Source organism: Sebastes umbrosus, chromosome 10 (genome assembly GCF_015220745.1).
Source record: "Sebastes umbrosus isolate fSebUmb1 chromosome 10, fSebUmb1.pri, whole genome shotgun sequence".
NCBI lineage: Eukaryota > Metazoa > Chordata > Actinopteri > Perciformes > Sebastidae > Sebastes > Sebastes umbrosus.
In genome coordinates, this window is record NC_051278.1 from 16,900,739 (window position 1) to 17,185,916 (window position 285,178).

A 285,178-nucleotide genomic window follows, 5' to 3' on the forward strand; every position below is an offset into this window, starting at 1 on the left:
CTTATTTTCAGGTGATTATACATAATATTATTATATTATATTCCATTTCTGCCAATGGATCCTCCTAAAGCTACACACTGTTCCTTTAAGTTTAGCACAGGCTCAGTCAAATTCAGCTTCATATAGATTGTAAAGTTACATATCTTTACAGGCGAAGGTACCAACTGTATTAATATGAATCAGGCCAGCCACCAACATTTTGATTCATGAAAGTCCTTCCTTTGTTATCAGCTTCAGCCAAGGGGTCAACACACATGCAGTAATTTGTTTTAAGCTCTTGAGAGGAAATAGATTCCTCATATCCATTCGATTCTGAATAGAACCGCCCACAGTGAGAAATATTGTGTCTAAATGCTAATCGCCAGGCTCTAAAAAAAACCCAGATAAAAGTGCATGGCCTTTCAACAACCTTCCCAGCGCAAAGGAAACATTTTGATTAAATAACACCATGTTGAATCCCTACTGCCGCAATACAAGTAAAACTGTATTTTGCCTCTCAAATTATTCATTTTGTGAAACTTTGGGTCTTTCTTGTTCCAGAGTTTCACTAACAGGCTGGCTCATTATTAAATTGCTTCCGCCTGATTGCCCTTCCCGGCTCTTTCCGGAGGAAGATGTGCGACTGCATAATTGTTTGCGTACGTGATGAAGATGGACAACTGTGGGGAGGTAATTACCACATTTTAATACATTTATGCAAATGAGCCACTTCTCTCCCACATCTATTCATTAGAGTCAAGTTTATTTTAGACCCGGTTCACACCCAGAGACATTCTAGTTTTCACTGTGGTATTTTAATCAGGCTAATTCATTAAGGTGCCGTCAATTAATGACAAAGATAGGAAAGACAACCATGCAGGGATACGCGGAGTCCTGATGACCTGGACAAAGGCATCCACAATGTTTTTTATTTATTTTTTTATTTATATGGATCATCTTAATCCTCCAGCATATGGGTACATGAAAAGACAACTGCTGATGATATTTCTTTTCTCAAACACAATATATACACCATTTATTATTTGGCATCTTGCTTTAGATACAATTTCATTAAAACTTAGTGTCACATTCCATTTTTAATGTTTATGTTTTATTATGTTTTACAGATAGCACAGTGCAGACAGGAGAAACCCACATTCACAAAGCCGATCCTCCCCAGACAGTAGCTTATGTCACGGTAAAAGCTTTTTTTAAATGGCAGAAACACTTTTTAAATGATCTTTGGCAAACCTGAGGGCAAACACTCTTCGGAGACGGCTTTTAAATTGTTATTTTTTGTGGTATTTTGACAGGAGTCTTGTGTTCAGTTGCTCGTCATACAGGATCTCCCCCTCTCTCATACACTCTCAATGTTTGCACTATCTGTTTATATCATGTTTATTTTTGTTTATAGCTTATTTTGTAAATTGTACATTTGTATTCTTATTTTATTCTAACGTTTTATCTATTCTTTGTTATTATACTGTTTGTCTTGCACCAACAAAACCAAAGAAAATTCCTAGTGTATACCTCTTACACCTGGCAATAAACACCATTCTGATTCTGATTCTGATCTGACTTGGATCTGATCCAGGTCTTCGGAGGAGTAAAGTGCATAACAAGATATTCGTATTGAGAAAGCAGAAAGGAGCTTTTTCTTTTTGCTTAAAATGGAACACCTGCGCTGATACTAAATTGAGTTCAGCAAGTTGCCAAAAACAGACTCAATTATTTTCCTGTTTACTTTGTTTTATAAGGCCACTGAGCTACGCAAATGAATGAAAGTGACTGACCTTTCATAGGCTTATTTGTCTGAGCCAAATAAAAATTAGATTAGAATTGAATAATTCAGCTTTTAAAAAGGTCAGTATGTATTCATCAAGACATCAATCCGGACATTTATCACAAACAAAAATAAGCCAACCGAAATATCACAAAAAAATGAGATGACTCAGTTGATCATAATGGTCCTTTGAGTCCTTTGTCCGTCAAGTAATATACTCCAAAATGTAGAAATGAAGTCAAAAGAGCTGGTTTTGGAACACAAAACACAATGTATTTCTTGAGATTATTTGGATAAGACGCCTCTGACAGTTTAAAACAAGGAACAAAAATACAGCAGCATATAGGCAACAAATCTGAAGGCAGCAACAACAGGGGAAGCACTTTAAAAGGAGTCAAATACTGAAATATATTCCTTTACAGAAACACATCACAGTGTTCTGCCTCTTGCCTGGGCGACCTTGGAGTTTGTCTCGCGATGTAAAGCGTTGCAGATGAAGTCACCAGCCTCTACAACTTTGGCAAGGTTCACACCCTGCAAAGCAAAAATATTGCAGTATCAGTTAAAATGTTTACAAGGTGATTTTGTCTTAGGACGGACATAAAGGCAGGCTGCTCATGAATTTAAATGAACGGCTGCGGTCGAAAAGTAAAAAAATTACGTCCTAACGTCTTTTCCTGACCACTTTTCCTTGACCTCGATGGAAAAGGTCATGAGGTCAAGGAAAGATGAGAAAGAGAATTCAGAAGGACTTAGGAAAAGACAACCGCGGTGTTAAGAGAATCCGACTGCACATAACATACATATAATAAAAGTTTATCTGACCTAAAGTGGACAACCGGTGACAAAATATCACTTCATTGCCAAGGTTGGAATTGAAATAAAAAAAAAGAATACATGATAATATTGAGTTTATTGTTTGAGTTATAGAAAAGGGGTAGAATAATTAAATGTATATTTCTTCCTACTCCTTTCCGGACTTAATATTTATTTATGTTGATTGTTTGTTTGCTATATGTTTACTGTTCATTTTGTTTGTTATTATTTTTTTTTACTTTTTTACTTATTTGTTACTAGCTCAAAATAAATAAATAGAAATAAAGTGAAACAAAATGTCTGTCACTGCTCATTCATATTTATCAACATGAATCCCAATTAGTATATGACTGTATGGAAATAATTGTTAAATAAATGCAAGCTAAGCATATTGTTTGTTTTCAGGAACGGTAGAATGGTGCGTCGCTCTAAATGTTGCGGCTGCAAGGAATTGTGGGACGGCATTATCTCCTTTCCTTTCATAATGAATGGTCCAGTGTATCCTATGCTAAAGGAGATAAGAAAGGAAGCATTGAAGCACCTTTCCTTAGCAATTGGAGAAATCAAACAGCTCTTATCATGGCAGCCACTCAGATACTTCAAGGTCATTTCACTCCATTAGGAACCTTCCCAAGCAAAAAATACTTTTCGACCGCATCCAAAGAGTGCAACAGGTGATAGAAAGCTTAAGTGTAGTAAAAATATCCCACCAGCAGGGGTAAGGATTGTTAAATAAATTGTTCCTGGGATGGAGCATGCAACACTGTGGGCTTGTGCAAGTTGTGTAAAACCACTGATATTATAAAATAAACATTTACAGAGTGGTGTGTTTGCAGAGCGATCTGCTTATGTAAATGAGCTCTGAAAGATTGTTGAGTTTGGTCGATCTGTTGGGATTGTAGAGACATAAAATACAGAGTGCACTGTGAAGACATACTTACAGTTTCGATGCCCATGCCTTGGAGCATGTAGAGAACATCCTCTGTTGAAACATTGCCAGACGAACCCTGAGCGTACGGGCAACCTCCCAGGCCGGCTACTGCAGAATCCACCACACAGACCCCCATCTGCAAAAAGGACACACAACAGAGACATTCAGCACCTCCGCACAGGCTTCACCTCAAGGTGAAATATTAGGAACAAAGATCCTTGTTCTGTCGGATTGTTCTTCCCGCTGCAGCGTGCCTCGCCAGGGCTGCGGTCATGTTTTACAGCTGTTTGAGAGAACTGTAGGCTTATGTCCTGAGGATGAGTGGGCACAGAATGTCCCACAGTATGGCTTAGTCATCCTCTTTGTCAGCTCAAACCACCAGCACCACATAATTACGGCCCTGTTCGAACAGAATATTTCATATGTTTCTGATTCTCTGGGTTACTCGTGTTTTTACAGCACTACTCTGCCCTTAACCATGGGGATCCACTTTCTTGCCACATTGAGAAGACATTTTTTTCCCCGCCTGGACGGTGTCCTCTTACACCGTGCCAACAATGCAGCGTTGCCACACCAATGTGCAGTTGCTACAAATAATCATTAACGTCATAAATTATTTCACGGATGACCTTGGTTACAAATGTTCCTCTCCTCCGGCGGCGGTGCCTGTAAGAGATTACTTTTAGGGTTGTTTACATGTTTGGCTTATTCGCTGCTTACAATCAACGTAATTGTTATATTTTGTGGGGAACTTTTATGTGTTTTTTTTACTGCCAACAATACCAAGTGTCTTCCATATGGAAATGAACGATGCATTTTCGGTTGTTTTTCTGAATTGCAATACTTTTGTTGGCTTTTAGTTTACTGCTTTTGTTTTGGGAGACATACGTTTACGTCACCAAAACAACTGTGAACTAAAAACAAAAATCTTGTCCTCTCTCTTGGTTCCATGGTGGAGAGGAGGTCGTGTTGCTCAAACTATCTGTTTGGCGACACCGGGAAGTTGTTTGACATCCTGCTTGTTCCATCTCTTCATATATATGTTCACATTATATGTATTCATTTTTGTCATATGGATTGTCTTTGTTGTATTTTTCATGATGTTGTTACTTTGTACACACGACATCTATTGCACGTCTGTCCGTCCTGGAAGAGGGATCCCTCCTCAGTTGCTCTTCCTGAGGTCTCTTCCATTTTTTTCCCCTATTAAAAGGTTTTTTATGGGGAGATTTGCTTATCCGATGAGAGGCTTGTACTGTAAAGCACAGAGTATGTCGTATCCTGTACAGATTGTAAAGCCTCCTGAGGCAAATTTGTAATATTGGGCTATACAAATAAAATTGACTTGACTTTTGATGTTACGAGAAGAGTTAATACATTTCACAATTTCTCTGAATGCACATATTACGTAAAGAGACAAACCTGCAGTTCTTGCTTTTTAAAGTGTTCAACCTAACCGCGAGTGTATAACCTGTCTTTTGTTTTCACACCAAAAAGTTATGAAGCCAGGCCTTTGGTTTTTCATTTCGGTCATTACGAACAAAGGTCTCGGGATGTTTTCCACATGTCCCTGGGATCGTCATGAGAATATTAAAGATGTTTTCCAGCTTCCGTGGCAGAGCCAGATGTCAGAGGATCCCACAGCGAGGCGAAATTAACACGCTGATCCTCCCAGTGGCATTGGGTCATGACGGACGTTCACCCCATGGAGCAGAACTAAGTGAGCTAAATTAAAAGTATCTATATTGCCTTTTTTTTTTTTTAACAATGCTGCTAATTGGTTGCTTTTTCCTCCAGACAAGAGCCTACTTCTTTCAGGGGCCGTCTGAGCCAGCCGTAATTGCTGTTTGTGTTGGCAAGGGGAAGAGGAGGAGGAGGTGGGGTAGGAGGAGGAGATCTACTCCGGTGTGTGCAGTGCACGAGATTTCCAGACCTTGGATAAAGCCAGAGCAGGATATTGTACTAGGCAGATTTTTTTTGTAGTATAAACACAGAGTTGTAATCTACCATGCCAATCCTCTCGCTTTCAGCTGCTAACCGCGTAAGGCCAGGGGTCCTCGGCGTACTGTTTCCGAGAGGAACAAAACGGACCCTTCAGCAGCGTGCCCTGTTCCTCTGGACCCTAATCGCGCAGGAATTGGTGGTCAGCAGCTCGAGCTTGCCAATGCTCAGTTAGGTTCACAACTGCCCAGAAACCAGATGTGCACTCAGTGTTAAAAAGCCATATTCAGTGAGCTGCGGCCATATAAAAACAATACATTCCTGGGTAAAGACACAGTGCATTTTAAAACTCGCATGATTCGGGATAAGCTTGTTGACATTCTACACTCGGAGTGGACGAGGCTGAAGATGGACATGCTCCCATTTTTGGTTTTATGACTGCGTCAGCGAGAGAGAAAGAGAGAGCGTGCATTCACTGAAGGATATGGAGCAGTGATGCTTTACCCGCTGCTACATAAACTGGGAAGCTGAAAGAAACTGTCACAGATCCACTGCTGACACATATATCACCTCCTTCCAGGAACGCATAAATAAGCAGCTAGGAGATAGACAAAACAAACATGTAAAGAATAAATAAATGACATTTTTTACTTCGTGACTTATTTGAGCATGATCACATCGTTCACCTTCCAGTCTCTCCATGGATTACTGGGCTTCATGAATGCAGAACACGACAATAAGTCTTCTTAATATAGAAAAAATTCAGATCCTAATCTAAGATCCTGGTGTTTTAAAACCATTGAATTTTTATGTTCAGTTTGGAGCTGTGTGGTCAGTAATAGGTAAAGAAGACTATCAAATCAAACTATATTTAACTTTGAAAGAGACATAACTGGTTGCTCTGTGTACTCAACCGTAAAGCAAAAAAGTGTCGGGTGCTCTTGGAAAACAGGGAAAAATCAGGATAAACAGGAGGGTAATCCAGGCATAACATTAAATATTAAATATTAAAACAAACAAGGAAGAAAATATTAAAAAGCTGTAGGTCCTACAGTGGTCGAAACATGTTAGATTTAGCCACTATAATAAAGGCTTTTTAATATTTCCTTCATTGTTTGCCACTTGTTTTCATATTTTGGAGTGCCTGGATTACCTTCCTGTTTATCCATATTTTATATATCCCAAAAAAGGAAATTCATTTGGTCGGAGCTGCAGAAAAATAAATCTACAGAGACAACCCATCAAAAAAATAGCACCAAACTACTAATTTGCACAGACAATGCCACATGCACCTGTTGCACATCTTATTGACTAAGTCTTAGTCGTAGTAAAAACCTCATTTAAAAAATAATATTTAACAATAATCTTACAACTGTCAACCTATTCTGTTTTTTTACAATGAAGAAATACCAGAAGGATGTGTGTTTGCGTCTGTAGCATTTGGTTGAAAGATTATACTTTGGTTGTTCTTTATGATGCTTGGTCTCATCGGTTATTTTAAGGTTCTGAATGTCGTTCTTTATGTGTTGTTGTTGTTGTTGTTGTTGTTGTTGTTGTTGTTGTTGTATGTGTCTGTTCTGTAATTTTTCTGTAAATGTTTTTACTATATATACTTTATTTGTCAGTTTTTTAAAGATTCTCTATACGATATCCAGAGCATTAATATAGCAGTAAACAACTACTGTCTATGTAAAGATATAGAGGAGTTATGTCTACCTGAGCAGAGAATGAAGTCACTATCTGTGTGTGTTGTAATCAGCTTCTCCTTGTTTTGTTTACATAACAAAAACTTGCAAAAAATCTTGCGAGACTCACTGCCTAACAGCCTAGCCTAAACGTAACTATTTTAGATCAATGCCTAACCTTAACCATCTCGTCAGAGTTTCCCCAACACGCGGGTTCCCTTCTAGACACGACCCCGGCTCAGCCGTCACCATGTTGAGAGCCGTTCGGTGACAATACAAAATCTCCCAATGTCGCATTTTGCACCTTTAATGTCTTTAAAGTATTTTCTTTTCTCTGAAGTAAAGCGCAACCATTAATAAATTGCACAACCCAGATTATATGATTACATACTGTATAACAGTCTACATGTATGAATTTACTTATCTTTTTAAAACTGCTTTTAATGTTTGATTTATGTCCTGTACTCTTAATACTATAATATTCTGCACCTGTATTGTGTTTGTTGTTGTGTTTTTGTTTTACATACCTAGTTTGTCCTGTAAATTAAATGTATTATTTATTATCAATATTATTTTGTGATTTATTAGACTTTGATTGGTTATTTAAGCTAAGTGCGTATATTTTTTAATTTGATTATGAGGGTTTTTTCTTCTGAAAAACAGCACTTCACCACTGACGGGAGATCACAATGGTCATAATATGATACTGTTATACAGTAAATGTCAACTATAACATCATCATACAAAGATGTACTGAAGGCATCAACACACTTCCAGTAGACCTTTGGATGTTAGTAGAACAAAGTTATTGACCTTGCACGCCCATCATGGCTGAACAGGGCCTCATGGACACAGACAAAAGAGAATACTGAAGATGATGTTATTGTTAGCGGAGAGCTCAAGCGTGAGCACAAACAGGTTATACTGTATTCCCCAGCTGCAGCGCTACACAATACACCAAAATTGCGGGTGAGAATAAATAATTTTCCCTGCCAAGCCTGTGAAATCTAAGTACATACGTTGTCATTGTGTGACCTGCCAGGAGTAGGTCTGTAACAAAGCCCCCCCCCCCCCCCCCCCCCCCCCCCCCTCCCACCCCCCCAGACCTCCTGAGAAAAAAAGAGAAAAGGTACAAAGACTGAGGAATGTCTTTATCGAGAACAAAAGAGGTGACTCAGGGCTGACAGCGCTGGGGGAATTCATTTCTCTCCCAGTTGGTGGTGTGGACTTCTGGCACACAGTAATGAAAAGCTATGATAAAATCTTTCATTTCCATCTTGTTTATGGGCGAGCAAATGGTAGGCAAAATATCCCCGGCTGCTATTATTTTCTGTGGCCACGGGGCAGCTGTGATGAATCATTCTGAATATGATCCACAGAGGAATTTAACCGTCCCTCTGCGCTTTTTCACTCCGCCATCCAAAAACAAGGCTAATTTTTACAATATTTGCTACTTTTACAAACGGACATTGTTGAGCTTTCCTTCAGCACGACGTTGCAGAGTTACAGATGACTGACTGGAGATGATCAAGATAAAAGCATCAATATTAAGAGTAAATCAAACCATTATTTCTTCCAAGTACTGTAAATGCTTCACTGTATTTTGTGTCCTGCCAGAGTTGACCATGAATCATGTTTTAGGATTGGACTGAAAAAAGTTCTGGTGCGGTAAATATTTGTTTCACATCTGAAAACAAAAACTTTTTTTACATTACGCTAAATAAGACTCCAAAGTTACGCTAAATATTGGCCAGGAAAAACTGGCATGGCCATTTTCAAAGGGTCGCTTAACCTCTGACCTCAAGATATGTGAATGAAAACTCTGAGATGAACTGAGTGAAAACTGTATCGTATTAGATAAAACAAATGTTGACAAACTACATCATTTGCAGTTGAAAAAAGGTACTAAATTGCAATATATCTTATTGCAACGCTCAGTATATCGTAAAATGTTTAAAATCACAATAAGATAGTGACTCGAGTATCTTGATAATATTGTATCGTTAGGCCTCTGGTGATTCTCACCCTTAGTTTTTACCAGTATTAATATTAAGGTACTTTGTCTTTGGTGAGAGTGTAACTCTTAATCTAATGTTTCCAGGTCTTAAACTAGGTTTTTGCTATATTTGGATGACACTGTAAATTAATGATATTACCATAGTGGTTATGCAGTCATCTATTCAAACTACAAGTCACAAAAACGCATAATAATTATTGTCTGCATACCAGATTATTTACAAGTGCTATCAAAGTTTCTAGAGTTGGGATCTGCAGCTGCAGTGCCATTCATCACGTGCTCCGCGGCGAGCGAATGAGAGGATCATCTTCCACTGGCCTTTAAGCGCAGCATTGTCAGAGAGTTCAACAGCCAAGCGACAGATGAGTTAGGAGCCCCCCAGGGCCCTTCTATCCACCTAGCTCTCAGTGGCTTTGTCCAACAGACACTGAATAGGTGAGCCTTTGTGCTGACCCTCCTCACATCTGTTGACCCACCCAGCCCCCAATGAGCTCCCTCCTCTGCAATGACAATGTGCCCCGGAGAACTGATACCGCCATATCTGCGTTACCTCTGTTTTATGTCTGGATTTATGTCAGTTTTACACTCGCTACGGGCACATCGGTGAAAAAACACCCCGATGAGAGCTCTTCCGCAGGGATTTACAACCTAATTACATTTTTGTGAGCTGTGTAGAAACAGAGTTTATTACTGTAATAATCCTTTTTTTTCTCCTTCGCTACAACACATGTGCACTGTGATGGAAGGGCCCGTTGGAAATATCTTATGTTCATTAAGATTCTGGGATTTTTTCTCAGCGGGCAGTTTGTGAATCATCTTGCTTTGTGGGGAGGCTTAGATCATGTTTCTTAATGCCCCCTCTTCCTTGTTGACTGATGGGTCCTGCTTTTCTGTGTGTCCCGTTGTAACCTACACATTTGTTTTGCGCGTTCTCAATACTCCCCCCAAAAACAGAGGATACATTCATAATGTTGTAAACTGACACATTGTCATTAAAGCTCAGGGCAGATTAAGGTTCACGGTTGGTTTCATAAACATTTGGACAGCGATACATTGATTTACACTGCATACTCAAAATTACAATAGTTGTTTAAGAGGAGAATGTCAACAGGTTTTTTTGAGATTTATTTTAGATGAACACTTATTATGTGTAAACTCTAAAATATCTTTGAATATAATATTATTTAGGGCTGTTAAAGTTAACGTAATATTAATGCGTTAACACAAATTTGTTTTAACGCATTAACGCAATCGATCTTTCAGAGGTTATAGCAAACTCAGTTTTAAAGCTAGAGTGAAGATCCTGGTATCATTTGAAACTAGAAAACCTAAGGAATCCATCATGTCATACTGGCTTGTCGTCAAATAAGGTAAATAAGGTAAATAACGCTCTGAACTTACGCTACATTTTGGCGAGGAAAAACTGTCATGGCCATTTTCAAACGGGTCCCTTGACCTCTGACCTCAAGATATGCAAATAAAAATGGGTACTATGGTTACCCACGAGTCTCCCCTTTACAGACATGCCCACGTTATGATAATCACATAAAGTTTTGGGCAAGTCATAGTTGCGTGTTGGGCTTGAGTTTGCCATGTTATGATTAGACCATATTTTTTATGCTAAATGCAGTACCTGTGAGGGTTTCATGACAATATTTGTCATTGTTTTGTGTTGTTAATTAATTTACAATAATAAATATATACATACATTTGCATAAAGCAAGCATATTTGAGTATTAAATGCTTGACAAATTCTCCCAATAAGGTACATTTTGAACAGATACAAAAATGTGTGAATAATTTGCGATTAATCGGGATTAACTATGGTCAATCATGCGATTAATTCTGATTAAATATTTTAACCGATTGACAGCACTAATATTATATTATTATTATTTCAAACAAGCTTAAATGGGCAAAATAAACGGCCATCAGTCTACTTGAACATTCTGATGATAATTTAACTTCCTTTTTCCTGATACCAGTGGAAAATAAACACTACTTATCCTGTGCTCTTTGTAAAAAACAAAGAAAAGATGCTGTCTTTGAATGTCTGTAACTTCTGCCCCGAAAATTGTCGAAAGAGATGGATTGGGAGCAGCTTCGCATACACTTATCCCCAGCAGGAATAATGATTTAAAGCCGCAGAAAAGACTTGTGATCTCTACAATGTTGGCAGTTACTTAAGGTAGTTGAAAGACATCCTGGAACAAGAATCACCACCTCGACTTTGCTTCCACATCTGGTTGCTCCTCTTCATGTCATCATGAGTAAGAACATTGATTTATGTAAAGGCTGGGCATTTATCCATAATCGGCTTGCGGTTCTCCACAATAGTGTTCTTCAAATTCATCATGGGGAGAGAGATGTGCATGTGAAGGAGAAGATGCCCGGAGACATCCTTGCCAAGCCACTGCAGAAAGTAAAGCTGTCAAACAATTCAACATTAGAGGATGTGCGGATCTACAGGATGATGCATTACTGTCTTGTGCGCAGGAGAACTCTCGAGATAAATGGGTCTCCTCTTCAAACCATGCCAGTATTTGTAAGCCCTCTACGGACTGCAAGAGAGAGTACTGGCACTTTTTCACATCCCTCACACCAAGATCAGGATGTTTTTTCATACTTTTCTTCTCATAAAAGTGGTGTGATTCATGCTTGTCCTCCCAGAATTATCAGAGCTCCTGTCTTCCTCTTCTTTAGAGAGACCTGAGAGCTTTTCTCCTTTTTCAGAGGATGTCAGGGCTTTCCTTCACTCTTATTTTCAAAGACGTCTGTTTGAAGTCTGCCAGGTTTTTGAGAACTTTCAAGCTCCTTCCTCTGCGTTTCCCAGAATTCACAGGTCCCTCCACCCAACTTTTCGAAGCAGTCTTGGACCCGTTCCCCTTCATTTTAAGAACCTACAGAAATGCCAGGTGCTTTGAGCGATTAGTAAGGCAGCGCCGTCTTGCCAGAGAGAGCAGCACCTTGTAAACCGTTACCGCAATGTCTTTAAGAAAGATGGATAGATTGTTATAAATATGGGTTTGGGGTTGAGCTCTTGTTTATGTGCGTGGGTTTGTATCATTTTTTTTAATATCATATTTACCCTTGTTTTTCTCTCGTGCTTTCATTGTTAATGTTTATGTCTTTTGTGTCTAAAGGCCTTCTTGTAAATGAGACCGCTCAGGGCGTGTATCCTTGAAGTTTAAAATTATTTTAAAACAGACATTTTTTGGGTATGTTCATCTTAGTTTTTACAATCATTCTTTACATTATAAAACTCCTTAAATGCACAACTATGAAGTTACAGAAGGTCAAAGTTGATGCAGCTTTGCAAAATGTAGTAAAAGGTATTGATTGATAGTTTGGCTAATGTCTTATTTTTGTTGTCAAAATAATAAAAGTAATTCCTAACTGAAATATTAAGAGCCTTTTTTACCACTACTTCTGCTACTACAATACTGCCTAAACACAGTACTTCTTTTGCTATTGGTGATAATAATTATAGTAACAATAATGACCATAATATAATAAATCATTATGGTCAGTAGTGGTAGTAGTAGCATAGACTGTATAAAAGAAGTGGACAAAGTCACTGTGACGTCACCCATTTGTTTGTGGACTGCTGTTTTGAAGCCTCGAGTTTGGCATTTTGGCCGTTGCAATCTTAGTTATTTGCAACCAGAAGTGACACGAGAGGGTGGAGCTAAGTACAACCGAATGCTGACATTTTTAGGCGACCAAAAAGGTTATAATTAACTTTCATGAACTGAAAACACACTGTGAAAGATTTAAAGTTGTAAGACGAAACACAGACAAGACCGGACAACGCCGTGGAAGCAAACTGTCAATCACAAGGTAGCCACGCCCTAAAGCATACCCTGCTTTATGGTCTATTTTGCTGTAAATGGGACTATAATTTACTAAATGAACATCATGCTGTATTGAAGAAGACTTGAAACTAGCGATTGAGACCATAAACTCATGTTTACAATGTTTACTGAGGTAATAAACCAAGTGAGAAGTAGGGTCATTTTCTCATAGACTTCTATACAATCAGACTTCTGTTTGCAACCAGAGGAGTCGCCCCCTGCTGGCTATTAGAGAGAATTCAAGTTCAAGACACTTTCACATTGGCTTCACTTTTCAGACCCCGGAGTTGCCCACTGAGTAGTATCAGTAGTTTTGTGATTACTCTCCACATTAAACATTATGAGTTCTTACCTGAAGTGCAGTCAGGATGTTGGGCAGTGCTTGCCCATAAGTGTCATGGCAGTGAACTGCGAGCGCGCTGGTGGGCACCTCCTTCATCACACTCTGCAGCATCTTAAACATGGACCCTGGAGTACCAACACCGATGGTATCCCCCAAGGAAATCTCGTAGCAGCCCATATCATATAACCTCTTTGCCACCTAAATAGTAAAAATATGGTAAAACACTCTCATTAACAGGAAATCATTCAGTAAAAGAACTAACCTTAACCAATGTAATCTTCCACTATATAGAAAACTTGTATTTTCAATGTCAGGTGATAACATTTTATTAATATCATCTATACTGAATGTTTCAGTAAAAATGAAAGAATAAGAAGAATGTAAAAGGTTTATCTCACCTCAGAGACTTTGGAAGGTTCAATGGGTCCCTCATGGGGGCACCCAAGGGCACAAGAAACATATCTGAAAGAGGACAACGTTTGTGAGAATTGTAATATGTTTGTGTAATGTTTGATAGTATTTTGTTGAACTATAAAACACCGGCTGTAGATGCAGCAGCAATTCACTGCAACATTGAGAACTTCAAACTGCGGATTATTCTGGTATTGTGGTTTCTGTATTCCGGATAACAGGATTATATGAAATCAAAACATACTATTTTACTGTTGCCTGTTGTTGTTAGACGAATTAGCTCAGTTCAAATAAAGGATAAGAAGATTTCTCTTGATTCTGATGTTTTTTTGTTTGCTATTTTGGCTGTTCATCTGTTTGTCAGTGAGATATCTCAAAGGCATACGAAAAGATTTACATGAGATTTGGTTAACAGATGGGTGATTACATGTTGGTAGTAGTCCAGATCTTGATTTGACGCCATTTGTTACCTATCAAACAGTATTTTGCACATAGAAAGTGACTGTGTTTATACTAACCCACTGTTGTTCTGATATGTTCAGGTTTTTTTTTTGACAGAAAGGTTCATATAATCTAAGGAAACATGTGTTACAATTGAACTACAGTATATATTCAGTAACTTATCCTATTTGGTTTGCCTTAAAGTCCATCTGGAGTTGTGGTTAACAATTGTACAGATATAACCTGGTGAACATCTGGAAGTTTGCTTTAAAACTATAATTATTAAATTGTGTGTTTTCTCCTTCATATAGAAACGGCAGTATTTTCAATTGTATTTTCATTCGGAGTAAAAAACAACATCAGATATGTGTTGACACTCATTGTAAGTGACAATTAATACCCAGAATACTAACCCACGGACTGGAATTTGTCGCTCTTTGGCAGTGTTAATGACTTCCTCGAACCTCAGCATGCTTTCATCAATAGAGCAGTTAATATTCTTTTTACTGAAGGTTTCAGACGCTGACCCAAACACCGCCACTTCAGTAGCACCAGCTGTAACCTTAAAACAGAAGAGAAAAACGAACTTGTTAAACCGTTTTGAACACTGTCACACTTACGCAAGTGCAGGATTTATCTGGGGGAAAAAAAGAGTGTAGTGCCAACAGTTAACTCAAATTGACAAGCAAGGTAAGGGGGTAAATAGTTATAGCAGAGATCATCACGCTGAATTGAAAATGAATGCTTACAGCATCCTGGAAGCCTTGCATGTTAGGTGTCAAAACAGGGTAGCGAACATGAGGCGCCCTCTGGATTCCTCTGAGTACATCAGTGTGGTCTGCCATCTAAATGAAGGAGGGGAAAAAACATATGATGTAGAAAAATAAACCTTTAACATCACCTGAGAATACATCACTCATCGTGCACAAATGTTTTCACATGCTAGCAGACGTTTCATAAAGGTCAGAATAAACTTTTTCATCTCACATTTCTCAGTAAATAAAATGTGACATGTTCTTGTTTGGTCTTTTTTTTTAGGAAGTAAATAGTGGTACAATTTATGACAGGGAATGAGAGGGCGACTATGTGAAGGATATCTTAATATATTCTTTCCAAAAGCATCTGTGTGTCTAAGAAGGTTTGCTAAAAGAGCAGGTTTTCTTCAGTAGTTATGCAGACAAGAAAGAGAGCCTAATAAATCACTCAGCACTCTTTTGCTGTGCACAAAGAAGAGTTATTACCTGCGGTACCCACTTTGAAGAGACAAAGCTGGTGGCCTCGATCACAGGCAGGCCTGTTCCTGAGAGCATGTCTATCAGCTGGATTTTCACCCCTGTCGGAACAATTTCCTGGGGAACAATGAAACTGAAACTGCTCTTTCTGGATTTGATTCCACTCAAGATGGGAGGTACAACAAGCACATATCTGGCAGATCTTCTTTTTTTTCTTTGCTATGCTGCTTGCCAATCACATTGCTATCTATATTCACATGCTGAATCTTGCACTTGAATCTCTCAAAATATACAATATTTCTTATAACGACACATGGTGGGAAATAGAATTATCCCTGCATCCAGTGCAATCTGTAAAACTACAGGCGTGCAATAAGGAAATGATAAAGCAGTGACACGCTAAGCAGAGAATACGAAGCCAGAAGCCGTGTCATCTTTCCTATTCAATTTCAAAGAAAATGTGAAACACATGCTCCTGGCAATTATGGCACACAACCCATATGTTATGGATTGTTTTATGTATGAAAAATGGGGGGTTTCCCGGGGTGATCAAGAATAGTAATACAAAACAAGGGTGTGTATTTAAAAATATAAATAAGATTCATGACTGAAATGACAATGTATAAGTTACCTTTTCATTTTGAAGTCCATCCCTGGGCCCAACTTCAACTATTTTCACAAACTCTGGATACTCGTGTCCTGTGATGGTCTGGAAAAGTATCAAAGAGAAACAGAGAAAGGGAATAAGGAGACGTGTACACTGAAAACAAGCAGTCAGTCATCCTGTTGGCCTAGGATGCTCCAGGACATGTTATTTCTAACATGAACAACTGTCTACCTCAAAGCCAAGTGAAACCCTAGAACTAAAACATGAGCCTCTCATGACATTAGGATGCAGGATATGTCTCGTAGAGAGAAAAGACTGGGAAAGAAGGTGAGGGTAACTCCACACAAACCACAAGGGTTATTCTGAGGATCAGGGTGTTTTTCTGGTCTAAACCTCGTAGAGAAAAATACCTTGTTGAGTAAAAAGATATTAAATATTATAGAATTTATATAGCTTTGGCTAAAACACATTTTAAAAAACACCACTAGCTGACAAAAACTGCAACGTTATCTAATCGATTTGTGTCCAACTTCTGAGAGACATGGAGTATCTGTCCTTTTAGCTTGCTAGACATTCAACAGTCTTCTTCACCAACTCAACTAATTGCTGAGCCCCTAGCTAAACGAGCTTACAGTACACCAAGGAGGAATGCCAAGCTCCGGTCACATGACCGGAGCACAGCCAATAGGAACGCTCTCTCTCTCTGAAATGACCTGTGATTGGTCAAAGTCTCCCATCACAGGCTAGATTTTTTGAAGCCTGTAAACAGGGCCATGAGGAGGTGCAGGAGGCTAGTTATCTCTCAGAAGTCTTGAATTACAATATGCTGAAAGGTTATTGTGGAATTTTTGCCCAATGATGCCAGAAATATACTGCCTACTGCCACTACACCAAATATAACAATGACATGCTGCATACTGTTGCATCAGTAATACAGTACTTTTACACATTGCTTTTACTTGTAATGTAGTATTTTTTTGAGGGTAACGATTGAAAACAAAGCCTGTAGGTGTTGAACAGCTCAGACTCATCTATTCAAGAAATGTGCAGGCCATAAAACCCAAACAATGAGCATTAAGAGGCAAAAAATCTACTGTAGTGCACATGCATCAATGGAAATATCAAATCTATTAGTTAATATAAGCTTTGTATCTGATCAGTGAGTAGTATTTGAATGTAAAGAACCACTATGGGCAGCCTATTTGTCCACTTGCAGTAAATACCTATTTTTTATGTTAAATTATTATCAATTAATCCTGTTGAGGCAGCCTAATGGATTTACACAACACAAAAGACACAGCAGCATCTAGCCTGCATCTTTAGTCACAGTCACACAGCAGTTCGGGAAATAGCCACGAAATTGAATGTATTGATTCGTGTACATATACACAAATTTCCCATTTTTTTCGTGATGGTCAGCACAAAATTAATTCCTATGTAATCCACGTAATTGTGAACCTGGAAGTATAAAGAGCGGCGAACGCCATATAGGGAGGCAGTCGGGGTGGATGGGTTGGTCAAAAACCACAGGAGTTTTACCCAGGAGACCGGCGTTTGTGTTTCGTGTGAAACCACAAGTCAAAGTTGATTTATTTGCCACGGAACTTCCAAACTTAAGTTTCGGCACTTCCGGTGTTATTTTAACCCAAATCACGATCTTTTCCTAAACCTAACTAAGTAGTTTTGTTGCCTAAGCCTAACCAAGTTGATCTATTCCTAAACCTAACTTTGTTGTTTTACTTTGAAAAGACTGGAGCGAAAAGTGACACCTGCGTCACGTGTTGTTGAAAGTCCTGCTGAGCGTCACAAGAAAAAAGGGAAATTGTGTCTATGTACATGAATCAAATACTGTCGATGCTTATTTTGAGACTATTTCACGAACTGTCGTGACACTGTGTTGCACATACAGTCAATTCAGAAAGATAAATGCAATCTACCTTTCTTATTTAGAGACATGCATCCTTAAAATACAGTAATATATAAAAATACAGCAACATATCCATTGTAGAGGACCATTATATAAGCAGCGTGCACTGCAGCATCCGCGCTGTCATCAGCGGCTGGCTGCTGCACATCCTCTCTAGTCATGATAGAGTCATGTGGCAGAGCATGTGCAGCAGATTAGAAACAAGGAAAAACAACGCCCACCTTCTCCTCCAGCAGCCAGCGTTTCAGCCATGGGTAGTCCTGGATGAGTTGCTCATAGCTCAGGCAGTGCTTCACCGTAGTGGGTACGTTGCCCATCCGAAAGGTTGCTGCTGCTCAGCCCTGCTGCTGATGCACCTCCGTGTCCTCTGAGAACTGCACAGACTGAAGCAACTAATATAGCAAATGGAAGCGTCTGATCAATCTGCTAATGCTGAGGCCTGCCGACGACCGGGGGCCTGGCTGCATGAGGAGATGGGATTAGAGGACAGCCGGTCGAGGATGATTCAGCAGTTGCCATGGAAGCCACATCCCTACTGTACCAGGGAGGGGATCACAACAGAGGGGGCTGGGGGGATGGAGAGAAACATAGAGAGAGAGAGCGAGAGAGAGGAAATGATGTGAAGCAAATGTGGCAAATGAAGCGATATGAGAGATTAGTGCTACACTTTAGACTGGGAGTTCTTGTGGAAGCATTTGGAGGAACGATATAATATGTGCATCCAAAGAAGGGGAATGCAGGTGCAGAGCAAAAAGAAAAGATACCATTAGGAAAGAAGAGTTTGTACAACTTGGCTCCAAATGATGTATTAATGGTTTAGGGCTGTCAATCAATTCAAATATTTAATCGTGATTAATCGCATAATTGTCCATAGTTAAAGGGATTGTTTGTAAGAATCAGAAATTGGTTGTAACAGCGACACCTGTGGTCGTTAAGTCAACGAAAGTCAGTGTCCTGTTGCTCGCGCTCGCCCGAGTGCACACGCTACGTGAATGTGAGCGAGCATCCGTCAAAACAGTGAGGCGACACACATCAGCTAAATCCATAATATCACTCTATATTTCACCTGCTTGGCAGTAATGTTGGCAGACCAGACGAAAGTCTCTCCATGAATCACTGCTGATCCTAGTGTTGGCTTTTCCTGCTTCAGCCTCCCGACCACGGCCGGAGGGAACAGGGGAGTAAATATGCTCAATTCATAACATGGCAAACTCAAGCCAAACAGGCAACAACAGCTGTCAGTGTGTCAGTGTGTTGACTTGACTATGACTTGCCCCAAACTGCATGTGATTATCATAAAGGGGGCATGTCTGTAAAGGGGAGACTCGTGGGTACCCATAGAACCCATTTTCATTCACATATCTTGAGGTCAGAGGTAAAGGGACCCCTTTGAAAATGGCCATGCCAGTTTTTCCTCGCCAAAATTTTGCGTAAGATTGGAGCGTTATTTAACCTCCTTTGTGAAAAGCTAGTATGACATGGTTGGTACCGATGGATTCTTTAGGTTTTCTAGTTTCATATGATGTCAGTATCTTCTCTCTAGCTTTAAACCTGAGCCCGCTACAAGCTCCGAAAGATTGATTACATTAAAACTAGTGGCGTTAAAACGATTATTATCGCATTATTATCGCGTTAACTTTGACAGCCCTAATTAATGGGCTAAGAACCCGAGTGCTTTCGTGGAACTATTTTCATCAGTATTCGCTAAATAAGTCTCACAGTCGATGTTTTATATCTTGGTTCGACAATAAGATTGGACTCCCTGTCCTAGTGAGAATGAAAGGCTTCGGGGAAACAGGCTGCTTTGATTGATCTCCTGTGACCTGAACAGTTGAAGGGTTTCCATTGCCAGACGTGCCACTGCTGCCAATGTCAACTGCATGGTGTAATAAAATCCCTTGTTAATCCAGGGCAACATTTACCAGAGAAAGAGCCATTCTTCTGAACCCAGATGTTAACAATAGAGGGGCTTAATGAAGTCCTCGCATTCAACCATCTCACCACGCTAAACTGCTCTGTGATGAGAGACCTCTACCTCTCTCTCAGGGGAGGAGGGCGACTCATATGATCAGCCCTGAAAAAGCCTTTTTTCTCGCAGACTTCAAGGTTGATGTCTATCAGTTGCCACCCCCTAAAAGAAATTTGTATTGCCTCTAATCACTTATTCATGGTCCTCTTAAAGTAGCGCAGCAGACATAAATGGTTGAATTTTGAAGTTTAAATTACATTTTTAACAAATTTCATTTAGCTTTTTTACATTAAACCAAATTATTGCTGATCATTATTTCCACTAAGGGATTTTCTGTTGAAGTTATATTTGCCTGAAAATAATTATTCATTCATTTGAAGTAATTTCATGGTTTCAGCAGTTTGTTGGCCTTTAAATTCTTTTCAGATGTCTGTAAATCTGTGCGTTAAATGCGTCAGAGCCCGGAAATAATGAAAACCGCATTTTGCAGAAGTTGGTGCAAATTATTTCTTTACTAAGTCTAGTACAATAGCACACAGTGTTAAGTATGTATACTGTATGTAGAATCTTTTAAATGAATATGTTGGTGAACTAAATGTAATATAACAATTCCTCATAATATCTGTTGTTATTATCACCAGAACAAATGTGACTCATCATTTGTATTTGCTGTCTATTGTCAGAAAAATGAAGACATCTCAATAAATAGTTGCTGTCACGATGGCTCCTTTTCAGTCAATGATAATAGCATCAACCAATTAACCCTAACTGGCCTTTAACATTTCTACTTTCAGGGAAACTCGGCAGCCACGGTTTATCTTGACAAATACCAGCTGCAGAGGGTCACTTTAAAGAACTGGCCTTCGGGGGCTTTTCCTGCTTTTAGGAGTCAATGTAATGCAGGTGAGTGGAAACTTTAAAGTCTAGGATGGTATGGAAGTGGAGGAAGATTTCACATTTTACAAAAAATAGCACTATAGAACAGGTATAGAACATTTTTTTTGTAAGATATTAGAGAAATATGTAAAGTTGGGTGTAGTTTCAAGCTAACACTGATATGTGAAACATCAATAATAACCTTTTTTTTTGTCATACATACATTTGTATGGTAAAAGAATAGATTAACACAAATTATAAATAATAAATAAAAAAGTAATTTACAAGTTGTAGCACTTTTGATGTTGTAAACTTAAAATTTTTTTAGAGTGTACACAGGATGGAGGATTTTGGCTTTTGGCAGTCAAATGAAATGGAGGATTTTTGTATCAGCATTAACAAATAAGCCTAGATCAGACCTCTGTAATCACTGCCCACATGTTTGATTTGTTCAGAGTAAATAGAGTGGATTAATGAAGTGAAACTAAATGGCAATTCAGTCTAATTATGAGGCTACTAACAAATAAAACAACTGCACAAACTTGAAAGATGTTTCCTCCTAGTTCAAACTCTGTAAAGGGACACTACTCTTAACGTTTGTGTAGATTAGGCAAACAGATCCGCCTTGGCAGGAAAAAGGATGTCTCTGTGCTCGTTTGTAAGCGGTCTCCTGAGAACAATATATTTTACACATGAGGATTTCAGAGACCAAGCACATGATGAATGCCTCCGAATATTAAATAAAAATCAAACGACGCAAATGTCACAACGTGTTTCTGAATGGAAAAAGTTGCGTATAAAAGAAAGAGACTATTCAAAAATTTTTTTTTGCACGAAGAAAGAAACAGATGTGAAAAACAGCACTTTATAGAGTACAGGTTTCGGCAGGCCATGAAAGAGGTTTTAAGCTCTCAGATATACACTGAAAACAAAGTGGGAGAAAGAAAACAGGAACCAGATTAAATCAATTTTTATCCTCCATCCGTCTTCAATTTCTACATCATGGATTTAACTGGACTGTAACAACAAGAGATTTCTGGTGCTGAGCGAATAGCACATGATCGTCACCCTGAAAGCAATAATCATGATGACATAGTCTTTCATACCCAGGGAAGATGGAAGGGTTTATAGTTAGAATAATTACACCCAGTCCTACAGAAACAGACCACTTGATGGTGTATAATGGAACCTGAATCATGCTGCAGAGCAAAGAATGAACATATATAAATAATCTTGCTCTTGCGGAAGGAAAGGCACCACCACCCCTTCTCATTTCCATTAAATTCAGCTATGTACCAAGAGAACAAAATGACCACAAACACTCTTTTTTTTAAAAATAAAATGTAAAGCCTTGATAAAAATAGCAGCCTACCTTACAGTTTTCTTCAGGAAGGCTGGCTGCTGTGAGCCAACTTTCCACAGCTCCCCTTAGAGACAGCATGTGTGTTAAAGATTATCCTCACAGTAATCACACCGCAGAGCGCCCTGTGGCTTTCAGTCACAAAAGCCACTGACCTGTGTGTTGTGTCCACGTATGATCACGACTTGTTCAGCATTGATGTGTAAAATGCAATTTCTCTGGCTCTGTACATGCAGCCTAAAGTAATGCTGTTCAGAATGATGAATGTTAGTCTAGATTTAATAAGGAGTGTGAGCAAAAAAGCATAAATCCTCACCAGGTAATAATCAATTGGCTGCAATATAACCATATCATACATTTATTCTGCTACAATCTTCACTTTTTTCTTCACTGGTTAACACCACTTTGTCACTGATACACATTCAAGCGGATGTCTCTAAGCAGCCAGATATTTACTGTGCACATTTTTCTATTGTACCGCAGAGGACTTCATGGCTGGATTACGGCTCCAACTGGATCATAACGTATAGAGATTTGTATCGCTATCCTTGGTTGGAGAAATTGAATTTCACAGCAAAATTTACAACAGCCAGGATTCACACAAACTTGGGTTAAGTGGTGGCTGTTGACATCTCTATTATATTTCTAAAATTGGTACAGTAGCTTGTTTTGTTCATTATGTTTTTCATGGTGGTGCGAGAAAATGACAAGTCACAAGCATCTTGTTCTAGACCTGATGATTGTTAGAATCATTTTAATACTAGTGTCAATACGATACCTTAGTTTTTATACAAATACCAACCAGGTTTTTTGATACCTTACTTTTTTTTAGACATATTTCTCTGCATATTTCTCTTTATTTAACCAAAGAAACAAGTTCTCTAATGCTCTGTGTTGTACAAAAGCAGCCATACAATTTGCCTGGATACATTTCAGTCAAATTGATAAAATTGTGATTTAAATCAACTGTACAATCAAAGGACAAGTTAAGATTTTGAATCTGATCAGATATTTGATAGTATAACTTTTGATACTTGGTGCTTTAGGTTGGTACCAAAAACGTACCGAGGTTTGATATAGCCTTAGAAGATACTAGACTGATGATAAGGACATGACCCTGCGCTGCGAGAGTGAATTGCTGTACGGCTCACAACAACAAACACAGTGTGTGTCATCCTCCCCGTCCTTTCTCCTGACGCTTCATGCAGTGTAGTGTGCAGTTAAGACAGAAAATACCTGAAAAACAACCTTCAGATAGTGTCAAATATTGGGTTAAATATGAGTTCTTAATTCTGAGCAACTCATGATCCACTTTTGTGAGACATCTATCCAATTTAAGTCCCTACGAAACCAAAGAATGTTGCATTATTCAGACATTTGGACTTAACTTAAGATGCATTCAAGTCCAAGAGCTATTGAATCAAGAGGTTTATTGAAATAATTGTGGAAGATGTGCTATTGTCTTTAATCAGCTTACAGGTTACTAAGACACTGTGATGAGTTGCAGTTCTGCTGAGCAAAAGTATAACCTCCAATCTATGGTATAAACACAACTGGATACCTTAAATTGTCTTGGCTACTACAAAGATAATGATTCATTCAGAGTCAGCGCCTCAAATTTAAAGACTTTCTTTGGAGTGTTTTCATTGTTCACTGTTGGAAACAACAGAGCAGCAGGTTTTAATAGAAACGGTTTACCTTTTATACTGTAGAGTGAATTGTGCTTTTTTTCTGTCTTGGTTTTGTTCTTGATTATTCCTATAAAATCATAATTGTGCCCATATATGCCCTGGTTCTTCTGATGTACCCTGTGTTTGGCAACATTTAAAACATTAGTTTGATAGCTCGGTGATACAATAAATCAGCACGATTAGCACAGGATAAAGACATCCTTGGCCTCAGAAACAGGTTAATATCCTGTGCATGTGCTTTGGTTTGTATTTTTCCTTTAAACCTTTTTTTTATTTTATGTGTTCTTTGACATAAACTGTACGATAGATGGTTTACAGGAGGACATAACTAACCTGCACAAAAAGAAGAGAGCAGATGTTGTTAGCATATCATGTCAGAAGCTTTTATTTCTACTGAGACAAAACCCACAAAAGAATCTTAAAAGACTTGCATGTTTTTCTTGATTCTCATGGAAAATATGTTTCACGAATGCTGCACGCAATAGAAAAAAAGAAAGCCCAACTGAGACTTACTTTAATAACAACTGCGTGTAAAAAAAAATGTTACACAAAGAGGGTTTCAATTTATGATTCCAATTTATTTATTAAATCATCTCAGAAAAACTCTACTAAACTGCATTTAATGACGACATTCAGCCATATATTTTAATGCACGTGTTAAATCCAGACTAAATATACAAGATTTAAAAATATAGAAGCACAGGTGCAACCTCTAGTGCTAATGCAAAGTGACAGTCGACTTCACAAATAGTCTGTTGTAACTCCCGAGAACCCAAAACCCTCTCCTCTCTGGCTGGGGAAGCTAATGTGCATATGTGAATAACAAGCAAACACAACGGCGTTTTCTGCTTTGCCTTCTGTCGGGAAACATTCCTCACCGGTCCTGCTGCAGCCTTGTCATACCAAACAACATGTAAAAATGTGACCCATATGGTCTCCCCTTTTCAAGAGGGACTGATTGAGCTGTATGGAAGCCCTAGCCCACCCACAGAACACAAATAAGGAGAACCATATGTGGGGAGATGAATTAGGTAAACTGCACAACATTTTTATTAGATACAATTTCACTTGCCTTGTGGATGGACTGCAAGGTGACACTTTAAAAAAATAAACTTTGAGCCTCAGAAAGAAAAACACCTCTGGTTAACAGAGGGTGAATGAATGAAACATGGTATTACTAAACCAAATGAACAATAATTATTATTTTTTTGTACTTGTATTAGATTGACCAAAATGTGATTAAAAATAAGCATCATGTCAATCATATGACCTTTCTGCATTAGAGCCAACTGCACCACTAAATGAGCACATTAATGGCATTAAACTAGAAGTGTCCTTTTACAGTAACTGGCATATTAAACTCCATTAAGACTGTGAACAAATGTTTAGTTTCACAGTTTATGAGCATGTTTGTGTAAAAATCCAACTTTTCTTTCATGGACTACTGAATACATATGATTTTCATTTCAAAAACAAATGTTCTCATTCAGGAACACTTGTTTACAAAATGGACATTATTATGGGAAGTGTTCTACAAGGCTGGGAAGCCTTACAGAGGTTTATGAGCCACTGCCATAGAAAAACACACTTCACAATAAGAAGTGGAGTTTTTATTAGGGATTAACTGATCTGACTTTTTCTTTTTTTTCTAATACCGATGGTGATATCTCGGCTTTTGGATATACCGAGTACTAGGGCTGTCAAAGTTAACGCAATAATAATGCGTCAACGCAAATTCATTTTAACGCCACTAATTTCTTTAATGCATTAACTCAAGTTAACGTGATTTTTATGTTGTAGTGGGCTCAGTTTTAAAACTAGAGTGAAGATAGAAAACCTAAGGAATCCATTGGTACCAACCATGTCATAGCTTGTTGCGAAGGAGGCTAAATAACGCTCTAAACTTGCGCTAAATTGTGGTGAGGAAAAACTGGTATGGCCATTTTCAAAGGGGTCCCTTGACCTCTGACCTCAAGATATGTGAATGAAAATGGGTTCGATGGGTACCCACGAGTCTCACCTTTACAAACATGCCCACTTTATGATAATCACATGCAGTTTGTCAGCACACTGACACACTGACAGCTGTTGTTGCCTGTTGGGCTTGAGTTTGTCATGTTATGATTTGAGCATAATTTGTATGTTAAATGCAGTACCTGTGAGGGTTTCTGGACAATATTTGCCATTGTTTTGTGTTGTTAATTGATTTCCAATAATATAGGTGTCGTGATCTGTTTACAATGTTGACCCAAACGCAGAGTAACCAGCAGGAACGGAAGTTTTTAAATAAAAGCGAGCTTTATTTAAAGCTGACAAAATCCAAAAACCACAAAACAAGGAGGGGAACAAAGTACAAAGAAAACATACCAAAACCAAACTGAGAACAAAACAAAACTACAAACCAGAGGATACGAGAACACGGGCAGGAGGAACACTAAGACCAGAGCTGGAGGAAAACAATGAACATGGAGGACAAGGTAGACGGGACTGGGGAGACAAGACGAACCGACAAGGACAGAGGGGAAACACACAGGCTTAAGTAACAGACAAGATTACACACAGGTGAAACAAATCAGGGCGGGGCAGACAATTAACAAAAGGCGGGAAAACAAACAAAGGAGGGAAGTAAAACCAGACAAGACACAGGAGGAGTGAACTACCAAAATAAAACAGGAAACACCAGAAATATAAACAAAAACACCAAATCCAAAATCACAAAAGTAAATAATAAGAGGCTGGCACCGCCAGAACATGACAATAGGCTACAAACATTTGCATAAAACAAGCATATTTGCCCACTCTCATGTTGATAACAGTATTAAATACTTGACAAATCTCCCTTTTAAGGAACATTTTGAATAGAAATTAGAAATAGAAATTGAATAAAATGTGCGATTAATTTGTGATTAATCATGATGAGTCATGGACAATTTTGCAATGAATCACCATTTAAATATTTTAATCAATTGACAGCCCTACCGAGTACCGATCCAATACCAGTATGTAATTAATAAGCTGTATGACTCACTGTGGGGAAGTGACTGGGATCATTCTTTTATGCGTAAGGCAACATCAGGATTGACTTAAACATTGCATTCCTAACTTTATAAAACAAAAATGTAACAATTAAATACATAAATCGTGAAAATATCTTCAAAATTAACAGGAATTGCAGTTCAAGTGTAAACATTTTTTAATGCAGCAAAAAATTGGTCAAAACTTAAATAGGAATTAAAATTCCAGTATGTAATATATATAGTATATAAACATAAAATAGAAGATGCATGCTTTGCTTTCACATACTTAGAAACCGTTGCTATTTATCTTGAGTTACTTTGAATCTTAAAAGTTAAAAGACTATTTAATATGCATGACTGAGGCATCACTCCAATAAGAGCGCTTTAATCATTATTGGAAAAATATAACAGATCACAAAGCACTGCATCCTCTGTGATTTTAATCCGTGAGGACATCGCTGAGATGCCGGTGGTCTGACAAAATCAGCAGCGTGTTCATCGGCTTTTTGTTTTGCAGTATTTGTCAACATATTTCCAGCTTGTGATGGTTTAGATTAGATTACAAAAAGTGACCTGAATCATCGAGCATTTGCGACTTTTGACAGCCAGCCAGCTCCGGCCTGCTAAGAGCTTCAAGATGATCTCTTCTCACTAAATATATCACATTTTGCTGAACAAAAGAACATGTTCTTAACAGCCGCTTCACGTGGTCATGTCTGTTTTCTCGATCAGGTTGAGAGAGAATAAACATGTTTGTGGTAGAAAAATAATCTTAATATCAGCACTGGAAACACAACTGAGAATATGTGAAGCCAACACTATGTTGTAAACTTTATACTATTAGCCTGAGAGCATGATTCGTGAATAATTCTCAAGAAACCCTTCATGAAAAGTAGACTACGATGGGTTGTGACCTTTTTCCAGCATGTTTCAGAAGTGGAAGTGCTGATCTGATGAATGTCAAGGCACCTCTGACTCACTGCCCCCTGTTTGTGACCACGGGGGTCTCAGAGGAGAAGGGGCCACTATATTAATCTGCTCCTGAGTATGGCAATTGTTACCCTTTCCTTTCATGTGGTCAGGAGGTTGCCGTCGAGAGGGCTGTGTGTAGTTTCGGAGAACTCAAATAGGAGCTCATTCATAGCAGCTCCTGCGTAACAGAAAAGGAAGAAATGTGGCTGAATTGGAAAGAATCCACGATATTAAACAGTAGATGGGATTGTGAAGTGCTAGGAGTAATCATGCCAGGCAACAGGCCGCAGGAATGCAAATCACCCCTCAAGCCAAGAGTTAAGTTAGCAGGTGGCCTCCTCTATTCACTGAATGTCAACACTCCTTTTAGACGGAGCCCACATAACATCTGGGCAGGCCGGCCACTGCTTTTAATTAAGTGAAATACAGTCACTCAATGTTCTGCCATGTCAGAGAAAAAAAATGTTATAGAAGTGGGAGGGTAGGGGGGGAGAAAAAGTGCAACAGTACATATCCTGTGTTCAGCGAAGGTCAACACAGTTGTGTAAATAAATATTAATCCTTAACCTAATCCCTAGATTTCCAAGACCACTGAAAATCCCTGCGTAACCAGAGTACTTCTCTGGAAATAGCACGTTTGCTCACACTTTTTCTGGAATTTCTTCTTATCCTGACTGAGGAGAAAATGCTTGCTCACTTTAGTTTATGGTCTCCACTTTGTTTCCAGGGGTGAATCTTAGTTTCTGAGCAGATGGCAACAAATTAGTGTACAGAGGTGTGCCATACATGTCACGTAAATCATGTGATGGATGGTATCTTTCCCCATAATCAGGAAGAGATTGCTTACAAAAATTATATACCTTTCTTTGCTGGCAGTCTCATGATAATCACCCGTCTAGGTCACAGCACCGCTCGCACTCTACCACCAGCATTACCACTACTCAAGAGCATGTCAACAGGCTCCGTGGGTGGACCCCTAGTTTATATCATACTTGTCAAACATTTATAAATCTGAGACGGTAGTCCGGCAACAGTGTGTAAAACATCCGCAGAAATATAAAAGGACAACTTGAATTTGAAAAGGCTGGAGGACTTGCAGCTGGAGGAGGAGGACAAAGGCTCCAAGATGAAATGCATTTCTGCATATAGTTTAGGGTGATTAATGGAGCAAGAAAAGCTGCGAGGTCAAGTAAAGGCAACACAAAAGATGAGTTTTCAAGTGGTACATTTATTAAAATACACAACACTCTACATTGAGATATACTTTCCCCAAACATAAGATAGAATTAGTGTGGAGCAAAGATGTTTGCAGAGGAATGAGGAAAACCGTGTTTATGGAAGAGATTTACATAAACATGGTTTTAAAAAAATGACATAATTTGTAAAGCATTCGTAAGCGAACACTCAACATTATAGGAGTTTCATTCCAGACTGACATAATCCCCTTCTGTGAACACACTCTCCTATGAAAAACAAAAAAAAAGCTGGCGTGGAAAAGGTGAAACCATATCAGTGCTGAAAGACAGTGGCAGCTTGAAAATAGCTTTGGGCAGTTTGGTTTACATTAGAGAGAACGCTCACTATTTTTTGCTCCCCAGTGATCCAATTTGATTTACATTATTTCCAACAGCCTGTTGAAGTTGTGATATTACCGCTAATGGCATCACCTTGCGGTCTCCTTTGCTTGTCAGATTAACTTGTGATGCTACGTTATTCTGTATGTATCAGCCATTCATAATTGTGGGTCCATAATGAAGACAAATCATAGAATGTATGTATAGATGGACGACGTATCTCCACTTCCTCCCACTGTACAAAAGTGAAGCCAAAATATCCCAGATATGGGAGCTGTCATCTTGAGATTTGACGTCATTTGGAGCCAGAGTCTGTGCAGTAGTGATAGCATCAAATAACTAATTAAAACCAAATTTATCAGAAAAATCAACACTTCACATAAATTAGCGTGATAAGAACTACCTAAAATGACAGAACCCATCTTTAGGAAAAATATATTTTAAGTGTACTCTGACTTTTTAGTTTGGCCTATGTCCCATCAGCTAACATGGAGGGGGCGGGATTTATGACCTATTCTGCAGCCAGCCACCAGGGGGCAATCAAGATGTTTTGGCTTCACTTTTGGGGAGCTGTCATGTTGTCCATCTTTATATACAGTCTATTAGACAAACTAAGAAACTCAAATTAGCGTTGAAGAAAAACACATCATAAATTGACATCCATGTATAATTCCAGCTCAGTGAGCATTTGTAGCACAAGCGTATTTTTAAAGGGGAAAAACAAGCAGAAGGGGAAGCGATCTTATGCATCATGATGACTCCAGTGAATAGTTAACTCATAAAAGTTATCATACAGACGTAACTAAGAGGGAGTATATGCCAACGGACACAAAAGTTAACTGATAACTGACGTAAAGTAAAATCATTTTGTCCTAATCATTTAAATATCACAATATTCAGTGCTATTTTATATAAAAAAGAAGAAAATAAATTAGGTAATAAAACTTTATATACATAATACTGTACATCACATCACACCTGCAGCAGATGTGTTTTCCAGCGGTTCCCATACCAGATAGCATAAATTAAAGTTAGCCCGGCCACTAATGGCAACCACATGACCTAACTACCATATTTCTATATTTCTTGAGGATAACGTTAGAGCTGTCATCAAAGTAAAGCACTGATATTGCGTTGAGCTTGGTCGGGGCGCAGCATGGCTTTGGCACATTGTCAGGAAACATTAAGTGGACCTATAAATGAGAGCATGAAGTAGGTTTAAAAGAGGTGCAACAGCAGTGAGTTTCAAATGAATTATACCTGCTGAGAACATTATTGTAGCTCATAACACGACTTTTATTGCAATTCACATGTGCAGTGCACTCTAAAGAATACTTACCAGGGTTTGCACAATTGCGTGATTTGTTGCATTCATGTGTGCGTTGAGTGGAAAAGAGCATTCGCCATCACAGTAAAAAGCAGCATAGCCCTCAGGTGCAATGATCCAATCCTTGACACAAAAAAAAAGAGCTTCCTTTATGACATAATTTCAAAAAAGTATTGTTCATTGTGCTGCCACCATTTGTTAGTGTTATAAATGTTTTTTTATTATGAAATAATTTTGTCTTACCTGCCAGCCCAAATCTCGAAAACTGACGTAAAGTTCGTGCTTCTTGCAGGCTTGCTTCTGTTCGCTTGTGTTGTAATCTGAAAAAATAAAAAAAGGTTTTTAATCATAACAGAAAGTACTGAATAATTATATATTTTGGTTTGCTTACTGTAGGAAGGTTAGCACAACAGTGGCTCAATGCACTAGAAATACATATATGCAGTCCATAAATACAGACTTTTGGAAGTACACGAGATCATCCTACAGTAGGGCTCTGTTAATTACTTCATTATTGTGATAAATGTTATACTATTAAAAAACAATTGATGTTTCATTAAATTTGGAGTTACAGGTGTTTTCTTTACCGCACATTTTAGAGATATCTCGCTGCTGGAAATTAAGTTATTTAGTCTGGCGGACTGATGGACAGGTCGTTAGCAGGGTAAAAGGATGTCATTAAAATGTATATAAGTAAGAGATTGGATGTGAATAAGATTAAAGAAACCGTAGCATCTAAACTACACTATAAAAGTGTACATACCTCCTGTTTTTGGTGCTTTAGATGATTCTTGTTGGTTAGTAGATTTATTACGATTGTGGTTCTTTTTCTTCCCACCAGCAGCTCTGACAGAGCGAAGCAACACCCCACTGGCCTTGAAGAAAGCAACCAGGAAAGGCTGTTTGGACTGGGGCCCGTTCCTCCCAATGATTCCAGCAGATTTCATGTTGATACTGCGGCCTTTGACAAACCAGAAGGTAAATACAACATTCAAAAACAAACCTTAAAAAAAATGTGATTATGTATAATTTTAGGACCGCTTTCAAGGTCCAGTATCTTTACAAATACTAGGTCAAGCCATTGATCTGTTTTGTGGATTTATGCCCATTTATAGGTGGTAAATAATCAAATAATCCACAGATTGTCAAATATACAAATCACATTTATCCTGAAGTCAATTAAAATGTATCAAATGCACACATGTGGATTTGTCTTAAACTTCCTTAATTTCTTGGCCTTTTCTAGAGTCCAGGAGTTACAAGTAAAAGAACAAATTCTTAGAAAGAAAAATGAACTTCACTTGCCGTCTACAGTCTCCACACAGAGCTGCAGGCCAAAGTTCTGCTGTGGGTTCATCACCCAGTGGTTACTGGTGGTCGTGATGTCAAACACTAGCCAGCCTCCGTCGGACGCCTGGACCTTTTTGGAGCCGAGCAAGAACGTTTCTGCATCGCTGAAGGTAAGAGAAAAACAACGAAAAGACCATCAGTCAAAAGGATGCACAGTCAAACAGACAGTACATACATGCAAGCAGCAACTGCTATTACACAACAAAAACAAGACACAGTAAGTGTTCTCATTATTTCAAATATATCATAATCCATTGAAAACGTATTTAATTTTTAGTCTCGGTGGGTATGTTGGTTTTCAGGATTATTACTCCTGTGTTTCGGAGAGGTGCCAGTGAAATGAATGTGGTCAATTAACTGCTTCATTATAATCAATGTACGAAACCTCAGTGCCCGCAACAGCACGTTAAGCTCTAGAGCAAATACAAACTGTCTGTGCACCCTTAATGTTGCATAGCTTTAATGGGACACAAAAAGGGAACCATATGTTTCTTTGAGGGCATTTGAACCGGGTCCAAGAGGTCGTAACCAGTTAGACTGGAACAGACAAACAAGGTATCACTGACTGATCACAAATGGATGCTTTAGCCCAAACTCTGTAGCAGGAGCCAAACATCTGAGTGGCTTTTATTACAGTTTTATTGTAGTTTCTTCATGTCTTCATCCTTTCTTCTCTAAAAAGGCCTTCATTATTGAAAACCGGTGATTTGGTGTGTAAGAGTAATTGCGCCATTTTTTGTGTGCCAGCATTGTACTGGAGATAAAAAGAAAGCATTTGTTGAAGAAGTTGTGTCTTGTAATAAACTGCAGAGTTGTGTGGTACAACGCGTGCCAAGATTTCATCTATTTGATGGGCAAAACATTTCAGGAGTTATGAATCATGTATATCAGCCCTTGTGTATTTTTAACATAAGGCATCAATCAACCCGAAGTTGAAAAAAGCCCCTGCTTTGCAATTTGCATTGGATTGCTTTCAAGTGGCAGATCGGATAAGGCAGCGCCTGTTCAGTTTTTGTGGTTACATGGTGCCGGTTGGAGAGAACCAAGATTTCCCCCAATAGTTCAGGAATTATTCATGTGTTTATTACAGGTGTAATAAAACTCAAACCTCATGTGGAATTCCAGTCGTTATGAGTGACATACTGGTGAACTTCCTCTTTGAAATGTACGGTATTAAGCTCATATCCTGTGATAATTTAGTTTGTGTAGGTAAGAATTCACCACTCCCATAGCCATATCCAACAGGAAAATGCTTATCCTGCCCCGTCATCTGTGATTACTGGATGTACTGTTCCACAGAGAGTGAGTTAAAGCCAGTGGATACCAGGGACGGAGGTAACTTCTCTTTTTTTAGACAAGTCTGTCTCCTGCAAATTATGCTCATGTGCCACTATTCTCCATTAGCAATTTATGTTCAGTAGCCAAAGTTCAGTGGCAGTGCAGGACGTGGTGTGACGTTGATATAGTGGAGTGGGAGGAGGTCAGGGTGGTGCGTAGTTGTCTGACTTTAAAGGTACCCTGTGGAGTTTTTGACCACTAGTACTGTAGATATATGAAGCAATATGTTTTTAAGAGGTCCTTGTTTTGTTCCGTTTGTGTGCTCAAGGACGGTGGTTTCCCCGATCGACAGTTAGTGGCAATAAAAAACCAAAATATTTTGCAGTGTGTCTACAACGGCAGTGAAGAAGAAAGCAAGCGAACATGCATGTACACACTGCAGGTTTTACATTCTAACAAAAATCGGCTCTGCAAATGTTTTAAAAGAAAGGAAATGCAATCAACCTATTCATTAGACCTCAGCGATACACACAGTGTGTTTAGGTGACAAAGAGTGAATGTAAATATAACAAAAATAGCTTTAATATAGAGTTAATATAGAGTGCAACAGGAATGAGTCTTAAAACCCAGAAATGAATAACATTTTAGCACTTCCTGTTCCCTCGTCTGGAAGTCAGTGGGTTTTTTAAATGGGTTTTTGGTTAGATGCCTGACATAAGGTCTATGGTTGACACAAGCTGAAGAGATTTTAACGTTTTGTTCTATGATATAAAATATGTCAGTAAATACCCTACTCGTGAATTTTGAAGCTTTTATGTGTCTTAAAAAAGGCGGTTGCTCACAAGTGGCTAAATGACACTACTAAACGTCATCACGCCGACTCGCCCGCCTCTACTGCCTCGTTTATAACCTAACGTTAGCTTTTAACTTCTGGCGATTGCATTCACACTTCAAAAATCATAAAAGTGGTGTTTATTTGTGAAGATTATCTTGCTGAATAAAACGTGTGAGTGTCATAAATGTGTGTTTGCCACAGAGCTTAATTTCTGCAATAATCTAAAACCCAATGGAAAAATCCCATTGGCTTTTTGTCGAGGGAACCCAGGGCAACGATAACTTCCTGGTTGGCCTACAAAAATACATCATCCCTGTAACACTCTACACTAGTAGTGAGTAATAGTTTACTGTATTCAACATTTACTCCAACCTTTACGTAAGCCTAACAAAGTTATTTTTAAAGTACTGTTGACAGAAAGTGAGGAGAGAGGGTTCCTGGCTGTACTTGAACTGGGGACATTGCTATTGCTGTACATGGTCACTATCTTAAACCCTTAAGATGCCTCAACAGAGGGGTTTTAATTTGCTACTTCAACCCACTAATTAACTGCTAAGTTAACTACTACTTAAAGGGGACCTATTATGCTCTTGTGCTTTTTCCCTTTCCTTTAGTGTGTTATATAGTTTTTAGTGCATGTAAAAATGTTCTGCAAAGTTACAAAGCCCAAAATCCACATCAAAGGGAGTTACTCTCCCCCACAGAAACACTGCTCCTGAACTGCCTGAAACACCTTGTTGAAGTCCCGCCTTTTCTTCTGTAACGTAGTGATGTCACCGAGTGACACATTTGCATAAACCCTGCCTAGCAGTTAGTTTGGCACGCCCTCAAACAAAGCCAGTTAAGAGCGGAGCTGGAACAGAGTCTGAAGAGTTTGGTTCGGTTGACCAATCACAACAGTGGGCCAGCTGACCAATCAGAGTAGACTGGGCTTTTCGGGCTCAAACAGAGTGTTTCAGACAGAGGGTGAAAAGAGGTGCTGTAGCACAGCCGGTATGAGAAAAGTACAGTGTTTGTTGAACAATAAATCATGCAAACATGTTCTAGTAGAAAAAAAGAATACAAAAATGCACCTGAAAATGAGCATAATATGTCCTCTTTAAGTTGGTGTACAAGTGGATTTTGTAGAAATAACAATCTGAAAACCATTGGCAGTTATCAATTTCTGTAGAAAAACATGAAATAATGAGTGTGGCTTACAAAGTAATGATACTCGTATAATATAATTTCATTGTGGCTTTCTAACTTGAGGAAAAACTTGAGCAAACCCCATACTACCAATATTGTTTCTAGGATTTCTTGCACTGGGAAATAATTGTTCTCCTTTGTGAGCACTAACTAAAACACACTACTCCCCATGAAAATGTGTGTGAAAACTTAGACTGAGCAGCCTTCCCCTTTAAGATGGCAGAGTCCATTGACTTGGCCCTTTTCAAAGCCCAGGAGGGCCATATCTCCCCTTCAATCACCCACACACATTTTTGGCAAGCGAATGTGGGCCCACTTTTAAGTACACCCTTGTGTATTCAGCTATGTCATGGTTTAAACTTCCGGCATATTGTTAAGACAGGCAGGTGGTGGGCATAACAGTGACCACGGGAGCACGGGAGCACCCGAGGGAGCCCCTTCCCCCCCTATTGTGGGCCCTCATGGTTTCATCTGGGACGCGGCCAGCTTGGCAGGCAACACAAGACGAGTGATAACTGATGGACCTTCCAAGCTTCATAAGTGGCCAACTTGCTAATGGACTCCTCTTTATCCGAGAACTATATTTGTAAGGCAGACATGGTGCGAATGAAGGAGAGCAGAGTTGGAGATAGAAGGGCGTTCTGTGCGAGTGGAAAGTTTTAACTGTGCAAGACAATAGCTGTTGGACTGTTTGCCTTTTTTAACTGTGAAATAAGATTAACTGCATGGGGTAAAAGTACTCATCGGGCCCCTGTTAGAGTGTAACTAGACTCAAATTCTGATTAGAAAGCAGGATTTTAATGTTTTGGTAGAGCTAATTTTTAACTATTTTACATGTTGTTGGTAGTTTAATCTATAAAAATCATAATTTTTTTGGAAGCTGGTCATATGTTTTGTATGTTAAATACTACTTCTATCTTTTGTAAAAAAAAAAATACAATATTTGTATCAGAAATTGTTTGGTGTACAAGTATAAAGTAGCAGAAAAATTGAAATACTCATGTAAATTGTACTTAGGTACAATACTTGAGTAAGTCTACGTAGTTACAATCCACCACTGTCTTTAATGTTTGGTTTTGGTGGATTAGGTACTTACTTGTTTTGATATTCCTTGATGACTTGATATATGGAAACCTTCAGAGTGACATTGTCGTAGCGGGCGTGACTGCGGTCCTTATAGATTCGAAACTCTGCCGCAGTCACCGCCTCTCCGTCCGGGATCTGAGTCAGATCAAAACGGAACTCCTTGTAGTGTCTTCGTTGGTGTGAAAAATCTTTATCTTTCTCCACTGGGAAAGAAAATATTTCATGATGAATTTCATTTATACTGGCAGCAAAGCTCACACTGATCAAGAAATATGACTTCAACTCCTGAACCGCTGCGTGCGTTGCTCTTAAGAGAGAAAATACGCCAGCATTAACGCACAGAAAAAGAGTAATTTATCACATCTTCTTTTACATTCCAGGTCCAATCCAAACATTTTGACTACCAACAAAAGCACTTTCCAGTTCATTAAATCAGTCAACTGAGTACAGGTAGCAGTTCCCAGACAGGCCCTCTACTGTGTGCCTAACTGCATTCTCTGGCCATGATGAATGGGCTGTCAGTTAAGAAAAACAGGCTGATTTCAATTAAAGACACTTTCGTCTGCTCCTCATGTGAGAGAAAAGACCAGACAGGATTCTTCAACGTCATGTGAGCATCTACTCTGACCTCATTTCTGACCTCATGCTGACCTCCTGTAGGTTTCATACAATGTGCTAAGAGTGTTTAATGACCCTTGACCTGTAAAACTAAATAGTTCTAATATAATGAGTAACATAGGATATCTTTTTCGGACATTTTTGAAACTTTAAAAACTTATAGCATGATTATTTTATGTTTTGCTGCTTGGAGATACATATCAGATAAGTGCAGCTTGAATTTTTGAAGTTTTTCTAGATAAAATAAAGCTGCTCAATGACTTTAATAATCAACATGCTGACAAAAGATGCTTTGATGCTACTAAAGTAACCGCTAACTGTCTCACACCCCTGCCTAGTAGCAGAAAAGTGGCATGTGGCTGAGGTCAGTGTATTTTCTGACACCCGTAGTGATATCATGCAGTGCATTTCCCTGATGTTTTATCGAGAGAGAACGCCTGCGGTTACTTAGCACAAACAGGTCAGAGGTCAGGGCTGACTTTTACCCACTGAGCGTGTTCCATTATATTAGCCACAGGCAGTAATCTGAAGCAGAGGTGCCACTGAGGGCATTTAACTCTAAAATGAAGATCAAATAATAATGACTTCACTCTCTGGTAAGGTGGAGCCGCATGCATTCTCGATGTGTCGCACATTAATTGGTTTCAGCTTGGATCTCCCAGCAGTATTCATATTTTTTAATAACACGTTTCATCTTCACTCCTCTCGCTGACTTCTTATTTATACACTGAAAAGTTCAAATGGGCATATTAAACTGCGTGAAATGCCACATAGACGTTTCTAAAACAGTTGAGGTCAGTAGCTATATTTGAGTGTACTGTAATAAAGACAGAGCCCCATTGAACACTTCACTGACAGTCCCCAGAACGAGAGCAGAGCTTTCAAGGCTGACAGTGTACATGCCCTGCTATAGTGGTAAGTGGAAACAGATGGGCACAGGCCAAGGTGAGGGATTATACTTCCAAGCAACTCTTTACAAATTCACTTTTTACATGTTTTTGCTCTATATATATTAAGAAAAGAAAATCGGTAACATCACAATACCAACATTATCTAAAGATTATTTATTTTTTATCTTTAGTTTATTCTGCAAGTTTCGTCATATTTCATTTTTGAGAAACTCTCCATGTGGCATGCTTAATATTTGAACTCATTAAAGAACAATAAATGCTATACAAATATGAAGAATAGAGCTACTGCCCGGCTTTCTCTTAAGGACAAAACCTCAAGAATTAAAAGGCATCAGTCAATATCACTCCCCTTTTAACAACAGGAAATAATTTAGACCAATTTTCTCAAGGTCAGACAGTCATCTGATAAGGCTCTCTGAACTGCTGGGTTAAGGGTCGCTGCTACTGAACAAACACAATCATTATACAGATCGGCTGCTTTTTTAATGGAAAGCAGCACAAATTGGTAAAAGGTCAAAATGTTGGGCCTAATTCCGTTAAATACTGAATATTTCACACAAGACTAAAGCAACTGAGCTGACTGATATCTGAAACATATTCACATTTAGATTTAGATTTAAAAGTAAAAAAAAAACAGCCTATAGGGAGTGAGAGGAAGTCAATAACTTTACTTAGATGACGAGCACATTTGTTTTTTAAATTATTTTTAGTATTATTATTTAATATTTAAAAAATAAAATTTAAAAGTGGTTTAATAGGACAAAACAGCTGAGATTATGTAACAAAAAGTGTTTAGTTATTTTGGCAAAATTAATTAACTGCATGTTCTGATAGCAACACAGCAGACACACTGAGAAATATCTTAATTAATTAATTAATTAAACCTCACCACATCAGATCTGCTTCCTCTATGGATTCTAAAGGCCCACCTAAAGTGTGATTACTAATTGGCCTTTTATATTAATTTTATAATGCTCATTTCAACAGTCTTTTACTTATGGATGTTATCTTGGTCTCTGTCTGTGGATATGTATGATTTTGTTGTCTGCTCTGTTGACCTGTTTTTATTCTGCCTGTGTGTCTGTAAAGCACTTTGGTCAGCTCATGTTGTCTTAATTGATCAAATGCTGCACTTTACTGTCTTTTGATTGTTTTTATTATCCTTTTAATTTTTTTCTTTTAACTTATACTTTTATATTCTTTTATTCGTTTTTATCTTATGCACTTTGTGCTCTTTTATCTTGCTTTTATATATGTAAAGCACTTTGAATTGCCTTTGTGTATGAAATGTGCTATATAAATAAACTTGCCTTGCCTTAAATGTGCTGAAGTAATAAATTAAACCTAACTTTTGGAATACATGGATGAAGGCTTTTAATGCTGCAGTATTTCAGTTCCTTGTCTACACTGGATTGGACAAAAATTGCACAAAATATTAGGCTTTTCATCACTAAAGGTAAAATCCTTATTATAGCTTATGTATTTTCTTTTGCAGTGGAGGGAATTAAGATAAATGGGAGTTGGAGATGGGAGTTTATGCTGCAGTATTTTAGTTTCTTGTCTACACTGGAATTTAACAAAAATGTGCACTTATTGTACAAAATATTAGGCTTTTCATCACTAAAGGTAAAATCCTTATTATAGCTAATGTATTTTCTTTACAGTGGAGGGAGTTAAGATAAATGTGAGTTGGAGATGGGAAGTTTTTAAAACTGTCACATCTCTTCAAACAACATAGAAACCATGGCCTGCTTTCTAAATTTCGATTAATATTGATTTAAGGTGAGAAATTAACCCCACTTTTTAATGCCACTTACCTAAATTGACAAAACTCATCACCATGTCTGCATCATTGAGGAAGTTGGTGTCGTGCACCGTGGTGAGCGCAGGACTGTGGCCCAGCAGAGGAGCTGCTCGGTACGGCTGAGCCACTCGGGAGTACCCGGTGGCATGCTGGTGCTGCTGCTGGGTTGGGCTGTAGTACCCTTTCCTGGAGTGCCCTTGAGCCTTGGCACTGAAGCTCTTCTGCTGCTGCTGCTGCACCATCACCTCCACCTCCACCTCCTCCTCCTCCACGGCCATGGCGTTGTACAGGTCGAGCATGAAGAGCGGTGCAGAGGACGCCTGCTTGCCGGGAGAGAAGGGCCTGGGTCGGTGCGGCAGGCCCAGGATGGAGAGGATCTCTCTCTGGATCTCCCTGCGCTCGTGGTTGCGCAGCCTCCTGTAGATGAAGCTGGAGTGCACGTGGTTGTCACTTAAGCCGCAGCGAGCGCACGAGAGAACGCTCAAGCAGCTCCACGCGAGTCCGAGTAGTAGCGCATGGTACTTCATCTTGGACAAGTTTGGTGAAGTTGAACTTTTACATCGCACTCTTGTGTGAGAGAGAAATAAGTTATATATCTCTGGGAATCATAGACTTCCCATATTAGCCACCGCAACTTTCACGGTGGTTAAACTACAGATGAAGGTATCAGCTTGCAAGAAAAAAGTAGTGCGCTCCTCTCCTCTCTCCTGCAAGTTTTGCGCGCTTCCTTCCTTCCAGCAGTATTTGCTCCTCCAGGGTCCATCCAAAGCTCTCTGCCACACCAAGTATTTATGGAGCTGTGTGATCCCTCACCTTTTACTCCTCTTGTGATGCAGGAACACGGAGAGGTACGCCCATTACGCAGAGAGGGATAACCCGGAGAGTTTCCAGTGTGGATGAAAATGTGTGAACACAGAGAGAGAGAGGAGGTCGACTCATGCTCCCACTCCTTTTTTCTTCTTTTTTTTCCTCTCCTCCCTTGAGTGTCCAAAGCACTTAAAGGTCCCATATTATAAAAAAGTGAGATTTTCATGTTTTTTTTTATAATAAAGCAGGCTTAAATCCTAATTTAAATACTGTGAAAGTATCGAAACACTCAATCCACAGGGAAATACACACAGCCTGTATTCAGAAACTCTGCATTTGAAACAAGCTGTCAGGATTTCTGCCCATTCGTGATGTCACAAATATACAATATTTAGACCCTTGACACAATTTTAAACGTAAACATTCTACATGTGTCCCAGTTTATTCCTGGTTGCAGTCAATGCCTATAGAAAGGAGGCTGGGTCACGCGTCATATCTCCGGGGGTATAACACATGCGTAGTAAAATCTCATCTGCACTCGCCGAAATTGAGCCAATTGCAACGCACGACCGCAGCTTCAGTTACACTGCGCATGTGTCATACCCCATACCCCAAGACCCATGTCCGCCCGTGACCCAGCCTCCTTTCCATAGGCCTTGGTTGCAGTGTATGTGAATGTCATTCACTGACAGGAAGTACACATGGACCCAAGCTGTTGCATAGCAACACAATTCTGTTGCAATTCTGTCAAAATGCGCTAAAACGGAGCGTTTCAGACAGAGGATAAATACAGGTATATTCAGGCCGACAGTATGAGGAAAATAAAGGGTTTTTTTTAACATTACAGCATGTAAACATGTTCTTGTAGAAACACAAAATACAAGTATGAACCTGAAAATGAGCATGATATGGGACCTTTAAATTGTTATTTCTGAAGTCTGTCACACATAAACACACACACACACACACACACACACACACCACCTACAGAAGCTTTGTAGTTGCACTCCCCAAGTATCCAAGTTTCCTATAGTGCTGTGTGCTTAGAGGAGGACCCAGGTGATTATCCTTTTTGTTTGTTTGTTCCACACTTCATCCTATATGATGCTGCAGTAAAAATGGCAACGCTCACACCAAACACAGAAAAAGTTAAAAAAAAAAAAAAAAAATACAGAAAGATGAGATCAATAATTTGTTGAATAAACCTGAAACATAAAGCCCAAAGCACAGACCAAACTAAGTTCACAAATCATTAAGATGTTTTAATTCTAGTAAAAAAAAAAAAGAAAGTCATACAAAAGTCACCTTAACACACCTCTCCCTTGAGAGAGAGAGTTTTTTGAGGCTATAGTTGCCCTCTTGAGTCCATCCCACCACACTCAACTTTTTGTTTTTGCATCCACCTCTAGTGGCAGCAATAAAACTACTCCAGCCCTGCAGTCCTCATGATGAATGTGGCGGCTCGGTGAGTGTAAAATGAGACACTTGAAATCCGAGAGGCCGTCTTTAACGAGTGAGAGAATAATGACAGAGGCTTTTAATCACCTCGACTTATTGAAGTCCACGTGTTTATGGGAGAGAGGACTCTCATGCTGCATTCACCACCACCAACAACAACAACAAGGATCCTGTTTTCATACAATACAGGCTTAAATATGATCCACTGGTGTGCTATGAAATATTATTTTATTAAAGCTGAAGTAGATTCAAGATTCAAGCCCTTTATTGTCATTGTGTAGTACAACGAAATTAGATTGTGACAACCCCATAGGTGCTAAAAAAGATAATACAATAAAAAAGAAATAGTGCAATATAAATATATAAAACAAATATATAAAAGATAATACAATATAAAATATAAAAATACAATATGTATATTGATGAGATGACAGTTTTGTCAGATTATTGCACAAAGTGTCCATCAGATAATTATATAATTATTGCACAGCATCATAAGTAGGCGAGATTGGAGCAAATATGATTAAAAAAAGTTATTTTTTTATAAAACGGTCGCTATACTGTGACAGTAGTACATGAAACAGGTAACCTGAAAAAAAAATCATGTGCCTCGGTGTCTTCCGGTGTTTCTAACAGCATCTGCAAGATTTCACAGACCGGAGGAAAACAAGCAGTAAGAGCTGATCTGAGGTCTGCTGTCGATGCGAGCTGGCTGTCAATCACTCGCGAACTCCGACTCAAACGGTCAACCTAGGCAGCGCTGATCAAATATGAATCAATATTATGTTACGTGAATGCCTATTTCTCTCCTCAAATGTCTTCAGAATCATCTCGTAGTGCACGGTTTAGCTGTAAAATGAGAAAGTTTGTGACGCGGCCGCCATTGTAAAAATCTGGTGAAGGAACGCCAAGTACCGGCCACATGACCGGAGCACAGCCAATAGGAACACTCTCTCTCTGAAATGACCTGTGATTGGTCAAAGTCTCCCGTCACGGGCTCGATTTTTTAAAGGTCTCATATCATGCTTATTTTCGGGATCATATTTGTATTTTGTGTTTCTAATAGAACACATTTACATGCTGTAACGTAAAAAAACAACTTTATTTTCCTCATTCTGTCTGCCTGAATATACCTGTATTTACCGTTTGTCTGAAACGCTCCGTTTTAGTGCATTGCAACGGAATTGCATTGCCAGGCAACAGTTTGGGTCCATGTTTACTTCCTGTCAGCTGATGTTATTTGCATAGACTGCAACTGGAAATAAACTGGGACACATTTAGAATGTTTATGTTTAAAACCGTGTAATGATCTATATATATATTGTGTATTTGTGACATCACAAATGGACATAAATCATAACGGCTTGTTTCAAACGCACAATTTCTGAATAGGGGCTGTGTGTATTTCTCCGTATATTGAGTGTTTTGATAGTTTAACAGGATTTATATGGCACTTAAACCTGCTTTGTAATATAAAAGACATGAAAATCTCACTTTTTACAATATGGGACCTTTAAAGCCGGACAACAGAGCCATGAGGAGGTGCAGAAGTCTAGTTATCTCTCAGAACACTTGAATTACAATATGCTCAAAGGTTATTATGGAGTTTTTGTCCAATGATGCCAAAAATATAGTGCCTTCTGCCACTTTAATTGCACCAGCAAACAAGTGGGCCTGCTTGTAATGTGCTGCACGGATTATTCCCATATCATCTTAAAGGAACACATCAGGGAAGAGATAAATATAATACAAAGATTGATAAGAAAATTCGATATTATTGCAGATATCTACAGTCTACAATGATTTCCATTTTCATAATTATAAAAAAAAAATACCCCAAAGAGCTGTATATAGTATAGAAAGGTTACGTTAAATCGAAATGCCTAGCTCCATTCTCAGAGGAGCATTAAGTAAACAGCATGTTGAAGTAAGTATGCTGGGATAATTAAAAACATAAATACTCTGAGGTTTCCATGTGATGGGTGGCTGCTGTCCAAAATGAAAAAAAGGAAGAGTCTCTTAGGTGAATAACTCCTGGACATGCTGGATGTTACCACATAGCGCCATCTAGTGTCCAAAGCACTTAAATTGTTATTTCTGAAGTCTGTCACACATTAAAAACACACACACACACACACACACACAAACACACACACCGCCTACAGAAGCTTTGTAGTTGCACTTCCAAGTATCCAAGTTTCCTAGTGCTGTGTGCTTAGAGGATGACCCAGGTGATTATCCTTGTTTTTTGTTCCACACTTCATCCTTTTTGAGGCTGCAGTAAAAATGCACCAAACACCGAAAAAGTAAAAAAACAAAATCCAGGAAGATGAGATCAATAATTTGATGAATAAACCTGAAACGTAAAGCCCAAAGCACAGACCAAACTAAATTCACGAATCATTAAGATTTTTTAATTCTAGTAAAAAAAAAGAAAGTCATACAAAAGTCACCTTAACACAAAATAATAAAATTACAAAAGCTGTTTAAGACTTGTCACGCGCTGAAATACACAGTTATGACTCTTTTATAAATAACAATAAAATACTTGCTACAGTAATGAAAGGTAAGCCTAAATGACAACACATTTCAAAGTAAAATCTCAGCATGTTCTTAGATGATGAAACATTTGGCTTCCTAATTGGAATATTGAACGGGTATTGTGATAGGAGGGAAAGTATTCATTTATCTTGGCTGATACACAATATTAGCTGTTTTCATTAAGAGTTAAGTGCTTAACAGTCAAGCTGAATGTTTTTGGAACACGGGCTTACAGCAGCTCAAAAACAGCTACAGGAAATCACAGTCTTGTGCTGAAACATGCCAATTCACACATAATTTATGATGAAATAATTCACTGAACATGGAATTTATAGATCATAGAAGTTGAGTGTTTTTTTAACAGAAGATATAGCACACACATAATACATACAAGAGCTGTCAACGTTAACGCGATAATAACACGGAACGTTTCTAGTTTCATGATACCAGTTCCAACAATTTTCAAGATACTGGTATCATATGAAACTAGAAAACCTAAGGAATCCATTGGTTAAATAACGCTATGAATTTACGCTAAATTTTGGTGAGGAAAAACTGGCATGGCCATTTTCAAAGGGGTCCCTTGACCTCTGACATTAAATATGTGAATGAAAATGGGTTCTATGGGTACCCACGAGTCTCCGCTTTACAGACATGCCCACTTTATGATAATCACATGCAGTTTGGGGCAAGTCATATTCAAGTCAGCACACTGACACACTGACAGCTGTTGTTGCCTGTTGGGCTGCAGTTTGCCATGTTGTGATTTGAGCATTTTTTTTATACTAAATGCAGTACCTGTGAGGGTTTCTGGACAAATTTTGTTATTGTTTTGTGTTGTTAATTGATTTCCCAATAATAAATATGAACATGCATTTGCATAAAGCAAGTATATTTGCCCACTCCCATGTTGATAATAATATTAAATACTTGACAAATCTCCCTTCAAGATACATTACGAACAGATTAAAAAATGTGTGATTAATTTGCGATTTATCGCAATTCAATATTGTAATCGATTGACAGCCCTAATATACACTGATCAGCCATAACATTAAGACCACTGACAAAAAATGGGCAAGCGTAAGGATGTAAGCGACTTTGACAAGGGCCAAATTGTGATGGCGAGACGACTGGGTCAGAGCATCTCCAAAACTGCAGCTCTTGTGGGATGTTCCCGGTCTGCAGTGATCAGGACCTACCAAAAGTGCTCCAAGGAAGGAAAACCGGTGAACCGGCAACAGGGTCTGACCCAAGGGTCATTGATGCACGTGGGGAGCGAAGGCTGACCCGTGTTGTCCGATCCAATAGAAGAGCTACTGTAGCTCAAATTGGTGAAAAAGTTAATGCTGGTTCCGATAGAAAGGTGTCAGAACACACAGTGCATTGCAGTTTGTTGCGTATGGGGCTGCGTAGCCACAGACCGGTCAGGGTGCCTATGCTGTCATAATGTTATGGCTGATCGGTGTATATTTAGATGCCGCATTGGCTTTTGGATCAATGTCGCCGCTTTATTGGGGAAGCCAGGACTTGCCTGTACACAAATACAAATGTGCTGCTGTTTTTCTGGATAAAGAGCTCTATAATAAGTCTACATTTCTCAACTGATTTCAATGAGTTTTTTATATTCAAGCTTTTTTGATCTACGTGGAGTACTGTATATATTCAGAAAAACAGCAGCTCCCTCATTCACTTGTATTTGTTTACAGGCCAGTCCTGACTTCCCCAATATGACGTCGATGTTGACATATTGCAGCAACGGGCTGAAGTGGCCAATGTGGTATCTATGTATAAATATCTATGATTTGGCACCCATCCGATGTGTAGTGAAAATTTAGTGAGCGACATGCAATGAAGCAACACCAGGGGGCAATATGAGAAAATGCACCAGTCACACTGCCCAGAGAGACATGAAGTACATGAGTTCAAGGTGCTCAGATGAGAGGTGTTAAATGGAGCCAATTATTTATTATCTTAACACCATTAAAACCTCAAAGCATGTTCGAAGTTGTGTGGATGATAATACAAAATACCAAGAGATAAAATGTGATAGGATCTAGTTCTGTTGACTGTCTGAGATCACAGAAAAGGTGTTAGAGGAGGTTTTGTTTCCACGACAGAGAGAAACTGTAAAGAAGAGATCTTCCTGAGAATGGCTGTTTGTTCCACATCAGCTCTAGACTGGTGCCTGCAGCGACGCCGCGTTACGTCAATAGTTTGGCCCTTTGCTGTAAGGATCCCGCCTCATCATGCTACCGTAGCACATGGATGGATCACACACCCCAGGCCGACCAGGGATGCCAGGATTTCCACTTTTACCGTCTGCTCCGTTTAGACCAGGGGATCCAGGCTCACCTGGAGGACCTGGTTTACTGTACCCCTGGGGACCCATTGGACCTGTGGAGATAAAAAAAATACTAAGCTATGATCAGTTCAGAGGAACGGTACACACAGTACTTAAAGGATGAAATCTAGCTTAAAGTATCCCAGCGAATTAGCTCCCACATGGCTCTTTAAATGATTAGGACCTGACACACCAGGCCCAGAGAAATCTCTCTGATTGGCCGTTCAGCTTAAGCGAATCAGTGTACGAGAAGAGAAACGGAAGTGAGTTAAGCAATCAAAGACTAAAGTCAAGAGGGCACACACAGAAAGCTCTTCTCATTTTTCATCTTCATCTCATCTGATCATTCCGATACACGGATATTTTGACAGCGACATGGCCATCTGGAATGAAGCTAAGTGGTGAGTGAGAGTGGTGTGAAAATCCTTGGCAAATGTCATTTTGTTTCATGTACATATCATAACAATGGCTTGTATATCTGCAGTCCTCTTTCTTCTGGTTCCCCTCTTTGAATGACGAATACAGACTAACGCTACCTGCTGGTATGGAAAGTTATTTCCTCTCATGCAGGTGCAGAACGTACGTGGTAGTTGCTCGTTGTCTTTGCGGTGTGTCCGAGTGCAACTTTTTGGCCGAGACAAAGACGATGTGAGGCATTGCTACAGTCGGCCTCCGTTGCCGCTAGTTCTTTGATGTCGGTTTGGTGTGTCTGAATAATTAGTCACATTTTTTACCTGGTGGCCCTTGGTCTCCGATGGTGGTTCGACCAGGGCTCCCCTTCTCACCCGTGAAACCTGTTTCTCCTGCAAACACAAGCAAACCTGTTTGATCATCCTGTAAAACAGCTTTAATAACAAGGTATAAACTTTGAGGCTGGCTTTACCTTTCAGCCCATCAATACCAGGGTGCCCGGGCCGACCAGGGCGGCCTGGCTGTCCCCCGGAGCCACTAAGTCCAGAAGGACCCCTGAGTCCTTGGAGCCCAGGTTGACCTGGAGGACCAGGAGATCCAGGCCGGCTTTGACATCTGGTACAGCTACTCTGCTGGTTGCTCAGCAACAATAAAGGCAGCTCAGCTAGGAGGATTGACAGTGAAAATATTTCAGGTGTGTGGTGAAAACACACAGAAACATCATCATCATCAGTCTATAATGATACTCACACTGAAGAATCTCTCTGCAGATTTGACGAATGTGATTGTCGGACATTTGACTTGCCTGGAATAAAAAGTGATGTGATGATATGGATCTGTCCACTGCATTATGTTAGTCAATATCAGATATAACATCATAACGAAAGACATTATCGACAGTAAAGTTAGAACAATGTGTAGCGCACATACAGATCTTCCTTCAGGTCCAGGTTGGCCAGGTGAACCACTGTCCCCCGGCAGCCCCCGGGGACCAGGTGGGCCTGACTGACCCGACTGTCCGGGCCGTCCCACTTGACCTTCTTGACCTCTCTGCCCCGAATCCCCTGCTGTCCCTTTCTGGCAAAAATACCACCCCAGGGTTATCAATACATACAACAATTCAGGTTGGATGGAGGTAGAGTTATTAAAACATTCAGCTTAACATACCTCTCCTTTTAGTCCCAGTGGACCAGCGGAGCCCTGTCAATCAAAGTCAGGATACGTCATTAAATATTACAAAGCACTCAGAGAGCACATACCTCCAACAAGGCTGCACAATCCTTAAAGTGTGCTGTATTGTAATAACAGAAAATCAGCTTCTAGATCAGCATTAAAATGCTCAGTGACAGATAATCTTGTAGATTTTGTTTTTTCAACTAAATCTTGGAAATATTAGGGAGAAGCAGACAGAAGTTACCACACTGAACCAAAGCAATGTACTGCTGCGGACGGGGGCAGCAAAACATATTTTAGCTACCTAAAAGAAAGGCTCACCATAAAAAATCAATATCAGTTTAAGTGTATGCTATATTTAGAATACTAGTCAGCTATACAGTCTATGTTTCCGACGGGGAACTGAAGCCGCTATTTATGCTCTCAATTAGTTAGTTTGTTTGTGCTATTGTGTGACTTTGATGAATCCAAACTAACCAAAGTCACACAACAACACAAACAAACTAACCAATTGAGGCAGACGTAGTGACTTCCGTGTTCTGCACGTTTTTTCAATGGAGTCTGGTGGCTTTGGCGAGATCATACTGTAGATGGATACAATGGCTTCAGTTCCCCGTCGGAAAGGACTGTCTGATGGCAAGGTAAAGCAGTGAAAATATTCTAAATATAGCATACACTTAAACTGATATTGATTTTTTTTTTAGGTTGGCCTTTCTTTTAGGTGGCTAAAATACATTTAGCTGCCGGCCCCGTCAACAGCAGTACATTGCTTTGCTTTCGTGAGGTATCTCCTGTCCATCATATATTGTTGGTAATACATTGACTATGGATAAGTACCTCATACAACCCCACTTCAAAACACCCAAACTATCCTAAATTTGGTTACAGTTGCCACCTGCATGCATTCATTAAATTTATGTCAAATAGACCATGCCTTCAAGAATTTGACAAGCCATATTGAGAAGATCATCCGTACAGGGTCATACGAATATTTTATATACAAACATGGTTTGGATGAGGAGTGGTTGAATAAAATAAATAAAATCACTGTACAAAAAAGTGGGTATTGCCTATATAGATTAGATATGTACTGCTCCAACTCGTTTTTACTGCTTATTCCAAGAAGAAATAATGTTGCTAAGCCTCACAGCTCAGGAGTTATGAGTGAAGATTTAAAGTGCTTAACAAATGGCCACATGGTGGCGCTATCCACTTTTAAAACTAATTTACAGTTTTTGAGCTTTCCTGATAATTATCAGACAGAGACCATTCTTGAGGGAAGTAATTAATATATTGTTAAGTTTTATCTTAATTTGCACAGAATTAAAAGAAAAGGATTTCAAAACTATAAAACAAAATATCTTGGTGATTTTATTCTGCATTTTCTGTGTCCATTTGGTTGAAAGTCTTCACCACACAATAAATCTGATCAAAGAAACTCACGTGTTCCCCTGGCCGACCATGCTCTCCTTTTTCACCTCTCATTCCCTGGTGAGAAAACCATTAGATTAACATCACGAAAGCATCGGAAATCATTGTTTCAAGCACTGGGCTTTACTGTATGAGCAGCACATGGTACTGTAGATAGTGCTGCAGGTTAAAACATCCACTCAAAACATGATGATTGATGCATTTTTTTAGAGGTATTTATGGGTGATAATGTGTTTTAAATGCCACACTATGATTACACTTCCTTGTTGAGTTCCAGAGTTGATTTTGTTGTCAGGACATAAAATGTATCCAGTTTAGCATGATGGAGAAAACCATACTGGAAGTCAGTACAACCGCAAAGATCCAGTTATACTTCCAAAAGACACATGATGTTTTCCTAACCCATAATCAATATACTATAATAAGTCAGGCTTTATTTCTGCTGGATTATTGAAATATTCTGATTTTTATGTGAAATCAATTAAACACAATATATTCCTCCACTAATAGAAGTGCACTACTTACAGTATAGTCTGCCTACAGTGTTGAATACAATCTTACAACAATTATTAGATAAGGTCAACACTGTGATTTTAATAAAACAGATCAATGGTAGCGATTTCTTTTGGACCAACGTCTAAATCTGACACCCAATGGTGATAAATTACACTTACATTTATTCAAAGCTGTCAATTTGAGTTATTATTTTAGATTAGCGTTACAGAGGTCAACACGATCACAGTATGATCTGCTTGTGTGACTAAATAAGCGTTGATGGCAGTGTAAGTTTGTCTCCAATCTTACCGTCTCTCCTCTTTCACCTAGATTTCCTCTTTGTCCCTGATAAAGAAATAAAGACATGGATCATAATTTAGTACGTTGTATAGTACATTTTGTGGCATTGAAAGAAACACAAGTTCCAAATGATTTACTGAAAAAATGTACAGTATATCCAGAATACATCTTTAAACTAAAGTTGATATCACAGTAGTAGTATCTGCAATGATTAATTGATTAATTGTCAACTATTAAATTAATCGGCAACTATTTTGATAATCAATTAATCGGTTTGAGTAATATTTAAGAGAAAAAAGTAAAACAATTTTGATTCCAGCTTTTTAAATGTGACTATTTTCTGGTTTCTTTACTCCTCTATGACAGTAAACTGAATATCTTTGAGTTGTGGACAAAACAAGACATTCAAGGACGTCATCTTGGGCTTTGGGAAACACTGATGTACATTATTTTTTACCATTTTCTGACATTTTATAGACCAAACAACTAATCCATTAATCAGAAATAATAGACAGATTAATCGACAATGAAAATAATGGTTAGCTGCAGCCCTCTATCACAGTGACGACTTCTCTTATCTGGCTTACAAATGTCCAAACACAACATGTGGTAATGTCAATGCGGAAAAAAACAGTACTGATTTTTGTTACTGATATGGCAGTTAAGTCATTATTACAACTGGAATTTCAGGTGAACTAGTGGACATACATTTTACATTTGACCAGACTGGGTTAACCCTGACCAGTAAACAACTATTCATAAATCATATATCTCAAAAGATTTCAACTGGATAAAAGGGGCAGAGACGGCAGTGTCACAACACTGGCAGAAAAACATTCGTATAAATACCTTGCTTCCCTTCAGGCCTGGCATACCCGTATGCCCCGGCTGACCTGCTCCTCCTGGTTCTCCTGTACTCCCCTTTAGTAGTATCCAATAATACTTTGTTACATTGTGGATAAACACATGTTCAGACATACAGTAAAGTCACCTGGTTCATATTAGATTATTTAAATGGAAACATACCGCAGGGCCTGGTGTTCCTTGTACACCTGGACTTCCACTTCCACCCTTATTCCCCTTGATTAAGAAATAAAACATGGCTTACTACTTAAAACATAACATCCAAACCACATCATGTCACGGACGGGACTGCAGTTGGTATTTTCACTTCCTTATCATAATTCATTTTCATTGATCCGTGATATTCAGCATACCTTCACAAGGTTTCAGTGTATTACAGCTTGACGTTCAATTATGTCTAATCGTCTGCGTTCATTTCCAGACGAACAAGCCTCGGTAATTGCAGTCTGAAGGTCGGCCATGAACTCAAAGTATATCCTGCCTGTCCGTAAACTAGCTTTTTGCTTGTGTGCCATTTACCAATACACATTGGCTTGTTAAAGGCATATCAGCTAATGAAAAGTGATTCGGAGACAGAGCGTCCAGACCAGACAAGCCAGACTGCTTACATTTCCACTAAGATTTCCACTGACGAAAGCAGTAGGGCCGGATCATCGCTTAATTTAGCGCTGCCGGTGTGGCCAACAGATCGTTACTTGAGCTAAAGTGTATTTTAGAAAAACAGCGACCAAACAAAACATGCAACGTCGCTGACCCGAGCAGCTTTCGATGCATTTCAATCAACTCGTTGGTTAGAAAGCTTCAAAGATTTACCCTCATCAAAACTAGGGACACTGTGCACTGCTATGCATGTTGTATAGGTTGGATGATGTAGGGCTTGGGAATGTACAGTCACATAACGCAACACTGATCCCCTGTACTTGTTGGCAGCTGTTTAACTGCACTACATTGTGCTTGGACTCAACTTAAATCACGACATGACTCGGCCTGCAGCTTGTCAGTCGTTGATGCCAGCGTGTGTGGATTGATCTGCAGTATTGACTTTTCTGGGTCACAGTTTGAGCCAGTGCACTCACAGCCCCAGGGATGCAGAGGGCGGATAAACTCACATTATATTTAGTGCACAGTTTATCCATTTTAAATACTTTATTCAATCTTTTTGATGACTATCGGTAAGAAGAAAGTCAGTGATTATTTCTGCTAGCTTCATTGTAGCTTTGCATCACTGACATTACAGCTGTTTGAAGAGGCTCAAAGGGGATTTCCTAACAGGCATACATGATTACCTTGGGTCCAATTGATCCTTTTAAACCAGACGCACCAGGTAAACCCATTTCACCCTGCAGCAGAGGGAAGAAATTGTTTTGGTAACTCTTAAAATTCAATATTAACACTTTGGTGTGCACTGCACCGACACACACATATAGTCCAACAGTTGTCAACTCACAGGTGGTCCAGTCGATCCTGGAAAGCCCCGGGATCCAGGCGAACCAGCTTCCCCCTTAAAAATGAAAATCACATCAGTCAAACATGATCACAAAGAATTATGCAAAACCGTTAATACGTTTATTAAGCCGCATGCTTTCAAGTTGTCCGCCCATCCGCACTGTGAATGCGATATCTCAGGAACACCTGGAGGGAACTCCTTCAAATTTGGCACAAATGTCCATTTGGATTAAATGATGAACTGATTAGATTTTTGTGGTCAAAGGTCAAAGGTCACTGTGACTTCAAAGACACATTTTTGGCCATAACTCAAGAATTCATATGCTAATTATGACAATTTCCCCGCACATGTCTAACAGGATAAAATGATGAAGGGATGACATATCGGACAGATATGGATATGAACTGCAACTTGACTGGTCGGCAAATGCATACAACCGCGAGGCAAGTTTTGCACATACATTAGGAACAGGAGCTCACCTTTTGTCCATTCAGGCCGACAATTCCTGGCAATCCAGGCATACCCTGGGAGCAAGGAAACAAATTATACTGTATTGCAGATCAATATATTCAATCATGACAAAAAAGAAAAAATGTTTGTAATGATTCTGTTTGTCTATCGTTTTTTAATAAAACTGCATGTTTTCGTTTGCAGTGTTTCTGAACAGATATGAAAAGCAGCATGAAGGACTACAGGTTCCAGTTTACATTATTTCAGAGTGAAATAATGATTTCATTGTGTCAGTAACAATTGTAGCCAATTGCTCAATAAAAAGGAACTGATTGAACTGACATGGTGTACCAAGAAATGTTACACTCCCCAGTTACAGTTGGCTAGTTGTACACAGGAAAAAAGAGAGATTGAAACATAGTTTTGGGCTTTTTGAAAGAATATTTCATTTCATTTCCTTCTTCAAAGTGCCTTGCTGTGCAGTAGTGCAGCACTGTCTAAGGTTTTATCACTACGCCAGGTGTACAATCTCTAGATGAATCCTGTGTGCTGCAATTGAACTGTGCACATGTTTAATTTACTGATAAATGCAATAATAGAAAAAGTAGCTGCTATTTAAATTGCATGTAGGAAAATGAAGAAAAGCCGATCCAAATTTACAAATGAATGGTTTAATACATTGAAAGTTTATGTGGTTCAACACATGCAGCAAAACTACCCTGGAGAGCCTCTTTACTTTTTTGTTTTGACGTTATTTTCTTCCGAGATAAATGCTTGCAGATGCTTGGTGGTTGCCTCAGACTGAAGTTTGAGTAACATGTGTTCTTAGTGAATAGATTTGAAAGGCAGGCAGAGAGACAGATTATAAAGATAGAGCCACCCAAGCACTCACACTCTACTTATAGGTGGAGAAATCCTCATCTCGGGGCCCGACACTGAAGCTCCAACTTCATCGTGTTTTAACTTGAGGAAGTACGGCACTAATCCCGTCTCCTTGGATGCTCCCTCTAACTATTGTTCTGGTGGGGAAAAATGGCTAACAGCCTTGTGGAGCAACTGACTCATCTTTTGTAGACCCATCACAAACTTTTTGGACAACACTTCTAATCATGATCAGCGGGGTAGCTGCCCAGTTTGAAACACTTTCTTCCTAAAACAGAGCGCCACAGCATTCCCTCGCTGAGTAACTTTTACTGCCTTATGTAGCCTGCTTGTTACATAACAGGGTTATCCTGGGATGAACTACTGGGGAAATACCCCTAATTTACTAGCTGTCAGGGGTACTCTCTGTACTGCTGACAGTTTGTTAACACACTGCAGTTGTACTACAGTAAAACACGTTATGCATGCAAATCTGCGTGATCCATAAAACCAGGTCTTGCACAGTATTCGCCTATTTTAATCTTACAGCGTAATGTCATGTCAGCTACAATTTGTAAACCGTAATGTTAAGTACCACATACATATCACACCCCTTTTTTTCCTTCCATTCTTAACACAGTATGACAGTATATTTCATATTTCATTCATCCACAATTTGCATCAAATCCTCAATTTCTAGAGGTCCGAGTAAAGATGTAAACAACCTACAAAATACCAAACATGCTAAATGAGTAAAGTCTTTGTTTACTACTCACAGGATGGCCTGCTCTTCCATCAACACCAGGAATACCACCCTCCCCTGCTTCTCCCTTAATACATTGGAAAAACAAAAACATCATTAATATGTTTCTAATTTGACACATGCCTCATATTTTTCATGTCACGTTGGACTTATTAAATAGGGATTTATCTTAACTTTGATTTGTACAAAAGTTGTCAAATGGGGTTTGGGAAAATACGAGGGAGACACCAGCACTGGATGACTTCATTTCCATGGTTGCCAAACATCAACAACACAACTCTTGGGAACAGCAAACATGTGCGCTTAGCCAAACTCATGCCTCTATTATTCTCCTAATCCCCTGAATGAGTTTGGTAACATACTGTTCTGTACAGTCAAAATAAAACAGACCTTTTGACCAGGTCTCCCTGGAATTCCAGCCTCTCCATCTCTCCCAGGCAGGCCCTGAAACCAGAGAAAATTATTTTACAAACAATTATAATGGCACATGAGCTCTGGATTAGATTGAGGATTGTTTTGTACATACAGGGTCTCCTGAATAACCTGGTGGCCCAGGAGGTCCCAGAGTTCCCTTTTCTCCCTGGAAACATCATGCAATCCAGTTAAGATTGTCATATTTCTTGAGTCATTTTCAGTAGCCGTTAGGATTGTCTGCACCCTTACCACTTGACCAGCTTTTCCCGGTAACCCTGCAGTTCCTGTGGGTCCTATTGAGCCCTGAGAAAAGATAAAAGATGTTAAAGGTACAGTGTGTAGGATTTGGCGGCATCTAGTGGTGTGGTTGCAGATTGCAAACAACTGAGTACCCCTCCACTCACTCCTCCCTTTCCAAGACTGCGGTAACGAGAGCCGGTGAGGAAATCATCACACTCAGATGGTGATGAATCTCATTTGAATAGATCATCCATGTTTGTAATAGAGGGAGCTAGAAGAGCAACTCTTCACCTTTCCCTGTGTGGGATGAGAGCACTTCATAGACTCATTGCAAAGTCTACTTGGTCAGTGTTTGACATTAGTCAGCAGCGGTCTTGATTTTCTGGGATAGACGATGAATTTAGCAACTATTTGGACTGAAACTTAAGGGAAACTGCGTCATTCTGGCATTTCAAAAATTGCACTGGATGACCTAATGCTAGACGTTAGTCAAGTGTCTGGTGCCAAAACTTGGAACGATGCTTCACCGCATTTTCACATTTTCAGAATAAAAAAACCAACAACATGTGGAAACAAGACGGGACATTACAACGTTTGTTTTCTCAGATTTTGCATTTCATCGTTCAATAATTTGCTAATCAACTCACACGGGAACAAATTACTCTACAGCGTAAAACCGAATGACGTATTTATCGCTGCCAGTTTCTTTCTTTCTTTCAGTTTGAGCTGAATTCAATTTCCAGTTAATAAACCGATCCCAGGATCATGTGTTCATATTCCATTGGTATCCAAAACATATATCAAAAATCTCTCCAGCTGTGGCCATCACTACAAGCAAAGAGATTTATGCCACTGACTGGAAGTGCTGCAGTCAGGTCAGTAAAGGCACAATCATGGAAGCCAACTGGTAGTGTTTGTGCTTGATTTGTCTTTATGCTGCCGTAAATGTTACTGTTTTGTTGGATTGTGTTGGCAGTACCATGCTGTGTGATGACGTGGAGCATAAAACATGGACAGCTGCTAACATAGGTAGTGTAAGCAATGACTGGTTTGCATGTCAGGTGTGCAGGAGAGATGCAATAAGGAGCTTTGGTTCACTCCCCAAGTTGAGCTGTGGGTTTCCTGATTTCTGTCAAAATGACTGTAGTTGCAGTGTTAATGAATACAGAGATCATTAGCACAGACTGGATGGCCATATAATCAGCGATAAAAATGTTCCATCAAAGGTGATTAATGACTGTGGTCTTGAACACGTATCGCAGACTGTGAATACACAAACACAGCCAATTTCTGGCGAGGTGGCTAACACTCCTTTTTCCTCTTGTGTCCTTGAATAATGTACTTCTGACTTAATTTAGCAGACATCTCATGTTTCCGTTCTCCAGATCCTACGCCAGGAAAATGAGACTACACCCTTGGGTGTTCTTACAATATGGGAACAATTTGGAAAGGTAGATGTAAATGCGTTTACATCCAAAGAAAATCTTACACTCAAAATGAGGATTCCCTTGAACTTGAACAAATGGAGCGTCCTTAGCTTTCCTGAATTGCTAACACCTTTAGATCCAGACATTAAGGGTATTAAGTTGCCTAGACCAAAACTTTTTGAGCATTTTCACTTGACCCCTTACAAAAAATAATTTAAAGTTGAATGCCAAATGTCTAGTCTTGTGGAGGAGCCAAGATGTTTGAGCTGTCCTGCTTTGCCATGTAAGAAGATATGGAAAATCAATAGCAGCACCCTCTCTAGATACTCATCAATCATGAAGCCTCAGAACATAACACATAATTAGATGACTAATTATGGGATTTTAAAAGAGCATGTTGACAGACCAGTAAAAGTCATGATGCTTTCATCTTGTAGGCATTACTGGAAGTAGGATGAAATAAATAGATAGATACAGTAAATCTACCTGATCTTTAGCAGTGCACTCCCCCATTATGTTCCCTTTCTGTTTTGTTTTTTTTGCCAAATTCCAAAGTACTTCACCTAATCAAAGGAAGTCAAGAAGACAGTCCAAACAAAACCTAATTTGATACATCCTGGACCTGTGAGTGAATCTCTTAATAATGGGACGGATGTTACTGGAGGATTCGCTCCAGGTGCAGACGTCTGCAGACAGCTGAGACAATCTTCTAAACGACATTAACTGCTTGAGTTGTTCTCCACTTCAGCCAACTGGCAGGAACCCCCTGTGGTCACACTGATTACAAGGTAGGATGATATGACAGGTGATGCAGTCTAGAAAGGATGCATTACCTCACTTTACCTCAAAATAATGTTCACAGCGATCAGAGCATAAAAATGTTCTGGATAAAGCTGCAGGCTTTTTTTGCTCGAGTCAACTGTGACTGTAGTTGAGGCCTTTATAGTATCATTCAGGAAATGCTTGCTTTTATTTGACGCTACGTCTTCCCTTTGTATGGATTGTTGTATCGATTTGCTCCACTTTAGTTTGGACTGCTTGTGGCAGCGAACACATTTCATCTCACAGTTGCTTTCTCCTTGTTGCTCATATAAGTTTGCCTTCTTACACAGTATATATCGAGAGTAGGGCTGTCAATCGATAAAATATTTAATTGCAATTAATCGTATGATTGTCCATAGTTAATCACAATTAATCTCACATTTTGTATCTGTTCAAAATGTGCTTTAAAGGGAGATTTGTCAAGTATTTAATACTCTTATCAACATGGGAGTGGACAAATATGCTGCTTTATGCAAATGTGTGTATATATTTATTATTGGAAATCAATTACCAACACAAAACAATTACAAATATTGTCCAGAAACCCTCACAGGTACTGCCTTTAGCATTAAAAATATGCTCAAATCATAACATGGCAAACTCAAGCCCAACAGGCAACAACAGCTGTCAGTGTATCAGTGTGCTGACTTGACTATGACTTGCCCCAAACTGCATGTGATTATCATAAAGTGGGCATGTCTGTAAAGGGGAGACTCGTGGGTACCCATAAAACCCATTTTCATTCACATATCTGGAGGTCAGAGGTCAAGGGACCCCTTTGAAAATGGCCATGCTAGTTTTTCCTCACCAAACCTTAGTGTAAGTTTGGAGCAATATTTAGCCTCCTTCGCGACAAGCTAGTATGACATAGTTGGTACCAATGGATTCCTTGACTTTTCAGTTTCAAATGATACCAGTATCTTTACTCTAACTTTAAAACAACAACCTAAAATCGCAAGTTGCGTTAATGCATTGAAGAAATTAGTGGCGTTAAATCGAATTTGCGTTCACGTGTTATTATCGCGTTAACTTTGACAGCCATAATCGAGACAGCTGCTGGTAACATGCAGCATCAACTGTATGTGTGTTTTCCAGTCTGTGTGACTGAACAGTGGAAGAGGCAGTAATCCAGCTGAGAGGCAAGTCTGCCTTTTGATTTCTTAACATCTTGATATTTTGAATGGGCTTTCAGGCTCAGAGATTCTCACCTTAGCCTTGAATGTGAAAGAGCTTTAGCTGTCAGGTTTTATCTGATAAAAGAAGATTCATTTATGTTTTATTTTTTATCCATTTGTACGCCTTCTCCTTTACAGGGTAAGGATATATTGTAGAGGGTGGTGGGAAGTGAAGCCAGGTCGGTCACACTGAATTACACGGTTTTACTTCTAACTGATAGCCATGTGAGACATATAGTCCTCTCTGTGGGCGTATGATCTGTTTTGTTGGACTCTTAGGTTTTCTGTCTTCCTTGCATCTCTACTTCAGAGGCTAAGGAGCGAGGAGGAGATGCAATTGAGGGGAAAAAACATGGCAACAAGGGAAACGAGATACTGGCTCTCTAAAAATAGCGTTGTGTTTGTTGTTTGAGCTTTCTAAGGAAAGGCCGGAACAAAAGCCAGGAACGTAAAAAAGTTAAAAAAAAGTCTCTGATGGCCCTCGTGCTCTCTCTGCAAAGCGCAGTATAGAAGTTGTATTTTTTCTACTCTCTCAGGGGATCTGGCTTTATATTCATAACATATGGTTTCTAGAGTGATTGATGCGACGATGTTCAAACGGTTCAAGTTAATGTCTCTAGCAGGGATTTCCTGTTAATCCTACATTTGATCTCATAAAAGGAAGATTTACCTTGACAATTCAATGAGTGTTTTGTACCATCGCTCATTTTCCTCTTAGCTTGGTCAGTCAGTGCATTCAGCTATTTTACTCACTTTTCATGCCTGAATTCAATTTTAGATAAATAATATTGAACAACATCTGGATAGCGTCTTAGCGAGTATTTGAATGATTAACATCAGCACCTTCTCTCCTGGTTGTCCAGGCGATCCTGGTAATCCAGGCCCACCAATCTCACCCTGAAAGAACAGACTTGTGTTACAAAATATTTGTTTTAAGTGGTCACAAATTAGTGCAACAGCATGATAATGAAACCGATTGTGCCACAAATGTGCCTTTTTGACCTTCCTACCGAAACACCAGTCCTCCCTTGCTCGCCCTTGTACCCAACTGACCCACGTTGACCCTGACGGAAACAAAGGAAACCAGCTTTAAATGCTCTATTCTTGATGCTGAATTTAATGTCAAGGTAAATTAAGTGATATTTTCTTTACCTCTGCTCCTGTTGGACCTGGCAGCCCTGGACTTCCTCTAATGCCAGGGATACCCTTCAAATTAAAAAAAGAAAGACGGGAGATACACACATTTGGTTAAACATCTGAACCCCCTCAACTGTGTGCATGTTCTCTAAGTGGTTCTAGGCTGCGGGGTGAGTTTTTGATCATGCCGTAGTAGAACATGTGGTTCACTTTTGGATGGTTTTCATCACACAAAAACACCACTGTGCAGCCACCAGTGGTATAATCAAAGATGTTTTTTATTTATCCATTGGAAAAACAAGTAAATAAGTATGTTTACCACTGTAGCGGTCCTGACCACATAAAATTAACGGGCAGAAACTGTCATGATCTAATGGGTACATTATGTCAATTGGTTTTGGTATTTTCTGTTGTGGATGCTGATGCTGTGACAGTGCAGTTGGCGGTTAAGATCTGTATGTTTGTATATTGAACTATGTAGTACTCACAGGCTTACCATCAGCACCAGCAGGTCCAGGCTGACCAGATTTGCCAGAGTCTCCTTGTTCTCCCTAAAGACAGTGGAATGAGGTGATTTATTTAGTAATTATCTATCACGCAACCTCAAAGCGGCATAAATTAATCAATTTTAAATCATCTTTGGTAACAATATGCTTTCCCCAACATAGAGTGTTGATTTAATATTTTTAAACAACGTATCCTCATACAACGGTTCGTATGATATCCTATAAAAAGGTTATTCCTCATTTTCCGTGCCTTTTCCTACGAATGTCCAGCAACACGTGACACATATGTCAATTTCCGCTTGTTACATGCTAACAGTCTTTTCAAAAAAACGTCCGTCTTTACGGAAACAACTTGGTTAGGTTTAGGCAACAAGACTACTTAGTTAGGTTTGCCTAACCTTAACTATTCAAGGTCAATGCCTAACCTCAACCATTCAAGGTCAATGCCTAACCTCAACCATTCAAGGGCAACAAGACTACTTAGTTAGGTTTAGGAAAAGATCGGCTTGGTTAGGTTTAGGCAACAAAACTACTTAGTTTAGGAAAAGATTGTGGTTTGGGCTAAAATAACTCCGGAAGGGGCGTATCTTAAGTACGGAAGTTTCGTTACAAATAAATCTACGTTGGCTTATGGTTTCACACAAGGTAGGAACACCGGTCTCCTGGGCGAAAGTCTAGTGTTTCTTGACCCACCCATCCACCCCGACGTCCTACCTACGCTCCTTTTGTTGCTCTTTATACATCCTGGTCCACGATTACGTGGATTACATACAAATTACAGTGCATTACTTTGCATAGGTATAGCTACAAATGGTGTATTAGAACAGCCTGTTTTAAACCATGCTGAGGTAGTTTATCTAATGAAAGATGCTGTTGAACCTTCTTTGGGGTTGTGAGGAACATCTGCAGCCCGCAATAGTTGCAGCATTTTGGATCTATTAGTAACGTGTGACGTTATAAACACCAACATGCCTGAACCCATGTTAGTTTCATTAATAAAGAGTCATGTTGCTTAGGTAATATCTCTCTGAGTAAAGGGTAAAGGCTTTTATGACCGGGGTTTCTCTTATTTGGTTGGTATCCCATGATTAGAGGAACATGCAGGTTTTAATCCCTATTTAGGTAATTTTCCATTCTAACCGGTGTTTATCTTAAGCAGTGGTCTGGTTTGCTTCAAGCAAACAGCACATTACAACAGGATCTTACAAGGCTAACCATACAGTTACCTTCTCACAATGGCAAGCCGCAATTTGCCTAACTGGAGAAAAGAGGCTATTTAGTGAGTCCACAATTAGTAGTTTTTAGCGAGTAACTGTGTATTTAAGAGACAAAAGTGATAAAACCTCCCACACAGCACTGTTTCTGGCACAAAGGAAATCTGTGTTTACAGGCTATAATGGTTGTAGCTGGATTTGGCTTATTGGTAAAGTGCAACCTCATGTGCTCATCACTTATCCGACACAGAGAGCAGCATTTAGACATCAACTCAGCACACATTCACTCAAGGCTAAGCTGTGAGGAAGAGACAGTTTGTGCTCTGTTTCTTTGTCACTCCCGAGGTTACACATAAACTAACATTGTTAAAGATTAATTATTTTTCCCTCATTTAATCTCAACAGAGTACCACTGTTTAAAGTAAATATTTAACCAACTGTCTGAACACTGAGGAGCTGGACAAGGTTGAGCTCTGTGCTGAACCAGGAACCGACTATTCTCTGATATCTCACAGCATAGCACTGTATGTGCGTTTTTGCATTTATTTCTGCAGGCTAATTTTGCTCTAGGCTGGTTGTCAGTGTGTGCTGTACATAAAACAACTAAATTACACTAGACAAATAATAAAAGATAATATAAAGAGGAAACATTTTTTGAATAACTGACCTTTATTCCTGGAAGTCCAGGGGCTCCAGGGGGACAAACACACGGTTCTGGAGTTGGTTCGTAATCAGGACTGTTTGCACACTATAATGAACAAAGACCAGACCTTGAGTACACATACAGAATTATACATATTAGAGCTGCAATGATTAGTTGGTTAATAAATTAGTTGATAGACAGAAAAATATTGGCAGCAATTTTAAAAATCCATTAATCATTTTGAGTCACTTTTTAAAGAGAAAATGCCACAATTCTCTGGTTCCCGCTTCTCGAATGTGAATATTTGCTTGTTTCCTTAGACTTCTAGGATTGTAACCTGAATATCTTTGAGTTGTTGCCTATTGGTTAAAGGAAGGCGTATAAATAGCACGACATTACAACAACAGTCCGCGTGTCATGGGAACACATTTTAGGCTTTTTGCATGTCATTTGTACACCACGCAATAACACTACGGTAATGTCCGCAGTTAGGTTGAGGCAGTAAAACCACTTAGCTAGGATTAGGAAAAATGTCATAGTTGGGTTTCAAGTAAGTTTGTAAACTAAGTAAAATACGTACAGAAACAACGTAACATGAGTACGGAAAACACGTCACAAACATCACTAAAAACAGGTAACTTACAAAGCAAAACATACCGGTCTCTAACACCGGTCTCCTGGTTAAATGTTGGCTTTATTGGACCCATCCACCTACATTACCCACCCGCCATAAGCGGCTTTTCTCATTTTTTATTCTACGTCACTAGCTATGATCGTAGCATATTTACACAGAGTGTTTACATTGCAGTCAGTAAAGACAACATGGCATACAAATGACACGCCTAAAGCAAGAAAGGCGTTCATATGGCATGCTAAATGCTTTGCGCATTATCATGTCATTCATATGCCTTTCCGTGCGAACGGGCTGATTTGTTGGAATTTTTTCAAATGAACGATCAATCAATTAATGGTCTAATGTTTGTAAATGTCACAAAATCCAACACTGAAACCTAAAAATTAGTTAATACATTCAGTTTTTAAAAAAATATGAACTATTTTAATCACAAAAACTTACATTACCTGCTGTGTTCAAAATTAATCTGTATTTTACTTTAAATAAGCAGTTCTTTCTGCTAAAATGAAAAACTGTAAACCAGATATCATTATTTTTTATATCAAATGGTGAGAAGTTTTGCCAGAAAGTCATCTGATCCTCCATCAAAAGTAAACTGATGACTGAACTTTGAGATTCCATTGCAAATAAGCCATTAAAGAGCACACAGGGTGAAGTGGTGCTATACTTGGCAATCATTTGTAATTTTAGGCTACTCATCTTGTCTCTTTTGATATTTTTATCCTCACATTAAAAACAGTAATTTGGCACTGGCTTTGTGGTTATAGCCATTTGGAAGCCAACATAACAATGGGCCACTGCTTCACAAACACAGTTAGAGCCGGCCGATAATAAGGAAAATTAACTGAGTGCAAAATGTTTGAAGCTGAGCCATGGGTCCTCCTCCAGCAAATTATTTTATGCATAAACAGATGTGAGTTGAAATGAATATGCTGAGTTTACAACTTTCATTACACAATACTACAAAACACTGTGCCGATGAAATAAAAAGCAAGAAAATCATTTAATGCCATGCAGTATGAGGTGTGGAGTTGACTGATGGTGAAATTGAGCATAAAGCAGAAACAGATGTAGTTGGACAAGGTGAGAAGTAGGTGAGAAGCAGTTATCTTTGTTGCTTTTGGACTGAAAAACAAGTTCAGAGCCAAGCAGACTCTTGTACTTACGACTCCAGGTATTTCACACGCAGTCTCTCGGTTATTCTGCTCGGGGTCACAGTAAATGCGAAGTTTCTGGATTTCAAACTAAACAAGATTCAAAAGGAGAAGAAACTCTTGTTAAAAACACAACCTTCGCTGTTGGAGACTGCAACAAAACAAACGTTGGGGTAATTTTGCAACGTTTAGTTCGACTTTATCAGTGCTTTGCTACTAATGAATTGAAAATTTGATTGTACTACTCGTTAAATTGCCCTCATTGGGCATTGAGCAGCAACATGTTGCCAGACCTCCCTCAGTGTTGGAAGCACTCTGCAGCGACATTACACTATTCTTCCATTATTTGGTATTTTGTTGATGTTGGTGGTAAAATGGCTCCAGAATGTCCCATAGACTGTTTCACTACAGTTACCACGGGAGCAGAAAGATAATCCCAACATATGATTTATATCACTTCCAGCTTCATGAAAACATTAGAACGAGCTGGAGGCATAACTCAAAGTAAAACAATATAGTTTACATTTCGTTAATGATAACGACGGCGTGTAGCCTATTTAGATTTAAACACGATAAGAATGTCTGGCGCGGTCTGGTGGTCCATGCTAATTAATGTTGTTTAAAATCGCATTGTGGTACTTTCAGAGGTCCAATTGCAAAAATCTGTTTCCAATTACAAATGTGTTTATCTAGACATGATACTCCTCACATAAGTGCATTCACTCTGTTAAATGGAGTAAAACTACATTATCCCTATAACAATGGATCAGTACATGCAATAACATTCACTGCCAAGCTGCGGCTCATGTTAATATCCACAGCTATAATGATGTGTCAACATTAAAGTCATGAATGAATCATGGTCTTTTCCTACACCAATGACAAACTTGGCTAATTGCTTACATATGTGCCTGAAGTATTTAAAATGGTGCCATTGTTTCATAATACAAAGTGTTACATCATATTAGGATAAAAGGATGTATTGTATGTTATCTTCTTTTCCCATATCGGTATCATTAAATTATAATGTTGTGTTATGTTTGCAGGGCTGTGTTTGTATTGAAACTGCACGCTATATAGCCTTCTGCAGAGCAAATTACAACACAGCGTAATTATGATTTATTACAAATGCAGCATTTATGGCGCAAAATGTGCCAAATGAGACAAATAAAACAAATACCTTGTGGCGGAAAAGGCTCATTTTTGCCAATGATTTATTAGCCACAGATTTAAGCATGTCTCCCAGGAGGCACCAATAAACTATGTGATGCTGGTTAAAACATACATCAGTGCTGAGTTTGCTCAACTACTCATTAAACAAACTGTTCCCTCTTTCTATAGTCAAGTTGGCGTACTGCCGGATTACTTTCCTGGGAACCAAAGATGTGTTTTATGAAAATAAGGTTGTTGATGTTAATAAACTTACTGGCACTGTCGTTTCCTTTCTGACATATTTTCCAACTTGGGTTTTTCCATTGATGAAAATACCGACAGGGGGCTCCAAGGGTTGGGTTTCAATTTCCAGGTCATCAACATAAAGAGTAACATCCTCCTCGGTGACCAGCAGTCGTAGCTGGTGCCATTTCTCATCAAACAGCTTATTTTGACATAAAACAAGAACAGGGAAAAGTCATTAATACAATGGTACGTGCTTACAGTGTGCTGATAAAGACATTAAAAAAACACTCTCCCCTGTAGGGAGTGTGGACATTGCTGTAATTGTTCAGAGCAGGAAGCAAAAGGAACAAATCGTCATCTATCTATCTATCTATCTATCTATCTATCTATCTATCTATCTATCTATCTATTTATCTATCTATCTATCTATCTAGCTAGCTAGCCTTGGTGTGGCGCAATTATTTCATCTTTGACCTTGGTTGCCGCTGACCTTTCAAAGCGCAGCCACTGAGATAACAACTGCAACTGTTGTTGCTGCCTAGAGACAGTGAATGAAGTTCCTTGCGCACTTTTCGATAGCATATTATACCTGCGCTGCACTTTGCCTCTGCAAGGCTCCTCACCCTACCTCTCACCCTACCTTTTTCATCATGTTATGGCAGCTTAAAGTTTGAATAGGCTTCTGAAGCTCTACAGGCTTATACAAGCCGTCTGGATGTGTGAATAGGAGGATTAAGATGGATTGATTGCAAAACAGTTTCTGCTTGAGTTGTATTATATGAACTAATGAACAGAAGAATACCCTTTGAATACAATTGAGTACCTATATGTCATACAGAGAGTTTATAACATAAATGCATCAATAGGGCTTTACTCCAGGAATTTAGCATTGCACTTTCATAAAGTTGGGGGACTCACAAGAGACAGGTAGTCAAAATCAAGGCAGAGGCCAAGATATCCTGACTTTTAGTCTCTTGTAAATATGCTGGATCCTACATTTCCCATAGTGCAACTCAGTGTGTCTCTTTGTTTGACCCTCTCTGCCTGGTAAACACCCACATTGTTATTCTCTCAGACTTAACAAAGCTCCTACACAGCCACAGGAGACATTATACAACTGTGCAGTACTGTTTTTTAAAAGTAAACTGATCTTAATGTGTAGAATCAGTGGGACCCTTTTAAGACTATATTTCAAAGTATAAAACACATTACCGTACCCTTGCTGTATGTTGTGAGAATGTAACCGTTTGCGTTCCACTTGCTGCACTTGTGGTGAACATGATGTTGCGCTCCACTCCATTTAGAGTCACCGCCATCTGAGGTCTCCCATCATGCGTCTGTATTCTCCACACATCCCACTCCTCTGTTGCCACTGAGCCTTTATACCTCAGCGTGGCCACAAAAACATATGATGGAGGCAGGCCATCAGGAAAAAGGGTCCTGGATGACCAAATGTAAAAGTCAGTGAACTTGTGAATGCAGCGGTGATGATGAAGAAAGAATAAAAGCAAGGCGATTACCGTGTAGCTTCACTCAAGTCCACACGAGATGTCACTTCATAGGCCTTGGTGCCGTAATATGTCCCTTGTGTCTTCTTTGCTTTTTTAGCCAAATTTAAATGTAACAGAATATCGAAACCCTTCTCATCGCGGGAGTCTATGGGAATTCTTGCTTGACAAACCGTCTCTGCAACAGACAAACACAGTGAAATAGGAAAATAGACAAACACTGAAACTGATATCGCTGATACTGTCATGAAAGTAATATCTGAACTAGGGCTTGGTATCTTTTAAAAAATGACGATGCCAGCACCAATAGAAGTACCGCTCCACTCAAATCAATCAGCACTTGCTCCAAAAAAGAAACAAGCTGTATTTTAATTAGGGCTCTAGGCTACCGAATGTCTTTTTTCTTTTACATTCAAAGCTTCTGTTGAGGTTTTCGGATGAAGCTTTGAATGCAAAAAGATCCTCGAACAAAATTCTCAATTTGAATAAAGCGATTGATCGGATGATGATATTATTAAATCAACTTTCTTTAAGGAATATAACTCGTCAGTTTTTTTTTATTGCTGCTAGACCGCTACATCAATAAACTACAGGTGCGTCCTTTGCGGCGATTGGGAGAAAATGTTTTGACCGCAGTGAAAATGTTGTTTTTGAAAGGCTTAACGCCAACAAATATGGATTGAAGCATATTTAGTAGAATACTTCATTAGATAAAAATATGTTGTGAGTTTTGGAAAAGATTACATACAGTATATATTTTTTCAGTAACTGTTGACTTTTTGACTTTACAACACTCTGGAGTTATTGGAAATGTTTGGATCACACAAGTCTGAAACAATCCTACACAACCACCGTGTGCAATACAGAGATACATTCTGGGCTTGCTCGGTCGTGCTTCAAACTCATGGTGTGAGTGGTACCCGGAATCAAATTGGAGTGGGAGATAAGGCAACACTTATCTGATCTGCGCTCTATCCAAAATCCTTCTGCTCAGACTCGCAACTCGCTCACGCTCCGCTCCACTCACATGCTCTGACAAATAGTCCTTGGATAGATTGCAGGAATCGTTTGAATGGAGAAGTTTCGATACTACTTGGTACGGGGTTATTTCTTAGATACATTAAAAGATATCAAGTACCGATACCCACCCCTAATCTGATCTCATAATATTTGAGCAGAACAACACTTTTAGCTCCAGACACTGATCAGCAGTTGCTTACCTTCGCACAGTTTCTGTCGTATGACCTGTATGATCCTGGAAATACCTTTGTAGTCCTCAACAGAAAAGACATAAGTTGAAAATGGCTTGTTTGCAATGTCTTTCAACTCGGCCACTTCTGTCTCTGGTCCAACACCGATGGCAAACAGAATTACTCCTTTTTTTCTTGCTGCCTCTGCCGCTTTCAAAACCTCATCTTGAGACTTCCCATCTGTGAGGACGACAGCAATTCTGGAAATCCCCGCCGGGCCGCGCTCAGACAGGCCAAACAGTTTGTCTGTAGCAAACTTAATGGCTGTCCCTGTATTTGTGTTTCCCCCCATGTACTCAATGGACTCCATCGCTTTGATGAGGTTTTTGGTAGCGAAGTGCTTCCCCAGAGGTATTTCTAAAATGGGGTTATCGCTGTACTGGACGACTCCAACCTGGGTAAACTTCTGTCCAATGTTGAAGCTTGTTGTTATGTTGACGAGCCAACGCTTTACTATTTCAAAATTGACATCTTCAACACTCCACGAGCCGTCTAGAATAAAGACCAAATCACATGGCGCGGTCCTACAACCTGAAGCAGACAGGAAATAAACCATCAGCAGTGTAAAATAATGGTTTCAACAAATCCTATCTAGTTTTTATTTTAGTTTTTAATGTATGGACAACAAGCATAACAAAGTGTGAGAAAATGAAGACAGAAGCACTCTTACTTCTTATGTCTTCATCTTGAGCTGCACTAAACAAATGGAGAAGCATGAAGCACAGGCATCTTAAGACACAATGCATGGATGTCGCTTTGTAACCCATTATGCAGCAGTACCAAGTTCCAATTGTGCACCTACAGGGAAAGGGAAACACATGCTTTGTATTGCAGGGAAAAAAGAAAAAGGACAATGCAAGCATTTGTGACATGTGTTTCCTGTATTATTCTTGCCTTGACAGAAGTTAAACCCTCAGACTAATTTATTTTTCCGTTATTGAGATGTTTGGCCGCCATTTATTCTGGCTCGTCCCCGCTCTACAGACTTCAAACACGAAACTATCCCACTACCTGCAGTTTCACACATGCGGTAATTAATTATAAATGATGTGTAATACCTTGAGGTACATGAAAATTAGGAATTAATTTAAACAATAAATGATTGTGTACACGTGTGAATTAGCAGCATTTGTGCATTGAGGTAATGGTGTCTCTCTGGATGATGCACCAAAGTTCAACCTAAGTGTTGGATGAAGGTGATCTGATTAAGCTTTGTGTGAATGTGTATGACTCAAGCATGACAGCAGGAAGTCAATGCATACATTCACACTGTAATCATTTGTTTCATTTTCAAACATTTTCCACATTCATTTTAATGTCATTAGTTATTTTTTGTTTTGAATTGGACATTTTTCATCATCTGAGCTATGCATTTTGCAGAAGCCTGGCTTTTAGTACAGAGGAGTGTGCCCATACAGTACAAGCTGAGTTGGTGCAAATAATACTGTATGCATTGCACTTAGGTCAAAGCCCAAGTCAAGCACAGAACAGACAGGACAGTCCATTTATTGTTTGTGGTAAGTAAATCTTTATACGAAAGGTAGAAATAAAATTGGCTGCCAAATCTCAAAATAATGGAGAAAGATGCTAATCTGAGACAGAACAAAATAATCTGACTATTTATGGTTTAATCAACAGTTCCATCAGAAAATGTGTATTTCTTTCCTTAAACTGAATTCTTTGATTTTTTTTGGCCACTTGGGTGCTGTGCAACAACGTTAACATATTCTCACCTTATATAGTTAACATGTTAGCAAACAGTTGCTTAACTACACATCCAGCAGATAACATTAGTATTTATTTGGTGTCACGTGCACCTGGGGTTTGTTAGTTAAATATTGACGCTCCTTTTAGCTCTGTTTTTGGTCTCTACCAACACCTCAGAAAAATATCTGGTTCTTTAGCTGCTAAATGCTCCACTATGTTCACCAGCTAGTCGTTAACTTTTTTTGGTGCTTGGCAGGTAGTGTACAGTGGCTTTGTCAGAGCTATTGCTGAAAACCGCCGCAGGCAGTTGTCACTGGGGCTATCAAGTGCAAATCCCATCAGCCCATGTTTGCTTTTTCCTAAGTGATATTCACTTCCTACCTCCCACTGCCGCCATAGACACCGCTGTACTACCCACAAATCCCTAATTCACTTACTTGTGCCACAAAGTTATACTCCGAGCTCTGCATCCAACCTCCATGCGGCGCAATCTAGCTTTCCAATCCTACTACTCAGCCTCAGTACACCTAAAAGCATTTTCCTTTCAAGCCTCATCCACCACATCCTCACATGGCACTGTCAGCTTTACTAAATAAACAATTCACTGAACTTCTGACCACAACTACCCCTAAACCAGTGCTCACTGTTTCCTGTGGGATTATCAGCTGTTTCCTCAAATCTGCTGCCATTTGCCAGTCTCTACCCACCCTTGGTCCAAATACAACACGTCTGCCCAGAAAAGCTTCACTCCTACACTTTCCTTCCTCGTGGATGAAACCAATTGTAATACCTTCCTTCCCATCAGCAGATTAAGTATTTTTAACCAGTTACTGTCACGTGCTGCTAAAACAGTTACAGTAGTTATGTCAACAGGTGTGTCATTCTTGGAGTAAAACTATTTTACACCCTGGCAAAATGTTTCAAAACATTGGCAAGTCTGAACATATGGGAAACTGACCTTTTTTGGAAGATGTTAGTGAAAAAATTTGTACAATATGATTAATCTCTTTTGGTTTGCTTCAATACCTTTCAACTCCCTCCAGCTCTTCTTCTGTATTTTTATTAATTTATCCACTCCCTTGTGCTGACGTTTTGCCCTACAACCATTCTTCACCTATATGATTGACTCAAGCCCTAAAGGCTCCTCACTCTACACCTGCACAGCAACATCCTTGCTGTGTGGCTCCAGAGTGCTGACTGTTGAAATGCTTCTCCTATACACTCCAGGGATTCAAAACAAAGATGTAGCTGATGTCCCAGAATAACCTCTGTGTTATATGATTGTCAGATTAAATGGTGGTATTCTGAAAGTTTTCATTTGTCAATACACTACAAAATAACTCGTGAGGATTTTCCTGATCTGGCGCCACCATCAGTAAAACAAACTAGCAGTGTTTTTTTTTTTTTGTATTTAGTAGCTAATACAACTTGATTACTGTCAGGGAAAATTGTGGTTGTGGATTTTTAGAGGAAATCGTGAAATTTGGTATCAATATCTCAATGTAGTACCAATTCATGTGACCCAATGATTTTGGTGATCCCCTGACTTTTCATCTAGCGCCATCATCAGGTCAAAATTTTATTTTTTTCAATACTCTGGTTCATGACTAAATACCTGCAAAACAAACATCAAACTCTGCTGTACTTTGTGTTTAATGCTAATGATTGCATGATTTAATGCAAATGTTAGCATGCTAATACACCAAACTAAGATGGTGAACATGGTAAACATTATACCTGCTAAACATCAGTATGTTGACATTTTCATTGTGAGCATGTTAAAGGGATAGTTTGGGTGTTTTGAAGTGGCATTGTATGAGGTTCTTATCCATAGTCAGTGCATTACCTACAGTAGATGACGGTCGGCACGCTCCCAGTTTGGAGAAGCAGACAGGATTTACCGCACGGAAGCAAAGCAATGTACTGCTGTTTGTCAGGGCCGGCAGCAAAATGTAATTTAGCCACCTAAAAGAAAGGCTCACCTAAAAAAATCAATATCAGTTTAAGTGTACGCTATATTTTGAATATTTCACCGCTTGCCTTGAGATGCTCTCACCAAAGCCACCAGACTCCGCTGAAAAAAAACCGTATAATTTTACCTCGCAGAACACGGGAGTTGCTGGTCTACCGCTACCTCGATTGGTTAGTTTGTTTGTGCTATTGTTTGACTTTGGTGAATCCGAACTAACCAAAGTCAAATAATAACACAAACATAACTGATCAAGGCAGCGGCAGACCAGCAACTCCCGTGTTCTGCGAGGTAAAATTACTGTTGTTGTTTTTTTTCCAATGGAGTCTGGTTGCTTTGGCGAGAGCATAGATAGCGGCTTCAGTTTCCCGCTGGAAACATAGACTGTATAGCTGTCTCGTGGCAAGGTAAACTGGAGAAAATATTCTAAATGTAGCGTGCACTTAAACTGATATTTTTTCTTTTAGTTGACTAAAGTATGTTTTGCTCCTGTGTCGGTATTCCTGGATGTTTCTCCAAGCTAGGGCCACGCCAACCGTCATAGGTAATACACTGACTATGGATAAGTACCTCATACAACCCCACTTCAAAACACCCAAACTATCCCTTTAACATGCTGACATTAGCATTTAACTCTAAGCTAGCAGGGCTGTAAACTCTTGTTCGCATAACCCCAAAAAGGCCATTTTAAGCCATTTGAACAAATGACCAAATCTGTTGTGTTTCTTGGCACCAACTCAGAAATAGCAAACAAATCCTACTCTGATTTTTATGAAGCCATGTCAAGGCAAGTGCAACACATGGCAAAATGCAGTTTGTCTTTCAACATTAATCAATGTCAAATACAAAACAATGACATGTTACAAACGTGCTATTAACTGTATTTCGCAAGTTCATTTCAGTAACAGGTGAACACTAATATCACTGCGTGTGCTGCAAACAACATGTAGCATTATAGTGGAGTATAATGATGTTCATGCTCAATGAATTAGAGATGAAAATGGCGAAACAATGAAGAGAGACGTGTTTACATTGTGCATGTGAGCAGAGGGTAGACATTTTATGTATGGCTGCTCTATCAAATGATCTTTTACAGTAGTTTCCAACACGTAGAAGAAAGAAACTGCTGACATCCTAAAAGGATGCAGTTGCAAATGAAGACCAGATATGCTGCATAGTAGAAGAAGCAGGACTTGTGGAAGGAATTTGATAGGAAGGAACCGTAGCTATTTCTGATTGTGACACGTAAAGGTCAACGAAACAGTGGCTAGGACATAACCCTTGGCCTCCCAAATGCTTTCTTTTCCTGCGCAGCCAGAGAGGGGTCACACTCTTTAACATGACTGCATTTTTCCACCATGTAAACTCAGCGTTGAAGCAACACAGTGGAAGGGGGCGTCAAGCTGCCACAGTTGTGCAAGCCGTTTTCTTCATAATTTTTCCCCACTAGAGAGCTGGAGGAGGTTGTTGGAAAACCCCCTCATTGGCAGCGTCCAGCCAGGATGACTTTCCCCTCGACTGACTTTCCCCAAACGGACTGTTTCTACACCTCTGCTCGAGCCACATGGAATTCATTTACACCGTCAGACAGTGAAATTCCGGCTGTGGACTGTGACCAAACACATGTAGTTGTGATGATGAAGGAAAAGCAACCTTCATCCAGGAATAAAAACGCGACATTACGCGTGCTATGCTACGATGCGTAGAGTTGGAATGCATGCATAATGTAGCAGAATTAACAGGTGCACTTGTGTTGCAGGTTAGTGCCAGACTCCATTGATCTCTGATGTTATTGGGGCAGCACAGACACTTTGTAGCTCCAAGTTTTGGTGATTGAATGACAGAATTGTAACTGTGACTTTCTAGCTGTGAATATAACTACCACATGGCTGAGTCAGTTGCAGTACTTTGCAAACTTGATTTATGTGAGACTTAGTTTATTTACAGTTAAGTTCCAGCTGGATATGTCGTTCAGGAAGCTGCTGAACAAACGATTTCTCCAATTTCACCGGATAACATTTCACTTGTTCAGTGTGGGCGACATTGAATCGTCACACTGGTTTTAAAGACAGCATCAGACCACATATTGTGTGCTTAACAAGTGCAAAAAAGACTATTTGTTTTGTACCCATACTTTATGTAATGCTACTGCATGCTTTAACTCCACTTGACCTGCTGAAGTTAAACTTATCTGCTGTAAATTTGGCAAAAGGAAGTTGTTCCATCCCAGAAACAACAACTGCTGTTCGTGCTGAACAGTTGCCAACATCAGGGGAATTTATTGCTGCCAAACTCTTCAAGGAACAAGGGGAAGCCAAGCCCTATCAGTTGTTCTCCGTAAAAATCTGTTCAACTAATCCAAGCTGTTAAATAATGTCTTGTAAAACGTCAGATCATACGGGTTCCGATATTTTCTACTCTAGTCACAAATGATTCTTCATGCAATGCTCACATCTGTATAAACTGTATGCGTACAGTACATGCAATGCCACGGTGCACTGTGCAGTATGCTTGCACAGATCCAAGGAATATGAAAGAAAAATCCTTTTTTTTACGAGAAGTGAAATGGCCAGGAAAAAAATCCTGAGTTGATTCCATTCATTCTTTGCATGGCAGTAGCACAAACAAGGGACTGATAACTGGGCTTAATGTCTTCAATATGCAACTGCGGCAGCACAGACTCTCGGACACTTAAGTAAAAGTTGACACAGTGCAAAAACTGTTACTAATCTGAACATCATAACCAATGACAAATAAATTAAATACACTAAAATCCCAACAGCTTCACTTTAATGATCAAAAACTGCCTTCATAGATTCCAATATTCTAAATGTAACTGTCTACTGATAAAATAAATATGACATAAAATATCAATGTGCATTAAAACACACCCACAACTTGTTTTTTTTAATTTCTAAAATTCAGAAATGCAATAAGTTACATCACAAAAATGACACAAAGTGAGCAAAACGTTACCGGTAAGCGTCCAAGCCCTTGTGTGAGTTCCTGTTAATCCTCTCATTGAGAGCCAGTGATCAATACTGTTCACGGCGCCGGGTTTACAGAAACTGAATTTAGGGAGAAGTGCACATGTTTCTCTGCTGAATGAAAGCCTGCCCTTTCCAGCAGCTCTCTCTCCGTCTCCTCTGTTTCTGTCCTTCTTCCTCTCCACCGCCGCCCCCCCCCTCACTCCGGACTTTTACTGGCCTACAGCCACCCTCAATTATCATGGGTGGAAAGAGAAGCAGATAAGGAGAGCATGAAAATAGTGCAGCAGACAGCCCATCTCTGACAGTCCAAAAGGAAAATAATAGTAATGAGCACAGCCTCCTTCCAAGTTTTGGGGGTTTGGATCGTGTGTGGGTTGCTAGGGGCATAACCAGAGAACATGGAGTTTTCTGGATGCAGGACGAGCACCGGATCAGCCAACAAGTTTTAGTATACTGAGGCACGTATACTGTACTGCTCGTGGTACCTTCAGCAGGACTTCAAGTGCTCAGCGATGCACTACACTACTCCTTTGTGAATTCCACTTCATCACCCGAATGGACAGCAGATTATGTTCTTACAAGTCAGCAATGAACAAGGTGTGAAACGCTACTGCAGTGCTGTTTCTGCATGAGCAGCTGGAAGTGGTTAGAAATGCAGAGCTGAATCTGCTGTGGAGCAGGCAGATCTCAGTTTGATTCACTCTAACAAGTTTTATCATGTTTGTACTCAGTGGCAGCCTGCTCTGCATCAACTGAAAGCAGCCTCAGTGTTTGCATGCTCTCCTAAAGGCTCCAAAAATGCTGATGGTGTCGTGACCTCTGTACTGTAGTTTTAAGTGATTCTCTGCTCAGGTAGACATTACTCTTCTATGTCTTTACATAGCAAATAGTTGTTTGCTGCAATGGTAATGTTCTGGATATCATATAGAGCACCTCTAAATGTAGGACTTTTGCTTAAAATGTTTTTTTTTAAATTGGGTATCGCTACTGTTACTGAGGGCTAGAATAAAGGACTGCTTGTACTGTCTGGCTGGATCTGGCAGACTCTACTTTAAAGGGTTTAATTAGGTTGAGCAGCAGTACAGAACATGGGCTTGTTGGTATATATGCGTGGTTCTGCCAAAGAAAATACAACAACACGGTTCAGATAACAATGCAAAAGGAATTATACAGTACATACATACTTTATATATACTGTACATCACTCTAAAGGCATAGATTGCAGGATTCTCCCTCCAAAATGTATAGACTCATACAAACTATCTCTGTTAAAGGGACTATTTGTAACTTCTTACACGTATAAATCATTGTGGGTCGGTGTCATGCGCGCTCACGTGTAGCTACGCTGTTCAGACAAGACTCCAACACAAACTACACGGACCACAAAGTTATATCTAGTGAAGCCCGTCTTGCAAAACAGTGTTGGCCGCGGTCGGAGGACGCGGGGGAGCCTGTAGCTTGGGTCTCCAGGGCCGGAGTCTATGCTGTACTTGGCTCCTCTGCCTGCCTGCCTTCACTCACACCGCGCTCGTTCTCACTTGCTCTTTTGTTTTGAGTGATGTTCGTTCATGTCTATGTAGACCAAGCACAAGCGCGAGCAACAGGACGCTGACTTTCGTTGACTTAACGGCCACAGGAGTCGCTGTTAACAAGCAATTTCTGATTCTTACATAGAGTCCCTTTAATCATCACATATGACTCACTAGTGTGTGTCTGCAGGGGCACTGCCCACCGCCTGCATTTCTTATTTTCGGTGTTTGGGACCCCATAACCATACCAAACACCGGTAATTGACAACTGCGATTAAGATTCATCAATCAACTACCCTCCTATGCATCCACAATATCAACTGACAAATCTTGCATACCCCACCTTTAAACCAGCTGCATAATCTCAACTAACTGTGGCAGGAGGAAACAACGCACTCACTACTACAGACACGAACAGCATGTAAGAATACTACTCATTAATATGTGGAACAAAGGCGCTACGACAGTAATACACAGTGTTATCTAGCAGGTGCAGAGTCTTAACAAGGTGAGCTAACTAATTGACGGTAAACACACAGCCTAATCATTCTACATGTGCAAGAAGTGACAACCACATAATTAAATGGACTTATAACCTAAATGTTGTGACTTACAGTTCTCAAGGACGCACGCAATGACGGTGATTGAGTAATCATTAAATCATGAAACAGTCCTGCTCACGTGACAGGCACAGTAGTGCTAAAGATGTCATCAGATGTGGTTTCCTGATGATGGCCTTGTTGACCCTGAGCCTCAGCACACTCTGGTGGATCACACAGGCAAATACTGAGTTGGTGTTTGGAGCCTGGGAGTGGCCAACCTGATGGTGAGAGTAGACTTTCCAATGCTGACTAATCTTCTGTCTCTATGTACTGGTCCCTGGTTTGTAGCCAACATGAAGGAAAACCCCGGGCAGAAAATCTCTGTGCTTATTTTCCTACAAGAAGTTGCTTCAGTTGTCTTCTGTGGCCCATACATTGATCAGTATGACTGTGAACTGTGACCATATCTGGAAATTTGACATTGATTACATTTAGCAGTGAGCTAATCATTACGTTTGGCTAGACGTCAGGAGAACAGGATACACTGTAATAATTGCCATACTTTGAATTGCAGTAAATCTGCTGCAATTAAAATAAATTGCCCCTTTATGATCGAGTACATTAAACTGTTTTGTAAGCATATAAAGACGGTTTGATACTTGCTAATTAGACTCAATTAAACAGCTCATTATATCAAATTTGTGGGAACAGGTGAAATGATTTGTTTACATAAATTAAGTGATTGCAGTAGTAGGGGCACCACTTAAGTAAAATAAAACAGCTATAATCATCTTGTGCAATCAAATCCTAACAAGGCCACGATCTCAATTCATTTCTAGTTTAATATGCACACATCATCTCAAGCGCAATCGTGGCCTCAAACATATTTTCTTTCTATTTGTTCAGTCGCTCCTGGAGTTTGTGATTCAGTGGCAGCATACAGCAGTGCTCCCGACATGGCTTTTTTCTGTTAATGGTGTATTAAAAAAAAAGCGCTCTTCTGGCATACAAAGCATTTAAATGGATGTAAATTGTGCAAATTTATGAGATTGGTGCACACAGTAAAATCAGTACAAACATAATGACCCCTGTTCAGAGATATGGTGTTAAAGAATGTTAAATGATGCCAGAAATCCACGCAACTTATGACTACAAACTTTCTAACTTATTTAGATTACAAATTGACCTTCAGGTAATCGTGTGGGGAAAAGACACGTCAAAGAAGCTAAAAAAAACAGTTAAAAGCCTCTTATCTATTTGGCTATTCATAACTGGAAGTTAATAACTCCTCCCATGATATGGCCCCACGTGCTTCCTCCACTGGAAGCGTACTTCCTCACGTTTCCTTCACTAGAATGGCACCCTAGAGGGCGCTGCAACATGGTTTCTTCCCTTGAAAAACACTTAACCGCAGAACATTTATAACAGAGAAATCAGTTTGAAGTCTGCTAATAAGCTAAATTAATCAAATGCTTGAGACAAATATGCAATTGGTTTGTGCAAATGAGAAAATTGTATATCCAAATAATGAGGAATCAAATTAACCAGAAAACGTTTCATCCACCCAACAGGGCAGCATCTCATTCTGCCAACATGTTAAAACATGTGAATGTGGTAAAAAAGTTGTGTCAGGATATTTAATGAAATCTACAGTTGGGCTCACTGTCACTTCTATAAAAAAACACAATAACACGCTTATTGCCTACATCAACTAACATTTACAGTCTGGCAGATGCTCTGAAACATTTTAAAGAAACTGCCTGAGGACAACATAAAACCTCTCTCTCTAATAACCTCAGATTCTGTGCCATCGCTTTGAAGCTCAACCGTCCTGGTTCGTTTTAATCAGCTCACATGCATTAGGCCGTATTTATCTTGATCACTTGTATGGTTTGCCGCAGAGATAAATAGTGAGCATGTCTGAAGCAAGTGGTTGAGCCCAGAAAGAAAAATCAGAGGATAATCGTGGATTAGTAATAGTTTCCATGACAGAGGTGACCGTAGCATCCAGGGCAGCATGGCACACATGATGCTGCAGTCGCAGAGGGGGTGTACGATGACGATCTGCAGTCGATGGGCTTCTCAGAGGAAACAAATGAGAGCCAGGAAAGACACTGAGGACAGCCACATGCAGAGCTCCCTGGGAGTTTCCCCCTTCAGAAGTGTTTCTCCGTTAGATAGGAGGCTGTGGAAAACAATCATTATATTTCTCAACTCATTAAGTCCTTTCTGTCTCAGCATACATTGATCGGGGAAATGTCCCGGACAGACAGGGCGTTGGTCCATTGCACGGCTAACACAGATAGACAGATGCGGCACCTCAAGCAATTTAGAGTCTCCATTCCACTTGACCAGCAGGTTTTTCAGCTGGAAAGTCGACACAGGCCAGGAATCAATAAACCAGCTCTGTGTTGCTGTGAAGCAACAGCGCTACAACAGTATCTGCCGAGCCACCATGTGGGAAACATTGCTGTTTGTGTCATTGTTTGTTCTCATCACTACAACAACGTCTCAAAAAAGAGTAAGCACAGGTTGTAGGTCATTGAGTTTTCTGTTGACAGCTAAACTCATGTATAATCCCTGCAGTCCAATGAAACATCCAACTATGAAGTGAGGAATCTCTGTCTGCCTGTATGTCCTTCGCATATCTTGAGAACAGCTCATCCGATCGACTTCACACTTGGTGGGTGTATTGCTGGGGACACAAGGGAGTGCTTTTTGGTGCAATTTGGACACACGACACATTCGATATTAATAAACTTTTAACAAACAAGCCAACAGCACTTTGTTCAGCAGCAGAGGTGGGGCTTCAGGGCTCTGCAGACTGACGAGCATGCCGTCGCAGTGAGCAGGCCGCAGCCCATTGGCTGCAGTTCACTTTGACTGCTGGATATACCAACGTTACATCCAAACTCTCGACAACAGTGCAAGCAGCACTTCCTTGGGGCCAAGCAATCAGCCTGCTCCCAACGGTATGCATGCTCTGAACGGCCACAAGCCCCTGACAACACTGCAAGCAACTATACCCAGCCCGTTCTCAATCCCAGGGCGTCAAATACTGTTGGGATTCGGTACCGCCACACAAGGCACCCTTTAGCGCCGTCTGCGGCAACAGTACTGCTCAAAGAAAGTGTGGTGACGTAGTTTAAAGAGCGAAAATACACACACCAGGCGGGCAGGAGGGGAGGTAGACGGGTCCAACAAACACGTTACAATCAGCTGTCTATTTGTGTCCCGTGTTCACAACGTTCATTGTCATTTTCACTTAGTAGTTTTAAGCCCAACCATGTAGTTCTTTCCTAAACCTAACTAAGTTGTTTTGTTGCCTAATCCTAAAGGAACGCAAAGGGTAACTATAGTGGTTTTGATGCCAAAAATAAAGTGAAGCCAAGGGGAGTGACAAAGCGGCGGTATGTGACAAGTTGGGATGAGAACGTGTTGCAAAACCGGGAGGCTACCGGGAGCCAACAAATGGGCGCGTTCTGAACGGGCATGCACTCCCAACGGCCACGCCACAAACTGGCACTGCACTAGTAATTAAGATTTGCAGAAATCACTACAGGTATGATTTACAAACCTTCTACTTGTGGAAATGCAGAGATTTGCTTCGTTAAATTTAAAGGTACCTTCCCTGATTCTATTATATAGCACACCATTGCAACCCCAATCTCAAAATTGGGGGATCTCAATGGGGCCAATAGCGAGTATGACGAAAACTGAATATTGTGTTCCAAGATGGCGCCCAATTCAATGAAATTTGCTAACAGGCTGCATACGCATTTTTTTTAGAGCACGCACATTAGAGGCTTATTTCTGACCAAGCCAGCTGACTAACTAGCTTTCCACATGAATGGTATGAAAAAATGTACTGACAAGACTTTTCAAATTGTATTGTACCGAAAGGATTAAATTCTGATAATACGAAGAGTCATTTCAGGGTCTTTGTGGCACTCAGAAAAATGTATTCAGCATATGTAATGATTGTGAATGTTTGGGCATCAGGTGGTACTGCAATACAGAATAATGTGTGACTAAAACCTCCTCACAGCCGAGAAACAGGATGCACTGCTGTCTGCCGCAGTGCTAAATTATACCTTTTCAAATCCTACATTAGGGGCTTTAAGAATATATTCAGTTTATAAACTGCACACACCAACATGTGCACTGTGTCGAAGTTATTTCGTTAATTTTGTTATTAAAATCTGTTATTTTTCACAGAAAAGCTATAGACTTTAATATAAAAACAGTTGCCTCCTCTTGAGAGTTTTAAATAATTTGCTAATTTTTCCTTCACGCTTGACTATGGGCTACACAAACTCTCTTCATACATTATATTAATTATATTCATGTTCCTCAAACATTACCATGTTGTACTTTGTGTTTGTTTTTGCTGCTTTTGCTCCAGTAATGACACAAGCTCTCATATTCCATGACAGATATAACTGTGATCATGAACCTAAATAAGGCCTTTCACACAGAAACAACAACATTTTATTATAAAGAACAGATGTTTAAAGACAACTCAGACCTGTGATATCAGTTTAAATAAAACTATCAAATGAAGACGGTCTTTTTATACAAATATATATTTGTTACCACTGTCCTTCAAATCACATAGGTGTTGTCTTTGGTAAAGATCAAACTGTTCCAACAAGTTCAGTTCACGTTTTCAGTTGCATATTTACATGATAATTTTCAATTTATTTGAACAAACAAATATTAACAATAACAATTTACCATGTTTTCCTCCCTTTAAGCTCAATATTCAAATTCACCGTCCACATATAGACTCTTTTTTCCCCTCTACGGGCGATTCCTCAACCTCCGCGGCGCTGGCTGAGGTGTCCCGCTGGTGGAGTTCAGCTGAGCAGAGCACCCAGAGGTGAGACAAATACCCGGAGATCCTCTGAGACCTGCGTGGCCCCTGAGTCCAGGCCGGCCCACGTGTCCCCTCTCACCCTGCTGCCCTGGCTGGCCGTTAAAGGCTCTGCCAAGACGTCCACGCTGACCTGCGATCGAGGCAAAAATGTTGTTTAGTCTTCAGGCCTCTCTGTCTGCTCTCCGTTAGCTGACTAAGACTATTTCACAGATTCCAAGAACGGAGAATTTACAGAGAAAAATTGTTTGGCAAATATCACACTCCTCTTACAGTAACACATCCCTTCTACCATTTCCATTGATTTGAAGCACAGGCTCAGCTGGATATAGTTTGTAAAATGACGTACAGGCCCAGATGCGGGCGTCTATTAATGTCTCATTTTAAACCAAGTCATCAAACAATATAAAGTATTGGAAGATTAATTTACCCTTTGGTCCCTGGTCTCCAAAGTAGCCGGGGAGGCTGTAACCCTTGGATCCTTTATCACCTTGCTCTCCTCTGTCACCTGCAAGCCAGAAACGCACACACACACACATACGCATTGGTCTCGACAGTAGACAGGCAGACATTCCCCCGGGAGTGAGTTACACTCAAGAACACGGCGTACATGTTGATTAAAGACCATATGTGTTGCTGAGATCATTGTTAAATAAACGTGTAAAACACCTTGTAAATATTCTTCGATTTCATTGGCTTGGCACAGGAATTTGGCATGAGTGTGACATCACGCTCAGGCCTCCAACCATAAATTAGAGCGGAGAATGGACACATTAGCCTTGCAAGTTTTACAGTATTTGATTCGGCAGTTTCTTACAGTGCGGTTCATGATGAAAGGCAGCCGGGTGTGTTCTTTCCAGTGGTGGAAAAGAAGAAGAAGTACATTTAGTCGACTGTATGTGCAATTTTAAAAGGGCCTTGACTTGAGTCTGGCTTTGACTAGCCCTACACTCCACTTCATTTCACAGGGAAATTTGTACTTTTTACTATATTCATTTTTGCATGCCAGACTTTTACTCGTAATAGATTATTGATTGTGTTGCTACTTAAGCTGCTTAAATTCAAATACATGTTTTGTTACATTTGTTGAAATTCTCATTACATCCCGATAGCAATCAATAAATCAAATGCTCTGACAATAAAAGTGAGCTGTGGCTGTTGTAGGACTGTAATAAGCCTGTTCAATCATTTAATACGGCCCAAATGAAACGATTGAATGGGCTACCTGTCTACCTGCCTCCGTGCACTCATTGCACGTCACCGGAGTCTTCCATAAAATGCCAGCTTGACAGTACTAAAGTGGACTCAAGTGTGGGTACTAATATAGCCATGTTTGTTGTTTACGTTCATAATAATAATTTTGGGGATGTGGCTTTGGAGGGAGGCCTGAAGCGACGGATAACAGCATTGCCAACTTGGCAACTTTCTTGCTAGATTAAGGGACTTGTGGAGCTAGTGCTGCTCACTACTTTCATTGGAAAAGAGTTGGCAACACTGGGCTCTGTTTTTGTTGTTTTTGTTGTTTCTCTCTTGTTAGTTTCTCAACATTACCAACTCGACCTTTGACTACATCAAATGACTATTTAGTGACGCACCCACAGAGAATTATCACCCGATTCTGCAGTTCCTCTCAGCATTACCATGCGTTTTAGCACCTTTTAACTCACTGTTTTGGTTCACTCACACCGCTCTCACCATGCAACTATTTTGTTTTGTGAAAAGGCCCTGATAAACCCACTGTACTCAAACAACTTCACATGAATAGTAATGTTGCTCCATGTCTGCCGGATGTGTAAATAAGCAACTTAATAAGGTGATAATATGTTAGTGATGTGTTTACAGCTTGTTGTCTTGCCTCAAAGGGGCCAAAAAAAGCGGTTAATGCATGTTTAAGTAGAGGATCTGAAAACTTTTTCCGACACTGGTTCTTCCTAAAAACAAACATTGGTGAATTATAGTTTTGTTGTTCATCATATTCATGAATACAATCTGCCAGGCTTGTTTTTCACACCTGTTCCTCCTTTTCGGCCCAGATCCCCGGCTTCTCCGTAGAATCCCGGCAGGCCCACTTCTCCTTCAACACCATCATTACCGGGGTCACCCTGACAACATCATCAGCAGGAAAATACATCGTTAATCTTTTGTGTGTTTTCAGTGTAAACCTTGTAGTGATTATTTTCTTCTCAGGTGCTCTCTCTTCAAGTCATGCATTAAGGTTCCATTCACCTCTGACCAGCTCAAAAGCTGAAAAGATTTATTTGGTTGATTATATAATACTTTGTTGGGAAAAACTTGTACAGTACTGATACATCACTGTTCTCCGTTTGGCATTAAACGCCACAACATAAGGCTTACTGGCCATAATCTAATATAGTGGAATATTTTTTTATACAGTCACGGCTTCAAGAGCATTTATCAGCCTGAGAGTGATTGTGATTAAAGAAGTTGTGGAACATGAACACCGTATAATAATGTGGAAAAGGCTTTCCAATCCAACGACAGCCTTGATACTCTCCAAAAACCATTCAACACAGACCAAGTGTCTAGTCTGTGACTCCTTATTTGTCCTCATGGAGACGTGGAAAATCGTAATGTTTTCATTCCAAGCTTTTCTGCCAGATACTTCAGCCCTCTTAGTCCAGTCCAGACCATTGCAGTGTGTTTGCATTTTACTCAGACAAAAGCGAACAATGCATGGAAAACGTACTGCGCTCCGGCATTGTGTGTCTCAGCTCAAAGTCCTATGAAGAGGAGTTGATACCTAAAAGCAATGATTTTGTTTCTAAGCAGGCTGATTCATCTTGAACAATGAACATCCAAAACTGTAAAACTCACAGCAGGTCCTGGGGGTCCTTTCTGTCCTGGTGGACCGGGGGCACCCATAGGCACGTCCCCATACAGAGGACAAACTGCAGCACACGTCCTCTTCACTGAGTTGGCAAAGGTGGACATCTGCTCCAGGACCACTCTCTTACAAACCTCGATCACGTGTTCAGCCGGGAGGGTCGGGCCCTGTGTAACAAATCATTACCACATCCATCACTGGAAGGGACCCAACTGTGGGACATGTAATAAGGAATATTACAGGACGGGGCATGCTGAAGCAATGGCTGCCTCCCAGAGGAAATGCAATGAAGAAATGAAGCCAAAAATATTTCCTTAGGCTCATTATGGATTTATAGCCACACTAAATGAAACCCTTGCTGTGAGTCTCTTATAACTACTGGCTAATGTGAAACTCTTTAACTGTGTTTTAGACACCAAAGCTGTTACCAAACACTGTGTGTGCCAGTCAGTGTAACTGCTGGTGCAAAAATGAGAGACTCTGCTGTTTCTGCGCCATCATTCACAGATAGATGAAGTGTCAATTATAGTAGAGACTGAATAGCAGTACTAATATACCGTAGCTCTGTAATGTTTGTGGTATCAGCCAATAAAACAAAGATTCAGAGGCTTGTATTTTACTTACTGGAAGACCCGGGGGCCCCTGAAAGCCATCTGGTCCTCCTTCACCTCGAACCCCCTTGACTCCGACAGGACCTGAAAGTCCAGGTGGGCCCGCCGGCCCGCGCTTCCCCCGTCCTCCCAGAGGACCCTGTCCACCCCTGTCTCCAACCTAGCATCCATCAGAATACAATGACAAATCAGTTCAGCATGGGCACAAACTTAATTGAAAGCAGTAACAACTTAAAATGTTTATTAAGTCCAGTGGGCAAGCTCGGGGTCTGAAAAGTGAAGCCAATACGGAAGCGCCTTAAACTTGCATTCTTTCTAACAGCCAGCAGAGGGCGACTCCTCTGGTTGCAAAAAGAAGTCTGATTGTATGGAAGTCTATGAGAAAATGAGCCTACTTCTCACTTGATTTATTACCTCAGTAAACATTGTAAACATGAGTTTATGGTCTCAATCGCTAGTTTCAAGTCTTCTTCAATACAGCATGATGTTCATTTACTAAATTATGGTCCCATTTATAGACAAATAGACCTTAAAGCAGGGTATGCTTTAGGGCGTGGCTACCTTGTGATTGACGGTTTGCTACCATGTTGTTGTCCGGTCTGAGAGTTGTCAGTGTTTTCTTTTGAGAACTTTAACCCTTTCACAGTGCGTATCAGTTCATAAAACTTAATTGTAACATTTTGTTTGCCTGAAATGTCTTATTTAGCATTCAGTTGTACTTAGCTCCACCCTCTCGTGTCACGCCTGGTTGCAAAAAAAACGAGATGGTGACGACCAAAAGCCAAAATGGCAAAAATGCCAAACTCAAGGCTTCAAAACGGCAGTCAACAAACCAATGGGTGACATCGGTGACTACGTCCACTTCTTATATACAGTCTATGGTTATGTCATGTAAATAGTAATAATAAAACATAATAACTAACAGAGTCACATTGACAGTTAAGCAAACTTGCAAGAAATACAATCTCAGTGGTAAAAGTAAATATTAGTAGAAGTGCAAAACTGAAGTATTTTTTAAAAATGTGAACAGAATAAAATGAAAAATTCAAAAAAAAACTGCAATGGAAGACAAATACACAAATGCATAAACAAACAATATATTTTCATGTAAAACAAATCAAACATGTTAGAAACACGCTTGAGAAATGTGTAATATTCATTTTGGTGCAGTTGTGGGTGTTACTGCCTTCATCGCATCTACAGATGCTCTAAATATGTCTGGAATGTTATTTGATAGGTTGGGTTTATTGGGTTGATACAAGGTTTTTCAGACTAGTATCAGTTTGCAAACAGAGAATGTGATGAATGTAGCATAACATGTTGATGGTCGGGCAGGAATATTGTAGTATTATGAAACACACACCTGCTCTATTTAGTGACCTAACTCATCACAGCCAAATTACAGTTGAGCTTTTAATGAATTAATTGGACTGATTGAATTCACTTAGCCCATTCATATTCCTCCAGGGAAGTAAATGTGTTTAGAAACATTATTATAATTTTGTCCGTGAAGGTCCAACAACAGAATCACATCTCACCTTTCCTTTCGGGCCCTTAACTCCTTTTTCCGCCTTTAAAAAAAAAGATAAAAGAGTTAATGTTAGGGGTCGTCACAAAACACACAAAGTGGATGTAATGACGAGCAGAGAGGATGAACTATTCAAGGCAGTACCTGTCCACCTTTAACTCCTTGGATTCCCTGGAGTCCCGTGTCACCCTGTACAAGGCAAATGAAAAATGAAGCAAATTTCACAGGTGTTCAGCTCCATGAATAGAGCATCTATCAAATGAATACAGTGATGGTTAAAGTCATTTTAGGGCCTCAGTCAGGACACATAGCTTTTAACTGTCTGTGATTTTTACAAAACATCTACAGATCCTGAATCGTACGATTGCTTTCAGCTCATGAACCAGTAAATATTTCTTGACTAGCTAACTTTGGCATCAAACGGTGATTTTACTGTCATTTTTGTTTTATTTCTAATGGGTAATGGATGAGAATGTATTACCTTGGACCCTTGTTTTCCAGGCACACCCACGTGTCCCTGTGAAGAGATGACATGGTTTAATGGCCTGAGGAAAATGAACTAGCGTTTGGAAGAGTTCAGAAAATTCAGCTGGAGCACTTACAGTTGGTCCCGGTGGGCCGATAAATCCAGGCCTTCCTGGCTTCCCAGCCGAACCCTTGTAACCTCTTGGGCCCTCGAGAATAAAACATTTATTAAACCGACCTAAGGGACTGCTTTATTCTTTGTCGTTTTCCTTTTAAGATGGCAAACTACTTTACGTACAAAATGTGTAACGTGCTTGTCTTCTGAAAAAGTGACTTACAGTTCGGCCTTGGGGACCCATTTCTCCCGCTGGCCCGAGGGGGCCTTTCTCTCCCTGTAAAAGTCACAAACCACAACAAATTAATCTGCCAAAAACAACTCAATTGTATACATATTCACAAAAAACAAACAAGAGCAGCGAGTTACCTTTGCTCCACTTCGTCCGAGTTTTCCACTGAGACCTTGTGGTCCTTGATAAGCCTGCGAGGAACAAATAACACTTATAATAACGCGACTGCGCTGCTTCTGAACTTCATCGTTAAGATATCATCATCAGCAGATTATAATACCTCTATTCCTGGATCACCATCCCTGCCTGAGAAACCCGGATCTCCAATAATGCCCTAGGGAACGATATCATTATTATAAAACAGACACATTTTGGGAGTGTAAGTGAGCACTCAGGTGTGTCGACAGTGAAGCACCTTCGGTCCAATGGTGCCAGCTCTGCCCGCAGGTCCATGGATCCCCTAGTTTTCACAAGTTCAGACAAAGAAACATTAAATATTGGTGCTGTAAATCAAATCGAACAAAAGGGACACATCATTTTCGTGTCATTGTGATTTGTTTGTGATACATACAGGCTTCCCCTTCTCTCCAGACGCTCCCCTCTCTCCAGGATCTCCCACAATACCCTGTCAAATCATCATATGAAGCGACATAATTGTACATTATATGCAAAACATTTCCTCCAGTAAAGCAACATAGTGAACCACGGCGCCTTCCTTCGTATACGATAGAGTAGGTTATCGTTGCGGTCTTTCAGTGACTCATTATGTTGATACAGTTCAGGCCCTCCGATCTCATCCAAAATCCAGCCACATGAACTAATGTTGTTTATGGAGACGGCACATAGGCCAAAAACATAACTCTATTCCAGTGTTTTACCACATTAAAAAATGACTCCCTCGCTCTCCACGCTGGGGGATTTTGAAGGTAGCGGACAAAGAATCAAGATCATTATGGATTATAGAAATCCCACACAGAAACCCACCTGCTTTCCTCTGGGCCCAGCTCGCCCTGCTACACCAGTGGTCCCACTTTCTCCCTGAAAAATACAAGCATGTTGGAATTCAATCACAATATCTAGATTAAAAAGAAGACAGAGAAAGCAAAGGAAATATGAATACCTTAACTCCTTGATATCCGGGAATCCCTTCGTGTCCTTCTTTGCCTTTAGTACCCTTCAAGGAGGCCATAATGTTAGTAATACAATGATTACATTGCAAAAAAGGGCTCACCGCTGTGTCTGAAAGGTTAACTCACAACTCCTCCTGCTGACCCGGTCTCTCCGATGTCTCCAGATGGTCCACGAACTCCCTTTAAATAGTCATAATGTTGACATTAGTGGTTATCTATAAAGTTGCGCAACTTAAACTGCAGACGGCACAGAAATCCAATGAAAAGTCTGCAACTTCATTAGCTGGTTGCCTATTTAAACAGGTCCAATTAAAGCCTGAACCCAGCATAGGGGATTACCTTGAAGCCCGATGCTCCTCTTAATCCTGTCAGCCCCTTAGGACCTCTGTCTCCCTGTTAACACAACATGTCATTAATACAGATTTGTAACATTTCAGGCCAGGGTAAAAGAAAATGATTAATCTGAGTGTGATGAGTTACCACTTGGCCCCAGAGTCCTCTCATTCCTTTCTCGCCTTTGATTCCTTCTTCACCCTGAGGACACGTGTGAGGTTTCATTAATGCTGTTTGAGAACGAGCCAAACTGAAGTGTGATCCTGATAGGAGCATATAAAGGCAGATCTTACCTTGTGGCCTGTCTCGCCGATGTTGCCATAGTCTCCGGTGTTTCCCCGGATCCCCTACAAGACAAGTTTGACTCAGTCACACGCAAGACTGCAGCTATTTGTTTGTGAATCGACTATCTTGGAGAAATAGCTCGTAAAAATGTAAAATGTTAACGACCGTTTCCAGAGAGAAAGTCACTGATAATGACTTCTGGAAGATAAAACTTTGGATACATCAGACAGAGAAACTGTTTAGACACAACAGCATTTACTCCTTAAACACTCAGAAATTAGCTGTTGATTTTTCTCTGCAGTCATTGTGGCAAGACAAACAGTCAACAAAGAGATGAGAGAAACATGCTCTCATGCTTGAACAGTAAATATGAAGCTCGGGCCAGGAGTGATAAGCTTAGTTTAGCATGAAGACCAGAAGCAGGGGGAAACATCTACGCTGGTTCTGTCCAAAGGTAACAAATTACACCTGCCAGTACCTATAAAGCTCAGTAGTTAACATGTTACATCTTGTTTGTTTAAGCCGTACAAAAACTAAAATGCAACATTAAAAAAAATAAAAATTGTGACAATGATGAAAGACTGCAGTAAGTCACTCTGCCTGGGCAAGAAAAACAGTTCAGCACACAACCCCTGTAAAACTTTAAATTGCTGTTTCTACACTTTGTTTTTTGTACAAAATAAACAAATGAGATATAACATGTTAATTTGTTAGCTTTATAGCTACTGGTATGTTTTTTTTTAACTTCACTTTGCTTTAAAGGTGCTCTATACGATATCCAGAGCATTAATACAGCATCAAACAACTATTTGCTATGTAAAGATACAGTAGGGTAATGTCTCCCGGACTACAGTTTCTTCATGCTTTGTTGACATAGCCGGGCCAGCCACACAAGCTTTTAGTGCATGTGAGCTTGCCCCAATGGCTAGCTCACATCCGCCGCTCTGCACTGCTATCATACGGGCGGTTACAGCTGATCATGACCTATGGCGCCGTTGCAGAAGCGTATAGCACCCACCCTCCGGTTTTCCCCAGGTTAACACTGTTAGCTCCGTCAGCACTGTTACCGTTGTTTTCACTGTTAGCACTGTTAGCTAGAAGCCGCTGGCTCAATCAACGCCATGTTGAGAGCCGTGTTGAGGCAATAGAAATGCTCCCAATCTGGCATTTAGCATGTTTAATGGCCACGTGGCCAGAGTTAGTGAAAGAACTGCACTTCTGTGCCAGCACAGATATGAAAGTGGTATCAATTGAATCGTCCAACTGTCGGCAAGAAAATTTGTGTATTCCCAAAAACTGTTCCTTTAACATAAAATCAAATGACAAAATGAGTATAAAAAAAGTTTAAAACGTGAATATGCTTTAAGTTTCAGGCATACTCACATTGGTGGAAAATATATACAAGCATATGTCCAGCAGGATTTAGGAAACATTAGTCATAAATGCAACAAAATGGATCGGACTACTGTTTGCACAGATGCTGACTTCTTCAGTAGTAGAAGGGAAAGTGTTTTTCACTTGGCTGTATTTCACTGAGTCAACAAACAGATTCAACAAGTTCCAGGATGCCTTTGTGTTGTCAGTTTATTTGACCACCTCACCTAACTTTAAGCAGAGTCAGTTGGGCGAAAGGTTAACCTCAGAGATGGCCGACAGTGCGGCGAGAGGCACGACCGTGACCTTTACGACCTTACTATGGCGGTATAGCTCTGAGCAAAAGGACCACCCACCACCTGAGATGGACAGTTCATATATCTGTGCCAGGAAATGCCCTCCTCGGATGCCAGCAGGGGAGGAGATAAACATGTTGGGGCTTCTGTGATTCACAAGCTGGCAGGAGGTCAAAACTCTAACGAGTTACACAAGACAGATGTTTACTCCCAGATGAGCTACAGCTGCTACTCAGGGCATGAATATGTAGCATGCACAGCTCTGGAAATGTGCTCTGAATGTACGCAGGTCTGGAGGCGTACATGTGTTTGCTCAGGCAGCATGGGGGATTTCCTTAAGTGCAAGGAGCATGTTAAACTCCAAATGATCACATACGTATAAAAAAATAATCCTCCTTCTTTAAACACACGTTCTCTGGACTGTTTTTAAAAGACTCTCTGATCTGCCGCAACAGAACACCGACTGCTAAACATGAAAGAGATTAACAAGTCATAAATTTAAAGTGGAAATAATCACGTCTGCGACTCCCTGAAGGATACGAATGTGAGTGTATTTGTTCATTCACTGATCCATGTGTAACTGGCTCCTGCAGCAGATTACTTTGTTCATTATCATTTTCTCAAACCTCTCCTCTCTTTCACAAGTTTGTCTTTGGGGAATTAATTAGCCTTATCCACAAAAATAAAAACATTTAAGAGAGTAATTTCACACAATAGTTAAGCACACTAATGCCACTCATTACCAGATGCTGAAGGGTATGGTTATTGCTCAACTGCCTGTGTGTGGTATTCATTACATTTGGCTCAGTGTCTTCCAAATGGGAAAGCAAAACCATTAGAAATCCTGTGATCTCTTGCCAGAGTTGAGTTAAATCCTATATTCTAAACAGGCAGGGCCTGCGCTTTAAGATGCAAATGGCTATTTCAGAACGACAAAAACAAATTTATTGTCGCATCCGTATTGGTGTGTGTTTACCTTGGCTTCCCCCTAAATCTTTTGCAAAGCGGACACAAGTTTTCAAACCATGAAAGGAGCCTCTGTGTTTACTATCGCCAAGCGCTTCTGCTTCCAGATCTGTTTCCATCCTGTCGACTCTCAGTTGTACTTCTATTGCCATTTTCCACAGCTTCGCTGCTGTCTCACGAATAAAAGTTTTACAATGTCACTCACCCACAATTCAGGTTAACTCTTTATTGTACAGCGAGAGGAAGGTGATGCTGCTAACACTAAGAATGCAACGAGTAAACACCGTTCATGCAGTGTAACGCATGGGTCGATATTTGCATGACGGAGAGAAATATTATAAATGTGTTTACCCAGTTTCCTTGTCTTCCTTGGTCTCCGGCTTTTCCTGGAAGACCTCCGTGACCCTGCAGAAGAATAAAAAAATACGTCAACACGGATTCAACTTCAGTATGTTCAGTCAATTTTCACCGTACAGGTATATTAACCTTTGGCCCTGGAGGTCCCTGAATGCCGGGTTGTCCGTGCATGCATTTGCAAGGCGCTCTTCCAGCTGTTAGGCCGATCTCTGCGTACCCTCCACACTGCCACGGAGAGAAAGGCGAGACAACGGTATTAAAACCACATCAACACATCTCCAACATAGGTAGTTGAATGTTGAATCAGTGTTGAATGGGAGCCGCCAACTCACCACACTGGAGAGCTCGCAGCAGCCCTCTGAATAAGCCTGCTCTGGGTCACATGACACCTCCATCTGCTGGAGGTCCACCTGCGAAGAGACGGGAGAGAAGAAATTAAAGTTGTATCCCGAATCAAAAGACATCGAAATATTACTTAAATCCAAGCTGTGAACGTACAGCCACAGAGCGATCTCCTGCAGCCCGCTTGACGATGGAGGTGTACCCTCGGTGGATGACTGGCCGTGGCTCATCGATGGACTCCACGCTGACTTCTTCACAGTCTATCAGCAGTTTCACCTGGCTGCCCTTCACACTCAGCGCCAACTTGTGCCACTCTCCGTCAAACAACTTTTCCACACCGTGGAAGGTCCTCAGCATCTGGCTCCCACGGGGGCTGGTGTAGAAGAAGTCTAAAGAGCGCGTGCCGCCCTGGAAACGCAGGCCGACTTGCTCTCGTCCCTCGGGGTCGCTGACCTGCCACAGGTCCCAGGATTTCTTGGCGGTGGCCTTGGTCACCTTAAATGTTGCGATGACAGAGTAGTCGGAAGGAAATCCATCTGGATACACATCGCTGTGGCAAGAGAGCGAGGTTTAGAGAGCTGGGTAACATCAGAGAGGCCACTTTAATCACAAAACAACAATTAATAGCTTTTGCAGGAACACAAGGGTTTTATTTGATAAGATCATGAATAAGAAACAGATATCCTCTTGGATATTAAATTCCACTTTAGCATGCAACACATTTCTTTGTAACTTTACGTGAACATTTTTTTGATGATGCACTACTTATTAGACAGCCATTAATTAATTGTTTTTTTCAATTTGAACAAAGCACATGTTCAGTTAACTCAAGGGCAACAATTTGGGATCTGTGGGCAACCCTGCATTCATTGACAGGATATGGGAGTTCAAAGACAAAGAGTTTACAGCCGTGCTAGCAGCTCTGCGAGGCACGGTGGTGCTTTGAGCTAAATATTAACTCTCAGCATGTAAACCTGCTCACAAATACAATGCTAACATGTTGATATTTAGCTTTTAAAGTACAGTGTGTAGGATTTGGCAACATCTAGTGGTGTGGTTGAAGATTGCAACCAACTGAGTACCCCTCCGCTTACTCCTCCCTTTCCAAGACTGCGGTAACGTGAGCCGCCGTCCGCCCCGCTCAGAGGCCATCCTTACCATAATAACACTACTTTAGGGGCAATGGAAGTCAGACGGCGGCTGGCGGTACCGCGGTTTTGCACTCTGCAGCTCACGTTATCACAGTTTCACAAGCGAAACAAACAAACAAACTCGAAATGGTCTCTCTAGAGGTTTGTCCATTCTGGGCTACTGTAGAAACACGGCGGACTCCGTGAAGACGACCCGCTCCCTATGTAGATATGAAGGGCTCATGCTAAGCTAACGAAGACACAATGATTCTTAGTTTCAAGTGATTATACACTAATGAAACATAGTTATGAATATTATTTTCAATTTCTGCTAATAGATCGTCCAAAATGTTGCACACTGTTCCTTTAAAGAGTAACTTAACACCAGGCTGAAGAGCTTTAGTTTTGCTGCAACTCTGCTTGAAAGTTTCAAGTCTTTTTCACCTCTGACCGCAGCAACACTGATGGGTGTGCTTTGTTGCACCTGTATCCACACCCAGCAGCAGTGTCACAGTGTACCGACAAACCCTGGAGTACACTTCTATATCACAAGTTAAACTACTGGAGATCAGCAAAAACTAAATTTAGGCGGTGTTAAGTTACTCTTTAACTTTATTTTCTTTTGTATTTGTGAACAAAGACTATTTATTATTAAAAAAAAATGCCACAACATTTGTTCAGATCGGTCAAATTGGGAAATTGTTATGGACTTACTTTGGGCAAGTATCTAATAGTACAACTTTGAATTACAAAAACAGTAGTCCCATATGCCCAAAGATTATTGTATGATAAGAAAAACTCACTTTTCAGCCAAACAGTTTAGGCAAACCAAGAAAACACTTCCACCAAAATAAATTAAAAACTCCAGATGCGGGCAGAAATGGGTTAATCATTTTTCCAGCTTCAATGGAATTAACTGGGTTTACGTATCTAGTACTGTACCTCATGGTCCTCCGTAGATGAATAGAGGGGTTGACGCGGTAGGCCGCCGCCTCAGGTTGAGAGCCGCTAACTCTCCTCACTCCTCTCGACTCAGGCACGCGAAACTCCTCCAGCAGATCAAAACCTCACAGCAACAAACACTTAGTTAGTTTGACTGCGTTTGATGATTCGGCATCAAAGGGTGCTTGACTACTTCTAAATGTTACGCCGGCGCTGATGTCACAGATTTCTTTCAAATAGTTGCATCACTCATTGTCATTAATAATGCCATCTCTTCACAGGTACAATGAGATAATTTATGAAACCCATAGAGGATGTTTATTTTCTTTCATGTGGGATTTGGCTGCTGAATTGAGTTCAAATGAGATCCGCATGGCTGTGGGGTTTCCTGTGAGGTTAACGTGTGGGTGAAAGATTCTGATGACAAATTTTATGACTCAAGTAGAAAATAACTAAAAAAACTCCTCTAAAAACAAAGAAAGTGCTGTTTCACCTGCTGTCTGTGTCTAAAATCTGTCTTATTGCACGTTTTACTGCCATGTATAACAGTCAATAGGCCAGCAAAACATGTTAAAGTCAACTTAAAAGTAACAACAGTTTACGTTTAAAAAAACATGACTACTGGGATTATTATTGCTCAGTACTGCTCATACTATTTCTGACTGTTTTATCTGCTGGTAGGACACCATGGATGGAAAAAAAAAAAACATTGCGTTAACTAATTTATTTATGGTAACAGGGAGAGTCAGTGGAGACTCTGGGCTTCAAAGGTTCATGTACACAGTTTAACCCAGGATGACCTCTTGACCTCTCAGTGTCCACATAGGCACTGAGAGAAGGAAATACGACACTGGGTCGACTGCTGTGAAGGCAAACAATGGACTGTGAACTGACAAACACTGACATCTGCTGCTCATGGTGCCGTATTACAGTGCTCAACCTGGAAAACTATAGTCACAGCAGATAATTATTGTCAATAATGTTTTATATGATGTGTGCTGTGACAAATATGGCAGCAACATATTAAACTAAACTATACAGAACCAGTGTATTTTGTGGGTGGTGATGTTAGTGTTATATTTATGAAGTGGGAAATATGCTGTAGTCATCAGATAAGTATGAAAAAAAAACTTAAAACTTACTTGGCAACTTTTGACACTGGGTCAGTCCCAGGAAGGCAACGAGTGCTGCAAACGCCAGCATTTCTTTGTAGGCTGTCATTTTCAAATGATTGAAGTCAGGGGCTATAAGTGCCTGCAGTACAGCAATTAAATGGATCAATAATCCTATAAATCAGATTTACTGATATGAGTGTACAGTAGGCTGTTAAACAGAAGTTAGGCACTCAATAAAATATACATTTCTATGCATAAATGTTAATTATTTAGAAAGAGTGAAGAAAAAAACAACGTAATGTTGAATTTCTTGCCCTAACCTAATGGTATATCAAATGAAAACTGGTGAAATACTCTTTTTAAATCTTTTTACATATAAAACATTTGAATACCTTTGACTACCAAGGTTTATGATCATATTTTATGAAACAAGTATCTGCCTACAAAAGAAATATTCCATACAAAATGTGCCAACTGAATTGATTTGTCCATGCAAATATTCTAAAGTTCCCAAAATTAGAGAAAAACAATTACACTTTTCACTAGATAACATACACAGCTGATAAAACTACATCGTTCTCCTTTCGATTAGCAGCCCGAAATCATGTACAACCCCAATCTATATCAAAATGTATTTAAAAAATACTGAAAAATTAAAGAGAAAGTTGTCATTACTCACATATTCCTGAAAAAAAGAAAGTACCAGGGCTCCTGCAGAGGGGTCTTTTCCAGTTCCTGGTGTGACGATAAATCCCACTCTACAGTGCCATCCCCGGCCCAGTGTTTGAGCTGAACAGGAGGACCTTTCAAACTAGAAGCTCTCGGTCTCACAGGAGCCTGACCCCTAATCTCCACTCCACCTTTGGTCCCTAGAGGATCTGTCTCTTCTCATAGGCCAGTTACACCTACAGTCAAGTCCGGTTAACTGAGTCAGCACATTAAGGAAATGTAGGTGAACACATCAGGGCATTTATGTAGCTATTGAAGGATAAAATAATAATAATATTTCTCAGCAAAGTTTTGTTGTAAAAAAAAAAGTAGTGTGTATTTACTATGCAGAGCTTCTGTACGTCTCTTTACAAATTCCACTGGTACAGTTAGACAAAAAAAAACTTTTTGTGGGGACTTGTAGAAACTTACGTCTATAATCGCTTTAAAAAACAGTCAGTGTATATGTTCATTCAAGACAGTGTTTTACCATCCAGAAGGTCTCACTGAGAGAAAGGTGCAGTATGTCACAGCTACACATAAGATGCTCTGCAAACATTCCACCCAGTGGACCAAGAAAAACCTCCACACTGTCTGCATCTGTCAACTAGGGAGACTGTGAGAAAAGACCGGTGGTGGAAGAAGTACTCAGATCCTTTACTGAAGCTTGTGTTAACAACAGACCTTATTTTAGAAGTCTAACTATAAACCCATTCAAAAAACCTATTGACTTCCAGAGGAGGGCACCCTGGAAGTGGTAAAATGCTAACTCATTTTCGGGTCTACTAGTTTTTTTGGAATATCTCTGGAGCGGTCTAGAAACTCACTTTGAATTGCTCCGTCACCGGTGTATCTTTCCAACGAGGGCTTTGTAATCCAGCATGGAACAACAGTGTTTTTTAGAGACGTGATGCATCACATGATGCACAGGTCTTTCTCACAGTAGTGTCATAGCAGGAAAAACACAGGTGTTACTAATAACACTAATGATGTCTTTGTTGTATTCAAGTGTCCCAGTGAGAGTGACTGTGAGCCAGCATGCACCATACCAAGAACTGGAAATGGAAGCAGCTAAATGGAATTCAGCCATCATTAATTTAATTATGTACACCTGTGCTTTTCCTACTGAGACAAGTCAAAATGTGCTCTGTGAAAAAGGTTTATTGGGTTTATCCAGTCTGTCTGGGCATGTGTGCCTAACAGTCTAACAGTGCTGATCTCAGAGGCCAAGCACAATGGAATAACATGACATTTACCCCATCTTAGTATCATGTAGATCTGTGCTGTTTGGGCAGCAACCGAAATAATGAGTAGAATATCATGAGTGTAGTACATCATTTGTATATATCCTTTGCACACTTGCATAGCTGTTGGTTGCGCCCAGGGTGTACCAATATGAAGTGTCTATGGAGTCAGTCATGCCTGAAATTTCCACCTATGACAACTTTGTATTTAAAAGACTCTAGGCTCTAGTTTTCTAATACATACATATTTTGATATTCATATTGCTTTGAGGTGTAGGACAGATATCAGGGCACTACTTGTGCAAATTTGAACTAAATCCAAGCAATAGGTGAAAACATGAGATTAAGTACTTCCACCCCAACACCATCTCCAGAGTTGTATGTTGATCAATTTCATCACTTTTTGCTGTATTTTGCCGAATAAAATATTTTTGTTACGACCATCATTATCAAAATTATGAAAAACCATTGTCGTGTTTTGTTCTAGGTAGGGGTATCTGAAAAACTGAAGCTCTTTTGAGGATTTTGGACTGTACTAATACCTGTCACCCCCACCTTTGAAATCAAAATTCCCACCCCTGCATGAATGTCTGTACGGAATTTCACAGCAATCCATCCAACAGTTGTTGAAAGTCTGGAGCGAGGTGGCGGATCGACTGACCGGCCGACACACTGCTACTAGCCTGTCTAATAAAATGAGTTGAAAGCAGCGAAGCAGAGAGGATTCTGTGGTCCACACCAGCCTCTGGTGACTTTCTGCAAGCAGGTTTATTACAAAGTAATGTTACAGTGACAATTTCAGCTCTACCGAAATTAACCAGACATCGACATGGATGCACAAGAGAATGTCTACATGGAGTGGCACCTCTTCGAGGTCAATGCTGTGAAGTGGTCAAACGAAACAGGGACTGCAGCTGCTCACAAACAAACAGGACTTAAAAGCTTCATGATTACGAGGTTTCTGCTACTTGCCTTAAATAGTGTTTTTCAAAGGTTTCTGCAGTGCTTACTGGGGTTTATTGTAGTATATTGCATTGCCCTTTAAATGCATGTTGGCAGTATATCATAGCACTTAAATAGATAAATGCAGTGCGTCAAATGGTACCATAATGCACCATCTACTCCAAACATCAGCAAACATAAATTACAGTACATTCAGTAACTCTCACAGCGCTATCCCACGCATTGCCCTTCATTAGTGTGTTTAGAAATGTTAGCTAACGGTACAACGTAGTCATTCCCGGGTTTTTTCTAGTGTTCGTCAAACCTCTACAGGTTCAATAAAATAAGGTACGATAAAAACAATTTGACATTTTTCACAAAAAATAAAATACATTAAAAACAAATGCACAAGGCCATTAACATTCCATTCACACATAATATTAAACCATATTGCCTCTCAACTGAATATTTTACATCTTCGCAACAATTTAAATAACACTCAACACATTTGCAGTCTTTTTAAGTTAGATATCTCCAGTGTCCGTTTAGGGTGCAACTAGCTCCTTGGTTGTTTGTTTTCAAGGCCACTGACTATCGCTTGGATCCCTTGGCCAGTTTGCTTGTGGGAGTGGATCTCCTCTGAGGAGTGGGGATCTTGGAGGCTTTCCCTCCGTGCTGACGGGACGCGGAGCGCGGCGTCGCTCGGGTCGAGTCCCCGACCGCATCGGACACGTCCGAGCACACAGACGCGATGTCTGAGATGTCAAAGTCAGAGGCGTCACTTCCTCTGCGACTGCTCCCTCTGCTTCCTGCTTTACTTCCAGGTCGGCTGGAAATTTTTCTCGACTCTAGAAAAGACAAAATGACGATAATTAAAGAAGAGTGAGCCTTAACAGTAGAGGTGTCACATTGGTAAGACATTGATTTGCAGTCATTATCATTGAATTTGTAGTCTTTTATCCAATATTATTACACGGCTTTGTTGAATACTCGATTTTGATTGGTCAATCACAGCGTTCGACGGTCTGTTATTTGTTTATTGCAGACCGTTGCTATGTATAAGAGGCCGTTGCTATGGAAGCAATTCTTATGTCGGACTCTGGCGGACTATTTTTGTGTAAAATGATTGATTTCTTAGGTAAGTAGCCGTATAATAAGCGGGATAATGCACAGACAGCGTCGGGGTCACCCATTCGCGACCTGTCAGTGTTTATTTCACAACAATGACCGGCTCGCTGTACATTATCCCTCACCTGTTTAGCAATTTCTACAACACCTTCAGTGACATCTGGGTGACATCTCAGATGCTTCACCCATCATTTTCTACAAACTATAATTCGCTCCTTAAACACTTGAAAAGGTTATTGCAACCGCAACACGTTTTACTTAAACATATAAAAAGGGTTTGTTCATCAGTGGTTTTTTTTCTTTAATTCACACACTTCACTGAGGTTTCTCTCTACTCACCACCTATCGTCGTTCGGGCTTTCAGTACAGCAGTGCTGATCAAGGTTCCCTCCTCACCAGACTGAAATCCTTTGCCTGACAAGTATCCAGGAAGACGTAATTTGCTGCCTTGAACTGGTGTACTCTGCAAAACATAAAACTTTGATTACTTTCATTTGTAATCAATGAGAGTTAACTGCACAGTATAGTTACAGTGTTTTAGAAAATAGTCTTTATTAACTGAAGTACAAAACAATTTGTACCAGAAAGTAGTATGAATGTTGTTAGTTTTAAATTTGATTTTAAAAAAAACTTATTTTTGTAACATCTCTTTCAGAAAAAGTTAGTATTTCAATTATATGTTAAACCTGTAGTTAGAAAGTCATTAAACCATCACACATGCATAGATTAAATATAAAGTTGTTTGTATTATAGTGGAATTAAAATGAGACAGACATTTCGTCAGGCAAGAATTAAATATTCAGCCCGTTAGTAATCAAAGAGTTTATCGACCCAACTGAAGTCTCATTGCAGAATAAAATTGGAAATCAGCTAAATCAGAAATGAAAACCTCTACCAAATACACTTTTTACAAACTAGGAGCTCCATCTAGGCTTACTAGTGATACATACTGTATATATATGTATGTATTTTGTCTCTGTTTTGATAATTATGCAGTAGATTTCAGTTGAGTCATAAATCTGAAGCATCCCACATCGTGTGCTCTATACTATATGACTATACCTCTGAGGATGAACCTTGGCTCCCAAAGGAGTCTGATGATTTAAGAGGAGTGGAGGGTTTGCTGTTTGTAAGCCAGGGTTTATCATAATTGCGGGTTATGTGTTGTGTCTGGGGAACAATGGCAAATCAAAGAAACACAGACATGGATTCACAAATCAAAAACTACCAGACACTAGATGGAAGAAAAACAAAAGAGAGTGATCAATAAAGTGAAAACAAATGAGAGGAGAATCATGGTGGGGGGGTGATCAATCAACGGTCTGACAGACAACTAGAGAAACTGGCTCTCACAGCAGAGTGGAGCCTCTTACCTTGGGCGTACTGGTCGCTGGTGGGTTTGATGGGACCACACAGCTCTGACTGGAGGTGGATCTGTTAGGAGAAGCTCCTCTGGACGACGGCCGTGATCTCCGGCCTCGGTAGCGGAAGCTCGCCATCACCTGAGTGGTTCCCTCCGGGAGGATGAACTTCTCTCGTAGCTCCATGTTGGTCCTGCCTTTAGCTGAGAAACGACATTCCATATGAGCCATCTTGCATAAATACAACTGGGATTATTTTTAGTAGTAGTTTTGTGTTGATGATGATGTGAGTTAACACTTTATTTTCCATTTTAAGTCCCTAATTTCCCAGGATTAACTATGTAGTACTAATTATAGGTACATTTCCTTGAAAGAATTGATCAATTTACAGAGAAGCAAATATTGATTAATTATTAATTTAGTATTAAATTTTTTTTTGCATTGCCCTGAAGGGGTTTATTTCATAGCGATGACCCACTAGCTGTACATTATCCATCTTATTACATGGCTACTTCCTTAAGAAATCAATAATTTGACACAAAACGGTCCGCCAGAGTCCGACATCAGAGCAGCGCCCATAGCAACGGTCTGTTATTCATAGCAACGGTCTGCTATTAAGAAATAACAGACCGTAGAACTCCGTGATTAACCAATCAGAATCGAGTATTCAACAAAGCCGTGTAATAATAATTGTTATTAATTAATTGTAAATTGTAAACTGTTTTCGCAATTAACGGCCACATTACATATTTATTTCCAGGAAACATCTAAATAACTTATTGGGGAATTATTAGGGAAATATATAAAATAAAGTGTTACCATGAAATGATTTTAAATAAAGCAGAATATTTCAAATGAATTCAAATAAAAGGTGGGATTCAAATACTGAATAAACGATGACAACACGAGACTCATGCTAGTTTCACATCTCATCCATACTGCTTGCAACAGTAGTGGAATCAACTTTTTGTTTCTCAACCAGCAACACTTCTCTGTTTGCTTGGAGTGCTAAACAAATGGTGAAAAGATGAAAACAAATCAAAGTGTGCTCAAACACTCCCACACCAAAACAACATAAACTACACAGAATAATAAACCAAACACCTTGCACCAGTTGTGTTAAAAACAAATAAATAAATACTGTTTCAGATTTGTTGTGTGTTATATAGAGACATAATTTTCCCCAATGACGATGTTAGTTGAGTTGTATATTTACAGGTAATATATTCAGCTAAGCATCTCTTGAACCTCTCATGGGGTTTTGTTTGATTGTCAAGCAAACCTGAAAACTGCAAAAGAAGCTCGGCTGAGAGCCGCTCGTTGCATGCTGAGAGAGACAAAAGAGCTCATTTGCCGCTTCAAGTCCCAAAACAGTGCCTCGGAGAAAGAGACGGCGGGTGATGTGACTCACACAAAACAACTGCATGCGTGAAAAACCAGCCGCAGCTGAATGACAGTTGATTGTGAGTGTTATGAGGATGCCATTCACGATGAGCGCTCAACACACAGTTACGGCACACCAACATAAGAAGCACACAGTCGGATGTGCAGACACACATACCACAGGTGGGTTCATGGAGCAAGGTGAGTAAGTTTGAGACTTGCCAACCTATAGGAGACTGAGTAATTGAAGAGTTTGATTCCGAGCGCAACATTTTGCTCCCGTGGTGATGAACTAGAAGAAATGATATCGTGTTCAGCAGGAGGGAAGGTTTAGCAGGAAATACAGAAATGTATAATTAATACAGAAGATAGCAGAAACAAGCAAGAGTACATAAAGCTTTTGCAACCAGACGTGGGCACAGAGAGGGTGCTTTCATACTGATATACATATGTAGGCGGGCATCAGTAATTGTACTTTGCACTCTAATTTACAGCTATAAATAACTGTTCTTACTCTCAATATTCATGCCTCACCAATTCTATAAATCTGCTAACAAATGAAATACATTTTCTAAAAGGTAATTTGAGTCCTGCTGGGTTATTTCACTACGTTTTTCCTGTTATTTAACTTTAGAGCTCAGTGGTGTGTTAAGATAGCGAGGGCAGACTCAAAGAAGAAAGTAAATAACCACTAACATGATTCTAAAACAGAGTATAAATCAGTAAAAGATAGTCACAGTGGTTACTTCCACTTATATTCAAACTGAGGATTAGACTCTTAAACTCTCCAAAACCTTTGATGAATCTGGAACCGAGAAAATACTAATCCCTTCAGTTATTCTGAATTATTTTATTAAGTAATGAAACAATAATAAGAATATCATTGTTTCTAACTGAGTTAATGGATTATCTGACTTTACTCTTAAATAATGTACGGTATAAATATGTACTCCTCACTCTAAACAAGTTGCAATGATTTCAATTAGACATAATTTACCACACAGTGTGGCTATAATGGTTCATAGACAGTATATCACTCAATAATCTTTATAATAATAATAATATTTATCATTAGTAACTATCCATACAGCAGTAGAGCGCAGCAATAGAAATGTTTTTTTGTAAATCAGAAATCGGACAAATCAAATGTTCACCTTCCTAAATAGATTTTTAAAAAATAAAATGAATGAACCAAACTGTAATGTTCTAGTCATTCTAGACTAAATTGGACATGTACACTTTTCAGCGCTGCATTGTGACTTCTTGAACTTTTGAACTAACCTCGACAGGGGTCGTTCTTCACCAGGAACTCATCCAGAGCCATCCAGCCTCCTCCCACCCGCACCATCACAGTGCTGCGTAAGATACGCACTAGACGAAGCTGCTGAGAGTCTCCAAACTACAGCGAGGGGGGAAGGAAAACAGAGAGGAGATGAGGTGAAAACACTGTATGAACACTCTCTCACTGCAGACGAGAAGCTGTGCAACACTGGAAAACAGACTTGTTTGGAGAATCACATTTATGCCAATTATTTTATTATTATTATTATTATTATTATTTGTGTGGAATTCGTTAACTTCGATCAAAATTGTCCGTGCAAAAATCAAACAGCCATCAAAGATGCGTTTTGTCCACTTCAGCGCTGATTTCCTTTTCAATGTTGCACAGATTTACACAAACAGGATTATGAGACAATAACATACGTTTTCAGATTTCATTCTCAAAGACACAAATTACATGAAGGTCAATCCAACTGGTTTTCCTCTAGTAGTGTGTGCTGGTGTGTGTGATTCAAATGTATTTGTTCCTAAATTACTATAAGAGTCCATTACTTCTAAATGAGTTCATGCTAAATTGACTGTTTTATTTTCACATAACAAACATGTCCTCGTATGTACAGTATAATCATTTGATGTTGAGTCTGACTCATTGATACTAGGGCTGTGCATTGGCAACAATCTGGCGATACGATACATATCGTGATACAGGGGTTATGATTTGATATATCATGATATATTGCGATACTGTAAGCAAGGTGATATATTGCAATTTTTAAATCTAATTTTAGGAAACCTGAACATATCACTATATGCATTAAATCGGAGTAAACAAAGTTTTTTTTTTATGCAATCAGAACAGTGGGATCTGCATTAGCATTTATCACAGTCCCTGTTACATCCAACATCATAGCACTACTTTGAGAGGGCACATCTCTTTGCAAATGAAATAAAGTACTGACTGAGTTAATCTTTGCATGTTAACTATTAATTAAAAATCAATAATGTGTTTTTGAGAGTCTATACTGTATCATAAAACGTAATATTGCAATACTCAACATTTCCGATATTTTCTTACACACCTTTTTTTTTATTGTTGAGTCAAAATGATTATCTAATATTGGTTTACTGCAGATATTGTTTATTGGAATCTGTGTTTATCATTTTGGCCAATAAGAAACAAAATCACACCAATGAATGTCAGAAAATACTAATTCTGATATCTTAGAAATGGTGCCTTCATCACATAGTTATTATGACGTTTAGTGGACAATTGGCTGATATTTCATTATCACATAATAAATGTATTATTTTATTTATTACTCCGAAATAGCAGAATCAGCCCTATAACTCTAGCATCAGTCAGGATTTACGTGGATATCTGTTACAGTTATAGCAAACTGAATTCTAGCTCCTGTATTGTATGGAGACTGTTAAAACAACTTTACACAGTAAACTGATACAGAAGTGGACCTTTTATAATTTGAATAATTTCAGCTAATGTGTGTTTTCTGGTGGTAATGTCTGACTTTATTCTGACAGTGTCTGGCTTCAGGTCGCTGCTGTTACTGCAGGTTGAGCCTGTGAAAAAAAGACATTAACTGAAGGCACATTATTTTACCACCAGGAGGCACTAGTGTATAATAAAATGCCTTCATCAAACCAACCACACATAAAAACACAGAGCATGTTATGGATGTGAATGGTTCGAGGTTTATGAGGTGATGGACAGCCAGTTGGATGTGACCATGAGCATTAGCACAAACACATAAATCACACAGGACGATCACAGCCGCATGCTTTCTGTCAAAAAAAAAACATCATGATCAAGCGGACAAACAGCAATCTCCTGCAATCCAGCACTTTGTTGCACTTTCTACAACTAGGACTCAAATGTTCGGGATGCATTGATGCAGATCCGATGCAGCTAGCAGCTCCAATGACACACCGAGAACGACATGAGGAATGGTTTCAAATCATTTCTGTCTAATAATCCACCACAGTGTGACACGCAGACACGACCAAACAATGATGAGCCTCCGCTAGGTGCCCTACTATCTTATGATGTCTCTTCAAACTGGTAAAGAAATCTTGTATGATTATTATAATGATTTAATGCCACTGGTGATTTAAGTGATCAAATACATTAAATGTGATGATGATCTGGCGGAAAAAAGAGGCACAAGAAACATCTTAAGAATAACCATTTACCAGAATACAGCTTTCCAAAACGGCAACGTGTAGGTGGGGGGTAAGATTTTGATTTTCCCTGTTTGCTATTGTCTCATCGCCGAGTAAGGAGTCATGTAAGCAGTGAACCAGACCAAACTGTCAAAAGAGTTATATCAATGAATTGTTGTGTGACACATCAAAACAAACTAGTTCACAAACCAACACTAAAGCCCCTATCCCCTCTTACTATTATTAATCTTAATCCAAACAAGCTTCAGGAAAGCATGTGGCATATGAACACATATCAGTCATGAATGTTTAACTGCAACATGCAATTTTTTCAAGACATATTAACTCAGTAAATGCAAAGTATTCATTGAAGTCATCAAGGTTGCCCAACTATGAAAGTAAATTAATAAACAGTGTCAGTTACACAGAAGTATGTCAGCCAATGTCGAGGTAAATCATTCCCATGATACTGAAGCGCCAAGGCAAGCACACAGAAAGCATTATTTTTCCAAACTGCCCAGCAGATGAATTTATGCCCGTGGACTAATAAAAAATATGGGCTGGAATGGTATTGGCTTGTAATACTGCATTTTCTGAAACTCAAAAGCAGATGTATAAATATTTACTACGCTCATTTTCACCTGGATTACTTTTCTTACTTTACGTCATAAAAGCAATCTGAAAAATGCAAAAATCACATAAAACTTAAACACACGGGGCCTTTAAAGGAGAACACCACCTAAATTAAGAATTCCAACATGTTATTACCACGGCCGAGAAAAGCTCAATCTATATTTGTGAACATGAGCTGCTCTCTCTCAAAGCCAGAAACCAGAGAAGTAAGTCTCAAACGTGTGATGTCATAGGGTATAATGTCTGGAGCTGCTTCTTTGACAGTGAACAGGAGGCTGATTTTGTTTTCTTTTTTATACCTAAATTAACTTTATTTTATTGTCGTGTTCTCAGTTGTCAAACAGAAAATGTTCCCATATACTCAGAACATCCCCTTCCTCTCAGTGTCATTTATAACATCTCTACACATCTGTGGTGGAATATAACCAAGTACATTTACTCAAGTACTGTACTTAAGTACAATTTTGAGGAACTTTACTTGATTTTTCCCATTTTCTGCTACTTTATACTTCTACACCACAACATCTCAGAGGGAAATATTGCACTTTTTACTCCACTACATATATTTTACACTTTAGCTATTAATTATTTTTTACATAAAAAAAACCCATATGATATGCTTTAGTGATATGATGCAATAATGTAGTACTAATCTACCCAGTAGTATCTTAATTGACTCCAAATTGAAGAACTACAACATTAAAATGAATGTGTTAGTGATGAAGACAGAATAATATAATATTCTATGAGAATATGACCCTTTAAAAGCAGCCGTTCTGCATAATGAGTACTTTTGCTTTTGATACTTTAAATACATTTTGCTGATAATACTTCTGTAACATTCTGAATTCAGGACTTTTACATGTGATGGAGTGTTTTTAGACTGTGGTATTTGAACTTTTACTTAAGTACAACATCTGGGTACTTCTTCCACCACTGCTACCAATTCATTGTCTGTGGAGCAGTTCCAAACTTTATACTTGATGAGGACATCACAAGTTTGAGTTTTAGCACTCTAGTTTTTCGATTTGGGAGAGAGTTGTTCATGTTTAATAATCTTTTTTGGACTGTCTTAGGTCATAGGAATAACATGTATGAATATTGTTCCCCTTTAATGCTTCTTTCATTGGTCATTATAGATAAAATTGTATGTTAGACTGAAAACACATCTTAGGCCAGTGTTCCTTATGGATTAAATCAGGCGGCCATAGATCTTTATCTCTACTTCTGAGTTTCAGTCTGTAAACATCAGCCAGGTCTCCGGGCAGAGAGTGTTAATTGGAAAGCAAACATGGTAAATGGAAAAAGGCTTGATAAGGCACAGACCAGAGGAGTAAAAACGGAAGAGGACTTTCACATGTACCTGGTTTCCAAGGTAGAACTGGTGATGTGAGGAATAATAAAAATATAGAAAGGTTAGAGTTTTTACCATGTATTGACCTTTATTGACGCTTTTTGCAGCACTTACCTTTCTGAGAAATAAAGCTGCTAGTATTTAAAACATTTCACAATCATGGCACTGCTTGTATTTGTTGAAACATTTGCTCTTAATAAAATGTAAAATCTGCTTACCCGGTATTTGTTGGCACCAATTTGCTCCACTTGGAATCGTTTTGTACATTTGCATTTTGCTACTTGTCGAGTAACCTACAAACAGAGAACATGTTATTGAACCATAATTCCCTAAACTAGATTTAAATTTAAATATTCTGGGAATGTGAGTTCCTATCACCTCATCTTCAATTTTGTCAGCATCTGTTAGTGGTTTGTAAGCGTCCTTGTTAGGATGAAGAGCTGCCACAAACTCATAGTAGTCAATGTAGCCGTCACCGTCTCTGTCAAATATGTCTGCCACAGCGCTCATCTCCAGACGACTGGTGGGGAATTCTATTGAAGACACATTAAAGTGGTACAAAATGAGCATTTTGCTGGCTGGAGTACATGCTGTTCAGTTGTGAATTTGTATGTTGGACACTTACTGGAGGAGAGGATGCCCTCTATGAACTCCTGTCGGGTCACTTTGCCATCTTGATCTTTGTCAATGCGGCGGAAGAAATCCATGACACGAGACTTTTTATGGTTCATCCAGCGCATGTAGCGCTTCCGCCACACATCAAAATCGAAGTTGGCAAATTCCTTCAGCTGCACAGAAACATTAAACGGTCATATGAGCACAACTTTGCAGAAAAAATCATCATACAGAGAGCTTATTACTGTACCTCCTCCAGTCTGTCCAAGGCATCATTGAGTTTCCTCCTTCTGTCCAAAGCCAGCAGCCACACGTGCTGCCACTTGGTGACCAGCAGGTTAACCCGCGGGTTCTTGGTTTCAATGGGAGGTTGTGTTGCTGACGCATACATCGTTTGTGTGGGGGAACGCTTTCCTGTAAGTGAAAGACAAAAACCTTCATAATGACTGTGCTCTCACCGTGTAATCAGGATGACTAGATGAGCAATGACGTCATTCCAGGTGCTAAAATGGACACGATGAGGATGTCGCGTCACCCTGCGGTGACTAAACACTGGAACAGATGGCTCAGGTCATGCTCTGTGAGGGGTATTTGTGGGATACATACTTCCAGGTCTTCCTTTGTCAAGCACAGGGATGTGTGACTGGACTGGGGGCTCCACAGCAGCCTTCCTTTTGTGTGTCTTGGTGATTGTATCAACATCTGGTTGCTTCCTGGTCATTTCCTCCATGAATGCCTGCAGAGAAAATTATGCTTCCAGTATGGTTCATGTACCCTAACAATTAACCGTTTAAAAAAGTATGCTAGAATTATGTCTACCTGGTGTTCTGCTATGAGGCTTTTGACTTCCTCGAGCTCCTGCGGCAGCTGCTCCTTGTCCTTATCGTTGAGGTTGGTCTCGGCCCACTGCAGCCACGTCAGCAGATTCTCCAGCAGCTCCTGAGTGGCCAATAGCTCAGTGAGAGCCGTGGCCAGTCGCTGCTGGTGCTGCCTGGCCCAAGCCTGCACCTGTAACAGCAACATTACACACATGTTAAATAGAGACAGAGCAATTCCTCTTGTGTGATGAGGCGCACACATGCCACCTCAAAATGTGTGAATTTTGCGAAAAAAGGCACTAAGAAAACTATTGCATAGCTTGAAGCATCCAAATTGTGTGTTTGTGCTCCGTCATACGTGTGGGTATGAAAGGAATGTACGCAGCTGTGAACTGACCTCTTCGAGCCGGGCTTTAATGATGGTGTTCCAGTGTTTGATGGTTGTGATGGAGTCTGGATGGCAGATGACCAGAATAGCCTCCCCCAAACTTGTTGCTTTATTTAGAGCCACACGCTTCTCCTCCAGTTTCTTCATGAACTCCTTAAAAATAGCAAACGGGAACAAGATTAGATTTACAACTGGACTCTCTTCAGCTCTCTTCAATCATAGCTAAGAAAAATATCTACAACACTGCATTTTTGGCATGAAAAATGACACGGCATCTACTTGTAGACACATTTACAGAATCAGGGTTGTAACTGTTTACTCAAGCAAAAGACTAAAAGATGCCAGCATGTTACATTTATTTATTTAAGCAACAAAAACTGTCAAAATGTAAAATTTAAATATAAACTTAAAGGTTTACTTTAGATAAAACTATATAAATATTTGCCTTGTGTTGTTCAATAAGCGCCTGCAGAGCCTCCTCATCATCAGGCAGGCTGCCATGGAAACGCAAACTCTGCTCCGCCTCAGCCAGCCACTCCAGTAGGATGTGAACCGTCGAGTGAAACTCCTCAGCCTGCAGCCAGAGGACACAGATCAGTCAGACTTACGGAGTCAGTTTACCTGCTATGTAACGGCTGTAGGTTACTCCACAGTACCTGACACAGGGCCTGCTCCAGCCGGGCCTGTTTGGACACCGAGAGGTTGCACACCGTCTCCCAGCGAGTGCTCAGCTCCTGCATCTGGACTTTGACCCAGGACGAGTCGTCGTGACTGCTTTCGATCAGCTCCTTGGCTGAACGTTTAAGGGCTTGAACGCTTACTGTCCTCTTTCCCAACTCCTTCTGGAAAACCTGCAGCGACCAATCAGAGAAGGACAAGATGAACCCACATACAACATAATTAGTAGTTTAAGATTTGTGTAATTCAAGCCAGGGCTGGATGATTAATCAAATTTTATTTTAAATTACAATTTTGGCTTCCAACGATTATGAAAACAAGATAAAACAATTATTGTGCAACAACATTTCAGTTAGTTATTGACTGGAATATGTTGAATACAGTTTACCAAAATGTTGAATATATGTTCAGGAGTTATCAGCAGGTTGTGGCAGTGAACAATTATTTAATTCATATTTATTTTTATTTTATATATTGAATATTTATGTTTAGTAGTTTTCAGTAGGTTGTGAAAGTGCACTAACATTACAACATAGTTGATCTTATTTATTTAGATTTATTACAATTTTTAAATTTTATTATTTGTATATTTTATTTATATTATTTTTAACATTGTAATTATTTTTATATTATTTTATTTTTATATTATTTATTTAAATGTATATACAGTATATAGAATTGTATATTATTCATTTTATCGATCTCATTTTTTATACATTTATTTATTTGTTTTTCAATTGAATTATATTTAAAGTTCAAGAAATCCACTGTTAAAAAGACATTGAAAAAAAAAGAAAAGTTTAATAAATGCATGATGTTTCCAAAGTCATTGAGTCATCATATTATATAATTGAGATCTCAATATTGACCAAAATAATCGTGATTTAGATTTTTGCCATAATCAAACTGCCCTAATTCAAGCATATTTCTGCTATTTACAATTTCAATGAGAAAGTACAGAGGGAAAATGTATTTGACTTCAACGTCACAGCTGTTGGTTCAACAAAAAACAGAATTACTTCTGTTGCTGATGTAGTGCACTTATTATTAATAATAACATTGGGGATGAGCAAACATAACATCGCTATTAAAGACATCTTTGCTGCACAGAAAACTTGAAAGAACAGGGACTCTCAATGGAAAGATACCACAACGGCCTTTTGTTGTTTGAATTTTTAGTCCAACCCTGATGTGGTTTAAGTGTCCTTTGTTATCTATTGTGATGAGCAACAATCAGTGAAGAAAGGAAAGGGTGGTGTTAATGCAGCAGTGAAAACTTCTATGCTTTTGAAGTTGGGTTTCGGTGCTGCCACTAAAGACATTTATTTGACTAGCGTTCAACTAGCAGCTCTGGGTCATGCTGTGATGTGGTCTGGTGTTGTTTCCTACCTTGTGGTTGTCTATCAGGTTGAGAACCAGGTCTATGTCTCCGTGTACGGGCTGGTCCTCAGCCAGCTGAGGCTCCACTCTGTAAAGCCAGTCAATGAGAGCCTGGAGAGCGTCTGTAAACTGGCCGGAGAACAACAGGGCCTCCTCCAGCTTGTTTTGTCTGCGGGAGAACACAAAGCATGAACAGTGAACAAATTTGCAAATAGTCTGACTTGTAGTTGATACAGCAACACATGTGGGAAGATGCGTCCTTACCTTTCTACTGACTTGCCACAAACGGTGTCCCATTTGTCCCTCAGTTCACTCAGGTTGTCGTCCAGCTTCTGATTATCATCCTGGAGGGAGGTCTTGTCTTTCAGGGCCCGCCCTGTTCGAATGGTGGTGTCGTACACTGAGTGTTTGCTGCCCACGGCTTTTTGGAACTCCTGCGGATGAGAAACATCGTCATCAAAAAGCTCCAACCTCCAAACTATAAAGACATTTCACTGCATTCAGGAAACAAACAACCAGACAATAGTCAAGTATAGGGGATTGTTGTAAGTCTATATCTTTAAATGCACAGGGTCTCAGATTTTCTTCTTGCTACTGTTGTCATGCCAGATAATATCCTAATCTGTGTGTGTGTGCTTTGTGATTAAGGAGACAGTATTCTGTGAGGGAAACCAAAAAGGGGGTCAAAATTCAAGAGCCACTGCTCCACAGAGATTAAAAGTATCCAAAAGCAGGGTTACTGCTAATACATTTGGTCCATCGAGGGATTATGATAGGATTAGCACGATATCCCCACATAACGCTGCAGAAACATCAAGAGTGGATGAGGTAGTCTGTAACGCAAGCAAATCCACGACTAATGCATTCTGTAGATACTGTAATTCCTATAAATAGCTTTCGCTGTTGGAATCGTCTGCTTCCAACACTCATACAGTATATCACGCATTAAACAGCTGTCTCATTATTCCGACTTGTAAAAAATGTTTTGGATGCAGATGTTGTTTCTGTTAGATGAAAGAAACTCTGCTGTCAAAGGTCCCTGGTTGTTTTTACTCTCATTCTTTTCCCAGTAAAGCGCAATAAGACGATGCTGGGTCACCTTGTGCTGCACCAGCTGCGTCTTGATTTTGTCCGGATCGTTGGCGATTTCCACTTCTGAGTCCAGAGTCTTCTCCGACTCGTCCAGCCACTCCATCAGCTTATTCCAAGATTCATGGAACTAATGAAGGATAAAGAAACAAACAAAGGTTTGATTTCACTTGATTTATGGCCGAGTCCTGTTAAATGTTCATATGATTAGCTTCTCAGGCCCTAAGAGCAGAAAAGGGCCCACACTAATGAAACTGCTGTAATAAGCTGCAGACAGAATATGAAACAGGCTTCATATCCTTTTTCCAGAACTTTCCAATGAAAATAAAAAAAGTCCTAACAGCAGTGAAACCATAGGCGGTGCCAGGGAGGGGCTTTAGGGTGCTTCCCCTAGGACAGCCATAATACCCCCAAGAAATTTCTGTGGTGAATTTATAATTTTGAATGCCTTGGAACAGATTTGATTAATGTGTTTGTGTGTCAAAGTCTGCGTGCACATGAGCTTCTGACGGGGGATTTCTGGCGGGTCAGGAGGATAGAGGAAGTCGCGCATCAAAAATCCACAGTTCCAGGAGCACATTGGACAACGGCTAAGAGCTAGAAAAACTAAACAAAACTGGCAATGCTCATTCATGTGTGTACATGTGTCGAGGGTGTTAAAGTAGAAATGAAACTGTGGCGACCGGCACTTTAATGGGAAACCCTAAAATTCAGAGCCCCCTCACTGACACCCACAGTGCCAGCAAAAGAAAGTCTCTGGCGCCGCCCCTGAGTGAAACAAAGCCTGTTTCAAACCTGTTTCGCCCTCTTCCTGGCGTCGTCCAGCAGGCGACCTCGCTCAACGGACCGCTGCACCAGCTTCTCCCAGCGGCCCTGCACGCTCAGCAGCAGGTTCTTGATCAGGACCACATCCTGTTTCTGGCTGAAGTACTTCAGATGTGTTCCTGTCTTGTCCAGGTCAATGATGTGTTCCCTGTGGGAGTTCACCTCCGTCACAAACACCTGCATGGCAAAGAGAGGAGAGAAAGGTTTAGGTCAGGTGTTAGTACTGGCTTTTTAATACAAACACTTTTGCTTAGCATCAGGAAAAACAGTAAAAGCACACACATAACAGATGTTTTATATCATCATTAACTTCAGAGGCTGTGTATGTAACCCTCCTCTTTGTACAAACATTACCTTATGTTCATCAATCTGAAACATGATGGTGTCCAGTATGAGGGAGGCGGGAGAAACCATGTTCAGCGTCTGCTCTGCTTGGGTGAGCCAGTTGATGAAGTCCTGCAGAGAGTTGTGGAAATCCGTGGCCAGCGTCAAGGCTTCCTCTAGTTTCACCTGTAGACACAACACACATTGTCAGGCTCCACGCATAGAGATGGAGATAATCCTGAGCGCTATTATGACCTGTATCCTCCTGCTGAAAACAAACCACTTGGTTGCCACAACACTAGATAACGAGGAGGAGGGAAAAATAATTACACTTCAATTGTGCCGAACATGACCTCTATTTAGAGGAAGTTAACATCTCTGGAGAGGCTGATGGTGGAGCAGAGAGGGAATGATGAGCTTTTAATTGAATGAGAGAAACATCCACAGTGACTCCATCGCTGGAAAACATCCACTGGTACAGCCTCATCACATAAATGCTGTGTTAATGACATTACAAACTGATGAGAGTTATGGGTAATAATGTGTTTCTCTCATATACATTGTGAGTCATGTTGAGAGAGTCTAAATATGGCATTGTAGTTTAATAGACAGTACTTATTTTATGATTTGAATAAACTCTTTTCTGTTTGGAAAATGTGTTCGGCTCACTCGACTAGGGAAAATGTCACACTGCTGAAGAGAGTTTGGTCAGCAGCTGCAACTCTGTCCGGCTCTAAGATTTATAAATCCCTTGGAACAGGACCAAAGTAAATAGGAAGCAAAAGCAAATTGTTACAGCAAACTCTCAAAGCAGCCAGAAAGAGGAGCTCCATATCTGGAGTGGTAAGGGAGAGGAGATTGATCTTTTTATTCTGTTTATTTATTGTAGCAGAAAAAGTGAGAAAACGTTTTCACAATGGAATAACACATAAATACGATTTCCCAAAAGATGAACGTAGTGACTGATGAGTCTTTATTTTGGCTCAAATATTAGCTCTATTATTTATTTCCCGCACTTGTCAAGTGTAACAACATATGAGACAAGACCACAGTTGTTCCACGCTGACTCAGACGATAACTCGCCTGCTGTGATCTACAGTGCGACCACATCCTGTGTGTGCCTGCCAACACGCCGTCTTTACACCATTCATTATCGACACCGGGATTAGAGGCTTACAAATACAGAGTCATGGCCCAAGTGTATGTCAGCGATCTCTCACTGGCACCTAAAGCCGAAGTTGTGAATCATTGAGATGAGAGAAGTGCAAGCTCTACCATCCTCACCACAACTCCCATACTGTACCTTTCTCTCAGCGACCTTCCCCTGCACCGCTTCCCATTTGTCCTTCAGGTTGGCGAGGTCCTGCTCCGTGTTGCTGTCAGGACCCTCGGGTGTAATGGCGAGCAGCTGGTGACCCTTGTTCATCAGCTCCTGATACAGCTCCTCCTTTACCTCGAAGGCAGAACACAACTCCTGCAAGAAGACACAATGACATGAGGGGAGCGGCTGAATTACAGCTTTAGTTTTGGAGAACAATACGAGAGTCCGAAGTGTACGTGATGAATCTGTCAGTACACTTTATTTTTACATGAGTCCAAATCTAATCCAAAAATGGTGAAAGAATTAGACTCTCAGCGGCATGTTCCCACAGATAATCCCTCAGTTTTTGGCTCCGTATAATGTCACTACTGATGATCCTTCAGGGAGAGTTTGTTGTGAAAGTGTCTAGGGTTTCTCCATTAGAGAAACAAAGACGGGAAACATTCCTAAATTCATTATAGTCAGTCACGGTTTAATCAATCTGCAACGCTTTTTGTCATCCTCTGCAAGGCGATGCAAGTGGTGTATTTCGCAGTGTCATTTAATTTTCACACTTCGGGTAAAACACAGAAAAGACATGGTCGTCTCCTTTACAAGCTTGCCATCTGTATGCGGCCTTTCATATTGTTAAACACATACCAGATGGGCGTTAAGCTGCTCCCGGGCCGTGTCTGGTAAGCCTCCCACAGCCTTTGATGCCAACAGCTGACGTTCTGTGTCTTTCAGCCATTGCTGCATATCTTCTATCTCGCCATGGAAACCTTGGGCCTACAACACAATACAACCTGAGTCAGGACAAAAGGTGTCACACAAACATTCATTGTGAGCATCCTGTGGCTCAGAGAGGAGGACGTCTGAGTTATTAATTCCTTGGATTCATTTAGCCACCAAAATCTGCGGTATGAAGCAATTAAGAAGCCTGAAATGTAATGAAATAAAGCCTTTGATAGAAATTACAAAAATTAGAAAGTGTTGCTTTTAATTTTAATTAATGGTTAAAACTGTTGTAAGTTAACTGGGTACCAAATGACACCTGCTTTGATTGGATTTTTTGGCACTTTTTTCTGATAAATACTATGAAAACTCTCTCAATCTGTGACAGATTATGTGTTTTTGAATAACATTTCTTGAACAAAATCTAAATCCAGGATATATTTCTGTTTCTCATACCCCCCTTACATCAAAGCACCCCGCTAAAGGTCAAAGCTATGAATAGAAAAAGGAATGAGGAGGGAGGGCAGAGATACAGTAGGGATCATTCTTCCAAAAACAAATTATGACTTTGACATGACTTAATTAATCCCCTGGGAGAAAAGAATCAATCACAGTTTACAGAGTGCTACAGGAATGAGTCCTAAACTCGGAAATGAGTTGCAGTTTCCTTGTCTCGAGGTCAATGGGTTTTTAGTTAGATGCCTGAAATAAGGTCTGTGGTCAACACAAGTTTAAGAGATTTTAATGATTTGTTCTACGACATAAAATACGACGACAGTAAATATCCCGCTGTGTGTATACTTGCACTGATGTGACAGTGGTGTAGTTTGTTTATAGCCTAACGTTAGCTTTTTACTTCTGGCGATTGCATTCACGCTTCAAAAATTACAGAAGTAGTGTTCATTTGTGAAGATTATCATGCTGAACAAAACATGTAAATATCATAAACGTGTGTTTGACACAGAGCTTATTTTCTGCAAAAATACAAAACTCAATGGAAAAATCCCCTTGGCTTTTTGTCGAGGGAACCCAGGGCGATGCTAACTTCCTGGTTGGCCTACAAAAATACGTCATCCCTGGAGCACTCTATTGAACAATGAATAATGAATAATGGGCCCTAATAAGTTGTGGTGAAAATGATTTTCCTACCTGAAGCAGAGCGCCTTCTAGTTGTTGCTTCCTCTGCCCTGATTTCTCCAGGATGGCTTTCCACCGCTGGTTCAGGTTCTCCAATTTGCTTTGCAGACTGGAAGCTTCCTCTCCAGCGCTGGACTCCACCAGATCTTTACCGGCCTTGTTGACCGTCTCGACTGTCGCCTTATGAGCCAACACGTCATTCTGGAGAACCTGTGGGGATGAAGATAAGGAGATGATGGATCTGAAGCATGAAGGACAAAGCTAAACCTAAACCGGAATAAACAGGACGATAAATCTACTGCCTCCTTGTTCTTTTACTCATACATTTGCTAAACCCATGGTCGTATAAAAGTACACTTGACTACTGAAACATGTTTGAATTTGAAAGAAAAAAATACTCTTGTCGTACATGATGCTTAGCGAGTTCTATCTCGACGGCTTTGGGGTCTCCTCCAGCCTTCCTCTGGTCATTGAGCAGCTCCTCGGTGTGGCTCATCCAGGCCAGCAGCTCGTCCAGTGCGTGCTGGAACTGGCCCAGAGCCAGGAGACCTCCCTCCAGTTTGTGCTGGATTAATGACAGATTAAATCATTAGATAATATAGCGCATGAAAGCACTTGATATGCATACAATACAACATATTCTACAGCCTGTTTGATCCATAGTTATAGTTTTATAGTCCATAAGGAGCTGTAGAGGTAGAGAGTTATTACATACTGTATTTATACAGCATATTGCCACATTGAACAGTGTGAATGAAGCTTTTCTGACCTGTCGGCCGATGATCTTCTCATCCAGGTTGTCCCAGAGCATCTTGAGCTCGGACATCGGCTCCTGGATGGCACAGCGATCGGCCTCCTCCGTCACCTTCTTCAGCAGGAGGCCCGCCTGGTGGTTCAGGCGCTCCATCTCGATCTGCAGCTGGTACGCCTCACCTTTGAACTCCTGAGTGGTACAACCCAATCAGTCAACACAAACACAAAGCTTTGTGGACAATACATCTACTGGCTATGCCTTCTCAGCACAAGATGTGTCTTATTGTACATCAAAGACAATGTGACTACTTTTATAAAGCTATTTTTACAGAGCTTTTATACTAACTGCGGCAGGTTATGAATCAAGCACAGAACATAAACACAGCTGTTATATGACAGAGCCTCCGTAGCTCTGAATACTGCAGTAAAGTTAAAGAAGTGAATTAATAAGACAGAACAACAGTGAATTATAAGAATACCCTGCTGTTGTATATTCAAACACTAATACGAGAAGACTGTACCTTGAGTTCTACAATCTGCTGCTTGACAGTTTCCAGGTCTGTGCCGACGGGCGACATTGAATCCAGTTTGCCCTCCAGAATATCCACCCAGTCAAACATACCCTGCGTACAAGGTGGGAAACCATTGTTACTGGGAGAAAACAAAGCTGCACAGGGAGTCATGTTTCACGTCTAGTGTCACGCTATCTTAAAGTTGGTCTGCAGTAAATCTATCTGGTTGACACATTAGGTAAACAAACACATTAAAAGTGAAAAACAAGCCCTGAACTTAAATACTATCATTTTAAAGGAGTGTGATCCTTAAATTTGGTGAAATTAAAGCATAAGTATTATATAAATATCTTTATAGAAGAACTTTATACACCCAAGTCATAGTTTGAGCCAAATATAGTGAAGCACTGTGGTTGGTGTTTATTGTTTCGAAATAAATACTGTAGGTCTCTCATAAAATGTTGTATCGCTTCAAATCAAGTGCAATAAAAAACAAAAAGCACTGTAATCTGTGGTTTCATCTTAAAATCTGTCTGACTCCCAGTGTGTGTTTAACTTTCAAATGCATGTACATGTCTCCACGAACAATTATATTCTATAATTAGTTATACAATAATGAAAAAGTCTGTTGTATGAGTAGGAGGCCTAAAGATCTTACTGTGTCACAGTAGGGCTGTGCGATATGGAGAAAATCAAATATCACCATATTTTTAGACCAAAAACCTTGATATTGCGATAAATAATCATCACTAATGTGGATATAATTATTAAGTGGGTAACAGCAAATAATAGAACAGCTAGAACAGTCTGCTAGGTTCAGAAAATCACATCACTTTACTGTAATGCAGCCTTTAAAACCAGGAAAAGACAACACTCATCTTCTAAATCTAAGACGGTATCTAGTCTCATAACACAATATCAATATAATATTCATATATTAGCCAGTCCAAGTACTCAGATTATTCTTTCCAAACACAATGCAGCAGTTCATCAACGTACCTGCAGGCCGTCTTGAAACTGCACAGCAGCCTGCATGGCTTCTTCCAGCCGTTCTACTCTCTCCTTCCAGGTCTTATTGAGATTTTCCCACGCTGAGTTCACCTGGAAATATGACACCAATAAATCACCACAAGCCATATGCAGGCAGACAAAAACAGCCCTGGCGCCCAGCAAGTGAAGAAGAAAGAATATGTCTTTGTAAAGATGTAATCTATTACCTCATCAAGGCTTTTCTTTATCACAGGTTTATCAGGTTCCCCGCAGGCCGTCATCAGCTCTGCACCCTGGTTTTGAACCACTTCGAGCTCTTCTTGCAGCCCATCGATCTCCTCCTTAAATCCCTGTAGAGACAAAAAGCAGACAAAGAAATGCTCCATCATTCTTAATTATCCATCCGTTGATTCAATCATTTGTTTTTGGGAGATTTGTTTACTACCTCGACAAACTCTTGCTGCTGTTTGACGACTGAAGGATCGACTCCGGGCTCCTCCAGCTCTCTCAGCAGGTCCTGGCTGTCTTTGATGGTGGCAATGAGAGCACAGTGGTCACACCAGAACTTGTCTGCCAGGTCCATGACATCCAGCAGCTTCACCTCCCGCTCCTCATGTAAGGCCTGGATGTCGTTCCACAGGAACACCATCTGGTCCAGTTTGTCTTGTACAACTAGTGGGGGGGGGGGAATACAATAAATCAATTAACAAAATAAAATGTCAAATATCAGCGTGTATTCCTCAGCTGTGTGTGAGATGGGGAACACATCTTGCACATTTACAGGTTTAATGAGAAACTGTTTGGTCTCGTGCTTGGATTTTTACTTGTATCTAAAAAAAGAATGCCATCCCATTAAAGCAACACCTGGAGGAAAGCTTTCACAATCCAGTGAACAAATAGGTCTGATCCAAAACTCAAACTAAGATCTAAAGCCAAAGATTTAAAGAATGATCGCACATGTTTTGATAGGGCGAGAATTAAAGGTTTGGCCAGTGATTATTATGCCTCTAAACTGCTATTTGTCTTATTGCCTCTTATAATCATCCCAAAGCCTTATTATGGCTTATTATAACCCTTCTAACTGGATTAAATTAAATAAAAATAAAGGGAATAAAATACAAATTAAACACATAAGATGATATAATATACCTTTGGCAGATATGTCCTTATCTGGTCCTTCAGATCGTGCGATCATCTCCTCCCCTCGCTGCTTCAGTGTCTCATAAGAGGGCTGCAGCTTCTCCAAATCCACAGAGACGGCTTTATTTTCACTAATCTGCTCCCTGATCTTTTCCACCTCCACCGAGATGGACGGAGGCTGCCGCAGGCGTTCAGCGATCCGTTCGAGGGATTCCAACATCGGGTCAATTTTGTCATGGAACTGGTGGAGAATGAGGAAAGGAAACACCTTAAGTTTGTATTTATACTTTATGTAATAATAACACTAAAGACAGCTGGGGAAATGTTTGGCGCTCATGTTACAGAAAGACACTATTTATAACAACAATCCTGTAAAAACTGAAATATTTGTGACGTGTGGAGTGTTGGATTGAACTTGGGTTCTGGACATTTTTTCACTATTTTCTGACATTTCATAGAATAAACAATCAATTGATAAATCAAGAAAATAATTAGTAGTGAATGAATGAGATTAATCAAAAATAAAAATAATATTTAGTTGTAGCCCTAATATAAAATGAGTATGATTCATAAAGATTTAGATGGTATAACATGGTCATAAATTTTATCATCATCATTTTTAAATACACAAAATTATACACATATGAAAATAGGCAGCGCAGCTTTTTTTAACTATGCTCCAAAATTATGGAATACACTACAGATACCATAAGAGATGCGGGCTCTGTGAATATTTTAAATGACAGCTGAAAACCCATTCATTTAATTTGGCTTAAAATTAATGCAATTCTTCTTTCTTTTTTTTTTTTTTTTACTAATTCTCTACTATTCATTTATATTATTTGTTATTATTTATTTATATTCATGATTTTTTAATTTCACATATATATGTTTATATATAAACATATACATGTTTATATATATGTTATTTTATATATGTCTTTTTATTGTCTACTATTATTGACTATTTGCACTTGTTTAAATGTGTTGCATTTTAATTTTTTAAAGCACGTTGAGCTACATCTCTTGTATGAAAAGTGCTCTATAAATAAAGTTATCATTATTATTATTATTATCATCATGTTAAAGCTACTGTGTTGCAGCTACTATGTATAGCTACTTATGATCTCTATAACCCGATATTATAATAATCTATTTCCAAACTCAACATTTAAAAATGTAATAAATATATAAATAAATACATAAGTATGATATATTTGATTTATTTATTTATTCATTTATGATATATTATATTATTCATTATTTATAAAAAAATGGGCAAGAAAAATCTAACATTTATTTAGAAACACCCAGTGAACAACTGCTCCTGACCTGGGTGGATTTGGAGATGGCCTCATCCAGAGTCGCAGCTCTCTCCTTGACATCAGCCTTGAGTTTGGTGTAAAGTTGGTCTGTAACGGTGTACTTCTCTCTGATGGGCTCTCCCTCCACCGGGCTGAGCTCAAGCAGCTGAGGACCCGTCTTATTCATCTTGTCGATGTGGGGCTTGTGTTCGGAAATCAGCTCTCGCATTTGCTGCAGAGGATATGACACATTAAGGTTTTGAATTGCTTAAATAAAAAGTGTTTTACTGAACATCTGCTTCTGTTGGCCTCTTACCCTGAGCTCCTCTTGCTGCTGTCGGAGTTTTTCATACTCGATGGAGGGTAGCGGCAGCTGGCTGAAGGCGCTCAAGGTTTCCTGAAGCCACGGCCACATCTCCTCATGGGTCTCCCAGAACTGACTGGCCAGAGACTGGGCTCGCTCCAGCTGCAGACAGCGCTCCGAGTTCAGCTGACTGACAGTGCCGTACTTCTCCAAGAGAGTCTGGGTCCGGGCCTGATTGAAAACCACCAACATGCTTTAACTCATGTGCACATATCTTAACGAATAATTTCCCATTTCAAATTGGAAATATATTCTTTTCACCTTCAAGATTTCTTTCTCCTCAGGGTTTTTGCTGTTCATAATGGCCTCTCCTGTTTTGATGATATCATCCACGGCATCTTTGTGCCTCATGATGTCCATGGAGAAGATCTGGAAAACCGGTAGAGTGAGTTTGGCTGGATGTTACAAAACAAACCGCTCTGTTTACTGTACTTTGTTTAAATGGAGGCCTGTGTCTATCCAAATACACACGCATACACAATATGATAGGCTAACCTTCTGTGCTTGGAGCTGGGCTGTGGTTTGGTCCTGCTCCAGCCTGATGTTGCCCATCGACAGCAACTTCCTCTCAGCGTCTGTCAGCCAGGAGAGTTCAGCGTCTGCAGCCTGTTCAAACTGGAAACAGAGAAAAATCACTGACATTTTCCATCGATAAAAACGTTTCATCTCCTAATTAAATACGGAAATTAAAGTAGAAGAGGAACAATTGAAAAGAAATTGAAAAGAAAAAAGCAGAGAGAAAAGCCAGATGAGATGAAAGCTGTTTATCAGTTCCTGTGGTTTACCTGCTGTGACTTTAGTATGTCAGCGTTGATCCGGTCGACCTGCTGGGTGACGGTGTCGCAGACGGCTCTGTACCGCTCATTATCCTCAGTCACCAGCTTGTCCAGACCCTCACGAGTGTGCCAGGGGATCAGATCCAAGAGAGAGCTGCTCAACTCATTCAGCTTGTCCATCACAGGTTTTTGCTCTTTGCTCTCCTTCAACAAGGCCTGGACAAGATTACATGACGCACAGAAAAGGTATTTTATGGTAAAGACTACATTTGGTATTCATTTCTGTCTCGAACTTTTATTGTAAGAACTCATACCTTCTGCCTGCTTTGTGCATGAATGAGCTGCTCGCCCACTGGCTCCTGATCAGCAAAAGCGCTGACCTCAGCCTCTACGTTCTCCAGCCAGGAGCTCAGGTCCTCATGGGTATGCTGCAGCTTAGCGGAGAGACTCAAGACCCGCTCCAATGTCTTCAAAACGCCATCACTCATAGAGTTGATCTCAGCGTACTTTGTTTTTATTCCGTCCAGTTTGCCTTGGATAACAACCACCTCATCACCTATAAATAGAGAGTGAATTATTATATATTAATTCAAGGAGTTTTGTATTTCTGCTCTAGTGTAGGGAAGTACAGTATGCTGCTAGCTTGGCTCAACACAGAGGAGCAAGAGTAGTGTAAACAGCATCCTGCACAAATTCTGTCAGTAATGTTTTAAAGACAACATGGTGTTTGAGGCCACACATTTCAATGCCATAAGTACTTGGAACATGACGAAATAAGAATAAATGCAAACCAAATTACATACACAATTATGATAATTAAAGGAATAGTTTGACATTTTAGGAAACATGCCTATTCACTTTCTTGCAGAGAGTTGTATGAGAAGATTGATACCACTCGCATATCGGAATGGTAAATATATGCTGGAAACAGGGGGAAACAGCTAAACAACAAAAAATATGTCTACCAGCATCTCGTTATATCTTATTTGTTTCATCTATACAAAAAACAACATGAAAAAACGACACACCGTTGTGTTACATGGGTTATGTGTCAGACTATTTCTTGGCCAGGCAAGGTTACTTCCTGGAGTCTTCACAGGGACAACTGTGACTGACTGGTGGTGGTATCTTCTCCTCTAATTATCAGCAAGGAAGCGAATAATTGCATAAAAAAAATATATATATTGTCTTTAAATAAGTTGGCGGAAGTGAAACTGTCAGTGCTTTCCCAATCATTTCCGATTCTAAAAAAAGACTGTTTAACAGCTTCCTAAATAGAGCGAGAAGCCTTATGATGTGCATTACAGAGACACAATTGTTTGCTGACATTCAACATTATGAACCGTGACAGGAAAGTCATACACAAGTCAGACATGCCTGTTGTTTGCTTCAGCAGCTCCATCCCATTAGAGACGGCTTGGTCAACATTCTTCTTCCTCAACTCAATATCACTTTGTAGCGCCTGAAAGGAAAACACAACCTCAGAAAATCAAGTCAAGTCACAAGAAACGTTCCATTAAAATGATGTAAATGATGAATGACACACAAATAGTTAAATCAAGTGAAACATGATAACTTAAATGAAAGGAGAACATAATGCGTGGCCTGAGGAGGAGGGTATACCCGTTGGTCCGCCAGCTGCTTTTCAAGAACATCTATTTTGTAGTCCTCAGCGGACACTTCGCTCAGCCTCGGGTGCACCTCGTTGAGCCAGTTCATGAGGGCCACTTCGTCCTCTCCAAACAGCTGGGCGTTTGCCTGAGCCTGCTGCAGCATCTCCGCTTTCCTCCTGCATCGCTCCTGGAGCTCTATGTAACTGGCCTGGGTGGCGTCCAGTTTGGACTGTACAAACTCCTTTTCGTCCACTGAGCTCACACTTTTGAGCATCTGACCCAGGCTGACGGCCTGTAACAGGTCTTTACTGTGATTCATTATCTCCTCCTCTAAGGCCTGACCACAGGGGATGGGAAACACACCAACGGAAAAATGACAAACATAAAATAAAATAATTGATAAAACAAAAAATATGAAACTGAAATTTAATGAAGAACGGAATGGGAAATAATGAAAAGCACAAACTTACAGTAACGAGCAAAATGAATGAAACTGAATTCAGCTGGACAAAGCTGATTGTGTCATAAAAACATCCAAAAGCATATGGAAATGATGTAAGATGATGGATAGTACCTTATGCTGAGAGATCTGGTCTTCCAGCTTAGACGTCTCGGTGCCGATGGGCTCGGAGTTGGCGAGGTGTTTCTCCGTAGCGGCGAGCCACTCGCTCAGGGGCTCCAGCGTCTCGTGGAACTGCTGAGTGACCACTAAGATGCTCTCTAGTTGCTTGTGCCTGACACATTTACGCAGACAGTAACAGCAGTGGATTAGGAGCAAAACACAGTAATGGACAGAATGACAGGCAAGTTTATTTCAACAAAACCTATTATAATATGCGTTATTGGGAAATGCCAGCAACGTATAAATACTTTTTTACAGCCCTGTTTTGAAGTTGAGCTGAGAGAAAGGTAAGGTAGGTCTATGTTTGCGTAGCCTCTCTATATGAATTACTATGAATTATCAGTTGGAGAAAAGTATAGGTGAATTTGGGAGTTTTAGAATTCTAATTTGAAGTTGTAAATATTCCCAGATCCAAACCCAGGTTGGTTTCATTACCAACATTTAAAGGATAGTAAGACATTTCTAGAAATATGCTTTATTGGCTTTCTTGCTGAGAGTTAGACGAGAGGACTGATATCACTCTTATGTCTGTACCAGTGGGCAACCTCCGGGCTAACAGCCAACAGGGAGCAACTCCTCTGGTTGCAGAAGGAAGTCTGATTGTATAGAAGACTATGACAAAATGACTACTTCTCGTGAACATTGTAAACATGAGTTTATGGTCTCAATCACCAGTTTCAAGTCTTCTTCAATACAGCATGATTCATTTAGTAAACTATGGTCCCATTTAGAGTCAAATAGACCATGAAGCAGGGTATGCTTTAGGGCGTGGCTACCTTGTGAACTATTCCTCTAAGCTTCAGTAGGAGGAAAGTAAAGGTGAATTTAGGAGTTTGACATTCTTTGGAATATTCCCAGATCCAAACAACATTTAACTCTGAAGCAAACTGAAGCCTTTCATTCATGAGGACGTTTAACATTACAGGTGTTTTTTTATACCGACCTGTTTTCAGCCTTTTTGAGCAGAGCGTCCCACCTCTGCCCCAGGCATTCGATCTCTTTTGCAACCTTGTCTTTATCCACAGACTCTGCCAGTTCTGCAACCTTCTCTCCCTCTTTTTTTATCAGCTCCACTGTCGGCTTTCTGTCATCCAGCAGTCTCTGTAAGAGCTGTCACAGGCAAACAAAGGAGAAGAGTTATTGGGCGCCTTTAACACACTCTGACCGCGAGCATTGCCTGGTGGTGAAAAACAGTAAATCTAACAGGCACAAATTAAGTGTCCATTAAACAAAACGCTTTGTGTACCACACTCGTGTTTAACAAAGGCTGTCAATTAAATAAGATGGATGGCAGAGTCATAATGTTGTGTTGATTTTCTAGTGTTGAAGTGGAAACTGTTAGAGTGTATTTATGTGTTTGCTCTAGGTGGTACCGGCTTACTTTCTGCTCTTGTATCTGCGCTTTGACCACTTTGAACTCTGCAGACGGAGGTTTTTGATTGGCCACCAGCTCCTCGGTGTCAGTCAACCAGCTGAGCAATGACTCCAGAGCATCCTGGAACCGCCCACAATGCAACAGGGCTTCGTGCAGCTGGGCTGAACGCTCAGCAATCTGCAGACCACATGGTAAATAAAGATGTCACCTGTTTTACTGCGCCCAGTAACTCATCAAAGAATGGCACTATTTTTAAGAATGGATGACTCATTACACAGACAATACATCTTTAGAGTTTCTAAGAAGGACGACTATTGAAAAGTAAAGCTCAACCGGTCAGACTGGTAGTAGCCTATAAAACAAATAACCTTTTTATTGAGGGTATTCCACTTGGTGTTGACCTCCTCCAGATCATCCTCGAGCTTCCTGGTGCTGGTGCCTTTGGCAGCGTTTTGGATCAGGCTCTGGCCGAGGGAGCCGATGTCTTGAAGCTGCGCCTGCAACGGATCAATGTCCTCTTTCTGGAAAGCCTACAGACAAATGGAACAAATACGAAAAAATATTTTACGAGTGCTCAAATTACAATGTCATCATTGTTATTTGGAGGTTCATTGAATGGAACAGGATCACTATTCCAATTGTAAACACCGGACTTTTCATGACGCATTATTTTAATTAGATTTTTCGGAATTACACCGAATTAAGTATTTCATTCATTTTGAACAATTCCTCTTTTACAGTGAGTTTTATTAAAATATTGCTTCCTGTCACGACTGTCTTCTAAAAATACATAAAATTGGATGATTTAGATCTAAATTTGATAGAACAAAAGTGCAAAATTATGCCAGGAAGTCGAATCCAGAGGCCCGATTGCCACGCCATCACCTCAGGTTTGGTGTTAAAAATCCAGCTGACATAAACAACTCCCTAACCAGTCAGCGGCTTCTAGAAACGCAGAGGTAATCATTAAAGCACAGCTGTGCACAAACGCACAAACAGACTTCAAGGCTGAGCTAGTGAGCAAACCTATTTCACTCATCATGTAATCAGATATAAGAAAAACACAGAGCCAGCAACCGGGAAACACTCATCTAGTGAGACACGTGCTGGACCAGCTAATGAACAAAACTCGGACATAAAGGAAGAGGCTTTTTATGGGCACCTGTGGGGAGAAATAACCCATAGGGTTCATCTCAGGACACGCAGCGATGGCATTCAGTAAGGCCTCTATCTCGTGCTCCCCTGCGTGCTGGAACGTCTGTAAACTTTTAGGCAGACAGGCCTCCACTGATTGTAGAAACTCCTCCAGATCCTCCATGCTGTACTTGGACGCCCCTTGTTGCACAGTACATGGTTTTGTTTGCTGGCAGCTCTCTGTGGGTACAGAGTTTCCGTAAGTCTCAGGCTGCGTCACCACCACACTGAGCAACTCGCAGTCGTCCTGAGGTGACACATCCTCTAACAGCTCAGCAGTGGACAGCTCATCGTAGTCTGTTAACGTCCTGGAACGCCATCCGAAGCTGTCGTTTTGAGTCCTGGAGGCCGACCCCGAGGATGACCTCCCTGTGGAGTGTTTGTATTCTCCGTTGCTGAGGGTATCCTTTTCATTTAGATCCACCACACCTGATTCTGTCTGTCGCAGCTCCTGGACCATGCTGCTGCTGTGGTAAAGCGACCGATTGTCCCTCGCAGGTGAGAAAGGGAACTCCTCCTGTCCCGAGCTGAGCGATCGCCCAGTTCTCAGGTCCCCGGACATGTGCATCGCCTCTGAAGACGAGAGGCTCCTCGTACCGGGGCCCGCTCTTTTGTGGGATCTATGAGCATGTCGCTCCCTGTCCACAGTAGGGCTGTACAGACCCGAGTCCTCTTCAGATGTCAGCGAGCTGGTCATACTCTGCCCTCTCCTGCCATTGATCAACCCCGGCCTCTCAACGCTCCCGGAGCACAAGGTCCCACTGCGGCTCGCATACTCGCCCAAATTAGTCGGGGCAAAAGCCCTCCACGAACGTCGATGATGTGGGTGATCCTTCTTCTCTCCCCCCTGGAGACGTGACTTAGGCAGCACCGTATCAGTCGCCCTGATCATGTGCCCATTGAGTTTAAGTCCATCAAAGGCCACACGTTCGTCCAGCAGGGCGGGTTTGCGGGTTCGAAGCTCGAAAGAGCTGGAAGCAGAGAGAGCTCCATTCCCACACAGACCAGTGAAGTCTAGCGTGCGGTGCGTGTAAGGTAGGGTGCCTGTGAAGTGCCGGGAGGAGAGGCTGCCTTTAGAGCCCGAGTCTATCTGCTCGTTGAGCCTGACGGTGTCATAAATGGACCTCTGGGGCACGTAGCAGTCATCAATGTTCAGGTCCTCCTCCTCCCCCTTCCCCACACAGGAAGGGTTTTGTCTGAGGCAATCTGGTCTGCTCAGCGGTTTGCCCATGCTAAAACAATTGTCACTGCTCACTACAAAGAAAAGATTAAGGATGTAGTGAAATCCTTTTGAGGTATATATGTTGCTTTAGTGCACGACCAGTAATTTAAAAAGAAGCACAATGTGACCAATTTACATAAAGAAACAACTGAGTGCAAAGTAATCATTTAGTTAACAAATAAATACTAAATGGTTCTACTTATTTTTCAAAATAAATCTACAATTCCTTGTGGACATTTTTTTTTTTAAATTATGGACACAATTAAGTTGTTCTAGATTTTAAAAAAAATAAAGATTTTAGAAACACAAATATGTCAAACAACATAAAAAAAATCCCAAACAAATGGAGTGTATAGCAGCAGTATTAGGAATGAGGATCCAGTCTTTCAACAGTCACCTATCCCTAAAAATATTCCTCTAGGCTCTTCTCCGTGCATTGCCAAAACTTGATCACTACTCCTCTGGTCCAAAGTGCTTCTTTTCCCTGAAATCCTCGCAGCATCCATGCGCGATAAAGGAAAATCCTCAGTGCAAAGTGAAAATATCCACAGGCAAATCCAGCAGGCTCTACCGAAAAACTGTGGGCAGCTCTGAGGGGAGCTGGTACTCCTGGATAAACAAAAAAGCCTGCCCTTTCTCTCTCATCGCTCCCTCGCAATGACAGACACCCTCCTGGCAGAGGGTTTCATGCCCCGCCCCCGCTCATTATTCAGACAACATCTGCCACAACTCCATTTGTGCTGAGAGCCGCTCCGGCACATGTTGATTGGTGGACACATGACCCTTTTTTTCTCCTCCTTTCTAATTCCCCCTTATGTCAGCATGGCCCATATGACTTCACTTCTAAGCCATCTTCTGCATCCTGACACAATCACTCACTATTTTCAGTGACTGAGGGAATGGGGAGGGGAAGCGATACGCACTAGTTTTTTTTTTTACTTCACAAAAAAAAAAAACTAGACCAGCAGGCAGCAGCAGCTCCCACTGTGATGACATCACACTATGCTGAAATAGATACACATTTTTCCTTTTTTCTCTCTCTTTGCCCTCTGTTTTCTTCTGGTGGATGGTTGCTGTGGACCCTGCAGATATTCTTAATTACTGTGGAATGCTGAGGGAGGCACAGGTCCCAGGTAATTTAACACCGACGGCTCTGCCAAGTGCATGAAGGCGCTTTTTATGTCCAGTGACCGGGGTGGGAGAAGAAAGGAGAATAGGGGAGATAATGAAAGGAATTTATTTTTGTTTCCTGGATTGTCTACACCACAGTGGCTCGGTACGGAGCTGAACAATCCAACCTTTTTTGTCCAGATCTGCACGCATGAGAGGAGACGGAGAGAGGACGCTGGCAGAGATAAATAAGGAGTTAAGATCTGCTGGGGTCTTAAATAGGGATGTTCAGCCACTGAAACTGGCATACTTTTTAAATATGCAGGCTTCTGAATGAATACAAATAGAATACAATACAATACAATGAATACAAATTACAATTTAACAAATCATTTTCCTGGCTGCTGCCGGTCCCTTTGTCCCCACTGTCCCATATATCTGTTATAGTTTGTGAATTTCACAGAAATTGTGAATGCTGGATTTCCTTTATGCCCCGCACACAACAGCGCAACAGCCAAACTTGAGTCACAAGGGGAGAAACATGTGCTCTCTATGTGGAAGATACCTGAGCATTATTATATTATAAATAATATTATCTTTACATCAGATATTTGCTGCTGTTCTTTATATTTGTATTGAGCTGCAAGCTTGCTGGATTATTAACTGTCTGGTTTACATGAATGTTTAACTACAATAATATTCATAATTGATTAAATGTGCTGATTATTTTTGTTATTAATCAGTTTATCGTTCGATCCAAAAAGTGCCAGAAAATAGTGACAAATATCAGGTTGACATATTTAAAGGGGACCTTTTATGCTTTTCCTTTTCCTTTAGTGTGTTATATATATTTGTGCATGTAAAATGTCTGCAAAGTTACAAAGTCCACACCAAAGGGATTTACCCTCCCCACACAGAAACACTGCTCCTGAACTGCCTGAAACACCTTGCTTGAAGTCCCGCCTTCTCTTCCGTAACGTGGTGATGTCACCAAGTAACACACTTAACGGCTAGCTTGGCACGCCCTCTAATAAAGCTAGTTAGAGCGGAGCTGAAGCGGAGTCCGAAGAGTTTGGTTCGGGGGGGTCAGGATCTCAAACAGAGCGTTTCAGACTGAGGGTGAAAAGAGGCGCTGCAGCAAAGCCGGTATGAGAAAAGTAAAGCGTTTTTTGAACATTAAAGCATGTAAACATGTTCTAGGAGAAACACAAAATATAAATATGCACCTGAAAATTAGCACAATAGTTCCTCTTTAAATACCTTGTTTTGTCTGACCAAAGTTATTCAGTTTAACATCACAGAAGACTATGAAAACCAGTAAATATGCACTTTTGTGAAGCTAGAAGCAACAATTATGGGGATTTTTGCTTAAAAAATACTTTGATTATTAAATTATCAAATATGTATTTTCTGCCAATTGACTGGATGACACTAGTTAACACTGATTCAGTTGTAATCCAGCAAACCAAGCAGGCTGACTCTGTTGTAAAAGTGGTAAAGTCAGCTGATCAGCTGAGGAGCCAGAGGTCTGAAACAACATTCAACAGCTAATTAATAGGTTTTCATATCACTGTCACAAATGTGTTGTGGGAGTGTACAGAGTATTGTCTTCAAACTCCTCTGCTGGCATTTAGGTTCAGTTGAGGACTACTTAAAACTTGAGATGCAGCTCTGCATTGTAAACAAAGACTAGAAACCTTCGATGAATAGAAAACTCAACATAATCGCCTTACAGCTGAACAATGTGTTCTCTACCTGTATAGAAACTGTCCCACAAAAGTTTCATGTTACAAGAGTTCACTGCTATGTGGCAGTCAGTGTGTGAGTCAGCGGCACTACATGCTCACAATGACACTTTTTGCCCTCATTAACTTCACTGAACCGGTGAGCTGCAGTGTGATTCAGATGGAAGAAACTCCGTCCAGAATGTGTAAGAGACGCTGATGTAATGTCTGAGAGAAAAGACACCCCCGCTAACCCCCCGGTGGTGTTGAGTCACTAGCCTTGCCCTTTAAGGTACACGTAAAGATATACATTCACCAGGGCTCCTTCGGCCCAGCTCCTGCAAATCTCATGGGAAAAACGAGAATAAACACATGAAGTCAGGCATGTCTCTTTCAAAACTTGACCTAAAATGGTAACAGCGCACGAAAGAGACGAATCCAAGCGCTGTCTTTCTCTGTTTATTTCTTTCTCTCAGCAGCTGCCAATAAAGCCCACTTACCTACAGAAACAAGAGCCTGATCCACTGAACATAAAACAGAATATGACACAATCATCTAATGTTTTCATGCTGCAACTAAGCAAAGAAACGACTCAAGTTCCGACGCTGCTCGGCTTTGTTTTTTGGCACTTCTCCTCCTGATGCTAAGTATTGGAGTACAAAGGGGGTTTTCCACCGGCAGCTGAGGCCGTATATGCCCTCTCGACCCAGACTGACGACAGGACAAAGAGGGGGGTGAAAACATGCACCATGACAACGCTGCTCAGCAACAATTTGAATCAATCACTTCTTTAATAGTTTCCCTGCGAGGCCTTTAAACCAAACTCCACACAACATACTGACACCCCCACTACCTCCCCGTGATATTTTAATCCATGTATCTCAACTGGAGGTTTGGATGTAGCTCTCCTGCCTGCGTGAGTGCAACACCCCCGTAATTACAAAAAAAAAATCCCTTGACCTATATCTTAAAGGACACATCTGTGTCATCTGCCTTTATTCAGCTGTTTACATTGTTTTATTTTTAATACTATCTAATACTATAAATGAAGAAGTGTTTCATAATGTCACCTCTAAATATAGGTTAATCCTCTTTTGGAAAACTCCACAGGAATTTACAGGCTTTTAAAATATTTTGCATCTGTCTGTAAATCTTGCTAATGGCTACCCCTTCTTTTATCCCTCACTGATACTAACAAAGGCTTCCACCCTTTTATAGACAATATGAAGAGTTAGAGGAATTCAAAACAGACCATTAGGACAATTAGGAAGCTGTGTGGTATGTTTGTAGTACTGCATGTACGATTACCTATAATAAATTTACATTTTTGGTCTAAACATCTGTAATACAATACACAAATAAATTTGGATTATCATTTGGGCTGCTTTGCACCAGCCTTAATAGACGCTCAGCCCAGCAGTAAATCCAATAAGGGGTTTCAGGACGTTTTAATGGTCACTAACCATCACTATACTAACTGGTGTCTATGTCAGGATGGTGAAACGACCACTAGGATACTCTTAGAGCCAGAGATAATGTCAGGCAGTGAAGGTTCAGATGCAAAAGAACAACAATATCAATGTGAAGAGATCAGGATGCAGGCCCAGCTTCATTATCGGGACCATTGAATCAAATGACGCCCTGCTGGCGACCACCTGGCTGTGACGGTCCGTCCCTCCTACACCATCATTGCATATGAGCCACAGTTCCTTTGTTAACACCAGATGCCCTTAATGAACCAGCAGTCCCCAGAGGACTGCCGTGTATATATGTAGCAAGTGTGCTCAGTGAAGAGCCTGCTGGTATAATCTGCCAGAGTGCAAGGCTTTGTGGACAGACAGCATCTAAAATATTAAAATGTTCAAATATATGTGAAACCCAGGAGAGAATACAGTATTATGCTAATAAAAATAGCATTAGTCAGTAACAAAAAAAAAAAGATAATGATAGACTTGTGTTTAAAAACTGAATGTTATCAATAAAATTAAATGTATGTTTCTATTATCTAATCTTATAAGAAAGGCTTTTCTCAAAATTAGTTTCCGTTTTACTATTTGTGGAAAAATTGTACGAGCATACAAGCATGTTTGTGCAATATGTTCAGCCTAATTATACATTACAGTAGTGGAAAGTAACTAAGTACGTTGACTCAAGGACTGTACTTTGTACTTTACTTTAGTATTTCCATTTTATGCTACTTAAACTTCTACTCCAGCTACATTCTGAAAGCCAACATTGTACTTTTTACTCCACTACATTTATTTGACAACATTAATTACTTTGCAGATTCTGATTATTTATCCAAAATATAAATCAACTAATAAATTGTGTCATAATATTATATATTAAGTTACCCAGTAATCCAACAATATAATAAGTATGATTGTAAAATGGTTCATTTTGCATAATGAGTGCTTTTACCTTGGATACTTTAAGTATATTTTGATGCCAATACTTTTGTACTTTTACTTAAGTAAGATTTTGAATGCAGGACTATTACTTGTAACAGAATATTTTAACTACTTTTACTTAAGGAACAGATCTGAGTACTTCTTCCACTACTGAGGCATTACTATGAAACACATCCAGGATATTTACAACAATCAGTGTGTCAGTAAAGTCCGCAGGATGATCAGAGACCCCCGCCACCCCGACCACGGACTGTTTCGGCTGCTGCTGTCTGGCAAACGATACCGCGGCCTGAAGGCCCGGACCAGCAGGCTCCGGGACGGCTTCTCCTATCAGGCAACCAGGCTTATAAACAAAGAACACTAAGAACCTGTTGCCGGTCTGTCTGTGACTCACACACACACAGATGTAACCGTGCAGACACAAACATGCAAACAATGCTATCCACATTGCACATTTACACACATACAGCACCTTACACACTTATTTATATTATTATATTATCATTATATTGTATTTTATTGTATTGTTACCATTTTTAATGCCTTTTCATTGTTCGTTTTTATTGTTATTATATTGCAATGTCGAGGATCCGAAACAAAATAATTTTACTCTCTTATACCTGTTTAATTGAGATGTAATAATAAAGAAATCTTCGATCATTCTACTTTCAGCTGTGAATTCGTCCCACCATTATCCTATCCACTATCTTCAAAAGTCTGCAAATTATTTTAAATCAATGTCACATAGCTGTAATTCATTTGATATCAATATTAGCTGAAATGATTAGTCAATTAATGTATCAACAGAAAAATATTCAGCAACTATCTTGCGATTGATTAATCGTTAAAGTATTTTTTAAAGTAAAGAAATCTAAACTCCCTTGTTTAAGTTTCTTAAATGTGACATTTTGCTGCTTTTCCTTGTCTTAACATTATAGTAAATTTAATATTTTTGGGGTTTTGGCCAGTTGGTCAAACAAAACAATATTTGATAACATCATCTTGGGCTCTGGGACATAGTGATGTTAATATAATATTAACATATATATATATATATATATTCATATATTTAATGTTATATAGGCAAAGCGATTAATCAAGAAAATAATCATCAAACTAATCAATTGTGAAAATAATCGCTAGTTGCAGCCCTAATCTATATAGGAAATATAGTTTATGCAAAAAAGACAAAAACAAGGAAAAGTGCTGCTGTGATTTCACATATATTCCATCATCCAACTCAAACACATATCATTATTAAACCAATTGAATTCAATGAAATTCCATGTTTAGACTTAACCAATAAAATAAATGTATAATTGTCAATACCATACCTTAAAGGCCTCTAGCTGTTGGTTGATGACATCTGTCTCCATGCCAACTGCCTCCTGCGACGCCTCCTTGCCCACCGCTCTGCCGAGATGATCATCTGCTTGGTGGAGTTTACCGTACAGCTCCTCCAGTTTGGTAAGCGTGCTCTGCACCTGCACCTCTCTGCCTTTAGCTCGATCCAACAGTTTACCGCACTGCTTGCTCAGAGCATCCAGATCTCTCTTCACGCCCAACAGGTCAGGTGAGGTCTCAGTCTCTAGCATCTTCTTACAGCTGTCTCTGGCATTGGCCGTGTTGGCCGTCAGCTCTTGCAGCTTAGACACGAAGCTCTGAATGCCGTCCTGCTGCTCTTTAAGAGTGGCTAAGTCAAGATCCACGGGCGCCATGCTGTCCAGTTCGTCGTCCAGGTCTGTGAAACAGGTATACATCTCACGGATGCGGTTTTGGAACTGCCCGATACCCTGCAGTTTACCCTCCAACACTTGGCACGTCTCCTCTAGCTTCTTGTTAAGGGTGCTGTAGTCTTTTTCCATGCTGTCAGCCTGCAGTAAGAGGTCTGTCACTCCATCGGCATCTGGGACATCAACCACGAGGTCCTTGGCCAACGTCTTCAGGTGCTCTACTTGGTTCTGCACTCCCTCTAAACTCTTATGTTGGGCTTTCATGTTGGTCAGGTTCTTGTTGCTGTGTGCCTGCACTCCCTGTGACTCATAGGTATCCACCTGCTTCTTAGCCCCCTCAAGTTGACTGTTTGCTTCTTTATAGGCGTCATTAAACTCCTTAACTGTGTGTGAGATCTTCTCCAGGGAATCCCTTTTGCTCTGCAGTCCTTCCACTACATTGTCCACTCTTTTGCCAATGCTATCCTTCTCCTCTTTGATAGCGTCAGTGTCTGCGTTGGCCACCTCGAGGAGGCTATCTGCCGCCGTGTTGAGCTGCTCCACCATCCCCCTGTGCTTGTCGACGTCCTTCTGGAGAACTTTCACCTGAGAAATTGAGCTCTCCACAGCAACCGGATCAGCGGTGAGTTTGACTCGGCCCTCGCTGGCTTCACATTCTTGAATCCAGGAGCTGAGCTTCTCCGCATGCTCCTGATACTTGAGAGATTTCTGCAGAGCCGACTGGAGTTTGTCAGCTTGCTCCACGGCGCTCTTCTTCACCTCCTCCCAGTTGGAAGAGAGCGTCGTGAGCTGCCCTTGTAGCGCCAACTTTTCTGCCCCATCAGTGTTCTGCAGGAGCATCTCCCCTTCCCCAGAGATGGAGTTATAAGCTTCCTCTTGCTCACTGAGAGCCTTCTGGAGTTTACTGTGCTCCTCCAGGGATTGTTGTAGGACGTCCACTTTGGCGGAGATAGGCTGGGGCTTGGACTGGTCCTGGAGCTTCTCACCCAGCCACGACTGGAAGTCTTTGGAGGTCTGATGGAACTGCTGAGAGCTGGCAAAGGTTGAGTTGAGCTGCTCGACCCGTTTTGCTGCAACAGAGAAATGTGGCAATTAGGGGGTTAAATGTTGCAAAAGGTGGCTGGGAATATGGTTGCATGTGACTTTTTATTCTCTCTAGAATAAATATATTTTAGTGTGACTCAACACAAATAGAATGGTTCTTTGTTCCACACATTACAGCACTACATCATTAGGTTAAGTTAAAAGACCAACCTGCTTTCTCTTCCAGCTGTCTGAAAGGCTTGCTGACGCTCTCCAGCTGCCTGGCCAAGTCTGCTTTGAGATAGTCCTCAGTCACCATCGCTGTGAGCTCCGTGTTGATGGCCTCAGCCTCCTTCAGCTTCTTCCTCTCGTCCCTCAGCTGCGCCGAGATGTTCTGGACGTCCTCCAGCTGCTTCTTCACAGCATCGGGCTGGGTGCTGTGGCCCTGGTGGTTGGTGAGCTGATTCTCCAGCTGAGTGGCGGTCTGACTGACACTCCTGAGTAGCTCCTGAAACTGACCCGTCTTCACTGCGGCCTGGTCGATGAGGCCGTCTCGCTGGTCCAGCTGTCCCGTGAGGCCTTGCCACTTCTGGGTGACGGCAGCGAGCTGCTCCCTCACCAGCTTCCCACTCGAGGGGTCCTGGTTGCCTGAGGAGCTCAGGATGGCAGAGGCAGCTTCCTCCAGTTGCTCATACTGAGGTTTGCGGCTCTTAAATTCGTTCTGGAGGATCTGGAGGGTAAAAATAAGTCAAGATGAACATTCCTTCAGAAAAAGACAGCACACTCTGGGATAGCTTGGGTGTTTTGAAGTGGGGTTGTATGAGGTACTTCCATAGTCAGTAAACGGTTGACACACCCCGAGCTTGGAGAAACAGACAGGAGTATCGACATCGGAGCAATGCAATATAGTGCAGTGGACGGGGATGACAGAAAAACTTATTTTAGCAACCTTAAAGAAAGGCTCACCTAAAAAAACCTATATCAGTTTAGGTGTACGCTGTATTTAGACTATTTTAACAGCTTTATCTTGCCGTCAGACGGCCCTTTCCGCTGGGGAACTGAGCTGAAAGTGAAACTTATCTATGCTCTCTTCAAAGTCAGCAGGCTCAGATGACAAAAACAGTATAGATAGATTTCATTTTCAGTTCAATTCGCCATCATTAAATATCCTAAATATAGCGTATATAGCAGTGTATTGCTTTACTCCGGTGTTCCTGTCTGTCTCTAGATGCTTGGGGCGTGCCGACCGTCATCTTCTGTAGCTAATACACCTACTATGGATAAGTACCCAAACTATCCCTTTAAGAGATGCACAAGCCTCAAGTTATCCCTAACAACATGTGCCATGCTCACCTGAACTTGCTGCTTCTGCATTTTAAGCATGTTGGGGTCTATGGAGAGGGGTCCGAGGACACTCATCATCAGCTCTTTCTCTGAAAGCCACTGACCGAGCTGCACCTCGGTTGTCTGGAAGATGTCCAGGTTCTTGTTGGACTGCTCCAGGTGCTGCTTCCTCTCCTCCACAGAGCCGCTGATATCTGCCCAAGCAGCATCTGAGCAGGAGGGCAGAACAATCACACCAGTCTGCATTAGTCATCATAACGACACCTTTCTATCCACCGTCCCACTGTTCTCCTAGCAAACCTCCCACCGTGCAGGACTTGGCACTACGAATGTGTTAATTTAACTGGCGTGGCAGAGAGCAGGTACAGAGACTCATTCTGTATGCGTGTGGTAGGTCAAGATGAACTCTAGTAATGGTCTAACATCTCACATGTGTCATTTTGTAAAAGCCTGTACTCAAAGGCCAGTGCAGTAATGAGATACATTTGTCTACAGCGGGGTTCAACATACCTCTAACGGTTTCAGTGACATAAATTACCCCGAGCCATCTGGAGACAGCACCTTGGTGCATACCTATTTCTGCCAGCATCTGTTTCCATTTTGCAGCCTCGGGGGAGTTCGGATGAGTCTTAATCAAGTTGAGGAGCGTCTCTCTGAGCTTCTGGAGCTGCTCCTGTTTTTGCTTCATGTCATCCTCAAATACCTGAGAGAATAAAAACATTCGCTGAATCCTGTGATTTTCAACTTGAGTATCATACAGTATGAGTATCTCATTCACAGCACAACAAACAAAGTCAGCGAGGACTACGTTCATAATGTACATAATTAATCAGCTGAGCATCAACAAGTACCTTCTGCTGTTCAAGCTGTGTTTTCACTGAATCTTTCTCTGTGGCTGCATTGTTCCAGGACGCTGCAGTCTTTTTCTTGTCCTCCAGCCATGTCATCATGTTGTCCGTCTCCTTTTGGGCCTCCTTCACCTCCTGCACCGAACTACTCAGCTCTTCCGCTCGGCTCTTCAGCGTCGCCCCGAGGGTCGAGTAACCCTCGTTGACGAATGACACGTTCTGCTGAATCACCATCAGCTCTGAGGACATCAACAATAATTCTGTCAAGTATCCTCACCAGGGGTTAAAGTGTCATCATGAGGTTATGACAACAGCGAGGCACCGTTAATATAGAAGCCTTATTTTACAGTATGTTCAGAATATGAGTGAGGAAAGTAATCCAAAAAGAAGTTTATTCAAGTGTGCTATTAGTATACTTCTATCACATTTAAAATAAGAGAGTATACTTTCAGTGTACTTTTTATGTACTAATCAGAGATGTATGTTACTAAAGTATACTTAAGTATACTTGGCTTATACTTCTCTTCTTTTGATCGAGATATATTTAAGAAAAGTATAATTAAGTATTCTTGCCTTATAGGCCTACAGAAAGGTATACTTGTATGCTTGAATGATCATTTTAACATCATTATTCTCATTTTCAATGAAAAACATATACAAATAATTATGGTGTGATTTCTGCAAAATCTTAGGAACATGTATCTCCTCATAAACAGGTGGTATCCATCGGCTTGAAATGCACAGTTTGTGTAGTTACAAGTCGTTCTGTGAATCCGACTTGGAACAAGCCTCACGGAAAAAGTGAGAGAGATAGATAAGAATATAAATATAAATGTTCTTGCATGAGGCCCAATGAATATAGCTGCTATCTAATCTAATCATACGTCCTCCCAGTGTGTGTAAATGGATGTTTGGGCCTTTAGTTATTGATTAATTTGTGAAAAAGCTTCATGGAAAATGATGAAATAACTCACTCCCTATGGAGTTTAGCTGAGGCTTAATTGCTCAATTGCTCAAACACACTTGTATTAGTGTCTTTTTAACTTTATTACTCATAATCTGAACATACAGCGATCTTCAAAAGTTTCTATTTGTTTCGCACAGAGCCACCACAGCCATAGCAGTGTTTTGAAAACCAGCCGTAACACCTACACACCACAACCAATGTATTTACACAGCGGCATCCACATCCACACACTTGATTACCTTTATTGGTTAGGTAGGAATGGCTCGCTGGACCACCACCATTAGTAAGAGCTGATGCAAAAGACATAAGACAAAGCTTGTGTAAAAGGACAGGCAGACTGTCTAGGATTGTTGGCACAAGATCTTTCCATGATCTCTAATGGTTAGTGACTATACAGTACAGTAGAAGTGCACCCAAACACCATGCTTCCCATCCCACTGAATGACTCAAACAGAGGCGGTTAAGTATTTACCTGACTTGTTAGGGGTCTTTGTCTTGGCGGGGGATGTGAGGAAAGTCATGAGGCTGCATAGCGCTGATCCTTTACTGTTCAGGTCTTGGACAGCAGGGTCTTTGGACGTCCACTCGTCTAATAATCCCTGATTAATCAGACAGATAAATAGGAGCATGGTATTCATAACATATAAAAGCAACATGTGATGTTTGAAAAGTCACGTGAGAAACGGGATAAACAAGAAAAAATTGATGATTTTGCTTCTCTGTAAGATTTTTAGTTTTTCAAGATCTACTTCTGTGATCTGTTTTGTACAATCGTGAGAAGCAAATAGTCTCTCTGCTGGACAACATAGTGTTCCACTCCCAGATCTGCCCTGTGTAAACACATACCATCCATCCGTCATTAGCTGGCAGAGAAAGCAGGCTGGGATGGCGGAGAGTTTAGGGAGGATAGGACTATAATCTATTTAAACACACTTACATCTATCTACTGCAAAACACAGACTTTCTCTCAAAGTGTAACGTCAGTGGCTTCTGTTCCAGCCCTTTAAGTGCAGTTAGACAAAATGCATGACTCACAGTGACTATCTGCAGGTCCTTCTCCAGACTCTTCACACTGCTGCTCGGCTGAACCGCAGGCACTTTCTCGTTGGTCTGCTCCAGCCACTTCGTGAGAGTGCCTGCTGCAGATCTGAACTCTCCCAGCTGGTCCTGACAGGATGATACCTCCTCTTCCCTGTAGTAGACAACAATCAGTCATATTATGCATCCATCTACAAACAACTACTGTTAAGGAAAAGGATGTTACATTTATTAGAAGTGCATATACAAGAACCTAATGTTGTCCCTCCTCTATCCCTGCTTACTTTTCTTTGACAGTGTCTTTGAACGTGCTGAAAATATTGGAGAGATTGTCCATCTTGCTCTGGATCTGTGCTTTGTTTCCATCGGGGCTTATTTCAGACAGCTCCTTGGACAGAGTCTGCAGCTTCTCCAAATCACCGGCGTGTTCAGCCATCTCCGCTTTAGTGTTCTACAGAGAAATCATAATGGTCAGTCATTCTTTGCAGTATAAAATTACATTTTTGATAAAAAAAAAACGTCAGCGGTAGAGTTACCTGCATTAGCTGAGACAGTTCATTGAAAGTTTTCCCCGGCCCGTCTGTCTCATGTAGATCTTGTGAGCGCTTCACAACAAACTGCTGAACTTTATCTGCGACCTTCTCAAACTGCTCCACCTTTTCCTTCAGTTGCTCCAGCTGGGAGACTTTTTGCTTGTGCTTGTCACAGGTATCAGAGAAGCGCTGTGAGAGGGCATCCATCTGAGACTGCAGAAGCGCAGCGGCAGAGGGATCTGCCGTCTCCACGAACTTCTTCACCTTGGCTTTCATGGTGGAGATGCTGCTCTGGCGACTTGCTATGTCCTGCTCTAACGCCTTAAAAAAAAATACAGGATGGAAAACAGTTTTAATGGTTAAAAGATACAGTATCTAGTTACTGTAGTGCTGAAATGATGACAAGAATACCTACCACTTCTTTGCTGAGGACATCTCCAATGGACGCAGAGTCCAGGGGGATTTGTCCTTTCTCTTTCACACTGGCCTCCACTCCCTCCATCCATCCCATCATCTCATCCAAACCATCCTGGACACTCATGGAGCGAGTCAGGGTGATCTGCAGCTTCTCATTTCGATCACTCACAGACTTGGACAGGTTGTCGTAGCGCTCGACTATGTCATCTACGGCGCAGGTAAACAAATCAGGTTATGTTTAAAACTGAGCAGTTTCTCATTGTTTTGAAGGCATTGTGAGATAAATATTTCAAACCAAAGCAGAAATTTATTTGACATTTATGAATTTCTAAAAGGCTATAATTCTTGAAAAGGATTACAATGACTAAGGTTTTGGTAGAGTAAAAGCATTTTTAAGTGTACGCCCAAACCAATGATTGGAGAGAAGGAATGAGACACTCTAAAAGCCATATTTCAAACTGACACCTTGTGTACATTTTAGATAAAGTGTGGTGGACACTTTGGGGTATGATGACATTGTTGCTTGCTACCAATGGAGAGTCTGCTTGCTTAACAACCTCCCTGCTCACAAGTAACAAGTTTCAAGCCTCACATTTTGCAGGGCTATGAGATTTCTGAACTTTAAGCTATACTTTGAAATACTTCATTTTGAAACAGCAACGGGAAACATCTTTAAGAGATTGTTTATTCCATCCTTTGTCATCATACCTAACAAATGATTTTATTAGATATTAGTGACTGCTGCTGATTTTTATGTCTTTTTAAGATATTGTTTATCGTTGTTATTTTTAGCACTTTAACCCCAACCGTTTGGCCAACTTAGGCTATTACTTACTTAGTTTTTTCACGCGAGTGAACGAGAAAGATGTCTACTCTGTCTATTCTTAAAACTTTTCAACGTCTGGCATCTTTCAATTTCCATATTTAAAGGCCGAAATCCCATTATTTGAGTGTCAATGATGACACATAAAATCATTTAAATTCTCAGATATTCTGCAGATTGTGCAAAATCTTGCTCTCTACTTGGATTTGTCCCTCACCGACTGTCTCCTGGATGTCGTCTGAGTTGGTCAGCAGGTCTCCTTCAGATGTTACCAAAGACTCAGCTGCTTTGCGAAGTGTGTCAATAGCAGTCTGATGTCCCGTCATCTGACCTTGTAGGGCCTGTGGATCAATAAGTAAGAAGAGATCAGAGAAAATAAAACTGTATCCACATAAATAAATGTCCTCTGTCTACATTTATACTGTACTGTATGCTTTTCAACCATGTGGTAGATAATATTGAAGATAAAAAGTGATAATATGCAAGAAGGTCTGGATAATATCTATGGAAATATATAGTGATTCCACAGATATGTTTAGACGTACCTGTCTGCCTCTTGCAGAAAGGTTTAGGATTTTCTGCAGTGATTTGTAACCAAAGCTAAAGTACAGTGTTCCTCGGTTGGCCCACAGGCGCCTCTTATCTGGGCATATCTATGCTGTAAGTCACTACCTCCCTACAGAGAAATGTTCAAGCTCATTGCTGCCAAAAGCTTTGAATGAGACGGCATCGTTTCTTATCCTCCTGTAGGAGTACGCAGGCTTCAAATAACCACAGTTTAACTATTCACATGTGGGTCTGAACATGAACACAGAGCTAAAAATAACCATGTTGTACTTGGAAACACTGTATATGGTAAGGCAGGTCTATTGTGCCATGACCTTATAACCCAATCAACGCTCCCAACTTCTGCATGTGTTACCTCTTAATAAAGCTAGTCTTTATTTCTTTACTTTCATTATTCGTAAGCTAACATCCATTAAAGTTCACACAGAGTTGATTCACTTTTATAAAGCAGCTGCTGCACAGCAATTTCCCTCGGGATAAATAAAGTTGTATATTATCTAATCTTAATTTAAGGACGTCTGGCTCAGGCAAGGACAAACCAAACATCTGCCTTTTTGATCTTTAACTGTAAAGATCCAATTTTGATCGAAGTGTAATGAATTATATCGGAGGAAAGATCAGAAGGGCTTCAGAGAGGCCTCACAGAGATATGAACAAGATAAAGAAGACCACGATCTGAGACAAATCTGGGATTTGGACTCGATACCGAGACAAGGAGGCCTACTGTGAGCGCTAGTTTTTCTTGCCTTGGTCTCCTCCAGTTGTTTCTGTAGTGTCTGTGGGTCAGCTGCTATGGCCTCCGATTGCTGCTTCCTCGCCTCCTCCTCTGAGCTGTTGAGCCACGTCAAGAGACCAGCGCTCGAGTCGTCGTATTTCTTGTATTTGTCGACCACATCTTTGAGGTTGTTGCCGAGCTGATTGCACTGAAACAAAGGAAAAGCAATTATTACAGTATAGATACGTTTGACTTTCAGTTCAGTTCGCTGTTGGAAAATATTCTAAATATAGTGTTAACTTAAACTGATGTCGATTTTCTTTAGATCGGCCTTTCTTTTAGGTGACTAAAATAGTCCAGTTGCTGCTGATTTAACCCTTCCTCGGATACCATGACCTGGATGACTGAGAACCTTCACAAACATACGTGACTAATATATGTTTTTCTGCCGTCTCCGACCACAGCAGTACATTGCTTTGCTCCGGTCTTGGTACTTCTGACCTTCATCTACTGTAAGTAATACACCGACTATGGATAAGTACCTCACACAACCCCACTTCAAAACACCCAAACTATCCCTTTAAGTTTAATGACCATTAGATGGAAAACTGTCACTTTCTCTGACATTGACATTTTCACAGAGCTTACAGAAGATAGTTTAGTTTTCAATGAAGACAAATGCTTCCATCCAGTGGCAAGAATAAGTCATTGCAACCTCTCAAGCTCCATCTGAACAACTGGAGACTAAATACCTGTGAATGTAGTGTTTTGTATCGGCTGGCTGCTGAATCCAACTTGTCCTTGACAGCAGCACAGGTCCCTGAAGTATCCACGTCCAGCAGAGCGTTCTTAGCCGCAGAGTCGGCCAATCCACAGGCGTTAGCCACGTCCAGCACTTTCTGTCCTGACATGGTGATGAAGCGAAGGTCCCCCTTGTGGGAAATCACATCTTCTGAGTAGCTTTTCTGTCGCTGGAGTTTATCACTGAGGATATTGAGGGAGCTTGCAGGAGCGCCCAGCTCCTCCATCTCTCCCTCCGCCTGGTCCAACCAGCCAACAAACTCCTCACAGTCTCCTTGGAACTTCTTCAGCTCCTCCTGGACGCTCTGCACCTGCTTCATCTGCTGCTCGGCCTGCGTCAGCGAGGCGTCGTAGCGCCCCTTCAGCTCCTGGATGTTCTTCTGCAGTTTCTCCTTCTCCTCTGGAGACAGCACGTTGGCCTGCTTGTCGAGCAGAGCTTGAGCTGACTGGGTGGCCATGATCAGGTCCTGCTGCTGAGACAGGATCTCCTGATGACGGGCCTGTGGGAACAATGAAGACTTGAGGACACAATACCAAAACACTTACATTTCTTAAATATTGTAACATCATTTATACTCATTTATTCTTTACTATTTCCTACTTTTTGTCTTTACTGGATTTAAATGCTGGTCTGCAATATCGGCTTTTCCTGTGTCTTTAAAATTGGTTCTCAAATTTCAATTTCATCTTTTCTTTTTTTGTATCTACATATTGTCATATGTCATATTTTAATTACAACTTTTTTTTCCCAGATTAGACATAGTTAACTCTTTAATTTTCTAATGCAATTACATTTTGGAGCTTTAATAAGTGTTGGTTATTACTGTTTAACAGATTTAGAAATTGATTTTATCGTTACTTTGAAAAACAATTCTGCATTTCTTTGTGTCTTTCAACTTTAGATTTAAGCATGAATATCAAGTAATGCCCTGAGAAAGAAAGTCAGTGCCTGCAAAAAAGCTCCCACATGTAAGTATGAACTGCTGTGGAACAATTTTTTTCTTAATTGTTGTAGCAACTCTACCTTGACCCTGTCATACTGCTTATCGAGCTCCAGGGAGGCGTCTTTCTTCTCGCTGGTTTCTCTGCCAAAATCCTTTTCGGTGGTCTGTAAAGCGTTTCCATTGGCATCGTCGTCCTCTCCTATCAGTCCTGTGGCTGAAGTTTCTTCTGGCAGGTTTCCATTCTCTTTACTTATATGGTCAGTTTGATCCACACCGCTCTCGTTTTCATTCCCTATGTTTGATATCCAATCCAGGAGACCTTCGATTTTGTTCTTACTTTCTTCAAGCCGCTCAACAGCTGCTGCCTGAAAGGATAGATTACAAAAAAGATCAACAAAACGTTGACATTAAGTTCAGCAATATAACACTGGAACTAATAATCTAAATAATGATGACAGACAACACATATGGAGGTAATCTGAACTCTGACCTTTTCACTCTCCTGTTTTATGGCGGTGGTAACAACCTTCTCCAGATCTTTCCTGGACTCCTCCGCCCGCTGGTTGATGACCTTGGCTTTGCTTTTAGCCTCTTCCAACTTGCCCTCAATGCTGGCGATTTGATCTGGCGTCAGCTTGCTCCGGTTTTCCTCCAGAAACTTTTTAGTGCTGGTGATGACCTCGTTCAAGGCACTGGCGTTTGTCAATACGTCTTTTTGCAGAGCCTTGAGGTCAGGAGGAGGAATAGTAGGGTCAGATGAACAGATGAAAACACACATATTGTGCTTCTTAAGAGCAAAAAGGAAATGTATTTCAAACCTGGTGCTCCTGCTGGTACTGCTGCAGGTCTGTGACACACTCAGCGTTTCCAGACTGCTGCTGATGACCCATCAGATGGTTTTCTGTCAGGGTGAGATTATCACACACTTCCTCCAACTTCTCTGTAAACTCTTTCTGTTTCTCCAACAAAGACTGCCGAACGAGAATAAAAAAAATACAAAGTAAATATCACACTTTGACACCAAAAGGCTGTCATTAAACACATGAGACAAACCCCAAAACCCTACAACAGTTGCATAAAGGGTTGTTCCAGTGGTCTGAATCAATATTTGAGAACACAAACGTTAAAACAAGGGAGGAGAAACTACTCAAGCACTAAGCACTTAGAGGTAACATGCAAAATCTGCTTTAATATACATTTTCCTTCATCATAATAGTGTAAAGAAATCTAGTATGCTGTAAACATGCTTTTTCGCCATTCGCCACTTTGGTCTTGTGATGGTAATAAGAAGCACGTTATGTCCGGTGAGTTAATGGTGAAAGTGTTCCAACAGAGAGGGTGCATTTTGTCCTCTGTTAAGTGTTCACTGGTGTCTTGAAGGCCTGTAGGATACAAGCAGCACAAAGAGTTAGTCTGCAGGAGCGATCAAGCATGCCAGCATGCAATCTGGTTATTTTTCCTAAACATGTAAGGGCATTCACATTAGAAGCTCCCAAATCTGAATCCTGGAAACAAAAGCCAATAAGTAACTTCAGAATGCATTTAACAAACATACACTGAAATATTATGGTAAAATGTATAAATGCTGGGATACTGCTAAATATTCATTACTTGGAAAAAGTCTAATTTTCAATCTAAATCCACTTAGAAGTTCAACATTTGTACGAAATAAATTGAGTGTTTTTTTAAGAGCTGATTAATAGGGATGCACAATGATATTGGCAGGTCATCGGTATCAGCAGATAAAGGCCTTAAAATGAAATATCGGCCAGAAATGAACATTTCTTCCGATATGACAGGAAGATAAAATGATGCGTATGCGCACGTGACGCATACCGTTGCATAAAGTTACTATTTGCAATGATTGCTCAGTGTCGGTCATGCGAGGAGGAGCCAAATCACATTCCTTCAACAATGCAAATTGAATTACCCATCTGAAGAGCCGTCGACTTCACCATTATAATGAATTTGTGAAAAACAAACAGGCAGCAGCAAAATAAACAACTGTAACCTAATGTAACCTAAGTTGAAGTATTTTTCTTATTTTGCCTAGTGAATGTGTACACTTTCAAAAGCATTGTAATTCATGTCTGCATCTGCCAGTGGGCCATCATGATAACAGTCGGCATAATAAGGTGTTAATTCCACTACAGGAAAGACTCGATGTTCTCTGCAATTAGGTGGAAAAGCATATGTGCGTATATCGTATTCGGCGAAAAGTAGTTTGAAAATATTAGCCAAAATCCAATATTGTGCATCCATACTGATTAATTATTGTTTTTCTGTTAAACCAATAATGTGAAACAACATTTGTGAAATGTATTGTCATAAATTATTTGTCTAAATAACACATTTTGTTGTTAGCTGTCACAATTCTTATGTACTCTTTGCACTCTACATGTACTGTAAGTATTAGTATATATAGTTGTTTTGTTTTTAAGGAAACATCTGTGATATGTGATAGTACATCCACAGGCAGGCAGACCTTCTCCTGGCTCTCCCTCTCCCTGGAGTCCAGTAGGACATCCAAGGCGCTCCTCTGGATAACAAGCCTCTCTGTCTGGTCCCTGAACGCTCGCTGTGTGCTGCTGAGGAGCTTGAGGAGGTAGCTGCTCTGAGCCGGACTCAGAAACTGAGCGTGCTCAGAGATAAAGCACTGGATATCGAATGTGACATCCTCTAACTTGAGCCTGGCTTCTTTTAGCAGACTGCTCTCCGTGTCCTGGAAGAAAGAGGATGGAGATATGCAGAATCAGTTTCCGTAGTGACCGTACATATTGGATGTGTTTAATTCAATTTATTTAAAGATACCTTGTTCTGCTGAATCAAATGTTTCAGTGCGTCCACATCACATGGGTTCAAATCCACGTCGCACATGTCTGCGTTGTTCTGGATGAGGCCCACTATTTCATCAAGATCACTTAGATGTTTCTGGTACGTTGATTCCAAATGTACCTAAAATCACATTTAAACTAGTCAATAGCTGATGCAACTGTTACTGTGTCATTTTAATTCCTTGCAATGAGCACCAACCTTTCCTGTTTCCATTGCTTGAATCAGGGAGTGACTCCTTTCTGCACACATTTGGGTAACAGCGGTGAAATTTGGCTCTAAATCCAGATACGTTGAGGCCAGATCTTGGTGGATTTGTTTGGGGATGTTCTCATGTGCAGAATTTAAGAGCTGTTTGGCTTTCTCCATATCTGCTGTCATAACACCAGCCAGTCGAGAAACTTGGGACTCCAGACCCTGGATAAATAAAAAAGGAACTAATGCATATATCTATAAGTGAAAAATATAACATATTATGGTGTTATTGCTAATTTCAAACCTGGAAATCCTCTATTTGGATCTGCAGTTCTTCCATGTTGTTGCCCATGGGTGCCTGGATTAAAAGGTCTTTTCTGACATCTTCTAAAACATCAGCATGATCCTGCAGCCTCCCGACGCTCTCCAAATAATCCTGGATGGAGAACAGCTGAGGGGGGGAAAAAAACACAAAACAAAAGTGTTACTTATGTCAAAAACCAAGGGAGCGGGTTAGCTTAGCTTAACACTGACACAACATAAAATGTACCTTATTTTTGACCTCCTTGACTTTGCAGGCATCTGAGCTGCCAGACAACAGAGGAGACGGTTGGTGACAGTCTGCAGCGGAGCGACAGAGACCCGAGGCATCTTCTGCCAACCCGTCATCTTCTCCCTCTGAGCTCTCCTCCTTGATGCTCTCCAGTGTGTGCCACCGCTCCTCCAGACAGTCACCCCTCAGACAGTCACCCTGCATAGAGTCACCCCTCAGAGAGTCTCCCCTCAGAGAGTCTCCCCCCAGAGAGTCTCCCCCTAGAGCGCTGTTCAGAGTGTCCATCACCTCCTGAAGCATTGAAAGGTCTTGGCTCGAGGAAACAGTCTTAAGAACTTGCAGAAGTTGCATCTGGATATTTGGAGACTGCTCCGTCTTTTCGCCGTCTTTCTCTTCCTGCATTATCAGTTCTGAGTTTCCCATTTCTTTGCTGTTCAAACTGAGGGCGTTTTGTTTCATCAAATCCATGAGAAGGTCCGGGTGACTGCTCTCTATGAGTCCACGAGGGGAAACTCTCTCGTTAAAACCACCTTCGTCTAAAGGTTGTGGAGTATCCTGAACTACAGCAATGGTGCTTTCATTGTCTCCAGTTTGTGCCTTTTGTAAATCACTGACATCAGGCCCCTTTATGAACACTTCCCCTCCGTCATCTACATATGTCCTTACAGAATTAGAAAACACTGAAGAGGGAGCATCAGATGCAATGCAGCTGTCTGACAGGGAATCAGTATCTACCTGGAGATGCTTAGAAGCACACATATCTAATGTTTTTTCCTCTGGTAGAATATCCGATCCGAACCCTGCTCCCATTATAGTTTCAGACTGTCCTGACACAAAGCTATTTCCGCCAATATCTGCGTTTTCTTTATCACTCGCTGTCTGTGCATTTCTTGACACAGAGACAGTGAAAATGTCCTCATGTTGCCTCTCTGGGGAAATACTGTCCATGCTTAACACAACATCCTCTGCAGCGCTGTGCTGTGAGCCTGACAAATCTTCACCTGTTTCAAGAGAAACTATGCTGGTGGTAGTTAGAGCGTAGTGTTGTGAATCTTCTACATCGAAACACTTCAGATTGATAGCAGTTGTTGCGGTGACTTCATCGGAAACAACGGCTGACTGTGGAGATCTCTCACTGCCAACAAGCTGACCATTGTGAGAGCAGCTGGGCTCAGATCCAACACTAAAATCACTGTCTGAATGAAGTGCTGCTCGCTGAGGTGATGTCATTATGCTGCCATCTTCTGTGATGTTGTTGTCATGGTTACCATAACCCCTGGACTCTGAGATGACTGCACTTTCACCCAAATCTCTGGGCGATGAGTAATCTATACTTGGAGTTGGCTCGCTGTCCAAAGGTGACTGAACTGCACTCGTGTCGCTCTCCATTCTACTTTCCTCAGATAAAATACTGCAGAGCGATGAGGACACGTCTACTTTCTCACTTCCCACTTGGGGAATGAAAAGATCATCATCAATGGGTGGGCTGTCGGATTTGGCGTGATTAATAGAAGTGGCGTATTGAGTCTGGCTACCTGGATCAGTGCCGGAGGTTCTGTCACTCAAGCTAGTTGGACGTAACTGGGTGGTTGGAGCAGCGTTTCCTATCACAACAGCCATATCTGTCTGCTGGTTATTGATTACACCCTGTGAGTCACTGTCTTCAGCCGGTAAATTGTCAATGTGATGCACACACTCTGCAGTAACCTGACTCCATGAGATCATCGGAGACTCGTGACCACTAACTGAAGGAGGGGAATGATGATGGAGATCATTACTCATCTCTCCTACATTTCCTGTTGTCTCACAGTCTACTTCTGCATCTCTATTCTCCATCTCTGTATTAGCCGCCTCATTAGTCAGATCAAGCACCATGACAGCAACCTTCCTCTCAGTCTGCGTGTTGTCAGACTCCTTATTAATAATTAAACACAGATTATGATCATCAGAGATGGAGTGAGTGCAGTTTTCTTCGGGGTAGCTGCTGGCTCCGGGGCCTAAATCAACAGAGTGCGATGACTCACTGATACTAATGGTGCAACCAGACATCAACAGGCTCTGCTGTTCCATGATACGTAGAGCAATATTTGAAGGTTCACCTGTCACCGTCTGTTTTAAAACAGACACTATATCATCCTCATCTCCTACAACACTTCCTTTTTCATCTGACTCTCGGTCAAGCAGCTCCATCACTGTCGTCTCGTCAACTAGGCCCTTACTGAGAGCTGCTTCCAGGTCGTAACGACTCCCAGAGGGGACATCTAAGATGTCTTCTTCCTCCATTTGTGCTTTCAGAAGATAAGCAGCATAATCTTGCTCATTTTCACCCTCCAACACAGAGCGTAAAAACTCATCTTGTGTAATATCTGTCCCTTCTGATTCACTACAAAGTGACAAAGTGACTTCTGATTCACTACAAAGTGATTCAGAATATGATACTGTTTGACAGCTGGATTTTAATGAACACTCAGTGTCAAACATCCTGGACGGTGAGCCAACATTTGTTCTGTTCTCAGAGCAAAACGTTTGAAGGACTGACGTCACTGGAATAGTTGGAATATCAAGGCCGTCACTATCAACACCTTCAACATCAATTTGGAAACGACTTCCACAAATTCTCTCTTCACATTCATCTGACTCTTTGTTGCTTTGACACATGTTTTCCTCTGCTACATTAGGCTCTGCGGTATCCATGTCAATGTCATCATCTCCTAAAAATTCCAGTACTACATCCTCATCATTTGCATATGTTTCTTCATCAAAGCTAATTCTTCCATCGGCCGAGGAAACAAAATCATGAGGATCAAATGTGTGTTGCGTGTATTTCATCGACTCCTCCGTTTCCTCATTTATGTGCAGCGGCGTCTCTAAATCCATCTGTTCTGAAAGATCGCCAACATTTAAAGTTAGAGAAGTCACATTTTTCTCTGTGTTTCCAGAAAATATTGAATCTCCAAGAAACATTTTAACCATTTTACTCAGCTGCTTATCGAGTATCAGGACCCTCTGTCCTGACTCAGGATCTATGTAGCTGTTCAGCATTAAGTAGGAGATGAATAACTGCTTTGCCTCTGTATGAGTCGGGATGTTATCAACCTCTAAGCAAGCTGCGGCATGATGGCATCCATCTACTATGAGTTTTTTGTACATGAGCCAAGATGAAAACTTGTCATTAAGGTGATCAGCATCAGGAAACACATCAGGGATCTCTATAGATTTCAAAACCTCTGCTGTATAAGTGTCAATGAAACCATCGTGAACAGCGAAGGCGATGTCTACCACCTCGGAAAATTCTGGAATGTAAAAAGCTGCTATCTTTTCGTGGTTAGTGAACAGCGTGCTGGTAAACTCCTCAGTGGTGATTTGTTGGTGGTCATACTGGAATGAGGTGGACACAGTTTCCCCACAAGGAGAGAACACGAGTCCTATAAACTGCTGCTGGTTTTCAAGCACAATGAGTGTGCTGCTGGAGCTCATCAGATCACACTGAACAGCTGCATCCACCTTCAGCCTGTTACTCATAACATCCTCTGACATCGACTCCTGATCACTTAAACCCTCACACCTCAAAGTGTTGATACCCCTCCCCGATGTCAGTGATTTATTTCTGCTGAGGCACTCTAATATCAGTCTATTGACCTGCACAGGCTCTGTCTCAGCAGCGTTGGGATTCATCATATCCTGGCAGGTGTTTTGTCTCTGAAGAACCTCCACATAGACAGAAGGAGATATTGAACCACACTGAAGAGCTCTCTCCAGGGTCAGCGTGTCCCCGGTGTAGCACACAGTTAATCCATCACTGACTTCTTTGACCTCTATCATCTTGATGATCGGCTCTTCACACGTCGCGGCCCCTTCCCTAGCTGCTGCTATGTCAGAGAGCGACGCAGAAGAGACGCGTGAACTCTGTGTGCACTCGCTTGTTTTGTTTGGCAAGTGGTTCAGGGTGGATTTATAAAGGAGATCTTGCTCTAGAGCATCGTCCCCGTCCAGACAGACATACGGCTCAGACTGAAAGACGTTGGAGGTCAAAGGTTGGGCCTCTGGGAGAGCAATCATGGGTCCAATCCCACGCCCTGCATCACTGGATTTTAAATCCTAAAGAAAATGAAAATTTGACAAATTACTGAACTGATTTCAGCTTTAAAATCTGTATTATCTACTGTGCAATTAAAGTATTCAAAAGCAAGACAAAATGTGTACTCACCACCAGACAAATGTGGGCATGTTAAAACATCATGTGCACAAGTGCAAGACTGCATCAGGGAGAGCGACGGATAACACATTTAAAGCTATCATGCATCTGGGAACGCAGTATCCAGCATCTTGCAAAAAGAGTTAGTCACTGTAGGTAAAGGGTTATTATGTGTCATATCTGTTATCCTGTTGAAGTCAAGTAACATTAATAACGGTGAAATGTCAGACCAAAGCCGGGCGCAACTAAGCATGTTCACAGCATACTCAGATTTTCTGTGCGTTTTCTGTCCCTCGTGTGAGAGAATAAAAAGAGAGATGCAAAAGACAACTGGTCACACTGTACTAAGGAGAAGAGGAAAAAGGTTAGTCATGCAGTTGAACATCAGGTGGTGCTGTTTTCTAACACATCATAACACACAAATGCAAACCAATCAGTAGAAGAATCAGTTTTGTGTCCAACCTCTTCTGCAGAGGTCGTCTGATCTGAACAGCTCTGGGAGAGTTCACTGTAGGCCTGATTGAGCGCCTTCAGCTGCTCCTGGGCCTTTTCTCTTTCCTCCTCCGTCATTCTGTAAGACACAACGCACAGAGTGAGGCTGAGACTGTGAACAGTGGAAAAAGTCTTCTGCGTGTCGGTCACAGTAGCTCCACCTACTTGTCACTGTGTTTGTTCAGCATCATCTGCGTGGATCTCAGTGCTTCTGCAATTTGTTCCTTCTTAGTGACCATTTCCTCGACTGACACCTAGAACATCAAGCAGTGCCGTATTAATACTTTATAAGCAGTACAATGACTCTACCTACTTTTGCATGACTACTCTTTGAGTAGTTTTTGTACAATATTGTAGTCACCAGTATTATTATGGCAAACAGGGAATCAGAGCTAACAAATACTAACAAAATAGAATTGTTTTAATTTTAATTTAATTGACTTATTTATATAAAAAATGTCAATTCATTAATAAAGCATACTGTACACTCCAGTGTCTAGATTAAATATAAACCCCTACACAAAATAATGCAATACAGTAGAAAACCAATTCAATAAATTTGAACTTTGTCAAACCTAAAATGTAAATTTTTGAATGTCTGAATGTGTCAAAAAGGAGTTGATTCATTTTCAAGGCTGACATTTGTGGTATTGTTGTATTTAACTGCTTTGTGTATTATCTTCTTATCTTTTCATCTTACATGAAGGGTCAGGATATTAGAAACACGCTCAGAGAGATAGTTTCATAATTTGACAAAAACAACAAAACAAATGTTTAAAAAAAGTAAGTCCAAAGCTGACATTATTGCATTTTAGTTGCTGGAACTGGAATTTAATTTATATTTTTGTGTGCATATGTAAATAATAAAATATTCTTTTATTCAATAAAAATTACTGACATATTTTATTTGTACTAAAAGCATAACAATTACTAATTAATAATAAGAATCAAACATTTTGTTTCTATTATTACATTTTACTTTATCTGTGATATTTACAGCAAAAATTAAATTAAATGTCTGTGCCCAGTGCTCATGGTCCAGAAGACAGCACTTTATTGATTACATGAATGTATTGAATGGACAGTGTGAACACTAACAATAACTGTCTGGATGGTGTGTTTAATATGCACAGTTTATCTTAACTGTAACGACTGATCTGAACTGGCCAGAGATACAAAACAACTTCTACATAAATAGAAACTTGTAAAACAAGTCAATGCTCTATTTTTTGGCAAATTACTAGAGTACTGTACATGTGTAATGATAGTCTAAACTCCTTTAATGCATCTGTCTATTATCTTTTCTATTACGTTACATTGGATAGACTGAATTCTGTCAACCCAATGCTTTAAGATCATTTTCTGAGCACTATTCTATCACAATTACAACGCTATTGTGATATACGTACAGGACACATTCAAATGGGAAATTTCAAATGTTTTTCAAATTTCACTTATAATAATGAATAATGAATCATGAATAATGTCAGCTTTGGACCGTATGAACTTTATAATGCATGTTTCCTTCGACACACAGGGACAAAAATATGAAAAGTATTTTGATATTTAAATAACCAGTTGGGCTGATTTCATTTATTACTGAAGTATCACTGAAGTTGTTCTGAAATGTGAGTGATTGTGCAACTTTTGGTGTTATTGAATCAGTTTGGGGTGACTGAAATAATCAAATATATCATGAAATCCACAATATTAACCATCCTTTTGTGTACAAGGGATATGATAGAGTAATTACACCCACTATCTATAGTGTAAAATATATGGATTACATGAATCAGAAAGTAAACAGTGTTTTTATTAGAAATCATACACTGTGACAGCAAAAAAGGCTGCGATATCATTTTGATTATAAAAATACTCTTTGACGTAAAACCAAAGCATTCTATCGTGCACAACACATATGCGGCAAAATATTAAAACAGGACACACCAGAAAACACAGAAAACAATACACACTATTTACCTGGGGCTTATTAGAAGCGTCTGTGTTGGCATTGCTATCTTTCTGAGCATTCCCATCATTGTTCGGGGTCTGCTTCACATTGGACATCCAGTGCAATAGTTTGCTAACTTTATCACCGTGCTCTCTCTTCTCCTCATCAACAGATCTCTACAATTAAAACAGACGGGTTTTTGACAAGATTGTTAACATTGTTACAAAGACATAAAAGGGAGGGGCATTGGTAAAATACATTTATAGTCAGACTAAATACACCTTAGCTCAAGAACCATTGGCAGTTGCATCAACCACCGTATTAAACAGGCTGTTCTCATACACCATTCGTAGCCATGCCAACAAAAAATAATGCACTGTAATTGTATATATATATCGCACAAAATCAATTTGTATGTAATCCACATAATCGTGAACCAGGAAGTATAAAGAGGGACAAACATCGCATAGGGAGGAGGTCGGGTTGGATGGGTAGGTCAAAAAACACCAGACTTTCGCCCGTGAGAATGCTGTTCGTACCCCGTGTCAAACCAGAAGTCAACGTTGATTAATTTGTCACGTTTCTTCCATACTTCTGTAATGCCACTTCCTTAAACCCCGATCTTTTCCTAAACTTATGCAAGTAGTTTTGTTTCCTAGTCAAGTTGATCTTTTCCTAAATCTTACCAAGTATGTTTGTTGCCTAAACCTAACCAAGTTGTTTCCTGTGAAGACGGAAGTTTAATTTGAAAAGACTGTATGCATGTAGCGAGCGGAAATTGACACGTGTTGCTAGACATTCGTAGGAAAACGCACAAGGACTAACTTTTCGCAAGATATTCTATGATGATACGTTGGTATTACAATATGTGTGTAAACCAAAAAAAAAGAATATTCAACAGTGAAGTCAAGGTAACTTCACAGCCACACGCAAAACCAAAGGAAATACTATGCAGGTTTTGCTTTTATGCTGTGGACAAACATATATCGACAAATGTTAATTACTTATACGCCAAGAAATAATGAAATGTTGATTTGGCTCCAAAACCATGAATTTTTGTCGCCTCCAGTAACCTTAACCCTGTGTGGCAGTCGTACACGCTTCTTTCAAGAGCCTCCCTGAACGTGATTCTTCTCTTGGTCTTCGGACAGGTGAGGCTTTTGGTGTGGAACTTTTCATCTTTCAGTACAGAGGCAATAGCTTTGTCAACAAGGCCGCTCTGGATGACTTCCTCCAGTGAGACTCTGTCATGAGTGTCAGGGTTTATCAGTCCTCCGGTCAGGAGCTGGAATTCGATACAGCGGAAACCGGCATCCTTTGGGAGGAGGTTTTCCTGAAGGGCCTGGGTGATGGACAAAGTCTTTGAAGTCTTGGGGTGAACGATGCCATTAAACGCCTGCTCAAACTGTTGGAGCTGTTGATTCAATGCCTCATCTAAAAGACCACTTTTGAGAGCCTCTGAGAGAGTAACTTTCTCCCCTGAAGAGGGGTCGCAGATACCTCCAGTGCAGGCCTGGGCCTCCAACAGCCTTAAGGCAGTGGCTCTATCAGTAAAGCCCTGTTGGAAACCCTGAAGAACTGACAGCCTCTTCCTCCGAGTGACATCCCACAGACCAGCAATGGGGCTGTTGACATCTTCCACAACCACCATTCTTGAAAATATGATATCCGCAATCTCATTGATGCTAAGAAGCCCACTGCCATAGCTTTCAAGCTCAGATATTTCCAGAAACCTCTGACTCAGAGCGGACTCTAGACAAAGTTGTCGACCACTTTTGACATCAGTGATGATGTGAAGTTGGTTCCCACCGGCGTCAACTACTGACTTTTCCTGCCAGTCACATTCCTGCTGTGACAGAAACAGATACGTCCTCCTGTCAATGTGTCTCCCCTTGAATGCTTCATACGCTGACATTTCGACGCCTGAGCTGCTGCTGACAACAGACACCCTATGAGAACTCATGGGAGAGGTGTTTGTTAGATGTTTCTCACCGAATGGGAAGAGAAACACGCCACCATCGATGTCGTAAAGGCACGTCTTCAGTATCTCAGAGTAGTATGCTTTCTGTCCGGTGTCAGGGTTGTGGAAACCTTTGGGGTTGCTGACTGGATCGTACAGACTCTGTAAAGTCTCCTTGTTCAAAAGACCTTGATCAACAGCAACGATAGCTGGCACCCTGACGCCAACTTCTGGGTCGACCAGTCCACCAGTGGCGACCTGGACCTCAAGGATCTTCTTGCCTTTGTATCTTTCGAGAATCCTTTCCTCCATTGCCTGAAACACGGACAGCTTTTTGCCAGCATGGATGTAGCCACTAACAGCTTTCTGAGCCTCTATCAGTTTATCTTTCAGTCCCGTCTCGATGATACCTCTCTCCACAGCCTCAACGACTGAGTGTGTCTGCCCTGTGGACAGATCTGTAAGGCTTCCTGTTGCAGCCTGAGCCTCCAGGAACTCAAGAGCGTACGTCTTTGCTAAGAAGCCCTTCTCAGCAGCTTCTAGGAAGGAGATCTTTTTCTTACTCGACTCCACATAAATGCCAGCAATAGTTGTTGGTTTTTCGGCGTACTGAGCGAGCGATGCTTGCACCTCTTCCACTGTGATGAGACCCATCTCGAACTTACGCAAAACCTCTTCATCCAAGAACTTAAACTTGATTAACTTTTGAATACTTGTGCTGCCTTTGAGTTCTGGGAGCTTTTGGGAAGTTGAATAAATCTCACCGTCTGGTGTGTTTTCAGATGTTTCTTTGATCTGATACAATCTCGTCTTAGTGGTGCTGTGTGTTTCATTTGGCCGTTGCTCCGTTAGTCCACACAGAGCCATGTATCCATGTGTCGCCACAGTCATGGGCTCATTGGGTTTGATTTGGCTCTTTTTGGTCACATTTTGCACGTCTTTTTGTTGGAGAGTCAGAGTTTGATAAGTGGAGCTATTCAAGGTTTTCTTTGGTGGTGAATCATGAAGGCTTTGGCTGTGAGCGACTTCCATTTTATCGTGTTTGACTTGTTTCAGTCTTTCAGGAATATTTTCTTTCTCCATTGTTGCCATCTGTAGATGTGACATTGGAAGAACTTTTAAGTTACAAAGGACTACAGTTCACTGTTACAGATCACTACAATTGCTAAATAGATATTGTGATAAATAGTAAAATAAATAATTAATAAAACTGTATTACATTTAAATATACTGTATTTCTTATAAATATGATATTGTGCTGCAGTAATGCTGAACTAACTTCATCCATACCTCTGAGGACACTTTCATTTTGAGAATCTCATCCCCCAGGTGGTAGTTCGGACTTCCATACGAGGGTGCGATCATCTGCCTCGCTGTATGTTCCGTCCTCAACGAAGCCGCCTCATTGTCTTTCACATAGTGACGACTGGTTTCAATGGCTTCCTGTTTGTTTATCTTCTGGTTTTCACTCTTCATCCTGACCCCGAGCGTCAAAAGCTTCTCCTGAAGACTTTTCACCTCTTTGACGTATGACTCTATTTGCTCCCGAAGAGATCTCGCTTCATTTTCCTTTGCTGTCAGTTTCCCCTCACTGTCTGTCAGCTTAGTGGACTCGTTTGACTGTTCGTTGCAAAGGCTTTGTAAAACGCTTACTTTTGAGTTGAGTTTAAGTCGGTCGTCCTCAAGGTGGGCAATTTCTGATTTTGCCTTTGAGAGGTCATGACCGAGCTTCGTTCGTTCTTGCTGCAGTTTGTCAATTTTGATCTGCAGTTGCAGCTGTTGGTCCGGTTGTTGCTTTGTCTCCACAGTGGTTTCATGCACCGTTTTTATCTGCCTGACGTCTTGTTTGAAATACTTGTTTAGCATCTTTTCTAATTCTGCGCTATGTGACTGCTGCTTTGACTTGCCACTCTCACTTGAGATTTCAGATTGAAGTAAAATGAGTTTTTTCTCTATTTCAGTCTGCACTAGCAACAGCTGCCTCTCGTAGCCCTCTTTCTGAAGTTCTAGTTTACTTTTCAACTCCTCTAACATTTTCTTGCACCTCTCAAGTTGTTCTTCCATCTGCTGGGACCTCAGCTGAAGGGCGGAGTTTTCTTTTTTCTTTTGTTCAGCATCTTTTTGGGCACCCTGCAGATTTTCTTTCAGCATTTTGACTTCAGATCCCGACGAGATGCTTTTCTCTAGCGCTTCAGCTCTCTCCCTCTTAAGGATCGTATTTTCATGTTGTAGATTTGATCGGGATTTGTCAGAACTCGACATTGCTTCTCTCATTGCTACTTTAGCTTTCTGAAGCTCGATCTCCATCTGCAATATTTTTGATTCTTTGACTTTTCTTTCTCTGGTCTCTTTCAACAATTCATCTTTAGTTCTTTGTAGGGAAGAGCTGAGCTCTGAGAGTTTAACATTTAAGTTCTCTACGTTCCTGTCTGTCACTCTCTTGTCGCTCTGAAGAGCAAACATCTCCTGCTTTAGGTTATCTGTCACTTTCTCTGAGCTGCCAGCTAACCCTTTAATACTGTTCTTATGTTTGAAAAGCTCGTCTTCCAACGCCTTGACTTTATTGAGATGTTTTTGACTCTCGGACGATTCTTTCTGTAGTTCTGCATTTCTTTTCTCTAGCATCATGTTCAAATCATTAATTTCAGCGTTTTGCATGTTGATCTTTTGATTTGAAGATTTTTTCTCATCAAACACTGACTCCAGCTCTGATTTCAGAGTTGCCATTTCTTTCTCATAATTGGCAATTTTTGAATTTAGTGTTTGGATTTTCTGCTGCAGTTCAGTCATTTTCCTCACCTCCTCGCTGTAATCCTGCAGTTTCATTTGAAGCTCATGGGAGGTCTGAGATTTCTTATTTAGCTCCTCCTCAATAATTCTAACTTGTGATTTGGTGCCCTCCGCCTGAGACTGGAAGATTTTAATCTGCTGATCCTTGCTGTCAATTTCCACTGTCACCTGATCGAGTTTAGCTCTCACGTTCTTCAGATTCTTTTCCATCTCCGCATTAATCTGTTTTAACTCATCTACCCTTTTCTGCAATTGAGAAGCAACTAATTCACTTTTTTGAAGTTCTGCTTCGAGGTTTTTACATTGGAGCTGCGACGCCTGCTCTGATCTCTTCATTACGTTGTTTTCTTCCTTACCTGTTTGAAGCTGCTGTTTCCAGCTCTTGATCTCACTCTTTAAAGACTTGATCTTTTGTTCAGAAAATGATCTATCTTTTTCCAATGACTCTATTTGGATCTGAAAACTTCTAATATCACTGTCAGATGAGACATTTATCCTTGTCAGCTCATTGCATTTAAACGTCAGCTGATCTACTATTGCCTGCTTGGAAGCTACCTCTTCCTCTAAGGTGTTAATTTTGTGAATATTTTCCTGCTCCATGGAGCCTTTCTTATGCAGTTCTCCTTGGGTGATCTTCAGCTGCTCTTTAAGGCCTTTGACTTCAGTGCTTTGGAAAAGAGTGTTTTGTTCCAACGAGGACTTTGCTCTTTGGAGAGATCTGATTTCCTCTTGAAGTTCATTGATGGATTTCTTCATGTTCAGCACTTCCTGTTGGAGATCCTCTGATTTCTGTCTCATGTTGATCCTCTCAGTTTCCATGTCCATCTGAAGTTTCTTCAGTCTGTTATTGCTGTCGTCCAGCAGCTTTTTATAACTTTGTGCTTTCTCCTCAGCCATTTCTGCTCTTTTCTGGATCAGGACTAGTTCCTCTACTTTCTGCTGCAGGACATCAGCCATCATGCTGTCATTGCCTCTGACTGCAGATGACTCGGGTTCACTGTTGACAGTTGAATGACTGTCAGATGCTGAAGGCTGCTGAGCCAGATAATTTTCTTTAGCCTGGACCTGACTTTGCACCTTCTCCTCAGTACTTTCCTCCATGTTTATTTTTCTCTCAAGTTTGGGGCTCTGTTTCTCAAGATCTTGGCCATCATTAGTTTTCTTTAAGACGTCCTCTAGTTTCTTCTGAGCCAAAGACCACTTTGCCTCTGACTGCTCAGTCAACTGTTTTGCGTGACTTAATTCCTGCTCACTGGCGGCTTTGTCTTTTACCGCTATTTCTAACTTGGTGTAATACTGACTAACGTCGTGCTCCAGCTGTGATTTCCTAAAGGTTAGATCATCGATTGTCTTCTGTTGTGTCTCTACTTCTCCTTCCAACTCTTCCAGCTGTGCTTGTCTTTCAACCAGCAGAGCCTCCTGTTCCTGGACCCGTTGCTTAAGTTGACTAATCTCTACTTCCCCTGCAGCTTTTTGGAGCTCCACGCTCTCTCTCCTTTTTGTATTCTCTGCTCTCTCAAAAGACTTTATGTTCTATAATGCAAAAAAATCAGTCATCCACTGTTTCACGTTTAATAATTATAGAAAAAAAATTGCATGAATATTTTTCTTCTTACCAGAGTGCTGCAGCCATATTAAACAATCTCTCCAGGAATTTGCAGTTTCAAGATTGCGTGACTTTTTAGTTTACCAGGAAATATTGTAGAGGGCTAAAAAATCACATTTAAAGGGAAACAATGGCCACTTATATTATTCTGGTATACCTTTCTGACTTCTTGTAACTTTAACTAGCTTGTGGTTTCCACAGTTAGGAACAGCACACCACTAATGCATCTCGGACTATTCCCATCCGTGCGCTACTTGGTCAACAAAAGTCTAGTACTGTATTTATGGAATTATCTATAGCTAATGTTATTTTACTATCTAACTAGATAGCTACCAATATGCCATGCCTGTCTCTAGCATGGTCGATAGCCGCGGGATGACCGTTACAACATGCGCTGAAATCCTGTCATAGATTACTCCGCTCCAGTGGATTTCTCTGCTCCAGTGGACAGCACTTGCATAAACTATAACCACTGGAAGATGAAAGAAGTCCGAAAGGTATGACAGTTTCCCTGTCTTATAAGTGTTCAGAAAGTGACAGCATGTTTATTTATATTGCAAATGCTGCCACCTTGTGGTTTCCTGCAATACACGCATACATGAGCAAGTTGCATTATTTTTTAATATATATATATATATATTATATTATTATTATGTTATATAGCCTCCAGAATAATATCAATGTTTTAAAAATGGCCGTTGTTTCTCTTTAACAACAAGATGTTAGATTTATTTAAGATTAACTTTATAGCACTCGTCAGATTTGATCACTGCACCTTTGTTAATATAAATCCTTACAAAATAGTACACAAATTCCTGGAGAGGCTTTATTTTCCCACAGAAAGGGCATATGAGAGAGACTTCCTGTCAAAGAATAAAAAAGCTATCTCCTCCCAGCAGGTCACCGTCACCAGCGATAAGGAATTACTCTACATGCAGACAAGCACCGCATTCGCACATTTCCTTTGCTTCTGTTGCATAATGAAGCAAATGTCTTCACTCGTGATGAGCCGACCATATATGATAATAGAAACGGCCCTCGGAGGAAGTCAAGAACTCAAGGGAGATAAAGAGTTTGTTACATTATTTCACAATTCACTACTATTTTAGTGAGGCAGTGAAATATGTTGAACAGAAACAGAAGATGCAAAGATAAGAAGGTAAAGCTAAACAGACATTATACGTTTAAGCATTCACATTTTAGCACCAAAAGTCTAAAATGAGCTGCATAAGCTACTGTATATATAGAAAGCGAGGAAGTATTGAAAATATGGATCTCTCACCTCCTCGTCTTCAGTTCTCTTCAACGTTTCACTGGCAAACTTCACATACTGTGTCATGAGAGTCACCAGAGCAGTGTAGCGGGTTCGGAGATCCATAAACTGTGCGAAATAAACAACAAGTGTGTCATTGAGATGTACTCTACACAGAGCATGAATTTCCTGTCCTACCAAAGTTGAATCATAGGTTTACCTCCTGCTGTATGGCGTCAGAGCAGCTCTGCATCCTCCGTTTCTTCAGAGGGGATTTGAGTTGGGAGTCGACCATCGCTCTGAAGGTCATCAGCTGGAGTTCATAATCCTAAAAAGAAATTCAAGTTGTTGTTTCTTTCTCTAATACAGCAATTTTTACTTTTGATCACATCTTGGTCGCTGCCCAACAAAGTTGGAATGGGAATGACACCAATTACTCATTTCAAATATCAGAGAAACCATGAGAACATGTAAGATAAATTAGCTTACCTTAATGGCAGATGAGTATTGCTCTGAGTGCTTCTGACACTCATCAATTCTGCTCTGTTTTTGTTCAATTTCAGCAACAAGGACCTGAAAAACACAGACATTTTAAATATATACTTATACATCCATAAACTGTCTTTATCTTATTGTGAAGAGGTTCATTCTTGTCCCACCTTCTGCTTGTTTAACAGCTCAGCCAGGGCCTTGCTATCTTCAGGTTTGTTTTCTTGGGCCTTCAGCTGTGCTACTTCCATTTCTCTAACCCATTCATCAAGACTACTGTAGGAGTCTCTGTAGTGTTTCAGAGATTTGCTGATACCATCCAGGTCCCGAAGCCTGAAATTGAACGATTCACATCATTGAGCAATACTTACACCCAAATGTCATGAATTACTTTTAGTGCCAAAACAAATCCTAACACTAACCTGCTATCAATCTGGGAGTGGATGTTCTGCCATCTCTCGCTCAGCTGGTCAGCTTTCTCCTTGTGCCAGTCGAGGTCAAAGTCACGCTCGTTGTGCGTCTTAAACATGCGGTCGCTGATGACTCGTGCTTTCTGCAGCTCGTCCTCCATGTCGTGGAACACCTCCTGCTTCTCGTCGATCTCTGTCCGCCATTGCTAAGATCAGAAGGAGGGATGGTTACCCAAAATGAACTACAAGCATTGCCAGGGTTGGTGAAATGTTAAATCCAACAGTGTATTTACCTTAAGTGTTGAAATGACAGTCTCAATGGACTTGACGTCAGAGTTCATAGCATCTTCCTCGTAGAGTTTGGATTCGTAAGCCTTAACTAGCGTCTCTGCACTCTGGCTGTGCCTCACCACTAAGCTCACTGTTTTCAGTCTGCAACACAAAGCGAACATGTCTTCAATTCAGGTAATTTGAATGCAAGTAACTATCTAGTAAAAAATATCAACCACGTTGACTTCTAGACAATGAAGGGAGTGTCTTACTTGTCCATATAAATGGAAGACATGGAGTACACTTGGCTCATGCTCTGAACGATGACGGTGAGTTCAGAGGAAAGCGTCGGCACAGAAGGAGAACCTGCAGCCTGTCTGAGGAACAGCTCACACTTCTCCTTCATAACGTCGAGGTCATCCTTCAGTTTGTTCATCTCTGCTGTCTTCTTCTGCAAAGCGGCACATAGAAAATCAGGATTAAACACCAGTAAGTGCTTGAATATGTGAAATGATTATTGCCACCCAGACGTGTACCTCGTGGTCTGTGATGCGCTGCAGACTCTGCTCCAGGTCGTCTCTCTCCAGCGGCGTGCGGAGCTGCCTGATCAGGTGTTCTTCATGGGCCTCCAGATGCATCCGGAAGTTGCGTATTTCTGAGATGTAATGGTTGTACACCGACTCTTCGTGTTCCTCTGTTTACCAGACACATAAGAGCATAAAATATGTTTGAGTTTCAAACTGTGAGAGGATGGAAAAAAAGCCATTGTAAACGCGCTGGTTTGAAAATCACAACTATTTTAAAGGCAACACCACATGACAAAACAAAGGGAATGTTAACCTTACATATAGTCTCACACACATTAACTGATAGCATATCAAAGCACCACTAGGTGGCATCATTATCACAGTTTAAGGACCTGTTGCAATGCAGCTAAATCAATGACATTTTGTATACTGCTAAAGTGAAGTCATACACACATTAAGAAAATGATTTTGAGAACTTATTCAATAAAAAGTAAACATACATGTAAATGACTTTGTATACACTCATATTTGTCTTCTATAACATCACAACATAACATAAGTATTCTGTATTTTTTCTCCAGATATTCCACCCTATTTAAAAACTGCATCCCAGTGTTTGCTTTTCCCAGCAAAGCCAACCATCTCTTAAGAAACTCTTCTTAATTCAGTAAAAAAACAACATAATTCCAAAAGGCATTAACTTCGGGCTTAAAAGGCTTAAAGAGCCATGTGTTTCCTTCACGTGTTGTGTTCAATGTTCTCCAGTAGCTCCTCGTTGGGAGGGACAAAAGGGGAATCTGAGCCTTGCCTCTTTCTGCTGATCTGAGCAGTTCCTGGTAGTACTCCTTACAGGCCGCAACGTCTCTCTCTTGCTGGGCACAGTCCGCCACCGTGAACACCTCGGACTCCTCGCTGTCTTCGAGGAACTCGTCGAAGTGGGACTGAAGGTTGCTCAAGACCTGCTGATGCTCACCTGGTAGCATGGTCTTTATCTAAGGAGAAATAAAAGTGGGAATTAGGCAAAAATGCGCTTTGCATTTGTTCTAAATCAAAACTGACTTTAAAAGTGTGATGGATAAGCGTCTAAAAAGAAAACATAATAATTCAAACATACTGAGGCCACATTCCAGTTGCGGATGGCTCGTATATCATCCATTAGATAATGCCAAGACACCACACTCTTCATGTTGACGTGGGAGTGGTGCCAGAGGGCCAGGACGTTCTGATATAACTGCTCAGTTCTGCAGGAAAAGCAACAGACATAAATAATTCATCCCACCAAAGGCAGGTCAACAGAGTTTATGCATTCAGCAACAGTCATTTGAACCCAAGAATGAACTTTATTTTGAAAAACAGGACTTACCTCGTAGCCTCGTCAACAGCCTCTTTGTTGGGCGGAGGCACAGTGAAACAGACAGATGGCACCATGGCCTCGTTTCCCGCTGGGTTGATGACTTTCCACTTGGCCCGGTGAGAGTTACTGGCCAGTACGCACTCATCCTCTTTATAAATGGTAATCTGAAAGACACAGCACAGATTTACTATAAAACGTCGAAACAAACTGAGATGAAATGTGATGTGATATGGCGTAGAGAGCCTCTGTATACCTCTATCTGGCGATAATCACAGATGGCTTTGACGGGGATGGAGGATCTCACGGGGCTTTCAGGGTTCCTGGGCTTGAGCTGCACGATATTCTTGGCCCTGCCCACTAACCCAGCGATAGTGCTGCGGTACTGGAGAAGCTGTTCTTTCTCATCCTAGGGACACACCATACCAAAAAAGATATATATTTTTTTGCAACTATCTCAACACAAAACACCCACATTTCACATATCTTTCTATCAGTTTACCATTGACTCCTGGATGAGATCCTCCAGTCTGTGTAGGCTGCTCGTTCGATCACAGCTGTATTTTCTTTGAATGGCGTCTTGCAGGCTCTTTAGGTAGTCCTTAGACTCTTTGGCATCAGTGAAAAACTGTAAGGGGAGAAAAGAGCGCAAAGAAATAATCAGATGTGGCAAAAAAATGCACTTTGCTTTATTGACAAGTGGGCAACCTCCAGGTCTGAAAAGTGAAGTGTCTTAAACTTGCATTCTTTCTAACAGCCAGCAGGGGGCGACTCCTCTGGTTGCAAAAACAAGTCTGATTGTATAGAAGTCTATAAGAAAATGACCCTACTTCTCACTATATATTTATTACCTCAGTAAACATTGTAAACATGAGTTTATGGTCTCAATCGGTAGTTTAAAGTCTTCTTCAATACAACATGATGTTCATTTAGTAAATTATGGTCCCATTTAGAGTCAAATAGACCATAAAGCAGGGTACGCATTAGGGCGTGGCTACCTTGTGATTGACTGCTCGCTAACACGTTGTCCGGTCTGGGAGTTGTACGTTTATAAAAGATAATTGTAACATTTTGGTTGCCTAAAAATGTCTTATTCAGCGTTTGGTTGTGTCACTTCTGGTTACAAAAAACCAAGACGGCGACGGCCAAAATGCCGAACTCGAGGCTTCTAAAAATGTCAGTTCACAAACCAATGGGTGACGTCTCGGTGACTACGTCCACTTCTTATATACAGTCTATGATATTGACTGAAAAACAGGCAGCAGCTCACCTCAAAATAAACAGCATTCTCTTTGAGATGCTGTTCGACACATGAGCAGAGCTGTAAAATCCAGCTCCACTGCGTCTGCATGGCAGCCCTGTACGCCTGGAAGGGAAACACACAATAATCAGGTGTAATAGCTGGAAAATTACAAGATTAACACAATCTTTTAATCGCTGTGGGAGCAGCATGCAGGGTGGAGACGCTACTGTCATACTGACCGCAGAGCTGAACATACAAAGAGATAAAAAACCCACTTACTTCAATAGAGGGCCTGGCTGGGTGGTTCTTGAGCATAAGGCGCTCTGCCTTGTCCTGCACAGACTTGATCACTTCCTCCTTTTCATCCAGCTCCCTCATCAGGTCCTGTGTAAAGACATTAAGCTGAGTATCTCTGGCATCCAGCCCTCAGTTTCTCCGTCCTCTCACACAATCCCATATCCTGTCTCATAGTGTGAAGTAAATCATTCAGGCCTCAATAAACAAATCCCTTCACAGAGATTATTGTTGTATTAAATGAATGCAGCTGTAACGTAGCCAAACCTATACACCCAAAAGAGCTGCCTGAACAAGCCCGTGTTATTCTGTCTGCATGGAAGATTTCACAGATTGAGTTACAGTTCATTGAAAAACGTACAGCGTGGTAGTCTCTTTTCTTGGAGATGTTGGCGTTGCGATCGCTCCAGTCAAAGGCGACCTCCTCCTCCTCCTTCTCGTTCAGCCAGATGAGCTCCTGAGTTGCCTGCGACACAAAGTCATGCAGGCTTTCCAGGTGGCTCTGTCGCTCTCTTGAACAGCTCTGAAAGGACATTCATAAAGTCAGACTACAAGAAGCACATAAATACGTTTTATATTTTATTCACAGCAGCACACATTTAAGATTGGATCACCTACCAACAGCTTTTCATACTGCTTTTCTAGCTTGTTCAGTTTGTCTGAATAGGTTAGTTTCAGGGGCATGTTCATCTGAATCTGAGAAGAGAAAAACATGTTTTAGTTCATTTATTTTCACTGCAGAAACTAAGGGTGCTTTCACACCTGTAGCTGAGTTCATTTGGTCCGGACCAAGGGAAAAAATTATACATTGTTGACAAACAAACCAGAGGAGAAAACATGAAGTTATACAGACTGACAGGTAAATCGTTGATTGGACAGTTTAGTCATCATCAGGGCCCACGTGGGGAAATCAAATTCTAGTGACTGACACAAGTTTATGCAGCATTTTAATGCTTCTGATGTGTATATTTATGTTATTTGATTAATAATTGATTATTATAAGCATTATTACTAGTTTTATTAGACTGCAAATTGACTGCATGTTATGATGAATAATGGTAGAGACAGGACTGTACAAAAGCCCCTTTGCTCGCTCCCAGATGACTGGTGCAAACGCATAGTGCGAACGTCAGGGAGCGCACAAACACGTGCCTGAGGCGTATTACTGTGGGATCGCTGTCACACATGTTTTAACGGAGCTAATGAACTGGCTAAGTACAAGGAGTCGGATACAAGCACAGCAGTTAAACCTACTAAACCTACTAATCATGGAAAATACCCACACTGACGTGCTTAACATATATGCATTAAATAGAGATTGGATACAGATGGTTAGGTGTGAAAGCACCCTAAGAGTTAGGGCAGGTAACTGCAGCAACATTTCAGACTAACATTTATATCATAGATTATGTACAATTGTTAATGTTTCCACTTAGATTATAAGCAAGACAGAGATAAACTCCAAAACGCTTACCTCACTCAGTTTGGCATCTTTAAGACTCATTTGAAATTCTTCAATGGCTCTATGTACACTTTTGTGGTTCTCTAAATGCGTTTCCACGCTTGGCAAATCAGATCCCCACTCTGAACGGTCCAGCTGCATCTTTAATACAGAAAAAAAACAGTGTCTTATTTTAAGTGTGTACAATTAAAGCTACAGTACAGTATAAACAAACTACTCACCTGCATCTCTTCCACCCAGCTCAGGAGGTCCTGAACAAACTTCATGTTGACCTCCTCCTCTGTCATATTGGGGTCTGCCAGTGAGGACTTCTGTAAGGGCTTTCGGATCTGCATGTGTTTCAATTGCCTGAGGCTGCCTGGGTCCATGCCGCCGCCACTCCCCATGTAGCTCTGGACCGAAGCGGGCTGCAGACCGGGCGTCAAGGCAGGGGTATAGGACGGGGTGAGGCACGGTGAAAGGCTAGAGGTGAACGTGGACCCGGGGGTACCTAACCCCCCCGGGGTGAGTGCAGGAGTAAGGGCTGGTGACAGGCTTGTGTTGATGTTCTGAGAGAAGCCGGAGTTCAGGCTTTGCGTGATGCCCGAGATCATCATTTTGGTTTGTTCTGTCGTCAGGGTGCGACCTTTGCTGTACACGGAAGAACACTCTGCTCTCAGGGATAGGAGGTCGTCCCGGAGTTTTGACACCCTGTATTCAAAAAGGAACAACAATATGAGATGTCTTAATTAGAGCCGTCAAAGTTAACGCGATAATAACACATTAACGCAAATTGGTTTAAACGCCACTAATTTCTTTAACACATTAACGCAATCGATATTTCGGAGGTTGTAGCGGGCGCAAAGCTTGAGTGAAGATACTGGTATCATATGAAACTAGAAAACCTAAGGAAATCCTAACTCCTAACTAAGGCTAAATAACACTATAAAAGTGAGCTAAATTTTGGCAAGGAAAAACTGGCATGGCCATTTTCAAAGGGGTCCCTTGACCTCTGACCTCAAAATATGTGAATGAAAATGGGTTTTATTGGTACCCACGAGTCTCCCCTTTACAGGCATGCCCACTTTATGATAATCACATGCAGTTTGGGCAAGTCATAGTCAAGTCAGCACACTGACACACTGACAGCTGTTGTTGCCTGTTGGGCTGCAGTTTGCCATGTTATGATCTGAGCATATTTTTTATGCTAAATGCAGTACCTGTGAGGGTTTCTGGACAATATTTGTCGTTGTTTTGGGTTGTTAATTGATATCTATATACATACATGTGCATAAAGCAAGCATATTTACCCACTCCCATGTTGATATTAGTATTAAATACTTTCTCCTTTTATCTCCCTTTAAGGTACATTTTGAACAGATAAAAAATGTGCGATTAATTTGCGATAAATCATGCACAATCATATGATTAATTGCAATTAAATATTTTAATCGATTGACAGCCCTTGTTTTAATGTATGAGAACATTCAGCGTGTTATTTTTGCAAGAGGATATACTTTGTACCTTTGGACAAGTTGATCTGCAAAGGGGAATTTCCCATCCAGAAGAACTTGGATGTCCATCACTTGTTGTCTGAGGATATTCTCACACTCCAAAAGGTAGCCGGCGATCTCAGCTTCATGTAGGAACTGAATACCAGACTCGAGACGTTTTGCATCCTTAGCACAGGGAGAAAAAAAAGAGACTCAAAACTCAAGACAAAGAATGTACACAGTGCTATTTCATCACATTAAGTCAAACAGAGATTGCACAAAACTTACAGACTGGAGGGCGATTCTTGCCAACGCCAGCTTGTCTTCTCCGTTGACACAGTCCCGCTGGACCCTGTTGGCAATCTGCTGCAGCATTTCAAGCCTACAAAGACAAACAGATTAAATATAGTAAGTTTACAGTTGTTATCACTTAAATAAAAACAAAAAAAACAGCTGTAACCTCACCTGGATCCAAAGGCGATGTTGTTATTGAGAAAAACTGAGCTGTTAATTTGTAACGGCTCAGTGAGGGCGGTGTCATTGGAGCCAAAACTGGTGAAGCTACTGTTGCTAACAGACGAGAACCCACTCAAATAGGCCATCTTGCTTCACACAGTAAACCTGCTATTCCCAGCTACTCAAACAATCACTGTGACCTTTCTCATCCTGATCATCCCTCTGAAAGGATCCCAGCCTGGACTGCGAGCATTCGCAGACCTGACTGATGTAGCAGCTTTCAACTTGCTCATATTTATAGCACCACAGCCAGGTGCAGAGCGTGTAAAGTGACTCCCACCCTGAAATAATGTGCAGCCCTCAGGGGATAAAAATTAAACAGCAGGTTGAGACAGTACACCTTTATATGAACTGAGACTGCAAATAAAGCGCTGCCAGTCTGCTGTGATTGCTATCTCTGCCAGTTTTCACCACACCCAACATTAATGCTGTAAATACGTTGTGTTTATAGACCATGAAGGCAGGGATGGAGATGTAAACTTGTCTAAACTATTGTTAATGGAGAATTTCAAAGTGTTTGGATTTGGCATTGAGTTTCCATAGAAATAAGATCTTCTCTGCAAACAAACATTGATGGAGACAGAGCACCAGATAGAGCTCTAAAACTTGACCGAGCTTGCCATGGGAAAGAATAAGACTCTTTGTGTTCTTAGTATCTGCACATTTCTGTAAAGTAACTAGATAGTGATGATTTTGTTCCTGAACTGAAAGCACCTATTTCTTTTCATTATTTCATTACACAGGATTAATTTGTTTGCTGCTTATTTTTGCAAAACACGTGATCATCTGAGCGGAACAAAACTCAACCTTATCAAACACAAAAGGCGCACTTTGTCTGCAATAAATCTGATCAAGACATCTTGTGCACAACAGCTCATAAATATGTTAATAGAAATCATATCCTAGTGTGCAGCGGTTCAGTGAGGGGATTTTTCTACTTTAATAAGGACATTCAATCTCTGACATAAACACTGACCCTCAGTGCAGCAGAGACATTAGTGAGCTTGCAATATGATGCTGCAGCACCCAAAACCAACCTCAGAGAATATTATGCTGACTCATGTAGCATATTTACTCCTTTATCTAAATACTTTTTACTGAGAAAAGCAACACATGGCCACAATATTTCTTGCTTTAAATCCTTGTATGTTGCCTCAATCCGTCACATTTTGTTATATCAAAACACCAGCTACGTGTCTATGTGTGTTAGTTAAAGGTCACATATGCTAATTTTCAGGTTCATACTTGTATTTTGGGTTTCTACTAGAACACGATTACATGCTTTAATGTTCAAAAAACACATTATTTTTCTCATACCGTCTGTCTGAATATACCTTTTATTCACCCTCTGTCTGAAACACCCCGTTTTAGCGCCTGTCTCTTTAAGAATCCCTCCCGAAAAAGCCCAGTCTGTTCTGATTGGTCAGCGTTTTCCGATCTCTGTGCTGTCGCCGTCTTCACAGCGTCACTGCAGCCGGAGACTCACTGGGTGGGTGTCAGCTACACAGAGTTTAGCGGCACTTTTACTGGTGACTGGTGTACAGTTGTGACATCACAACTTTACGGAAGTCCTGACGGCTCATTTAAAGATACAGTTTCTGAATACAGGCTGTGTGTATTTCTCTGTGGACTGAGCGTTTTGATGTTATCACAGTATTTATATAGCACCTAGACCTGCTTTATAATAAAAAAAAGACATGGAAATCTCACTTTCTACAATATGACCTTGAAATAGTGACTTTTGGCTGACACGTAACCCATTATATTAGGTTATGAAGACCATAAAGATTAGACCTCACAGAGTATTAGTACGCTCAGCGCCTCCACATACCTTTCCACCTCAGGCCTCAGGCTCTTCTCTCTTTCCAGCATGGCAACAATTAATTTACCCCACTCCTTCTCCACATCATTAGGGTGGTGACCCTGGGGTAACTGAATGCGTCCAAACTCGATCCACATCTGTCAGATACGCCGCAAACACAGACTTGTTATTACCATAGCGCGTAACACCACAAGCACTGCAATATGTGATCAAAGCAACATGCTCTTCTATTTGGGATTTGTATACCTCGAGCATTTTGTAAAGATCCTGTATTTTTGTCTTCTCGTTCTCTTTCAGCGGGATGTCGTGTTCTTTAAACTGCAGATACTGTGTATAAAGTGCCTGTAAAAGAAAGAAAAGATTATGTTAAATATAATTATACACTTGCATCATGAAGCATCACAACAGATAGTATCCGTATCTGTATGTCCATACTCTCCCCTTGTCTTTAAAACAACTGCATAAAAGTGCCTTTACTGTTAGAAGCTATCGACTTCTTGCAGCAAATGGACGCTGCAGCTCTCTCATATCCGTCAATATCATTTTAGGTCTCAGTTACAGCAGATAGATGCTACACGTGGGCTATTTGATGCAGACAATTATCCTTCACCTCGCTGACTATACATGCAGATTCTCAGCACTCTGTAAAATGAGACCTGAAGCTCAACTTGTGTAAAATAAAGCTAATAATGATTCAATACCTTGAGTTCCACAGGGTTGTTGGGGAATGATCTATCGGACATTATGGCCACATTGTGTTTGATCCACTGGCTGAGGTATTTGATCATGTTCTGGTACTCCACCCATTTGATATCAACATCCTGTTCGGAGAAAAGGGATCATCATCAATGAAGCACTTTTCAGCACTTTTACTGGGATCGGGGTGGAGTTACTGATGGAGCGGTGCCATCTACTTACATTAGGGCTGATTCCATCAACGCCATCAGGTACTTTGGGGAAAGCGTCGTACAGCGTTGAGACGTATGTGATGACGGATTTTTCATCGGGTGAGTGAACGTCTACGTCTGACGAGGTAAGTAAAAAACCAAAAAGGTCACAAATGCAACACGTGACAATGAATGAGCTGTGCTGAGAGGAATTCCTCCTCAAGCCAAAATCTCCGAGCTTCACTCCACATGATTTACAGCACAAAAAAGGTTTCGAGTGTTTTGTGAGTCAAAGCAAACATGACAGTGTGTATGCATCTCACCCTCGGGGTCCAGCAGTCTTGCCACCCCCAGATGTTCAGCTGCACCAAACGCGTGCTCTAAATTTGACCTGTTGGCCTGTGTCGACACACGGCTCATGTCGACCAGGTCTGGCCTGCAATAGAGACAAAGAGAAACCAGTAAGGAGAGTAAAACCAGGCACACCAACCAAAAGAAAAAAAATAATCAGAATGCAGTTCCTTCGATGTTACTGTACCTGTATTTATGAATGATGGCGTTAAATAGCCTCCCATCCCTCCAAGAGGTTGTGAAGTTGTCACATCGTACGCCTACGTAGCCGTCTGTCATCTGCCTGGACCAGAACAGTAGCCGCTCCTTGGCGGTCATGTCCTCGGACCCCCCAATCTCCGAGATCTGTCACAAAGAGAAATACAGGATATAAAATACAAGATGCACTGACGTTAAATGTGCAGTTGCGTGCAGAGACACAGAAAATCAAACCCACAAACCTGTGAATAATAACCCTGTGAGATTAAGACTGCACCATTACTGACTGAGTGGTAACAATGACAGGAACACCTTGAGATACAATGCAATCAAATGTGACAACAACACAAGCTACAGCCGAAAAATATTACTGCATTAAATCACAAAGATAGTACTTATTGTACAGAGACAAAATAATGAGACAAAAAGGTGTATTTCATTTCATATTTGACAAGACTCAAGTGTGAATCAAGTGAAAATGGGGTAATAGTTCCCTCATCTTGTTCATTAACAGTTCTGTTGGCACTTGAAACATGGAAAATGTGAGATAAGGTTGTGTAATAAATGACTTAATAGTTTTACAATGTGTTATACTGAAGATGACCTCGAACAAACAGGTTGAGTTCCACAGCGTTGTTGACACTATAAAGCACATTTATGACATCTGAACAAGAGTTTCTATTTCTAGTCTACACACTACATTCAGTAATGTTGATTCAAGCCTTTGTAGATTTTGTTTTCCTGTAACACAACAAAAAGTGGAAACACCAGAAATACTGTAATTCTGTTTGCCATGGAAGCCACATGGGATACATCATGAAAGGTTTGTTTCTATTTTCCATATCAGAGAACATTTTGTCACAACATAGTTTAAACAAAAACCAAGAAGCAGAGAAACACAGAGTAGATTATACAAGATGAACTTCGATCGATCAATCAACCAGCCAACCAACCAACCAATCAAAACATCAATCAACTAATCAATCAATAACTCTTCCCAAGGGGGGAATTTGCAGCCAGGTGACATCAGTCATAAAAACAACACTGAAAATCAGAGACAGGAACGACACACTGCAGCTCAGACAAGATTAAAGGGGAACACCACCTAAATTAAGAATTCTTATATGTTATTTCCAATGAGTTTTATTCTATTGTAGTGTTTTCAGCTGTTCATCTAGAACAACATCTCTCCCAATTTATTGTCTATGGAGCAGTTCCACACTTTATACCCTATGATATCACTAATTTGAGTTTTAGCACTCTAGTTTTTAGATTTGGGAGAGAGTTGTTCATGTTTACTAATATTTCTTGGACTGTCTTAGACCATAGGAATGACATGAATGAATTTTGAAAATGGGCGTAGTTCCCCTTTAACACAGACACAAATAACACAGACCTGAAGAAAAAAATTCCCTCACAGACCAGCCTATATTATCCTAAATAAAAAATAAATAAATAAACTTTATTAGATTTGTCATATACATATAGGTACATACAATAAATTTGACCTCTGCATTTAACCCATCCTTAGGAGCAGTGAGCGGCTGTAGACCGCCCGGGGAGCAACGTGGGGTTCAGTGTCTCACTCAAGGACACTTCAACATACAGACAGTAGGAACCGGAGATCAAACCGGCAACCTTGCGAACTCTACCCACTGAGCTAGAGCCGCCCCAAACTGGTGTTTAAAAGGCCTACGACCACCAAAACAAAGATTGATTTAGTCATTTTAGTCTGTCCAGCTGGGACCCTAAAACAACGACTGTGGCGGAAACTCAAACTGCCAGAACAAAGTATGATATGAACAAGCCAGGATAGCCTCAGTCTTCCTAAGAACATGCTGGACATGCTGAGATTTCCATACCTCACCACAATGCAAAAGGATAAAACAGATTTAATAAAACTGCGTGAGTCTTAAAGCATCAAAATAATTAATTTTTCTAAGAAAATAAAGATGCTGCAGTGTTTTCGTTCTTACAAACAAAATTAACATTACAGCCAGAACACATTTTGCTGTCAATTACTGTCCCAAGACATTTGTAATCATCTGCCAGGGTGATTACAGAGCGCTGTATAACAGTTTGATGTTGAACGAGGGAGAGATCAACAATAATGTTCTTTGTTTTGTTAATATAAGTATGAAGGGATGATACAAAGTCATTAACTATAGCACCACCACCCTGTTCCTGCTCCCGTAGACAATCACTGAATCACCAGCAGATTCTATAATGTGCAGAATTGTATACAAACTCTGGCAGCCGTTAGTGTACAAAATATAAAGAAGAGGAGATAAACAGCAACCGTGCAGGGTTGGAGGATTTCCAATAAATACACACACTTAAATCACTAATTAAGATATTTAGACAATACAACACAATTTTTCCTGAATGTACTCAACAAAACCAAGGCCCCACCAATAAAACAAAAAAAACACAGCTCTTAAATCTAAGTTACTTTTTTTCCCCTAATGCTTTATAACGCCTGTCAACTATTGATTGGGCTTTAACAAAAAAAATCTATGTCAATGCACTGTTCCTGTCTCTACATACAGATGAGCAGCATAAATATCTTCACACAGGTTTCAGATCAGTTATGCAAAATTATGCAGCATATGCACATAATGTTCTGCACAGATGCTGCCTGTGATGTAAATACATTCTATAACGTATGATTTTTGAGTTACTGTGTGTCCAAGAATGACTGTGAACACAGACAGTAGGACACCACAGTGATGACATGATGCTCTAAAAACAATGGACCATGCTGATGAGGCATAAAATCATGTAATGAGAAAATTAGTTTAACAACATAAACTGGCATTTCTCTATTTGAGCATATCATTTCACCGTAGCTCTTAACCTCCATGATTGAAACACCAGCCTTGCAATGTTCACGTTACATTATACCCCAATCGAATCCCTTATTAATCTATCATGAATCACACCAATAACGGCTTTAAATAACACGCTCTAAGTTTACCTCGTGTTGGTTGGAAATACATTTGGCAGGAGCTGGAAGATGTCCTACGTAACCAGAGCAGGTGGAGGCCCTCCGTCTCCTCCTCCTGTGTGATTGAGAGCCCCATATAATCTTGGCAAACGTCTCTTCACTCCCAGGTCTGTCATTACCCCTCAGGGTCCGCAGCATGTGCTCCACCGCTCCGAAACTAACAGCCCTCCTTAACTGGCGCTGGAGCAGCTTCTTCACAAGCAATCCATCCTTGGCTGAGACACTTCTGGAAGTCGTGTTGAGACAGCGAAGCTTTCCTTCTACCCTGCGTCTGTCCTCGTCCGTCTGCTCTGTGGGAAACCTGTGAGATAACTTCTTGTTTGATTGATTACAGGGATCTCTGAGGATTAACACCGGTACCTCTCCAACATAGACGCCTCTGCTGATGCTGTCCTGCCTGGATAGATGTGTCTTCACCTCTGATGGTTTATCCAGCTCTGCTTGGGGCTCCTCTGCGCTCCCATGTTGAGGCTCTGCACTGCTGCAGATGGCCTCGGTTGCAACAGCTTCACTTCCAGGACCCCTGAGAGATCCAGCAGGCTGAAACTCCCCAGATTTCCTCTTCTTCCTCTGGAAATAGCGGCGCCCTTTGTGCTCTTTAGATTCAAGGCTCAGTGGAGCTTTCTTAGGGTCGACGTAGCATTCCTCTTTAGGGCCTCGAACACAGCCACAGATGTTTCCCATCGCTGACACTCATTCAGTCTCTTACCCATTGACAGTGTTGCACTCCCAACAGTAAGCTGTTTTCAGGCAAAGTATCCGGTGAGATCTGCTTGATCTGAAGAGCCACTCCTCCATTGACAGAAATCCATTTTCGCGCTGTGCAACCAGCGCAAAATAAACAGTGACAGAAAAGCCGGCACCCAGACAGACAGAAAGCTCGCTCCACTCAGAGCAGAGTTGACTTTTTCCTTTCGTTGACTCACAGCTGGGAACTGGTCAGCCTCCCTCTCTCTCTCTCTCTCTCTCTCTCTCTCTCTCCTACTGCATTTCTCTCTGGCCGGCGTGCTCTCTGTTGAGTCTCTCCTCTGACACTGGAATCCTTTTTGACCTTTGAAACATTTCTCAGGCTTTGCTAATCCAGCACAAACACCATAAATGCACACACAGACACGGCCCGTGTGCTTATGTTTCTCAGCTGAGCAAGAACGGAAAAGACTTGTGGACAGACCTGTTTTGTGCTTGGCTGGTCTGCTTTGCCTGTACAGTAAACACGTCACAGCTGCCTCTTAGGTTTCCTAATATTTGTGTCTGTAATTAGAGGTGTAGAGAGGACAAGGGCTAAACTGCAAGTAGTGAATGCCAGCTACTGATGGCCACCTATTATGCTGTGAGAAATTTTGGCTCAGCAAGTTTGGGTGCAGCGTGAACCAGACAGAGTCCCAGCCCGGTCAGAGAGGCTTTGAAAAAACAGAGCAGCGTGTAGGTCAACGAGAGCAGAGCAGGAGCAGAGGCAAATCCGAGCTGGACAACAAAGTGCTTTCACTTTGTCTATTAATCAAGCTACGTACAATGGCGGAGCCAGAGGTGGGGCGCAAGTCCAATGGTTTAAACAAACACTATTATCTGAACAGATCACCACCACCGCAGTTCACAGGAGGGCAAAGGCTCCAACCAGGAAGTGATTCACCACATAAAACCAGTGCAACAACATAACACTGCCTGACAATGTGTGGCCCACGGTAGAGGAATCTATTGATACTTTTATTACACGGCAAACAAGAGAAATAAGAAGTGTATGAAATATAAAGTAGATATAATGCCACCACACAGCTCGACTATAAATAACACTGTGCCACTGTCACAATATTTGAACGCCAATGAAGTTTCCCTGAAGGTCAAAGTCACCTGACAGCCCACACAGTTCAAACTACAGTGTACTGATTACTCACACTGCTACGTATGGCCAACTTATGCTCAAACAATAAATAACTAGTCCATATAAAATAACCACATGGTAAAGCCTATTTTTGTATACAACTGTGTGAATTAAATACTTGACATATGTTTGCTCATTTTCAGAACTTGAGTGCAAAATGAACATCACATCACAGTGAAATTATAGATAAAAAATAAATAAATATAGGCCTAGCCTTTATCGGGATAGAAACCATAAAGAAAAATACATACGATAGACATTTTTATATCGTTTTGGCCATATATATGTCGTCATATTTCCCAGCCCTAAGTGAATGAATGAAATAAACAGATCATGACTATGTGTTTTGAGCACAGAGCAACAGACGTCTCGGAGACAGCGACGGTCAATCAGGGCAAAACAAACAAACAGGACAAACAAGCATAGAAATACCAGACAACGGTGCATCGTCATGGTATTGCATCGTCACCGGCTATAGCAAAATAAACACTCAACAGCATGTTCCAGGTGAAAACGCACACATTGTAGAAGAATAGCGGCAGCGCTGTGTGATGAAATCAACGTCTTATCTGTACAGACATGATCAAACAATGAGTCTGAAACACCTCAACAAAACATCAACTGTGACACAGTAAACCAACTATGAGGTAGAGAATTTAAACATAAGAGGACGCACAGCCTGTCTGTTACATATTTATATAAGTTAATATAAAAAAAATAGCCTGCAGCAATAAGAAAAGCCCGTAAAGTATGTCTCAAAACAACTCCCTGTCCTCTAGACATGACTGATCCTGGATACTTTAGGCAAAGCCAGTCACATAAAAGCATGTTATATAAAAACAGGTCATATATGTCAATCTGCTGTCAGCTGGGCTTACATAATAAAGCCAAAGGTGTACACTGTGATTGATTTACTCCTGCCCTGCTATCCCTCTAAATCAAGAAGAAACAGGCCCATCGCTGCTCAAGGGCTTGCGTGAGACTGACAGCAGCAGGTGTTGGCATCATCAACGACGCTACCTGTCAGCGAGTCGGGGCAAAATTATACTATTAACTACTTTATCCTCCATTATTCCATTGAGGGCGTTAGTCACACTGATGCATTCTTGATCGAACATAATATGCTAACTCAGCAACTCAATTAACGCTGCAAGTGTGAAAGACTATTAAAATATTCCTGTCCCTGACCAACCGCTGAGTCATGTGCCAAAGTCAAAGATATTAATAATCCAACACAAGACAGTCAGAGAGGGAGAGGAGGGAAGAGAGAGCGTGAGAGAGAATGTATGCAGTTTCAGCATGCTATTAGATTTTGGATAGTCACTTCTATGGACACTTGGATACTCCTGGCACACACACACAGATTACTCACTCACTTGACAGGATATGAGTCACTCTAGCAATAAAATGTCAAGTATTTCCGGAGAGAACATTTTTTTGAGAACATTCAGGGAGAAATATAAACTCAGACTGGAGCACAGAAAATCGTTCAAACCGTCATACTCTCAAAACTGCAAAGCTTGGTTGTACTGATTTGTGCACAAATGTTCACAAGATAATGCTACAGATATTTTGTCCACTAAAAAAGAAGATTCTGGGAAATATCGGATAACACGGAGTACAATACTTTTGTTTAAATTTTGTGCACTACATTAACAAAAGCTGCTCACAGGCTGCAACATGGTGCTACTGGGGCAAGCTGGCACCGTCATTTATGTCCACTAAAAGTGCTTGTTTTTTTGCCATGACAGGCTCTGATTGTTATTATAAGTGTCTGACATCATGGAAAGAGTCTCGCTCAAGGAGAAGTCTCGTTCTGAAATCTGGCGAGGTGACGTGTTGCCGGAAGACAACGGTGGAATAGAGGAATACATCCATGGTGGTGATGCGAGGGCCAGCCGGGCAGCGATATTACGAATCCTACTATAACGAAGGCATGACCCATGCTACCCTGCCTCTGTTGGCTTATCATGATATTCTTATCCAATCTCACTCCTCATGCATGAATTAAACCAATCCAACCAACGAAGGTAGCGAGTACTAACCAATCAGAGGCAGAAGAGGGCAGGTCATGCCTTCGCCATAGCAGGATTCGTAATTTAGCAGCCGGGGCAGAGTTTGTTGTGTTGTAGTACAGAAAGCATACCTTAGTGTTATCTCAAAGATTTTCATTGGCATGGCTGAATATTTAGATGATTTCGACAATGTGGATGAGTTGTTTGAATTCGATGGTCGCCCGTATTTATGTGCGGCAGAGTATACGGATGTTCAGTTTTCACAATGAGACTTCTTTTTTAGTACGATTTAGACGCAATAACAAACAGACCGGATGAAGTGAAAGGTAAGAAAAACGTTTCATTTCTCTGTAGGATCCTTTCCATAATGTTGTCAGCCACTTATAATAACAATCTGAGCCCGTCAGTGGCAAAAACAAACACATTTAGTGGACGTAACGTTACATTAAGGCTGTTCACTTGCCCTCACAGCTTGTTTTGTGGCTGCCGGTGGTTACCTCTCAATACTGGACCAATTTAAAAAAATTGTTGTCCCCATTAGTCACAAAATCATGGCAGAATAGGGTCCAGGTGGAAAAGTGCTTAAGTTACCCTTTAAAACAGTGTGCAAGGACATTTCCATGTCTCAATACATCGTGAGCTGAGCTGAGCTGAATCAAACATGAATTAAAGTAAGCCTAACTAACACTAACATCATATATTTCACTACAATCTGCAGTCAGTAAAACAGCAATCACAGCATTCATTATAATCTATGCTGCACAGTTTTGACACCTTGTGGTCAAAAGTGGAAACATCCATTTTATAAGCATTAATCTGGAGGGACTTTCACACGCTCTTATGTAACTCAATCCATAAACATGCCAGCTTTTCTGTTGCACTAAAATATCTTTAAACTCTACAAAGACAAAAGGGAGCTGTTGAAAATCCTCTGCATTCAAATATCCAACAGATCGACATGGAGTAGTAAAGAGACAGAGACAGTGTGAACTCATCACTTACATGTAATACAAGGAAATGAAAGTAAGCAATAACCCAGTACAATCACACAAACCAAAAATTGACAACGCTCACCTGAAAGTGCAGAATTATGGTCCAGATCAATCCCAGGGTCAGTTTTGGGTTGCCGTCTGTGATGTCGTCATTCCTGATATTTACAAGTTTGACCTGATGACAGGAAACACATGATTAGCATATTTACGATATCTCCAAGTGTTCAAATCCTGCTCTTGAGTTTCTAAATTATGACATTCACCTTTACATTTATACTGAGTTTTGTCTATTTTGACTCCTATGCCTGTCATTTAACAAGCACCACAAGGTGGCACAATAGTCATTATATTATGTCAGGGAACACTGTTACCATAATAACATGGGTCTGAGGTGACAGAGAGAATGACTGCTTGCTACTAATTAAATGCTATAAACCTGCTAGGACTGTTTTATCATCTACATATCAGAGTGAAAAATGATGTGTATTTAATGAATTCACAAAAAAAAAAAAAAACATGAATCAGCCAGCAGAGTCTAAACACATTTGTGTTTTAATGGAGCGGTTCATTTATTCCTCCAGTGCCATCCTGATCATCTGTAATAAGTACGATCAATAAGCTGCAGGGGGAGATTTAAGGGAGTTTAAACAGTTGGACCGTTTTAACGACTACAGATGATGCATGGAAGTGTCTGGTGTGTACTGCAGCTAAAACAATAGAACAACTCATTTGTGAACATCTATGATTCCTTTGTCTCAAGCCTTACGTCACATCTGGCTTCAGCTCAGCCCGGCTGTGTTCTTCATCACATCCTGGGCGGTGGGGGAGGGGAGGGCAATCAAAGCTCTCCGAAACCCCACCGATGGGATGCATGTAGGCAGCGCTCCTTAAATGCTGCCATTACCATTTGTGGGAAGTGACTTGTAATTTTCATCAAGAAAAGATGGAAAATGCCACGAGTCCAACGGTGTGTGATGTTGGAGAGCAGGCAGTGTCTAGGTAATGACCACTGAATGGGGCTGTCCCACACACACACACACACACACACACACAATGTGGCACTGTGTGTCTGAGCTGGTCTGAGCCCACATATTCAGACACAGTGTGCCAGTTGCATTCCCAGTTCAATTACACATGTGCCTTTGCTTGCCTGAGTGGTTACGAGTGAACAAATCTCGCACAATATGATGCAACTCTCAAGATACACTGTAGCTGCACACATGAACTGATTTACATGTGTTATTCAGGTGTAACCTTTTATATAATTTGCTTACTGTACCAAAGTGTGTGTGAAAATTCCTAATTAATTATGTGGAAAGGAAAAGGCAGCAACATGTATTTGTTTTTGCTATAACATCACTGTATGATGGATGGGGCTCTGACTCTGCAGGCTGATTTCCTGAATCTTAAAGGAATACTTCACCTCCAAAATGACTATTTGTATATTAATTACCCACAGCGTGTTACCTTGAATTATTGAAGAAAACTTTGTTTTTCTCGCACGCCTCCATGGCGAGCGGAGAAAAGTCGTGATGCATTGAAGTAAATGGGGGCCGCGTTTAACAACAGCAAAACTATATCAAAACATCAGTTTCACAAACTCTCTCGAAACTCGTGCAGTATAATCCAAGTCTCATTTATCACGTTACCAGACATTTAGTAGTCGATACCAATACCAGTGAAATTCCACGATTCTCGATACAATTCGATACCACGGTAAAAAAAACAAAAAGTAAAAAAATAAATCCCATGTACTTCAACATCCACTCCTTTATTACTGTTTGCATACTGGTTTTTGTTAGGAAGTTTAAGAGTTCATAATTCCCTTTTTATTCTCTCCAAAAACTACATTTTACAAGATTACATTTGAACACACCATGACGTTATAATTTACCTTTGCCCGATACTCTTTTACTGAATAGAGCCTGAACATATCATAATGTAAATCAATGGCACCTCCCGTGCTGAAATCGGAGGGAGGAGAGCTAGTTAACGTTAGCTGTTAGCAGCTGGTAAGCAGCATAGTCCTGCACGGAGCTAACAGCTAACATTAACTAACGCTCGTCCTGCCGATTTCAACACAGATTGTTGTTCGCAATGTTGCATTATCAGGAAAAGTAATAGGGTGCGTCCCCTGGATGAGAGTTTACTGCATCCCAAATACATTTTCTTTCCTCTACCGGGATGACGTTAAGTCTTGAGCCCTGACGCTACCTGCAGTACTGTAGAAAAATGAGTACCATCACGTTTTCTGAATTTTAGCATCGACTTGGTCCCAAAGAATCGGTTCTCGTGACATCCCTTCTAAGTACTTCCCAAGAGACTTGATTTATACTGCATTGATGTTTTGATCAAGTTCTGCTGTTGTTAAACGCGACCCCCATTTACTTCAATTCATCTAGACTTTTCTCCGTTTTTTTAATTCTTCTTTACCGTGGAGGCATGCGAGAAAAACACAAGTTTCTTCAAGAATTCTAAGTAACACGGGGTGAGTAATTGATATACAAATGGTCATTTTGGGAGTGAAGTATTCCTTTAATCTGGCAGTCTAAACTTTGAAAGGTTTATGACAATGTTGGCTGAAATCTATTCCAATCAAAAGTGTGACAGAAGAAGAGTTTGAGAGTGTGATTGGTTGGATTGACCCCTACCTGCCGCCTCTTTAAATAATCCAGTGCTATTTGTACATTCTGGAGTCTGTGGAAGCGCATCCTCCCTCTCTCCCGAGGCTGTGGACATAAAGAGGGAAGAGGAGCCATGTACGGTAATCAGCTTCGTCTCCATATCAGAGGACACATTTTAAAAAAGTGATTAGTTACATGGTGGACACAGGACATGCTTCCAGGTTCTTACCCGTTGATCTGGTGAGGTAAAAATCACACAAAAAATCTCTACCCACAACAAGAGTAGCCATTTCTGCAGGCCAACTCAAAATCAGTGCATGTACAGAACATTTTCCACCATTTGCAACTAAATGTGACCCTGCAACACTCTCACAGCTAAAGTGCACATAAAAACACAGTAATACATTCGGTTCGGCGTGCTGTAGACGCTAAATGTACATTTTAAAAATGATAGCAGAATGCTGCATTGTTTGAGCAAGTATCCAATCTCTTGTGGCGAATGCACGTGGACGTGGACGGCGTGAAGTAATGAAATGGAATTGAAATTGCGTCGAAGCCAGGATGCAGCAGCAGCAGCAGAAGACTTGTGCTGCATTCAGCCGTATTTCTAAATTGATAAAAGCCGAGAGAAGAATCCCGCTCATCCCTCAATAGCAAAGCAACAATATCTAATCTCCCACAGCTTTCATTCAATGGATCTCATACACTTAAGAAGAGCTTCGAAATACCCGAAAGCAGCAGATGAAAAATGTCCTGATGCTCGCGAAGGTTTGGAGCGCTTTGATTGTATGGCTCAATGATGGGCAAAGCTAGTGAGCTGGATATAAAGACCCAAGCTTTATAAGCAATTTCCTTTTATACTTCATTGCATCTAATGCCTTTGCAAGGTCAGCGTGCCAAATTTATTGTTGATGCATGTTCAAAAAGACAATTTGGAGCATGAAGATGCCTGGGTCTTTAGATCATGTGCACATTTCTCTGCATCATCTGGTCATGTAAACAAGGAGTCTGACATTATATCCTGATCAAAACAAGTGGCATTATGAAACAACACTACATAGAAATCACATATTTAGCTAAATTGGGAAAAGGGAAACTACTCTATAAGCATGTTGTAGAACTACAACATCTGCTGAAGCAATCATGTGAGACTACAAATCATACAGTGGGATTGTTTCTACACTCCTGTTAACGGGCCACAGCACAACTGTGAATTAGTTTGTTAAAAAGGGGGTGGAGGGGGCGAGCCACACGTACCCCCTTATCATCATCACCATCACCATCCACCGTGTCTCCATGCTGCTCAACTTCACATGCCTCTGTCCCACTCACCAACCGCAATGTCTTCAGAAAATCACGCTCCCTTGGCTTATCACCGAAAAGGCAACACATGGGGGAAGAAAGGAAGACATGGACACACACGGCGGCCAAATGAAAAAAGGAGGTTAGACATAAACCAATGACAGAGAGGAGAACAGAAGAGGAGGAAAGTAGAAAGGGAAACAGGATGTAAACAGAAAATAGGTAGAGCTCATAGAGGATGAAAGTTAGTCACACTGAAGGAGGGAGTAACTGCTGGGGCTATTTGCACAGAAAACATGCAGTTTAAATACAGTAAGGGACATCACAGCATGATAACATTATGGAGCGCAGGACTGCACATAGACTGTATTAACATACTTCAGTATAAGATGAAAGAATGACATGTTAACAGGGAAATGATATAGTACTGCAAATAGCCTGCTGGATAACATGCAGCACCTCAGTAGTTACTGTCTTCTTAGGCCAGAGTACTACAGCTACATACACTGTGCTGCTTTATATGTTGGGGATTAGACACGTATACATACTGAACTATACATAATTAGATTTCTCATGAACAAAGTACAAAAGGCCCCATACTGCTATAACAAGGCCATAAACCAAAGACTGAACATCATGACTGTTCCCTATTTTTGGTTAAAATAATTTGACACTTACTAACAATATTACAGAGTAACTCAATTTAAACCTGGCAGTTTTTCATTACAGTTGCAAAAATGTGGTCCCTCAAGAAGCTATTATTACTGTATTTCATTATTATATAAAACAATTTTGTTTCTTTCTACATTTCTACAAATAAAACAAGACTATTCTGTAAGATGTAGCACAATTTCCACAATCCTAAATTTAAATTTTTGGTTGAATAACAGCTGGAAATTAACATATTGGGCACAGTACAAGTACACTTTAATATTTGTGAAAGGTTTTGGTTATCTGAAAAATGTCCACACCTAGATCAACTTCTTGTTAATTTTCCAATTTTGACAGAGCGGTCACTCCAGCTGTGTTTTGTGTTTTAATCACCATAACAGCACAGCTTCCTGCACTCAAAAGAAACACTGCTCATGATTGTAATATTACTCCATCACAATGTAATTTTAGAGAAACAGTGTCACATTTTCATGCCGGCTATGTGCCAGGTGCAGTAATGTTTGACCTTTTAGCGATAAAAAAAGCAAAAGGATGAATTGTATGCACAGAAGTGCAGTAATGTTTGTCTACTGAGGTTCAAGGGTTCAAAGAGTTCAAGACACAGTCATGACGACAAGCAGAGAAGCTACAGGAATTTTACTAGGGATGCACCGATCCGACTTTTTCGGTCCCGATAGCGATACCTGAATTTTGGGTATCTGCCGACAGCGTGTACCGATCCGATACCAGTGTTAAATTCTTAAGCTGTATGCCTCACTGTGTGGAAGTGACTGGGATCATTCTTTTATGTGTAAGACAACATCAGGTCTGACTTAAACATCGCTTTCCTAACTTTGTCAAACTAAGTGTGACAAATAAATACATAAATATAAATTCATTGAATTGTTATTTATTATTAAAATAATAATTTGTACACAGGAATTCAAATTCCAGTATATAAAGTATATAGTATATAAGCATAAAATTGAATTGAATAGATCGGCCCCATTGTCACCGATATCCGATCCAGCTATTTGAGTCAGTATCGGCCCGATATCAGTGTCAGTGCATCCCTACATTTTACATACAGAAGTTTTAATAACTGCTCATGTAATTTTGGCATTTATATAAATTTCTCCTGTGAAAAAAACACAGGGAAATATGTAGCAATTTGATTAATCTTTCTTGTACAAACTGATTGGTGCTGTATGGGGTATTTCATGCTAGCAGTTAATGTTACTTTACTTATTCTAATATGGATGACAGGAAACTATTTAGAGCTGTGCTTTTGTATTTGAATACAGCTTTTAATGCCATTAAATGTTATGGTTAGCTCCTGCTTGGGGAATGGGGATCGAAAATAAAGAATAAAGGTAGCCTTTGGCAGTTAGTGCGTTAAAAAGGCCAGTTAGCAAGTTAAACTTTGTTAATGACTGATTATCGGTGGCCAAGAACGCGTCGGACACTCAACTGGGCAACAAGAGAGCTAGTTTCCCTTCTTGCTAGCCTTTCCTTGCTTACATTTTGTAGACAGAAAGACAACAATGTTTCGTGGCTAATCACCATATTTATTATCCCACTCAAGTACGTTGCTACTTGAGCTCTACTACTGAGGCACAAAATGCCCCATCCCTCTGTGTATCCAAGAAAACAACTGTACCGCCCTATGTCATATTACTTACAACTAGTAGCACAACACAACTAATCACAATGATGAACACATCAGTCCGTTTCATAGATATCACAGAATGGATAAGGAAAGAAAACGAAACGGAAAGGTCTTTTGATATGTTCGAAACCTGCTTACAAATCGCACATAAAGTGACTTCATTGAGTGGGTTTTGGTGGATGTAAAGTCACAGCAGATCTGATTACAGACCATCACATCCCAGCGTTCCCTCCTACCATCGGTTATGTAAGTGAGAGACAGGAAGGGCATCAGTGCTAGGTGTGATAAGTTGCTCTACGGGAAGACACATTTCTCACTTTCCTCAGTGGTGTCTAATGACAATCTGAATGTTTTGGGATTTTATAAGACTTATCTCAATGGAAATAGGATCACGAAACAAATCCACATGTACAAAACATCATCTGTAACTTTTTTGTTCTTTTTCTCTTTCTTCTGAAAATTAAAACAACAGAAAAATGTTAACTCACCAATGTGTCTCCGGACAAAACCTCCAGCAGTGAGATCAGGTTATGTCCATCTCGTAAGTCTTCATACAGGTCATTTATATGTTTCCGTACCTGCATGGACATGCAAATACTGTTATTAACACAACCGTTCATTGATGACTGTTCATTATAACAAATACGGCTATACGACTACTGTACATGTAATCAAAATTGGTGTTGTTTTTAAATTATAATAATCTCAATTTCTAAAGAGGAGATCTTTGAGGATTATACCAGGAACCATGAATGTCTCACTCATTCTTACACCTACTTGTATTAGATGAATAAAGCATTTAACACACAGGACATCATTGTGACACCTTATCTAAGCACTTGAGCAAGGCACTTGACAACTCCGGCCCGAGGCTTCCTCCCTCCAGCCGGCCCATCTTTCCTTCCTGTCCTAAATACCGCGCCTCTGAAATCACCCCGCTGCCCGCTGACCTGCTTTCACACAGGGCTTTCAGCACTGTAATCCCAGATAGCAGCCACAGCTGTGAAGCCAAAATAGACTTGCACCCATATGTTATTGGGTCAACAGAGCAGACCCCTCAACTATTACTCAGCACCTCTGATTTCTCATGGATGAAACACACTTAAAAAGATAAGCTGAAGAGGTCTCAAATCTGGATGACAAACATGAAATCAAATGCAAATATTAAACCAGGTTCAAACAACTGAAGCACAGAGCATATTGTTTTTATATACCTGTTGCTGCCTCTCTCTGCACCTTCATTGCATGAGTCATGTTTTATTGCAGTACAAGAGGCATAAAATATGATTTCCTTCTTTCTTCTGATTGTGACAAAGTTTACATAATGTGTCTTTCATAAAACAGTGTGAGCTATAGCAGGTGTTTTCCTTAAGGCAGGACTGGAACCAGAACCCTTTTAATGATTTTAATAATGGAAGTAATAAATACATTCCTGTTTGAAAACATCACACACCAATGATCATAAAACTAGTCATCAGCACATGTTTATGTAAATAAATACAACATGATTGGGGGGAAAAGAGTGGCCCACCATGTCATGTAATAGTAAAAGCATGAGGTAAGGGTGTAGAAGCCATAAAGAGATGTTACCAGCAATGTTACCATCTAAAGGACCAGACCAGAGGTTTTGTTTAAACCTGCTAATGCAGATGTTTAGCAGGTATAATGTTTACCATGTTCACCATCTTAGTTTAGTGTGTTAACAAGCTAACATTTGCTAATTAACACACTAAACATAAGTACAGCTGAGGCTGATGGGAAGTCCCTATAGTTTTGCAGGTATTTTGTCATAAACCAAAGTATTGGACAAATTAAAACTTTGAAGTGATGATAGTGCTCGATGAAAAGTCAAGGGATCACCAAAGTTATTACGACTCATCTTGAGGGGGACATAAATGTGTGCACCAAATGTCAAGGCAGTCCATCCAATAGTTGTTGAGACAACTGTCACTAAAAACCACAACTATCAACCTCATGGTGACGTTAGAGGAAAAGTCAGGGGATCATCAAAGTCTCCTGACGTAGAAGATTCAGCATCTGTAACCATGATGGTCTGCACAATGTGTTGGGCCAATCCATCCAGTTGATGTTGAGATATTTCACTGGATAAGTGAAGACTCCTGACCTGCTGCTGAGGCTAAAGGCATCACCAGAGTCAGCAGTTAGTTGTTGAGATATACTACCATCCATAGACACAGTGTGGCTAAAAAATTGCATATGCTTCACACCACTGCTGTCCGTTTTCAAAAGCATACAATTAGTTTTTGATTTCCTACCTATTTATATCAATATGGTATGAAATCAACTTGCAAAGACCAGAGGATACAATTCTTGCTTGAGTGACAACATTAAATATTAGTTTATTTGTTTGTTTTCCAGTAAATTTACTGTCACATGGTGCTTCATTTGCAAGAATGGACATTCTGAGTAAGCTTATGGGAAAATATGGACTTTGTTGCTCATTTGGTCACTGATTTTATTTATTTTTGAGAATTATTAGGTCTTAAATGTTTCTGTTAGTTCGGCCATATTTGATGCTGCTCAATCTTATCTTGCTCCCTGAAAGATACCCAATTTACAGGATTCATGGCATCAACCAATGCCTCTATATCAGTACCAATGTACAAGCACTTTAATGATAGTGAAGTAAATGAATGACTGAATTCCCCTTAATTTAAATATCACACGATTACATGTTAATGTCTTACTTAACAGAAATGAGTGTGACCTTTAGTGATAGCAGTGATTAGCACTGATGCATGAACCCTGCATGAAAGTGTAACAACATCACACATGACTGCCATGTAGTGATTCATTTTTACAAAGACATATTAGATGAGACTTGCCGGTGCTTGTCTGTCTGCTAAAGTGTTTAGCGTTTAGATTTAAATTCCTGACAAGCTGTTACTGCAGCAGAGCAACAGCACATGTCATGTTAAATTACTTTTGGCCGGCTTTAATAACATCTGGGGAGGAATGTCAGCATGTTGGGACCTAACATGCAGAGTGGTAATTGTTATTACTGCCAACACTTCTCTAATGGAGTGTTTATTTTGGAGGAAAGTGGTTTGCTGATTGTTGGAATTTCACCTTTGTATTAATGAATATAGTTTCCATGGGGACAATGAATGAAATTAGTTTTCACATACAGAAATACTAAATTTGACCTAGTATCACACATTAGTTCTTACCTTCATCAGATGCTGGTTTATCCATTTTGTAAAGGTCTTCTTCTGCACTCTGTCTCTTTCATCTGAGGAAAAGAGAAAAAAAGAAAATGCATCATGTGAATGTTTCCACATTATAAATCAATAACCGTTTAGGTGTTTGGGCAACACAAATCTCTTTTGAAGAAGGTCATCATTAGACAAGCCTAATTCTGCTTTGTATACGCCTGTTATGTAATCTATTATGTTTAGTGTAGGGCTGTCAAGCGATTCAACTATTTAATTGCATGATTGTCCATAGTTAATCACAATTAATCACAATTTAATTGCACATTTTTATCTGTTCAAAATGTACCTTAAAGGGAGATTTGTTAAGTATTTAATACTCTTATCAACATAGGAGTGGGCAAATATGCTTGCTTTATGCAAATGTATGTTCATATTTATTATTGGAAATCAGTTAACAACACAAAACAATGACAAATATTGTCCAGAAACCCTCACAGGTACTGCATTTACCATAAAAATATGCTCAAATCATAACATGGCAAACTCAAGTCCAACAGGCAACAGCAGCTGTCAGTGTGTCAGTGTGCTGACTTGACTATGACTTGCCCCAAACTGCATGTGATTATCATAAAGTGGGCTTGTCAGTAAAGGGGAGACTCGTGGGTACCCAGAGAACCCATTTTCATTCATATATCTTGAGGTCAGAGGTCAAGGGACCCCTTTGAAAATGGCCATGCCAGGTTTTCCTTGCCAAAATTTAGCAAAAGGCTGGAGCGTTATTTATTCTCCTTAGCAACAAGCTAGTATGACAGTGTTCTTTAGGTTTTCTAGTTTCATATGATACCAGTATCTTCACTCTAGCTTTAAAACTGAGCCCGCTACAACCTAAAAATCACAAGTTGCGTAAATGCATTAAAGAAATTACTGGCGTTAAAACAAATGTGCCTTATCATGGCGTTAACTTTGACAGCCTTATTTTAGTGGTAGCTGAGACCAATGAGGAAACAGCAGTCCTTTTCTGCATTTAGCACTTTATTTCTGTAGCTTAATCTTTTGCTTCCTGCTAGGGACATATGAAGACCAAAAGTCCCAGTGGCTAAAAAGAAGGATTTCATTTCCCAGAGGCTGAAATGACATCACTCTCTCCTGCATGCTTGTGACCACATTATGTTTTTTTTGCTTCCCATAGCAACCAGACTTCCTGCAGCACAGTGACATACTGTATGTGAAACCAGGACGCAAATGGTTGCAATTAAAAAGGAAAAGGAAACTATGTAAATTTTTTTCAAAATCAATACATTTCTAGTAGTAAAGAAAAAAAAAATGTCTTTTTTCTTGTCAGCATTATGAACAACTTGTGCTTTCTGTTGCTGTATTCTTCCTTAAGACTGGCTTCTATCCAGCGTCAGGATTCAGGCCAGTGACCACAGTTGTGACTCATTCCACTGCTTCCACGTCTCCCAGTCTGCCTGACACAACTCCTCTAAATCCTCCTCGCTGAACACCAAAACGCTCACATGCACAATCAATAACATTAACAACTATCTGACAGCTAGGTCACATTTACTCAACTGCTAGTGACAACAACACTGTGGAAGATCTTCCTTGAACTTTGACCACAGGACAAACAACACAGACAACACCCTCCCTTTAATAATCCTCAGTTACAAAAGAAGTTTTGCTCAAGGAAACCTCACCTATTATTAGTTATGAGCAAGCACAGACACGACTAACCTTTCAAGTAAATGACAAGAGGAAGCATTAAGATAAATACTGACCCATGCAGCTCATTAGAGTTACCAGGTGAGCTCTGTGCTCCCTCTCGGCCTGAAGCAGGTACTTCATCCTGTAGCCTAGATCCTGAGGGCTGTCGAGAAGATCGTGGTTCGGGCAGACGGATGCCATGTGGATAAGCGACTGAGGAAGCAGTAACAGTCTCCCTCTTCTTGTCTGCCTGCCTGCCTACCAGCCTCTAGGGCAGCCGCGACTCCCTTTCCCATCAAGCATCCAGAACGAGTCCCGTCAGGTTTTCCATAGCTGCTCACTATTTTCAGTTTAGTGTTTATATAGCACCAGCACTCAAAACCACAGAAAAATCAGTGCTTCTTATATAAAAAAAAACCTCAACATGTTTCCGGATGGTTCCAATTTACTATGCCAGAAAACAGACGGTTTATTTAAGCTGCAATTTAAGAGCAACGTACCATCATTTCTGATGACAGCATGCACCACTTGATTAATGCAAAATAATATATCTTGAGCAACATGTCCAACTATAGACCTTAATTTTCAAAGGTGCAAAAGCTTTCAGATAATCATCTCTCTATTGTGCAGCTGCCAAGACTCACCACAATGTTTACATCAGCAGAAACAACTGAGACACAACCAGGCAAATAACAATCAACGTCATTCATGATACGACACGAAAAATACCAAAAAAGGACGAGCAACATCAGCTCAGAGTTTTTAGTGGATTTGTTTTCTTATTATTCTGCGCATACTAGTTACATAAGGCAGTAACAGAAAATGAAAGTACTCCTGTACTAAGATATGTGACTTCAGTAAAGCCAAACCCTAATTCTATGTAAGTTTTACAACAGTAATATCCTCTTGCATGTGCAACTCTGTCACAATAAAGGACATAATAAACATACTGTAAAGCCTGAAACATGCATTTCCAGGATAACAGGGGTACCTTAAGAGCCCTGTGTGACTGCACTCTCTGTGGATTTCTACATTTAGTTCATCTAAAAATAGTGTGAGTGTAAAAGCTGCAGAGAATTGGAAAGTGGGTTGATCTGACAATGATTTTGTGTGATGGTCTTACACGTCTACATCAAGGCCTGACATGAAGCAAAACATCACATAAAGGAAGCAACACATCAGCCCGACCACATCCGAGTCTGACAAAAAACGACCAAAAGAATCCAAAGAAATACTGAAAGTAGTCTGACAGCGCTGCTGTGTCACTGCCGATGAATCACAGAGGGATAAAGCAGTGCAGGACACTAATATGGTTTGTAATGTCCATATCTAAGCTCTTTTTTGCTGCATAATATATAAACCTCTCCTGAGAAACTCATTAATATAGATTGGCCGAGTATTCCTGGAAACTCTCTGGCTCAGAGCAACGGCCGGTTAGCTGAAAGAGGGCATCATCAACCAGCTATCAGACACGGTCAGTGGGAGGATACTGTACTACACATACTGCACAGATTATTACAGATAACAGGCCCACTTAATAGACTCAACCTGGGAGCAGGTACAGTATGAGACAAGTTATTTCTGTACCTGTGCTGCCTAAAAGATGAGGGTGTGTTTAATAGTATGGTGCCCTCTTGAGGATCTTAAGAGAATAAAAAGTGGGCATGAGCTCATATCAGTCCAAAAGACATTGAACTTTAAAACAGTAGTCGCACATTAGTTCCTCATAACATGAGAGCAGTAGTAAAGATCAGATATCAGACGGAAAACAAGCCAATAACAATGACATGGTGTCAGATCAAATATGATCATACACTCATTCATACATTTCACACATATTTGATTTTCTTAGCAATGTAAAACTGCTACAGTATAATACTACAGCTCATCATGCAGACATGTTATTTATTATGTTTTGTTCCATATGCCTAATAAAATGTATTTCTCACACAGACACACCATATTAGCAATTCAGTTTCACCAGCGAGCCAAAATAACCTCCCTGTGAAGGTAATTATGGCAGTTAACTGCAAGTTTAACACAAAACACACATAACTATAACCAAAAATTAACCCCAAAAACACTACAAAGGACCTGAATTAAAAAAGCAGCCATTATCATTACTTAACAATCAAGTGTGGAATTTGAAGTCTAGTTTAAATTCTTTTAGGTTTGAGGGAAAAAGTTATTTTTTACAGTATTAAATCTGTCTCAGGAAGTCTCTGCAAAAGTGTGGAGCAAAGATATGGTCACTAAACAGCAACTGCTGCAATGATTAGTCATTAGTCAAAATAATCGCCAACTATTTTTATAATCTATTCATCGCAAAAGAAATTTTTCATGCAAAAATGGCAGAAAATGTCGTTTTCAGCCTCAAATATGGAGATTTCCTGCTCTTCTCTGTTTTATATCATATTAAACTTAATATCTTTGGGTTTTGAATTGATAAAACAAGACATTTAAAGACATCATCTTGGACTTTGAGATACTGGGATGGAATTTTCACTATTTTCTGACATTTTACAGACCAAACGATTAATCTAAAAATTAATCGGCAGATTAATCAATGAAAATTATCATTAGTTGCAGCCCTACTGAAATGCAAATTAAACAGTGACCAACTTGTTCGGCTCCGGTACGATACTCTGATAATAACATTAACACATCATGTCACACTTGATGACAGTAAATATATGATATGCTTATACTGTGAAAAGCCGACAAGTAGGGCTACATACAGTTTATGATTTTATTGAGAGCACTTCACGAGAAAGTAATTTAAGAATAACACACACATAGTCTTGTGATGTGTTAATATTCTCACTTTAAATTCAGATTCATGTCCACCAGAGGTTTGGGAACAGTTTAGAAATGTGTTAACCAACAGCTTGTGACCTTTGACTTTAATGGGTTGATGTTTGAAGGACCACGAGAGCCTGACTAACCACCTCTCTCTCTCATATTACATTTGAGACTTGTTGACATTTAAAACCTTGGGGCTGTCTAGAACATTTTGTCATTAAAGCCTCCTTAAGATGTGAAAATGTACTCCTTGATAGGAAGTTAAACTGGTAGTAATTAAGTAGTAATTGTTATTTACTATACAGTCCTCTGTAATTATCTGCAGAGTACATGGGAACACTCAATTGCCTATTGTTTCTTTTAACAATGACAGCAAACACTGGAAATCCTGACGCACACTAGACAGTTTTGTATGAAAGTAAACGTTGTGTGTCTACAGTCTGAGTCCAGTGAGTCCACCACAGCATTGAAACAGACAGCACAGAGCTCCTGAGACACTTATTTGTGGACCTCAGCAAAGCACATGTGCATGGCTATAAATAGCTACAACCCTAAACCACGCTGCTGCTGCAACTGCAGGCCACATGAACGGTGCCACCTAGGTGACTCCCTTCATTTCCTCACATACAACAAATATGATTGATTTGACATAACCAAAAACTAGAGATTTAGGACAATGCTTCTAAATGTTAGTTACCAAACTGCTTTCCACAACACACAACTAGATCTTTTAGAAACGCAACCAGCAGCAGAACAACAGTGTACAGCACTTCACACTTCATTACTAGATTACAAGCTACTTTGAACAGGAAATCGGATCAATTGTTGTTTTCCCAACAATGCCTGGCACAGGGGGTCCATAACACCTTTTGGCCTCTTGTTACGTCAGAATGCCTAAAATATCCTCATATTCTGAGCAGAGCAGAGTCAAAAAGTCCTTGCAATCAAAATCCAGCCTGAGTAATCCTCTTGACCTCATAAGGGAGGGAAATCCAAACAGACATAAAGACTAAACTGAAAAGCCCTCGACCTTCCCGCCTATGAATGACAAGGACTCGCTAAACATTCTTGCTAAACAGCTTTCATTTCACATCTCTTGTGTCACAGCGAGCAGCTCACAAAGCAAAGGCATGCATGCACCTTAGCTTTGTTTTGAGTACAACGTCGTCTGTTGCATGGCATTGGTAGAGATTTTGAAATGCAGGGGTACAACTTTGGGTGTACTTGATCTAAGTCAACATATTGTCACTTTGACAGGACATGAGTCACTAAAACCAAGTGAGTCTCCTGCACAGCAGTGTAATGTCTGATCCTGCTCACAAATATGCAATATAAAAAGCATCCAAAATGAAATTTCGCACCCAAAGCTTACTCAAGAAGACCCACGTAACACTTCATCAGGATGAACAACATACAAAACAGAATCTCGATCCTCCAGTATATGTATAATAAATGTATTTTGTTAAAGGTTATATTGATCAAATTTGTATGTGGACGAATATTTTTTTTAAAGTAATACACCAGCAGAGTTTTTAGAAAGGTGCCGAATAAAAGTATGTCTTTTCCTAAAAAAAGTGTGAATTAATTATTTTTAAAATGTTGACGGGTCCAAAATGAATGTTTTGTTTATCTCTGTGGAAGATATCTGACATTTGGTTCCCACTTCTAACAAGGTTTGTGAGCCAATAGTAAAACAACGATGGTATCACGTGGTATCTCTGGGTCGTCAGTTAGTGTGGGGAAAAAAAATGGATAAATGGCTTTTTTAAGGTTTTAAGATCAAGTTTAATGGCAAGTGCCTGGCAACAACTTGTTGTGAAGTGAATGCAATGGAGGGGAGGGAGAATGTGACATCTAGTGGCTGAGAGTTATCAATGTTATCAATAGCACCTAAAAGTGGATCTAGACCTAAATTCTGATGTGTCGCAAACCCTTTTCATATAGAACACAAGTTATATTTTGTAAAAAGACGCCCACTAAATGATGACTCAGCTCAATATGGCTTCTTCTTCTTCCATTGCCTTTTAATAGACTTCGTAAACATGGTATCCGGTTTGGTGGTAAACAATACAAGTGTGATGATAAGGGGGGGATACTTACAGGTGCATTTTTGTCATTCTTTGTAAGTGAGAATACTAGAGTCAGTCTACTCAGTACGGGCAGGGCAGTGTCTGAAATATGTCACTGAAACAGGTTGCCAAGCCTTCAAAGCAGCCTTTCCAGTCAGTCTTTAGTCTCCAGACTTAAGACAAAGCAAAGAAGAAGCCAAGACAAAGGCTACAGTGTCTGAGCATATGTGCAGAGATTATGATTATCTACAAGAGGGACAGTATCAATCAAGAGGTGTCTTCTGAATCATAACTATTACTGACATCTGTTGTTATGATGTAATACTCAAATTAACTACTTGTGAAGTTGAATTATTGTTTCACCCTCGATGAAGAGCAAATGGAGGATGAAGGTGAAGCTGGCAAAGTGCCCTCAGGCACGAAGCTATCACTACAAAGGCACTCAGGGAAGTCACGAAGAGGAGAGGAGGAAGTATTAATGGCAGCTAATGGGACATGATACATACTTACAATCATGAACACACACACACACACACAGTTGCTCACACTCCAATACAAGCCTGCATATGTGCAACAGCTGCTACTGCCACATATGAGTGAGTATTTGTGCATGTGAGGAAATCTTGTTTTCCTCCCCAGACTCTCACTCAGATTATGGATAATCCTCATCAACACTTAAAGGTAATCCTCTGTAAATTCTCAGTGATCTGTGATTCAACATCAACAGATTTCTGTTTTGAAAAAAAAAACACAACACTAATGATTGCTGAACACTGCCAAAGTACAAAAAAACACACAAAAACTTAATAGATACCCACTTTAAATATATAAAAAAATAAAGGTTTATGATGTTTTCTCCAATATCGTCCTAGATAAAGTTACATTTTTTAGTCATGATGTATTATTTTGGAGTTGTTCCACTCTCTAACATCTGCATAAGATCTAACAACTACTAAAGACAGGCCGCTTTGAGAATGCAGTTTTCAGACGAAGCTTTTCTTGACCAGCCCAGTTAAGATATCAAAATGGAATCATCTTCAATTCAGAAACATCTTAGTCACTAAACACTGATTTGAGAGTAGTTTGAGCCAAACCCAAAAGTAAGTGTTTTAATAAGGTGCTGGGCTACCAGAACCGCTTCAGTACTCCTTGACAGGGCTCAACAATAAGGATTGCCCGTTTGCTCAGGCAAAGTAAAAAGCCACGTCAGGCTAGTAAATCTACCAACTCTAAAAAAAGAAATAAACAGATTGGGTTTTTTTCCGGAGCTGATGATGGAAGTAGCTAAAAAGTGAGCCATTTCACTTCCTTCTAATCTCTGTTGAGAGTCGCACATGCGCAATACTGATCGGGCACTCACAAGAAATTGGCGGCGGGTAAAGAAAAAGTTTATGAGCTGAAACGCAAGCGAGCATTTCAATTATCCTGGAAACAGGAGTTTAGTTGGGTGACGTTAGAGGATGTGGGCGAAACTCCAGATTAATTTACTTAAATAAAGATTAAACATGACAATTAACTTTGGTCTTTGTTGTTATTTGATAACCACTAAAAAAATGTAACTATTTGTACAGGGGCAAGTAAAAATTAACTTTGGGCAAGTAGATTTCTGACAAAAAAAAGTCTCTGAAATTTGTCTGAAAGATATTCCCTGTTACTGTTTTGATGACGGTGGTGGAGAGCGCTGTGTGTGTTCAACTGGGTGTGGATTCAGAGATGGTGAAGGCTGTAGTATGTGATTCACATCATTTTCATATTCATCAAACCATTTAGGGACTCTGTATGAAAGCATTTGCAATCGTTTTGTTTCTCCCCATTCTGTCCCCCGCCTGTATCTTCACACTACACTCTCTCTCTGATCTCTCTTTTTACAAGTCGCAGCTGATATCCCGCTATTCATGAGAGTATAGCAATGCTTTTAAAATGTTAGGCCTCAGAGTCAACAAAAGAAAAGCAGATGGAACTACTCATTTCCTGGCCACCAATGAGACAGCGGAGAAATCTGTTTCCTACTTCTAGCCTGGGATCGCTTCCCAGCATCTGCTGCATCGAGCGAGGAAGGGTGGTGCTGCCGGAGAGAGAGAGAGAGGAGAGAGAGGAGAGGCTACGGAGCAATGAGTCAGGGGTTGGAAAGAGACGCACAGGATGATCTCATGTAAGAGGAGCTAAGCAAAGCTGTGTGGAATGAGGTTCAGCCTCATGCTGGTCTTCCCATCACCATGACGACGTATAAATACAACATTTAGAGATACAACAGTGAGCAGGCCTCACACTTATATAATGCAACTGCATGGGACTGCATTAAAGTTATATTTCAGCAATGTATGAATCAAATAGAGAAGAACATGCACGTATATCTCTAAATGATAAATGTAAGACTAATGATTAAAGACATATTTCTGCAGCTAAAGACGGATGGAGCAGTAAAAAGCTTTCTGAGAGCTCTGCTGGTTTGGATTACACTGCCCATTTTAAATGAAGTCTATTGATTAGATCAATGAAGGGCTTGGCCACGACAACAATATTATGTTTTAACATAAGTACATACAGTATATTACACTGTGTATTTACTGTAGCTTTTCATTTTTTAACATTTTCTTGTCAAACTGATGGACAGTAACAGCAAAGCAACCATTTAATACGTACAAACTGACATACTGATCTGAGAAATCATCTAGTGTGGGTGAAACCTGTAAAGTGAAACCACAAGCAGCTGCTAGATGATATTGGGAAATTTATAGAGCACGAAGCTGAGCTGGAGTCGGACACCGATCCAAAAATCTAATGCACTTAATTAGCCATTAGCACTTAGCACTCAGGATTATGGCCGTGGTAGCTGTGAAATGACCCTTGATAATGAGATAGCCTGGCGATTATACTCGCTAAATCATATTTGTTCATATTTTTTCTAAACCACATCTACTGCATGTTAGTTTAAATAGATTAGTTCCAATTGTTCAGCTATGAAATACATAATGTGTCAAGCTTTTTTTTCTGATAATCTCCTAGTATGGAGTTGAAAAAAAAATAAAATGCCACTTGCTTTAAATAAGAAAATGATTAATTACAGTGGAAAATGATTGGTTGGCCAATTCGTGTATATACTGGATGTAATATGTATGTGTATTCCTTTTTACCATGATTAACTGATCTTAAAAACTAAGTTTAAATATATTAATTGAAACCTATGAAGCCTGTTCCTATTGTTTGTGAACAATATAAATTAGTGGATTAGTGCTCCGTTTTTGGAGGCTACAATGGCCAACTGAATGTGTATCTGTGGGCTGAGTTTGTTGGGTAGAGACCACTTTCAAAGTGCAGCTCCTTGACACGTTCAATGAAAAGACAGAAAAAAGGAGTGTCACTACTGCCATCAACTTGACACATGAACAAGTCTCTGGAACTTGGATGCTGCTCCCCTAAAAACAAAGTGTCTTTTGTACGGCAACAGACAGTCTCCATAGAGGCAGCAGGCTGTGTGTGTGTGGGCCACTGGGCCGTTTGAATGTGATGAGTGGGCTGTCGACATAGAGCAGAGGGGTTGGGCTGGGCACGGCCCAGGAGGATGGACAAAGGCAGTGACTGTGCAAAAAACACAACGCTCTCTCACTTGTCTGCGCTGGGTTTGATAATGCAAGATAATGAAAGAGTAAGAAGGTTGATTTTAACAATTATAGATATGTTTCCTTAATGTATCTACAGATATCTTTTTCGTAACGAAAGATCAAGTCATAATAGACCGCAGTGATTCACAGACAGACCACGCCCTCCTAGAAAGCACAGCTAATACAGAGCTGGCATCCTAAAGACTGGCTCTGTGCTGCAGATGGCTGTCATCTTAACGTGATTCTCCTTAAAGACATTAAATCAGTCAATAGGTTGTATATCATGTCTATGAGTCAGTTGACATTCACAGAAAGACTGAACTTATACTTTTATCATATTACATTCAGGAAATAAGCCTTATGAATGTTTTAATGTCAGTGTCACTGAATAGAAACAGATTTTTGGGTGACTAGTGACTACTACTACTACTCATGAGCTGCAGTGTACTTTCACAAATTTAGATTTAGCTACTAGTACATGTATTTAATCAATTTTATGGGTTAGGGTTAGGGTTAGGGTTATTTAAATTTAAAATTTTACTTTTTGTAGTAGTCTTTTTTTAGACCAGTGGACAAAAATGTATAAAAAGTAGGGTTGTCAAAGTTGGCGCAATAATAACGCAAATTCGTTTTAACGCCACTAATTTCTTTAATGCATTAACAGAAATTTAGATTTTTAATTAAGCTCTTAAAAATCCAAAGGCCCACCGCTATTTTTGGAGGTTGTAACAAGCGCAGTTTTAAAGCTAGAGTGAAGATCTTCACCATGGCATAAAAGAAAACTAGGGAATCCATTGGTACCAACCATGTCATACTAGCTTGTCGTGAAGGAGGCTAAATAACGCTCACAACTTGCACTACATTTTGGCCCCTTGATCCCTTGACCTCTGACCCCAAAATAATATATGAATGTGAATGGGTTGTATGGGTACCCACGAGTCTCCCCTTTACAGACATGCCCACTTTATGATGATCACATGCAGTTTAGTCATGCATAGTCAAGTCAGCACACTGACACACTGACAGCTGTTGTTGCCTGTTGGGCTTGAGTTTGCCATGTTATGATTTGAGCATATTTGTTTATGCTAAATGCAGTACCTGTGAGGGTTTCTGGACAATATTTGTCATTATTTTGTGTTGTTAATTGATTTCCAATAATAAATATATACATACATTTGCATAAAGCAAGGACATTTGTCCACTCCCATGTTGATAAGAGTATTAAATACTTGACAGATCTCCCTTTAAGGTACATTTTGAACAGATAAAAAATGTGCAATTCATTTGTGATTATCGTGATTAACTATGGACTATCATGTGATTAAATATTTCAATAGATTGAAAGCCCTATAATAAAAATCTGTGCATGAGCATTGAAAATCAGGTCAGAAATTCTGAAAATAAACTGTTTCTCAAGCTTGAATTCAGATTTTCTGGCAGGACTCTCAATGAGAAAGATGTTTATTTGGGTTCAAATATATAATTTACGCCATATGGCATCTTAAAAACAAAATGAACAGCAAGTCAAGAAGACCTGACTGAACCACCAAATGTCTAATCCATTAAATCTTTCCTGATGTCAGAGGATGATCAACTGTTGGGGGAACTCAGTGGCCCCGTCATGCTGATGGCCTGCCGAGCAGGCTCTGCAGGAACAGTGTGATCCCACACAGCCACTGCCCAGCGCCATGAATTGTTGTATGTGTCAAAGAAACCGTGCAATTAACTCATTCCTCGAGTGTACATTCTTTTGTAAAGCCTGCATTGAATTTCAGCAAATCCTCTGTTAAGTGTACTATTAACTCTAATACCTAATTAGTGTGGCATTCTTTCGTACAGCTAGAGCAATAACAACTACATGCATGCTCCCAGTCAACCGTGACTGTTATGCTTAGTCACCAAAAACTAAAACTAAACTTTCAAACACAGTTCAGAAGTTCATAGTACAGCATTTCTTTCATCTTGAAATATGTAAATTTATTTCTGACAGAGTTCACCAAAGGTCACACTGGTGGTGAACAACAGCACGGCACAACACACCACATAGCACACACTCACTACAATGAAGCCTTAGAAGTACATCTTTTTCCTCCAGTTATTATCTTTTCTCAGAAACTGACAACTGACATTCACACAGAGGTGTTTGATGACAGACAACAAATGACGAGCAGAAAGATCAACTCAACAGCACAGATAATAACTAGGGCTGTTAATCGATTCAAATATTTAATCACGATTAATCACATAATTGTCCATGATTAATCGCGATTTATTGCAAATTATATCTGTTCAAAATGTACCTTGAAGGGAGATTTGTCAAGTATTTAATACTCTTATCATCCTCATTGTCCAGAAACCCTCACAGGTACTGCATTTAGAAATATGTTCAAATCATAACATGGCAAATTCAAGCCCAACAGGCAACAACAGCTGTCAGTGTGTCAGTGTGCTGACTTGATTATCATAAAGTGGGCATGTCTGTAAAGGGGAGACTCGTTGGTACCCATAGAAGTTACCCATAGTTTTTCCTCACCAAAATTTAGTGCAAGTTCGGAGCGTTATTTAACCTCCTTCGCGACGAGCTAGTATGACATGGTTGGTACCAATGGATTCCTTATGTTTTCTAGTTTCATATGATGCCAGTACCTTCACTCTTTCAAAACTGAGCCCACTACAATCTCCAGAAGAGTGACTGCATTAATGCGTTTAAGAAATTAGTGGTGTTAAAACAAATTTGCGTTAACCCATTAACTTGTACGGATAATTATGAAAATGATCCATCTTGATTTGGTGAGACAAAGACCCTTCTGTTTCCTACTGTAGAGCTATAGCCCGCTGGCTGTTTACTGGTCTGTTTGGTTGTGTTTGTTGGTTACTGTTGATGATGTTGTTATGAAAATGTCTTCATGTTATTCTCTACGCATCACATGGACAGAAGCTTGGGGCTCTGGGTGATCCCATCAACTGCAAATAAAACTAAAATAACAATAAAAACAGGGATTTTTCCAGCGCTTTGCTTATAGAAAAATATCTAAGCGATGGAGAAGCAAACAAACTTTTTATGGAAACAATAAATACAGTTCTAAGCCATTTTCATGACTGTAAAGACACATTTCTCAGCCTTATAATATAGTCATATATACTCAAATACACTGCTTACAATGGCATTGTTTACATTAACTTCTACAAACTAAGATCTAACTTTCTAAAGCTTTCCTCTCACTTTTGTAAATCTTAACGTGTAGATTATCATCTCAGTCTCAGACACAAGCAGCCCACAACTTTGCAAATAAATTATGAATTGGTAATCCTCTCTCCTTAACTGAACTCTAGTAAATAAATGTTGATGACTTCTTTCTGCTTCAACAGTCAAAGCTGGAATGTTTCTTTTTCTGCCATGAGAAGAATGATGTAAACAAAGATGTTGGAAACAGGGTTGTAGGTGAGTTTGCTAGAAGTAATGATTAGCCCACCAGCTGATCTTAAGTTTCCACCAGGATCACTCAATAGCCACACGTATTGATAAGAAAAAACACTAAATTGTGTCAGTTTTAAATGTTTAAATTGAGACAACAAATAAAAAATCAGTAGCATTACTGTGAGGCTACAACACTTCCCTACATTTTGAACTTTCCTAGTAAAATTATCAGGAAAATACCAAAAAAAGGTCTTACCGTTCTTTGCAAAGTTCATCGTTCATGCAACAACTAGCAGGAGTCGAATATCCCCCAATAATCAATATAGAAAATGTAAAAACCAATCGCAGGATGGTAGTTTAGTGATAGAAGCTCACAGCTCCTCTGCCTGAAGACAACAGCTCCAGATTCCTAATGATGCTACATCATATGATCCCATTAGAGTCCAGTCAGGGCGTTTAAGCCTTATACCACAGCTGACTGGCCCTGCTGACTACAACACTCAACAGCTGAGAGGAGAACACGCTCACGGCCAAGCATTCAGTACAACAGTGTACATTATACGCCATTTAGTGCCATTTTGCTTTGGTTTCTTCTGCGGAGAGGAAACACAAGAGTTAAAACCGCTGCTGTCAGTTTGAGTTCAGCTCCACCAGATCTCCTCAGGCCTGGCCTCAGAGTGCATGTGTAGGATTTTTGTCAGCGAGCTCTAGAACTGTCAAAAAAGAGACGCTGAATAACATGGACCTCTCATGTGTGATTGGATCTCTGCTCTAATTAATGAGATCATATAGACTCAAAAGGAGCAGCTATGCATTAAGTGACATAAGAGCTGAGGCCTCACCCTGCTATGTCATTGTCCTGTCAGCCTTGAGACACCACATACATAGATCAGCTGAGCAATATTCAGTCAATGATATTCACCACAAAAATACATAATTTACATTATGAAAGTAGGATTTACTAAAAACAACAGACTTGATTTCTCTGTTTCAACTTTCTATTTAACAATAAACGACATATATATTTCCATATAACAGCTAATGTCATTGTCCTGTCAGCCTTGAGACACCACATAGATCAGCTGAGCAATATTCAGTCAATGATATTCACCACAAAAAAAATAGATAATTTACATTATGAAAGTATGATTTACTAAAAATAACAGACTATACACTATACAGAGGTATACACTAGGAATTTGCTTTGGTTTTGTTGGTGCAAGTAAACAGTATAATAACAAAAGAATAGATAAAAACGTTAGAATAAAATAAGAATAAAATATATTCACTGTTTCAACCTCTCAATTTTACAATAAATGACATATATTTCACAGCTTAAACAAGAAAAATAATCCACTAATCTAACAAAAATTCATAATAAAGCCTTTGTCTTGGCTACTAAAATGCAGCCTAATGTGATGTCATGCAGGAAATATTCCCACTTTTCCACTGCAGCAGGGATAAAGACACCAAGAACCAGCCGGTCACCACAGAGTGAGGAGGACAGGCTGACATTTATTGAACTGTCAAGCAGCAATCAGTTCTTCATCGTCCCCAAAAGCCTAAACAAAAACCCAATCAGCACTGATCCTACCTTTATATTTTTCCAAAACATCCTCATATGCTTGGAGGTATTCCTGTTCGTCCGTGAGACCATGAGCCTGCGGTGCGTACTGAGCCATAACCAGGGCTCCACTAAACTGGACATTCACCACCAGCAGTGGAGGACAGGGACACAGCGTGCATGTGTGTATATGTGTGTGTGTGTTTGTATGCATGTGTATGTGCTGAGGACTGGAGAGTGATCGGCGCTGTTGTTGCACTGAAAGGAAACGCCCTACATCCCTCCCTTGTGTGCGCTTCATCCAATAGGAGACACTTCCTGTCCAGAGCGCACCACACTGATAGGAAGGACTACCGGACGTGCTGCGCTGCAAAAAAATGTCTGTCTTAAAAAAAAATCCAATGAGCCAATGACTCTTAAATACGATTAGAGTAAAAAATGCTTTTTTTTTTTCTTTTTTTTTAACACAAGAGGCTACTTATTCCCTAGTTCTAACCAAATGTGCAGGAATTGGCATCAGTAGGGTAAATTAAGATGTCAAAACCAGACTGAATGAATTGTTCATTTTTTACAGTGTGTAATAATAATACATGCTTTTCCTTGTCAGGCGCCTCTGTACCAGCTCCTAACATTTTTTTAGTATTTGTTATTTTCTCAATTTACCAACCAGACTTTTATTATTTGTTGAAATAATTCATATACAAAATGTAACAATTAAAAAAATTGGGTCTTTAAGCTACTGATGAAAATTCATAGCTTAATAATGCACCATATATCCAAAAAAAACTATGATTAGCCTAATTTTAAGGCATCCTATCCAGAATAAGAGCAGCCAAAATAGATAGATAGAAGATAGACCTCGACTAGTCGCAATAAGCTAATGAGGCCTCCATATGCACCGTATATCGTAGCCTATTCGCTCATTGTTTTTCTCCTTACAGTAACATTAGCATGCGATTAGAATAACAAATTTAATCTTATTTTCTTAACACAAGAGGCTAAATATTCCCCAATCTAACCAAATATGCAGTAATTGGCATCAGTAGGGCAAATTAAGATGTCAAAACCAGACTGAATGAATTGTTCATTTTGTACAGTGTCTAATGATAATAAAAGCGTTTCCTTGTCAGTCGCCTCTGTATCTTTTTCGTTGTTGTCCACCTGCCAAAGACTTCAGACATTTAAAACTGTGCCGGATTTACAAATTTGAAATGTCTTTTGCTGTCCATCAGCTTTCATTCATGTCACACAGATTCACATAAGGTGCCAAACTTCACCCACAAAAGCCCCTATATCGACATCTGATGGGCCTACCAAATAGAAGTTTATTCAACTGTGCTATTAGTATACTTCTTTTCAACTTAAAATAACAAGGTTTACTGTCAGTTCACTTCTTACGTATTTATCGGAGATATACTTAACAAAAGTATATGTGCGTATACTTGGCTCATACTGACAAGTATACAGAAAAGTCTAAGTATACTTGGCTTATAATAACAAGTAGGCTATACAGAAAAGTCTAAGTCTACTTGGCTCATACTGACAAGTATACAGAAAAGTCTACTTGGCTCACATTGACAAGTATACAGAAAAATCTACTTGGCTCACATTGACAAGTATACAGAAAAGTCTGAGTATACTTGGCTTATACTGACAAGTATACAGAAAACTGTAGGTATACTTGGTTAATACTGTCAAGTATACAGAAAAGTCTAAGTATACTTGGCTTATACTGACAAGTATACAGAAAAGACTAAATATACTTGGCTCATACTGACAAGTATACAGAAAAGCCTAAGTATACTTGGCTCATACTGACAAGTATACAGAAAAGTCGAAGTATACTTGGCTCATACTGACAAGTGTACAGAAAAATCAAAGTATACTTGGCTCATACTGTCAAGTATACGGAAATATCTAAGTATACTTGGCTCATACTGACAAGTATACAGAAAAGCCTAAATATACTTGGCTCATACTGACAAGGATACAGAAAAGTCTAAGTATACTTGACTCATAATGACAAGTATACAGAAAAGTCTATGTATACTTAACTTATAGGCCTACTTGTACTTAATCTTTTGATGGAGATATACTTAAGAAAAGTATAATTAAGTATTCTTGCCTTATATGTCTACAGAAAGGTATACTTGGCTTGTAGCTGTGCTTACTTTATGAGAGAGCAGTCTATTAAAGTGTGTGCACAGGCTATATCTGACAGGGATTTTACAACCTCAAATAATGTCAAAGTATCATTCTAAAATAATTAAGTGCTATAAAACTTTAATCCTCTAAGGATGTTATCAAAGAGTCCATATCGAAAGTAATTTGTTGTTTTCTGAACTTACCAACCTGACTTTTATTATCTGTTGAATAGTTTAATATACAAAATGATACAATTAAAAAAATTGGGTCTTTAAGCTACTGATGAAAATTAAAGAAAAATCATAGCTTAATAATGCACCACATATCCAGAAACCCCCTATGATTAGCCTAATTTTAAGGCATCCTTATACAGAATAAGAGCAGCCCAAAATACCATCACATGTAGGCTACCAACACATCCAGACCCTGAATATGTCCCTATAAATAAAACTGGGTAGAAGAAACACCTCGACTAGTCACAATAAGGTAATGCAGCCTCCATATGCACCCTATATCGCAGCCTCTATTCGCTCATTGTTGTTCTCCTTACAGTAACATTAGCATGTAAAAAAAAAAGAAGAAAAGTCTATGTATACTAGGCTTGTAATAACAAGTATACAGAAATATCTAAGTATACTTGGCTCGTACTGACAAGTATACAGAATAGTCTATGTATACTTGGCTTATATGCCTACATGTACTTAATCTTTTGATTGACATATCAACGTCTATTAAAGTGTGTACACAGGCTATATCTGTATCTTTTACAACGTCAAATAATGTCAAAGTATCATTCTAAAATAATTAAGTGCTATAAAACTTTAGTCCTCAAAGCATGTTATTAAAAACAAACAACAGTCCATATCAGAAGTATTTGTTATATTTTCTGAACTTACCAACCTGACTTTTATTATCTGTTGAAATAATTCATATACAAAATGATACAATTAAAAAAAATGGGTCTTTAAGCTACTGATGAAAATGAAAGAAAAATCTTAATAATGCACCACATATCCAAAACCCCCTATGATAAGCCTCATTTTTTTTTTTTTTATATATATACTTTATTTTTTCCTTTTTTTCAAGGCTGTTTTCATATATGCAATCCACTGTTTGTAATTACAACAGTCTATAAACCAACTTTTAAGTAAATGAGCTCACAGACAAACAAGTACACTTAGAGAAAACAACCTCAACATTCAAAAACAAAACAAAACCAAGAAAAGAAATAATAATAATAATAATGACAAAAAGAAAGAGTAGAGTTAAAAAAAAAAAAAAAAGCCTAATTTTAAGACATCCTTTCCAGAATAAGAGCAGCCCAAAATACCATCACATTATAGGCTATACCACACATCCAGACCCTGAATATGCCCCTATAAATAAAACGGTGGAGAATATCCAGCTCGACTAGTCACAATGCAGCTTCCATATGCAGCCTATATCGCAGCTCCTTGTTTTCCTCCTTACAGTAACATTAGCATGCAATATCCGGACACAACAAGCAAAACTGGCTGACTCACCTGCGATCCGGAGCACGGCTCTCTCGGCCGGATCCAGCACGGATCCTCCCTGTATCTTCCTCTTGGACCTCTCATGCCTGGGCAGGTTCCAGGGTAAAGTGTCTCCGGGTGCAGGTGATGCAGACCCGGACTTTACACTGTAGTCATCCTCGTCTGAGAAATCCTGCGAGGAAGACATGGTGGAGCAGTGCAGGGAAGGATTTCCCGAGCTGGAGCTCTGTGTAGACAAAAGAAAAACAGGGTGGTAAAGAAGAAGAAGAAGAACAATGCTCCTCACATACACAGTCAGCATGAATAAGCACACAGCCGCACAAATCACGTTATTTCTCACCATCATCATGGGTCAAAGTGCGCAATGATTCATAACAATAAAAAAAAACAGATTGAGCCAAATAAAAAAAAGGTAATGAAATGAATAGTATCTGGCTCCCCCGCCAGGTCAACAATAAGACTTACCAGTGTATACATGGAGAAGCTGTCAGCTGGAAGAAAAATAACAATTTGGGCGTAATAAGCTTCCCACCCTTCAGTCACACATTTTGTGCGTCAATATGTAAAAAAAGAGGGTGCTGCTGCCACGCCCTTAGAGGGATGCTCTCCAGCCAGTCTCTTATCTATACGCATTAAGGATGGGAGGTGATGTCAGATGTATCTCCAGAGAGGCTGAGAGGATGGTACTCTGTGTGCTGTTCGAGGCAGAGCTTGGACTGGTGATGGGAGAGCAGACTGTGCATGTGTCTGCTGCGCGTCATATACCAGGTGGAGCCAACGCCAACAAACAGCAGCTCGCTGGTGTTAGAGCGCCATCCCTGCACACAAAAGGTGCTGGGATGGCTACAGATAAACATACAAAAAGCAAGGGGTAATGAGAGGGCAAGGGGTTCACACAACATATGCACATTAGATCCACACACTGTTAAGAATTTTCCAGTAAAATAACAGTAAAGAACCTGCAGCAGGGTTGCCTTTATGTTACTGTAAAATTAACATTATTATACTGTAATGCTGAAATTTACAGCTTTGTACTGTTAATGAAAAATACCGTTGTTTTTTTTTTTATTAATTTCACAGTATTTTACAGTTAATTTACTGTTTAAAGATATATTATATAGCTGTTTTTCACCTTCTTTTTTTTTTACATTATCTTACTGATTTGTTTTAATGCACTATTTAGGTTGTATTTTTTACATACATTTTAATAAACATTATTTTGTGCCTAGATGAATAGACTTAGCAGGTTACAGACATAGGAATAGTCACACTAAATACAATTAAAGGCACTTGTTAGGAAAAAGGCTATAATAGACTTGTTGACAATTTTCCCAAAATGTCTGTCTATAGCTGGCTACAAGCACAGAATGCAAACCATAACAACATGTGAGTGAAGAACAGAGCTAATTCACTGATTTTACAATCATGTACGATGTACAAGCCTCACATGTGCAGATCAGGTCCCAGAATTAAAAAAATACTGCATGAAACTGTTACTGATGATACTTTAGACAGTTGATCAGCAGTAAAGCACTGTTTTTTAGCAATAACAGGTTAATACTGTTGAAATCCTGCTGTAAATTAACAACAATTGTTTACAGTGCAGAGAGCAGACTGCTGAGACACAATGACATAACCACCTACACACTGTTAGATGGGGGGTGTAGGGTGCAGTGAAAGCCTTCTCATATGCTGAGCTAATTACCTGAGAGGATGGAGAGGACCATGGGAGCACAAAAAAAGGATTGGTTTAAGTAGGTTTAACTGGGATTAAATTTAAACCCATTTAACCAAAATCTAATTAAAAAAAAGAAAAGTCTTAATACCATTAAAGGGGAACACCACCCAAATTAAGAATTCCAATATGTTATTTCCATAGCCTGCTAAAGTTCAGTCAATATTTGTGAACATATTCTCTCTTTCTCAAAGCCAGAAACCAGAGAAGTAACGGTGCCTTCAAATGGGGTCGTGGTTCACGAGAAGAGTCCATATGAACGCCCGCCTCTTGTAGTATTCACGACCTCTTAAGTGGAATTTTTTTTGTCGCATAATAAGGTAATATATTGTAATTTCAGTCGCATAATGTTTTTCTTTGTAATTTTATAATAGGTCTGAGGAAAATGTTGATGTTCCGAACGACCTAATTTTTTTTCTCTGTCATTATGCCTTTGCATTTCCTACATTATGTTACCCACTTGCTAGGTTGCTAAATTGTTAGCCTCTGTCGTTAATATTGCCGTTGCTTAGCAGCGGTGTTCCCATGATTTAACCACTTGAATGCCAAGCATATTGTGTACATGACTTCCCATGTGGTAAACACAAGTTCAAGAGTTTCATTTGAAGGCACCATTTTTTTCAAACTTGTGATGTCATAGGGTACTGTTTCCCAACTTGGGGGTCACAACCCCCACTGTGGGTCGCCAAAGCTACATGGGGGGGTCATGAGGCCTTCTTGATTTTAAGGGCTGTAAGACAACTTTTTTTTAAATATATACAGTTGGCCTAAATCTCAGCATTCATGTGAAGAAAACTAAATGAAATTGTAATTTTTAAAGTTTGGATAATTACTTAAGATATAAACAGTATAAGGGCACGGTGAAGACGTGAACACAAGCTATATTCCCTCTCTGCTAAACAGCCTCGTCCTGCATTAGAAAAGTATGCAGTTAAAACAACCAAAGAGCTAATGGAACAAAAGCCAAACGTCAGAAAGAAAACACAGAATTTTTCAAAAAAGAAGAAGTATGATTGTTGAAATAAAACAAAAAATACATAATACAGACAGAGATTTCTATTAAAAGTTCATAAAAAATAACAGGAAAACTCTGATGCAACATTCACAGGAAATAATCTGCTCAAGATCACTTGTTTTACACAAACCTCCTGCAGTTATTGCATTCACTATTTGGGTTAATTGTACAGTTTATCTGTTGTTCTGTACTGTTATTGTTATGCATTGAATATAATATGAAATATCTATAAAAAATGTCACTTAGTCAGGGGTCGTCAGTACTCAATGATAGAAAAGGGGTCCCATAAGGAAAAAGGTTGGGAACCACTGGTATAGGGTATAAAGTCTGGAGCTGCTCCATAGACAATGAATGGGAGGCTGATTTTATGGACCCACAGAATGTTTGTTTTCTTCTTTATACACAAATGAGCTTTATTCTGTTGTAGTGTTGTCAGTTTTGAAACAGGAAATGTATCCATATACTCAGTACATTCCCCTGGGTGCTCTCAGTGTCATCTATAACATCTCTTCCCATTCATTGCCTATGGAGCAGCTCCACACCTTATACCTTACGACATCACAAGTTTGAGGTTTACCACTCTAGTTTTTGGATTTGGGAGAGAGTCGTTCATGTTTACTAATGTTTTTAGACCATAGGAATAACATTGTATGCATTTTGAAAATGGACATAGTTCCCCTTTAAATGCATCCTTATGTGGATGATGTGTTATTCTTCCTTGAATCTGTGCAGACTTTTAACTCTAACTAGAACTGCAACACAATTCTCATATAGAAAATGATAATGATGGCTTTCTGTTGCAATGTCCTGCTGCACCCTGACACACCTGAGATTGAGCAACAGAATGTAAACACAACATAATGGTGAAGCACAGGGGTGGGGCGCAAAATACCTGTATGATGACACTTCATTTGCTTAATGATAAATCAGTATTTAAAAGGGGAAATGCAACCTTTAACACAGACTGCTATCCTGAAGAGCTCAGTGCTAATTTGTGAAGATAATGAGGGAACAAGTCTGCAGTCAGGATTGTCTTCTTGGTGTTATTAAAAGGTAAACTTGGAGCTAGCACATGAAATGGAAATGTGGAGGATAAACTTGAAAGCTTCTGACCCTGTATTTCTACAGGGGTACAGAACATCATTTCTATTTTTAAACAGCAGTAGTAGTGAGAATCTGCTCTCAGAGCTGATAAAAGCAACACGCTGTTAATATTAGCAGCTTTTTCATCACTGCATCACTTTTCATCAGGATAAAAGTCAGTGCTGAAAAGACAGCTTAGTGTTGCAATTTTTATCAGCTTTCTGCTTATTCATAATTCCTACCACTAAAAGGAAAAAAACTACATGATTCGAGGAAAATGAATGCTGGCTATTATGAAATAATTATTAGTATGGCTGCTATAGGAATAAGTGTATGTTCACTTTCCTTCATATAAAGAGCAAACTGTACATGGATAAGTAGGATTAGAGACCCTCCCATACAAGGCTTATCCTCTCCATTAGGAAACGTACAAAACTCTTTATACTTTGCTATATTCTTTGCTCCGGAGCGGTTACTGTTAAAAAAAAAAAATGGACATAACATAACATGTCATCTATTTGACTATCTTGGTTAGTAACATTTGAAAGTAAAGTGGCTACAGGGAAAAAAATGTCTTGATCAAGCCCTGACAGAATACTTCAAATTGTCTATTTGCTAAATGTGCAGTTCTTATTCAATATAAGTCACATTTCAAAATAACACATCCGGGTGCATTTATAAAATATTCCATTCATGACCAGATTCATTAGCGTTGCACCCTCTGTACATAAAATAAAAACAGGACTGCAACCGCTTGACCAGCTGTGAATAGAATATGTGAAATAGTTAGTTCCTTTACACTGAGAGATCATCAGTTAAAAACACAAAATATTGTTTCATCGAGACAAGGCAATCATTCTGGATTATTCATGTTGCAGTTTAGTGTAGGCTACACATGCTAATATATCATGAATGATGCATGGTAGTCTGATCTAGGCCTTACAACGGGATCACTTACGGCACATCTTTGAGCTCTCGTGATTCCATAAATCTTCAAATTGCTCTTCTTGTTGTGGTTCAAGTAATATGTGAAACTCCTCTGCCTATATTGGACAAACACTGAATTGTTTATCTTTTGCTCACCGCCAGGTTAATTATTTTCAACTGCACAACAAATGTATCAATACAATATAAACATGAAGTGTATCTTGTGTTAACCATGGCAACAAAATATTTGATTTAAACGCATCATAAGTGACGGTAACATATTGACATAACTCGGATCAAGTTGATATGTATGTTTTTTTTAGCCTGTTATCTACAGTATTGCAACACAACTAATGGAAGCAGGGAGTTGCAACAGCTTCAAACAGATCAATAAGTTCCTCTGAACACAGTCAGTTCAAACATCATTGACATGTCAAGTCTTGTACTAAATTAGAATTGTATACAGCAGTAACAGCTATAACCCCTTTGCAGTATAGTGATAAAGGTTGTGTAGGATATTTAATATTCTGGACACAATAAATGACATTAAAAAGCAGACAAAAGCAACCCACAGACTTGGTGATGTTGTGAATGTGGGATCCGGATTCTTTTCTCTAGAACAAGAAAAAGATTATATCAGATTAAAGCAGCAGCGCATAAAGAAAGCCCAACAAACCAAAGGGGTTCAGTGAGGTCATGCCTTATGTTCACATAAGTACACATTTCCATCTGAGGCCCTGTGTTTCTTCAGCTCTCTGTTCCTGTGCTGTTCTTCCAGGAAGAAATGGATCAATATGTGGGTCAGATGTTATACCGTCTTCCTCCTCACTTTACCTTTTAACTGCATTGTCTGAAACTGGTGAAAGTATTGAAGGATGGCGAGCACACTCTTGTTAGTAATTCACAGGGAAACATAAAGATGCAGACAGGAAACACCGAAGGCATAAAGCTGTTAAAGAGCTGAGCTGTTGATCCATACAAGGATACATATTATGTTCTCATGCCGTGCCAACATAGTAACTTGTTAACAGGCTTATAATGGATTAGAGGGGACACGTACCAGCATGTCAACTAAAATGACTACAAACGAAGACAAAATGAATTCTTGCATATGATTATCATTTGAAATTCAAACAGTAAAACAGTAAAAATCCTTTTGATATGTTTGTGTACTCCCTGAGGTAAATACCTAATTGCCTAACTACATGGATTAATGATTTTTACTTGAGTTTAATGTCCTGTGACTTATTAATGTAAGATATTTATAACATCTTTTTTAATGCAAGGCTGCAGCATCTTTAGAAATTGCATGCTAAAGTAAAAAACACTAGTATGTTGGCCAAAATTGAATAAAGAACTTTATATTAGCCACATTTATGGGTTAAATTGGTGATCAACAAATGTTTCTTTAACACAAAATGTATATATTTGGCTTTTAAAAAATATATTATTTAAAACAAAATTTGATTACCTATTGGAAAAATGTTAAATTAGTCATGCTAAGTTAGGGTATATAGAATTTGTATATATAGAAAGGGCACTTGAAATGACTTTGAGATCCCTGTTTTTTGGTAAACCTGCAGGTCTCACATGTTTGCCTGACTATGATTACAAGTGAACATGCTTTTTTTTTTTTTAAATCCATATTCACCTTTTGACCAATAACTAAACAATACACAAGGAAACAACACAATAACACCCTGTTGGCAAACACTTTCCCTTGAGCAAGCTGCTGACTCATTACCAGATTCAGAGGCACACTGATGGCCCTGTGGAGGCATCAGTATCAATCATGGTTACAGGTGAGGATGGGGTACCTACAGGTTTGCGTGTTGGGGTGACTTGTACAGACTGGTAAAATTCTGGCAGGACTCTCTTCTTCACTTTGCGTTTTCTTAGAGTCGATGATGAATCAGGTTCGCTTTCAGGGATCTCAACCAGATTGGGTTTTTCCTCTGTCACTCTAGCATGTATGCTCCTTCTGGCGTGACGTGGACTGTGCCTGAAGCCCTGGGAAACATGAGCAGATGTCAAGCTGGCAACAGATTATACTTTCAGCAGACGCAGAAATTAAAAGCTCTCATCATAATAATAAGTGTGATTCCAATCAGGTTTCTTAAACTAGGTGGCACTGTTGAGGTATATGACCTAGATTTCACCCAGAAAGATGATTCAGCAACTCCAATCACCAGGAGAAGGAAAAACAAACTACTCAATGTAACAGTTTAGAGGTATTATCTATTGTTTTCTTTGTTAGTTTTTCTTTAAGAGCTGTTTATTGTTTAACTTCATATTTTTGAAGGTAATGATCAAAGAGGCTGTTCTTCAATATTGAAACTCAGCAGCTGTCCTGCTGTTGTGCCCTTGAACATGATACTGAATCCCTCCCAGCCATACAGTACAGAGCCAGTAGGGATTCAGTGTCCTGTGGTTCAATAACATCACCTACTATGGAAGGAAACATTTTGCTTATGGAACTTCACAACCACAGAGAATCACAAAAAAAGGTTGATTTTTAGGCATCGGTGTATTAAATGCAAATGTAATCTACAGCAAAAGAAACTGATAGCTGCCTATATGGCACTTTCAATAAACAAAGGGTTTGCTAAAAGCCTTGAGATGTGCCACAGTTACTTTTCATAAACCCCCTTTTATAGTTTGAGACAAAACCTTTCCATATGCCATCCAAATAAGTTACTGAAACACATGTCTACTAAGACAGCTTTTTGACATAATATAACATTTTTAATTCTAGGAAGGCAATTTGGTGGTAGTGCTAGTTTTAAGTTGTTTTCATGCATTTTGATTACGTCAATTTCTGTAGTTTTATTTTGAAATCACAGTGCGTAAAACGGAAACAGAGCTCTCCTTGACGCATTTGGGCATCAAACATGATGACATAGCTTATGTAGCACATCATAAAATAGAGTGGGTTTTCTAATGGGCTCAGTTTTAACTTAGTGTTTCTGTGAATACACCATGTACAGAGTTTCAACCCTCCTTCAAAGAATGAAACTGCAAAATCACCCACATTATTTATTGATAGCCTCTAACACATGCGCATTGCGCACATCACAGTCCTTAAAATAGTCCTGCAGTTCAGTAAAAGTCCAAATAAACAGGCTTATAACTGAATCATGTCTCATGTTATTTCTTTAATAGCTCATAAGCTACATAAGGCTTTCACACATTTAACTCCTGGTGATTCCTCCTATAGATATTACACACAGAGAACTGACTCAAACCCCATAATGAAAAAAGTTCATCCTACCTCTGATCGAAAATGATGTGACCGAAGGCCCACTATACAGGACAGATAACAGCTGTTAGAATAACATATTATGATCTAACATTCACCATAAAGTAGCCTATAACATGTCAGTATATGCATTTATATAATTAACAATAATGATGTTAGGCTATAAGCTACAAACTAATAACACCCTCTTGTCTGCACTTATAAGGCCTAGTATATGTGTTTGTTTTCTCCTTGTTGATGATCTAACACTCACCATAAAGTAGCCTATAACATGTCAGCATATGCATTTATGTAATTAACAATAATTCCAGATATTTTAGGCTACAAACTAATAACACCCTCTTGTCTTCACACTTATAAGGCCCTATATGAGTATGTGTTTGTTTTCTCCTTTATCCTGCAGATAGGTTGTCTTTGCTTGCTAGAAGAGATAAAAACATGACTGTATGATCCAGAACATGAGATGAGGAGAGATGCGTCTGGCCTGGCTGATGCGTAAATACTCACCTCGGCTCCTGGTGCGTCCGGATAGGACTGATTTTATTGGATGCTTTCCATCACGAAGCCTGCGATGCCAGCAGCAGAAAAACAAAATAGTCGCAATAGTCCCGAGCAAAAGCAACAACAGCAGCAGCACGCATTGGATGCTGTACGGCCTCAACAGGACCAAAAACGCCGCCGCAATCATCATAAGACGAGATGTAGGACAGATCAGATCCTGCAGCCTCAGACAGCAGCAGCAGCAGCAGCAGACTCCTCTCCTCTCTCCTCTCTCCTCTCTGTGTCGCTGGAAGCTCAAGATGAGAATAAAGACTCTGACTGACAGATGAAAAGCATCGCACAGCAAAACCCAGTAAAGCACACAGGTTTCAAAAGTAGACAGCCCAGACTATTGATATCATTATTGTGAGGTATACAACAGCATGACTCAGCATGGACGCAAGTTGTATTTATTTATTTATTTATTTTCTAAGCAGGGAGAGTCAGCAGATTCAGCTGAGCATCGCAGTATAATCTGCTGCAGAGTGCTGCTGAACCAAAAGGATATAATGCTGCTGTCATGTTAATGACAATACAGATTAATACAGACCCATGTGTGTCTGTCAAGCTCAGTGCATGGGGAACATATTGCATTATTATCCTGACATACACTGTTAAGAATTTCCCAGTAAAATAACAGTAAAGAACTGGCAGCAGGGTTGCCTTTATGTTACTGTAAAATTAACATTATTATACTGTTGCTGAAATTTACAGCTTTGTACTGTTAATGAAAAATACAGTTTTTTTTTATTAATTTCACAGTATTTTACAATTAATTTACTGTTTTAAGATATATTATATAGCTGTTTTTTCACATTTCTTTTACATCTTACTGATTTGTTTTAATGCACTATTTAGGTTGTATTTTTTACATACATTTTAATAAACATTATTTTTTGCCTAGATGAATAGATTTAGCAGGTTACAGACATAAGGAATAGTCACACTAAATACAATTAAAGGCACTTGTTAGGAAAAAGGCTATAATAGACTTGTTGACACTTTTCCCAACATGTCTGTCTACAGCTGGCTACAAGCACAGAATGCAAACCAGAACAACATGTGAGTGAAGAACAATAAAGCTAATTCACTGATTTTACAATCATGTACAATGTACAAGCCTCACATGTGCAAATCAGGTCCCAGAATTAAAAAAAGACTGCATGAAACTGTTACTGATGATACTTTAGACAGCTGATCAGCAGTGAAGTGCTAAATGTTTTTTAAGAATGCATTTTAGTTCAGTTAAAAAACGGCCTATGAGCGTAATTTAAAAGGTTTTCTTTTGTATTAACAGTAAAGCACTGTTTTTAGCAATAACAGGTTAATACTGTTGAAATCCTGCTGTAAATTAACAGCAATTGTTTACAGTGATGTGTCTGTCAAGCTCAGTGCATGGGGAACATATTGCACTATTATCCTCACATATGTTACTACAATATATTATAATTATTATTGGTAACACAATATGTTTAGTTTATTTTGCTGTATAAGCTTAGTAAAATGATGCAGTACCCTGTTGTGTACTGACAGGCCTTGAAACGAGACAGGTGCTATGAACAGACACTTTCAGGATTAGGGAGGAAAAAAAAATACAAAAACCAACTCTAATCATAATCCAACATGGGTTATGTAATTTTTGGGGATGAACTGATATCATTTGGAGTGGGTTTTTTTCAGTCAGATGAAAGACTCAGGCAGCCAAAATGTGAGGGGAGAACAATTTTATTTGCAATTTTAAAAAGACCCTTTCTGCACCCATCAGACAAAAAGCCCAGACGATGACATGATGTATAGTATGTTAACATGTGTTCACATAATATGCAACAGCCATATTGTTTGTGTATGCCATATATCCATATATATGCAATAAACCAATATATATTTTACATGATGAAAACATATTGTTATATACAATATTTTACCACATATAAATAATTGGAATGTTATGGTTATTCTTTTATACCGTATGTTATGTTATGTAGCATTATGAAGTATAATGAATGTATGTTATTCCCATAAGATACATTTGCATACCAGCAGTAACCAAATATGAATGTTGTGCTAACATATGCTGACTGTATGTCAGCATATGACAGTAATGTCTCCAACTAAAACATGTGCATATATTTCAGGATGTGGTGCATCCTTGGGAATAATCACAATGGATCTCAAATAAACAGTTTTCAAAATATGACTTTCCCCCCAAAAAAGTGGTCTTTTGGCTCAACTTGCCCCCGATGAGGGGTAAGTTGAACCTACGGAGAGGATAAGTTGAGCCATATCGATACGCCTAGACTATCAACCATACCTGTCTATCACTGAAGTGAGGTTATTAAAGATCTCCCCCACATTGTAAAGGCAGTGGCTCCTCTGAGAGAGGTTGCTTCAGGAGTGCAGCATGAGAGATGGTGATGAACCCTAAAATGTGAACCAATGTTATATATACATATATATATTTATAAATATATATACATATATGTATATATAAATACATATACATATATATAAACATATATATATATAAAATATATATACATATATATATAAAATAAATATATATACACATATATTCAAATATATATGTATATAAATAAATATATAAATATATATATATACATATATATGTATACATATGTATATATGTATATATACATATATATGTATATATACATATATGTATATATATATATACGTATATATATATATACGTATATATATATAAATACATATATATATATAAATACATATACATATATATAAACATATATATATAAAATATATATATACATATATATATAAAATAAATATATATACACATATATTCAAATATATATGTATAAATAAATATATATATATACATATATATGTATACATATGTATATATACATATATATATGTATATATACATATATGTATATATATACGTATATATATACGTATATATATATAAATACGTATATATATAAATACATATACATATATATAAACATATATATATATATAAAATATATATATACATATATATATAAAATAAATATATATACACATATATTCAAATATATATGTATATAAATAAATATATATATACATATATGTATATGTATACATATATACATATGTATATATATATATATACATACATATATATACATATATATACATGTATATATATGTATGTACATATGTATATATATATAAATATACATACATACATATATATACATATATATGTATGTATATATATAAATACATATATATACATACATATATATGTATATATATACAAATGTGTATATACAGATTTGTGCACATACTCTTGCATGGCCACACGTCTATGTTTTGTTGCATAGACGTTAAATAACTTTATAGTTTGCTGTAAATAGTGACAAGTTGGTACATGTTTATTGTGAACTAAAATATTAATAGAGTGACAGTTTGGCGGATTCACACTTTCAGCCCGGACCAGGTAAGAACAGACGGGCGGAGTTTGTTCTCGCGTTTAGTTCCATCTCAACAACCAGTAAACCCCGCCCGTACGGGCACACTCCGCGTAGAAAAGGAGCGCTCCAGCTATACACGTGACTTATCAGACCAGACTAGTAGCTGCGTTCACTTTGATTTGTGGATGTTGTAGCTAGCTACTGTCAACTGAGGAGCCAACACAGCAACAAGCAGCAGGTAATGTCACGCTCAGCTTCATGCATCTGTTGATTTAAACCATGTTTGATGTTGGCGTGTTTATCTTGCAGTAGTTAACTGGGGCGTTGCAACCTGCAAACGTCAGAGAGCCACCGTTAGCTGTCTGACCCAGAGCCTGGCAGCGTCCTCCGTCAGAGTGAAGCTCCCGTTACTTACTGCTCGTAAAGTTGCTGAACAGAAGATGGTTGTCAACACAAACACATCAAAAGAAAGGAGAACTCCTCGGCGACATATTAGGCTACTTCACATCGACGTCAAATATGTGTCAAAGTTGCAGAAATACGATTTGCGATCGATTAAGTGCACTGAAAAATGCCCACTTAGGCGCGAAACATTCTTCTTCCTCGCTTAGCTAGCGGGTTGGGAGTAGTGATGTGTCGTTGAGAACGAGTCGGTTCAAAGAGCCGGCTCGTATAAGTGAACGATAACGGTACGTGTCCACAGGCTCCGTGCTTTCCACGCTCCCCATTCATTGTCTATGCAAGAAGCCGCGCAATGCATTCCGGTAGCGTGGCGTCGCGATTCGAGAGACTAGGCGTGCAGGAAGCCCGCTCCTCATTTGCATGAAGTTGAGGTCCTGGCTACTTTATGCAAATCACGGGCGTCCGACGCGACTCGCCGCCTCTCGAAACTCCCGATAATCTTTTAAACTAAACGTTGTCAAGCCAAAATAAAGACAGATTCGGCAACTGCGTGGATTATTTCTCGCCTCAAATGTTTTCAGAAACACATTTCAGTGAACTATTTACGTGAAATAAGAGAAGAAAGTTTCCAAACGAGCCTCCATACTGGTTCCGGTTTGAGAGCAGCAGCCAACAGCGGGAAAGCGTTCGTCTAATCAGGAGCCGAGTGCCTTGTTTCTAGGGCAGCCCACCAAGCGTCCAATGTTGGGAAGCGTCGCGTCCCCTCGCGATAAAAAACGCCCCTGTGGACACGTACCATAAGAGCCGGCTCCCATCCGAGAACCGTTTTTTTTTTTATTATTATTATTATTAATTCAAGGCATAGGATGATCTTCTCCGCGCCATGGGCACTCAATGCACTGATGGTACGTGTCCACAGGCTCCGCACTTTCCACGCTCCCCATTCATTGTCTATGTAAGCAGCCGTGCAATGCATTCTGGTAGCATGGCATCGCGATTCGAGAAACGGAGCATCATGACGCCCGCTCCTCATTTGCATAAAGTTGAGGGAAATTATGGTATTCTGGAAATTATAAGGTTTAGTATAATTATATTGAATAATTTAAGTGATATATGTGCACACATACTAATCATAGGTCAAAACAGAGCTAATTTTGGCTGAACTATAAAAAGGCAGAAGTGGTAAAACGTAGAGCCTTTTGGGAGCCGAAAGAGCCGGCTCTTCTTTGGTGAGCTGAGCCAAATGATCTGGCTCACTAAAAAGAGCCGGAATTCCCATCACTAGTTGGGAGTGCTGTTCGACAGCTCGGCGCTCGGTGCTGCCACCTGGAGGCCGAGAGGTGTAACTGCAACAACAACACAGAGATTTAGAGACCGTCGTTGAAGTTTAGCTTCCGCCCATCAGTGGCAGCACTAAAAAAGAAACTAGTGTTGTAGGCGAGGAAGGAAAGTACGCCCCCCATGCCCTACATTACACCGGAGTAAGTCGTGTTTTTGTTGCAAGCCTCATAGCAACCATAGCAACCATAGCAACCTAACCTTAGTTACTGCTCAGCTGAGCCCTGTTTACTCAAAGCCACATGTCAGGCAACTATTACTGTAACTAAACTCGTGTTTTCCTGCTGTTGTTCATGGTCAGCTAGTAGACCATATGCATGCTCAAAGTTCAAAGTTTGGGCTGCAGCTTCAAAAGTAACATTAAGTGTTTTTTTCCCCCTCAGATAAATGTCTTCTCCAACTGAAGCAGAGGACGAGGAGGTGGAGGAGGTGGAGTTTGTATCAGTAAGTCACACTTTATCTATTAAAAAACAATCAATAGGTTCAAAGGATGAGATAAAAAAAAAATGCATTTGCTTACTTTCTGTATCTTTGACATTGAGAGCACTAATTGTGCATTCACATCTTGGCCTGATAATCAGACACAAGGCTGAGAGGTAGTCTACAATTTTGATATAATGTCTATCTAACTTCGAAAATAAACATTTCTACTCTGTCCCTTACTTCATAACATCTCTATACTATCTCCAGCCATAGATTGGCAAGTTTTAGTCAAGTCAAATTTATTTCTATAGCACATTTAAAACAACATGAGCTGACCAAAGTGCTTTACAGACATAGGCAGAGTAAAAACAGGTCAACAGAGCAGACAACAAAATCACACACATCCACAGAGACCAAGATAAAATCAGTGAGTAAAAGACCAATTAGTAATCACCATGTGTTTTAGTCACATGTACTATGTCATGTCGTATCCCCCCCAGTGAGAAATTGAAAAATCACTGGGAAATTTTGTGAACAAAAAATCCTGAGAATCATTTTTTTTAATAGCTGCTCTTCCTTTTCCTTGTGGTAGCATCCCATCATATTACACCTAAATCTGCATAGCTTTTGACTTTGTGGTGACTTGCAAAATTCCCTGCATAGCATAGCAAATGGTGAAATTTTAACCTGCACTTGCCCCTAAACTGCATGTGATTATCATAAAGTGGGCATGTCTGTAAAGGGGAGACTCGTGGGTACCCATAGAACCCATTTTCATTCACATATCTTGAGGTCAGAGGTCAAGGGACCCCTTTGAGTCAGACTCAGTTTTTCTTTGCCAAAATGTAGTGTAAGTTTGGAGTTATTAATCCTGACAAGCTAGTATGACGTGATACCAATGGATTCCTTAGGTTTTCTAGTTTCATTTGATGCCAGTATCTTCACTCTAGCTTTAAAACTGAGCTCGCCACAACCTCCGAAAGTTTGATTGCGTTAATTTTGTTAAAGAAATTGTTGGCGTTAAAACAAATTTGCGTTAACGTGTTAACTTTGACAGCCCTATATTATAGATCATATTATTGGAATATTATTACTGATGATTTAAGCTGCATTTTAATGTGACAGCTCGTGGAGGTGGAGTACATTTTAACTACTTTATGTACTGTTGGATAGTTTAATCTGTAGCATGGTATCATATTTTATAAACTGATCACATGTTTTGTTTGTAAAATCTTAATCTGTAAAGTACCTAGCAACGAAAGCTGTCAGCTAAATGTGGTGGAGTAAAAAATACAATATTTCCCTCTGAAATGTAGTGGGAGTAGAAGTATAAAGTACCATAAAAATGAAATACTCAAATAAAGTACCTCAAAATTTGACTTAAGTACAGTACTTGAGTAAATGTACTCAGTTACTTTCCACCACTGGACATAGGTCACCTCTGTTTTCTTGGGCATGTTAGAATAAATAAATCACCCTTTTTTTTTATATTGTACAGGGTTTGCAGACAGCTTTGAGTCATATACATGTAGGTGTGTTTTATAACACTAAATGACATGGTGTCTTGTACTTGCTTCAGGAGGGCTCCGTCAGACCAGTACTGGAATGTATTGATCTGCTGAGTGATAATGAGGATGAGGGATGCTCGTCATCGGCGGGCACAGTGAGTGGCTATATAGAAAAACACTTTTTTTTATTATTATTAGATAGATGATATCCGTCTAGAGTTTTCTGAAATTGTGGTGTGTTTTATTTTCCTGTAGATTGAGGATAAAATCACCCGCCATAAAGCGCATGTTACATCGACACTGGACAGACTAGCACACCAGGTGGCCCAGGAGAAAAAGGAAAGATTAGATAAATGTAGAGCGTTCAAGGTAAGTTTGCTTCAAAATAAGTTGAGCTGCTCATTTGTTGGTTGTTAGACTGTAATTAAATTATAACATATTTGGAGGTATCTTTATCAGACTATTGTCTTTAATTGTTTTTTCCATCTAGCATTTAAAAGCAAAATGACTTGGGCACTTAAAAAAAACCCCAAAAAAAACCCAAAATAATATAGTAGGCAAAAGAAGGTTGCAATGCATACTTTATAGTTACTACTTTCATAATTTATGTTATCAGTACTGAGATAACTGTATTCTCAGGGCCAGCTTAAGGCATAGGCCATATAGGCGGTCGCCCAGGGAACTATCTTCTAGGGGGCGCTGGTCGCCCTCTAAAAAAAAAAAAAAAATTCCTCATTTTCTGCATTGAGGTAACAAATGAACAAATAAATAAAGAAAGAAATACACTTTTCGCCCCTGTAACTCTCTTTCTCACATCTTTTTCAATTGTAGTGAAACTGAGTAAACATTTTTATGCCAACAATAACAGGGTCCAATTGTTTATTTATATTATAATAAACAGTTATTTATGAAAATAAAAATCTTAATTTTTCTCTTAAAACTATTGTGATGTCTAACCCGAATCCAAATTTTGCCTAGAGCACTAAAAGGGCTTGAGCCGCTAGCTAATTCCAGTGTTTCCAACCAAACATTCACATTTGTCCAGTGCAACATCAACTTGGTAAAGGAAAAAAAACATCACCTGGTGCAGTCTGTGGGATCTACCTTAAATCAATTACATGATCACATTACAACTGCTGAGTGGTCCAATATTATCAATACGTAATATTTTATTTATAAACTACTACTACTGTGCTTGTGTCCTCAGCAGAGGAAAGCAAAGTCCAGTGTGTTGCTTCAGTGCTATCAAAACCTCATTAACAACTCCATAGCCAACCTTTTTTTTATTTTAAGAGTAATTTTGACTAAAAATGCTCAGTAGACATTTCTTGTGTTGTTTACTGTATGTAGTCAGTTAAGGTTAGTTGTAGCAGCAACAGTGCCACCTTGTGGGCAGAATGCATAGAAAGCAAATAACTGTGACAACCTACAGGACTAGAATGAACAACAGTGGTGTATTCACTCCATACAACATCACACTGTGTAAAACAGTGTAAAACATTAAACAGTGTTTCTACTGTCTATTTGTCATATAAGGCAAGTGTAAATCAAGATGCAGAATATGTTCCGTTACCTTTCATCTCTTTCTGTGTCTTTTTCAGGAGAAGCAAAACTTACAAAGAGCTCACGGACAGCAGGGGCTGGCTTTTACTTCTCCAAATGGCATTAATCGGGAAGCAAAGCACTGTGTGGACATGTGGTTAAAGATGCCAGGTACATTTTTAATCTGGATCAGAGATCTGTTGCATAATCACTGACATTGTCACTTGTAAATCTGTCTGTGTGTGTGTTGGCGTTGATTCAAGCCAGCAGAGCAACTTTTTTAAAGCATGTTTCTGTTATGTACTGTTTGATATTTCTACCAGTATACTATTCAGTGCTGCTGCAGTAATCCGCATTCTTTATGTAAGTCGTAGGGGATATAGGCATGCTAATGACAGGGCATCCTTTTACAGTGATTCTACATCTTGGAGAAGTTGTGTCAACTTGTGCTTTTTGTTAATTTAGGTGTTAAACCCGGAGTGATAAATTCTGGTTTCGTAAGAAGACGCGCACATGTTGCTTTCCCAGGAAATAGTTCAACTAGACACACTTGTCCGGTGATCAACTGCGGTCGAGCTTATGACAATGCGTCTCTCCTTGAAGGCCATTTAAAAAGGTAATCCTCTTCTGTCCATTTCAGTGTAAGTGTGAGACCTTTTGAACCTTTTCCCTGAGTACAAACATGGCATATTTTGCAATAAAATATCTTGTGTGTAGGTTTGATCACTCCCCTTGTGACCCAACCATCAATCTTAAGGGATGTCCATCTGAGCTCTTTGCCTGCGTTGCCTGTGGTCGACATTTTGAGACCGAAGAAGCGTGGAGGAAACATGTCGAGTCTAAGGTTTGTGGACTTTTCTGGCTGTGCTATAAAAAAAACTCCTGCTCTTTTGAAGGATCCATTAATTAATGTTTGAATTCAGTATTTATTAACTATCGATATACAGTAGTAATATTCATTATGTTGAGAATTTTGATCACTAGGTGTCGTCATCTACCGCTGATGGTCACAGCATCACTCAGACCTATCAGCGGATCGTGTGTTTCGCCTGTCCTGCCTGCTACTTCCTCTTCAACCTCCAAGACGAGTGTCTTCAGCACATGTCAGCCAAAAACCACTTCACAGAGTCATTCGCCATGAGTGGTAAGGTCTATTGAACATTTTTTTATTTTCTATACATCTTCATTAAAACCTTACATATTCAATTGTCCAATCTCTCTTGTCAATTTAGGCTTATTTTACATAAGAGTGTCTTAAAGGATAACTTTGGTTATTTTTTCAACCTGGACCCTATATCCCCATGTTTTTATGTCTAAGTGACTAATGGGGACAACACTTTTTGAAATTGGTCCAGTATTGAGGGAGTAGGCTGCAGCCACCAGCCGCTAAACGAGCTATCCCCATTAGTCACTTAGACAAAAAAAAAACATGGGAAAATAGGGTCCAGGTTGAAAAATACCAAAGTAATCCTTTAAAGAAAATGCTCAAGAGGTATTATATGAGCAAGATTATGTGTACCTTTTATTTTTCTCCTCTTGTTAAAGAAACCAAGGGGAGTCCGCTGCCGGTTCCCATCTCACAATATGTCAAGAACCGTCTCATCACTCTGTGCAAAGATGCAACATTCAACGTCCGATGCTCTTTATGTCAGAAAGTACTGATCTCGCATCAGACAGCTAAAGCTCACTTCGAGTAAGTTTAATTGTGATTTATTCAGTACATGTGCATATATTGATATTATAGTGTTTGTATAGCAGACACTGATTTTGTTCAGATGTTTTGTGAAACTGATTTTTCCTTTCCTTTTTTCCTTATTTTTCCTGTTTTTTAGTGTGCACTGCAGACAGGGCTGTGCGGTGGCCAAGGCTGATAAAACAGTAGTGCAGGTAATGAAGCAGCTGCAAGTGCGAGGGCAGTGCTCCCTCTGCTGCAAAATGTTCCACAGCCAGGCAGAAATCGAGAGGCACAAAGAATCGACCCAGCACGACGTCGAGGTCAACAAAACCATGGAGAAAGCCCTCCTTCAGTACTGCAGGTTTAGTGAAATTCAACACACCAAGGGGGCTCGAGAGAGGAAAAGGCCACGCTGTGAAGAATCTTCAGCCAAACGTAAAAGGCTGAGTGTGAACGGCAGCACTAGCAGAAACATGGTCACAGCGTGGTTCTGCGAGTGCGGTATACAGTTCTCACTCGAGGATACAGCCACGGAGCATCTCTTGGCCGTAAACCAGATTTTCCACCAGTGTGGCCAGTGTGGCAAACACATGGGGGAGTCCTCGATCACTCGCCTGCATATGAGTCGCGTTCACGGGGGAGCTCACCTCTCCAACTTCCTCTACCACTGCCGTAAGTGCAAAGTGGAAAAGCCTCGGTATGAAGACATCCTGTCGCACGTGGCAGAAGCTCACAGCGGACACACCTACTTCACCGAACGGGAAGTGCCCGAGGAGCTCGCCAAAGTCATCGACGCCAAGCCGTCCACCAGCAGCGACGTCCCTTCGTCCTCCAAGTCCACAGTAGAGACATCTTTAAAAGCAAATCAGACTTGGATGTGCAGGATGTGCGAGGACGTCTTTGACTCAGAACGGGCGGTCCGCAGGCACTGCAGCGACGCGAGCAGTCACAGCTTTCAGAGATTCATCTGTGGACACTGCCCCCAGAAGTTCTTTAAAGAATCCACCGTACGCAGACACTGCGTGAATGAGCACGGTGGGCAGATACAGAGCTCCCACTTCTGCGGCCTCTGCGACAGCATGCTGTTCGAATCCGAGGGCGAGTTCTTGCAGCACTACAAGAGCCTTCACAGTAAGGACTACTACTGTATGGACGATGTCGAAGTCGTCCAGCCCGCCGTTGCTGAAAGCACCGGTCGGCTCACGTGCCCATGCATGGGTTCAGAAAAGAGCAAAGAGGAGGCGAAAGCTACATACACACAATGCATGAGGGATCTGTCCGCTGAAGGAAAATGCGTGTACGTGTGCGGTCCTTGTGCCGTATCTGTTCCTTCCTTTGCGCAGATGAAGACTCACGTCCACACAAAGCACGCGGCCTTGCACCTGGACAAGACCTTTGACGTAGAATGCAAAGTTTGCCAGGAGAGTTTCACGGGCGTACCGAGTTTCCATACACACTATCACTCCCGACACTGTGCACTGAAACCTTGCACGAGCTCCAGGACCTGCAGTAAAGACGCAAAAGCAGAACCCACTACTGTAAAAGTACTCAATACTGTGGAAATCACACCAGACACCGATGGTACATCAGTTAAAACATTTTGACATTACTATCTATGTTTGCGTGCAGCATTTAATCCTGTTTTCATATTGTCATTTCAGAGATTGATGATGAAACACTGAAGTTGTTGAACATGGATCAGACCGACAAAGAGAGTGAAGCACATGAAAGTAGGAAATTAAACAATACATAACCACTGTGTCTCTCACGCCGCACAGATAGTCTGTGCGGCGTGAGAGACACAGTGGTTATGTACAGCGTAGCTTTCTTTTACATATATATGTTAGAGCTGTATTGCATCACATTTGTGCTTGTGTTTTTGATCAACTTTCAATATATCAGCTGCTCATTTATCGTGATCTGTTACAGATGAATCGGATGACGAGATGAAGCATGAACCGTCTTTGGGTGCAGAAGAAGACAGAGGTATGTGTTGACTGTATGTGGCTGAGTAGAGCTGCGATGATTAATCGATTAGTTGTCAACCATCAAATTTACCGCTAACTATTTTGATAATTGGTTTGAGTAATTTTTTATAAGAAAAAGAGTCAAAATTCTGATTCCAGATTCTTAAAACTGAATGTCTTTTAGTTGTGAACAAAACAAGACATTTGAGGACGTCATCTTGGGCTTTGGGAAATACTGATCGCCCGATTGTACACTGAGTTTTTACAATTTTCTGGCATTTTATACAACAAATGTTACTTAAACAAAGGAAGGACATTCTTCAACAAGGCTCCTAGTTTACAAATAACTTTTGGCATATCTGATTGTAATAACCAAATTAATTTAAACATAGATGGGCAGTTTAAATAATACTTTGGCAAATACCTTTCTTTATAATTCATTATTCTTAACATTGAAACAAAATATGATACTCGTCTCCCAAGCCATTGTCATTACAAAGGTTGCAGATGCTCTGGTTTCTATCCAACCCTTTATATTTTCCAATGACCTTTAGGAATTCTGTTGTTCACTCTAAAGATACAAATAACCTGCCTGTACTGATGGTTTTCAACAGATACTTTTCCAATTTAAACTCTTGTTTAAAGTCTCCATAAATATCACATGATGTCATACTTTCACAATTCACATGCATATAACTATATAATTCATATAACTGTCTAAAATTTGCTAGTCATGGATAAATCCGAGACAAAAGTTTAGTCTTTGTAGTGACAACATATACGTGAATGTGGGAGCTGTATGAGGATATCAATTCTCAACTCAAGACTGCTTTAAATATTGATCAAAAGTAATAAAATGAAATGTGAACATATGGAGGAAAAGAAATTCACACATTATTAGGTTAATATAAATGGTTCCTGGCATAGCTATGATGGTGTTGCTATTTGCATTGTTTTATTTGGACATAGTGTAATTTGGATCTTTTATATTCTGCTTCTTTTTTACAGAGTTGGAAGAAGCTCTTAAAAGAAGTCTTCTGGAGTTTTAAGGACGTGAGCTGATACATATTTTGGGACACAATGTTCATCGGACATTATATTGAGATGTTTTGTACCAGGTATTTGTGTTCAAAATATAATAAATAAATAGTAGTTGCTATTATACTTTTTTCTGTGGTTTTACTTATTTATGAAATGTATCAATATATGATTACATAATAAAATCAATATAGGGCATTCCCAGTCAAGAAGGTTGGTTTGTGGCTGTGGAGTTATATCCTCTGTTTTGAAGACTGAACACTTTGGTGTGTCGACACATGTGCTATAGATGGCATCTTGACACTGCAAAATGCCAAGGTTGAACTTGTGACCACGGTACTATCCGTATCTCCAGTTGCAGTCTCGGGTTTCACTGCAGACTTGAAATCGTTTAAAAAAAGTTTTAGTCTTTCCTGGAGTGCAGTCATATTATTCCTGATCTTTATGTGATACTGTAAGTTATATGACCATTCCTCTAAAATGAAGTGTGGGAGCAATTCTGACAACAGCTCTTTGGGCTCTGCTAGTTTCCTCATGTTGTCTTCAAAACCATTAGAAGGTGACTGACAGATTCCTTTTAAAGGGGACTCACACTACAAATTGGCATTCAGATGCATTTTGTGTTGCTCCCTTTGTTATTGGGATATATTTGCAAAAACAGATTTCATTTGCTTTTTTGCTATTTTCTTCACATCCTCAGAGTCAGTTGTCCATTGCATAATTTGTGATTCTTGCGAGTTTAATTATAGAAAACTGTCCAATACACTAAAATAGTTTGAGATATTGGCCCAGGTGGTAAACAGTGGGTGTTTATGCACTCAGAGGAACACGTTAATGGGGAATCCTGGTTGTAGAATTTGACGGCTACTATTGAATTACAATTTCATAGATGAAGTTTCCTCTGAGCTTGAATGTGAATAGGCCTGACTCCTCTAATTCCCATTTAGATGTAAAGACATTAATCTACAGAACTTTCAGCAAGTTGTGTAGAACATGGCAGATGGATGTGGGTAATTTATTTAAAGGTCCCATATTGTGCTCATTTTCTGGTTCATACTTGTATTTTATGTTTCTACTAGAGCATGTTAACATGCTTTAAAAAAAAAACATAATTTTCCTCATACTGTCGGCCTGAATATGCCTGTATTTACCCTCTGTCTGAAACACTCCGTTTAGCGCATTTCAATGGAATTGCATTGCTAGGCAACAGCTTGGGTCCATGTTTACTTCCTGTCAGCTGATGTCATTCACATACACTGCAACCAGAAATAAACTGGGACACATTTAGATTGTTTGTGTTTAAAACTGTGAAATGTTGTACAGTTGTGACATCACAAAGTTACAGAAATCCTGACAGCTTCTTTCAAAGGCACAGTTTCTGAAAACGGGCTAGGTGTATTTCTCCATGGATTGAGCATTTTGATACTTTCACAATATTTATTTAGCACTTAAACCTGCTTTATAATAAGAAAAAGTCATGAAATTCTATTTACAATATGGGACCTTTAATATGTACATAAAATATACACGCATCATCCAAAATCACATTCTGTGCACACACATACTCAATAGGTGTACTATCGTTCAACATCTATATTACACCTAGCAAAGTGAAATATTATACGTACAGTTAAATTTAAGTGTTATTGATGTTACAGAACTCTCCGTCAACATCTGTTATGAACGTTGTTGTCACTACTGCATTGCATTGTGGGATGTTTATGCTGACGTAATGCCCAGCATTTGCATACTGTAATATTTCACCGGATATTAGTTTCATATTAAGGTTTCGGACATACAAAAATATCTCACATACTGTTTTAGCGTACTAAATAGCAAGTTAGTGTGGAATTTCGGACACAACCATACGCTGCAACCGAAAATAAACTGACACATTTAGACTGTTTAAAACTGTGAAATGTTGTGACATCACAAAGTTGAGGAAATCCTGACAGCTTGTTTCAAGGGTACAGTGTCTGAATGTGTGTATTTTCTCCATGGATTGAGTGTTTGAATACTTTCACAGTATTTACTGTATATAGCACTTAAACCTGCTTTATAATAAGAAAAAGTCATGAAAATCTCACTTCTTACAATATGGGACCTTTTAAAGTATATAAAATATACAATGTTTTATAATACTCAAGTCTGATGGGAATCAGTATCATTGCTAAAATGTTCCAAGAGTAAATTTAAGTGCTGAGAATATAAAGCCCTACAACAAAATGTAATGTTATGCCACCCAGCTGAGGACAGTTTTGTGGCATTAAAGACTTGAAACATTAATCCAGATTAAAACTCAGATTTGAACAGATGCATACCCACATATGTATAAAGTACATCACATAACAGACTGTTTCTTCTTCAATTCATTCCTATCATTCTCCATTATGTTGCTCTTGTGCCAGGTGCCTTTGCCCTGACATCTATTTTTTTGTGCTTTTATCTTATTTGCCAGTTGTGTTAAAGATTAACCAATTCCTAAAATTCTAATAATGAGTACCCGTTTCTAAAACTTTATAGGCTAAGAAAATCTCCCCTACATATATTTGTTAAATATAGAAATAGCCAAACACATTTGAAAATGTGTAGGGAATTAAATTACAGTATCGACACAAATACCCCACACCTCACCTCCATACCATTATTGACACACGGTACACCTGAACTGAATGGACTGTAATGCTGTGCAACATGCTGCCTTCCACTGTGTAATTCTCTGAAATATATTAATTATTTCTTTTTTTAAAATATTTTTATGAGAGTTACAAGTTCTTTTTAACATGGTCATGGAGCATATATATTTGTATTCTGGGGGTATCGTTCCTATGCATAGGGTAGTTTATTTATTGACTACACTGAAGGCGTTTTATATTTTAATAATTTATTTATTTATTGTGTTGAGTTGTGCTACTTATTTTGTACTGTAATTACCTTGTGCCTTTTCTACCTTTTTTCTTTTCTTAAAGCTGATAAATTGCTCTGAATTCCAATGTACTTAAAGGTGCAAATGGCAAATACAACTTTTGAATCTTCTGGGGACCTGCTGGAGCTTCTCATGCGACCTGTAGGGGGTCCTCGGACCTCACCTTGGGAATCCCTGTTCCTCGGGAAGCTTCTGTGAGGAGGACCGAGAGGGAAGGAAGTCAGCAGCCCATGTTAGGAAATGTTCTCCCTGGAGCTCTGCTGCAGTCAGCCGGACAGATCACACTGACAGGATCTCTCTCTCCAGGACGGATCATTATAATAATAATACTATATAATAATCATTCACCAGCATGGCTCAAGCTAAAATACAGGCGAAAATGAACGAGGCTCCGTGCAGCAAGTTCAGCAGGACTCTGTCCATGGCAGACCGATCAGGACAACTCCTGGAAAGTTTGGATGACCTGGAAATGAGGTACAGTTAAGTAACAGGCCATGTGCGTAAAATACAGGGCATGTGAGGGGCTGCTTTAGGCATTATAGTAGTTAGTAGGTTGTATTACTGCTTGCATATTTTATAGATTTATTTTATTTATTTTTTTATTCATATTTATTTATTTTATTATTCTTTTTTATTTGTATTATTCTTTTTATTTTATTATTTATATTTATTTTATTATTATTTATATTTTGTTATTTTTTATTAGTTTTTTCATTATTTATACTTATTTATTTTATAGATTTATATTTATTTTATTATTTATTTTTATTTTTTTATTTATATTTATTTATTTTATTATTCTTTTTTATTTGTATTATTCTTTTTATTTTATTATTTATATTTATTTTATTATTATTTATATTTTGTTATTTTTTATTAGTTTTTTTCATTATTTATACTTATTTATATTTATTTTATTATTTATTTTTATTTATTTTATTTTATTATTTATATTTATTTATTTTATAGATTTATATTTATAGATATTTTTTTAGAAATGTAAACCTTACTAGAAGAGAGAGAGAAAGCAGGATGCAGCTGAATTACAAATGGTTTGTGAAAGTACAATAGTATCTTAACCTAATTCTCTAACATGTGGATCGATATGATCATGATACTCAGATGCTCCCTTTCCAGAGAAAGGATGTGGGTTTTATTAAATGGATTGCACTGGTAATGTATTGTTGTCTCTCTGTCTCTCTGTCAGGGTGGAGTCTTTACGCGAAACAGCCTCTGCCATGGAGCAGGAGAGGGAGTGCATCCTGGAAATGATCCAATCCATTCAGAACAGCCAGGAACTGAGAAACATCTGTGCTGGTGAGACACACTGACTTTAACACTGACTTTACAGAGTCTGATACACCTTGTTTGACTGTGTATAGTACTCAATAATGTGTACATGTATTTCTGCAGCTGCTCTGATTTCACTGTAACATTGTGATCCAATGAGGTTATGCTTTGAATGCTATTGTAGTTGGGTGGTGGTGTTGTTGTTCCAAGAAACCTCAGGGAGTTTAAGGAGGAACAGGATAGTTTTTGTACCCCACCCAAGAGAAGAGAGAACCCAAGTTCACCTCCCATACTTAATATATTATAGGATATACACAAAAGGGTAATTACATTCAAATTATCATACAGTATTTCTTAATTTCCCATATTAAGTATATCCACCTTACTTCAATACAGTCATAGTAGAAATCCAAAGTTAAAGGTCCCATATTGTAAAAAGTGAGATGTGCATGTCTTTTATATTATAAAGTAGGTTTAAGTGCTTTATAAATACTGTGAAAGTATCGAAGTGCTCAATACACGGAGAAACACACACAGCCCGTATTCAGAAATTGTGCGTTTGAAACAAGCCGTTTCTGTCCATTTGTGATGTCACAAATATACAATATTCAGACCATTACACGGTTTTAAATGTAAACATTCTAATGTGTCCCAGTTTATTTCCTGGTGCAGTGGATGTAAATGACATCAGCTGACAGGAAGTAAACATGGACCCAAGCTGTTGTCAGGCAACGCAATTCTATTGCAGTTCCGTTGAAATGCACTAAAACGAAGCGTTTCAGACAGAGGGTCAATACAGGTATATTCAGACGGACAGTATGAGGAAAATAATGTGTTTTTTGAACATTACATGCATGTAAACATGTTCTAGTAGAAACACAAAATACACTATGAAACTGAAAATGAACATGATATGGGACCTTTAATTCTTATCTTGGATAGTAAATTATCATGGACAAAACACATGAATAAGATAGTTGCTAAGATGGAAAATGGTATTTTTGTTATTAAAAGATCCAAGATGATTCAGGCTTTGATATTGTCCAATCTTGACTATTGCCCAGCAGCATGGTCTATAAGATAAAGAAATTACAAACGGTACTATCAGAGCAGTGCGTATAGTGCTTCGTTTTGGATACAGAATGAATGTTGTTGCAATGCATACTAGCTGGTGCAAAATAGATTGCTTTATCCATTACTTGTATTTATCATAAATATGTCTGTTAAAAAAACGCAACTTATTTTGCTTAAGAATTTATCCTTCAGTTAAATAATAAATAATACAATATAATACTAAAGTCTTGTTTTGTCAGCTATGTGAAAAAGGTAATATAAAATAATCTAATATAATTCCTAAACACCACAAACAGTGTTTTAACACCTTTGTGACACAGTTTAAAAAAAAAAAAAGAACTTCTTAACAGGCCCACCCTGTTGGATTACATTTCATAAAATCTGGCTTAGATCCACCATCCATTAGTATAATCACATTCTCCTGAGGTGCATGCCTGTGTTTGGATGATGGGAGGAGGCTGGAGCACAATGGGAACTCTACACAGTAGAGACATGGGGCAACGATATTTGAAACCAGAATAGGTGTCTCTTATTACTCTGTATAGCCTGTGGTGTATTTTGCTCTTTAAATGTCCAGCATTGATTTATATGTCTTGTTTTGTATTTTCTAGGGGAGAGAGAAGAGTTAAATCTAACTGCAAACCGTATAATGGGCCGGACGCTGTCTGTGGAGATCTCTGTTGGCACAATGCGAAACTCCCAGCAGGAGGAGGCGCTGCGCCAGGCCACATCTGTAATCGATGAAATAGTGAAGAAGATACTGGACGACATGGACAGCGGGCGGCGGCAGCTGCTGGCCCTGCACGCGGCCTGCGTGACCGAGGCCCCGCCCGTCCCCATCGACCAGAAGTTCCAGGCCATAGTGATCAGCTGCGCTCTGGAGGACCAGAAGAAGATCAAGCGGAGGCTGGAGACTTTGATGAGGAACGTTGAAAATGCTGAAAAGAACATCAAGATTATGGATCACCAAAAACTGGAGGACCCAAAAGCCAATGGCTGCCAATAAGGCTTCAAAACAAAAACATCAAATATGTCTTTAATACCACTAACCTCACCAAGAACTGTCATAATCCTGTACTAACTTTTAGAGGGACGCTACATGTAGCAGCAAGACTAGTCCCTATCTGAACCTTAGGGACAAAAATACAGTAAAGCACAACAGACACCGTAATTCTCCCTGAAAGAATATTACAGTGATTTCTGGGCAGTATCAAGTTTTACCATCAATTTATTGTAAGTTACACTGACCTACACAATGTGTGTTCACTGGGCACTGAAGTAAGTAAAGATGCAATGGCGTGGTGCTCCATTGGAGGTTTGGTCATAGTTTATTGTAAAACCCAGTGCATCACAAAAAAATGTATCTAACGTTGAAGTATCTTTTTTTCTGTTTCATTGTCTCACCTTTTAAATCAGGCACTTGGTAACGATTTTGGATGTGCGTACACTACCTCTGTGTGTGTGAAGGCAACACCAATCACATTAAGCTGTGGATTTTAGTTCACATTTGCACAAAGCAGTTATGATGTCAGATTATGTGTCAGAAATATAAATAAACTTGAATTAACCACCTTGCGATTGTATGCCTCCGCCAACCATTCAAGTTGCAGTTTACATCCATGTCTGTCCAAAATGCCATCACTACATCATTTTATCCTGTTGTTGTGTGAAGTTGTCATAATTAACATAAGAATTCTTGAGTTATGGCCAAAAACATGGATTGTGAGGTCACAGTGACCTTTGACCACCAAAATCTAATCTGTTTATCCTTGAGTCCGAGGGGACGTTTGTGCCAAATTTGAGGAAATTCCCTCCAGGTGTTCACGAGAATGGACCGGATGGACGGACAACCCAAAAACATAATGCCTCCGGCTACAGCTGTTGCTGGCGCAGAGGCATAAAAATACACTTTGTCTAATAAGTGTTAAGTATAGAAGTCTTCTGTCGAGGGTGGCCTATTGCTGTAAGACATAAACACAGTTGATGATGCAGGTACCTTTATTTATTCAGGTTAATCTATAGACTGAATCCTGTTGACAACACATATATTTTTAAATTGAGATCTCATTTACTGTATGAAATTATAGACAAAAAGACGATCTCAACAAGGCAATAGTAACATAGAGCTGTAGCCACATGCTAGTCAGCTATAAACATCTTGATAAGTTTGACAATAAAGTCTTAACTCCTAACTCAAGGTCTCCTTTCTAGCTTTTCAGGAGCTTTCAACAACATCTATTGGCTTTCGGCCTTGTTAACCCTAACCAAATACACCTAAACCGGGGGTTTTCAACGTTTTTGGGGCCATGGACCCCTTACAGGGGAGAAAAATTCCCAAGGTCCCCCTTTTAGTCGTAACTCCGATTAAGCATGTGCTTATTTGTACTCTTAGATGCCATGGGAACAATTTGTATTCTAAAGTTTTTCTTCAGACATGCTTCATAGTGATAAACAGAAACACATTTCAATTTCAATCATGTTAAGATAAGAAGAGAAAATCCTTTAATAGTCCCACAGTGGGGAAATTTGCAATGTTAATGAATGTTAATACAATGTGTATACCTTTAAACAGAGCGGGATTTTATTCAAATTGCATTTGATCTCAACTTGACGGCATTTATTGTCTTACATTTCAAGTGACTGATCTTAAAAGCCTTCAGAAAATGAATAGTAGCAAGAAAAAGTCCTAATAAACCCTAAAAATTTAATTTACCAGTATAAAGCTGACTTTCTGTAAGTGCTTCATCTTAAAAATATTATAAAACTTATACTTAAAATAAAAAAATGTACTGCTGTGTGTCACAATCATCAGTTTCTATTGGCCCAAGGCTAACATGGATGGGACTAATGGACAAAATATGCTTGTTTTATTGGAGTAAATGGTCCCTTAAAAGATTGTATTGGCAGAAGAAAATGACACACTGGATGCTCAAGAAAAAAGTAAAGTTTTATTTATGTCAGATTACCATCAACTTTCCCCCCCCCCCCAAACATAACATCAGGTGCACAGTTGTGTGGCACACTTAAAGTTGTGATACATGTTTTACTTTTAAAAACCAAAATCCAACAATGAGTGTTGTTGTCAGTCTGAAAGCACATACTGTATACGTTGGTATATCTATCTAAATGTGGGAAATTGATTTATGAAGGCATGTGTGTGTGAAAAAGCAGAGTAACATCAAAGACACAAAGATTATTACAACACCTGAGTGACAGCACATAAGTATGGTTAGTTTTTAACTCATGGTTCTTTAAGATTATATGCCATCTTCATGATAAAGTGCGCTAAATCCATTCAGTCAGAAAGCAAAAAAGGCGAAGTAAACACAATGTTACAAATGAGAGAAAGCTCAGAAAATAACTATTTACAGATTTGCTGTGCAGGCAATTTGAAACAAACAGCAAGAGGAGGGATTAAGATGCTTACTGGGGATCAACGGTCAGTGTGGGAGAATGTAAACAAGGACAAGGACAAGGCATTGTGGCAGTGCAACCATGGTTGAACATTCACCGATGTGGAAAAAAAGGCTTGCATGCATTACGGTTATGCCACATATCTTTTTTTTTTCTTTCTTTTTTTTCCAAAACAGCAATGTTTACAGACAACCAAATGAGAAAGCTTGAAATGTGACACAATCTTAGTACCAATGGTAGTAAGTGGAACATATTTGAAGCACCTGTTGGGATTTTCACAACAGTCCCATCTGAACATCTTGAGAATAAAGTTCATTTGAATCTGGGAAAACTTTTTTAAAAAGACAAAAACGTGCATGCACATGTATTCTAAGATGTCGTATGTTTTATAATTGCATGTAAAATACTTAGAATTGTAACTATTAATAAGGAAACTTACCCACATGACCACATCTTTCTTTGTGCTTAGTAAACCGGCGTCTCTCAAATAATGAGTTTTTAGAAAAACAAATGTCACAAAAGGCTTGATGCAGACAAGGCAGTAACATACAGTTTACAGCTAGCTGTGTTGAGGACTGAGCATTAGTTTTGGGAGATCTTTTTAGAGTACCCTCAGGTAGTGAGAAGAATTTTTTTCTTGCATATTCAGGCACACACTAGCAAAATATCCCATCCTGATGGTCAGCAATTGTGCCTTTAGAGAGCCAGGCTTTACGTTCTGCTCAAGGCTCCAAACCACAGGGACAGACACTACTCATATGATATGAATGATATTTACAAAATAGAAATTGATTAGATAAAACAGAAGCCAAAACTTAGACTGTATATAAAGATAGACGACATGACGGCGCCCCAAAAGTGAAGCCAAAACATCTCGATCGCCCCCTGCTGGCTGGTTGCAGTATACGTCATAAATCCCGCCTCCTCCATGGATATTAAAGTACACGTCAAATACATTTTTCCAACAGATGGTTTCTGTCATTTTAGGTAGTTCTCATCATGCTGAAGTATGTTCAAGTGTTTTTCGGATAAGTTTGGTTTTAATTAGTTATTCGATGCTATAAAAAAAAGGGGTGAGTCATGATTGGTTGCAAATGACATCAAAATCTCAAGATGGCAACTCCAATATTTGGGATATTTTGGCTTCACTTCTGTGCAGTGGGAGGAAGTGGAGAGGCCTCGTCCGTCTTTATATACAATCTATGAGCCAAACCAAGAGATAAAAAATGAAATCTTGTACCATGTTTAGTGTTTGAAATGTTAGAAATATAGTGAAATGTGAATACATGGGTACTGGAACTTATCAATGACTTACTCAAAGCTGTTCCAAAGTTAAAGAAAAAGCACAGTGAAATGTGTAAAATGTAAACAACTGCAATCAAAAACATAATGCTATAACTGTGACTTATGTTTTTACATCACAAAGTCCTAAACTTTGTAAAAGTCTCAGAATTAACAAATCCGTAAATAAGTGGAGTGTAAGCAGACGTACAGAGGACTACTTTGTGTCGATAGTTATTGATATTTGGTTATACATAAAAGCACATTCTATTAATTTCATGTTACATCCATATCACTGCAGTGTTAATATTTAACTACAGCTCAGAAAGAGGAAAATTTGGCACTATGTCAGTCAACACTTACATGAAAATATCACTCAACACTGTTGTGATTCGTACAAAAATACTTCTGCGCAGAGAATTCACTCTGGATTCGATTAGTGTTTCGTCCACAATGAACAGTATAGTTTGAACCATATTGATGCTGACGGAAAAATATGGTGCAAAATGATCTGTGTTATCTTCGACAATACACGCAAACATGTTGCGCTGTTTAAACACAGGAATGGGTGACTGTAAAAATCATAGAGGAGTTTTCCGAGAGCGAGAGTGCAACCTTTTGCTGTTACATATTCTGATGAGAGGATTGTAAGTCGAGTCATATCTAAACAACATACATGTACTGCAGCTGTTGCTGTTACTTAAGGCAACTGCAAGGACAGATTTGTGCGCAGATCACTGATGGAGATCCAAGATTGAATCAAAGGGAATTCAACCATCAATGTGGGGAATCAACTTACAGATTAAACATTATTAAAGTAGTATATAGAGTAGTATTTCCCCAGTCTGTTTGGGCTTTGGTCTCTAAATGTGGCTACATCCACAAAATACAACAGTGACCAATTTAGTCTTAGAAACAATAGTCAGTCACTAAATCTAAATGATTTTTTATCTAGAGTAGGCTGCAGCTTCCGAAAGGATTTTTACTCTTCTTGGTCCTTTGTTTGTTGGGTCGCAAAGTGATGATTTCTCTGCCGTTGCTGGAGCTCTGGTTGCTGACATTACTACTGGTGGTATTAAAAACACCTTTGGAATAAAACACAATGTATGAGTAAACTTAAAAAATGCAATATAAACCATATGATGTAGAGAAAGACTCCTCACCTATTTTATTGCTTGTTGTATGGAGCACCTCCGTCTCCTCTGCCGTTTGCTGTTTGAGTCGCTGAAGATACTTCTCGGCTAAGTACTTAAAAACTAGAAAAAGAAAAGCAGAAATGTTACGATCCAGAATGAGACTGTATCACTTGCATTAGACCAAATTCTCAGTAACCCACCCTCGTTGACATTGAGGTCCTCTTTTACTGAAGCTCGATAAAATCTCAGCTTGAGCCTTTTAGCCAAAGCTTCTGCCTCCTCGCTGCAATGCAAGTAAAAACAATTCACAGTCATTACCGTTAACATTCAAACCCTTTACTGTTCTAGTGTCATTTTTTTAATAAAAGAAAACTACTACTTACTTTTTTATAACGGTCTCTTCCAAGAGGTCGATTTTGTTCTGCACTAGAACTGTGGGAATATCTCCGACCTCGGCCTCCACCTTCTCCCTCCAGCTGTCAATGCACTGAAACGACTCCCTGTCTGTGGTAGAGAAGACTAGTACACATGCTTGGGCACCTGGAACGCAAGACAATACACCAACAGTTCATGATTTAAAGCTGTTCATTCTTTTAAAAATGACTTAAACGTGATTCATAATCCCTCCTCCTTGAGAATATAAAAACATTGACTTCAGAACAGTCCCACTGGAGATTCACTTTTAAGTCAAAGACGTGTTTGCAGTGCTGTGTGTGCCAGTTCATGTGCTTTGGTTGAATGCCGTGTTGCCAGTACACCATCAAATCTGAGAAATCTAAACTTAAAGGTCTTATTGATAACATTTTTATGTAGACGAATATTAAAAAATATATATATATATATCCACAGAGCTTTTAGAAAGGTGCCAAATAAAAGTATGGCTTTTCCTAATAAAAAATATTATGATTGTGCATTAATCATTATAAAGATTTTGATGGGTACAAAATGAATGTTTTGTTTATCTCTGTGGAAGATATCTGACTTTTAAAAAGGCTTGTGAGCCAATAGTATAATGACGATGGCATCAAGTGGGATTCACGCGCTTCAACCCTTTCACAAGGAATAGTATGTCAGTCCGGTGCTCACAGAATAGGGCAATCTTGTAACAGGCGAGACTTCAGCGACCAGGTCCAAAACACACTGGAGCACACAGATTTAAGGCAATCAACTTTATTAAAGACTAACGTTTTTAGATGCCACGTGTCTCTTCATCAGAGTCAAATAGATCTGAGACTCATATTCTCTAAAAGAACCTCCCCTAGTCGAGAATTGATTCAGCACAGGCTGGAAAAATGGGGATGGAACAATAAGCTGCATGTAGGAAGGCTAAACAATAATATTTAATATAATAATAAAAAGAGAGAAGTAAATATATAAATAGATATTTGTGATTTTTTTTAATAAGAATAATAAATAACGTGTCACAACAATATAGGTAAATTCATCCAACATCCACATATCATAAATTTCTTAACACGTGGTATCTTTGTGTCGTCAGCGATCAAGTTGCAAGTTGCCGGAAAAAAGCTGGTTGAGTTTGACGGTAAGTGCCTGGCAACCACTTGTTGTGAAGTGAATGCAATGGAATGGGGTAGGGAGAATGCGGCATCTAGTGGCTGAATGTTATAAATGTTATCTATAGCACCTTCAACCTCAGCAGTCAGGGAGGTCAGTGACCCAAAGCAGCAGTGTTATGTCTGTCCCGGTAGTGGGGTCTTACCACGGTAGTAGGCCTTAGTGATAGCATCGAACTCCTCCTGCCCGGCGGTGTCCCACAGCATTAGTCGGACCTCTTCGTCATTTACACTGAAACAATGAGCAGGTAATAATGAGGATAATAAAATAAAGGCAATAATTGATAGGAGAATGTAAACTTCTATGAAACAAGTTGCTCACAGTATCTGCCTTTCCAGGAAGTCCACGCCGATGGTCTTTTTGTAGTCCTTAGTGAAGACTCCCTTGCAGTACCGTTGGATCATACTGGACTTACCGACAGCCCCGTTGCCGACCACAACCACCTTGATGGCCACTTCCATGTCCTCCTCCAACATGGTGGCGACGTCTGGCTGGTTTGCTCAGTTCCACTCTGCCTGGGAAGCTTCAGGGATGTGTCACAAACACATATACCACCTGAAAGTGTAAAATAAACAAAACATTAACGTATGACACATGTTTAGATAAGTAAAACACATCCAGCATAAACAGCAACCCGAGTGTAACTCAAATATTCTCTTGACATTTAACACATCTGGTTTACATTTGAAGCTCTCGTGTCAGTGAAGAGTGATTTGGTGGATTACATCGTTGAAATATGTTCTATTTTTCTTTTTTTTACAATGTTCGATGCGCTGTTCTGTGGCGTATGACTTGCCAGGATTACTTCTGTTGTGCGTCCCGTTGTGTTGTTAAATGGCAGACCACTTAATGTTGGTGAATATTCCCGGGGTAAGGAGGATCCTAAAGTGTGCGATTTGATTTCGTGAACGGATGGTTTCGTTGCTGGATTATTTGGAACTGAAGAGAGAACGCCAAATTGGTACATAAAGCAACTTAAAGTAACAGTGAATGATTTATTTTCCTCCCTGTCTGCCTGTCTTGTATCGTGAACAAAGAGCTGGTAGTGTTGCGTAACATATTTGAGAGGTAACTTTTTTCCCCCCCTTTACCTTGACTTTGTGTATGGAGCCTCCATGCAAAATGATGCTGTACGTCCCAGCTTGACTGGTGGAAACTGCGCAGCAATCGGCCACTATCGGAGCCCAGTACCCTCAATAATGATAGTTTGTAAAAACGTCCTATCGGCCGAACCGATTACTCGGCCTACCTCTAGTCAAAAATCGGACAAAATCTCAAATAACCAGGGCTTAGCAATTGCTTTTTATGTTTTTCCAACAGTCAACACGCCAAAAGTATCCAATAAAATTGTTTTTATAGCTTGTCAAATTTGATTTAATTGGGGGAGGGAGTACACTCTGGAAGGGCATTATATACACAATGACTGGAATTGTCCTTTAAACTAATATGTGTGCTTGCATTGAACCAACTGTTGTAAATTTTTACAAGGAATGTGTTTGCAGCGACTGTGCGATGTGTTTATTCTTCCATTAGCACCGAGAGCAGCAGACTCCTCCACATAGCAACTGGCTCTTCCTCAGCTCTGTGCGTGGAGCTGCTGAGTGCAATGCTAAACAATATTGTGGGAAAGCTGTTCCCAGTGGATACTGACAACCTACTGTGTGACTGTGGCGTCCAACAGCATGTCTGGATTTGACTCACAATATGTATCGCAGTCAACGATATTATTCATCAACTATAATTGAGCTGTGTGACGCAGCAGTTGATATAACATGCAGGCAAAACACAGCTTAAAATAAACAGCCCGCTCTTTTTTTTGTACAGTGTTTTGATGGGAATTTTTAAACCAGTTTACAGCAAAATGTATACTTGTGATTAGACGTCACCTCAGCAATCACTTAAATTGATCTAACTCATGTTAGACTTTCAAAAGACCCTTTTTTCTTTCAAGTTTGATTCACAAGCCAAGTATTTTTAGATGTGTTGTTCAGATTTGTTTTAGGGTCACAGAAACTAGAGTAGTCAATAGTCATAGAAAGTCTACTAACACACAATGAATGACAATTAAGTAGTAAATGATCATGTATTGTCTATCACTGTTTATATCTTGATAATCTACACAAAAGTGGGGTTCAATTCTGAAAATACGAGGTAAAAAATGAGACTACTGCCACAATAATCTCAATACCTGGGAGTGCCAGCTGAAAATGAGAGTTCCAGTTTGACTCCCCTTTACCATCAACTCCAGTATGATAAACACCAGTCAGGCATTTAAACAAATGATTTTCCATACCGGTGTTACATCGAAATCTGTGACCGCAGAGAGCCAGCAACACATGAGGTCACCATTTCTGATGGCTGTGGTCAGAAAATGTGACCCCACTGTATCCATCTTTTACTTTTCTTTTATAAAGTTTTGTGAATATATCTTTAAAGTAAAAATATGAAAATACATTTATCTTTTTTTACAGTGCTGGTACAGTGGGGTCACATTTTTTGACAGCAGCTGTCAGAATTGGTGACCTCTGAGGTCACAGATTTCGGTGCAACACCAGCACAGATAGCTATCCTTGACTACTTACTTTTACTGCCCTTTATGACAGTTTGCACATACGACACTGGTCACTAACCTCATAGCTGTCTTTATACAGTATCCTGTAGTTATAGACTGTCTTTTAATGCATCGTGTATGTGATGGGGAGTTGCAAACTCAATTTCATTGTACCTGTACAATGACAATAAAGGAAATCTAATCTAATCTAATCTCATCTCTGCGGTCACAGATTTCGGTGCAACACCGGCACAGATAGCTGTATCCTATCTACATTGTGGGTCTTCTGGTTATCAGATTTTTCTACCTACAATGACACCATTACCCCCATTCATACTATATTTAAAAAGGCATGACATAGAATCTGAAATGTGTATTTTACATAGCATGGTAGCTGGGTATCATTTGCATTACAGTGCACATATAAATGAACTCTTATAATAAGTATGTGGAAGATAATAGACCTCATATCCTGGACAGTGAGTCATCTTCACCATTACTTAACCCAGGCCTCAAGGTGGGGCACATTAAAGCCAATACTTTAGGGGCACAGAGAGAATAGATAGATAGTAACTTTATTGATCCTGAGGGAAATTCAAGTTTCCAGCATCACAGTTCCATAGTGTAAAACATGTTAGTAAAAAGGCAGTAAAAAAGTTAGTAGTGCAAAGTAAAAAATACTAAAAAAAATATACCAGATATAAAAATACAAGAAGATGAAGAAAACTGTCAAAACTGAATATAGTGCAGGGTAACATCTGTGATACAGGACTATTAAAAAAAGTGAATATAGTGCAGAAGAGACTGTTAAAAATGAGTACAGTGCAGGGTAACTCCATAAAGCCATCATGTGTAAGTAGTCCTTTCTGTTGAGGTTTACTGTAGGTGTTGTTTCCAAAAGTCTGAGAGGAGAATAAGTATTTAATGGACTTTTAATTCTGCTTTGTTCCTTAAAATCGTGGTCAAGATGTGACCTGTTGAATGAGCTGACAGGAGGGGTGTTCAGGTAGCAAGCAGCTGATGCTATAGTTACTGAAGGGCTGATGAAGGATGTAAAGATAGCAACACCATAGACAATGTCTTACCTGCAAAATCACGTTTCAACTCATCCAGTGTCCGCCAACATTAGATGAGCTAAGCAGCTAACTAACTATCACATTATTATCCCCAGCCTCCCTCTGCTCTCTCTCTTCTCTCTCCGTGGCACAACTAGGAGACGCTGGTGACTCCTCCGGGTGCTAAGGTTACCTAGCTGAGGTTAGCCACTAAAGAAACCTTCTGCTCCACCCGATAATGATGAGATCTTAGCTAATGACTACACACAGCGGATGTTACCCGATAGGTAAAGTTTAATTAACGTCGATAACGGAGTAAAAATCGGTGACATAGACGGGGTGAAGATGTATGGCTATCTATCCGCAGCTACGCATCAGAGTCACTAAGCAGCAACTGGCTGCTAGCTGCAGCTCGCTAATGTTGTTGCTAAGCAGCAGAGAGTCTTCTTCTTCTGGCAGTTGGCAAACAACGACATATTGCATTACCGCCACCACGTGGTGTGGACCGGGACTATCACTTTAAAACCGCTAACACTAATGATACACATATACAGTATATGCAGCTCTGGAAAAAAGAGACCACTTCAAAATGATCAGTTTCTCTGGTTTTACTATTTATTGGTATGTGTTTGAGTAAAATTAAAATTTGTGTTTTATTCTATAAACTACTGACAACATTTCTCCCAAATTTCAAATAAAAATATTGTCATTTAGAGCATTTATTTGCAGAAAATGACAACTGGTCAAAATAACAAAAAATCTCAAGGCACTTTGTATGATTTGGTGGAATTGATTAAGTTAAAACATTAGTATTGTGTTGTTTAAAAAATAATATGAACTTGTTTTCTTTGCATGATTCCAGATCTGAAAACACTGCATCTTTTTTGTTATTTTGACCAGTTGTCATTTTCTGCAAATAAATGCTCTAAATGACAATATTTTTATTTGAAATTTGGGAGAAATGTTGTCAGTAGTTTATAGAATATAACCAAAATTTTCATTTTACTCAAACACATACCAATAAATAGTAAAACCAGAGAAACAGATAATTTTGAAGTGGTCTCTTAATTTTTTCCAGAGCTGTATATCTATATATAGATATATATACTCGTACTTGTGTTGAAAATGAGTGACACCTTTCAACCTTGCACAGATTATTTATTATCATATTTTTATTGTGCAACATAAAGCAAGTTTAGTTTGATCTATCTGTTAATAATTTGGATTTTCATGGATAATTACGTAAGACGTTGTGGCACATGAGTTGTTTCTGAATGTTAGTTGTACATGTTTTATAATGTGTATTAAGTTTATTACCTTAATTTCCTTAATTTATGTACAATATAATTGTTGTTATGAGGTGTAAGAGCTCTGTCTCCCTCATGTCCTTGTGTGTTTCATACAAAGTGCCTTAAGAATTCTTTTTCATATATATATATATATATATATATATATATATTAGCTATGATACCCTGCTGCCATGCTATGTAAAATATACATTTCAGATTCTATGTCATGCCTTTTAAATATAGTATGAATGGAGATAATGGTCTCATTGTAGGTAGAACAATCTGATAACCAGAAGACCCGCACTGTTGGTAGGATAGCTATCTGTGCTGGTGTTGCACCGAAATCTGTGACCACAGAGGTCACCAATTCTGACAGCTGCTGTCAAAAAATGTGACCCCAATGTACCTGTATAATAAATAAGTGAATACTACAATAGCTCCAACTAAAACATTAAAATGCACCAATGCGCAGTATGTTGCATTTTAATGCTTTAGTTGGAGCTATTATAGTTTTCACTAATTTATATCATTTTCTATTAAATGTTATATTGTTATATTATATTAGTATTATATTACATGTTTATTTTTGTATTATAGTACATGCAGTGGTGGAAGAAGTACTCAGATCTTGTACTTCAGTAAAAGTAGCAATACTACCATGTAGAAATACTCTGTTACAAGTAAGAGTCCTGCATTCAAAAGTAAAAGTACAAAAATATTAGCATCTGAATACTTAAAGTACCAAACATAAAAGTACTCATTATGCAGAATAATGTATATAATTGTATTCTAATTATTGATGCATTAGTGTGTTCATCACTTTAATGTTGCAGCTGGTTATGGTGGAGCTCATTTTAATGACTATATACTACTGGGTAGTTTAATCTATAATACTACATCATTTATTAGTTGATTATATTTTGTATTAATACACAATCTGTAAAGTAACTCAAGTTGTCAGATAAATGTAGTGTAGTAAAAAGTCTAATATTTCCCTCTGAGATGTAGTTGAGTAGAAGTAGAAAGTAGCAGAACATGGAAATACTCAAGTAAAGTAGAAGTACCTCAAAATTGTATTTAAGTACTTAGTTACATTCCACCACTGAGTACATTTTATACTGACTTTAAATTAATGAACATTGAACTCCTCTGGCATTAAGTTTTTTTTTTGTCTTTTTTTTTTGTGCTGTTTCTTTGTATTCCCTATACTCGTTTGTACATGTCTTTTGTTGAAATAAAGTTCTAAAAAAAAAAAAAAAAAAAAATAGTTTGGTGCCTGGTCGCGTTTAATATAAGTGAATTTTGACCCATTTGGCTTTCCATAGCCCCACTGGGTTCTGGGTGCGTTTGTTTTGTAGTACAGAAGCCCCCGAAAGTTTACGTTTCACCCAGGTCGACGGGAAAACAAGAGTTATAAAAATGACACAATGAATTAACCATGTTTTATTTTAAATATTCATCTACAGGACTGGTTGATACTCATCATACAAAATCAAAAATTGGCTAGTCTTTTCTTGTTTTTATCTTTTTTTTTGTAAAAGTCATCGACAGCAGGAGAGATATGGCGGCACGGGCGGAACAACTAAACGAGCGCTCACACATCACCAACAGAAAGTTTCTCTTCCTGAACGCGTCATCATTTACCCGCGTTTGTTGAACAACCCACTTTGTTTGGCGGGACTGAGCAGAAGAGAAGCAGCTCCAGCATCTACTCGGTAATGTAACGACAATAAATCATGTAAATGTTGTTCCAGTACTTGTCGTGGGTGGTGTGGGAAAGAGTAATAACACTTAGCTGCTTTATCAGCACTGCTGGACCTGTTGTAATGTGACAGCTAGCTAGTGTCATCAGGTCACTTCAGTTGTCTTTATAGTGGACTCACTCACTGGTGTCTTTCTAGTGGACTCACTCACTGGTGTCTTTCTAGTGGACTCACTCACTGGTGTCTTTCTAGTGGACTCACTCACTGGTGTCTTTCTAGTGGACTCACTCACTGGTGTCTTTCTAGTGGACTCACTCACTGGTATCTTTCTAGTGGACTCACTCACTGGTGTCTTTCTAGTGGACTCACTCACTGGTATCTTTCTAGTGGACTCACTCACTGGTGTCTTTCTAGTGGACTCACTCACTGTTGTCTTTCTAGTGGACTCACTCACTGGTGTCTTTCTAGTGGACTCACTCACTGGTGTCTTTCTAGTGGACTCACTCACTGGTGTCTTTCTAGTGGACTCACTCACTGGTGTCTTTCTAGTGGACTCACTCACTGGTGTCTTTCTAGTGGACTCACTCACTGGTGTCTTTCTAGTGGACTCACTCACTGGTGTCTTTCTAGTGGACTCACTCACTGGTGTCTTTCTAGTGGACTCACTCACTGGTATCTTTCTAGTGGACTCACTCACTGGTGTCTTTCTAGTGGACTCACTCACTGGTGTCTTTCTAGTGGACTCACTCACTGGTGTCTTTCTAGTGGACTCACTCACTGGTGTCTTTCTAGTGGACTCACTCACTGGTGTCTTTCTAGTGGACTCACTCACTGGTGTCTTTCTAGTGGACTCACTCACTGGTGTCTTTCTAGTGGACTCACTCACTGGTGTCTTTCTAGTGGACTCACTCACTGGTGTCTTTCTAGTGGACTCACTCACTGGTGTCTTTCTAGTGGACTCACTCACTGGTGTCTTTCTAGTGGACTCACTCACTGGTGTCTTTCTAGTGGACTCACTCACTGGTGTCTTTCTAGTGAACTCACTCACTGGTGTCTTTCTAGTGGACTCACTCACTGTTGTCTTTCTAGTGGACTCACTCACTGGTGTCTTTCTAGTGGACTCACTCACTGTTGTCTTTCTAGTGGGCTCACTCACTGTTGTCTTGCCACATATTGTATGACTGGATTCATATTCATAATAGATCTTACCAAATTTAGTGAAGGCAGCTTTCTAGCCAAGTTTTTGCAGATAAAAAACATATTTTGACAGGGAGAAAATGCTTTCTGCATGATAATAATAAGATAAGATATTCCTTTATTTGTAGAAATTTGCAGCAAAAGGGGATAGTGCAAAAAAACAAGATGCATCAGCTAACACAGTAAAAAAAGAGCTAAACAAAGTGTAACAAAATATGAACCATTTAAATAGAAGGAAGTATAAAAATAGGAGCAGTATATACAGTATTGACAACAAACAGACTATTAAGACTCTAGTAAAATACACAATACTGCACATTATAACAAATTATTTCTATCTAAGTGGCTCCTGGATGATAGATTAAGTGGTTAAGAGATCAGTGTTGTCTTTCTCAATCTTAAAAAAACAATATAAATGATATAACTACATGCAAGATGCTATTTGGTCTTACCAGATTGTGGCCAATGTGGGCAAATATAAAGTATGTTTTATAAGATAAGATATTCCTTTATTAGTCCCTCAGTGGGGAAATGTGCAGTGTACAGCAGCAAAGGGGATAGTGCAAAAAACAAGATGCATCAACTAACACAGTAAAAAAAGAGCTAAACAAAGTGTAACAAAATATGAACCATTTAAATAGAAGGAAGTATAAAAATAGGAGCAGTATATACAGTATTAACAATAAACAGACTATTAACAAAATTGCAAAAGTGGAAAATGATATTGCACAGTGAGAATGAAATGAAATTCCACCTGAAAATATCAGGTTATTGTCAGTTTTTTGGTGTGTAAGTGTAAGTGGTCTACTGGGAGCAGTGCTGGTTGTGGAGTCTGACAGCTGCAGGAAGGACGAACCTGCGATAGATAGAGCTACTTCACACACTTTGGGTGGAGCAGCCTGTCGCTGAAGGAGCTCTCCAGTGCTGAGATGGTGTCCTGCATGGGGTGGGAATCATTCTCCGTCATGGATGACAGCTTAGCCATCATCCTCCTCTCTCCCACCACCTCCACTGTGTCGAGGGGGCATCCCAGGACAGAGCTGGCCTTCCTGGTCACTCTGTCTAGTCTCTTCCTCTCCGCAGCCGAGATGCTGCTGCCCCAGCAGACCACTCCATAAAAAATGGCTGATGCCACCACAGTGTCATAGAAGGTCTTAAGGAGTGCCCCCCTGCACTTCATTCATATAATATAATATAATATAATAATAGAGGTTAGGCAGTAATTCAATGACTTTGTTTTTGTAACAAGGGTCACAGCATCCTTTGATTTGATAGACCACACAGGGTCCATGAAATGCTATTTGTTGACAAGGGTATCTTATGTATTAATTCTCCAGTATATAATTAGTATTTATTCTCCAAATGCCTATACCCTGGTGAAGACAAGATAGCTGAAACTGTTGTAAACCGAAATAAAGCACAATACACTGGAAGAAGAGTCGTGCAACTTATTCAATTTTTATTTACTTGTATTGAAGCTCACTCTGGGCTGTGCTGTCTGTGTGTTCTCAAAATTAAAAAATTGTAGTTGCAACAAATATGCCAGCATGGTGAGCTCTAAAAGACGCCAATTGTCTGGTGATGCATTATTGAAAACATTCTTGTTTTCCCTTACCATCATCAGGAACGATGCAGTTTCCTAGCAGAAGAAAGAAGTTCAATACCAACCTTCAGACGGAGCTGTATGGCCATCCCCTGCAGTTCTACGGGCAGCCTCCTCTTGAAAACATCTCTCTCACTGAATTTGAGGCATTTGCTGTGGATCGACTGAAATGTAAGACCTGGATCGCATGCAAGTCTAATCATATTTATGAAATAAGCAGTGTTTTTCTTTGCGGTTGTGAAATACATGTTTCTAAAAAGGGCCTGATATTAACAATGCCTTCTTTTAATGCCACTGCAGTGTTGAAGACCATTGAGAATTTGGGAGTGAGCTATGTGAAACTATCGGACCAGTACAAAAAGAAGCTGGAGTCTGAGTCGAATGCCCTCAACTTTCTTTACAGAGATGCGGCGCCGGTGAGTATGTTCAGCATGACACACACATCAGAGTTTTAAAACTTAGCAGTGCTACATTTACTACCTGTCATGAGTCTTTATGACAAAGGGATTTCTCCATGACCGTTTACCAGGTGTTGGCTTTCACAGGAAGCAAGCAGGGTTTGGGAACATCTCATTACGTATCACATTGCAATGATCCATCATATATTTAGGTAGTTAATGCTGCAAGCTGTACTCCATTGTGCTTGTGGTCACTGGTTACATTCAGTTGCCAGTTTATTGGGTACACCTAGCTAAAACTAATGTGGTCTTATACAACCGCGCTGTTAAACTGTATTGTGTTATACTGACAGGTGGTAGGGTTGTGCTCGACCAAAGAAATTCTTAGTCGACTAACACTCACTTCTAACATGATTTTGTCGGCTAATCGACTTGTTGATTTAATCGACAGATCTGTAAAACTGAGTTTCTCCACAAAGAATCATGCAAAAAAAACACTTTAAATCGTGTGTTTCCCCATAGAAATAGAATAGGAGTAGAACAGACATTCATAGTGGCGATCCATTATAAAAATAAGTATGGAATAAAAAAAAGTATGCAATGTACTCTTATGTATACAGAGTCACAAAACTCCCTTTTAAAAATCTGTAATTTTGATTTTACCTCGCAACTGAAATTATACCCAACAAGACAACAAAATTTATGAAGAAGTAATAATGTGAGCAATGAAAATGAATGTCATTAACAATACTGTGCCTGCTTTAACCCTTCAAGGATGACAAAAAATCTCAGAGTGGACTAAGTGAATATGACAAACGAAGGAAGGACCACATCTCCCACTTCATTCTCAGACTCGCCTACTGCCAAACGTAAGTTTCTGTAGGATGTTTGTTGACAAATAAAATATATAAAAAAATTGCTTTGTAACTGAATATATGTTTATTTCTATTGGCATCTTAAAGGGAGGATCTGAGACGGTGGTTTATACAACAGGAAGTTGATCTTTTCCGCTACCGCTTCGATGACCTGCATCCAAAACAAAAGCTTGAATTTCTTCACAGAAATAGTCTGCAGTACGACACAGTAAGTTTGTCTTTGTTTAAATATTTTGAGTTTTTACTTTAATATAGATGAATACCGTAACTCATAAGGTTAATTCTTGCTACAAAACTACAGTGTTTTCTTTTGTGTTACTTACACCTCGGGTAGGGCTGCACAATTCATTTAATATTAACCACGATCACGGTTTTGGCTTCCCACAATTAAATGAACATGATCAACTGCGATATTGATATTGTTTAAAATACGTGCTCTGCTCATAGAAGATGCAGCTGCATTGCAAATCAAACGTGTCCTAAGCACACAACCAGCCACTAAGGGGTGATCAAGATGTAAAAATATTTTGTCCCTAAAATCAATGAATATTCGTGATCTTAATATTGATCAAAATAATCATGATTATCATTTTGGCCATAAACGTGCAGCCCTGACCTCCGGTACTCTTATAGGTTCACCTCTGTCCACATCTGTGAATGTAAAGGCGTGTGGACTGATCTGAACAGGGCACTACCTGGAAGCGTCTGTTGAATATGCATTTCTATACAAACGTTCAAACATAAACAAAATGAACTGTGTTTAGACACTATAAATAGTGAGTAGAGCTTAGGTTTTATATCAGCAAAAGCTTATATCTGCAAAATTGCTATTCATGTATGTTACTAATACTGTACATGACTCTTGACTTTGTAGGATCCTGTAGTAATTGTAGAATAATTCAAAACTGATACATAAGCCCATGTTTTTGTCAGTAATATATGGGTTTCTGTATCTAATAATTAATGCATGTTAGGAAAGGAAAACCCCCCCAAAAAAGGGGGCAGGGAAAGTAACATTTGTGCTCAATTATATTGTCACTAGATGGAGCTGTTTGATCACTCTAACAGGACCCATGAATGTTAACGGTGAATGGTGATTGAAAAGTTTAAACAGTTACAGTAACCCTAATCAAATGTGAATAATAACAGTGTGTTTAGTTTATATTTTACTTCTAAGTGTGTCATAAGACCCACTTAAGGAAAGCACTGCGGCAGGTTTTTCATAAAATGGAGGTGAATACTAAAAGGAAAAATAAAAAAAGACCTCTATTTAATAATTCATCAACACATAATGTGTCAAGCAAGGACGGAACCGGCGCATTCATCTGATAAACGATGTTTGGTTTCCATGAGCCTCAGCCTTCAATGTATTAACACCGACACAGTTCTGCCTCTGCAGCTCTTCACTGAAATTCATCTTTCTCATCAATAACTTTTCAGATTAGTGTCGAGGAGAAGAAGGCTCTGCAGGATAAACTTGTCAACTCCAGTTACAACGTCAGTGGAATCACTGTGGAGAACCAGGACTTCTACAAAGTGAGTTACTCATCCCTCTCTCTCTCTCTCCATCTCCATCAAGACCACTAAGAATGTTAAGTGCTTATGCCTCCATAAAACACATTTTTATATACAGTATTATTCTACAATTTGTATTCCCTCAGCTCTCACACAGCGAATGAGGAAACGAGCCATCTAGACACTGTACCGTTAACTCAATTTTGTATGATGTTTTGAATTCTAAATGTCAGAACTTTAATAAAGAAATGACAGTTTTAACATCGTTGATTGATATTTACTAGAAAATGTTATTTTGTAAAAATCTCCCTCCCCACTGTAATTATATTCAGTGATTCTTCCTTTTTACTCTCAAAGCTCCACTGTTTCCCCTTGAGTCCATTATTAGGCTACTTTTTATAGTTGTTAATGCTCAGTTTGGTAAAGAAGTGTCCAGATTCATAGAACAGCAGGACTGCTGTACTGTGGCTATTCATGTTAAAGGGGTGCTCCACCAGTTTTACACATCAAGACAGGGTTACTTGATATGAGGGGTACTACTCAGCCGGTTTAAACTTTAAATAGTGCACTTCAAAGTTTGAAAAATAACCCTGATAAGGTCATCAGACTTGAGACTTAAACAGAAAAGGCTGCGTTCCACACTGGGGGTGTGGAGTTTAAAAGTTGTGGTGTTTACCAGTCAGGGAAGGCCTAACAAAAGATGCTTTTGGGTTGCATTATTAGAAATGTAAAATCCAGTGTGTTTGGGGCTTGTCTCTCATACTAGAAACTAAAAGTATCTCGGCCTCTGCTACGTCTGTTTTCCATTTTAAAGTCCCCATGAAACGGAAGTTAGAGTTTCTCTATCTGCTGTACTGTGACATATATCTCACAGTGAAATATTTGAGCGGTGTACAGTTACAAGAGGGATTTAAATCAAATCAATCGCATTTGACTGGGCCTCTAAAAAAAATGGTTTAGAGTTCAGCTCGATACTTACCTACAGAGGACTGTTGGCTCCACACACACACACACACACACACACACACACACACACACACACACACACACACACACACCTCCCTCACCTGTTGTTAGATCACGCAGAGGATGAGGGAGAGATGAAAGGGAAACTTTGCCGATTTTCAACTGACTCTGCGTCACTGCAGCGGGTCAAGAACCTGCAGATGAGTGGCGCCCGGAGCCCCCCCTGCCAACCCGCAAGGAAAACTCTGCCGGTCGTTTTGCATGGTCCTCCAGTGGACACTCACTGCATGTACTGCCGCGCTTCAGTGACACAGTCGGTTGAAAATTGGTAAAGTTTCATTTGAATTAATTAGACCTCAGCCACAACAGCGTTTTTGCCCACTGATATCCAAAAACTCATCTCTTCCTGTCTCTCTCCATATTGCTCTTTGCTACTTTGATCAAAGAACGTATATTGATTTGATCCACTAACGATTGGCTAGCTAGTCGCCCAAAGTCTCATTTGATTGAATTAATTTTTCGAAATGCCCCTGCGAGCAGAATGAGTCACCAAACATTTGAAATCGTTTACAGGAAGAGAAAAGAAGGGGATTTTGATCAGATTTTGTTGTAAAAATACTCTGATACTGTCTTCTTTTTTGGACATATTGGGCATATAACAAGAGACAAATGAACAATTAACACAGGGACACAGGATTAAAACTGGGAAAATATGTTTTTCATTTTATGGGGACTTTAAATCTGTCTCTTGCGAGTCCCCCAACTATTATGGAGGTGCAATGCTAAATCTCTGTAGTAGTCCTTTAAGGTGAATCCAAACTACAGGTTAGATGATTACTTGATAAATCAACCCTCTGTCTACATAATTTGGGTCCCATTCAGAGGTGTCTTAGAGATATCAACCACCGCTACATGTAACAGTTCAGATCACACACTTTACAATCTTCCACAATGACTTAAGTGTCAAATAAGAGTAGAGTTTACAGAAAAACTTAAATCCTTTTGGCAAGACATGAAGTGTTGTAAGTCCACGGAGTTGGATTTGACTTTTGCCTTTTGTCCAGTGTTAGATTTCGACTAATTACCACACCGGCTCTCATTAGTTTCTTCCATACTGTTTAATTTAACCTGCCCAAGAGTACCAGTGAAGCAGGGCAGTGAACTGCCTAGTCTGTTTTTATGAATAAAACATTGATCACGTTGAAGTAAAACATGGATTTATCTTCTTAGTTGTATTTTGTTCCTCAGCTTCCCTACCTTCAGGGACAATATTTAGTCAGATGGAGACAGATCATCTTATGATATGAAATAAATGAGCAAATATTGGTCCATGGTGCAGTTTAAATCAACTTTATTGGAGAATTCATGTTCTCCCAAATGTAGAATTTCCCCTCTGAGTATCATGCCTTACTTCTAAAGAAATATTTGGACATAATTTTGTTGAATCACTAAATGTTCACATAATGGAGTTTTAAATCGGTATGAAAGGACAGTCTGAAAAATAGTTGGCTGATTGACAGATTACCTTCATATCCTTTCACAGTTGAATGGATTTAAGTCTACAGTTGTCTGTTCACAAAATGAAAAAGGAAAGGGAAAAATGTCATGGCCTGCTACTTTGAATTTACATTTTAGGCTTGTTACTGACAGTCTTATTCGTTGAGAGCATGCAAATCATCACGCTCCCTTTATTGAACATCTAGACTAGAATAAGGGTAAAATCATGTATCACAGCCAACATTACGACGGGCAAAGAGTACGCCTCAGCATCCAGACACTCACCATGCATGCAAATGCAATATTAACATCTATATCTTTTTTATTTTAATATTTTGGTTTGCCTCTCTATTCCCACACATCCACCAGCATGATTGTTGTAAACCAGTTTGTTTACTCTTTATTTTAAGTGTTATAAAGTAGCGGGTTAGATTTTTCTACCCAAACTCCCTACATGTCCTTGAAATTTTTAACATCTATATCTTATGAATGCATTTACTATTTAAAATATTTTTTTGTTTTTATTTTAAAGGTTCCATTTCAAGATGCCCTGGATCTGGTGCGAACAAGGAAAGTGTATCTCAAAGCAGGCTACGTGTACATCCCTCACCAGGACATTGTCACCATCGTTCTCAACGATTTCCGCACCAGGCTATCTAAAGCTCTTGCAGTAAGTCTTTGAAGGTTTTCACTGTTTTTAGAAAGAATGAATAATAATATTACAGAAAGCTCAAGGAGACATGTGTGTGTACATCTGACCACTTTGAAGGTCTTATTGATAACAATTTTATGTAGACCAGTATTTAAAAAAGAAATAACACATCCACAGTTTTGGCGGGTCTAAATTGAATGTTTTGTTTATCTCTGTGGAAGATATCTGACGTTTGGTTTCCACTTCTAACAAGGCTTGTGAGTCAAAAGTATAACGGCGTTGGTATCACATGGTATCTCTGGGTCGTCAGTTAGTGTGGGAAAAAATGGATAAATGGCTGGCAACGACTTGTTGTGAAGTGAATGCAATAGAATGACGGAGGGAGAATGCGACATCTAGTGGCTGAAAATTGTTAATGTTATCAATAGCACCTTTAAAATATCTAATCAGCCAATCACGTAGCAGCAACTCAATGCATTTAGGGCATGTAGAAATGGTCAAGATGATCTGCTGAAGTTCAAACCAAGAAATGTAATGGGGAAGAAATGTAATTTAAGTGACTTTGAACATTGCATGGTTGTTGATTTGAGTATTTCAGAAACTGCTGATCTATTGGGATTTTCTAGCACAACCATCTCTAGTGTTTGAAGAAAATGGTCAGAAAAAAGAGAAAATTAGAAGATGGGTACACTGTGGTCATAAAGGGATGGACATGGTCAGCAACAATACTCAGGTAGACTGTGGCGTTTAAATGATGCTCAACAGGTACTAAGAGGCCCAAAGTGTCAAGAAAATATCTCCCGCACCATTACACCACCAGCAGCAACCTGAACTGTTGATAAACGGCACGATGCATCCATGCTTTCTTGTTGTTTATGCCAAATTCTGACCCTGCCATCTGAATGTGTCAGCAGAAATGGTGACTCATCAGACCAGACAACGTTTTTCCAATCTTCTCTTGTCCAATTTTGTGAGAGACGTGACAATTTCAGCCTCAGTTTCCTGTTCTTAGCTGACAGGAGTGGCACACGGTGTGCTCTTCTGCTGCTGTAGCACATCTGCTTCAAGGGTTCCACATGTTGTGCGTTCAGAGATGCTCTCCTGCATACCTCAGTTGTAACGAGTGGTTATTTGAGTTACTGTTGCCTTTCTGTCAGCTTGGACCAGTCTGGTCATTCTCCTCTGACCTCTGTCGTTATAACAAGACATTTTGGCCCAGAGAACTGCCGCTCGCTGGATATTTTCTCATTTTTTCAGACCGTTCTCTGTAAACCCTTGAGATGGTTGTGCGTGGAAAATCCCAGTATGTCAGCTGTTTCTGAAATACTCTAACTCTAACTAACAACCATGCCATATTCAAAGTCCCTTACATTACCTCTCTTCCCCATTCGGATGCTTGGTTTGTGCTCCAGTAGATCCTCATGACCATATCTACATGCCTAAGGCTGCATTCACACTAGAGTAGGCGGTGCGGAGAAAACGTGAGTTTTTACCTTCCTTTTGAGTGGGGGTAGTGCGCGTGGGCTGCGGTGGCCGCAGGGGATGGTGTTTCCGGCCTGCGGCAGAAAAATAGAAACGGAATCAACTTTTGAAGAAACACAACCCGACGTCACGCTGTGTGGCCAGTCACGTAACCGGCGACCCAGAGCGATACAGCCCAGCAATGAGGGAGCAAAAGATGTTAATCGGCACAGTTAATGGGCCATTAATGCAACTCTCCCACAACGACACAATGCCTGATCTGGTGTGAATGCAGCCTAAATACACGGAGTTGCTGCCACGTGATTGGCTGATTAGATATTTGCATTATATTGTGTTCCTATTCTGTCTGTATATGCAGTATATGTAAATACATTTTGTGTATACAGTAAGTTTACACAGGTTCCATAAGGCAAATTCTTAATTTGCAACCGTGGTTGTTCCCTTCAGTGCCCTGAGGGGAAACTGGAGAAACTCTGGGTTCAAATGAGGGGAATAAGTATGAACGCATGACATAAAATGACAGCTAGTATGAAAGTGCTCATTATCCCTACGGGCATGATGTTTTTTTAAAAGCTGTGGAAGTCTGTGAAGGCGCAATATCAGCATGCATTGTGCATTGAATGCCCTGAGGGACGTGGAACATGGTGTTCTGGGGTCCAGAGGCATTTTTTATAATACATGTGAGGAGACAACCAAGGTTCAGTTACATCGTGGTGAGGGTTCCTGATTAGGGAGCAGGCGGCACAAGCATGCTCAACAACATAGGCAGTCACACATATGGTTTATGAAAAGACTTTTTCTATTAATGAGGTGCGAGAAATCTACAATATAGACGACCCAGCCACAGAGAAGAAATAATATAAAATATACTAATATAAACACCTGCAAATCCTCACTGTTCTGATTGGAATCTCAACCTTTCTAATTTACATAAACTGATGTAGATTTGATGCTATACCTGAAGTAATTGTGTAAACATTATGATTTTTATTGTGATGCAGAGTAGGGATAATAGTGGCAAAGGGAGGATATGGTTTCCTCAATCTGATCCATGTTGTTTTCATCATCAAGATAAGAGATACAAAGAAAACACCATTCATGAAACTACTTTTGAATTTGTATAGTGTAGTGGAGAAAAGATGGGATCAACATGAGGGATCAGTGTTTACATAATTGAGCTTTTGCTAAGTCCCGCCTCTCGAACCAGGGTCCGACAGCTATCCGGCTCTGCTCCATAGACTCTCATGCAATCGTTTCAGATTTTCTTAATTTTCAGGCTGGTTTTGTGGATTGTTGTGGATTATTAGTCGTGGTTAAACGCTGTGCCAGGGGCACGTGTAACAGTGATACAGTATATATAATAGTATATAGTAGCAGTGGAGGGCGGGACTTAGCAAAGGGTCAATTGCATCCACCGTCTGCTGAAAATGGGCCTTGTAATTTTTGGTTGTTACAGTCATGATTATCACATCTGATCACTCTGACAAGTTGGTTGCCACTGTCTTACCATTACAGGTCACAGTCGGGTTTGTCTAATGTGGACCTGGTTGACATAAAGAATGTGTATCAGATGCTATTACTTCTGCACTGGTCATGTGTGCCGTGTGTCACAGAATAGTTAATTCAATCCTCATTTCAACAAATTCATAACCTAAACATACAAGCAATGCGTCCTCCTTTAGTTCGCTTTCTCCATCTAAAGAGCACTCTGTCAAAAGAGAGTTTTCAATGCCTTTCCAAAGCAGCTGTTTGAATCGACCAGGCAGTTCATTGCTTTGTTCATAGAAAATGATTTGGCAGTTTGAACAAAAGTCCATTTTTGTTGTGTGGTTTTGTTGTGTTTTTCGCCTCATGTAGTCGCTTTCAATCAGTGCGTTTCCAGGTAATGCCTGTGTTCATGACAAATAGTAGACTCTGTTTAGCCAGTGGTCTAAAATGCCTTTTGGCAAATTGGAGCACTCATCGTAAACACACTACTGCCCAACTGTAATATGCTTAATTAACAGAATTACACAGAACAGAGAGTTTTCATGTAGCTTGCTAATCTCAGAATGCATGCAGAGTAACTTGGGCACCAGACCTCGACCTGCTGCTCTGATTTTTGGGCTTTTTAATTTCTCAGCAGCAGTAAACAGTTTATTGTGTGCAAGTTAGGTGAAGAATCCCCATAGGACTCTGAAAACTGCACTGGCTGTAGAGTCCATTCTAGTGTCCAAATCATGATTGCATACTAGATTGTGTAGTATAGAAAGTTATTGCATCTGTACTAATGTTGGCATAGTGGGCTTGATTTGCTTTAACACATGTCCTCCGTCATGGGACAGGCAGGACCATCTTTTCCAAATTACAAAAAAGGAAAAACAAATAAAAACAGCAGCTCCGCCATTCTCCCATTTCCTGGTAATTATCCGGACCACTAACTGTTGGAATGGAATAATGCTCCAAAACTATTTTTTCTTGTAACTGTGCCATTGTGACTGTTTGTGTGTTACTATAATGGTTATTCTCCTCCACTGGGGACGACAAGGGGACATCGCAGAAAATGTGTCATTAAAAAGGCATGAAATTGAAAGCTGCTTCTCCTTATCACTCCAGTTATTGGTCGGCTGTTCATTTTAACAGAAATGTAGTTTATTAAGTAGTTTTTGTGTATGTGGGGGGTGCGGGGCTTGTAAGGAAACATTTTTTTTTTCTTTTAAAGATTATTTTTTGGCCTTTAATGGAGAGAGAGACAGTGATAGTTATGAAAGGGAGAGAGGGAATGACATGCAGCAAAGGTAAGACGCTGCAGTAAGACTCAGCCTTGGTGCATGGGGCGTCTGCTCTACCAGGTGAGCTACCAGGGCGCCCCTGTAAGGAATCACTGTGCTGGTGTCATATAATGTGATGTATGATCATTCACTCAACATCAGAAAATCGTAGTCTGTTTTACAGCTAAGGGAATTTTAACATTATCACTTTAAAATAGGGCTGCAACTAACGAATATTTTCATTCCCGAGTAATCGATTTAGTTTTTTGGTCTATAAAATGTCATAAAATGTTGATCTGTGTTTCCCAAAGCCCAAGATTACGTCCTCAAATGTCATGTTTTGTACACAATTCAAAGATATTCAGTTTACTGTCATAGAGGAGTAAAGAAACTAGAAAATATTTGCATCTAAGAAGCTGGAATCAGAGAATTTTTAACTTTTTTTTCTCTTTAAAAAATATTACTCAAAGCGATTAATCGATTATCAAAATAATTGGTGATTAAATAATTAAAAACGAATCCATTAATTTTGCAGCTCTACTTTAAAGGGCCCTCACACACCAAGCTGACAGCTGATTTTCTGGTACCGCTGTCAAACATTCAGCAACATGAAGTACTTAAAGTTTAGGTACTAATTCTTTAAATGAACTTTGATGCAGTTTTATTCAACGTTGCTTAAGTTACTAAGTTGTATTTTAATTACTGTTTGTTCTGTGTAATACTCAATCTTTGCACTTAACCTGCAATGCAGGGCTGTTCTAGTCCTTGTGCCAACTCTATTTACCATTACTCAATGTGATGTCCGTCTCACCTGCAGTTGACAGCCCGCTCGCTACCAGCAGTGCACTCTGATGAACGGCTCCAACCGCTCCTTAACCACCTCAGGTAAGCAGCAGCAGGATTAATAACTTCGCTGCCACTTTGCCAGGACTCCGTTTGGAGAAAGAGATTTAGCAGGATTGATCATTAGCACCAAAGAACGTTGGCGGCGGCTTGTAGCTGATCTGAGTAAACCCAATCTGTCCCCATAGACAAGTCCAGATGTTGTTGGAACTTGTGGTGCCTGGCTACGTGTGCAGCATCGTCGATTCCTATGGTTAAAGTAATTAGGGCTATGCAACACGTGCATTGTTTTTGCTACAACTTCTGCACTGTACTGTATCTCTGTATTGGTTGTTGAGTGGTGGGGCCATGCTGTTCCCCAGTAGTTGTTTCTGGGATAGATTTCTTAATTGATTTTATAATAGGCTTAACTTTTGTACAAAGGTGCATTTTTATGGTGGACGTAATGGATTAAACATGAACAAAAAAAGCACCTCAAATATCTGTATGTTTATCATGTTTGATCAAACAATAGAACCGCCACTAACTTCTCTTACTAGATCCTGTAGATGCCTTAATGTAAAAACCCTTAAACTTGTTCTCCATTGAAAGTTAATGTGAATCAGCAACAGCACACAAGGTTGCCTTGAATAGTGACTTAATAGCAGCAGCCTTCATTTCAGCTTCAATAGCAAAGGAGTAGCAGCTCAGAACACAGTGAGGGGGTTTATCTTACTTTAGATAAAAGTAAGAACATGAATATAAGGGTTGAAGAAGTCGTGTCGCCTGATTGTTGATGGGGATTAGTGGGCAGGTTGTTGAGATTAGTGGGCAGGTCACTAATCTCTGTGGTAGGGGGAACTCAATATGATATAAAGCATTACCATACGGAAGTCAATGGGATGCCAAAGTCATCGACTTAAGAATCTGATAGCGGCTTAGCAGTTTTACATTTTTTTTTTGGCAGGAGGTTACAAGGGATGTTTTATATTTACCTTTTATTAAATGATTGTGTCCAGTTTTTAATGTCTTTAGTGTCAGGTGTTATTTTCCATCAAAAAGACTTTTATTACATTGAGGAACCAAACAATCCGATTTCATGGCATCCCCGATAGCTTTCTAAAATTGTATTAACATTGCTTATTTGTCACAGTCCTGATATTTTCTTTTTTATATTTTCTCATTTTAGTCATGCCTATGTGGGGCAGGATTACAGCATCCAGAAGAATGTTGGGAAAATCTCCTTGGAACAAATCGATTCAGTAAGTTGCATTCACTATTTATTCTTGAAAGAAGTTGAAGTTCAGGGTGCCATTTGTGCCGGAGAATGGGTGGTGTAAAAGGTAGAATAAGGTTTGTATGTAATTCTGGTGGCCCAGAAGTGTATTTAGTGCAACTTTAGTTTTAATCCATCAGTTCACATTATGTTTAACATTTGTACAAATATGAATTAAATTATAAGAAGAAATTAAATGAGAAGAAAAATAGATATTTACAGGTGCAGATGGATTCTAGTAGTCCATATCTACATGTTAGTCATTAATTGTTGTCTACCTCCAGCTTGCAGGAAAGTCATTCCCACTCTGCATGAGGCAGCTCCACCAGACCCTCAGAGAGGACCACCATCTCCGACACGGTGGTCGCATGCAGTACGGCCTCTTCCTCAAAGGTATCGGCCTCTCGCTGGAGCAAGCACTGCAGTTCTGGAGGTCGGAGTTCATAAGAGGCAAAGTGGATTCAGACAAGGTAATGCTGACAATATTACATATATTTGTACTTTTTTAAGTTACGTTTATTCATCCTGGATTTAAAAACAATTGAGTGAGTCAATGCAGTTACTTTTTTTGTTTTAAAAGTCTGTTTAGTTTTTAAAGGCTTTTCTACATTTTATTACAACCTGATTAAAAAAACACCCAGAGAGTTCTTTTGTTGTTTTTTTTTTTTTTTGAGAGTTTATCCTTGAACACCAGATTAGCGGACAATAGTGACAGCAGAGTCCACATGATGGAACGGTTCAGATAGAGCAGACAGTGTTTCATGCTGTTTTCTTGTTGTAATGCTTTAAATATTCATGTATTTTAAGCGAGCCACACCAACCTTTATATAACAGTTCTGAACCACGTACTAAAGCCAAGCTGTCAAGACAATAACTGCCTGTTAAATAGGTAATTGCTTGGATTGTATCGATTTGCTTTCACAGATATGGCTGTACAGTATCCACCACAGACTGTTAGAACATCCCTGTATGCCTCGCCTTGGCTGGCCTATCTAAGTGAGATATGAAAGATTCAAAACTGTGTTGTTTTTTTAATGCTCCGTCCTCATTGCAGCCACTTAGGGAATTCCTTGTCGAGATATGAATACTGAAGTTCATGAAACATGAAAATTAACTTTGAATTCAAGTCGGTGAACTTTATTTTGTGCCGTGGTCTAGTCAGAACAAAATTCAAACATTTAAAAAAATCCATCTTGAAGTTACAATTTATGAGTTTTGACCAGAGCTGAAACGATTAGTGCAACTATTTTTCACTATATTGTAACATTTTTTTTTTTTTAGACCAATCTATTAATTGAGTTTAATCAATGATGAAAATAATCATTAGTTGCGGCACTAATTTTGACTGTCATCCGTCAAACCATTCAGGATGTCAGTGATTTTGCTCTCAAAGGTCCCCTGAATACAAACCAAACATTTGGTCAAATCACACCATATTTAAAATATCTTCAGGTTCATAATCATAGAAACATATTCTAAGATATTCTCCACTTGTACCATGTCTTTCTTTTTTCTTTTGCTTTTAGTAGCAGCATCACTTGCTTGACATGATTAATAGAGCTCTGCACTATATTTAAAAAAAATCACATAATGGCATTTTTCTTAATTTTAGGTAGAACCAGCTGATTTTAAGTAAAAAAACAAACTAAAACCTCCAATGTGATGCATCATTTAAGTCTTTCTTTGTAGTAAATTTGTCGAGGCTTTATTGAAATATATATCTAGTTGTCACCACATTATTGTTGCTTCTATATGTTTTACTGAATTTTAAAAATTCAAGTACTACATGTCCACCACATAAGACCCGGCTAGGAGTACTTGACAGGTAGATATCAAAACAGCATGATCTGATTGCACTGGGACACAGTGAGAGACTTGTCTAATCAGCCACGTGAGCTGTCATTTATATTTGAAAAGTGAAAGCTTAAGAAGTATTGCCCATCTGACCCGCACTGTTAAAAAAACGCTTAATCTCACACATAAGTCTGTTGTGTTTTTGGGTGTTCATCAAAAGATGCAGTATTAACAGGGTGCAGGGTGAGTGCCAAGAAATCATTTAATTGTGAGTTAAAGAGACACCCAGAGCAGCAGTCTGGCACAGCAGTGTGTGTGTGGTGCGCCTTGATCCCCGAGCCTTGTTGTCTTTTAGATAATGATTTGTAGTCGTAGATCACATGGCTGGCGTATCGCTCCAGGTGGTCAGCGCTCTTTCCAGTCCGGGGACATGTGTTGCATCAGCCAGACAAGGTGTCCTGGCGTAGTGGTGGGAGATCTTGAGCCTCTGTTTCCTGCTGGTGCCACAGTTTCAGTTGTAATGAGAAGACGCATCAAAGAGTTCTGACCAGACTCTTGATGCACAGAGATACACAGAGCGGCCTTCATGTTTTCAGATGTGTTGTCACTTGTAAGGGTTTTCACATCTCAGTGCAAAAGAACAAGTTGGTAGAGAGAGGGGGAAAAATACAATAATATGCAGTTGATACAAGGCAAATTTTTCTTACAGAAATGTATACGGTACTAATGTGAGTGACAAAGAGGTTAATGCGTTAAACCATGCCCCAAATCTTCAGTGAACTCGGTGTGAATGGAAACAAATTTAAGCAAGTCTAATGTCTTAAAAGAGTCAATTAATTAAACAGACACAAAACGCTGCATAGGTCATTATGGGAAATTAAATTATTCTGCACACTTCACAGTGAACTCCTTTTATACTGTATATACTAGGGATGCACCATTCTGGGCCGATACCAATGTTTAAAATAACAATTTGGCCGATAACAGTGTTTTTGCTATTTATTCCCCTTTTGTGCCAAGGAAACAAAGACATCAAATAACAAACTAGAAGTGCACTCGGAGAGCGCAGACCTCCGCCAAGGCAGGTTTCATGCCCCCTCCCCGCCGTTCAGCTTGCGCCATCATCCACATGTGTGTTTGTTTATGTTGAGATGAGCGGTACGTCATGAACGTGTCATCAGTTACACTGCACATGTCTTAAAGCCTGTGGTGTTAATGCACAGGCTGAGAAAAAAAAATTCCAAAGCCGGACCATGATCCGGATCGCCTCCAAAATCTAATGGATTGTTCATTGTGCCACACCCCACCCCTCCAAACAATGTCATTCAAATCCATTGCAGACTTTTAGAGTTATCCTCCAAACGGACAAACAAACCAACGAACCAACAAACCAACGCCGGTGAAAACATAACCTCCTTCCTAGGCCTTCAGCCTTGGTGGAGGTAATAACTCTGCTAAGATATTCAGCATTTCATTACACTGTCTTTTATCCAAATTCAATCACACAAATTTATGAAACAACCTTTAATATAACCCTCTTTCACATGAAACCGATTTTTTTTTTTTTAAATTACTGCTTCAAAAGCCGTTTTAGCTGCGCTACAACTACCTACTCAATGAGAAGAATGTGTCAGTACTTAGATAGCCAACACAAATATTCGTTTTGTGAAACATAAATCAATGTAACGTTTTTTTTGTGTAATTTTTTAAACCGTTTGAAAGAATGACACAAACCCGCGATCGATTATCTATGGTAAATGGACTTGTATTTATATAACGCCTTTCTAATCTTCCGACCACTCAAAGTGCTTTACACCACATGCCGGTATTCACCCATTCACACATTCATTCACTGATGACAGAGGATGCCATGCAAGGTGCTAACCTGCTCATCAAGATTTGAAATGCTCATTCACACACCGATGGCACAGCCTTCGGAAGCAATTTGGGGTTCAGTATCTTGCCCAAGGACACTTCGACATGCGGACTGGAGGAGCCGGGATTGAACCGCTGATCTTCTTATTAGTGGACAACTTTGCTCTATCTCCTGAGCCACAGCCGCCCCAGTGCACTAATGGTGTCAGAACGCCGCCGGGGGGTGGGAGGAGAGCCCCGCTCTACTGGTCCAGCCTCGGGCTTCACTGCCTCAGCTGTCCGGGCTGGATCCACAGACGGGACTACGGTGGCGTGTCATTCCCATCCAGACCGCAGTGATTGTTTTTAAGAAATCTTGTAAGCCATTGTTTTACTGCTTAATTTTTCGTTGAACATAAAAACATTCTTGTCGCGGATCTTTCTCCGAGACGGTGTAATACTCCCACACAGCCGAGTTTTTCTTTCACTTTTATTTGTAAAGAAACCACACATGCCCATGGCACCCGTTGTTGTTACGTTGTTACATGCCAGAGTCGTGCCCAATCGGTGGCTTCTTCTCTGAATCAGCAGCTGGTTACTGTTTTCCGAGACCGACTGCAAATAAACAACAAAACATTATTTAGCCGGCGCAAAATTGATGGAACACAACAGAAACATCGGCCAGTGCCATCGGCGAATGTCCTTTTATTTGTCGATAGGCCGATGGCAGTCAACAAGGTGAATATGGGGCGATACAGATGTTCGGCCGATAAGCCGGAGCATCCTTAATATGTACAACCATTAAAAATGATTTACAGAGACGCTGCCTTTTAAAAAATATACATGGTTTCCTTTTATAATTGTAAAAATGAATTTCCTGCAGGTTTAGCTATTAATTGCAATGAGCACCTGTATTTAAGACTAGAGTAAATACTGGATGGGGAAATGATACAGAGAGCTAACATGGTTGCATTACTCATTCGAGATGAAAAGTAAACAAAAATATCACCAGTAATTTGTGGAGCTATTTGCAATGGTTTCGCACCGCAGCAAAATATGTTAGACATCAGGACAGTTATTTACTCTCTAAAGATTTAATTTAGAAAGAGCGGTTTATGTGTGCCGACATTTAATTGAGCCATCTAAAGATTCCCCATCATCTTTTTGTGCAGCTTTGTCACTGACACCTGTCAAAGCATGTTTTTAGACTAATAAAGCAGTGTCTCCTGTCTCTCCTGTCCTAGTATCTGCTGTTGGCCCTCAGTAAGAGCCTCATGGCAACTACAGTACACTAGAGCCCTCTTTGGTGCCCCATATCTGAGGTGGCTTGGTTCCACGTGTACAAGCTCCCAGAGAAAGTGCGATGGTCGGTGCACAATGCCCAGCTCTTGTTCCACAGCAGAGGCAGCAGAATGGTGCTGACAGATCACAGCTCTCACAATGATGTATGTGTTAAGTCAGGGACTGCACTTTGTGGCGTGCTGCACAAAAGCCTGCTCATTAGTATGCGACAGGCACGGAGGAAAAAGATGGGAGGCAGCGATGCCAAGAGGGAGGCCTGGAGGAAGAGCCAATGTAATATTAGACTAGAGGGAGAGAGGAAATTGATGAAATCAACTTGATCTATCCATTTTTCTTGCCACAGAAGTTAACCTATTCATTTGGAGGAGTGTATCTATTTGAACCACATTTGAGTGCGTTGCATTGCCTCGGGGGTCGGACTGCTTGTTTTACAGATGTTAACTTCAGGTTAATTAATTTCCACTAACTGACACCATTTGTCACATTTATAGTTTTGCTTTGCTCTGGGGGTCTTTTCCCAACAATGGAACGTTTTTATGAGATGACACTTTATATTAACTGCTCTTAAAGGTTGATTACAAATGAACACCATGTTTTTTTTATCACTGGTATTTGCAGGACGTTTGAAAGTAGCCCCAAGCTCCTCCTGTGACCCTGTATAAAAATATATCCTGATTCTTCACTTCACTTTTTTCTTGGAAGAGACGCAAGAGAGGCTATTTTGTGTCAATGAGTTTTTTTCTCATAGAAAGTCCATAAAGTAAACAGTGTTAGCTAGATAGTCGGGTCATTCTTTCATTAGGATCTAGAAATTCATTGGACTCCTAAGGCTTTGTGTCATTCATCTTCTATGGTGAGTTGCTTGCAGAATAACAACTTGAAATTCATGATCCCAATCCTTAAGTAAACAGAATATTGGCCAATACATTACATTATCTGATATAAATGATTCAAAATAAAAGTCTAGAAAATTGCACTTCATTTTATTGCTCATGCTGAGCATGCACGTTGTACAAGTGGCATTTGCTTTCCCTGAGAAATACACACTAAGACCAGGCAGATACAGGGCTGATATTAGTGTATCACAGATATATATCCGTGTAGCTGTATACGGTGGCTAATTGGTAATTAGAAATTGCAGGGCAGATACAGTATATCAAAGATATGTTTGAGATCATTTAGAAATGGTACATTACATTGTTTTTTACACTAGAGAGCACTGACATGTTTCTTTTTTTATGTCAATGGGAACCAGGGCGATGCTAACGACCTGGTTGGCTACAAAACTACGTCATCCCTGGAGAACTCTAGCAAAATAAAATGACAAACAATGCCCAAAACAAAACAACAACCAGCGATGTACTTGCCAATATTCAATATATTCATCCGAACCCTAAGGTACAACTTATAAAACTAAAAACTAAAATTATTAGCATTCTAAATTATTTTTTTTCCAAATTACAATAAGCTCTTTTACCGGGTGTGATGCACAGTGCAACGATTTGGGTTTGCAGCAGGCTTGTCACAGTGTTTTAGGGACTGTGCAGTTCTAATTTGTCTCCATTGCCTTTTAGTTTAAAATTCTACCTGTGTGTGTAAATGACCTTTTAAAAAGCTGTCCTTTTCCTCTTTCTGCAACATCAAACTTCCCAACTTGAGCACACTTGCAGCATTTTTATAGTCCCTCACCTTTTTATTGTTTTCAGTTTCTGAAAAAGCCTGTAGTGCAGATTAAAATGGGACGTATTTTTTAATGGTATTACATATAAGAAGAACTGGAGCTGCAGGCACATCAGTCACTATGGACTGAGCCTAAGAAGCCATGCCAAGTTTACACACACATGCACACACACACACGTACGTAATCCCTTTGATTGTGTCCTATTTCTCTGTCTCCATCGCCGCAGGTTTTTGCGAATGTGTCCTCGAGTGTGGGGGGATGTTACAGTGATGTAGCCCCATGAGCCAAGATGTGCACTAGAAGAGCTGCGGCTCTGCTCCTTTAATGCAGCTTTTGTGCTCGTGTTTAGACTCTCTACTCTGATTTTTCTGAATTCCCTCAGTTTTGGAGGTCAGCTGTGTTAAGAGTACATCCAGGATTATCTGAAGTGTGGGCTGAAGTGTAGGAACACAGTTGGTGATTAAAAAGGAAGACTGAAAATATTATATTTAGAGGGGTTGAATTCAATGAGAGTAAATATAGGACGAGTTGTGAACAAACTGCAAGCTGCATTGTACAACGGCGGATGCTGAGGGGAATCTGAATACTGTTTTTGAGGACAAATTCAAATGTCTTTAGAAAAAGGCAAATCAAAACCGTTCAATCTAATGTGCCGTTTGCGGTTAATCCCAGCATTTAAGAGCGTTAATCTGTTCCTGTGAAGTTATATCTTTAATCACCGTTTTTAGCAAAAAAGTCACACCTCAGTCTCATGTGGAGGAAGTGAAAGTTTGATGTCGTATTATTTCTTAGTATGACTTTTTGAGACCACACAGGATCTTTTTTACATCCTAATTATTTCACATAATACATATTAAACACACTTTGGTGCCAGTGGACTTCCAAGATTCTTTTTAATAGAGTAGGGGCGTCTTAAATCAGGAAACGGCCTCTTGAATCCTTCCAAGCTCTACATAATTAATATTTGATTTATTGTACTTCAAGAAGATTTTATGGATTTGTGAATTGCCGCTGCAGCTTGTCACATTAGCGAGTTCAAGGGTTTTATTGCAATATTTATGTGTTATGATGGGAGCAGTCGCGGGGATTGTGTTCTACCACTGTCGAAGCGCACTGTGTGTATTTTACTGTCTGATTTTTAGAGGCAGGGTCCCTGTAAATCATTTTTTTAATGGTTGCACTTGTGCTCTGTACATATAAAAGGAGTTCACTGTGAAGATTGTGTTGAATGACCTCCATCAAAAACTATGACGGGTTTGTTTTTTGCTTTGGAACAAACTGGACAGAAGATGGTGTGAAGGTTTACAGACATCTGGCACTTTAAAATGTATTAATACAGTTCATTTGGGTCCTTGACTTTTATGTTTTGCTTTTTGGGAAAACACTGTAAAGATTTATTTTCAGCAATTAACCAAAAGGACAGCCTCCCTCTAATAGGTCACAAAATACATCTGAGGGGTCGTGAGTTTGGCAAGGAAATAAGAAAAAACTAAGTTCTGAAATCTGTTTCCATTTAATTTTTTTGATCTTTCTCTAGTCTTTGCGTCTCTCTTTTTTTTTGAGAAATAATGGATAATTTTACCTCTTTCAGCCTCTAAATGAAGCCACCAGAGAAGTTTAAATGGAAATATCTCTTTGGTAAAACTGCTAACAACTCCTAGACATCTGAAATGTGACAAGTGGTCCCAACTTTATTGTAACATAAGCTGTTAAATAAATGTAGTGGAGTAAAATGTTCAATATTTTCCTCTGAAATGTAGTGGAGTAGTAGTATAAAATGAAGATTCTCAAAGTACCTCAAAATGGTTGAGTAGATTTCAGCTCTATAAATGCCCATATACATTTCAACAAGCGTTGGTAATTAAAGGAGCTGTGTGTAGGATTTTGCGGCATTTAGTGGTGAGGTTGCAGATTGCAATCAACAGAAACTTCTCCTGTGTGCCAAGAAGCGTAATAATAAACTATTAAATAATAGTTTAATAAAAATAAGCTGTTGTTTTAATAAAGAAGTCAGGAAATAATTGGCTTTTTTCCAGCATTCTGTGAGCAACTGTGATCTGATTTTATGCTGCACGTGGTATGGATCTGTGAAAAGTGAAAGTAGTTGGTTACCTCGCTGAGAAGTTGTAGATGTGCAGCCTGTTGCCCGCAGCTCTTCATCTAACAGCTCACTGTGGCTGCTCCTCCTTGTTCCATTACTCCGTCTAATATTTCAAACTGATCCGCTGTCAAGAAATGACAAACATGACCGTTGTCTTGTTTAGGAGATGTATTTTAACTAACGATAGAGGTCAGTGTCAAGCTCATTGACAAATACATTGCATTTCCTTCGACTACTTCATAATAAAAGCATAATAAAAACCTTGTGTTTTGCCAGTTAAATGCTTTTAATTTGAAGCTGCAGCAGGAGGAAATGTTTGGTTTGCTTAGCAGTAACAAAATTTACAGATATTGAAATGCTACACACCTTGTATCAAAGTACTCTGCAGGACAAGGGGCAAAAGCAATTAGAGGGGAAACATGGCCGTTGTATGATATTCATAATTCAGCTATCTCAAGTGTGACGACACCTCTACAGCAGGTTCTCTCTAATAGCTCTATATTTCATTGAGGAAAACACCCTGTCAGATCTGACATGATGTATGACAATGTCTCTTTTCACCCCAACCTTGTCCCTCTTACACTCTCATCCTCATTAATGCCTCCGCTTCCTCTCTCTTTTCTTCCCTCTCTCTCTCTCTCTCTCTGTAGTTTGACAAAGCATATGCCTACAGCATCCGCCACATGTTTGGCAAAGAAGGCAAGCGAACAGACTACACCCCCTACAGTTGCATGAAGGTGATTTTATCAAACCCACCCAGCCAAGGCGACCATCATGGTGAGTTGATTGCTGTTGGAAGAAGCCATTATCCATGTGATGAGCCACTCAACTGTCATTATCAGGCTTTTTAGTTAAAGTGCATTGCTCGGAAATAGTGACGCAAGTGACTGTGGACATCACCAAAATCTCTGCATATATAGTTTTCAGATGTGGAATATTTCAGTTTCCGTCCATCAGTGAAACAAGTAATGTGCTATTTTGATTGTGTATTTATATATCCATTTATTTTGATCAATTTTTCATTTTATGTTTTGTAGGATGTCCTTTCCGTCACAGTGAACCAGAGCTGCTGAAGCAGAAGCTTCAGTTCTACAAAGTGTCTCCCAGTGGGATCAGTCAGGTGGGTGCTGTCCTGTACTACAGTTAGGCCTCTCCAATGGTCGGACAGCTTCTAGTCAGCCACCATTATCTGCTTCTAACCGGGGACATTTCTCCACTGATCTCATGAAACACAGCACATATAGAAATTGATTTTGTCAATGGGTTTATAAAATATGTGTCAAATAAAGCATTCATTCAGAAACTGGCAAATAATACCACTCACAAAGCCCTCAGTGGCCGTGAGCAGTTAGTCTCGGACATGGTCTTATGCTGCGTTCACACCAAACGTCAAGCAAATTTTCGCCTCACGTTGCTCGCGTGAGTTTTAGCGGCAGGATCGTTTGTGTTCATTCGTATCACTCACGCTGGACGCGCCAGAGAGGAGGAGGGATTTACGTCCATCTAGATACCCACAACGTTTTATGGCCATGGCCGAAATCCACTTTTGCTGCTTTGTACATGCTGTGGAAGTCCCAGATATGGAAAATCAAACACTGAAAGGCTTGCACGACACAGTGCCACACGAATTTGGCGCTTGAGCTGAAATAATTAAACTCGTGCAAATATGCTTCTTTCACGCCATTCGAGTTGCCCGGCGCAAACTTCCATCTACCGTATTTGCCTTTTCACATTGACTTTGCACATAATCGCTCCACACTAAAAGTTTGCTTTGCATTTGGTGTGAATGTCCCATTAGATGTCAAGTCTTAACAATGTTTCATTTACAGTATCTACCTGCTGGTGGCGCTAGATGAAAAGTCAGGATCATCAAAGTGTTTCATCCATGAATGTCTGTCCACGTATCACAATTATAATGATACTGTTTTCACAGGATAAGCTACAATATCTTCTAACAGCAGTGATTTATTTCTGAAAGATCTGTAATGTAAAGATAGTCAAGGCCGTAATAGTATGATCAAGTGTCTTGTGGATGTTCGGCATGTTGTTTCTCCAATCCCCGAAGAACCTTCCAGTCCAGAGTAAAGCTCGCTAATTGGAAGTGAAGCACTAGTTTCACACCAGAGGCATATTTTTCTCCTTTTGCATGAGAGATAAAAAAAATAATTCAAGTTAGAACACAGCTTTGCCCTTTTATTATCAGTGTGCATTTTTGCAAATGTTCCTGGTATTCCATTAAACAGAATAATAAAAACTGCATTATGTGGCAAAAAACGGAGAAACAGCTCATCACTGATCTAAAAGCAGCCCCAGCGTTGCATTCTTGTAGCAGTATCACGCTGGAGGCAGTCTTCAGGAATATAGGGAATAATGAAGGAGCCAAATACAGGCAAGATTCTGCAGAAGAGTCTCTCTCGTCTCTTAGTGAGTGCAGAAGACCTTATGGATTTGTTTTCTTTGCAGGTCAGCCACCCTGACTATGCAGTCACGCTAACACTACAGTGCTTTAAGTACAAGAATGTGACCCAGCCAAAGCCTGGGCTTCAAACTATCTGCTCACATCCTCTCTTTTTCAACTTTGCAGAGCTTCAGAAAAACCAGAAATAAAAAAATAGGAAATCCCAAAATTGAGTACCAGGAGGAGTAATCGTTGCCAACGGTTATTCTGCAAAGAGTTGACTCAGGGCATGAATATTTAAATTAGCCCAAATAAGCCTGTGATCTGTTTTCATTGCATCTGCAAAGATCCCTTGAAGGATGTATTCACTGCCGTCATTATGATTCAGGAACGTTTGTAGTAGGTAGCTGACCGAAAGCCAATTAAAACAATTTTGAATAGAGGGCTGCAACAACACAAGATGTTGAGATTATCTTCTGTAAATGTACTGTGTCAGTATCTTAAGGTTTAACACTTAACAGTGGAAGAAAATAGCCTCATTTAAACCTAACCTGGGGTCCTCATTTCTTTTCTTTCCTTTACCTTTTTTGTTGCAGATCATGGAGCTGGTTAAAGGAATGCACTATCAGCTGGCGTGCCAGAAGTACTTTGAGCTGACACACAATGTAAGTGCAGATTTACTTAGAAGCAGGCAGTAACTGGGGCTACCTGTGTAAGAGGAGAGGAGTTTGGTCCTTTACATATCATGCATGAAGGCTCAGGAGAGACCCAGAACTGTCATCACCTCCATCATTAGCTGGCTGTCATAGCCACTTAATTTTTATAGGTTTATTATAGCATTTAGATCTATGTAGTCCCCCGTGGACACTTATTTAATTTAATCTGTTTTAGTTTGGATGCTTGAGTCATCATCCCTTTCAGTCACACTCAAGGTCTTCGTTTTTAGAGGAAAGCTGGGATTGAAGAAAAAAACAAAAAAAACTCTAAACGTATTTACTTGTGGCTGTAAATGCTTGACATTCAGCTGAGTTTGGCACACAGTTTAGATGTTGGATCGGTTCATAAAAATTCAAGGTTGGACTTTGCATTGGTTGATAACCTCCACAGTATTAAAGCAGTATATACATAACACACTGAATCACTTGGAGCACCATTGCGTGGACTGCTGCGACTGCATGTGCAGTTACAACTCGGTTTCAGAAAGATCAACTGGACATACTACAAACTGTCAAATACGCTACGATGTTAAAATAATGATAATATCATTTTGAAAGCACAGCATTGAACATGTTTTTTTGGGGGGACGTGAATGAATCGTAACTACAGAAACTACAGTAAGGCTGAAACAATTCCTCCAGTAACACTGAGGCCTTTTGTGTACCTATTTTAAAGTAATAATATAGACATCACACGTACAGTATATGTGGGTATTGATCAACAACCCTTTCAGCCCCTCAGCCCATCCGGTGCGTCAAAACATTATTTAGAATCTAATTTTCTTCACTCTAGTGGTTCAACAGGTAGAAACATTAGAGTGAAACGTCTCCTTACAGACCTTAATTTGGCACATGGAAGACGCTGATACTGCTTTGTACAAATCTATCATAGTAATTTAAAACATGTACTCACATTTAATTGGTTTCCCACAATTTGTTTAAGAAACGATGGGAAAGGTCACAGGAAGAGCATTTGAAAGGGCTCGAACTTCCATCTTGTTAATTGATTCATAGGTTTTTACTCCCCCTGAGTGATTTTGACATTTTATTTCCTGAAAGGGCATTTCATCTTTTCACCGAATTAGCTCGCTAATTTGGCCATGAAAAGCCGGCTGTCCTCATCATCGTTAATAAATTAGTAAATTGTCGGCAAATTAGCAAACCGTTCCACATCGTCCCCCAAATGAAGCAGATGTTACATGACCATCTCATAAAAGATGACATAACATTGAATCAATCAATCAGTTATAAAGCTTACCAACCTGCCATTCCTGTGAAAGCTAAGACTGCTATTCTTTTTTTTTTTTCTCATCTTTCCTCTCCTGTGTTTCTTTATTTTATGGAGCAGATTGAGGAGGCCAATTTCTCACTCAATCACCCCAACCAGTACTTCATAGAGAGCCAGAAGGTTTTGAACGGAGGCAAGGACATAAAGCGAGAGATGGACGCTCCACAGAGGTCGCAGGAAAACTCGGCCGCCAGAGGATCCAGCGCCGCTCAAGAGGCAGCGGCAAACGCCTCCCAGGGTGTGGCTGAGATGACGGAGGACCTAGACGCTTTCTTTCAAGACGCCTGATTTTTTTATTTTATATGTACATATATATATGTTTTTTTTTTCTGAGGACTGGAGGTTGGGGGTGGTTCATATTCTAAGTCAAGTGTTAAAGTTGAATATCTGTCATTTCTCTGATATAGGGCTCATGTTCTCAACACAGCACACTTTGAGTTCATCTTGAGTGGACATGATTCAAACTCCCAACATCAGACCAAAGCAGAGTTGTCTACCTTAAAAATTCCTCACGTCACCGACACAGCGTCATTCCTTTTTACTGTTTAAGCCGAGTATTAAAAGTAGTCTCTCATTTTTTGTTTCCTTGTTTTCACTCCGGTCTGAACTCAGATGGCTTATATCCAGCCTCAGTGCACTGTGTTTTGGCAGGGACGTGGTTGAGGGGGGTGATGAGTAGAACATTACCCAGCTGTCTCAGAAACAATGTCATTGTATTTGCTGGCAGGAGTATGGATGAATGGTGGCAGGAGGATGGAAGAAAATAAACAATTTCCACAGTTGTATTATGCGGACTTGGAATATTGCCTCATAGTGCACAATGCAATTTACTCAAAGCATACGTGGTCAGGAGATATTTCCTCCTACTCAATCTTCTGTCTGCAATGATTTGTAAAAGAAATGGGAGCTGTCCGGCAACACAGACTGCTCCTCTAATCTTTGTTCTTTAGGAGGTACAGTTATTACCACTCTTTCTATGCATTTTACAGTATGAGATTACTAACTCTAGATCCAATTAGAGAGAGGTCGTCCTGAATTACATGAATACAAATGTGTTTTCAGGGAGGCCAAGGGAAATACTGAATGTATGAATGAAAACTTCTTTCTGTAATTTAATAATTGTGAAGTTTTTATCTCCCTGAGGGTGCCACATTTGAAAAGAAATCATAGCACTTGTCTGTTTGAAGACTTTCTGACACTCTACACACACACACACACAATTCATCACTGCGTCACGCTTGTAACGTCAGAGCACAAACACACGGCCTGGAATTAAATTAGGTCTTAAAATCCAGGCATGGTGCTTGACACGGAGAGGATTTATCCAGTATAATAAGCAAACTGGATAACAGTGCGCAGCCAGGCTGCTGTCAGCAAGACGGCCTTGATGTTTAATATTTGGTTGTGCGTGACTACGTTTGACAAAGCTGGCACTTTCTTAGACTGTGGGCAGGCAGTTGACTAGGACGGTGTTTATCTCCTCTGAATGGATTTACAATCATTAGTCATGAACTTGCTTGCTTTCGTCGTGCGATTCGTTTCTCTTCCGGGGCTCATTACATGGGCGAGAGGTGTTCTGGGGATGGTGCATTATCCGAAAGGGCAAGGAATTTAATCGAAGACCTAACCGCAACATTTGTTCCATGAGCCTCGTATGGAAGCTGACATAGAGGCAGAACCTGTATGCTGAGATGTGCCGTGTAGCCGGAGTGAAGCTTTGTGAATGTGTTGCAATCTGGAGCTGGTAAATGCTGCCAACATAACCTCCTCAAGTTAATTCTGCATTGCATCCATAGATGAGTAATATCAATTAAAATATAACTTCAGGTATAATATAGGAATGTTACAGAACGACGAGCGTGAATTCTCTGCGACCACATACGTGTGTTGCATTCACACTTGACCTCCATGGCAAAATGAAAAAAGGTAAATCTGCCGAGACCAATAATCACATAATGCCAGCGCTCTTCACCACCAATGTCACCGAGATAGCAAAGGACAGAAAAGGTATGCTGAGAATATATGGATAATTGGATGTGATCCTTATGGAATCGCACCTCAGCTTTTCGGCCACTGATATTGTCGGAGTCTACCTTGTACCGCTACTGTATTTTAAGAGCCAATTCCTTTAGGATGAGTGCAGTATGATTCATCCACCAGGGGGAGACATAGACTAATGTTTCCACATGTAAGGCTGAGGATAGGCTGTTTGATGCTGGAGGAAGGCAGACTTTTAAATGCTCCTCCATACAACTGGATGTAGATGGCTCCAATAATATCAAATTTAGCAACTTTTATCCACATCAGGAAAAAGCAAGAAATATATTGTAATTCATTCCGATGCATTCTGCTCAGAGTAATCACAGTCCACGCTCTCCTGCCAATAGCACAGGGTCTCTACCTCTCTTGCATGCGCAAGGAGTAGGCATGCCGTCATCTGACGAATTTGAGCGACTTTTGGAGCCATTTATTTTCTTTTCTTTAGTTAGATCAGGAGATTGGGAAAAATGTAGTCTTATTTTCAATCCAGTAGGAGGAGGTAATGCAACCTTTTGGATGCAAACCACCTCTAAAAACAGATGAAGAAGAGCTAGTTTCATTGGAAAATTGACTCAACCCTACCCAGAGACATTGGAGTAACCATTAGCAGCGTTGAGATGCCCTCAAACACAACTTTTCATCACAAAACAGCAAAGGTAAGAAATAATTTCTGGTTATATCTGTATAAAATCAAGTTTAATGTTGGCTGTTGGTTCAGTGAGTTTTGGTCCTAAAGTGATACGATTTATAAGTTGGATTTATAAGTCTATTGTTACTCATTTAGTTGCTTGATGTTGGAACTATGTTTCATTTAGGTAAGATGCTTATCATGAGCTTTTAGTCAAGCTTCTTCCTTTTATGTAGGTATGAAGGATGATTATGTTGCTACATGTTTATATCCTCATCTGGTGTTTGTTGGGATGTGCACAGCTGCCCTGCAGGTATCATGGGCTCAGGTTCAAATAAATAATGCAATGGCTCTGGTTGCTATGATTAGAAACCATGTCCAATGAATGGGGATTCATTCTGATTGGTTTACTGTTTGGAAAGTCTCATACATTGATTTGATTAAAAAAACATGAATTAATGTTAACTGATTTAGCAGGCTAACAGGTAATATTAATATAGCTAATATTACCTGAGGCAAAATGTGCACGGCACTGATGACCCTCGTTTTGGTCAATGTCCACCTAACCCTGCTCCTAATTTCTGCAAAGCATTTCATCTTTATTTAACCAGGCAGTCTCGTTGAGTTTAATATGTCTTTTCCAAGAGAGTCCTGAGAACGAGAAACAGCACAACTAGACAATAAACAGGAATGAAAAGAGTTACAAGAATCATAAAATAAAACATCAGATATAATAAAGTTTTAAAATCTCCAAGGGGAATGCAAGACTCTAGTTTGAGGACAGTTCATTCCACTACCTGAAGCCAGTTCTGCCAACATTAGTGCGTACATGGGACGTATCTAAGGTTAAGTATTTACTGGATCATGTGCTACTAGATTTAAATGACAGAAGAGATGTGAGGTAGTTTGGAAGCTTCAACAGTAGAGCTTTATGAATGAATAACATGGCTATTTCTTCATGACTGTATGGAGGTCCATCCAACAGACGTCTGTTTCCCTCTTTAGGTCGTCTATAGGATGAAATATTCAGGTTCCTTTCTTTGTTTAGAGTAGGCGCTTGAACCTGGAACCCAATATGGTGGTGGCCAACAGTAAGCAAGCGTTTGACAAGGTTGTGACGTCAGCTGCAGGGCATCTCATCCCACACACACACACACACTTTCACACCCA

General features: G+C 39.8%; 10 protein-coding genes across 35 annotated transcripts; 3 read left to right on the plus strand and 7 right to left on the minus strand.

The window, feature by feature from the left end:
- Positions 1-1,446: 1,446 nt before the first annotated feature.
- hmgcll1 (3-hydroxymethyl-3-methylglutaryl-CoA lyase-like 1) lies at positions 1,447-22,240 on the minus strand. 2 transcript variants are annotated; one of them, XM_037783448.1, is made up of 10 exons: positions 22,185-22,240; positions 18,189-18,534; positions 16,065-16,142; positions 15,443-15,550; positions 14,951-15,046; positions 14,615-14,763; positions 13,748-13,811; positions 13,359-13,547; positions 3,516-3,645; positions 1,447-2,296 (listed from the first exon to the last, which is right to left on the minus strand). In XM_037783448.1, exons 2-10 carry the CDS (start codon positions 18,282-18,284, stop codon positions 2,262-2,264), a joined length of 945 nt encoding a protein of 314 aa, XP_037639376.1. In that variant the 5' UTR covers positions 18,285-18,534; positions 22,185-22,240; the 3' UTR covers positions 1,447-2,261. The 2 variants fall into 2 exon arrangements, with proteins under 2 accessions (XP_037639376.1, XP_037639375.1); XM_037783447.1 differs by lacking the exon at positions 22,185-22,240 and having other exon boundaries at positions 3,520-3,645.
- A 7,721-nt stretch (positions 22,241-29,961) lies between these two features.
- On the minus strand, positions 29,962-40,748 carry bmp5 (bone morphogenetic protein 5). The gene is made up of 7 exons (XM_037781400.1): positions 39,837-40,748; positions 36,501-36,693; positions 32,059-32,207; positions 31,517-31,714; positions 30,997-31,073; positions 30,766-30,876; positions 29,962-30,619 (listed from the first exon to the last, which is right to left on the minus strand). Exons 1-7 carry the CDS (start codon positions 40,348-40,350, stop codon positions 30,470-30,472), a joined length of 1,392 nt encoding a protein of 463 aa, XP_037637328.1. The 5' UTR covers positions 40,351-40,748; the 3' UTR covers positions 29,962-30,469.
- Positions 40,749-45,742: 4,994 nt separating this feature from the next.
- col21a1 (collagen, type XXI, alpha 1) lies at positions 45,743-75,511 on the minus strand. Of its 3 annotated transcripts, XM_037783288.1 has the most exons (29): positions 75,343-75,508; positions 69,361-69,488; positions 68,661-69,221; positions 67,453-67,618; positions 67,150-67,372; positions 65,961-66,131; positions 64,547-64,624; positions 62,771-62,851; positions 60,872-60,934; positions 60,399-60,452; positions 60,257-60,310; positions 60,090-60,143; positions 55,832-55,885; positions 55,695-55,748; positions 55,559-55,612; positions 55,182-55,235; positions 53,574-53,618; positions 53,095-53,148; positions 52,934-52,987; positions 51,810-51,863; positions 51,633-51,704; positions 50,793-50,828; positions 50,001-50,045; positions 48,552-48,584; positions 48,315-48,461; positions 48,135-48,189; positions 47,857-48,048; positions 47,708-47,776; positions 45,743-47,026 (listed from the first exon to the last, which is right to left on the minus strand). In XM_037783288.1, the coding sequence occupies exons 2-29, from the start codon at positions 69,455-69,457 to the stop codon at positions 46,839-46,841; spliced, it is 2,862 nt and encodes a 953-aa protein (XP_037639216.1). In that variant the 5' UTR covers positions 69,458-69,488; positions 75,343-75,508; the 3' UTR covers positions 45,743-46,838. The 3 variants fall into 3 exon arrangements, with proteins under 3 accessions (XP_037639216.1, XP_037639217.1, XP_037639218.1); XM_037783289.1 differs by lacking the exon at positions 69,361-69,488 and having other exon boundaries at positions 75,343-75,510; XM_037783290.1 differs by lacking the exons at positions 45,743-47,026; positions 47,708-47,776 and having other exon boundaries at positions 47,875-48,048; positions 48,315-48,457; positions 75,343-75,511.
- A 6,411-nt stretch (positions 75,512-81,922) lies between these two features.
- zmp:0000000760 (collagen alpha-1(IX) chain) lies at positions 81,923-97,139 on the minus strand. Its single transcript, XM_037781450.1, has 27 exons — positions 97,049-97,139; positions 96,397-96,508; positions 95,255-95,378; positions 93,339-93,732; positions 93,173-93,250; positions 92,970-93,065; positions 92,835-92,888; positions 89,856-89,909; positions 89,710-89,763; positions 89,569-89,622; positions 89,356-89,409; positions 89,220-89,273; positions 89,084-89,137; positions 88,671-88,724; positions 88,515-88,559; positions 88,380-88,433; positions 88,237-88,290; positions 88,091-88,144; positions 87,890-87,961; positions 87,769-87,804; positions 87,432-87,476; positions 87,298-87,330; positions 85,773-85,919; positions 85,139-85,315; positions 84,315-84,405; positions 82,734-82,811; positions 81,923-82,436 (listed from the first exon to the last, which is right to left on the minus strand). Exons 2-27 carry the CDS (start codon positions 96,473-96,475, stop codon positions 82,231-82,233), a joined length of 2,295 nt encoding a protein of 764 aa, XP_037637378.1. The 5' UTR covers positions 96,476-96,508; positions 97,049-97,139; the 3' UTR covers positions 81,923-82,230.
- Positions 97,140-99,048: 1,909 nt separating this feature from the next.
- Positions 99,049-220,909, minus strand: dst (dystonin). 21 transcript variants are annotated; one of them, XM_037782656.1, is made up of 105 exons: positions 220,511-220,909; positions 220,016-220,047; positions 218,566-218,754; positions 211,994-212,210; positions 193,182-193,243; positions 190,479-190,568; positions 187,701-187,736; positions 186,396-186,473; positions 183,827-183,919; positions 175,841-175,998; positions 175,626-175,738; positions 175,334-175,440; positions 175,117-175,236; positions 174,662-174,757; positions 174,425-174,552; positions 172,366-172,459; positions 172,109-172,263; positions 170,827-171,295; positions 170,618-170,746; positions 169,762-169,839; positions 169,505-169,666; positions 169,129-169,233; positions 168,877-168,972; positions 168,109-168,234; positions 167,863-168,015; positions 167,619-167,773; positions 167,370-167,496; positions 167,064-167,247; positions 166,265-166,422; positions 166,001-166,179; positions 165,752-165,890; positions 165,471-165,664; positions 165,219-165,381; positions 165,049-165,132; positions 164,780-164,887; positions 164,590-164,688; positions 156,981-157,127; positions 155,166-155,254; positions 154,971-155,079; positions 150,311-154,411; positions 150,065-150,211; positions 149,767-149,982; positions 149,545-149,688; positions 149,219-149,455; positions 147,552-147,704; positions 147,224-147,457; positions 146,814-147,098; positions 145,741-146,289; positions 145,020-145,196; positions 143,924-144,047; positions 142,882-143,090; positions 142,470-142,787; positions 142,218-142,384; positions 141,931-142,087; positions 141,368-141,494; positions 141,135-141,185; positions 139,932-140,167; positions 139,654-139,783; positions 139,090-139,289; positions 137,968-138,466; positions 136,315-137,783; positions 127,688-127,849; positions 127,326-127,496; positions 126,888-127,054; positions 125,897-126,056; positions 125,333-125,659; positions 125,087-125,171; positions 124,024-124,265; positions 123,719-123,925; positions 123,429-123,548; positions 123,195-123,302; positions 122,886-123,104; positions 122,598-122,801; positions 121,275-121,506; positions 120,571-120,797; positions 120,353-120,475; positions 120,135-120,236; positions 119,145-119,246; positions 118,640-118,813; positions 118,280-118,435; positions 117,883-118,080; positions 116,659-116,787; positions 116,002-116,172; positions 114,729-114,884; positions 114,345-114,551; positions 113,560-113,679; positions 112,725-112,894; positions 112,470-112,629; positions 111,059-111,253; positions 110,848-110,976; positions 110,412-110,555; positions 110,016-110,204; positions 109,803-109,932; positions 109,447-109,610; positions 109,207-109,369; positions 108,960-109,114; positions 108,800-108,874; positions 108,591-108,608; positions 106,625-106,741; positions 104,417-104,534; positions 103,314-103,427; positions 101,765-101,955; positions 101,454-101,561; positions 100,731-100,854; positions 99,049-100,111 (listed from the first exon to the last, which is right to left on the minus strand). In XM_037782656.1, exons 1-105 carry the CDS (start codon positions 220,692-220,694, stop codon positions 99,855-99,857), a joined length of 22,125 nt encoding a protein of 7,374 aa, XP_037638584.1. In that variant the 5' UTR covers positions 220,695-220,909; the 3' UTR covers positions 99,049-99,854. The 21 variants fall into 21 exon arrangements, with proteins under 21 accessions (XP_037638584.1, XP_037638583.1, XP_037638582.1 ...); XM_037782655.1 differs by having other exon boundaries at positions 103,362-103,427; positions 187,626-187,736; XM_037782654.1 differs by having other exon boundaries at positions 187,626-187,736.
- LOC119495829 (desmoplakin-like) lies at positions 157,396-160,193 on the minus strand. Its single transcript, XM_037782676.1, has one exon. It carries the CDS (start codon positions 160,016-160,018, stop codon positions 157,952-157,954), a length of 2,067 nt encoding a protein of 688 aa, XP_037638604.1. The 5' UTR covers positions 160,019-160,193; the 3' UTR covers positions 157,396-157,951.
- Positions 220,910-224,122: 3,213 nt separating the features above from the next.
- znf451 (zinc finger protein 451) lies at positions 224,123-234,002 on the plus strand. Of its 3 annotated transcripts, none has more exons than XM_037781929.1 (13): positions 224,123-224,224; positions 226,110-226,170; positions 227,729-227,812; positions 227,913-228,026; positions 229,259-229,370; positions 229,665-229,815; positions 229,917-230,043; positions 230,184-230,343; positions 230,745-230,892; positions 231,032-232,455; positions 232,536-232,604; positions 232,804-232,860; positions 233,850-234,002. In XM_037781929.1, the coding sequence occupies exons 2-13, from the start codon at positions 226,114-226,116 to the stop codon at positions 233,888-233,890; spliced, it is 2,544 nt and encodes an 847-aa protein (XP_037637857.1). In that variant the 5' UTR covers positions 224,123-224,224; positions 226,110-226,113; the 3' UTR covers positions 233,891-234,002. The 3 variants fall into 3 exon arrangements, with proteins under 3 accessions (XP_037637857.1, XP_037637858.1, XP_037637859.1); XM_037781930.1 differs by lacking the exon at positions 224,123-224,224 and adding an exon at positions 225,693-225,869; XM_037781931.1 differs by lacking the exon at positions 224,123-224,224 and adding an exon at positions 225,967-225,987.
- Positions 234,003-237,013: 3,011 nt separating this feature from the next.
- Positions 237,014-240,744, plus strand: bag2 (BCL2 associated athanogene 2). Its single transcript, XM_037781932.1, has 3 exons — positions 237,014-237,279; positions 238,013-238,122; positions 239,781-240,744. Exons 1-3 carry the CDS (start codon positions 237,158-237,160, stop codon positions 240,173-240,175), a joined length of 627 nt encoding a protein of 208 aa, XP_037637860.1. The 5' UTR covers positions 237,014-237,157; the 3' UTR covers positions 240,176-240,744.
- A 2,866-nt stretch (positions 240,745-243,610) lies between these two features.
- On the minus strand, positions 243,611-250,624 carry rab23 (RAB23, member RAS oncogene family). The gene is made up of 7 exons (XM_037783270.1): positions 250,212-250,624; positions 246,897-247,130; positions 246,721-246,806; positions 245,384-245,540; positions 245,201-245,283; positions 245,028-245,120; positions 243,611-244,949 (listed from the first exon to the last, which is right to left on the minus strand). The coding sequence occupies exons 2-7, from the start codon at positions 247,049-247,051 to the stop codon at positions 244,816-244,818; spliced, it is 708 nt and encodes a 235-aa protein (XP_037639198.1). The 5' UTR covers positions 247,052-247,130; positions 250,212-250,624; the 3' UTR covers positions 243,611-244,815.
- Positions 250,625-253,038: 2,414 nt separating this feature from the next.
- On the plus strand, positions 253,039-282,125 carry prim2 (DNA primase subunit 2). The gene is made up of 14 exons (XM_037783304.1): positions 253,039-253,185; positions 255,995-256,144; positions 256,274-256,389; positions 257,146-257,240; positions 257,334-257,454; positions 258,687-258,782; positions 261,757-261,894; positions 266,926-266,993; positions 268,120-268,192; positions 268,491-268,676; positions 277,589-277,715; positions 277,976-278,058; positions 279,933-280,001; positions 281,401-282,125. Exons 2-14 carry the CDS (start codon positions 256,000-256,002, stop codon positions 281,626-281,628), a joined length of 1,545 nt encoding a protein of 514 aa, XP_037639232.1. The 5' UTR covers positions 253,039-253,185; positions 255,995-255,999; the 3' UTR covers positions 281,629-282,125.
- Positions 282,126-285,178: the final 3,053 nt, after the last annotated feature.

What these genes read in the sequence shown, in the direction of transcription:
- hmgcll1 (XM_037783447.1), bottom strand. Translation starts at nt 18,284, where the DNA reads ATGGGCAACGTACCCACTACGGTGAAGCACTGCCTGAGCTATGAGCAA. An exon ending in CGACAAATTCCAGTCCGTGG is followed by an intron (nt 13,812 to 14,614) that starts GTTAGTATTCTG and finishes GTCCTCTTTCAG; the next exon opens with ATATGTTTCTTGTGCCCTTG. An exon ending in AAGGCATGGGCATCGAAACT is followed by an intron (nt 2,297 to 3,519) that starts GTAAGTATGTCT and finishes TTTGCTTTGCAG; the next exon opens with GGTGTGAACCTTGCCAAAGT.
- bmp5 (XM_037781400.1), bottom strand. Translation starts at nt 40,350, where the DNA reads ATGAAGTACCATGCGCTACTACTCGGACTCGCGTGGAGCTGCTTGAGC. An exon ending in TTCGAGATTTGGGCTGGCAG is followed by an intron (nt 30,877 to 30,996) that starts GTAAGACAAAAT and finishes TTTTGTGTCAAG; the next exon opens with GATTGGATCATTGCACCTGA. An exon ending in ACGCAATTGTGCAAACCCTG is followed by an intron (nt 30,620 to 30,765) that starts GTAAGTATTCTT and finishes TCTCATTTATAG; the next exon opens with GTCCACTTAATGTTTCCTGA.
- col21a1 (XM_037783288.1), bottom strand. Translation starts at nt 69,457, where the DNA reads ATGGGTTACAAAGCGACATCCATGCATTGTGTCTTAAGATGCCTGTGC. An exon ending in CAGGTTATTCAGGAGACCCT is followed by an intron (nt 55,613 to 55,694) that starts GTATGTACAAAA and finishes CTCTGGTTTCAG; the next exon opens with GGCCTGCCTGGGAGAGATGG. An exon ending in TAGGTGAAAGAGGAGAGACG is followed by an intron (nt 50,046 to 50,792) that starts GTAAGATTGGAG and finishes TTTTCTCACCAG; the next exon opens with GGAATGAGAGGTGAAAAAGG.
- zmp:0000000760 (XM_037781450.1), bottom strand. Translation starts at nt 96,475, where the DNA reads ATGACAGCCTACAAAGAAATGCTGGCGTTTGCAGCACTCGTTGCCTTC. An exon ending in TCGGCGAGACAGGCCACAAG is followed by an intron (nt 89,764 to 89,855) that starts GTAAGATCTGCC and finishes ACGTGTCCTCAG; the next exon opens with GGTGAAGAAGGAATCAAAGG. An exon ending in TGGAGACCAGGGACCAAAGG is followed by an intron (nt 82,437 to 82,733) that starts GTAAATTAATCT and finishes CCTCGATCGCAG; the next exon opens with GTCAGCGTGGACGTCTTGGC.
- LOC119495829 (XM_037782676.1), bottom strand. Translation starts at nt 160,018, where the DNA reads ATGTCACATCTACAGATGGCAACAATGGAGAAAGAAAATATTCCTGAA.
- dst (XM_037782654.1), bottom strand. Translation starts at nt 220,694, where the DNA reads ATGATGATTGCGGCGGCGTTTTTGGTCCTGTTGAGGCCGTACAGCATC. An exon ending in TCACCCCAACACGCAAACCT is followed by an intron (nt 212,211 to 218,565) that starts GTAGGTACCCCA and finishes TTGTCTACACAG; the next exon opens with AGCTCCAGCTCGGGAAATCC. An exon ending in CTGAACAAACACAGTGACAA is followed by an intron (nt 155,080 to 155,165) that starts GTAGGTGGAGCT and finishes TGTGTCTTACAG; the next exon opens with AATGACGGAGGAGGAAAGAG.
- znf451 (XM_037781929.1), top strand. Translation starts at nt 226,114, where the DNA reads ATGTCTTCTCCAACTGAAGCAGAGGACGAGGAGGTGGAGGAGGTGGAG. An exon ending in GCTCGTCATCGGCGGGCACA is followed by an intron (nt 227,813 to 227,912) that starts GTGAGTGGCTAT and finishes ATTTTCCTGTAG; the next exon opens with ATTGAGGATAAAATCACCCG. An exon ending in AGAGTCATTCGCCATGAGTG is followed by an intron (nt 230,344 to 230,744) that starts GTAAGGTCTATT and finishes CTCTTGTTAAAG; the next exon opens with AAACCAAGGGGAGTCCGCTG.
- bag2 (XM_037781932.1), top strand. Translation starts at nt 237,158, where the DNA reads ATGGCTCAAGCTAAAATACAGGCGAAAATGAACGAGGCTCCGTGCAGC. An exon ending in TTGGATGACCTGGAAATGAG is followed by an intron (nt 237,280 to 238,012) that starts GTACAGTTAAGT and finishes TCTCTCTGTCAG; the next exon opens with GGTGGAGTCTTTACGCGAAA. An exon ending in ACTGAGAAACATCTGTGCTG is followed by an intron (nt 238,123 to 239,780) that starts GTGAGACACACT and finishes TGTATTTTCTAG; the next exon opens with GGGAGAGAGAAGAGTTAAAT.
- rab23 (XM_037783270.1), bottom strand. Translation starts at nt 247,051, where the DNA reads ATGTTGGAGGAGGACATGGAAGTGGCCATCAAGGTGGTTGTGGTCGGC. An exon ending in TTCCTGGAAAGGCAGATACT is followed by an intron (nt 246,807 to 246,896) that starts GTGAGCAACTTG and finishes TCATTGTTTCAG; the next exon opens with TGTAAATGACGAAGAGGTCC. An exon ending in TACAACAAGCAATAAAATAG is followed by an intron (nt 244,950 to 245,027) that starts GTGAGGAGTCTT and finishes TTTATTCCAAAG; the next exon opens with GTGTTTTTAATACCACCAGT.
- prim2 (XM_037783304.1), top strand. Translation starts at nt 256,000, where the DNA reads ATGCAGTTTCCTAGCAGAAGAAAGAAGTTCAATACCAACCTTCAGACG. An exon ending in TTTACAGAGATGCGGCGCCG is followed by an intron (nt 256,390 to 257,145) that starts GTGAGTATGTTC and finishes TAACCCTTCAAG; the next exon opens with GATGACAAAAAATCTCAGAG. An exon ending in CCTTGGAACAAATCGATTCA is followed by an intron (nt 268,193 to 268,490) that starts GTAAGTTGCATT and finishes GTCTACCTCCAG; the next exon opens with CTTGCAGGAAAGTCATTCCC.